We start from the raw sequence: 231923 nt of genomic DNA on the forward strand, positions 1-231923 counted from the left end.
GCCAGTGCTTTGTTCATGGAACAAGTATGCATTGAGCTCCTACTATGTGGCAGCCACGGGTCTATGTGGGGAGATACACAAGACCCTGCCCTCCTGGAGGCTACTCTTCAGGGTGGGGAGCTGGACAATAAACCAGCAAACATACAAATAAAAGAGAGTATCCACTGGGGGTAAGTGTCCTCAGAACAAAACAGAAGCAAAACGGGGTGATAAGTAATGGGGACAAGGAGGGTGAGGGGGGAAGCTCTGTAAGGGGTAAGGTCTGAGCCAAGACCAGTCCAAGGGCGAAGGAGTCAGCTGTGCAAAGAAAGAGGGAACAGCAGGTGCAAAGTCCCTGAGGTGCACACAAGCCTCGGAACAGAAGGAAGGTTGGAATGGCCAGAGGGCAGAGGGAGAGATGGTGACAGCTTGACCGAGGGAGGGAGACGTGGAGGGGTGACGTGTGGTCTGATTTGGGATATGTGAAGCCAATAGGACTTGCTTGGGGTCGGAGGGGTAGGAAACAGAAGACCCAAGAGCGACTCCTTAGATTCAGGGTAAACAGAGGTGAGAGAAAAAGAAAGGAGAAGTTTGGCCATGCGGAGCTTGAGATGCCTGCTGAATATTTTAGTGGGGATGTCAAGCCAGGCCATTGGAGAGATGGGCTCAGTGGAGGGTCAGGGCTGGAGATATAAATAAGGGAGAGAAACGTTTAGGGTTGAGAGAGAGACGTTGATGGGCAGCGTCGCAACACTGCCTAGCTTCCAAATGCACCCAGGCAGCCGCGCCCTTTGCAACCGAAGTCCCTTCGTGTTTCCAACAGCTCTACAGTGTGCACACACGACTGCATGGAGGAACCCGGCCCAGGTCCTGCCTGGCTTTCCTTTATTCGCTCAGCAAACCCGTGTCCTGCTGGGCCCAATACTTACCCTGGAGAACAGAACTCTTGCCCTGGGGGAGCCGGCTCACTTGAAAAGGAGATGGGAGGACGGACGGATGGGTGTGGCCACAGGAAGAGGAGGGGCGGGGGGGGGCGGGCAGGGAGGGGAGGCAGGCTGTGTGGGGGCTGGGCTTGCTGGGCCATTACCTGGCCGAGGACCTGGGCCAAGTCCATCTGGAGGCTTCGAGGCCTCATTTGTCGGACAAGATGATCTCCAAGACTCCCCTCCAGTCCCCAAAGGACATAATTATCTGGAGATGATCGCCCAAGGAGACAAATCAGAGAGGCAAAAAACAAGATGGAAAAATCCTTTTCCTTCAATTGCGCTTTTTCTTAAACCTCAATTTTACCTACATCTTCATGACAGTGGCCTGAAGCCTGGGCAGTCCCTCCCAGACAAAGCAGTCTTTCCGTTAAATTCTGTTCTCTGCTCCTCACGGCAAAGATCCACACACAGTAGCCCCACCGCCTTCTCCCCACCCCTCCTCCGCTGGCTCCGCCTCGGAAGGTGACTGCGAAAGCTCTTTGGTACTAAGTACAATTTATTATAAGGTGTGGTCCCCCGGACACTACCCTCTCTATATTTTGACAGTATGACTTCCTGTAATATTACTGAGTATCTCCTGTCATCTCAGGAACAAGGCTGATACCTCGTTGTTGGGTGTTTTTTTTTTTTTCCTCCTTTCGACAATATACTTGACATTTAATGCATCATCAAAAAGTTTCTGAGGTTTTGGGGCTAAAACTCTGAAAGTATTACTTCCTGTCCCAGCAGCAGCTCAGGTGCCCCGAGCAGCCCGGAGGCTTCTGAATTAGGGCTGCTGCTCTGCTCTCAGCTCCACCAGACGGCCCCTCGGATTTCAGAGCTGGCCCAAACCCCTCCTTCCCCTCAGCGAACCCCCTCAAGGGCTGAGAAATGTGCTCTAGTCCAGAAAACAAGGGCCGCCGGTCCCCGTCCCAAGCTCTGTCCCTTAGTTCTAGGGTCCTTGAGCAAGTCACTCAACCTCTCTGCTACAAAGAGCGGTAGAATTGCAGAGTTGGGCAAAGTAATCTCCAAGGAATGTTCTAGCATCCAATTCCCGGGTGTCGGCGTACAGACTTGAACTGCCCTCAAGACCAATAGGGCGAGACCCACTGTAAAACCTGCAGTGAAACCACACATTTCTCCCAGAGGTAAGAAGATTATTAGCTCGGTCTCCCCCAAAACCCTCCCCAATGGCCTCGCACCAGGGGAATTTACCAGACCTGCTCTGGGAAAGCTGGAATTTGCAGCCTGCAAGGTAGAAGAACATGCCTCATTTCTGCAACTCTGCGTTCCTTCCGCAGGATCTGTGGTGCATGCGCTCTTGGGCAGAGCCCAGGTGAGGCTTGGGGATGCGAGGCTGAAGCCAGCAAAGCCCACATCCTCTGGGGTGGGCTATGAACCCACAACTGCCCACAGGAAATGCTGGGAAGGACCGAGGGGGCGCAGGAAGGGAGCCCTGACTTATCCTGAGTGATCGGAGAGAGGGGCGGGGAAGGAAGGCTTCCTGGAGGCACCAGCACCCGAGCTAACTCAAGAGTTTAGTAGTGATTGGGCAGCTGAGCCTTCCAGGCAACGGCAGCAGAAGCGCCAAGGGCACAGCCCCAAGACAGCGCCCAGTGGGTAATGCCACACTGATCCGTTAGGGCCACAGAACCCGTGGGCGGTTCACAAATCCAGGCCGAGGCTTCAACATCTTTCTCGTGTTAGGTTTTTAATCGGGGGGTGGGGGGTGAGGAGTCACGAAAGGGTTCACAGAGAGGTGACCTAGGAAATGGGTCTCGTGAGGAGGAGAGATGGGGAGAGAACAGCACAGATAAGGAACAGAAGTGTGAAAGTTCAAGGTGTACAGAAGCAATGGGGATAATCCAGAGCCAGGGGGCCATGGGGGAGGGGCGGGGAGGAAGGCTTTCATGGAGCCAGACTCAGGGGCACACAGGACATGACCCCTGCCCGTGCGGGGCCAGGGCTGTCATGACGAGTCAGTCGGGCCAGATCCCACATCAGGCCCTGAAGGCCACGCTAAGGAATGTGGAATTCAGTCAGTAGGCAACAAGGGGCCTCCTCCTTGATTAGAAGTACCTATTTCCTGTCCACTGATGCACAGTTTTCAAGAAAGGAGGGAGACTACAGTAAGGTCTTCCCCACCGCTCCCCAGCTCTCCCGCGTTCAAAGGAAATGAGCCGCATGTCTTCATGCTCCGTGATAACCAAGGCGGGGTGTCCTCTCCCTCCTATGCACACCAGAGGTGTAAGGAGAGCCGACAGCTCTGTTCGAAGGGCTTTGACTGTCTTAACTCATCTGATCCTCATAAGTAAGGTTAATATATTCTTCCCTCATTTTATGGATGAGGAAGCAAGACCCCAAGCCGTGAAGGAACTTACCCAAGGTCACCCAACTAGTAGTGGACAAGCAAGCAGCCCAGCACGAGAGCCTGCCCGGAAAGGGCTAGACGTTCCTCTGCTAGCACAGGAGAGGGTCCCGCCACACGAGTGGCCAGCGTGCCCCAAGGGGAAGTCACGTTGCCACGTGAGGCCTCTCGGGACCGGATGGGTCAGAGGAAAGATGCTCCAGGTGGGCACAAAAACACCTGAGGTCCGTCTCACCTCCCTCCACGTAGGAAAGTCTGGCTCGCGTGGGACAGAACATCACGCCTCTCCCGGGAAGAAGGCACAGCAGCCCAGAGAGGGTGACGCCGCCCAAAAGCACAGGTGCTTCTGGGGGACACGCGAGCATGAAAGTGAGAGAAGACGGAGCCACCCTCGAGTACCAGGAATCACAAACTGTGAGCTCCGTCAGGGGTTGATGCTGGGGGTGGGCGGACTGAGCTGCTTCTCCCCTCCCCCTGGACCCGTGTCTTCCACCTCCACCTTCTGTTCTCAGCCCTGTGATTGCTCTTCTTCAAGCTGTCAGTCCTGGACCATGCCAACCCAAAATTCTGTGTAGAAATGAAGGAGATCACTCCACGTGGATGGAGTTTCTCAAGGTTATCTGATGACCCAAGGTGATCTGATAAATTTGCAGGCCAGAAGGATATCTGCTCAAATCCAGGGAGACTTTAGTTGGAAAGTGAAGGGTCTGAGGTGAGAAGACCAAATTCCAACCCAGCCTGGAAGTGGGGAAGGAAAAAAAGAGAATGAAACAGCGATTCGGTGACAACCATTAACAGTCTGTGCCGGAAGCTTCAAACCCGTGAACTCGTTTATCACCTCTGTCTTACAGATGAGCCACAGCCACTAAGAGCCGTTGTCCTGGTGAGAGGAGTGGCCAGAAAGCGTGTGAAGCAGCTGCTATCTGGTTCCAAGGCCCGTGTCTCCCCCTGCCACCCTGCCTTGTCCCTTCCCAACATTTAATCCCTTTCTGCCCCAAAACGTGGAGGCAGTTGCATCAGCACCTCTGCTTCCAGATCCACACAGATGAGAAACCACCTAGAAAATGTGTGCCAGGGACAGGAGAGCTTAGAAACAGCCCCCAGCCCCACACTCTCCCTCCCTCCCCTGCTCCATCACCCTCACTGGGGATCTAACCAGCGGGGACTCTCCTCCCAAACCTCGCCTCCTGTAGAGGAGCGAAGGAAGGACCGAGACCAGCAAGCTTCCTTGCCTGGTATGGACGGGAAAAGGGGCAGCGACTTCTCCTCTCTGTTTCCAGCCACCTGAGCCTCTGGCAAATCCAATTCCTTTTGACAACGGCAGACAGAAGTCATCCCTGCCTAAGACGCGCCGGGGATGTTAGCGTGGCAGCAGGGATGCAGATCTGCAAGACCCCCAGAGGAAGCCAGACACACCAGTTGAAAACCTAACTCTGTCTAGGAGACCAACTTCCCCCAGGTCCCCTGGGGAGTCATTAAATTTCTGTGTCTTCATTTCCTCCAAGGTAAAAAAAGGGGTAATAATTCTGACCTACCTCACCACAGTGCTGTAAGTAGGAATAACTAATTAACGCTAGCGAGGCACTTTAAAAGTAAAAAGCACTTTGCAATAATTAACGTGGTTCCTGCTTTCATCTCCTGCAGCCTCATCAACAGAAGCGAGGTCCCAGATAGCTACAGATGGCAGGAAGCACGCCCAAGCAGCCAGCTTTCCGAAGAGGTACGAGGGCGGCTCTGTCAGGGCCATCAAAATTGTGCCGGGGCTCCGGGCCACTGGAGACTGCTCCAAGCTGACAATTCCAAACCCATTTGCATCCACTTAGCTTTCCAGAGGCCAAGGCATTTTTCAGTTACAGCAAACAACGCATGAATGTGAAGCTCTGAGCAGGAAGCACAGGGCGAAAAAGGATTGGAAAGTCTCTGGGGCTGCTGCTGACTTGTCTTGAAAAATCAAAATGAACTTTTTTTTTTTCTTCAAAGACTTTGCTTTTATTCATCATCATTATAAAAACAGTCAAGTCCTGGAGGTCTGCATCTGCAGAGAATGCATACAAAACGGGCTTTCTGAGAAACACACACACACGCACACACGCACACACGCACGCACACAAACGCTCTAACACTCTTCTTGTGAGCCACCAGGAACAAGGGAGTCTGGGTTTGGAGTCCATCCAACCTTCACCTCCATTGGGCAGATTTTGCCAGATAGCATGTTTACCCCCCCTCCAAAAGTGCCTCCTTTATGAAGACATTCCTATCTGGGGAGGAGCCTTACAGAAGATAGAAGTGTCTTTAATCATGCAAAGTGCTGGACCCCAGAGGACTGTACCCCCTCTGTCAGCTGTCACCACCGTCCAAAACATACCTGAGATTTCACTAATGCATCATAGAGCTTGGAACAGATGCAGAGTTGGTTTTGCTAACCTGGTTTATTGGTGTGGTACTGCAGGTCCCCAGGCCAAAGGGCTCCTGGGGGCTGTGCTGAGAATCGCCATGACCCATAGTGTTTCTTAGGAAAATAAGTTCTGATTTCCGAGGGGCTGCCTTGGGATCTGGAATGCAAGCCATTAGTAAGACGGAAACTGCCCTGAAATATTGGACACTTTTCTCCCATTATTTCAGAGGTGAGGAATGTGGTTATCTTGAATTTCCTCTGGACAGACGGTGTTCCTTTTCTCCTGCCGCCCCCCTTCTTCCTCTCTTCCTTCCTCCTCGCCAACTTATTAGCTGATAAACCATCACGGGGTCACACGGATGTCCCAGAAGGAAGTTAGGGATAAGCTTTACCAGAAAGGGGGAGCCCTGGGGGAGGGGGCGATGGCTGAAGCCGTGGTCCTGACTAGGGTGTGGTGTGGCAATGGAGAGGCCTCAGGGCAACCTGGCGTAAAGACCCCCAATCAGGGGCTCAGGAAGGAGCCGCAAGGAGAGAGAAGACCTAGAAGCAAGGAGCCCCTTCTGATCAAGAAAGTGACCAGCAGTCCCCAGGGAACCAGACTGCGCAAAGGCAGAGGCTGAACAGGACAGTGGCTTAGCCCAGCGGTGGACCAGGTGAGTGCAAGGCAAGACTGCTTGAAGGTGAGTTTGGGATTGTCTCTAGAGAGAGGACATGTAGCGGATACTAAAAGATGGTGAAGATGAAGAGGCCTCCGTCCCGTCTATCAACACACGGGAGAATGAATTCCTTCCCTGATGCTCCCTCAGAGCCTCCCAGGTGCCGGTCCCTCGCCAAGGCTCCCCAGTGGTAGTTCTGGGGGGGAGGTGAGACCTCTCCAGTCTGCCTTTCCCAGCCTCACCCCTGAGCTCCCTGCAGGAGCCCCTCGGGGAGGCTTCCCTCCAAGTGAGGCCAAGGCCAGAACAAAGGAGGAGGCGGGAGAAGCACCTGTCTGCCTCCCTGATGCCTGCGTGCAGGGGTGAGGTTGGAAACCACAAGCTCAGCCCCCATGGTTGCAAGCTACTGACCCAGGGCCAGCTCGCCCCCGGGCACATCACCTGAAGATCAGCTCTCTCGGGCAGCCTTCACAGAAGCGTTAAGCTAAGTTCTTTTAAAAGAACACTTTAAGATTAAAACAACAAAAATGCATAAATGAAAGTATATGATACCTTCTTACAAGATTTTATTTTAGGTCATTATTACAATCTTGTGCAGGATAAGCTCCCTGGGTGTGTGACCCGGGCAGCCACAAAGGACACCACATTTGGTTTCATATTCTGCTGTCACCATCTTGATATTCTTAATCATTTTGGAACAAAGAGCTCCATATTTTCATTTTGCAATGAAAACTGCAAACTATGCATTACAGGTATTATCAACATCCCCATTTTAGAGATGAGGAGACTGAGGGTCAGGTAGGTTAAATGGCTTCTCTAAGGTCACCCCGCTGGTGAGCAGCTAACTCCCAAACCAGTATTTGCTCTGATTTATCAGTGCAACGTGCACATTGTGAGGTGCCTGCCCAGTTCACGGTGACAACTCTCCAGAACTGCCCCATAACAGCTGATACCCAAGCTGGCCTGTCACACTGTCTCTCCCAGCAATCTGCAATTGGCACCTAAAGGGACAGCAGATGGGGGTCAAAAGGGGCAGCCAGAGTGATAGTTGGAACAGAGGAACAGCGGGTCCAGGCACAGGAAGATCATAGGAAACAATCTGCATCTCCCACTCCTCCCTCCCACAAGGGCTCAGGTGCTACCACCTGGTCAGGTGATAATAATCCAGAAACCTTAGGAAAAACTGCCTTATGTGGCCTCACCTGCTGGTCCTGGGAGTTACATGAGGATGGCAAGTAGTACTTGGCAACATTTCCTATTCACGCTGCTACTGTTGCTTAATATATATGAATAGGTACGGTGCTTACTATGTGCCAGGTACTCGTCTAAGTGTTTTACACATAGCAACCCATTAAATCTTCCTAACAACCTTACGAGATAGATATTGTCATCCTCGCCATTTTACAGGGGAAGAAACTGAGGCACAGAGAGGTTATGCACCTTGCCCAAAGTCACACAGCTAATATGTGGTAGAGCCAGGATGTGAACCAGCCTGGCTGCAGAGTCTAGGTTCTTAAGCTGCCTCTCAGAAGTATTCTTCTGGCCAGTCTGAAATTAGCAAGGCAACATGAAATTTCCATGTTTAAGTTTCATTTTTACCTTTTCAAAATGCAGTCTCTCAGAAGTCTTTGCTATTTGGAACCAGTGAACCCTTTGAGTAGTCAAACAGATCTTAAAAAGACCCAGAAGAGTGAGTACTCGGTCCCTCGGAGTCCCGCTCAACACCTATTTCCTCACACACACTCATGCACACTCACACACAGTCATACCGATAGCTTTTGCTACCCAATTTCTTAGCACACAATAAATTAGTAGGAAACAGAATTCTACTGCAAGCCTGCATGCTGACAGCATGAAGAAAATACTCCTATGAGCCTGGCAGGAAAAGAGGCAGAGAAATCCTAAAAGCAATCAGAAACCTGACAAAGCATGGCAGCTCAGCTTTACGTAAAAACACTCAAACAGCCCTAAACTCTGACCTTCCATCCCAACTTCTTCTTATACAAACAAATGCCCTTTTCTCAGTGTTTAAGCTGTTTCCAGCGAGGTTATCTATGATTTGCAGATGAAGGCATCCTGCTTCCAGGAACAGCTGAGATTATTTTGCTGTATTCACTATACTCTGTTTAAGAAGGCAAAGGACTATGAAATACATTTTTTAAAAGACCTACATCTAAAAGGCTCACAATTTTTTTTAAAAATTTTTGAGAGCGTAAGTGGGTAGAGCAGGGATTAGACACTTTTATTCCTTGGTTGGAGGGTTGGTTAGTCTGGGGGAGGTGCTTGTTATTTGGGATTGCACGTGTGGCAACATTCTTTTTTAATCCCGTGGCCACTGCCCGTTAAAAGGGTCACAGGCTCTCTAGTTCACTACAGCTCCCACCCTTCCTTTATTCAATTGAATTTTTACTCGAAGATAATTGTAGGCTCACATACGATTGTAAGAAATAATACAGAGAGATGCCACATTCCTTGTCCCCAGTCTCCCCCAATGGTAACATCTTACAAAACTCTAGCATCACGTCTCAGCCAGGAGACTGACACTGACAAGAGACCAGATACTGACAGTTCAGTCACCAGGAGGATCCCTCATGAGCGCCACCCGCATCCCATCACCGACCCCATCCCTGACCCCATGGTAAACGCTGCTCCCCGGTTCTCCATTTCTATAATTTTGTCATTTCAGGAATGTGATACAGATGAAATCATACAGTGTATAGGACTGGGTTTTTTCACTCATCATAATTCCCTGGAGATTTATCTGGAGTTGTTGAGTGTATAAATATGTGGTTTCTTTTCACTGCTGAGTAGTGGTCCATAGCATGGATGAAACAGAGTCATTCAAGGACATGGCCAGGGGCTTCCCTGGTGGCGCAGTGGTTAAGAATCTGCCTGCCAATGCAGGGGACATGGGTTTGAACCCTGGTCAGGGAAGATCCCACATGCTGCGGAGCAACTAAGCCCGCGTGCCACAACTACTGAAGCCCGTGAGCCTAGAGCCCATGCTCTGCAACAACAGAAGCCACTGCAATGAGAAGCCCGCGCACTGCAATGAAGAGTAGCCCCTGCTCACCACAACTAGAGAAAGCCCGCGTGCAGCAACGAAGACCCAATGCAGCCAAAAATAAATAAAATAAATTTATAAAAAAAGAAAAAAAAAAAAAAAAAAAAAAGGACATGGCCATCACTCTTTTTTCCTATATACATAGGCCGCTTTCCTCATTTACATGACCTGCCTCATCTGCCCCTCAACCCCCATGGGCATTTGAACTTGTGACCTCTAGGGTACAGTCTTACCTGGGATCTGGAAAACTCAGATATCCAGAATGATTAACTTCCTCTCAACTCTATCTGTCCATTCTGTGGGTTATACAGGTCACAATTTTAATCCCAGGGAGGAAAGGTTCCCCAGCACATAGCTGGCTCTCATCCCTTCCCACTGGCTGGCATGTGCTCAGGAAATGCAACATTAGAACCAACATAACCAGGACAGTAGATGTGAGCCAAAAGAATCAGCCCATAAAACACTCGAAGACAAATACGGAATTCTTGAGAGCTCATCCTTGCTTTGTTTTATTGCCTTCTGATAGCTCCTTCTGTGTGAATAGATAAGAAGGGTTAAATCCACTCAGGACTCTCAAATTCCTTATCTTGTACCCTCCCGCCTCTCACTGAGCCCCTTAAGACTTTAGAATGTTCCTGTATTAAGTACTCTTTCCTAATTTCCACTTCTTCATCTGGCTCATTTCTGGGGCATATCATCATTACTTTTAACTATCTCATTCTTATATGGTATAAATTCTACTAGCTCTAAGACACTCAACAACTTGAACCATTTCATATAATATACTTCATCCAGTGAATATTTTTTGAGCACCCGTTCTGTGCTGTGACTACATTTAATGATTATATATGCTTTTTTTTTTCCCCTCATAAAATAAATTCTTTAAGCCACTAACAGACTTGTAATTAGGGTCCTCCAGCCTCTTATTCACAGCAGGTGCTTTAAAATGTTTTTAACTGAATTCACTTGCTAGGACGTCGTTCGGGAATTGGATACGTGTAGTTTGGATCCGTCTACTCATCTATGGGCAGCAATAAGCTCCTCTTTCCTCCATGCTATGCTTTCCTTTAATCCTTTACACTTCTTTCCTTAATTTCTGAAGCCTGGATCACTGCCAGCACCGCCCTGAATGACATCTACCATCAGTGTCGCTCACTCGTTATTTCTCGACATCCACCGAGGACCCTTCCAGGCGCCAAGCACTAGGAATTACAGCGCGAACAGCCATTTCGCTTGTCCTCACAACAAAAGCATGTAAGGTAAGTGCATGCCTGCGAGGTGAGTACGACTACTTCTTCCACAGATGAAACCCCTGAGATGGCGTGACTTTCTCAAAATCCCAGACTTGATAAATAACAGAACAGGATTCAAACTCAGGTCTGTCCGGTGTCAAAACCCATTCTCTGGGCACTTGGCCAGACCACTTTCCAGACCTCAGAGTCCCAGAGAACACCTTCCCTGTCTCACTGAGAAGACAGATTCTTGACACGGATCTTCCTAGAAAAGAAGAATCCAGTTTGGCTCCGTCGCCCCCTCAGAGCATCCCCTCAGCTTCCCGTCTTTGATGCTCAAGGTCCCTAAGGAGTGCTCTGTGGGTCAAGACCTGGGCCAGGGGAGGGGGGTGGGTAGAGAGAGGCCTTGATTGGGTAGAGATTGGGATTGGGTAGAGAGAGACCTTGAACTTCAAGGCCGCCAGAACCTAAGCCTCAGCTTACCCATGGGGAGGAGAAGTGCCCCAAATTAAGTCAAGGGGGCTGTCCCTCTGTACCCCATGATGAGCAGTCGCTGGGTGCAGGCTGCCCCAGGAAGTGGGCATGACCTTGGCCCTGCCAATCCCAGAGAGGGACTCATCAGAGAGCTGACAGCTGCCACCGGTCCCCGCTGCTGGGGGAATGACTGCTATCTGAGTGGGCACCCAGCACCCATCACACTGAACTTGTCCTCTGGCCTCCTTTCCAAATCTCTCACATCTCTGAGAAGATGTCTGGATTGGGTCTGAGGAGAAAGCCAAGCCAATTTTGTACCTTTTTCCTATACGCTTCTTTCAAAGGTCTCAGTATTATTTTTTTAATTTATTCTTTCCTCTTTCCCAATAAAGGTAACAGGTGTTCTCTCCACTGCCTCGGCTCACCTGAGGAGACACTCAGCAAGTCGTCCCCCCGGTTCCTCAGCACCCCGGCCTCTGGAAGGGTGGTGGGTCCTGGGCCCCGAGTCCTGCTGCTGGAGCTCTCGGCTGAGCCTCTCCTATTTGCCTCTGAGGTCCTTTCCCTGAACCCTCTGCTTTCCCTTCCAGCCTCCCCTCCACTCCAGCTCCTTGCCTCACCCAGCCCTCCTCGCGCCTCACCTGGACTCTGGCCTAGTCTCCTCTCCGCCCCACTCTGGCGCTCTCAGACCCGCCCTGCACATCTCCTGCTGCCCTAGCGAGCTTTCTAGATGCATACCTACCATGTGACTGCTCTGCCCAGCTTACAGGGTTGAATGTTAAGTTCTTTACCCTCACATTCAAGACCCACGTGGTCTGGCTGATATTTCCTCACCCACCACTAAACACACGCGCGTGCGCACACACACACACACACACACACAAATTCTGGTGATACTGAACTACTGTCGGTGGTTTTTCCTTCCTACCTCCAAGCCTTTTCCTACCCCGTTCCTTCTGCCTGGAATATCTTATCCTTCCTACACCAGGTTAATTGGTCCTTCAAGAACCAATTAAGGTTCTTTTCCTTCCAGGAAGCCTTCTCTGCCCACCCTCATGCTCAGCCCCAGCTCACACGGCACTCAGATCCACCTCGACCACCCTGCCCCTTACTCAAAAGCTATCCGCCATCGCTGGCCCATGAGACCCCACCAGCGGGACAGAATCTTCCCTTTCCTGTGTCGCTCGTGCCTGGCACAGAGTAGGATCTCAAGATAAGCTTATTGAACTGAACTAACCCCTCTCCTCAGCATTGATACCAGCTCATTCCTTCACCTACAATTCCCCACCTCCTGGCCCTTCACAATACTGGCTGGCCCCAAATGTATTCATTTTCTCTATTTTTACAAGATGATTATCAAGCATAGCTGGGCTTCACATTAAGCAAACTGGTGTTAGGAAAAATCTGTATTTTAAAAGAAAATCTCGGCTGATAATCTCTTTATAAAAGTCTGCTAACTTAGCTCTCTTGAACTAGGAAGCTCCAAGTATCTGGACAAATGCATGATAGAACACTGATCTTGAAACTATGAATGGTGATTACCTTGGGATTCTCTTACAGTCTTTATATTTTTATATATTATTTGAATTTTATATAATGATCATGCTTTATTACTTAAGAATCAGAAAGAAAACACAAATCCACGTTCATTGTAGGGACACAGGAAAAAATTATAAGCTTCCAGATGATTTTTTTTCTTCTTTAAATAGATTTTTAAAAGTAGAGTTATGAAAAAATAAGACCCCAAGTCTCTTAATCTCTGGGCTCACTAGCAAGAATGAATTACACTTTTGTAGCACTTTATGCCCAAATGCACGTTAAATCATTCAATTTGAAAACTGTTTCTTTCTTTATAATTTCCAGGGGCCAGTGTTTTAGAAATGGTGTTTGCTATCAGGGCATTATTGTGACTTGAAAAACGCAGACTGTATAGCATGGAGCAAGTTCACAGTCAAGGAGCCTCAAATATCAATCCACACAGTAAACTAACTCTTGGCAAGTCAATTGAGTTCTCTGAGCCTCCATTGCTTTAAGTGGAAAATGGGGTAATCTCTGCACCATCCACTTTTTGCAGTAAAAAGAAGAAAATGAGATAATATACCTACACTTGCTTTAGAAGCGAAAAGACTGAAGATGCCATGATGATAAGTGGTAGAAGGTTATGATTAATAATAATAATCTGGCAGCAGCCACTGCCCCCATCCCTTGGAGGCCCTGCCCTGTTCCCCTTGAGTACCAGCCATCTCCATCCCTACATTAAACACCATTGCATCCTTACCAGGCTGGAGGCAAACTGTCTGATCTCCACGAGTTTTCTGCATGATAGATCATCAAGTATCTTGGATTTAACCACACAGCCTGTGAGTGAGAGTGATGGGGCCAGAATTAGGGTTTCCACACCAGAACTGCTTGGCCCATTGGACAGTAAATGTTGCTTTCTCTTTTTTCAGTAGGTTAAAAAAAAAAGGGAAAAAGGAAAAAAAAAGTGTCTGATAACAACAAAGTAAACACATCTTCAGATACACCTCAGGACCTGGCAGAAATATGCCATTAAAAGAAGACTGGATTCCCAATTTAGCTTTTTTTAAAAAATCTCTGAGATACATCCTGTAAAGTAACAATAACATCTTTGTCAGGGTTGGGTGGGGAGGAACCCTGGTTTATCTATATGGCTTGATATAAATTATATGGTAAGCACAGGAGCAGAAAGGAGCCAAGGTTCATTAGCATCAAGAAATCAGTAGAGGGGCTTACCTGGTGGCTTAGTGGTTAAGAATCTGCCTGCCAATGCAGGGGACACGGGTTCGATCCCTGGTCCGGGAAGATCTCACATGCTGCAGAGCAACTAAGCCCGTGTGCCACAACTACTGAGCCTGTGTGCTGCAACTACTGAAGCCCGCATGCCTAGAGCCCATGCTCCACAACAAGAGAAGCCAACACAATGAGAAGCCTGCGCACTGCAACGAAGAGTAGCCCCCGCTCGCCACAACTAGAGAAAGCCCGTGCACAACAATGAAGACCCAACATAGCCAAAAACTAAATAAAATTTTTTAAAAAAAAGAAAGAAAGAAATCAGTAGAGTAGAGCGACCAAGAGCTTAGATCTTAGAGGCTGAAACGCTTGGGAACCTTTCCCAGCGTGACTACAAATGCACTGTATGAACATAGACTAGTTACTTATCCTCTCCTTGTCTCGGTCTCCTCATCTGTGAAATGGAGCTGAGGGTACCTGACTCAGAGGGGTGATGATTTGATGAGCTAATGAATGCAGAGCACAGAATAGAGAGCCTGGTGCATACTGAACACTCAGAACATTAGCCATCTTCATCTTTATCATCATTGTCACCATCATCATCATCATCAGGTATCAGCAACCACAAACTTCCAATCACTGGCTACGTTCAAAGAACTGTCCAAGGCACTGAAGGAGACGTTTTGAGGCTCTCTTTAGGAAGCATGTCTGAGAAACTTAAGAGGTTATTTATCAAATGTAAAAATGGATTTAAACGTGTTCGAGAAACAAGTATCACTATCACCACTTTTGTGAACTACAAAGCAGATTATATCCCATCAGCATTAGCTTTTAACCCTATAAATAATTCAAACTACTTTGAAAAGCAGGTAATAACACAGAAGAGCCCATTTGCCTGGATATTCGTTAGCTAGGTGCTCTAGGGCTGAAGTCAGTTATTTCTTGGGAGTTCACCCACAGTCCCATTGAATGAGAGGTTTATAACTGTAGTGATCTTACTTCTGCTCCTTTAATTTCAAAGTTCATAGAGGTAATACTCTAGCTAAATGGTGGTCCTCGTCACTATATAGTTATATAGTTATATAACTATATAGTTATAGTTACATAACTATGTAACTATATAGTCATAATGTCAACTATAACTTTTCATGAAACTTTTGTTCACTTCTCTGATCCTTTGTTTTAGGACATTCTCCCTTCTACCCCAAACATGCAGTCACCTCAGCTAGCTTGCTGACCACCCTACAGGACAGCCCGTACCTCATCATGTGAGAATGTTCCGCCCTATTGCTACGAGCCATTAAACTTTAAAGCACAGAATAGCATTTGTGTTTCCAGCTCTGGAAGAAGATAAAGCACTGACTTCATAGCCATTTGTCTCAGAATTTACTCACATTACAGCCCTGAAAACATTCCACTGTTTTGGCCTAACTGGCTTTCTTGAGGGAGGAGTGTACAGTCTTACAGCAGAACCACTGTGTCGATTCGCAGGGTTAACCGAAGTACACTCTGGCTTTGGCAGAATTCCCAACAGCTGGAGCTATGGGCCCCAGATTAAGGGCCATTACTGTGTCAGCCATCCTCACCATCCAAGCAGCAATGGACCAATTTGGAAGGAGCCACTGGAGGGCTTTGCACTTAATAGATAGTTACAAGATTAGTAACGGAGAGTCATGACCTCTACTGAACGCTCAAAGTACTTCTACTCATCCAGAGACCCACGAGGCAGCCGACCTCGATGTGCTGAAAAGCAGAGTGAAGGGAAAATAGATTTGTTATGAGACAGAAGGTCTTGGAGCCCAAAATTAACTTACTCCAAACATCCATGCTTGTTCCCAGTCAGTCACACAATTCAGCCAACACCAGCTTCCAAAGAATTAACAAGTAGGTGCCAGGCCCTGTTCTCTGTCAGAACAGAACTCTCTGAGCCTCCTGTCCAATTTGCAAAACCCTAAGGAGAGGGGCCCTCTCTTTTGTGTCTTTACATTCCCAATCTTAACACAAATGGCTGGCCAAGCTCACCATAGATATTTGTGAAGTGAGTTGAATAAAGGTAAGCTTCACACTCCGGGGTTTGGTTTTCTGAGGAGTCCCCCAAGCTATTGAAGAATGGCAGCGTGACCTTACAGCACCAGTCACACCGTGACTAGAGATGAATATTCAGCTCCACAAACAGCCCAGCCCTCACCCCCACCCCCAGGCCCCATTGTTTCCCTAAACCAGAAGTCAAGTACTGGGATGCAGGTTTTCTGGAACGCACCTCCCTGGAATTCCCAGCATATGTTGATTCTATGAGTAATCGTCAGACGTTGGCTACCACTATCTGTCATCAGATAATATCCTTTTCCTCCCACTAGCCAACTGGATCGTGAACCTGAAATACCCTTAGAAGGATATTTTCATTTCAGTTCGAGGTCTGGCCGCAGCCTCAGCCAGGCAGGCAGGCAGGAGGCAAGGTCACCACATGTCCCTCCCTCTCGTGATCAGGGCTATGCCAGCCCACACCCACCCATCGCAACGACATTCACCTCGCTCACGGGCCAACTTCCTCTGAACTCTATTATTTGGAGGTACTTGGCTCATTCTTGTTCCTGTGGGGTGGCCTAAGTGGGAGGCTGTCTTCCACATGTCACAAGGCTGTGTTACATCTTCTGTTGTCTGGCATCTCTCATACACTAGCTATATGACCTGGTTTGCCACTCTCTCTCCAGGGTTCTTTAAGAATTGCTTTCCTGTGTAGCCACTATGGAAAACGGTACGGAGGGTCCTTAAAAAACTAAAAATAGAACTACCATATGACCCAGCAATTCCACTCCTGGGCGTAATTTGAAAATCTACATGCACCCCAACGTTCATGGCAGCACTATTCACAATAGCCAAGACATGGAAACAACCTAAATGTCCACTGACAGATGAATGGATAAAGAAGATGTGCTACATATATATAATGGAATACTACTCAGCCATAAAAAAGAATGAAATCATGCCATTTGCAGCAACGTGGATGGACCTAGAGAATATCATACTAAGTGAAGTAAGTCAGACAGAGAAAAACAAATATTATATGCTATCACTTACATGTGGAATCTAAAATATGATACAAATGAACTTATTTACAAAACAGAAACAGACTCACAGAGAAAGCAAACTTACAGTTACCAAAGGGGAAAGGGAGGGGAGGGATAAATTAGGGGTTTGGGATTAGCAGATACAAACTACTATATATCAAGTAGATAAACAACAAGGTCCAACTGTATAACACAGGGAACTATATTCAGTGTCTTGTAATAACCTATAATGGAAAAGAACATTATATGTATAACTGAATCACTTTGCTGTACACCAGAAACTAACACAACATTGTAAATCAATTATACATCAATAAAAAATAATAATATATTTTTTTAACAGAGTCTTTCCTGAATGTGCTTTCCAAACACGGGTCTCCAGTGTGGGGCAGCATTTAGATTTCTCCTCAAAAATGTTCTGCCGGTTCTCACTACTGAGAGACAAGGGTCTCCTGGCTCCACGTGGACTTCTCCCCTTGGAGTGGGCAAAGCGGGAGGAGAGCTAGAGCTGGGTCCTGAGGACAAGGTGCCCACCGCAGAGGCCCACCCTGCTGGGGTCTAGGGGTGTCAGCAGATTTGTTCCTCTTCATTAATTAGAGTGTCAAGAATCCAAGTGTGTATCCATGACTTCTTTTGAAAGATCTTATCCTCTTCTTTTTTTTTTTTAATTTATTTATTTGGCTGCACCGAGTCTTAGTTGCGGCACGCAGGATCTTTGTTGCCGAGTGCGAGATCTTTAGTTGCAGCATGTGGGATCTAGTTCCCCAACCAGAGATGGAACCCGGGCCCCCTGCATTGGGAGCTCCGAGCCTTAGCCACTGGACCGCCAGGGAAGTCCCTGAACGATCTTATCTTCTTAACATCCTACCGCTTTTACTGTGATCTGAAATGTTTTGTTACAATTCACTTGTTTAATATCAAAATATTTCTATGGACTTCCTATGGAAATGTATGAAAAATAATTTTTACATGGTACATTTATAACTGTAGATGCTGCATTATCAAGTACATACTGGATAGGAGAGAACTATTTTGACGAGGCATGGATAAGAACTGAATCCTCAGCTTAAACTTTTACATATCTGATAAAGGAATAATTTACTATAGAATAGCTTCTGGCTCCTTCCATTTCCAACCCTGATTATCTTCTACTACCCACATATTTCTAGTGCCAGGTGCCTCAGCACCTGTTCACATGAAATGCCAGCTCAGTCATGGCACTGGTGGAGTCAGTATAATGGGCATTGGGAGTATTTCTGGAAACCACTTAAATAAGAGCAGCCAGAGACACTTAACTCTGCCCAGAAGTGACTGGGAATCTCATCAATATATGCTTCTAACCCAGACTGAATGTTTGCCCAGCTCCACTTCCCTTAGCATGATCCAAAGAGTGCCTCCAGCCACCAATTCAAGGAGACGTGTATGGAGAGGAAGTCACACAGAAGGAGGGAGTGGTCTTAACCAAGTAGCATCAATTTCTCTTAGGTGTACAAGTTTTACAAAAACACATGACCATGGCAATGAACACTTTCCTAGGGCCGTCACACAGCTGTGAAAATAAAGGGTTCTGAAGCTGAGGCCTGACTACCTTTATGTAAGTCCACTCTGGCACCAGCCAATCAGAACAAATGCTGGGTGTAAACAACCAGCTCCGTCATCTGGCACATACTGGCTGAATGAACATCCCTGAATGCTGACTACTGACGTTTATAAGTATCCGTAGATGATAAATGCCCATGAAGACCCAATTCTCATTCTAACTCGTTACAAGTTCTGTTTTGCCATCCTTTCTTTTGTGAAACTGTTCATTCTCGCCTTCCTTTAAACTCTCTCGTTTTCTGCAGTCTTAATCTCTCATTTTTTTAATGATATTGCAACTTGATCTGGGTAAATGAGACATTTTAAAATATGTGTTGTGTTAAGGGGCTTTGTAAAGGCAGGATCACAGAACAACATATCTCCAAAGGAGCTAGAAGAGTAGCTTGAATTAAAAGGCAGAACATGCAGATCAGGCAAAGAAGAGTATGAAGCAGTAAATTGATGACCCAACCAACCAAGTTATGGGGAATCCTAGAAGCATTTTCCAACCCATTGCCCATCCTCAGATTGGGCCAGTCTGTTTACCGGTTTCCCCTCAACTAGAACCTAAGTGTGTTGAGGGCAAGGATGGCATCCTTCATCTCATGTGTCCAGCCTGGTACAAGTAAAATCAGCTTTATTGCTGGGTGAATGGATGAATGATCAAGCATGGGAAACGGTCCTTGTTTGTTGATGGTTAGGAGTCATTGGAAACCCTTGGCAAGTGTGATTCTGGCAAAGGTGAAGCAGAGGAAATCAGATCAGAGAAATTCCGGAAGAGTGTTGTTTATTAAGGAAACTCATTGTGCATGCATGCTGCAGGATGCAGGGAGCAAGGGGGGAGAAGAGTGCAGCTGTAAACAGGGCCAAACATCTGGGTTTTATTTTACAAAAGAAGGTATCCAAAAATAAGGGCTAGGACCCAAAGTACAGAAGGGAGCTAGGAGGGAAGAGGCAGGGCAGGGAGGTGTCAAGATGAGGGTGACAAAGGGCTTTCATGAAACCAGTGACTTAATGGGTATGTATGATATGGGGTCCTGGATCATTACACATGCCTCTTGGCCCCTTGTAGGGAAATGCTTACCTCAAGGGCCATGACACCAGCACAAGTGAATGAGCTTCCTGGTGAAAAGGAGTGTGACAACACAACCTTCTCCTGGAGGGGGAAGGTGAGGTCGTCAGAGACACGACGTGATGGGAGAGAAAGCAACACATAGCACCTACAAATAGCAACAGCGGGATTAGAATGCTTGAAAAGGTACTGATGGGAACAAGAAGCATTCTGACTCAGCCCAATTAATTAACACAGCACAGGTTTTTTTAGTCTTTCCTCTCATCACAAATCATTCATTCATTTTCTTCAGTTTCTCCAGGATCGCCATCCTCCCATTTCCACTCAGGATTCCCAAACGTGACAAAATTGTTGACGGGGTTAGAACCATGCTGATAAGCAGTGAGAGAACAGTACAACCTAATTCACTCCATTTTGAATTTGTATTTTTACTTGCACCTGATCTTTTCCTCCCCTTCTACTTCAAACTTCACAATAGCCCTTCCTTTGATGGGTGCATATTTTACCTAAGTAAATTACTCTGTGGTTGTAACCTTTAATTTCATCTCGATTAACTGTGTCTCCTTCCCCAATTGTCCCAATCTATGTTGAGGTTTTTTAAAAATTTTTATTGGAGTATAGTTGATTTACAATGTTGTGTTAGTTTCTGCTGTACAGCAAAGTGAATCAGTTATATATATACATTTGGCCACTCTTTTTTAGATTCTTTTCCCTTATAGGTCATTACAGAGTACTGAGTAGAGTTTGCTATGCTATAGAGTAGATCCTTATTAGTTATCTATTTTATATAGTAGTGTGTATATGTCAATCCCAATCCAGATCTATGTTGATTTAACGTAACTCTCGAAGGTGCCAACTTCCCCAGCCTAACACAGCGTCACACACAAATTGAATGTCTACCTATCCACTTATTCAGGTACAAGAACCAAAAAAGATGGATGCTAATTTCCTCTTAAATGAGCTTTTTTCCACTTTCTTTTTCTTTATGCCTATTTGATTCTTTGACCTCAACATAAAGTGAACAGAAATCTAGAAAGAGAGAGAAAGAGAAGTCCATTCTGGAAGCAAAAGATAGAGCCTTTTCTATATCATTGGCTGGCAACAAAGCCTGAAACTCATCACTACGTTGCCTGGCAACCTAGAAAATATTGTTCTGATTAAACAAAAACTATCTGGAGTAAATTCACAATAAAACGGCTGAAAAGCATTGTATCATTCTGCATTCCACCATTAAGACATTCACAGCAGACACCTTGGGATAGTTCACTTTCAAGAAAATGAGAACAAATATACTGACATCAGTGAGAGGTAGCCTGGGGGTCAGGAAACGCACTGGACCGGGATCAGACGTCCTGGGCAAGGCTCATAACCTTTGGGGTACTCGGGTTGGTTTTGTTTCATGTGCAAAAAGAACAAGTGGAATTAATGAACTGTGACATTTCATGATTCAAAAGAAATACCCAAAATGGAGAGCATAGCACCAGCCATGTTTTGGAATGGCAGCATTTACTCTACCTGTGTAGGCCAAGAACAAGGATTCATGCCTAAAGGGTGAAAGTCATCCGTCTCACCTTAAATGAAATCCACAGTGGGGCTTGGTTGGTTTCCTATAGGTTATGGATGCCCTGTTATTACAAGAAACTCCCTTAATTTAGAAAAGCAGATGCTCAGCATTATGAAAACTGCTCATTTCATTAAGACAAAAATACCTCCTGGAAATTTCTTCAAGATTATTCTAATGAGCAATCGCAGTGAAAAGGAGCCCTGGTGAAATTAAAGCAACTTGCTTCTGGAAATCACAAATGAATAGATCATAAAGTTCTCCAAACAGAGAAGCTGCAGTCGAAAATTTAAAATGCCAGCAACCAAGCTTTGAAGAGTATAGGGTGGCGGTTAAAAAGCAGACTCTGGTTTCAAATCCTAACTCTACCAGTTACTGGTTGAGTTTGTTTTTAACCTCTCTGCATCTCAGTTTATCCATCCTTATGTGGGTATAAAAAGAATACACACCCCTTTTATGGTTATTGTAGAAATGAAATGAGTTAGTAATGTGTTTAGAATAGTGTTTGACACATAGTTAGCTGCTGTTGTTATTTCTGGCATGAGCCACTAATTGTCCACAGCGGTGCTGGAGTCAGAGGAACTTGGATTCAAAGCCCAGCACCACTGGTTATTAGCAATGGCCCTTTGGGCAAGCTTCTTAACCTCTCTAAGCCTGGGCTTCTTCGTGTATAAAATGAGAATAATCATAATGTACCTCCTGGAGTTTTTGTGAGGATTAAATGAGATCATGCTTGTGACAGGCACAGCACAGTGTAGCTGCCGTGAATCATTACTGTCCAGGATTCATCAAGAAACTTCTCTGCAATTTCTTTAACTTCTCATTGTTGCTTTTTCCATGCCATAAGAAATAACAATGTATGCCAAGACATTTCAATGAGGAAAGAATGGTCTTTCAACAAATGATGCTGTGAAAACTGGATATCCATATGCAAAAAAATGAAGTTGCACCCCTTCCTCACATCATATACTAGAATTCACTCAAAATAGATCAAAGACCAAAATAGAAGGGTTAAACTATTAAACTCTTAGAAAAAACACAGGCATAAATCTTTGTGGCCTTGGATTAGGCAATGGTTTCTTAGCTACTGTACCAAAAGCACAAGCAACAAACGATAATTTAAAAATGGACAAATCGGACATCATCAAAATCAACAACTTTTGCACTTGAACTGACACCATCAAGAAGGTGAAGAAACAACCCACAAAATAGAAGAAAATAACTGCTAATCATATATCTGATAAGGGACTTGTATCCAGAATACATAAAGAACTTTTATAATTCAATAATAAAAAGATAAATAACCCAATTAATACATGAGCAAAAGATCTAAATAGACATTTCCCCAAGGAAGATATACAAATGGTCAATGAGCACATGAAGATTCTCAAAATCACCAACCATCAGGGAAATGCAAATCAAAACCACAACGAGATATCATTTCGCACCCACTAGGATGAATATAATAAAAAAGGAAGAAATAGGAAGTGCTGATGAGGATGTAGAGAAATTGAAACCCTCTGCTAGTGGGAATGTAAAATGCTGCAGCCACCTTGAACCAGCCTGACAGTTCCTCAAAGAATTAAACATAGAGTTAACATACAATCCAGCAATTCCACTCTTAGGTATATACCCAAGAGAAATAAAAATATGTCCACACAAAAATTTGTACACTGACACTCAAAGCAGAATTATTTACAATAGTCAAAAAGTGGAAATTAATGTCCATCGGCTGATGAATGCATAAGTAAAATGTGTTATATCCATAAACTTGAATAATATTTAATAATAAAAACGAATGAAGTACTAATAAATGCTACAGCATGGAAGAAACTTGAAAACCTTGAAGGAAGACAGTCACAAAAGACTACATGTTGTATAGATAGATTACATACATAAGAAAAATCCAGAATCTCAATAGATCCATTAGATTAGTGGTAGATGAGTGGTTCCCTGGAGGTGGTGGTGTGGAGGAAAGTGATTAGGGAGAAATGGGGAGTGAAAGCTAATGGGTATGAGATTTCCTTTTTGGATCAGGGAATGTTCTAAAATGGATTGTGGTGATGGTTGCACACCTGCATATACTACAAATCATTGCATGGTGCACTTTAAATGAGTGAATTGTATGGTGTGTGAATTGTATCTCAATAAAACTGTTTTTAAAAATAACAATGGAAATTTCAGAAGCCTCCTCAGCTTGGAGGACCAATTCTGTAGAACTTCAGATGGGTGCCAGACTTTTATCTTCCAGCAGAAGCAGTAGGGGCTGGCAACAGAACTGCCTGGATAGATCCAGACAGAGAAAGAGAGAGCTTGGAAGAGCCTCCAGACCAACTGCTGAATCCGTGTGAATTCCCTGTACCCTTTCCCTTTTTCGATTCACTGTCAAAAGTTCTGTGGAGATGCAGATACACAGTACCAACCCTCTTTCCCCCAATAAAACAGAACTGGGTCACAACGCAAACAAGGAGCTCACTTTCCCTGCTCAAACCCAATCACACGAATCTACCTGTAAGAACCCTCAGGAGAGGGACCACGACGAGGTAGGCTGTGTTTTGGAAGATGGCATCCCAAGGAGTTGAAACTGAGGAAACTAGAGAATATGCCCACTTAGCAACCGTGCACAAATTGCGAGGATTCTGGTGTGGTATTTGAAGATTTACCTCAAAAAGGAGTATTGAGGTTTTGAGTTTTTAAGATAAAAAAAGCTGTCTTCACACAGTATTATTGCAAATTCCTCCTAACCACCTGGTAGTTAAAATTTTGGGTGAGATTGTGAGGAAAGAACTCAAAAGTTATACTGGAGCAGAAAAGTAGAGACTCATACAGAAACGGAAAATTTTAAGAACTCTTCTTTCCATCCTTTTTATTTCTCCTTTATTTAGTCTTATTTCTTCTCCTTTCTTCCTTTGTCCCTCTTTCCCTTGTCTTACCTCCTGTCACCTTGCTCTCTCCTGTCTGGTCACCAGATTTTCCAGGGAGCAGCTGGGGAGCAAGTCAGGACGTGCAGACCACCCTGTCTTTGTATGCCAGCACCTACCACGGCACCTCATGAGAAACGGGAGCTCGAAATTAATTCCTGTTGGTTGAATTAAATGCTACTGCACAGCGATTGTTAGTTACACAAGTTAAGCCCAATTTCTGTGCATCAATGCCATTTCCTTGGTTTATGAAGCAGGAGAGATATATATTAGACCCTGGACCTGGATGTCTGACTGGTTATTCTCTGGGCCATTATTCTTTATATGCACATTCCTATTGCTTCACAGGAGTCTCCTGTGAAAACACATCAAGGCATTTCATTCTTCTAGGTCAGAGTCTGTGGCAGACTGTATTTTCCAAAGATGACCACATTATTATGTTCCATCCTTACAATGTGATGTCGACACTTCCCCATTAAAAGGCGGGGTCTATGTTCCATCTCCTTGAACCTGAGTGGACCTTTGTAACTCTTCTACCAGTAGAGTACAGCTAACGGACTTCTGAGGCTAGGTCGTAAAAGGCAATGCAGCTTCCCTCTGGCTCTCCTTCTCTTGGGATGCACACGTTGGGAACCATGAGCCGTCCTATAAGAAGTTTAGTCCTCTGAAGCTGCAGAGGGACCACACGGAGAGGGAGCTGCCCAAGGAGCCCCAGCTGTTCTAACCTTCAACTGTTTGAGTCTTTCCAGCCCAGGCACCAGAGTGTGAATGAGTGAGCCTCTGGATGATTCCAGCCCCCAGGCTTCAAACCGCCCCGCTGAACACAGAGTGGAACAGAAATGAGCTATCCCTGCCCAGACTGAAGATTTGTGAGCAAAATAAATGTTGTTGTCGTTTTTAAACCAGCAAGTTCTCTTTAGGGAGGCCTCCTGGCGCAGAATGTGTTACTATGGTGCCTGCCCCTCCGTTACCACCCGGCAGAAGCTGCTCTTCAGGGCAGGGATAGAACAGAGAGAAGGTTAAGCTAGCTCCTCAGAAATGCCTTCCGGGGGCGGGGGGGTGTCCAAGAAATTAGACTTCTCCCTCCCTGGAAGTCTCCAGTCGGAAGTGCTTTCTGCGCACAATATGGAAATGTCCAAATAGCACTCATATTGGGATTGACACATATACACTACTGATACTATGTATAAAATAGATAACTAATGAGAACATACTGTAGAGCCCAGGGAACTCTACTCCGTGCTCTGTGGTGACCTGAATGGGAAGGAAGTCCAAAAGGGAGGGGATATATGTATATGTATGGCTGAATCATTTTGCTGTACAGTAGAAACTGACACAACATTGTTAAACAACTCTACTCCAATAAAAAAGTAATTTAAAAATGAAAAAAGCAAAACAAATAGCACTCATCATCTTTCCCATTTCTTTTAAAGGCATAATCTATCATATAATCTATTATATATTCTATTATATGTATTATATATTATATAATCTATGATATAATCTATTATAAAAAAATGTAATAGAGAGAAAGAGTACATACAGTTTGATACCACTTTTATAAAGCTCAAAACCAACAAAACAAAATAACATTTTAGAGATACAAACAGATAAGGTAAAATTATAAGAAAAATGCAAGAAAATGGTCAAACACAAAATTAAGGGTAGAACCAGGGATGAGATCAGGCACACAGGTGTGATTGTGAGTGGTAGGTAAGTGGTAGGTTCAAGGGTACTTATTTGAATGTTACGCTTTATAACTTACATATACATTACCTATATTCCACTGGGTATGATATACTGCATAATAAAAAAAAAGATTAAAAAATGAATGTTAGGTTAATAAATGTTTCCAACTTATAAAAGCAAAGCAAAAACACTGGGCATCATGCCCAATGAGTGGCCCAGTCCTGCCCTCACTACATATTCGGTCTCACGTTGCTTTACCCATTTTCTTGCCGCATTCACATGGACTCTGTCCGGTTTCCAGCCCTGGTCCCCTCTCCGCAGGACCCTTGCTGAGTCCTCACAACTGGCTCCCGGTCCACATCTCCCTCCCATCAAACCCACTGCGGTCCAGTGGGCCTTCTTGAAGCAGAACTAAACCTGCCTTTCGCAGCTCGATAACCCTCAGTGACTCCTCGTGGCCCTGGCATTAAAATCTAGAGCCTGACTCTCTTAGCCTGCCATTCAAGGCCCCCGCAATCCAGCTGCTTCATGCTCTTTAAGCTCCAGCCAAACCAGGCCGTTTCCCATTCATGCCTCAGACCTCCCACCTCGGTGCCTTCGTCCTGTGGTTCCCCTCGCCTCTCTCCTACTTCTCCACGGTTCCATCCTTGAAATCCCACTTCAGACACCTCCACTGACATGAGGCGTTTCCCGACCCACCCCCCGGGTTAGTCACACGCACAGGTGTTCCCACCTCTCAACTCGGGTAAGACACTCAGTGTTATCGAGTGGGACCATTATCACTTTCAGAGCCTCGCTATTGGGCCAGTCAGGTCTGTTCACCTCCCCTGTGAGACCACAGGTTCCTTTAGGGTGGAGGTCATATCTGATTCATTTTTTTGTCCTCACATTTCCTTACACATACCAACTATTCAATCTTTTTAGAATGAATGTATCACACAATGAATGGATTCCACATCAAGATCTACCCTCAGCAAAACTATAAAGTGAAGAAAACTTGTCCTTGGTATCTCCAATTGCCCTTCCCTGTGAGGAGCTTAAGCCCTCCCTACCCAGCTACCCAGTACTTCAGACCTATGCCCAGACAGAAACTGCTTTGGGAAAAAGATCTGATAAATTCATCCATACCACTGTATAAACTACTGAGAAGGCTTCTGATGGAACTGCCCTTTTACTGAGAAGTACTTATTTTGTTAGCGGAAGACAAAGTCAAAGAATATACCTGTACTGAGTTGAATAGTATCCCCCTGAAATTCATGTCCCCCCGCCCAGAACCTCAAATTGTGATCTTATTTGGAAAAAAGGTCTTTGTAGATGTAATTGTTAAATTAAGGTGAGGTAATACTGGATTAGGGTGGGCCCTAAATCCAACAACCAGCGTCCTTATTAGAAGCCCATGAAAGACACAGACACAGAGGGAAGATAGTCACGTGAAGAAGCAGAAATTGGAGTGAAGCAGCTACAAGCCAAGGAATACCAGGGATTTCCAGAAACCACCAGAAGCTAGAAAGAGGCAAGGAAGGATTCTTCCCTAGAGCCTTCAGAGGGATCATGGTCCTGCCAACACCTTGATTTTGGAACTCTGGACTCCAGAACTGTGAGAGAACACATTTCTGTTGATTTAATTCACTGAGGTTGTGTAGGTATTTGGTTACAGCAGCCCAGAAAACCATCTGAAATGCTGGATTACCAGGCACCAGTGAACCCGTGGGAGAGATATATTGGGAGAGGATCCTCAGTGCCCTAGGAGAGACCTACCCCACCTGTTCTACCTGCCCCAACCACGGGGCTTGGCAGGTGAGGGGAAGGAGTAAGACTGAGACTTGGGTGAACTCTCAATCGTCACTACTGACACCTTGCAAAAATGTCAGTGGATGAACATCCACCTGTTTTTGCGGTGGGTTTGTTCAGCTGCCTGCTGGGCAGGCTGAGACCAAAGTCAGCATCAGGGCTATGAATACACGGACTAACACAGTGGCTAGTAAACTCTTGGTGTCATTAATTCCTTTGAGAACACGGTATGATCTAAGGACACTCTCCCAAGAAATACGTGCACCTATCCCCTCAAATCTGCATAGAGTTTCAGCAGTTTCACAGGTCCCCTGAAGCCCCTCCATGGGGTAAGAAGATTTGATTGTCTAATACAACAATGATATGGCTAAACTGAAACTTACGGAAGATGTACACTTCCTGCAGTGGTGAGTAGCTTTGTTTCTGTATATGAGCATGAAGTTCAGGTGAGGAGGACACCAAGTCCTTGGCATTAGATAGATCTTGAGTCAAATCCCGGTACTCCCTTTCACTAATAAATTTATTTAAACTCTCTCAGCATCAGTTGTCTTGTCTGAAAAAAGGAGGAATAGCAATACCTACCTCCTACAGCTATGTGAGAATAAAATAGAGGTAAAGTCACTTACACACTCCCAACGTGCCCTGGCCTCCCCCTGCATAGGGCTTTGCTCTCTTATAATCATTCAAATAGCAGTTGTTCAGTGGCTGTCGCCCCCAGTGGATCATAAGCTTCTGGAGAGCTCTATTCACAGCTATAGTCCCGGGGGCTCTATAATTGTTGACAGAACGTTTTGCTCAGCACGGTGCCTGGTGCATGGTATGGGCTTGATAAATGATAGCTCTTATTAACATCCAGCTCAAACTGATAAAAACAGGGACACATTGCTCGTCCGCAAAAGGCTATCTGCTGAGACCTTTGACCTCAGGAACGTATTGAGAAAGTAAGTGGACTCCATGAAAAATGAACAAGTACTGTATCCTCTGTTGCCACCTCCAAGCAGAGAAGCAGGGGATTCAGAGGCGCAAAGTCTACCACCCACACAGTTCACCAGGAAATGAACTTCTGCCCCCAGTTCTGGTCCACACAGCAGCTCTCGAACCTCAGCCTGATCTGTGTGTCCAAACGAACAAGACACCTACTGATGAGTGGGAGGCTGTATCATCTACTGCAAGAGACCTAGCCCTTTCCCAACTAGGTGTTACTTTTGATTTCCTTCAAGTACGATCAAGGTGGGTGAAGTGGGGGGCTGCTAGAAGGCTGTGAGGTGTGGGCTGGCTGAGTCAGTGCTGGTCACATCCCCCTTGGGAAATTCCCAGGGGGAGGGGAGCAGAGGGCAGTTGTCAGCTGGGAAATTAACCAGGCATGACTTCCAGATCAATGGGTGGGTTATAATCCGGGGCTAACTAATGGATAGAACACTGGGGTGGAAGTGAGATCCGTGTTTGGAATGAAGTCCTTCACCTTGACCCTCTCTGTCTCCAAAGGATAGTATCTCCCACCTCTCTAGTTCACAGGAATGTCATTAGTATAAATAAGATGAAATGATAAATACATATTTTTAAAAACTGAAAAAGTACTTATGAAGGAGACAAATGAAATATAAGAGAACTGGGTGGGTTTTCACATTGTGTTACTTTTATAAGCAAAAAGAAATTGTAAGAAAAATACTATTGAAAAATCTTTATGCATGGTATTATGAATATTATTATACTAGCCTCCACTTTGCACCAAGGAACAGGTTCCCTCATTCTAGGGGATGGAGCCCCAGCCAAGGAATTAAGGTCCTTGGGTACTTTTTATTTGATTAGCTGCCCAAAGGAGCAAAAATATACATGGCCAACCCAACAATTAAAAAAATGTGTTAGAGACATTTTAAGCTTCCTCCCATATCCTCATGTTTTAAATAAACACGTATTTCAAATTCTTAAAGACAGACTGGTAAATAAACTTGCATAAAAGGATTACAGGGTAGAAGTTCAGGGCACTGAGGGGCTTCATGAAAGAAATCTAGTGTTAAGGACTCTTTCCTCCCAAAGATAAGCTCCCAGGGAAAACTTCTCCCACAATATGGCTCTGGCTTTCTTGGTTGAGTGACTTCTGTGACACAAGACAAAGGACTATTCCCTAGGACAGGAGAACGAACAGGCTTTTCATTAATAATGATTTTCATTTTATCAGACATCAACTATGCATTAGATACTTTCTGTGCATTACTGCCAACCCTCAAAACAAGCCTCAGTTTATAAATGAGGTTGAGAGGGCACAAGAGACATATGAGATCATTATATTTATGTTTATTATACTTAGGAAAGATCATTGTACTATGGAAGGTGGCCCAGGTTTTGAACCCAGGCCCATGTGCTCTGTGAGCTCAACCCTCCTTCTGCTACGCTTAAGGTCGTTCCCAGTGAAACCCACAGTGGGTGGCACTGCTCGCCTTGGAGGATGAACATAATCACATGGGGTCCAGCTGGGCATTTTTGCGGGCTGGGCTGTGCCTCTTCTCTAAACTAGGACACATACTGCCAGAAATCCAATACTGAGCTAGACAACCCCTTATTTTAGCTTCTATCCAGTAAAATGAAAATTTAAAAACCAGACATGAAAAAATATTTTTAACATTTTATTACAGAAAATTTCAAACACACACAAAAGTGAAGAAAGTGGTAAAAATTAACCCCTCTGTACCATGACCCGGCTCCAACTACCATCAACAGTTTACCATTCTTATTTCATCTACTCTTATTTTCTGGAGTATTTTAAGCCAGTCCCAGGCCTCATATTATATTACCTGTAAATTTCAGTACTGATCATCATTCATAGACTTAAATTTAACATGACGACAGATCCATTATCACTCCCAAGAAAAGTAGTAATAATTACTTAATATTATTTCTTTTTCTTTTTTATTGGGGTATAGTTGTTTTACAATGCTGTGTTAGTTTCTACTGTACAGCGAAGTGGAGTTCCCTGTGCTATACAACAGGTTCTCATTAGTTATCTATTTTATACATACTAGTTAGTGTATATATTTCTTAATGTATTCGATTTTCCCCCAATTGTCTCCGAAATGTCTTCTTACAGTTGTGGTTTTTTTGTTTTGTTTTGTTTCCAGCCTCGCAGCGCGGCTTGCAGGATCTTAGTTCCCCGACCGGGGATTGAACTCAGGCCCTCGGCAGTGAAAGCTCAGAGTCCTAACCACTGGACCACCAGGGAATTCCCTATAGTTGGTTTATTGAATTCAGTCCACACCTTACAAAATCTGGTTGTTTCGGTCCTATCCAATTTCTTTTTTTGGGAAAAATATTTCACAAACAAGGGAATCTTACTGCTGGGTGGTCAAAGATGTTCCTTTCACAATGAGCTCAGGAAGACAGAACCACCCAAGCAAACGACACTATCTGAGCAGTGTTCTTCCCGTTGGTTGAAATTGTCTCAATGTTATGAATCGATTCCTGTCACAGCTGTGGGCACAGAGTGTATTTTTATTGTAATGAATAATGTGTGGACCAATGAAGGAAACAGAATGTGTATAGAACAGGTGAGAAGTGAACTTGGTGATCGCCTGAATAACCCATGTGGTTGTCCGGAAGTAAAAGAACTTTTTCTTCAAAATAAATAAATATATAAATGCAGCACTAACAATCATTGCAAACTATCCTTTGAAATACAGAAATACTTTTTAAAATTAAGAATAAGTTTTTACACTCTCCCTCCTTTAGAAAATAAGGCCTCGGTGTTGAAGTCATGTTTGTGTTCTCTAATTCACATAAAAGAAAATGAGGAACGGATAAACCACATTAGCACTCCCTTTGGGCCTCAGCTTCTTTAGCTTTACAACGGTGCCGTCTAGGAGGGAGGTGATGATCTTCAAAAGGTGCTTCCAGTTAACCAGCTGGGGTGGAGACCCGCCCCCCGCCTTCAACACTGGGACACTCGTTCCCCAGGTTGCCTGGCATCTTGGCTGCCGGGGGCTCACAGATGAGTCCCTCCACAGAAACTATTTTTGGCCCAAGTTCACATTCCCTTTCTAGGCACTACCCATGGCCATTGACTAGTGGATGTGGAAGGTATGAAGGCCCAGGACCAAGCCTCAGCTGAGAAGACTCTGAAGGGCCTTCCTCTTTTAAGGAAGGCCAAGAGTTCTGTTGCAAATGCTTCACAATCCAGCATCTCTTTCTGCCCAGTCCGGCTCCCCTGCCCCTAACAGGTAATGTCCTCAACAGCACTCCCCAGTAAACATTCCCCGCACCAGCCTGAGCATCAGGGTCCGTGTCCTGGGAACTGACCTACAAGAGTATCTGTGATTCCATGAGCTGCAGGTCATCAGCTGGGACCCTAGTGAGCTTCTCTGCCTCTCAGATCCCAACGTTTATGGTTCAAGTACAATGCTGTGGCAGCCAGAAAGGAGGTGGCTCCCTTTTGAATACAAGAGTTCCAAGGCCATAGAGCTGAGAAAGCCACACTCAGAATGAGCTGGCAGCCCAGATTCCTCCGAGGTCAGATTATTTGCACAATCACACGCAGTTACAACTGTCATCCTCAGTTGTGAACCCAGAAAGAGTTGTAAACAAAACCGCCCAGAAATGACAAAGACAACAATATTTCTATGTAATAATTGACACAGCAGCCAGGTTGAGCCTTTTAAAACAAAAATCAGGTCATGTCACCCCCAAGCTCAAAACCCTCCAAAGGAGAGCCATTCTTCCCATCTGACTCAGAATAGAATCCCACATTCCTACCTTGGACTCTAAGGTCTAACATGATGCTGATTGCCTCTCTGGCCTCATATCCTACCACCCTCTCCCTTATTCACTCTGCAACAATGAACAGTGGCCTTCTTGCTATTTCCAGAACATTCCAAGACCACTCCTACCTCAAGGCCTTTGCCTGTGTGGTTCCTTCCAAAGTGCTCTTCCCCTGGATAGCTACATGGTTCCACCCTCACTTCCTTCAGGTCTCTTATCAAATGCCACATTATTAAGGGTGCCTTCCTGCCTTTTCCATAGGAGGATCTTCAAAATAGGGTACATGCCCCCAGATATACGAAATTTTCCCAAGGAACACCTAGGCACTTATATAGTTTTAAGGGAAATACCTTTTGGAACCTCAAGTTCTACCTTCATTCTTTCCTAAACTGTTTGACTTGACTAGGGTCAAGTATCTTACAAGTTCCCTCTTCTTATTTCCTCTTTCAAAATAGATCCTTCTCTCACTTTACAAAGGAAATATTTACCTCTTCCTCATTCCAGATCTTATAACGATGGCTTGTCCATGTAAAACCTCCAGGTTGCCAGGCAAAGTTTTACTTGGAAGGTTGAGGTTGCATCTGAGAAAGTGCACAACACTAATGAGTAAATAAAATATTTTCTTGCAGCTCAAGTAGTTTCTAATTCATTGTTTTTAACAAAATGGAAGAAGTTCCTAATAGATTTATTCACTATATTCATCTAAAAATAATTTGTGATGAAAGATCCCCAAGTGATTTGGGCATTTAACTCAGAAGGAGTTCAGAGAATTGAGTGACACTGCTCTAACAGAATCTTTCCACTCCTATCTACTTACGTATGCAGACAAGATTTCTTAGCACTTACATCTCTAAAAATCAAAAATAGTTACAGAATTGATATCGAATCTTGTATCATTCAAACAACATTATATTCAGCCAAGGATATTTGAATTAAAGTTATATTCTTTACAACTACTAATGATAAAATTTAGAAGTTCATTTAAAAATGGTGAGAATCAACACTACTGACCCCATAGACATTAAAAGGTATAAAGAAATATTATATAAAATTCTATGGCCACAAGTTTGATAACTTAGATGAAAAGGACCAATTCCTTGGAACACACAAACTAACAAAATTCACACAAAGAGAAATAGATAATCTAAATAGACCTATATCTATAAGAGAAACTGAATAAGTAATTAGTAACTTTCCTAAAAAGAAAGCACCAGGCCCAAATGGTGTCACTGATGAGCGTTACCAAACTTTTGTGGAACAAATTATACCAATTTTCCACAATCTCTTCCAGAAAATACAAGCAGAGGGAATACTTCCTAACTCATTCTATGAAGCCAGGATTACCCTAATACCAAGACCAAATAAAGATATTACAAGAAAAGAAAACTACAGACCAATGCCTCTCATGAACATAGTCACAAAATCCCAACAAAATATTAGCAAGTCAAATCCAACAATGTATAAAAAGAATTACCACAACCAAGTGGGATTTCTGAACTGAAAATTTGTGCTCTTTTACCAGCCTCTCCCTATTTCCCCCATCCCCAGCTGCTGGCAACCACTTTTCTACTTTGTTTCTGTGATTTTGACTTTTTCCCCCTAGACTCTACATGTACGTGACACCACTGTTTTTCTGTGTCTGGCTTATTTCACTCAGCATGATGACCTCCAGTTTCATCCATATTGTCACAAATGGCAGAATTTCCTTCTTTTTTAAGGCTGAATAACATTCCAGTGTGTGTATATATCTATATCACTTTTCCTTTATCCACTTATCAATTGACAGACTGATAGGTTTTGCTGGATCATATGGTAGGTCCATTTCTAATTTCTTGAGGAACCTCTATAATGTTTTCCCTAGTGGCTATAATTCCAGTTTTCATTCTCACCAACAGAACACAAGAGTTCCTTTTTCTCCACATCCTCACCAGCATTTGTTATATCTCCTCTTTTTGATAATAGATATCCTAACAGGTATGAGGCAATACCTCACTGTAATTTTTATTTGCATTTCCCTGATGATTAGCAATGTTGAGCACATTTTCATGTACGTGTTGGCCATTTGCATATCTTTTCTTTTTGGAAAAATGTCTATTTAGGTCCTTTGCCCATTTTTTACTTAGGTTATTATTATTATTATTATTATTATGCTCTTGAGTTGTATGAATTTCTTATATATTTTGGATATTAACCCTTAATCAGATATGTGGTTTATAAATATTTTCTCCTATTCCCTAGGTTGCCTTTTCATTTTGTTGATAGTCTCCTTTGCTGTGTAGCAGCTTTTTATTGGCATAGTCCCATTTGTTTACTTTTCCTTTTGTTGCCTTTGTTTTTGATGTCAAATCCAAAAAATCATTGCTAAGATCAATATCAAGGAGCTTACCCTCTATATTTTCTTCTAAGAGTTTTATGGTTTCAGGTCTTATGTTCAAGTTTTTAATCTATTTTGAGTTCATTTTTCTCTAGGTGTAAGGGAGTGGTACAGTTTCATTCTTTTGCATGTGGCTATCCAATTTTCCCAATACCGTTTATTGAAGAAACTACCTTTTCCCCATTGTGTATTCCTGGCTCCTTTGTCATAATTAATTAACTGTATATGCATGGGTTTATTTCTGGGATCTCTATTCTGTTCCATTGATCTCTGTGCCTCTTTTTATGCCAATACCATACTGTTTTGATTACTCTAGCTTTGTAATATAGTTTGAAATCAGGAAGTGTGATGCCTCCAGCTTTGTTCTTTCTCAAGATTGTTTCAGCTATTCAGAGTCTTTTTTAGTTCCATACAAATTTTAGGACTGTTCTATTTCTGTGAAAAATGCCATTGGAATTTTGACAGGGATTGCATAGAATCTGTAGATCACTTTTGGTAGTATGAGTATTTTAACAATTAATCCTTCCAACTCATGAACACAGAATATCTTTCCATTTATTTGTGTCTTCTTGACTTTCACCAACATCTTATAGTTTTCAGTGAGCAGATCTTTCACCTCCTCAGTTAAAATTATTCCAAAGTATTTTATTATTTTTTTGTAATAATTGTAAATGGAATATTTTCTTCATTTCTCTTTCTGATAGTTCCTTGTTGGTGTACAGAAATGCAACTGATTTTTGTATATTGACTCTGTTTCCTACAACCTTACTGAATTCATTGTTAGTTCTAATAGTTTTTTGGTGGAATATTTAGGGTTTTCTACATATAAAATTATGTCATCTACAAATAAAGACAACTTTATTTCTTGCTTTCCAATTTGGATGCCTTCTATTTCTTTTTCTTGCCTAATTTTGCTCTGGCTAGGACTTCAAATACTATGCTGAATAAATATGGTGAGAGTGGGAATCCTTGTCTTGCTTCTGATCTTAGAGGAAAAGCTTTCAGCTTTCCACCAATGAGTATGATGTTGCCTCGGGTTTGTCTCATATAGCTTTTATTCTGTTGAGGTACATTCCCTCTGTACCCAGCTTGTTGAGAGTTTTAATCATGAAACATGTTGAATTTTGTCAAATGCTTTTTCTGCATCTATTGAGATGATGATAATGATTTTAATCCTTCATTTTGTTAACGTGGCATATCACATTTATTGATTTGTGGATGTTGAACCATCCTTGCATCCCTGAAATAAATGCCACTTGATTATGGTGTACAATCCTTTTAATGAAATGTTTAATTCAATTTGCTAATATTTTGTAGAGGAATTTGTATCTGTGTTCATCAGGGATATTGGCCTATAATTTTTTTTTTCTTGTGGTGTCTTTCTCTGGCTTTGGTATCAGAGTAATGCTGGCCTCATAAAATGAGTTTGGAAATGTTCCCACCTCTCCTGTTTTTTGGAAGAATTTGAGATGCATTGGTATTAATTATTCTTTAAATGTTTGGTAGAATTCACCATTGATGCCATCTGGTCCTGGACTTTTCTTTGTTGAAAAGTTTTTGATTACTGATTCCATCTCCTTACCAGTAATTGGTCTGTTCAAGCATTCTATTTCTTCATGATTCAGTCTTGGTAGGTTATATGTTTCTAGGAATTTATCCATTTCTTCTAGCTTGTCCAGTTTGTTAGTGTATAATGTTCATAGTAGTCTCTTATGATCTTTTGTATTTCTGTGGTAGCGGTTGTAATGTCTCTTCTTTCACTTCTAGTTATATTTATTTAAGTCTTCTCCCTTTTTTTCTTGGCAAGTCTACCTAAAGGTTTGTTTCTTTTGTTTATCTTTTCAAAAAAAACAGCTCTTAGTTTCATTGATCTTTTCTATTTTCATTTTATTTTCTATTTCATTTATTTGCTCTCTGATCTTTATTTCCTTCTAACCTCGTTTAGTTTGTTAGGCTTTGTTAGGGCTTAATTTGTTCTTCTTTCTCTAGTTCCTTGAGGTGTAAAGGTGGGTTGTTTCTTTGAGATCTTTCTTTTTCTTAATGAAAGTATTTATCACTATAAACTGCCCTCTTAGAAGTGCTTTTGCTGCATCCCATACATTTTGGGATGTTGTGTTTCCATCTTCATTTGTCTCAAGATTTCTTAAATTTCCTTTGATTTTTCATTGACCAATTGGTCGTTCAGGGGCATGTTGTTTAATTTCAACATATTTGTGAATTTTCCACATTTATCCTTGTAATTTCTTTTGAGTTTCATATCTTTGTGACCAGAAAAGATGACTGATATGATGTCAATCTTCTTCTGTTTATTAAGACTTGTTTTGTGGCCCAACATATGATCTATCCCAGAGAATGTTCCATGTGCACTTGAGAAGAATGAGTATCCATCTTAGATTTAATGCAAACCCAAGCAAAAAAATCCCAGCAGATGATTTTGCAGAAAACAATGAGCTGATTCTAAAATTTATATGGAAATGTGAAATGCCTAGAGTAGCCAAAACAATATTTAAAAAGAAGAACAAAATTGAAGACTTGCATCTCCTGATCTCAATACTTACTATAAAGCTATATAGCTAAGTGTGGCTCTAGTGCAAACACTGTGGTACTATTGTAAAGACAGGCATATAGATGAATGAAGGAGAATTAAGAGTCAAGGATAAATCCTTATTTTTACGGTCAATTGATTTTCAACAAAAATTCCAAGACAATTCAACTGGGAAAAGATAGTTTTTTCAACAAATGGTGCTGGGACAATTGGATACTGACAAGTAAAAAAGATTAATTTAGACCCTTATCACACACCATACACAAAAATCAACTCAAAAATGGATCTAAGGGACTTCCCTGGTGGTCCAGTGGTTAAGACTCTGCACTTCCACTGCAGAGGACAAGGGTTCGATCCCTGGTCGGGGAACCAAGATCCCTCATGCTGCACGGTGCAGCCAAAATAAATAAATAAATATCAATCAATCAGTCAATAAATGCTTTTAAAAAATGCATCTAAGACCTAACTATAAGTGGCAAAACTTTAAAAAAAAAAAAAAAAAGAGCTAAAACTTTAAAACTTCTGGAAAAAAATATAAAAGAAAATCTACATGATCCTGGGGTGGGCAAAGACTTAAAAATCACACCAAAAGTATGGTCCATGAAATAATTATTATATTTGATTTTAAACCTTTAAAACCTTTTGTTCTTCGAAAGACACCATTAAGAAAACAAAAAGCCAAACCCCAACCTGGGAGAAAACACTTGCAAATCCTATATCTGACAGAGGATTTGCATCCAGAATATATAAAGAACTTATGCAACTCAATAATAAGACAAAAACAATTTCTAAAATTAGGCAAATTATTTAAATAGACATTTCACCAAAGAAAATATGCAAATGGCCAATAAGAACTTGAAAAGATGTTCAACATTAGAGAAATGCAAATTAAAACCAAAATGAGAAAGCACTTTACGCCCACTAAAATGGTTATAATCAGAAAGATAGGCTGGGAACAGGGCAAAGCAAGCATTGGCAAGGATGTGGAGAAACTGGAACCTGCATACATTGCTGGTGGGAGTGTGAAATGGTACAACCATTTTGGAAAACAGTTTCCACACCTAGGTATCTATCTGCCCAAGAGAAATTAAAACATATGTTTGTATGAAGACTTGGATGAAACTATTCATAGCAGCATTATTCATAACGGCCAAAATCTGAAAACATTCCAAATGTCTATCAGCTGGTAAATGGATACACGAAATGTGTTATATTGTACAATGAAATACCGTTCAGCAATTAAAAGGAACAAACGACTGATAGAGAGGAAGAAGGAAATATAATTGTACAATAAATTAGGTTAAAAAACTTTATGCTCTTGAGTTTGAATTGGAAGTAACAGCATGAATTAAGATGTATTTTATCTTAAACAGTATGAATTAAGATGTATTTTATCTTAAACACTTTTTTCTAGCTTTGCCCACTAAAAATCCTAGTGAAAAATAACCTACCCAGTATTAATGAGCCTCCTAGTGCCCAGACTATGGTCTCTGAATACAATTTTCCACCAAAAAGAACAAGTACTCCTTGAAGAAATGACTGACTCCAGATCTGTGGCACAAAATGTACCAGATGAGCCTGGAAATTTTTGTCATACCACCAAAAAAAAAAGAAGAAGCTACCAACAACTACAAGAGTCATGTCTAAAAGAATGGAGATGCCAAGTTGATTAGATTCCAATCTGCACAAAATGGAACAACCAAGCATCAAAGAGGACAATTACCACAGTAAATCAAAACACTTCCAGTGAGTCTGAATCTCTGACTTTATGATGACACTAAAAAACAAAACAAAACTCAATGGTTGTCTTTGGACGATGCTAGGGAATCAACTCATTATTTTGAAAAATAATAAAGCAAAAGAATTAAGCATCTATCTTGCCTTTCATATTCAAATTCATCCTTAGGAGACCAAATGGTTTAAGAGGACAAGTTTATCTTACAGAAGTAATAAAGGCAGAAGTAGAAAACCACCATTTTGCAATCCTAATGAAATAATAGACTTAGGCAATAATTATCAAAGGTTGCTAACCTCAAGAAGAGATAAATCACACACCATGATACCCTGTTGGAAGTACACTACACCATTCATGATGTAATCATGCTAAAGAAAAGAACTGAACTTGAACCTGAATGAGTCTCTAAACCCAACTTACAGGAAATACAGGGGGAGAGAAACATGTTAAGTAATATCTCAACGATGCAGTTGACAAAACCTAGACTTCAGGAAATTCTAAAGGCAAAGACCTATTTCTTCCCTTTAAAAAAAAAAAAAAAACTGTTTTAGAGGGCAAACCTATACATTAAAAGAGAGTTAGAAGACATCACCCAATCACAGTATAAGGGCCCTAATAAAATCATGATGCAAACAAACCATTAAAAATGTTTAAGTGTTTTAGGACTGGATTGTGGTGATGTTTACACAACTGTATAAATTTACTAAAAATCAAGCTGTACATTTACAATGGGTGAAGTTTATAGTTTGTAAATTATACCTCAATAAAACTGAAAAAAAAGTGTGTCAGACTATCAGGGAAATATGAACACCAATGGATAATAAAGAATTATTGTTGATTTTTTAAGGCATGATAATCATATCGTGGTTTTAAATAAAGAGTCCTTATCATTCAAAGATTAATGCTGAAGTATTTGCAGATACAGAGAATTCGAAGCATTTGAATTCAAAGCTCTCTGATGTGGGGTGAATGAGGGCTATAGGTGTCAAATCTGGATAACAATACTATTCTACATTTGTGCCTGTTAGAAGTGTTCTATAATAAAAAGAGTGAGGTATAAAAAGATGATTGAGAAACAAAAAGGAAAAAAGAAAAAGAGAGGAAGAGAAAGTCTTTTAGTAAATCAGTTCTCTCTTCCTTAATTATTTAGTTCTTATCTTTCTACCTTTGATATTAATGCAAATGCCTTGTGGGAATGAATGGCGTATAAATAATAACACTGTAAACCAGGTGCTGTATCTTCATAACTATATAATGCATGGAACAACTGCCTCCCACCCCAGGGATGTTGCAAGGAACCTCGAAACCAACCACGTACGTGGACTTGACCCACAAATGATGGGCAATGATCGGAGTATGTTTTAGTCTTGGTTTACACGCGCCCCAACGCTGCATACAGACTTCATATGATTTACTATAGTTGGACTGATGAAGTAAGATCCCCAGATCCATTCAACAGCTTTTCATAAAGTAAAATACTTCACACTTCATGGAAGTCAGAGCTTACGTATCCATGAGTAACGTTATAGCAGGAAGATTCTGAGTAGAGGTGAGCTTTCCCCCACAAAATTTGGTAAAATAGCCCTGCAGAGTATAAAGGCCACACAATAGCTTTGCGTAATGGTACTTATTGGTTTACACAATTTATTTCATTCTAACTCCCCCACCTCTTTTTTTTTCTTGAATCCTAGATTATTTGTTCCAGAATCATCAGTTCCAGGAGCGGGTTTGGGGGATGTCATTCAACCCATAACAGTGTTAGTATGATAAACCATCTTTACCTCCCAGGGGCTGCTAGAAGTGTGGCCTGTGTTGGGTCACACCCGGCAGGTGTGTAACGTGGTTTTCCATATTTGAACATCACCTGCCCTGGACACTCAGCTACAGAAAACAACTGACATTTCTTCTGGATTCATCTGAGTTAGGTGGTAAAGAACATGGCCTTCGGGTTTAGACAGATGGGCTCCTTTTTTTTTTTTTTTTAAGTTTTTCAGTTTTTCACTTTATTTATTTATTTATTTGGCTGTGTTGGGTCTTCGTTTCTGTGCGAGGGCTTTCTCTAGTTGCGGCAAGCGGGGGCCACTCTTCATCGCGGTGCGCGGGCCTCTCACTGTCGCGGCCTCTCTTGTTGCGGAGCACAGGCTCCAGACGCGCAGGCTCAGTAGTTGTGGCTCACGGGCCCAGTCGCTCCGCGGCATGTGGGATCCTCCCAGACCAGGGTTCGAACCCATGTCCCCTGCATTGGCAGGCAGATTCTCAACCACTGCACCACCAGGGAAGCCCAGATGGGCTCCTTTTCAACAGGATGGAGTTAATTCTTCCCTTTTCTAATCCTCACACTCTTCATCAGGGAAATGGGAATAAAAACACCTTCCTCTCAAGGTCAACGTAGGGGATAAAATGAGACAATACAGGGAACGCTTTTAGCGCCACGCCTGACACGTAAGACATTTTAACCAAAAGCAGCTGCTGTGATGGTTCCCAACACCCAGACTTGTGCAAGATGAAACTGGAGGTGGACCTTGCAGCCTGTTTCACTGGCAAAAAATAAAAATAAAAAATAAAAAAATAAAGCGCTTGGTCTGCTGGATGACCTGGCAGGGCACATGTCTGATGAACAGATTTTTCCAGGGATGATTCGGCAAATGGCAAAGATGCTTGAAAGAGCTTCAAAGGTCGGCCCGGCCTCTCGGGGCCCACACAGCCTGTTGACCTCCGGAGGGAGCCTGGCGTGATGGAAAGAGCGTGGACTGGGGCGTCTGCATCCTTGGCCGAGCTGCTTCACCTCGGCCTCCTCCCTTGAAAGTGAAGATGGGAACATCTACCTCGTTAAGGAGGTTAAAAGAAGGAAGGGTGGGAGCTCACGCTGCCCGGGACTAGACTCTGTACAGGGAGTTCACCGTCACTGTTATTTATTGAAGGCTCACAACAACCCGGAAAAGAACGCATCGTTATCTCACTTTATCAGGGAGGAAAGAAAGGCCCGGCTGGGAGAAGGCACGGGCCCAAGCTTACATACCTGTGTGTGGAGGCGCCAGGACTTGACACTGAGTCTGAGAACAGATCCCAACCCTCCAACCACTCCTCCCTACCGCCTGCCACTCAGCTCCCCGCTCTGGACATGGGGAGACTTCACCCACTGAAGGGATCAGGGACACAGTCCCCGAGACCGCACTCGTGCCGGGATGCGGTGTTTTTAGGTCTACACTAATCCCCGTGATTTCATGACTCCCTATCACAGTGACACGGAGGAAGGGGTGGCAGAGGCCGGCCTAATCTCCCTCCCTAGTTTTGGTACCAACTCTCCATGAAGGAGTTAGTTCTAGTGTCTACAGTGGGCCCAAGTCAAAACACTAGGCTCCCAGAAGATAAAGGGATATTTATTTGGCATCTAGAGGTCAACTCCTGGAAGGAGACAAATGGGAATTCATCTCTTCAGAAAATTAATTAATGGAAGGGCTGCTGTCAACAGAGCCTCCAGAACTGAATATGCAGAGAGCTTAAGAGTTTACTTTTCTCAGTACGTGCTGTCTCATTGCTTGAATTCTTCAAAGCTGCAGCTCTAGTCTCAAAACCTCAGGGTTAACCTAAGTCCAAAAGTCCTGCAGTACCTGATCTACCTCACAGCTGCTAAGCTTTATAGCTGTTGTCAGACGGTTCAAACACAAGCAGAGCCAAACATCCTCCCAGCCAGCATGGCCCTACTCCCGAGAGTCATGTGTTACGGTTTCCATCACGCCCAGCCATAAAGTCCCACTTGAGCTTGTCATCCCTGGGAGCCAAGTGACTGCTGGCACCTACCTGGGTGACCCCTGCCTCTTCCCTTGAGACAGGGCTTCTCAGCAGAATGGCCACAGTCACTGGCTACGATGAGTCACAAGTTCCCCAAATCTCCTGACACCAGCCGGGAGCAAAAGGAAAGGGACAGCAAACAGGCCCAGCGGGGGGCTGTCTAGCCATGACATAAGAATCCAGCACATTCCTTCAGAGGAACATTCATGCCCAAATCCACCCCCCTTTGCGGGGGAAGGTGTAGGGGGGAAGCTCCAGAGACAGCGTTTCCACTGGGAGTGAGAGGAACTAGGCCAAGCCCCACACATCCCCGGGGGACACTCCAGACATTCAGCGTACCCACAGAACCTTCCCGACACCCCTGGACCCAGTGACTCTGTCAGGCCAACGAGCTGGCTCCCAGAACGTGAAAGAGTCTGACAAGGAGATGATTCTCTCTCTGAGCAGGCAAGGTTCCATGTCGCAACAGCAATCTCTGGTACTATGAGAGAGTCACAGAGCAGACAGTAGCCAAGGACAAAGACCTGGGGCCAGACCTGCTTCCCAAGTGACCCAGCGTTCACGGAACAGACCCCCCTGTGCAGTGGGAATCTCACCCGCCTTCTGCACACACTGGTCTCCTGGTCATTCCCCCACTGAGGCCTCAACTTCCACAAAGGCCTTTAAAATACACCATCTGTTCCCTCACACCTTTAGTTGCTCTCGAGGCAACGGGGACAGGTTCAGACTGTGTCCCTGATCCCTTCAGTGGGTGAAGTCTCCCCGTGCTCGGCCAAGGAATGTTCTCAACAACCTCGGCCTGGTTTCTGGCCCTCCACCTACTGCCATGAGGGGCCCGGCCTCCGCCATTCCTCTTCGAGGCTGTTGACCTCCAGCCAAAGCTACCCACTCACTCTTTTCCTGCCCTCTCCCGCCCTGTGCTTTGGCCCAGACTTTTAAAAGACCTTCCACCTTAAAAGCCTCACCTGCCCAGCCCAAACATGCATATTGAAATTCTCCCAGCCTTTAAGGCCCAGCCAAACACTCCCTGCCCAAGAAGGCACCCTGATTCCCCATCCACGTCCTCCACCCCGGTCCATACCTCCCACCTGAGGGCAGGTAATTCCATCCCTCCACCCCAGGGGGGATGAACTGTTTCTCCTTAAACGTTAGCCCTCTAATTTACTATTCATCAGTGGATCTTCCTACAGTAATTACTATGACGATATTCTATCAGTAATCTGTATTTCCCTCATTCCTTCCACATTTATTCACTAGGATTTTTCTGTAAAGAAGAGTTGTCCCTCCTCCTCACATATTTATTTATTTCAGTCACTTATATTGTACTTATCAGTATTAACTCAAGGATGTTTACTTTATATAAAATTAATATTAAATATAACTGTGCTATATATTACATTATAGAATATATAATTATATTAAATTACAGTCATTATAAATTATGTATAATGTATTGTCTATAAATTATATTAAATTATATTAAATATAAATACTATTGTGATTTATTTTGTTGCTCAAATTGTTCTAGCTTTGGTCAGGGCGAGCTCGTCTGGATTGCTATAATTTGCTTTACTGGATTATAAGCTTTTTGAAGACAAGAATCATGTCTCACTGGTCTTTTTGTTCCCACAGTCCCAAACACAACATCATGAATATAGTTGATTCTCAATAATAATACTTAATATTTATATACATTTCAGTTTTTCAAATGTTTTCAGGTCAATTATCTTGATTCTTACATTGTTAGAAGAATGTATAAATGAATAAGGACCAGACTAATTCATGAATGATTTTTGTGTATATCCCAAAAAGTTACCTAAATTGAACTCACTTAGGAGCTCAACTTTTATCTGTCTTTCCTTGCTTGAGTCTAGAGCCGCTGTTAGGCAAAACACTTGATTATTTTAGCTGTGTCCAGCTGTGTCCACTTCTGACTCAGACCAACTCTGTATAGGGCTCTTATGAGTAGATCTTAGGTTGTTTTTGCTTGCATGCTTGTGTTTCAAATCAAGCTGAATTTCCCCTGCCTCTCTGCTCATCTGGACGGTGCCGATCTGCTATGGTACACAGGTAGAGTACTGAGATACCTGTCTGAAGTGGACCGCATCCCCAGTCATCACACCCTCTTAATATTGTTCTCGACTGTTGGGCAAACGCTTCTGGAGTATTATACCCAGCCGTGAACATCTGGCCTCATTTTCTAGGACGGCAACTCAGACCCATGTGGACAGCCTTACGTGGAGCATGTTGGTTACTATCTTCTTGCTAAACTGGCTTGAAATAGGCTGCATCATGGTTGACTTGAAGTGGCTTCAGATGAAAAACATGTTTCCTAGTTATCAAAAGTAACAAGTCTAAAGAAGGATAAGGTGGCATTCTCAGTCTCATTGACCATATCAGAGGAACAGTCATGAAACACTAGTGATTTTTTTATTCAAGAAGAGCCAGGAGGTCTTTTGCTCAACCTGCTGACTCTAATCTTCATTCCCCCCTGGGCTCACTTCCACCATTTCACGGCTGGGCCTAAAGAAAAGTAACAGGTGACTAGTGAGTACAGGTAATGTGCCCACATGATGTTCATCTACACCAAGACACTTTTGAAAGGGAAAGAGGATACTATTAATAATGACAACTGGGTGACAATCATAAGTTGAGGCTATCTTGGAGGAACTGGGGTGTATCCTCATTCTATGTAAAACAGAATCCCACCCTTAAAGCAATGGAGACTGGTAAACTTTTACTAAACATATCTGTATCTTCAGGAAAGCCAACAGCAATCCTCAGTGAAGTTTTCAGGGAAAACAGATTGTCTTATAATGGAGTTAAATGTGCAAAGGGATAGAAACTGCTGGGTATGTGGAGGATATTTTTGTGGAAGGGACTCAAAGGCAAGGAAACAGAAGGAGGCACAAGCAGCTGAATACACAAGAAATAATCCTGCTCCTCAAATCAAGAAAGAGAATGCAAACCTCTCTGCCTATGAACTAGCTGAACGGTACATCCCAGCAGAACGGACTGCTATGTAGCATAAACTCATTAGTCTTTCAAATCTTAAACACTTTCTTCTTTCAAGTCAAACCAATTTTAAGTATTCTGTTTAATAATTTCCTTCAAACATCTAGTCACTTAGATCATTTCCTCTTAAAAGACACGAAGCTATAAAGAAGGAAAAATGGGGGCTCTCACCAGGGAAGGTGTGTTCTCTGGGATGTTTTTCTATATTCATTTGGGAGCAGTTACAGACCTCACCATCTACCCAAGCTATCTCCAGTTGGTCTCTAGTAGGAAACACCTCTTTGGCAACAAGTCATGACCCAGTATTATTTTTTCCCATTCTACCAAGGAGGAAATGGAGCCTTTGTAAGGGGCAAATGATGTGTTTAAATTTCTGGCTTGAATCAGTAAGCAGTCAGATTTGGGATTACTCATGCTGTAGCCACGACCCTTCTCTTTCAACTTTAATGGGAATAGTCAACATCCTATTATGTGAGTGTTTGTCCCGAGTTCATATTTTTTCACACAAGGAAAGGCATTTAATGATATAAATCTTTTCAAACCTATAAAGTTAAAGGAGGAGGAAAGTCTTCCACATATCCATAGTGGAGACAGTGGCCTGGAAGATCAGAGATCATTAGATAAGTCTGTTATCTTATGGTAGAAGCCATGAGGATCTATGAGTAATAATTTCCAGCTCAGAATATCTGATGAGTGAAATGCATTGAGTGCTTAGGTTAGAACCTGCCCCCAAAGTGCTCAGCATGTAGTGATTATTATTGCTGTTGTTGTAACTATCAATAAGCAACAACTTCAGCCTAATGCCTTGCGGAAAATTTAAATCTAGTGATACAAAGCAGATTAATAACTCTAGAAACACTGGCATTCCCAGAACTACTCAAGATAAAGTCCACAGGACATCCATATCATTGCTTCAGGGAAGTCTCTTCATTGAAAGTTTCAGCTAGTGAACTTAGAAGAAATGATGGAATAGCACCATTTTATGACCCTAATGAAATAATCACAATAACAACGATCGTCAATGGCTGCTAACATCATACAAAAGAGAGAGAATCAAACACCATATACTTCCAGCTCTATGTATTCACAGAATACTATGAAGTATTCTTGACAAAAATTGAGCCTAAATATGATCACGCCTTTAGAGCTATTAGTTTTCAGGATACACAGGGGATGAGAAATATAATAAACGACCCCATGAAGATGCAATCTGCAAAATCCAAACCATGGGACACTCTACAAGTGATGCAGTTTCTTCAACAGAGTGCAAAAAAAGTGGGGGGAACGAGATATATATAGCTTAAGAGAGATCCTTAGGAACATATAAGAATAGCAATATATGAATGTTATTTGCATTCTAATGTAAATGTCAAAAACTGTAAGGGAAAAATCAGAAAATAATTGAGAAAATTTGAACATCATGCTGACTGGATACTTAATAATATTAAGAACTATTTTATTCTTTATGTGTAATAATGGTACTGTGGTTATGTTTTTGTTATTGTTTTAGTTCTTGATCCCATGTATACAACAAAGTGATTAGAAGAAAACATAAGAGAATACAGGGGACTTCTCTGGTGGCACAGTGGTTGAGAATCCGCCTGCCAATGCAGGGGACATGGGTTCGAGCCCTGGTCTGGGAAGATCCCACATGTCGTGGAGCAACTAAGCCCATGTGCCACAACTACTGAGCCTGCACTCTAGAGCCCGCAAGCCACAACTACTGAATCCCGTGGGCCTAGAGCCCAAGCTCTGCAATAAGAGAAGCCACCGCAATGAGAAGCCCGCGCACTGCAATGAAGAGTAGCCCCCACTTGCTGCAACTAGAGAAAGCTCACGCGCAGCAACGAAGACCCAACAACGAAGAACCAGTGCAGCCAAAAATAGATAAATAAATAAATAAATTTATTTAAAAAAAGAAAAAAGAGAATACAGAAGTAGGTAAAGATTTCTTGGTGAACACACAGAAAGCACAAACCATAAAAGAAAAAATGAATATAAATTGAACTTAAAAGTGCTATTCATCAAAAGACACTATCAAAAAAATAGGTAGCAGATTGGGAGAAAATACGTGCAACATGTATATCTGGATGGATAGATAGATACATAGATAGAACACCTATATCTTTTTTTTTAATAAGGTGTCTTTAAACAGTCACACACAAAACAAGGTTATGTATTGATTGGTTGAAACACCTATATCTTGTATCCACAATACATAAAGACCTCCTACAACTCAAAAATAAAAAGACAAACAACCCAATTAAAAAATGGGTAAAATACTTGAATGGACACCTCACAAAAGAAGACATACAAATGGCCAATAAGCACGTGAAAAAGGTTTCACCATCACTAACCATCAGGGATATGAAAATTAAAATCATAATGAGATACCACTACACACACTAGCATAGCTAAAATTAAAAAGATGAAAAATACTAAATTTTGGAGAGGATGTGGAACAATCAGAACTCTTCATATGTTGCTGGTGGGAATGTAAAATGGAGACAGTCACTCTGGAAAACCATTTGGCATTTCTTAAAAATGAAAATAGAGAATCTGAGAGAGAATACATATATACACTTTGCCACACACCTGAAACTAAAATATTGTAAATCAACTATACTGAAATAAAAAAAGAAAACCAAAACAACAACACAAAAAGGAAAATATACCTATGACCCTGCAATTCCATTTCTAGATATTTACTCAACAGAAATGAAAATATATGTCCACAAAAAAGCCCTGTACAAGAACATTTAGAGCAGCTTTGTTCATGCTTATCAAAAACTGGAAACAGTCCAGATATCCATTAACAGAAGAATGGATCAACCAACTGGCATATCTATACAATGAGACACTCTTCAAAAATAAAAGGGCTCGGGGCTTCCCTGGTGGCACAGTGGTTGAGAGTCTGCCTGCCAATGCAGGGGACACGGGTTCGAGCCCTGGTCTGGGAGGATCCCACGTGCCGCGGAGCGGCTGGGCCCGTGAGCCATAATTACTGAGCCTGCGTGTCTGGAGCCTGTGCTCTGCAACAAGAGAGGCCACTATGGTGGGAGGCCCGCACACCGCGATGAAGAGTGGCCCCCACTTGCCACAACTAGAGAGGGCCCTCGCACAGAAACGAAGACCCAACACAGCCATAAGTAAATAAATAAATTAATTAAAAAAAAATTTAACTTTTAAATACAGTGTTTAAAAAAAATAAAATAAAATAAAAAATAAAAGGGCTCAAGCCACTGATGCAAGCAACAACCTACATGAATCTCAAAGTAACACACTGAATGCAAGAAGCCAGGAGCAGAAAAGTACAGTATATGAGCCCATTTATATGAAATTCTAGAATAGGCAAAAAATAACCGGTAGCAACAGAAATCAGATCAATGGTTGTTTCTTCATGCAGGGCACTGACTGGGAAGGGGCACGAAGGGATGGGGTGATAAAAACATGCTGTTCCTTGATTTGCAGCTGTCCAACTGACTGAATGGTACACAAGTTCTAAGGATCTGAATGTATGTAAATTATATGGCCAAAAAATTGTTTTAAACTTAAAAGAATTCTTATTTATATAATTATATATATATATATTTTTTAAACAAGTGAAATTATATGATATATGGGGTTTTCTTCAAAATAATCCAGAGTCAAGGGTGAGTATACATGAAACAAGTTTGGCCATGAGTTGATAACTACTCAACCTGCGTGATGAGTATGTGGAGATTCATGACACTTTTTATTCTTCCTACTTTTGTTTATGTTTGGAATTTTCCATAATAAAGAGTGAGTGAGAGAAAGAGAAGGGAAGGGGTGAGGGGATGAGGGAGAGAGATGGAGGGAGGGAAGGAAGGAGGAATGGTCCAACCATGAGATCTACCGCAAAGCACTGAGGAGGAAGCCAAGCAGGACCCTGCGGGGCTGCTGGGCATGAAAGCCTCTCTGTGTCCCCCATTTCTTGTTTGTGGGGAATAGACTCCAGCTTCCATGACCTTCCCTGAGTTCCAGAGGGCAGATTCAAACAGTTGCTAATCAGGGACAAGGGAGGGGCAGTCAAGAAACAGTAGTGCAGCCTTGGGGCAGGGTCCTGGTTCCCCCAACAAATGGAAGATGTTAGCATTCTTCATTCCACAGAAGATCACAATTTGATAAACTTGAGAAGCTCATCAGGAGACCACCTGAAGCCAGATTAAAGGACTGCAGGCCCTGCACCTTGATCCTTATCAGCCACCCTGCCCTTGAACCATTGCTATAAAACTCCTCACCAAATCCTCCCAGGTCGGGACACACAGTTTTGAGGGGCATGGGCCCGCTGTGCCCCCCTTTGCCTGGCAAAGCAATAAAGCTATTCTGTTCTACTTCACCCAAAACTCTTTCTCCGAAATTCAATTCAGCACCGGTGCATGGAGGCCAAGTTTCTGGCATGGAGGACACCTCCGGACATCAACTTGGCTCAATCATTGATATGCCTGTGATGACCCTGAAAAGGTCAAGCTGAATTGGATACGGTTCTTTTTGCAAGAGAGACTTATGTTCTACTTTGGAGGATATTTTACAAACAAAATAGAAAAAATCCAGGCAACCACAGAGGCGGAGACTTCCAGTGATCTGGAACTGTTCCCAAGTCTGGGGCAGAGCTCAGCCTGAGGACACCACCCAAATGAAGTGTCAAGGTGCTATCATCACGGGGCGACTGACCCTGCCCCAGGGCCGTGGCTGCTGTCCCTCACCAGGGTTTGGAAGAGAGGCCCTCCACCCTGGAGCTCTCCACCCTGGAGCACTCTGCCCTGGAGCTGCGGAGGCTTGGCCCAGGGGCAAGGCGGTGTCGGCCCAGCCTGGCCCTGGCGCTCGGTATTGTAAGCTCATCTCAGCAGGGACGTCTGGGTCCAGCTTACATTCCTTCGAAAATCTTGCAAGATGAGCTGTGTCTCTCCCACAGCTATTAAAAAATACAATTAAATTGTTTTTTAAAAAAGCTTCATGTCCAATGGAAAACAGACCCTACACAGACTGGGTTTTTTTCCTCAGACCTGGATGCACTTAGCGCTGCCCTTTGGTCAGTAGGGATCAAGTGGGCTGTGTTTCCAGGTCTGCCTCTTGGCTGAAGCTACTTCAGTGCCACTCCACAGTGTTACTCAGGGATGGATCCTGGTGCTGGCTAGAGGCCAGACCGGGCCTGGATTTGTTAGCACCTCGAGGACAGAAGGCCAGTCTCCTCAACTAGCTTACTCAGCATGCCCTGCAGGTTAGGCAGGTAAAAGCCTCTGATGGATGTTGGAAATTTTAGAGTTTCAGAGCCAGTTATCAGGCCAGTATGCTACCTGACCCCAGTAGCCTATTTTTAAAGACTACTCCATGACGTCTTTCTGGTAAACCTCACTACACGTCTGAAGAGGGTAGGAAACGGAAAGCCTCGTGAAGGCAGATGACGGGTCTGTCCTGTGCACCACACAGGGCATCCCAGCACTCTGCAGAGGGCCAGGCACACAGGTGCTCAGGAGACATTTAACTGCAGAATGAATGAATGAATGAACGAATAGCAGTTAATGTTGCAGTATCTCCAGAGACTGGTGGTGGTTCTCAAATTTCAGTGTTCACAAAAGTCACCTGGAATAATTAAAATGCAGATTTCTCAGCCGTCATACCCCCCCCTTCCCCCCATCCTAGATTCCTGAATCCGTAGGTCTGAGGAGGAGCCCAGGAATTTGCATTTTTACAAATCTTCCCAAATTATTCTGTTGCCCACAGTTGGTAGTTTACACTTTGAGAAACACCGTGTCTTACTTCAGCAAGTTTCCTCGGGGTCTCTAGACATCTTCCCTAGTCTGTGATCCATACAGAGTGGGTTTCCTCTGCTCATTTTAATTCAAAGGGAGGCTGAGGAACTAACTTCAGCATATGCTAGGTATGGCACATGCAAAATGCTACTAAGATCACAAAACCTTTGGAAGAAACAAACCTTTCCTAAAAATCCACCCACTTTCCTTAATTATAGTTTTTCTTCCATAAGTCTTAGAACTGCCCTGGAAAATAACATTGGCTCATTTCTCAGAGAAGCACTCAATTCCAACACTTTTTTTGTGCTGGTCAATGACCAGCCCTACAGCTTTCAAACACTCCGTATTTGGAACATTCACTCTCTGGAATCTAGAAGGTGGCAGGAGGCCTTCCCCTTCCCCACGTGGGCAGGCTCTCTGCAGTGGAAGCCGGCAGCTCCCTTCCCAGGTGGGGATATTTGAGACAGAGTCAGGCTTCATCTCAAGACGATTAGGTCAAAACAGCATCTTTGGGATCCAAAGCTGATTCAAACTTCTTTTTGCTGTCAAGAATATTAAGAAAGTCTAATCCCAGAGGGAGTATTATTGTCCATAATAAAGACTAAATTTTCATTCATTCAACTGATATCAGTTTCTCTGACACTCAGATCCAGCAGGGGGGACGATGGCTGGGTTTTGAGCCAACTCTTGGAGCAAAGTAAGGTAACTCAGACTCCAAAAGTATTACACAACTGAATGCCCAAGCCTGGAAACATTCCGAAGCCTTTTTTTAGTTACCCAGAAATGACAAAGGAAATTATTTACTCCAGGAGGGTTTGCACGTTGGTGTGGTTAAGGGACCCAAGAATGCATTTTTCTTATGTCTTCCTCCCTATTCCTACTCCTGCCAGTAACCAAGTGACAACAGAATTATTGCTAGCCATCTATTTTTTAAATCATGTGATTTTCTTACAAAAGACAAGGACAAATGTTGTTTGCAAAGAAAGGCACATAATAGTTACATGAGATTCCAAACAGCTGTTAAATGCCTCCAGCCAGTCCAATCCAGGCTTTTGAAAATTATTCATGCTTTTAATGGAATATCAATTAAGACAAAAAAAAAAAAAAAAAGGAGTCAAAAGGGAACTGGAACCTTAAAGATAATACTAATCTAAAATACAGCCCATAGGCTTCCCTGGTGGTGCAGTGGTTGAGAATCCGCCTGCCAATGCAGGGGACAAGGGTTCGAGCCCTGGTCTGGGAGGATCCCACATGCCATGGAGCAACTGGGCCCGTGAGCCATAACTACTGAGCCTGCACGTCTGGAGCCTGTGCTCCGCAACAAGAGAGGCCGCGATAGTGAGAGGCCAGCGCACCGTGATGAAGAGTGGCCCCCACTTGCCGCAACTAGAGAAAGCCCTCGCACAGAAACGAAGACCCAACACAGTCAAAAATAAATATAAATAAATTAATTAATTAAAAAAAAAAATACAGCCCATAGGGCTCTAAGAACTGTTGAGATCTCATAAGATACTTTCTTAAGAATAAATGAAATTTTCTATTTAGGGTGTGTTTTATCACAACTTCACACGTACTTCTAAACAGAATTGCCTGACTTCAGGAAATGTCTCCTTTTTTACCAAGTCATTGTTTTGGCACACGTGGTGAATTGAGGTAGGAAAAACTGTTATCTTGTAAAGGAGAATGACTACGTTCCTTTCAGAATAACATTGTATTTCAAAAGATATTTGAACATTTCAAATTAATTTCAAAATATTATTTTATAATCAGAATGCAAACCCCACCTATTTTGTCTAATTCCTTTCGGTAGGGGAAAAGTGGAGACAATCCAATGACACAACACCAAGGCAAAAATTACAAATGACAGTGTCTTTCTCCGGCTAGGTTCTGTGAAAACAAGTCAGCAACTATCTCAGGGTGACCAGCTGTGCCCTTTTTTTTTTTTTTTTTCTAAGTGGAGAGGCTAGGACTGTTCCAGGATTGACACAACCTAGCCATTTCTATAGACGTACAACCCTCCGGAGGGTAAGCAGATAAACTGGCATTTCAGTCTTGTTATTGGCAAGTTTGGAGGTGGGAACTAAGCAAAGGGGACTGACCCTGGTCCCTGAGCCCAGAGAAGAGGTACACGGAAAGGGAGGGTTCAGCAGCCTGTGGGGATGGCTGGCTGGAAGGAAAGCCAATGATCCCATTTCATCCTCGGTCACATCCCCTCTCTTGCCTTTGAACTTTCCTTGGTTGAAGAAAGTGAATAGCAGCTCCAGACTGGTCCAAATACCTTGGGCTTCTCTTGGTCTGCTTTTTTTTTTTTTTTTTTTTTTTTTAATTTATTTATTTATTTATGGCTGTGTTGGGTCTTCGTTTCTGTGCGAGGGCTTTCTCTAGTTGCGGCAAGCGGGGGCCACTCTTCATCGCCGTGCGCGGGCCTCTCACTGTCGCGACCTCTCTTGTCGCGGAGCACAGGCTCCAGACGCGCAGGCTCAGCAGTTGTGGCACCCGGACTTTGTTGCTCCGCGGCACGTGGGATCTTCCCAGACCAGGGCTCGAACCCGTGTCCCCTGCATTGGCAGGCAGATTCTCAACCACTGCGCCACCAGGGAAGCCCCTTGGTCTGCTTTTAATCTGTTGGAATGTAGGCAGATGCAGACTGGCTCACCCCAGAGGAATGCCTTTGGCTGTGTCCAGTGGCAAGCACTGACCAGTTGCTTTAGCCTCACTGGGAGCCTGGTGATGACCCAAGTCAGTCAGGCTGGGCTCTGAACTTCTCAGTAGGATGGCTAGAGGGCTGCCTAGGGAGGACTATTGAGGATTATTATGATGGAGCCAGAGCTAAACAAAGACACGTGCCTGCATTTGGAAAAGGAGTCCTGAGAGTCATCTAGCCCACCTATGCAAGGAACGACTCTGATACGAGGGCCTTGAAGGGTAGGAGGAGGCTTTGAGCTGTACCTTGTTGACAAGGAAAGGAGGAGAAAGGCATTCCAGACAAAATCTTCCAGCATGTGAAACAGCTGGAAGCATAAAAGGGAATGGCTGTTGGGTGTGACTGGTACAGAGGGTGGAAGAGACGAGAATGCGGAAGAAGGTAGGGAAAGACCTTGTATGCCTTAGATTAACCTATGCTATTCAGACACCAGGCTAACATTCCTTTAGAAGAAAAACCCTCCAGCCAGAGACCGCTTCTTCCAGGGGGACTCTTGGTATGTCCACTGTGAAGTGAGGGTTCTAGGAAGTAATTAACTGGAAAACAGTCATTTGCTGATAGGTCGAACATATAATTAACCACCCAAACACTTGACAAGAACAGCTAATAATAATTGTGCTGGGCACAATTAGCCCAAGCCTGTCTTGGCCAAACCAGAATGTCTGGTCACCACTATTTTGTGACTCCTTTCTATGTGCCAGGCACTGTGATAGGGTCTTAACTCGGGTCATTTGTTTCCCTCAGTAACTCCAGTTGAGCAGGTGTGATTATTTCCATTTGGCAAACCATCATGAGTCCCCAAAGCAGAACTGGCATCCTTTTGTATTCCTTTCCCAGCTCCAGAATCTTCCCCTTCCACCCTCCTGTTTCAAAAACTTCTGTTGGGGAATTCCCTGGCCGTCCAGTGGTTAGGACTCCGCACTTTCACTACCGAGGGCCCGGGTTCGATCCCTGGCTGGGGAACTAAGATCCCGAAAGCCATGCGGCATGGCAAATAATAATAAATAATAATAATAATAAATTTTAAAAATTAAAAACCTCTGTCAATGCTCAGGGCATTCAGCTACTCCCCTGTGTACCTTTCCTAGCCACTGACATCTACCTGCCACTTGGTTCCTCCCCCAGATTAAAGGCTTGGGCACTTGAAGTTGAGACTTCCTCTCCACCCCGGGCCCTGTAGTCTCTTTTGTTGGCTCTGAAGTCTAATTTGCACGCCCCATGCAATCTTCAGTCTTCCTCTTCCCTGACCTCTTCCACTCTAGGGCCCCATCCTCACTGCCTGTCAATCACCGACTGGCGTGACCACACCTTGGACCTTGAGACAACCTCCTGTTCTCTCCCTCTCTGACTACCATTCCACCTGTTCTCCTGTGTCATCCAAAGTGCCAATCCTTTAATGCCTTCGTTACACCCGTCAGTGGTGCACTGGTCAATGTTTAACCTGCTCCGTGGAGGCAGCACGGAGCTGCATATATAACATACGCCTGCATATATGTACGTAAGTTTATTACGAATTTACCGATACAAAGAATATGCAGCACACAATCTATAAATAATAAAATATACAACAGCCTTTACTGTAAACTCTATCAGGCCAATTGATTTTCGGCAAACTCTTCCATCTGTAGCCAACATACGGCGGTGAAGGCAATTCAGCCAGGATTTGACAAAGGGACTTGCATCCCAATCCACTAACTCTTTTCTTCATAAATTTGTTTTTTCTCAATAAATTTTAACTGACATGGGACTTCCCTGGTGGTCCAGTGGTAAGACTCCATGCTCTCACTGCCGAGGGCCCAGGTTCGATCTCCGGTCGGGGAACTAAGATCCCACGAGCTGTGCAGCACGGCCCCCCGCAAAAAACAAAACAAAAACTGAAATGATTTATTGTTAAGCCATTTCCCACCCCCGTTCAAACTATATTTATTAAACTTTGCTCGGCTTCAGCACCAGCAGTGGAAGCATCCCCATGATAAGATACAACCAGGGCAGACGTTTACTTCCAAGAGCAGACAAGAGCCACGTGTAGTGCACGAGGACATGATGAGTTTTGAGTATTTACTGCCTTTGTTTTTTGATGTAACTTAGCAAGTTTATCTAAGTTAACTGCAAATCATGGTGCTATCTGAAATCGGCTCACAAAATCCCTGCACACTTACGCACCAGCTCCTGTGAAATGGGCGATCTGGCTCCAGCACACCACGAGGCCCCCTCAACCTCAGCCTAGCCCTCTCCTCTCCTCATTCCCTATCTTACAGGTTAGCCTGTAAGGGCACATGGAGCTGACGTCCTCCACAGCCTCTGGGTGAACACGACTAGGGTGAGGTCGAGGCCAAATGGCCTACAAATGTCTCTCAATTTTCTTAACATAGGTCCACTTGTTCTTGGGAAACAAGTATCTCGACTAGTTTGTATTGGGCACATAATGGGTTTACAACTTACCAAGGAGAGGTTATGGACTCTCCTGGAGTTTGGGTCTGGTAAAATGTCTACCCACTCCCGTGTAAGAGATGGAGGCCGGCAAATGGGAATGCAGAAAAACCATGCAAATGAGCCAAGCAGCTCTTCCGCTTACCCTGCGGGGAAAGGCTGACTGACTGTCCAGAAGCCCCACTAAGGAAACGAATCTCCAAGGCCTACCATTACCTATGCTGACACCAACTCCTAAGTTGAGGCTTTTCCCCTGACAGGGGAAGTCATTTGCAGACATTACCTCATCCTCCAATCCGCACATCAAACCGGTGAGGCACGTAGAAGGTATCCTCAACCTACCTCATCTGTGGGGAAATCACTGCCCAGGCATCAGGGAAGCTCACTGCTCAGCAAACACTCCGAGTGTCCCTGCCACCAGCACAGACTAAGCAGTGGGTATCTCTGGTTTGTCCTCGAACCAGTTTGCAACCGAAGTGCAAAGCGGACGGTCCTCTATCCCAATTCACCAGAGAGAGCAATCTGTGTTAAAATGGCCCACTGTGAACTCTGTTCTAAGCAGCTAAGATCACCTCACCGGAGCAGCAATTTTAGTAATGTTACAATCCCGAGAGTGGGTTTGCAGAAACTCCAGCAAGTGGGTTACCATCTTAGGCAATTTTAAGTTTTATGGGAACTCTGAAAGTTGCTTGTTGGGGATTGGAGCTCGTGGAAGGAAGGAAATGTAAAGAATGACTAACAAGCCCCCAAAAAGTGGCCCTCTTTCTTCCTGGAGGATGTAAATCTCTACTTTCCACCAGTGGCTGCCAGTGCAAACAAGACTTTCACTTTTCGAAGACATGAACGTGATAAAAGTACTAACACCAAGAAGTTTCACTTAGCCTTTGAGTTCATGGGCAGTAGGGTTGAAAACAGTATCCTGCTACCAGTCAAGCTGAGAAAAGTTGGCCTAAGAAAGTTGGCCTCTATCTCCCTTTTTTCTCCTTAACAGGTGAATGCCTTCTCAAGTATGCAGCTTCTCCCTCTCACAGCCATGTTGGCGAAGCCTGGGATCTGCACAGAAAGCCTCCTCTCCCAACCACCTGCAAAACTAGAAGTTCTCTCTTGACCTTCTAGATGCCCATGCCACTCTGTAGCTTCCTCTGGTCAAAGGATCCAAAAGCCTGCCCTTCACCTGCAGCTCGTACCTCGGCTGTCTCCATCTCACATCCGGATTACCCGCCACCACCCAGGACTACCTGCCTTCCTCATTCTTTCATGCCAGCACAGACCTCCCTTTCCATTCCACACTAACGTCACTCATTTTCCAGTTACTTAAACAGGAAAACATCCTAGAGACCATGTATCTATGTGATCACCAGGGTAATTTTCTACACGGAATAATAAATGAGAATAAGGAAACCTAACATGAACACACTCTCAGTTTAGAGGTCACGGCCCAGCCCGGCTGCAGGCTCATGACCCACGAGGAACACTAACAGATACAAGGTTCAATGTCCACGTGACAGCGACTACTGCCAAGACTGCCGCTTAGTGCAATACGTCTCTTGGAACAGCCTTCCACCCACCTAACCACACCAACGGGTGTAAGTTTAACCAGCACCATCATTGTTACAGTAGGTCAGCTCCAATGTGGAGAAACAATAGCCAAGGCAAAGTCCTTCAGTGTGGCAGGTCCACAGGTCAAGAAACAATCCGTCAGTCTCTGGTCACAGCAGGGGCCTAGATACTGTCCGAGGAAGGAAGTTTCTCCCTCCATGTTAACCATCAAGCTCCAACCATGGGATCTGTCGCTTCCCACTGTGTTGCTTCCTCTTATCAACTGATGTTAAAACGTGGGAACTGGTCTTAATAAATGACATTAGGTGTGTTATTTTATGTATATGTACAGAGGGTTTTGAAAGGGGCCTGCTGGTTTGAGTTCTGGTGGTGCAATCAAGGCGTTTTTCTGCATTTGGACTAGATCACTTTTCAAAGTGATCTGTGCACAAGACCCAGGTCTGGGGGTAGATGCTTTTATCTGTTCCGCACTCTGGGCTTCTGACTATCGTGTCTTTTAAAGCAAGGGTTCCATTGCTGGAAGGCAAGCAGGAAAAAACAAAAAGCAAAAACCCTAAAAGCTGGACTGATCTTCCAGTGTCTAAACAGATAAACATGAGAATGACCTATTTCCCTTTTCCTACTCCAACTCATTTGGATGTTCCCTTGCCTAGCAAAAGGGTCAGAAGCATGGAGAGACGGGACTTAATCCTGGTTTTAATCCTGGATTTAACCATCATTAATCTAATCCTAGCTCATTCCTCGGGCATTTTCTGAAAAAAGCAAACAAAGAAACTTCAATCTGCAGCCACTGAGTGGAAAACACAATGCCCCCCCTTCACGTGGCCTTGGCCTTGGGAAGCCACTGCTCCCACCACACCACCCATCCCTGCTCGCTGATCTCCTAGCCAGGGCCCTCCCCAGCCTGCCCTTCAGGTGTTTTTACCTTCAGCTCCACCTACTCCAACATGAGATCTCATATGCCTGGTCATTTCTGTGCCAGATGTAGTGTCAGACGTTCCACAGATGAAGTGCTCCAGGGTGGTTTGTTACCAGTGAGTCTACTTGCTCTTCAATTCTTGGGGACTAAAGTTTGGTCCCAGAGGGACTGTTTCCACCCCCACCCCCCCCCCCACAAAGAAATACCAGATTTGAATAAACCATGGCACCGTGGCTGACAAGGTTTTAACTCACGTGAGAGCAAAACACAAAAAAACAAAAAAAACAAAAAAACCCCCCATAAACCTAATAAAGAGCTGATTCTGCACAACTAGAAAAGAATGACACCAAACCATTTAAACATCATTTATGTACATTTATGGCTTTATACAGTAACAGCAAAGATTGTTCTTGTGTCTGTAAGTACATCAGCATCATCAGGCACTTCTCAGAGAGTACGGGAACGGGAACGTGGAACCTGGTACTAAACGCGAGTAGTGAAACGTGGGCGGGAGCGACTGCGTCCTGACGGGATGGACGTGGCCGTACCTGGCCAGGCTGCCAGGCTGTCACCCCCGGCCCCCGTCAGGGAGGAGGCCGAGAGTAATGCTAGGCTGTTCTGTTTGCATAAACCACACTGCAACTTTTACCGAATGGTTACTCCCAAACTAAACCCACAAGAGAAACTTCTTGGTTACAAGTCAGTTATAAATTAAGAACTCTTAGGAGCTGAATGTTAAGAATTTCCAGTTGGGGGTTGGGGAATGGTGGGTGGGAGGGGAGGACTGGTGACATATATCCAGCAGCTGAACGTAGTCCAAATCGTGTATTTTGGGGGAATGGTTTCCATTTTAAGTGTCTTTCTCCTCTTTTGGGGATGTTTCACTGATTTACTGCTCACTGGGGTACAACATTTGCTAATTAATTTAGACTTTGTCAGTTTGTCAAAGCAGAACTTTCCAAGTAACACATCTATGACCTAAATATATTCCATACGTCTATATTACGGAAACAATACTTTATATTTAAAATATCTGAATAGCTCTATAATACAATATGCTTTTAATAACAGTACAAACCAGAGGAAATAAATCAAACAAGGCTGCATAGGTGATATCATTTGCACATTTCACAAAGCAATCATGTACAATAACTGATATACTCATTACTCCAGAAAGTCAGTATTCTTACAGAAAAAGAATTACTAGAGGTCACATAATGTTTGTTTTCAAAATAGACAAGGTGCCTTTTCACTGGACTTCACTGTACCCCGGAGAGCTACCCAGGATTCTTGTTAGAATTTCAACACAAAGAAAAATTTGAAGGAAAAAAAAAAAAAAAAAGATATTTACACAGACTCAAGAGGAAGCAACATCTTTTTAAAAGTCACTCTACGAAGTAGTAAGATTTTAACAGTGATTTGTAGCTACGGTTGCCTCTTCAGTGAACAAGGCGGCTGGGGAGGCTCACCGTGCGATGCCTGGGAGGCGGGGAGTGGTGGCAGGTGCACACAGAGCGGAACACGAGCGCTCTGGCCCCAGCGAGCTCTAGCACGTGTGCAGGAGGCACTGCTCAGAAGAACTAGGGCTTCTATGACCAGACATACTTTGGAGTGGCCAACAAGGAAGATGGCTAGAGAGGCGGCTGCTTAATTTCCAGAAGCACAGAAGTCACTGTGGGAGCTTACAGTAGAGCCTGTCTCCTGGAGGAGAGAGCCATCAGAACACCCGTGTTCTTGTTAAACACGGAGGAAAAACCAAGGCGACAGAGACGCAACTCACAGGCGAGACAAAGCAAGTGGGAAGTGGGCTAGGTTCACAGAAATCAGGGCCTTCTCAAGAAGGCCAGAGGAACGTTTTTGTGCACCTGTTCCTTTTATTGTGCGGATTCTGAGCATTCCACATGACTTGAACACACCGGTGGATTAAGTGGCACGCAAAGCCAATTAACTTGGTCTATCAGTACAGGTAATTGGAAAATATCAATATTACAACATAATGATCAGAATTATAATTTGGGTTGCTAAAGGCAGAAGAAACTCCCCAATTCTTAACTTACGCTAAGGCTTTTTAAGATAAATTCAAATATACAACTTACAGCTCGTTTGTTGGTTTTCAAATTCATTGCCCCAATTTTTAAGCAACTTCTATTCCATTTGGTAGCCATCTGCACTCATGAACACAAAACATTCTAAAAATCACTCAAGTCCCACTTAAAAATTCCCTGCTTCGACTTAGCCTTCCACAGTGTGCCAAGTAACCCAAGGACAGAGGGAAAGAGGGATGAAGCATGAGTGTGGACCTAATTCTTCAAGGCAGAGCTACAAAACCAACCTCCACCTAGACCAGGAAGAGCACAGTATTACGAGGGAAAACTTTTGCTGAAGCTCAACTCAAAAAGGTTAAGTTGATCAAAACCCCCAGCTTGAGAAAGGAGCACTGTTTTAGAGGTGGATCTCCCCTTCTGATCTACAAATATTACGAGGCCCCCCGCCAGGAGTATTTGAAATAAAGAGCACACAGGCATCAATCAGAAGAGTCAATGCTGTGTGGTATGCTTAATTCAAAGGATAGTAGAAGCGGATGGAATTTTTTAAAAACACATACATAAAAAAGTATCAAGTTCTCCTAAACGTGAAACACAAAATGTTCATAACTATACATCACTCTCCTGCCAAGATAGGGCCAGAAATGCTGAGTGTGCAAGTACTAATTACAATGATTGTAAGATTAGTCAGAAACATCACCAAGTAGCATCCCAAAGTGTACAAACCAGTTAAGCACGTATAAAATTAGTACTAATCCAGTTAGAAATACAAAATGAAAATTACGGATGCTGCTTCAAATATCTGGGATTCCACAAATTTACAAGCAGACTATGTAACAAAGTAGACTCTAGTTTTAAGAAAACATTACAGTTCAATATCTATTCCAAAAATGATCTCAAGTCCCAACAATAACATCAAAAATCATTCATTTATCTGGAAATTAGAACCATTTAAGTGTTTGTACAAATTTGCAAATAACAAAATAAACAAACAAACAAAACAGAAAAAAAAAAGAAAGAAAAGACCTGTACAAGGCTGGCGTTTAACCTATTTTCTATTTTTTATTTTTTTCCAAAAGAGTTTTGGTAAGTCCATTAATTCAGCAGACGGACAACAGGCTGTTGGTTCTCCTGTGAATTATGTGGCAATGTGAACAGGTCCAGAGCTGTTCAATGGAGGTGCAGAATGGAGAGCTTGGTTCTTTGTCATTCATCAGTTCAGCAGAACACAGGTCGTGTACAAACAAAAGTTTAACTTATCAAGGACATGAGACCATCACAGTATTACAAAAAGAGTAGAAACTTTCCTTGGACTAAATGAATATTTAAAAAAACAAAAATGCACACAAATACAATTCTGTAGCTACGGCTTATATACAAAACTTGAAAGCACACCAGGATCCAAAAGTCTTTTCTGCAATTATATGGTGTAGTGAGTTTGGCACTTCATTGTAATGAAATTTCCAATGGCACAGTCCTTATCTACAGCAGCACGTAACCTGCAAACATCGGGCAAACATCCTGTACAGGAAAAGTGTCTTCGCTGCCAAGTCTGACGAAAGGAAAAAAAGAAACACTTTTTTTCTTTTTTTTTAATCAAGAAAACGAAAAGGTAGGGTGAAGGACATCTTTGGACTGCTTCTCTCAGTTCCTGCTGTCAGACAATCTGAAGTACTTTTAAGTGTAGCCTAGGAAAGAAAACACACACACACACACACTCATTGAATATACAGCCAAATTAAAATCAACTCAACACATTAGGGTGACAGACACACTGCAGGGAGAGCTGGACTTTCTCAAACAGCTCTGAAATCACTCAGTGGGAGAAAATTCCACTTTAAAAAACCCTTCAGCATTTGATTTGTATCAAATGTATTCACTTATTGACGAGTTACTAAAAAGATGCAGCCATCTAGTCTAACTGTCGAAAGAAACTCTTTAAAGCAGTTAGAGGAAAAGCTTCCTTATGTTTAAGCTCCAAAGGAAAATTTATAAGCTGCGAAAGGGGCGGAGAACGTATGATCAAAGATGCCTCTCTGCAAGGGGCGGCCAGCTGCCATCCAAAAAGCCCCGACCATGGCGGACACAAGGCAAGGTACTGGGTTCCTCTCTTTTATGTCCTGTTTTCAGAAGGTCTTTTGATATCGGGGCGCTCTTACCTGCTCACTCGCTCACTCTCAGCCTGACACCCAGCTGTGTGTCGTCGTCTTGACACTGTGTGGGAAGCTTTGGTTGGGCAGCACATTGTCAAAGTTAAAATCCAACGTATCTCCATCCATGAGGTCGTTGCGGATGATGGACTCCACGTCACAGTCCAAGCGCTCGATAAACATGCCGTCCAAGTCACTGGGGAGCTTCTCCTGGTGGAGAACGCCCATCCTGCCGTAGCCGTTGCAGCTGCTCACGGAGGAGTAGCCCCCCAGAGCGTTCATCTGCATGGGGTGGGGCAGAGGCACTTGTAAAGCTGTCTTCACTGGGGCCAAGCGGCTCATACCCGAGGTGTGGGGCATGGTGTTCACCGCGTGGGGCAAGGCACGCCCATTCACCGCAGACGTTGACTGAGCGTGTCCAGGGTGGGTGTGGGAGCTGGGGTTCATCATTTTGTTATGAGATGCCTGGCTGCCATAAGCGGGCATGACCGAATTAGGGCCCATCAACACATTCTGGCCAAGGACGCGGCTGTTGGGTTGAGCCACCCCAGGATCAACTGGTGTCATGATGTCATTGTGGGGAGGAGAGTCGGAAGTCAGTAACTCCTTCAAGAGTCCCGGTGCACAGTTATACTGACTCATGCCTCCGTAACTCGATTTGCTGTCCTGAAGCGTTTGCATAGGCATCTGGGGCAAAGGGCTCATGCTGGACTGGCCGTAGGTGTATTTTTGGTAGTTTGGGCTGGGTGAATTCAGACTGGTGTTTGGCGGCGCAAACGAGTAGCATGGCGTCTGCTGCATCATGGTGCCCGGCGAAGACTGGGTTGAAACAGTTAATGACGTTGGTGATGACAGAAGGTTGAGATTATCCAAGAGGTTTTCCATGTTCTCAGGACTGCTTATCTCAGACAGACTGGGCAGAGTAGAAGCCATCTTCGCCGCTGACGGTGGGTACACCATAGAATGCACGTCCCCGTCTCCGAGATCATCCTGCTCAGTCATAATGGGAGAAAGTCTCCCGCTAATAGTGCTAGCATTCGAGCTAGTTCGAGGGCGAAATGTACTCCAGTTATCAAAGTCGTCATTGCTGTGAGAGCCAGGGCTTGCAGGCCACTTGGAAAACTGAGACCCTGGGCTGTCCCCGGCACCCTCTTGGCCAGCCTGCAGGGACGCTTTTTTCTTGGCAGCTCGGCCTCGGCTCTTAGCAAATTTACTGTTGTTGTCCATGGATGCGGCTCTTCTCCTGGGCGATTTCCCACTCTTGCCTCCCTCGGGATTAAGCATCCACCAGGAACTCTTTCCAGTTCCTTCATTCTGCACACGAATAAACTTGCTGTGTAGGGACAGATTATGACGAATTGAATTCTGTAAAGCAAAACACCATGTTAGAAATACTCCTCCAATTGGAAAACCCACTCACTATTCAATAGAGACACATATCACATGGAAGACAAGTCAAGTTTTGAAAGAGTTTACGGTATAGATTTCAACCTGTACAGTCACTACGCGAGAGCTCAAATCAGTAAAGGAACAACAGTATCGTATCTTAAAAACAGTATCTGTGTCTTAATTTAACAAGGGGACAAAGTTAAATGAGCATTATTATAAACACCTTCTTTTATATAGCTCTATTTTGCAGGGAAATTACAGGAACTGGTTTTAAAACCACTTGGATTTGCTACGCAAATAGCACTCCATAACAAAGTGCTATCAAAACCCCTTTCCACTCTATCACGCCTAGAACTACTGCTAATTCTATTCGGACGGCACATTTGCCACTTACACAGCCATCTAGTCTAACTGTCGAAAGTTTTATATTATGGGGCCCACGTGGTCACGGAAAGGAAAGAAAGGAAGCAAGATATATTCTTAGTCAAGAATTAAAAGCCTGAAAACTAGTAAGACATCGATTCATTTACATCCTTAAAGTCCATTAGGCAGATATAGGTGAATATAAGGACAACTGGGCTGTTGTTGTTTAACTTTAGAAAGTTAAACTGCCAAAACAAACGAGAGAGAAAGAAAGGAAGGAAGGAAGGAAGAAAGAAAGAAAGAAAGAAAGGAAAGTTTAAATTCAAATGTTGTTTGCAACCCTCTCCTCCCAGCAATAACCAGTAGCACGCACCAACTAACTCAGCCTCTGACACCCGTCAGAGGTTACACTCCAGCCAAAAAGCCGGTCTGGGAGGGAAGGAGTGGTGGAGAGGACAGAGAGCTGGTGGCTCTGATCCACTGAGTACGGCTCCACAACTAAATCGCATGCCCCCTGGGGCAGTTCGTAAAGAAAATCAACTTTTTTTGGAGCACTTAGGTGGCTCTGCTACTCACTGGCTACAAACCTTGGGAAACTGCTTGGCCCCCATGTACCTTACAGCCCCTTTGGGGCTGTTCTATGGATTCCACGAGATAAGGTAGGTCAAATGCTCAGTGGTGTGTGCAACATGGTAAGCGGTCACCAAGAAGAAGGTGTCAGATCCCAACTTGGTTGGGGGCTGGGGAGGAGGGGCCCAAGGCACCGCCCATTCTGAGCCCATTTCCCTCCTCCTAGTCACTGGTGTGTCGGTAGGAGCTTACGGGTATCGCAAACACAAACCCACCACTCCAAACACGCTGCAACGGGAGCCAGAGACAGTTGCAAGCTCCAGCAGAAGCCGTGGAGCCAGGCGGTAAACAAGGAAGCCCGAATGCAATTCCGCTACTGGACACACGGCGAGACTGACAGCATCTGGAGAACCTCTGGGACACGTGGACAAGGAAAGGGGGGCTCCCGAGGAGGAGGGAGCTTCTCTGACAGATTTTTTTGCCCCAGCACAGGACAGGGCACGCAGCAGACTCCGTCATCAGGGCCCTGATCCCAAGTCCAGGGGCGGGGACCTGGGGACCTGGAGCAGGGCTGTGTGCGCTGTATGCGTGGCCCCCAGACTTCCCGGGCTTCCTCTGCCGACTGAATGCAAGGCTCAGCGACCAAGCCCCCCGGATCGCTGCGGCCCCTCCCTGACCACGGAAAGGCTCCGGCTGGATTTGTGGTCGCCCAGGATGCAGCCACGACACCCACACCCTCACGCCATCGCCGTGGGACGCACATGCTTGAGTGCCAATCACTGCGCCAGAACAAAGCCTTGGCACACAGCAGGGCAGGCCGGGGCTCAACACAGACTATGAGTTCACAATTTTCCTCATTAAAAGGAGGTAGAACACAAAGGAAAAAAAATCTCACTTTCTAAAAGGAGATGCAAAAGTCACAGTGAGGCCGGACAGTCAAGGCTGAGAAATCCACATTTCAAAACGCCCTCTGACCCTCTGTACTACATTCCACCCAAGGATTGCAACACAGCAGCTATGTGACGAGCCCTTCTGCCAGGCCCAGGCAAGTGTGGGTCAGCCACGGCCCTGAATGGGGACTTCCAGGCTGGACGCTGGGCAGGTGTGTAAGTGGATGGCTGTGAGGGTTTTCTTCTGTTGCCAAGATTCTCCTCTTCCTTCTCACCTACAGATCTATCCCCAACTCAAGACCGGCTTTGAGGACTTTGTGGACATACAAGAACCCCCTAAAAGAGGCCTAGCACTGCAATTCCCCAATGTCCTATTTCATCCCCATAAGATTCCCCAAACCCTATGGGAAGGTTTTACTTACACACGCGCGCGCGCGCACACACACACGCACACACTGTGTGCTCCCAATATTCCATCATGACTATTTTGTTCTTTGAACACAACAGAAACACAGATAAGCGACGATGAAATCTCTGGAGGAAAGGAAGCTTGACTCCTGTCTCTGTCACATTTAGTTAATGATAAAGGGGAAAGATCTTCCTACATAGTGGCTTCCTGGCTGTCTGTACTGCCTGGGGGAGGGGGTGGCACAGCTCTGTGATTCACATAATTAGATCAGATCATTTGCAACTGCAATTGGGGGACATTTTTTTAATCTTATTTTTGCCTGGAAGCCATTCCTTTTTTTTTTTTTTTGCTGCGTTGGGTCTTTGTTGCTGCGCACAGGCTTTCTCTAGTTGCGGCGAGCGGGGGCTACTCTTCGTTGCAGTGCGTGGGCTTCTCATTGCGGTGGCTTCTCTTGTTGCGGAGCACGGGCTCTAGTAGTTGTGCCACAGGGGCTCAGTAGTTGTGGCGCGCGGGCTCAGTTGTTGTGGCATGCGGGCTTCAGTAGTTGTGCCACAGGGGCTCAGTAGTTGTGGCTCGCGGGCTCTAGAGCGCAGGCTCAGTTGTTGTGGCATGCAGGCTTCAGTAGTTGTGGCTCGCGGGCTCTAGAGCACGGGCTTCAGTAGTTGTGGCATGCAGGCTCAGTAGTTGTGGTTCGCGGGCTGTAGAGCGCAGGCTCAGTAGTTGTGGTGCACGGGCTTAGCTGCTCCGCGGCATGTGGGATCTTCCCGGACCAGGGCTCGAACCCGTGTCCCCTGCATTGGCAGGCGGATTCTTAACCACTGCGCCACCAGGGAAGTCCCTGGGAGACATTTCTAACAAGACTGAAGAATCTGTCATGATGAAATCTTTAAAAAGTTCAGGAAGCATTCACTAGCTCGGATGGGACATATGCTGACTTACCATTTAGATTTACCAAAAAAAAAAAAAAAAAAAAAGGTTGGGTGGGGGCGAGTGGGTGTAGAACAATCCCTTACTTATCAAAACATTATGCTACATATTTTCCTAAGAGGACATTTCAGGTCGCTCTTTGAGCAACAGAGCTGTCTCCTAACTTTGCCAACAATTAAAAAATTTTTTTCCGAACAGGAAAAGGTTTGCTGCGCAGGGCTTGTTACATAAATTCCTGTTTTTCACACAGCCGGCAGGACATTAAAGAAGCTATGATTTCCAATGGGGGATATCGGAGTGGAGGGTGTTGAAGAGGTAAAGCTTGTAAAAATACGTGTCGCTATTAATGATGTTATGTCTGCAAATCTCTGCCGGATGCGGCGGACACAGCCGACGCAGGGAAAGTGCGGTTCCCTGTGACCTGTGCAGAGAGCCACACGCGGCCAGCAGTGCTCTGAGCTGTTCAGTTCTTCGGCCACGAACAAGTTATCACGTGAGGAGAGAGGCAGGGTGAGAGGACAGGAGACTCGTGCACTGCAAACCACTTACCTAAATCCCGAGTTTCTGCATGAGACCATCAGAGAAAAAGACCACTCAGCAACTTGCCCCTCCACTAGCCGGAGTCTCCGCAGCCCGGGCTTGCCGCTGGTGCCGAGCTGGCTCTCCTCTGCACACGCCCTTCGGCCGCCTGCCCCTCGACTCTCCCTCGCCTTCCGCGTGCCTGGCCACCCCGAGCAGGGCAGCGGGTTCTGGGGAAGCCTGACCCAGTGGAAGCCCGTGGATCGTGTGGGGGAAAGGGGCAGCCGGCGCCCGGTGCGGTGCACCCTGGCTTGCTCAACCTGCTCTGCCAGCTGTTTCGAATGCTCGGGTGTTCATTTTGTGCACTCTACAGACCGGATTCCAAGCTTCTTAAAGGGCAAGGGGCTGGCGCGTGTTTTTATTTCCTCATCTCAAAGCCCCTAACAGATGCTCTACACACAAGATACATTCAATGAACGTTTGTTGACTGACATCCCAAAAACATCACAGGGAAGGTGTAATGCCTTCCCCATCTCTTCTCTATCCATTCGTGTACCAATTCATGCCAAGTAACTTTTATTGGGACTGATTTATGCTGGGTGCAGTGAAGGACGTCAGAAGGAATTAGTCACAGAGTCTGCCCTCCGGGTGTTTTATGATCTACCTGGGGAAGGAACAAGTCCACCTAAATGGCCACTCGGGACAAAAAATGATGTACAAAGGACTGTCCAGGAGCCTCGACTTTTTCCCGCCAAAGGTCACCACCACCCCCAACTTCTGTCTCAGCCCAAGTGTCCCTTCCTTCCGGAAGCATTTCCTGAGAACCCCATCCCAGCCTGCAGCTAACACAGGACCTGATTTACTCACCACAGTCATGCCTCTGCTATGTCTGGCTCCCCACTACCCTGTGAGCTGCATGAGCTCAGGGACCTGGGCTGTCCTCTTGTGCGCTGTATCCTCACAGCTCCGTCACCAAGTAGACACTCAAGTATCTGCTGAATGGATTAATAGGTCCTACATGTATGGGGTTGTCGTGAAGATTAAATGAGATAACAGATGTCCTTACCTCAATCGATATCGGCCGCTGTTATTATTAAGATAATGGCACCTATAAGATAACATGTCTGTGTTTTAGAGACTCACCCATATTACAAACATTGGTCTCGTTTCTTTATAATCGTACCTTGTACTGCTCCCACTAAGACGAGGCTTTTACATGTTAGTTACTGGGAAAATAGACCAGTTTTGCGGTAGTAGTTAAGATATTTTCTCTCTGCACTAGATATAGTGTCTGCTGTGGGCAGGTGCTAATGAAGGAATTTAGATATACAGCTGGTCTGTTAACGCGCTTGCCGGGCACGGGGCACGTTCTCAGAATCCTCAAGGTGGCTGCCGAGCCTCGTGTGCGGGCCCCGCGCTCCGCGTTCAGCTGGCGCGTGGCGGGGAAGCAGCGGCAGGTGTTAGAGCAGGGCCACTTCCAAGGCCACAGGCTGGTGTGTCTCCTCGGGGGACGTTGTGACTGAGCTCTGCGGGCCCACCGCCCTCCTGGCTGCAAGAAGCCACGCTCCAAGGCTGGGCCCCGGAGACCCTGAAGACACAGGGCAGGAACTGCCCCTTCCCTGGACGCACTTAGCCTGGATGTCTAAACAATAATCGGAGAGCCATCGACGTGCAAGAAGACATCTTTACACTTTTCACCTACTTTACATTTTTATCTCATTTTTAAAAATGAGCATGGAGAAGTTGATTTGAGAACTAAGTTCCGTTTCTCCATCCTTTAGCCATTGAGTAAAAAAGCTTGTCTGTTCCAGCCTCAAAACAAATTAAGTAAATAAAAATGAGCAAATGCATTATGCAATATATACAATATGTTGGTATAGTATAAATGAATAAACGTAACATCAAAAAGGGTGTGATTTTTACAAAAACATTTAGAGAGCACCAGTCTATTACAGTAAACTTCCAGTCTACTAGAAGCCCCAACAAAGAAAACCAAGGGAGCAGAACTAGACCTCTTGTCAAGTCTAACGAACTCTTTGGTCCCCCAAGGCCTGGGCTGAAAAAATGGCCTGGGGGTCCAGCCCTCGGTTTGCTCCCCTCCTCCCCTGCCCTCCTGAATCCCACCTTCAGACCTGAGCTCCCACCCGGCTCCGTCCAGCCCACCCAGCAGTGTACGTGGAGACCACCACCTCTCAGCCACAACTCTAGCCATCACTGCTGCACCTTACTTTCTGCTGGGCATTCTAAGACTACTCTGGTCTTTGTGTTTAACCAGGAATAAAACAAAACCAGCAACTTAAGCTGAATACATCCTGCTCAGGATCCCCTGGCCTTCATACTTTACACGTGGATTTTACTTAACAGTTTACAAACGGCTTTCAATACATCATGTCTCATTCCATCCTTGCAAGAGCCCTATATAAGGCAGGTATTATTGGCCCCGTTTTAAAAATAGGAAAACTGAGGCTCGGAAAAGGAATCTCATGCAAAATAACTCTGCACACAACACCACTGCCAGCTGGAGAAACCACTTTTTGGCTTCACCATCATTAAGAAGAATCAAAGGAACATACTTAAGACTGAGGTTACATGTGTGCATCTTGAGGGAGCGGAAATAATTCTGTTTACAAACACTAGTTTAGAAAACTCCTTTTCTGCCTCAACGGGTAATAAATTTACAAAATATGATTTGCTTTTAATTCTAATTGGTTACTCTTTGTGGCAGGAAAGCAGAGCAGCTGCAAATGTGAATTTCAGATGTGAGCCACTGCCCCGGGGAAAAAGCCTGTGCAAAGGGGCTTTGAGGACCCACGAGGGAAATGGAAAGGCCCTCAGAGGTCCCACAGCCTAGAACTGCCCGTCGCCCTGTGGGAGGGTGGGTGTGAGCTACAGTCACCAAGCCAAACAAAAAGAGCTCCAAACTAAGGCGCTGGAACACGTGACTAAATGAACTTGTTGTTCTAGAAATTCTAGAAATTCTTTCAAAACGCTAGACAAACTAGGTTTTTCCAAAAGCATTTTATCTAATTTCTGTGAACTCTGTCAATGTGTGCTATGGTTTCGTGGGCTCCCAGCACGGACTCACCCCCTCTCCCTGCTTCCTCTCTTTTACACATCCCTTCCTGCAGTTCCAAGAATGAAAACAAACTAAGGAGAAAGTAGGAATAATCTCTGTTCAACAGAGTTCCCGTTAGAGGTGCTAATAAAACAACAACTTTGTAAAATAATGCATTTTGCCTGCAAACAGAAGGAAACACGTGACCTTTTGCCCGTGCTTCTTTTTTACAGGTGATGTCAAAAGATGTATGTTACCAATCGACAGCATAAAAATTCAACTTTAGAAACTGTTGTAATGGAAGATTTGCTGTGAAGAGCTTGATCGACATGCTTACACATTAGGCCCTGGCATCCAGCTCTTCCTCTGTAAAGCTGATTTCACTTCCCCGAAACCTGTCCTTCTTGCCTGCACATCGGTGACCCCAAAGGCCACTCTCACCCCCAGTCTGTACTAGGACTCGGGCTTCCCTGGGAACCCCTGTGGACAGAGGACTCGCAGCCTCATAAAACTTGTGAGCTGGAAAACCCTGGGAAGGTCACCTGGCCTAACACCCTCATTTTATATTAGGGAAAATAGAGTTCAGAAAGATTAAAATGCAGGTGAAAGGCTTATGGGTGTTCATTTACAAAAAGCAGAAGCACATGGGGCTTTAGTCCTAGAAGAACAAGTGTCAAGGACATGCAGTGACCCTCCCCCAACCAAACCAATACTCAGCTACAGATTCTCCAGTGGCTATAGACAGACACACATTTGGCTCGAAGCAGCTCTATCTCTGACTCAAATCATTCCAAAGGAAGGAAAAGATGACTACATTAAATCGGCTTCTACTAAAAAAAGCCTATCGGAGGCTATGCTCTCATGTAAAAAAGAACCAAAAGGACCCATGTAAGATCTCATGCGAACCTTCGTGTTTTCAGGAGGCAGTGCGGAGGCGGATCCCAAGGTCAGACTGTGGGACCCCGAGTCAGCTGGTTTCCCCAAGCCCCAGTCTTGACATCTGTGACACAACACCAGCTGTTACTTGGGATCGTTAGGGGCAGAACGGCATCATCTGCATGGAAAGCGCTCAGCGCATCACCTGGCACAAAGTGAGGGAACAGAGGTTGGCTACTTTGTGATGGGAAGTAAAGAGATGTATAAACAGGAATTTTTTAGCCATCGTGAATGGTTACAACCTGATTAAAGGCCATTCATCACAAACTTCCTGTTCAACAGGCAGCCAGCCTTCCTGAGGCTGCTTCCATGTCCTCACAACTGAGCTGCAAAACCCTTCTCTGACAGAGAAATTGTTCTCGCCCTTTAAGAGGATTTCAAAGGTAAAAGTCCGGATCGTTTGACTAGCGTTTGTTCCCTCAGCTTTGGGGGCGACCCCTGTCAGAACCTGTGTCCACAAGCTTGTTCAAGGAGCGGGGCATACGCCAGTCGGCCAGTGAAGAGCTGGTACCCAGGAAGGCAAATACGAGAACAACGCTCTTCCTCGTCTCTTCCCACACAGGGGCCACCCACCGCCTTCTGCTTCACAGACAGCAAACCCTGAAAGAGCCCCCGAGGGGGTGGGGGGGATTTAGAGCAGACTGCAGGGCAGAGTGCTGGGTAAAGGGGTGGGTTACAAAGTGAACGGGACCGTGGTATCAGGAAACAAGGCGTGCAGACGGAAGCACCCCTGGCCTAGAAGGACGGCCAAGGAGAAACAGACGATGCTCCACGGCTCGCCTGATCTCTAATAAGCTCTCCTGTTGGCCAAAAGCCTCCATATTTCAGGGTAAAGTTTCAGCCAACAACCTCAGACATTTAGGACTTAAGAAAAAAAATCTTCAGGGATGGAAGAGAAACTTTACTTAACGACATTAAAAGTATCCCAAGCTTTTGCTTCTCAGAAGGTCGTAATTAAAAAAGAAGCACCACGTTTCCCCATGCTGTGTCCCATAGGAAAACCCCGTATCAGAGAAAGCTACATTTTATGAGAGGAAGGGCGAAGTCCTTAATTTTCAGCGAAGTCCTGAATTTTCAGGATGTGAAAACCCATACCATTTCATGCCCTGTGTTTTTACACACTATCCCAAACCAGGAACTCCGAAAGACAAAACCCAGAACAACCCAGGTGAGGCTGAAACCTTAGATGCAAGCATCTTCCCTTCTGTTCCAGACCATGAGGCATCTACCTGAACCGCCGTCCTGGTACAATCTCCGTGAAAGTTGCTACTGTGGAGCCCTGCCTAGTAAAGTCCGGAAAGCAGAAACTACCTCCCACGGCTACACGCTTGGGCCCAATGTTGCCATATACCAGCCACAGAGCTAACTCTCACGTGAATGTCATCCACCCTGGCTAGGAAGGTCCCCGTAATGGATATACCGAGACTAAATTTCATTTCGCTAAAATTCTTTTAAATGCCTTTTTTTTTTTTTTTTTTTTAATAAAAAGGATGCGTCGGCTACTAAGGATTTCAAAGTGGAGCTTGTTTCTCCTGGGATTTAGTTCCAGGGCGGCAAGCAGGCATCCCTGGCCACCCTTTGACCCAGTCCCTCCTTCCCCAGGGGAGGCACAGAGACCGGCAGGCACTGCCAAGCCCACAGCAAAGAGCCACCACTCCCCACCCTGCCCATCAGCTGACCTGAAGGAGCCTATCCTTCGCGAAACTTCTTTTTCATTAACTGCCCAGAATACAGGCTCTTTTGCTGCTCTTGCCTAATGACTGCCTCAGACACGTAAGGCTCCACCAGCACAGAATATTAAGAGGAAACTCATTTGTTGAAGTGATTCTGCCATTTTCCTAATGAAAATCTTTGTCTGTTTTATAGGCCTTACTACTTTTCGAATCTTCAGTGGCTTTAGAAACACACTGCTTCACAATGCAATTAACTTACCTTATGTATTTGGCTACCGGAATGAGGCAAAACAAAATAAAAGCCAAAAACAAAGAACACATTAGGATTTACTCTCTTCTGATGAAGAACTTAAATTAGGCATAAAATGAAACATAGCATATATCAATAGTTTGATCCATTTTAAAGTTTTCTAAAGAGAACTGAAGTGAATTTTAAAGTATTTTGTCAGAGTTAGTGATGAGCCCATTAAACCTGCTCATGTTAAGTAAATGTTTACTCAAGGTTTGCAACCAAACTGCTTACAAGAGCCACAGAAAGCTCTACGAATGTAAAGGCAATAAGGCTGAAACTTGGACAGATTAGAATCTCTAGGATAAGATCCCACCCATAGGACGTACTATCTATAATTGCTTTTTATCCTAAATATGTTCACTGTCTGGAAAATCTAGGGAAAGATGAATCCACTGAATGCATAAGCTATTTACCAAGAACTGCTACTCATAGTCAACAGAATTAAAAAGTACAAAGTCTAGGTTTATGTGGGGGGGGGGGGTTCTGTTTTGGAACCCAAATATGATAAATCCAGATTACAACAACAAATTGCAATAAAATATAACACTCTGAATTACACATTATTTGCAATGTAGGGTTTTCTTGGTTATACAGAATCTTGAAACCAGTCTTCTTGCCCATCATTCTGGGTAAGGAACCTAATGCAACAATGATCTGTTAAGTACACATTGTTTTGGGGCTACCCCCCAAAAATGCTTCAGAGCTTGTCTCAAGTCAAATAGTTACAGATATTCACTGACTGACCCAATACTAGCAAAACCATTTGGGCCCATTTACTTCATGATAAAGCGAAGCGCCCCCCACCGTGGGCGACTGGGCCCGCCAGAGCTGTCCCCAGGCGTCCTGCAGATGGCAGGGATCCACCTCAGTGAACAGACCACAGACACAGCAGGTCTGCTGCACAACCGCCCTACTCTCCACACCTCCCTTCCAAACAACAAAGACTCCGTCAGTACCACCAGGACCCACGCCAGTTCAGGGACTCCAAAAGAACCCCCCAAAATGTTTCAGAAAGGCAGCTTTATTAAGTTACCTAAAAGCCTACATATACATGTCTCTCAAGGCCTTTCAGAATGTGTCCACCTTAAAACCACACCTCCTCACCGGCACAGCCCCTGTCCTGCACACGAGGCCTGCACTTAACTTCTCAAGCAGTATTTGTCCAGGGCGCTGTCACGACAACACGGTGCTGTGCTTGTTTGTCACCTACGCTATGAACAGCATTTTCACCTCTGAAAACTGCACCAACTGAACAAGGAAGGAGCCTGAGAATGGCCCCCTCACTCCTGCATAGTCACTGACGCTCCACCAGAAGTAACACATTTATTAAGTGATGCCCACAAGGACCTGCAGGCTAAATCAGGTCTCAGGTCAAGTTTAAGGCCAGCTCTGGGAGAATGTGCTTCGCCACGATCACTCCAGGGCTCAGGGGATGCTGGAAGGCTCCAAACTGAGTTTGCCCTGGAACCAGATTTAGACGACCTGGGGACATCTACTATGACTCCTGTGGGTTCCATTATTTTTGAGCTTAGCCCCAGGGTTAGGCTGGTCCACATTCCAGAGAGGAGAGAGGAAGAAAGTCAAGTAGGACAAAAAGGATCCCCAAATCACCTGAGGATCCCCAGTTGAGCGATCAGCAAACCTCCCCATCTGGAAAGTTTTCCTTGTATTAAACTTTTTACTCTAATGCTGCAGTTTGAACGCATAACCTCTAGAAATATGAACAACATTGTCAAGAATTAAAAGTGTAAGGCCAGGTTTACAGAGCTCCAAAGACAAAAACCTCACAGCTACTTCTGGTAGTTACGAGGATCGTTTTTAGGAAGATGTCGATCATTTAAAATGCACCGGCTACACACAACACATGTTCTTTGTTTTGGGTTGAGAAAACAATGAGAGAGTTTTGTTAAGCTCTATCTTAAATACTAGAGGGAAACTAACAAAGAAGTAATGAATAAATGACTATATGAACCATTTCTTAGGGTGATTCATACCAATGGAGAATCAGAACTTCTCACCCGAGCCCACAGTCTGTGATGGTACACGTTCAACTCCTCTTTGGAACTTCAGTGGTCACTGTTTTCAGTTTTATCACTTTGAATTTTGTCCAAAATGGAACTGTGAATAGCAACCATTGTGGCTGGAATCTTGCACATGGTACAAATGTTTTGTATCTCTTCCAAGCTACTGCATTCAAGGATACTCTGAACCACTGCTAACAATTTCCACCACAATATATTAGTATATACATTTGGGGTGCCTTTTCTCCACTTCCTTAAAATGATGCATTTGCCAAAATGGTTCAGTATTAAGGGTCTTCTCAGAAGAGTAAGGGCTTATTTAGACGACGCCCTGTGCCTCACCATCATATAACCCAAAGGAGCACGATGAAAGCTAAGTGAGAGTGCGTTTGGAAACCACACAGCATATTAAAAATGTGACAGACACTAGCAATTTCAATTTCTAGAAATCCTTGATATTCTAAAACAAAAGCAGGGTTTTCTGGAAGAAGTTGTTAACCCTATTAGCAGTGAGATCAGTCTAATTTCAACTCCTCTCACTTTGTTCTAAACAACAGGTAGTCTCTTTGGTATTAATTTATTTTCTTTCTTTTTTTATTACTCGGAAAAGTAATTGAGACAAATTCTGACAACCTAGTTAAGATTGTAAGGGAGCATTCAGAATTGTTAGTGGGTGAACAAAGTTTCAAACAATCGTTCTTCACTACAACTCTACCCCCAAAGGTAAGAAGTTTTACATTTTAACCATTTTTAAAGTCCATGATACAACTCTATCAAACAATTGATGAAGACAGACACCAATATATTGCATAACTGTTTTAGTCCTCAAAGTAGCTATAAATTAAACTGGAGTAGCATGCAATTTTAGAACAAAATATTTTCTTTTGAAGAGTCTTCAAGGCTGGTTTATTTAGTTTTTTGTTTATTTAATTATAAAGACACCCGACTGTTCCAAAAGGACCCCAGGGTCAGTCAGGGTTGGGGCAGAACATGTCCCATTCAGCACTGCCCCAGCCAGCACCAGAGCACTGTTTTCCTGCCTCCCAGGGTCATATACAGATGGCTGACAACACGAAAATGAAAGGTGGCACATGCTCAAAACAAGAAAGGAAAGACCCTAACCTAGAATTGAGGAAAGGCAAGATTCAGATTGCTGGATAAAAGGGAAGGGAATTCTCGATGTGAGTGCAGAACACGAATAAAAGGTGACGGGTATACTACATAACGTGTTCTAAAACCTGAGAGACCTGGATTCAAATCCAAACCTGAGTAATCCTGGGCAAGTGACTTACAATCTAACAGTACTTACCTTACTGAACCACAGTACTAAACGCTCAGTGTGTACAAAGTGACCAACAAATATTAGTATCAGTGCCTGCGAGAAAAGTTTGTTAAAAGCACTAACAAGATGTGTCTGGAGAAGAAAGAAGGGGTAAGAGTGGCTGTATTTGAGTTCAGACGCAGAAAGAGGGGGAAACAAGGTGGGAGGGGACTTTTAAAAATGAGCTAGGAGCTTGTATTTTATCCGACAGGCAACACTCAGGAGAGCGAGAAAAGATCAGAATAAAGTTACGACGTGGAACCTAGAGGGAAGGGCCAACCTGTCTTCCCACGAGACAGCAGGGAAAAAAGGAGAGATTGTGTCCTGCTCGGAAAGCAGATATTTTTGATTATCCAAAAATTTAAAGTATGTGCGACGTCTGTATTTTCACGTGCATATAAATGTCTGTTGATAAGCAAAAGCACCTCGGGGAGGTGCTGTCTTCAGTATGGTTCTTCCCCACTCTGAAAGGTGCCCTTTGTTCAAATCACTCCCCCAACAGGAGGCTGCCACAGCTCCTGTGGAGAGGCGGATGACAAGTGTCACCTTGAGGACTTCATGCATCTCTCTCGATGAAAATGATGGGGTTTTATATTAAAGCTGCTGCCGGGCTTTTGTCTCATGATTCAAATGCTACTTGGTTGTTTTGAAACTCGTGGCATAATATCTGATTTTTTCATAGTCAGAGGAGGGCAGGAGACTGGGACTGGGACCATTTGTTTTGAAAACAAATTCTAAAACTCGTGAAGTCTGGTGTGTTTTCATACTTTTATCCATCGTTCACAACATTTGGCATACAAATCCCGTTCTTACTTTTAGAAAGGTTTATTTTTGTTTCTTGAGGTCATTGTCTAGGCTCAACCATAACATCTTTCAGGTTGTTTTGAAAGGCTAAAGGGAAATTAAAGGAAGTAATGCCCTACAATGTAACCATGGACTGTTCCACATAAACAGGGATAGAGCTACAACAAATCACTCAGCTATTCAGTACCCTAGTAGATGCATATGAGATCCAGGGCCGAGACTGGCCCACGGCTGGATAGCAGTGGTATGAGGATAAACTGAGATGGCATTTTCTCCCCAGGAACCGCCCACACACACAACACTCCCTCCACCACATACACACTTCCAGCATCCTGAAAGGCACCACACACGCACACACACAGGAAAGAGGTCTAAATCTTGGGAACTTAATTTTTAACGGCTGACTATCCCATCAGAATTTGATTATAAAAGCACGATTGTGGGTATAAACCCTACCCTCAGCAGATCCCATCGACCTTTCCTCTTCCATAGCCCAGGAGCCCTGGCCTCTTATCTGCTTCCTTTCCTTTCTGCCCCAAAAATAAGTTAGTGCCATGCAACTTACAGCCAGGTTTAAAAGTCACAAAGTTACTAGCAAACAAACAAACAATAGCAGGCAGTTCAAACATTTTGTAAAACGAAGATCTCACAGTCTAATACTTGGCCTGATCACTTTTCTGGAGAAGCGCTGAGGAACACTTGCTGAGAGAAATACCACACCATAGGTTATTAACGTCCCATCTATTTCACAGCGCTTTCTCCCAACCATTGCTCCCATTAGGATCCTTCTATTCTCCGCACCAAAACAAACAAAACCGAACAAAGCAGTTCCATTAAGTCAGAGTTTGTATCTTCTGGATAGAAAATACTTTATGTGAACTTTTCATGTACACTCAACTCCTGGAAGCTTAGCTTAGGTATGGAAGGAGGGGGGGGGAGGGAGGGAGGGAGGAAGAGAGGGGAGGAGAGGGGAGGGGAGGGGAGGAGAGGGGAGGGGAGGGGAGGGGAGGGGAGGGGAGGGGAGGGGAGGGGAGAAGATAAAGTGCAATGCCCAAGATCAGTTCTGAGAAGCTGGACTTGACTTGCTTCCTTAGTTTGAGATTTCAATGCAAAATAATAAATCATTTCTGCCTGGCTGGAACAATTTGCCTCAAAATAAAAGAGTTTTGTTAAGAGGTTCTGCTTCCCCAAAGCAGAGGGCTGACTGATGAGAGGGACGCAGAATCTGCCGCTTGCACCTTCACCTTGCCCCCCTACCATAATCAAGCAATCTAACGAGAGCAACAAAAGCAGCAAAGCTGAATATTAAATATTAAACAAGAGCTGGGGGGAGGGGTGCTGACACAGACGGCCTCGCTCGGGGAATGTGCCTGGTCAAACACCTGCCAAGAGGAAGCAGTGTGCTGTTCTGGGTCCAAATTTCTTCAGTCCATCCTTGCCAAACAGTGCAGCTGTCACTCAGGCTATAGTTCATGAGTCTTTACCTAACAACCCTGACAACAGTTCCTAGAATGCTGATCCTGTTGACTGAGAACCTTCCTGCGTTCCGGTTAAAATCCTACTCCACAAAGCTCCTGCTGAACTGCTGACAATGACATGGCGACAGGATTCCCCACGGCCAGCCTCCCACCCCACCCGCAGGGTAGTCTCTATTACCAAAGCATCTCCAGCCACTGCCCGTGTGGATTCGCCCGCCAGGTCGCCAAAGGTTAGATTTTCCTCTAACCACTGAGGTCTCCTGGAGCACCTCCGAAGTAAATCCAGGACAAGGCGGTACATTATGGCCGAGGGGAGCATCTCCAACATGCGCTCCACAGCATAATGGCTCCTCCTAGGGTGAAAGGAGTTCACTGAGGAAGTACGTTCGGGATATCTGGCCACACCGACTCAAACAGGACTCCCAACTGCGGGATTCTTAGAGCCTTTAATACACTAACTTCATGTTAACATACAAACGCAAAGCAAAGCAAAACACAACACCCTTCACTAACTTAAGATGTTTCCTTCTGTTTTGTGGGTGTGATCCCATGCACCCACCACGTCTCTGACACTTCCTCACAGACCATACCGTGGAACCAACGTGTAGTTGCACACACTTTGGGAAATGCTGGTCTAATGGCAAGACAGTGGTCAAGAGAGTGAAGACCTAGGTCTGGCTCTATCTTTGTATGTATGACTTTGGACAAATTTTATATCCTGTGTATCTCCGCTTTCTTGCCTAGAGAGTGGAAAAAAATAACACGTGTCCTAACTCCACAGAGGAGTTGTAATGGATACAACCTCTTCAAAAGGCATAAATAGAGTACCGTGCACTTGTGAGATTTCTTGATTACGCCCAGGGTAGAAGGGCAGGCTACCCGAAAGCTGCAGAGCTACCCACACTTCCTACCAAAGAACACACCGCCTGTCCCAGGCACCCTGGAAAGCCCAGGTGCTCTGCAAACCATGAACCATGCCCTCTCACTCTCTGAAGGACGAAGGAGACGCAGACTCTCCGAGCAGGTCAGGTTACTCAGGACGAAGCAGGTCCCGCACAGGCCTCTCGCCCAGGATCTCACAGTAAGAGCCAACACCAGTATCTTCAAAAATACACAAGGCAGAGTTACCAGGGGAGAAGATTGGGCCCACTCTAATGTCATTTCCAAATCTCTCCCACCTCCCTTAATGCTTTTGCGAGAGGAAGGAAGGCAAGCAAGGTACAGGAGGAAGAAGAAAAGGGGAGGAGAAGGTAGGAGAAGAGTGTGGTAGGTTGATTTGCTCAGACAGCGGAATGAAAAAAATGACTATGATTCCTGAGACATCTCCTAGGTCAGGAAATTACTCCAGCTCTGGCCGTGACACCACACACTGAAAGAACTGTGATGTGAGCAGGGAGACAGTTTTCTAGGGTCAGGGAAACAGAGCCTGGAGGAGAGGAACCTGCACACAGGCGCTCCTCATTAGTACAATGTGTAGCAGAGCTACTGTAGAGCCGGATTGGGCAAAAACAGCAGCTAGGACTGGAAAGTTTACTTACATACAACATTTGACAATGAATGTCAATTATCACATCCCCGAAACCTCTAGTGCATGCTATTTGTAGCTAATATAAACGGTGACCTTTATTACCAGTTACATGGGATCTATATGGTCAATTATTTCTTTTACAAGACAACCTCAATGAATATAATGATGATGTCTCTCGGTGGTGAAGGTAATGGGGATTTTTAATTTCTAGTTGTATGTTGTCCTTTTTGCTGTTGTTAAAAGAAAGAGCATGTGTAACTTTTAAAATCAGAATAAAGCTACTTCCTTGGCGGGGGGACCCAAAAAGAAAAAACAATTATGCCTGTTCCTCTTTCATGTGTTCATTCAAAAAACTGATTTCCTACCAAGTGCCAGGACCTGTATCATATAATACACACACACACACACACACACACACACATATTTACATAATCAAATAAAATGAAGTTCACAAACTATATCCTGATTTTTTATTTTTTCAGGAAATAGCTCTTTCCTTAATCAAAAGTAGAAAAAACAATAGTTTTATGATAGTTTTACACAAAACCAGTAGAATATGGTGGCTGAGGAACATGAGCCTGTTGTCAGACAAGCCTGGATTCTAACCCAGTCCTGACACTTAGTGAATGTGACCCTGGCTGAGGCACTTCAACTCCCCATGCTTTAATCGCCTCATCTGCAAAATGGGGACAACAGTTGCCACTTTAAATTTATAAGGATTAAAATGAGATAATCACACAAAGCACTTATAAACACAAAATGTCAAGCAAACGTCTAGCCTCTGACTAAAGGCAAAGCAAACCTCATGTCACCACCCTGCACAGATTCAAAGGGAACCGAGTGCTGGTACGTTTTTTAGGCAAAACACATCCCTGGGCACTGGGTCTTAATGTTTATCCAACCATTATTAGCAGCAGCAACAAAAGATGCTGTCACTTGAAGATGAAAGTCATCCAGGGCACGATCAAACACAATAATTTCAGCCAGAAGCTCAAAGACACACCAGTTCATCAAGACCGTGTCCAAAGCACTTCTTAGCCCTCATCTACACACAGACATACAAGGGTGATGCAGTTAGGGAGATATGGGCACCAACATTTTAAAACCCAGCAGGAGAGGGTGTCGGAAGAAATAAGAAAAAAATTCAGAATAAAATCAAATGCTTGTGCGCTTCCTTGGAGAATACAGAAGGGAATTTGGGTTTTTCCAGGGTATAAAAGGTGTCTGGAGTGGACAGAGCACCACTGAAAATCTCAGCTGTGTTTTGTGACTCCTTCCCTCATCGTGGATAAACCCTGAAGAGAAACCGCTTAAAGGCAAAAAAGTTGAACAAAAATAGAGTGCAACAGCCTTCACACTTTGCTGAAACACATTCCTTCACCTTTGAAAGACAATCGTGAGAACTTGCGGAGGGCTGTCTTCATACAATGGTACAAATTGTGTTTAAATTGGGAAACCAGCTGTTCCTTGATCAGTCATCCTTTTATCATCAACAGAACTTTAATTAGCCCCCATCTGCTTCCTGTTTTATGCCACAAATCTTAACTTTCACCTGTCTGGAACCAAACTGCAATAACTACACCCATAGTAAATAAAAACAATGAACTTTTCATACAACGTGCAATTAATTCTTGTTAAGTTGATACTGGGCTATTCAAAACAGTGCCTGATTCAAATTAACGATTTTCCCATAAATGACAAAGTTCTATACTAAAAATTCAACAGAAACTCTCTCCCACCCACATCTTCTTGCACTTTTTCCATTAAGAAGGTTTTCAAGCTGTCTGGCTTCAATTTCCTGACTTTATGGTTAAGTATGGGGCCATATCAGGTCATGTAATAACAATGGCTAAAACTCAAAAACACCATGCTGACTTTAAAACAGTTGCAGAATGATACCTACACTGACAACACTGATATAAATGTAAAGGGGTGGGGGGTGACTATATAGGATTTATGGACCCACCTATATCAGCCCAGCTGGGGGGGGGGGCAGGCTTCTCTAAGGAAAGGAGCCCCCAACAGCCCACCTCTGAATCAGTGACTGCCTCTGGGGAGACAGGAAGGCTTCAAGCAAGATAGGTGACATTTGTTAAAACCACGTGGTAGCATGTGCGTACCAACTGTACTAGCCTCTGTGCGCTTCTAGATATTGGACTATTTCATAAAGCTGTAAGAGAAAGACAAGAGGGGGGGGCAGGGCAGCAGCCAAGAGGGAAGGAGAATCAGTGCCCTAGACTTTCTGACCCCCACCCAGGCGCATGCCCATCTGAGAGCTGGGGCAGCACCGGACACAGCTTGAAAAAGCTCCCCCAAATTGTCATGCCACACCCCCAAGCTCATCCTTCGGGAAGGCTGAGTAGCAGTCCCCACGCCTCAAGGGCAGGGACGCCACTCACTCATCTCCAAACTGCCAGCGCTCACCTACCTAGTCAGGACCTGAGACATGAATATTACTTGAGTGAATCAACAGCTATCAGCAGAGGATTTCTTGTGCTGCTATCTCGTAGCCCAATAACCAAGCACAGCCGGTCAATTTCCCTTTCCTGAAGGAGTCTGAAGAGATGAGCGCTTACCACTCCAGACTAATGATCGGCATCTTCTAGGAAGTGTGGTGAAGACTGAAACCCTAAAGCCCTTGGCTTGGAGGTTGGGATTCACAGCACATATGGAGTGTGGCCCAGGGTTCTATACTTTAAAAAGTCATAATAATACTGAGGGTCACCAGGTTTGGGAACACCTGGACTAGCTTCACATCCAACATTCCTTTCAGCTCTAATATTCTAAGGAAATAACTCAACTGTCTTATTCCATATAGAGTCTGACTCAACAGGAGGAGAGTGAAGTCCCAGAAGATTCTTAACAAGTATCTCATCTGACAGGCAAGTTTGAGAAACACTGTGTTAGTGGTACTTGTATGGGTCATTAACACCAAATAATATAAGGCAACTTATTAGTATGATGTTATTTACCAAGCAGTTAAGAAAGGATGTTTAAAAATATAATTATAAGGTTATGGATAAAAGCCAGTTTGTTCTGAGATCAAACTTTAAACCATCATTGTTTTTCAGAAAGAAAAACAGAAGCATCGTTAGGGAATGAGGACGTGTCAACCTCACCTTTCAATTTCCTGGAATTCTCCTCCCCCGCTTTCCTCTTTAATATATAGTATTTCCTTTGGACACACACACAGCCAACTTCACAATGAAGTCTTTACAAGATCACTGCTCCAGATACCAACAGGCCAGCCAGGGACTCAGTGGGAGGAACACGATTGCAGCTTGACTGCACCCGCTTCCACTGCTCCTGCTTTGGCCAAGAGAGGATAATCATTTCTTATCACACACTGATATCACCTAAAATTCCTTTACGTTTCTGACAAGCCATCTGACTCCAGGGTGAAGGGAGACTTCACATCTGCTCTGGAAATTAACAGTGGAAAGTACTTTCATGGGATCAAAGGTTCTGAACACAGCTGACCATATAGGTCAGGTGAGCCTGACCCAGGTTAATGCAGAAGGAAAGGAGAGTGAAACCCCATCCAGCAAAGTGGATCCAAGCAGCCGCCAGCTTTCAAGGGTCAAAAGCAAAACCTAAATGACAAAGATGTCCAGAAAAGTGCAAAATTATCCTGGCTAGTATGTCACATAAGGGCTCACATGGAATCAAACGTCTTTGAGGGTGTTTAACTTAGTACATAATTTTAACAAGTTCATGTCTGAGACAAGACCAATCCAAAAAGGGGCTACTTGCTTCAGTGTGTGCCCAAGGGAAGAGTGAACCCCCTCCTCCCAGTCCATGACTGAAGGCCAGTCTTCCATATATGGAGGTATCCACTTCTCCCCTAACTCCAAGGTTACTGTGACATGAAGCTCTTTTAGGAATAACTGTGGGAGAGAACCTCATGCTAAAAACTCTGGATCACAATCCATAAAGCAGTGAAATCAATCTAGAGGGTTGAGGCCAGCATTTTTTTTTTTTTATTAACAAAATAGAAAGCTTTTCTATTTTGTAAAACTCTTGTATCACGTTTGTGCACGTGTACACTGAGTCATACTGGAAAATGGATTTCTTACTATGCATCAGGCTGGGGAAAAAAATGAGAAAGCCACAGAAACAGAAAGAAACGTATTACTTCCTAGAGGACATGCTTTCCCTCTCTAGGAAAGGCCTAATGACAAAGCCCAATGAAACGGAGCACAGCTCCATCCCCAGGGTTTCCGGAGATACCCCAAAACCTTCAGGGAGCGCCCACTCTGTGCAGGCAACAGGGGGCCTTCTTCCTCAGCGTCCTGTGAGGCAGATGTGACTCACTATCTGGGACAGGGAAGAATACAGGCTGGGAAAAGGTTGTGTACTATCATGTTGGACAATTTTTTTTTTAACCAGGTAACTTCTGGCCAAGTTACTTTCTTGTCAAGAGAAGAAACGTGGTATGCTAAACCTTCACATTTTAGGAGTGTGATTTTAAAGAACTATTACTTAAGTCTCCATCTTTCCTTTGGGTGGGTGCAGAGTCAGCACAACGAAACCATGGCTCGAGCAAGTGAGAAAAATGAATTCAGATTATGTTTACAAGCCAAGGAAAGGAGAAAAGAAGACACGTTGAACAAATCCTCTACTGGAAACATTGCTAAAGTGTTTTTAAACTGAAGATTATACCACCACTTAAGATATTTTTTCTCTACTATTTTGCCCAGCATATTACAAAACTGCATCTAGGACTGAAATAGCAGATTGCCTCAAGAGCAAATGACAATATTTGTACCAGAAATGTTGGCAACCAGCGGCACAGATGGGTTTCTGCACAGCAATCTTCAAAATGGGGCTCCAAGAATAACTCCACCTACTGCACCAATGCTAAATTGCTGAATCCAAAGTCAGAAGGGCTCATTATTGCATATTTTTCCCACCTCCTCCTTCCCAAATGCACGTGTACCTGCCTGACCTCCTCTGCCTGGGAAGCAGGGCTCAGAACAAAGAAGAAAAAGAGAGAGAGAGAGAGAGAGAGAGAGCAGACTAGAGTGAAAAGGTCCCCAAGCATCAACTGGTAGCCAATGGTCAATTATCCACAAGAGGCAGGAACCCAAAAACAATGGAAAAGTCCAGATAAGCCCGACAGTTATTTACATGAATCGTTTTCATCTTCCCCTTCAAATACAAATTTTAAAGTATTTATCCAAATTTCATCTCCTCTCCAAGGCTGGGTACCTTGGTCATTTTTGTTAAAAGAAAGACTCGAGAACTGAAGGAAAAATTTGTACTAACCATAAGAATTACTCTCCTGCACCTACAGCACAGCTCAAATCTCCTTCAAGAACTTGAAGAAAACAGCCACCTTTAAACAAAGGAGTTGGCACCTCCACGGCAGCTCTCGCCGCCTGCCAACCACAACGTGCTGTTCTCCCTCCGTTCCTCTGCAATTTCTACCAAATGGTCTGGAAAAGCAAATTAAACAGAAGTCTTCACTTAAGGAGACATTAATTATGAAACCCATCCAATTAAAGTGCTGTCTCTGGCATTCACAGTATCCTTTCCCTGTCTTTGAAAATGGCCAGGGGGTTGGCAGTGGAAATGGGTCTTTGCCTCTGTGCTGTGTAGGCTGACCTCCAAGCAAACCACAGGGTTCTCCATACAAAAGAGAACAAACATACAAACTTTTTCAGGTTAGGACAGTGCTTTTCAAATTATATAACGCAGAGTACAGAATACTGCATCGTGTTCCATATCCCCACATGTCCTAAGGTACAGGTGGTGTAGGAGGCCTGGAATCTCACAAATTAAACTCAATTAACAAAAGGTTAGGAGCTCAGGCAAACAGAGGCCTACATTTAAATAACTGTTAATTTCATCCTAAAGAAACCAAGAGTGGAGGATTAAGGGAGTGCTAAATCTCCCACCTTTCCTCCCCGGAATGATTTGTGTGTTCCCAAGATAGGCTCTGGTGGTAATTCCCTGAACTGTACTTCTCAGCTTGAAGGTCACATGTATCTGGAGAAAGGACCTCTACTTTCATTATCACATCTTGATTCAGCTGAAGCTGGATAAGCCAAGAGATGCCATGAGTGAAACAAAGTTGTCTGCCTTCCTTTTCATTTTCCACTGAGTCATCTAAAATCCTAGTGAAAAGGAGGGTGTTAAACCCTCCACAGTCGCCGCTAGCAGGAGTAAGCAATGTCCACAGAATCCCAAAGTCCAGAAAAAAATACTTTTAAGTTTTGGTATATATCTTCATCCTTATATTTTGAACGAGGGTATCAGGTTTGGAGGGGAATTTATTCCAAGCCAGAAAGTCACCTAAAGAAGCCCCCGGCTAAAAAGGAGTCGGGAAGCAATATGATCATTTCCCCGTTACCCATCGAACTCCTCACTGGTAGAAGGCACCAGCCTCATGAGAGCAGTCCTCAACCAAACCTTCTCTAGAGATTTCAGACTAAGCAACGAAGGAGCCTTCCTGGGTACAATGAAGGGCAGGTCCTTCACAGTCAACAAGACAGGGATTTAGAAATGCTGCTGATGCCAGCAGCCCACAGGACCCTCAGTCGGGGTAGATCATCAAGAAATGACCGCAAGAGTATATCCGACACTAAAAGGACCCTCAAACAGTCCCATCTATTCTCATTAATTCTGAACAAGAAGAGACTGGCATGAAATTTACACTTTCTTCCCAATCAAGACCTTCCTCACCAACAACATGGAATTAAAAAAAAAAAAAAAATCACATAAGCACAGTCAGTATTATTTTTAGAAACAATTTTCATTTCCATTTCAATTTACTTAAAATTCAAAACTTGCTAATAATAGAAAGTATTTCAGTTGTCACTAAAACCGGAAGTTGCTGCAAAATAAAATATGGTATTTCAGAGTCAAACTCAAGGATCCGTGTTGTAAAATATTTGGTCTCTGTTACTCCCTCAGCATTCAATTTGTAAAAAGGAAACATGTTCTAGTCTGGTTAATTAACCAGTAACATAAGTCAAATAATGAACGCTGCTGCTTCCTAAGTAAATCAGAACAAGATTAACAGAATCCTTTTGAGTTTATTCCGTTTCAGAACACATTTCAAAGCCATCACGGTGACTCTGCCTGAAGTTAAGAAAGAAGGCATGCGCTTCTGTATGTCAGCAGCAGAGGTGTTCAGGAGTGCCACTGTTCCCGGGTGTTCAGAACAGCTCGGCTGTTTGGAGCTGGCGGGAAGAGCCGCCAGACTTCTGGGGCTGGTCACCAGGGCATGACTGGACAACAGCAGAAGCAGCAGGTGTCTGAGGGGCGCCTGGAAACAACAAGGTGAAGACGCAAAGACTAGTAACTTGGAGACTGACAGAGGTCTTACTCTCTGCCATAATTTGCAGCCAAGAAGTTCTAGCAGGCCTTCCCTGGTGGCGCAGTGGTTGGGAGTCCGCCTGCCAATGCAGGGGACTCGGGTTCGAGCCCTGGTCTGGGAGGATCCCACGTGCCGCGGAGCAGCTGAGCCCGTGTGCCACAATTACTGAGCCTGCACTCTAGAGCCCGTGAGCCACAGCTGCTGGGCCCATGTGCCACAACTGCGGAAGCCCAAGGACCTAGGGCCCGTGCTCCACAGGAGAAGCCACCGCAGTGAGAGGCCCGCGCACAGCAACGGGGAGCGGCCCCCGCTCGCCGCAGCCAGAGAAAGCCTGCGCGCAGCAACAAAGACACAATGTAGCCAAAAGTAAAATAAATAAAAATTTAAAAAAAAAAAGAAGTTTTAGCGAAAGTCTGCAATTTTGTCCTGTGGCAGCCTTCCTCTCCCTACTGCTCGTGGCCCCTGCCCAACTCTTCCCAGTAACAATGCTGTTATTTTACAAGCCTACATACAGCAAGTCTGAAAATGTAATAGATTCGAAAGCCATCATTTGTCCCAGAATGACTACTCCAGGACAGTGTCAGAGAAGAGCCTCTCTCTGATAAAGAGAAACCCTGTTTTCACAAAACAAGGGGTTGGATTAGACTAGTAACATCTAATAACATCTAAGCCAAAGGATGCAAACAAAACACTATGAGAGGAATTTACACCAGAGCATAAATGCCACAAATGGGGAAATCTTCTCCTTGCTGAGACTCCTGGGTCCCTTCTTACGTAATAACTCCTGGTGCTACTGTCCCTAAAAGAGCTTTCTTTCCAAAATGACCATTATCCAAATATCCACCCCTTCCAGAATTAAGTTTGAGAGAAGCATTTGTCTGTCAAGGGTGCAGAATGGAGACAGAGATCGCCTTCAGTCTACATACCTTCATTTAAAAATAATGCTGTTGGGAAAATGGTGCCAGTAGACTTGTTCAACAGAGGGTTGCCACAAACCTTCAACCTGTGAAAACGTAGTATCTGTGAAGCTCAGTGTAAAACAAGGCACATCTGTATCCCAGGTGGGACCTTAGCCAGACCTAAAATACAGATACTCAAAACTGGAACTAGTGAAATCTAAAGATGAACCCAAAAGAGCACAAACCCAGAAAATTCAGCAGATAAAGCTGAGTTTTCCATCTCTGCAGCGTAGCTTAATCCCAATAGTCTCAAAGTCTAGATTTGTTACGCTGGCTCAGATTTGCTGTGAATGCAAGTGCAATGAAGATGAGGAGACATGCTGAAATGCCAACCCTGTTTAAATAACACACCAAGAAGTATATTAATGCCTTCTGTGCAGCTTTTTTTTTCTTTTTTTTTTTAAAGAAAATCAAATTGCTTTGAGGAGTGGAGTGGACTTACATTTAACTAAACATTTTGCCTGGCACATGGCAGTTTTTCATTTAACATGCCACTTTACAAGTTGCCCAGCAAAACGCTCTTTTACTTAATGTCCACTCCCCTCTTCCTTGTATTCCCTTCTGGTTTTCAAGGTGGTAGGTATTGCTAAAAACACCATGCGTAGGTTCTAGAAGACCTCTGGAGGGCTGGAGCATGACTGACGGGGGCAGGATGAGCGGAGGCCAAGAGGACCAGAGCCCCAGGCAGAGAGGATGACCACTCAGGGAGCTCATCAGAAGTCCATCATTTCTGCTCTGCAAACCCACTGAGAATCAAAGAGGCCCTTCCGCCAACAAGTAAGGAGGACGGAGGGGGAGCAAGGAGACATCCAAGAGGGAACACAGACTTTGGAAGAGGGCAAGTTGGCAGCTTGCTGCTGAGGGATGGCACTGATGTAGACAGTTTCCCAGTAGCTCCCACCTTCCGGACACAGAGCAGTATGACTAGGTCCAGACATGGTCCAGCAGACAGTGGCTCATATGGAGAAGGCAAGCATCACAAAAAGAAGAAATCATCACTGGCACTGAGCTTCAGCCAAACTGGGCAGAACTGCAAACTCGATGGAGGTAAAAGAATTTCGAGCAACTGAGCCAGAGACAGCCAGGAAGTGGAGGGAGTGACGAGGAGGTTAGTACAGCCAGCCAAGGGCCCAGAACAGGAATCCCCATCCTCCCCCAGCAGGCCCACCAGGTAGAGCACCCAGGACGGCTGGGGAGGACAGAGAGCAGAGTGGAGGAGGACAGAGGAAACCCCCAAAGGGGCCTATAAATGAGAAAGTGTAAAACCAGTAAAGGACGGTCACTTGATAGTTTTTACTACTGTTTCCCTGTGATAAGTGTTATATTTGATTGAAAAACTGGATTGGAAAAAAAAGAAAAAACGAGGAAAGAGTTTCTTCTCCTTCCTTAGACGGCAGAAAGAAAGGTACTTCTGTCCAACTGTCCCTCCAGTCTCAAGGCCAGTCTGAAGAGATTCAGAGTACCTGAGACCCCACATGGGAAGGGGTCTCTAAGATGTCGCAGGCTCTCCTCCTGATATTCAGGCCCTGTGTCATCTCCTCCCCTACAGGCACCCAGCTACACTGGGCCCAGGATTCCTCACCCACAGAAACTGTGAAATAAGGGCTGTGTGTTATTTTAAACCCCTAAGTTTTGGAATACTTTGTTAATCAGCAACTGATAACAAATATATCCTATTTCATTAAAACCTTCAATATAAAAACTTGAAGCAACTGAAACTAGCATTTCCTTAAGTACAAAGCCAATATTCAGCGACTTTTCCCATCTTTGGGTTCAAAGACTTCATTTGGGCCAGGATCATGAAAGAATGACATAGCATAGCCAAGAGTTGACACCATATATTCTTTTCCTGAGGATTTATTTTTAATGTGGAAATACATGTATGCGGTACAAAATTCAAAAGATCTGAAAGAAGACCTCACCATTTCAGGTGTTTGTGTAAGTGTTACCCTAATAAGTCTACCTTGGAACTCAGGATCTGCCCCCTTTCCTTGCTTGGCTGTTTTCCAAAGCACTTAGCACCATGACACACTTCTTTCGCTTTACTTATCTAATTACTAGTACAATTATTGCAGTCTCTCCTGCTGGGGTTGTAAACTCCGCGTGGGCATGAATTTTGTGAGTAATGTCTACCAGTGGGTCTCCAGTCCCCAGGATGGTACCTGGCACATATTAGATGTTTAGTACACACTGACCAGGTGAATAATAAAGGGAAACAGTAAGAAAAGTCTCTGCATGTCCTTGACATGGCTACTATCATAGGAATTCATATACGAAACTGAATTTACAATACTTTTCCTCCTGAATTTGTTAACTTTTGATCTCTTCAAGATCTCCAAAAGAAACACGACTTGTACAGAAACACTGAATGCGGCCCTGCTGCATCTCAGAGTGAAAACAAAGTGAAGGCCTTTTCATTCAGTGACTTTTGTGAAATTCTATTGATAAGAGGTTTCAATGCATACTTCACCTTAAGTCAGAATCAACACAGATACTTCAAGGTGTGACTGCATCATCTTCCCAATCACTTTATTGTTTAACCAAGTCTTTTATGGAAGAGACTTTAAATTTCCAATTAACAGGAGGCTGTGCACACCATGGTGTTGTGGGCTGCCGTTAACTTCTCTCGCTCCTCACACCTTCCCTGTGGGCTGCCGGCTGTTTGTTATTTCCTGGGGGCAGCACGTAACTTAAAACTACAGCAAAGACTATTTGAAATTTTTGGTTGCTATAGCTCGGTAAATAAGTTAAAACTTTGCAAGTAGATTAAATGAAATAAATCATTAGGCTGAATTCTCACATACTGGCATCTTCAGCCATCAACATTCCATAGCTACATACGCTTCACTCTTCCCAGCTGGGTATATCATAGTGTGCGATCCCCATCTCATTTCATCTTCATGCTACTTTCATCTCTGCTTCCAACGGCTCTCAGGTTACTAAGCTACGGACAAACTAATTTAAGAACCTGTGTACCTGCCCTCCATTAAAAAAAAAAAATTATCAAAACTCAGGACACAGAGCCAGTTGCTTCCTGCCCACTGCACAATTTGTTTTGTGAACTAAGCCTACAATGTCTTCCCGGGAATTATCTTAAATTTTTAAAAGCAGCAGATCAATTTGTATTTCAAAGATCCAGAACAAAGAACATTCTGTTTTTGAATAGCAGTGAAAGCAGGGAAGAAGCAAGACTAAACCAGAAGAGTGCCCTGATTACTACATTCCTCGGGAACATTTTCTGAATAGCTCCAATTCTACAACTGGAAATGCAGCATCAGGTGACCCCTGCCTTGGATGTAAGCTCCCGAGGGACTAAAGCTCTGTCTGACGCTGTCTTTCTGCAGTGCTTTAGCACAGTCAGGAAACCAGACTTCTAATAAGTGAGAAGAATCCAAGTTACTCCCTCCTTCTTTCCAATTTCAATAATCCTAATTCCTATTTTCCAATTCCTTGTATTACTTTACTGCTTAACAGGGATAGCAGGCCCCTACTGTCTTGCCATGAAATATTAAAGAAATATATTTCTTTAATATATTTAAGGGGGCATTTCTGGGTCTCACATTATTAAACACAATAAAAAGGTACATGGCCTATGATATTACCAATCTAATAAGCAATCATTTCACCACTTAAATAGCAGTTATGTTTATAAAACTTAACACTGATAAAATACCAACTATGCCTCAAGAATAGAAGGAGGCATTTTGAATGAGATCATTTAAAATCTAAGAATCGGAGAGGTACTGAACCTTGGATCACACACATAATATAGTCATTAGAAAACAGTTCACACCCGGGGTCTCAAGCCCCGGTGTACAATCGTTCCGAGATGTTATTGTTTCCTACCTAGGTGATATGAAAAAGCTCAGCAAGATAATCATGCATGCTGCAAAGAAAAGCTATAACCACTGTACAGCGTGCTTTAAAAATATTTCAAGTTCAAATCTGAACTCTGGTAATAAATAATACAAACTAAACTAGTGGACATCCCAACCTATAAGCTGGTTCTAACTTATACCACGGGTAAAGAAAAGTGAAGATTTAGCTTTCTGCTGTTTGCTATTTTTTCAAACAGCAATTTATTGTATAAAGAATCCTCTAGTTTCCAGTAAAATCTACCCCAGTATAACAAAAATTCAGGACTTTGGATGCTTCTCTGACATCCTTCTTTGCTCCTTAATTAGATGTTTCATAGACTTTCAAGTGAAACTTAACAATTGGCTCTGAGATCATTTACATTTAGCGAGACATCGTAAGCCACCCTGTCACCATCATAGAGCACTGCCTAATGAGGTCCCCTTAGACAAAAGCTCGCTTGACAACAACCCACAATTAGTTAATACTAAAGTGATCCAAGATTTCCTAATTCCTCTGAATTTGGAAAGGATTTAGGGAACCCTCTTCCCTAAAAATGGGGGAATAAAGAGATAATATTTCATACAGGGGTGTCTTCTGTTTGAAGGGCCCCCAAGAGAGCTGCACCATTATCAAGTGAGCAGTAATATACATTCAAATACATTCACAAGTTCACCTCCGAGTCCTTGAACAGTTAATGGACAGTGCAGAAAAAGCCCACGCGGTCACCGCTATGCCCTTCTGGAGTTTAAGGAGGCCCATGAGGGCAGCAGGAGCCAAGCAGAAGGCGGGGCATTTAGCGGGGAGGAGGAAGAGCAGAAAGGAGGGTGTCAAAGGTGGAGGGGCAGAAGTGGCCCTGGGTCATGAAGAGCTGGCTGCAGGCGGTGGAGATGGGCTGGTGAGGATCTCCGGAGTGTCAGGATCTAACGCCTTCATTTCGGGGCTGAGGAAACTGAGGCTGTGCTCTCAAAGCCAGTAGTGACAGGAATCAGGCCTGGGTTGCTAGTCCCACCGCTGAGAAGGCAAGATGCATGGACAATGAATGAAGAGGTTCAAACCACTTGGTGTGGACCACCTTTCTACGTGTTCACCTCACACTCTCCCCTCCAAGGAAGAGCACAAGGAGAAGGCAGCAGGGCTTCCCTGGTGGCGCAGTGGTTGAGAATCCGCCTGCCAACGCAGGGGACACGGGTTCGAGCCCTGGTCTGGGAAGATCCCACATGCCGCAGAGCAACTAGGCCCGTGAGCCATGATTACTGAGCCTGCGCCTCTGGAGCCTGTGCTCCACAACAAGAGAGGCCGCGACGGTGAGAGGTCCGCGCACCACGATGAAGAGTGGCCCCCACTTGCCGCAACTAGAGAAAGCCCTCGCACAGAAACGAAGACCCAACACAGCCAAAAATAAATATTAATTAATTAATTAATTTAAAAAAAAGAAGGCAGCATTAGAGGTGTGCAGCAGGAAGGGGGGGCCATCTGGACCATACGGTTGGTCAACGGGCTTCGATCTGCAGTGGTACCTACGTGAGAGATCTGTAACCAGGTTGTGGTTTTTATACTCTTAAGAAGCCAAGGTCAACTCCTCTCCCCAAATAAAGGAACACTAGCAACTTTGCATTACAAATGGAGAAAACTGAGATGGAGTGATTAAGAGGTTTAATAAATGTCAGACTTTGCTAGAAATGGCAAAATGCCCCTTTGGTGCTAAACAGCTATACTTGAGACTTCTGTTCTTTAGGGCCTGGCTCTAAAAATATAAGGTTATATTCTTGAAACAGGCTTTGTAGAAAAGGAAAAAAACCTCTCTTCAATAAGCTTAACCGTTAACTTAGGGGGGTGAGTACCATCAAATCCAGTGCTTCTGCTGTTAAATGTGCACAGGAATCACCAGGGATCTTATCAAAATGCAGATTCTGACTCCATATGCCGAGGGTCAGGCCTGAGGTTCTAACAAGCTCCTGGGTGATGCTGATGCCACCAGGCCGGTTTACGGACCATACTTCAGGCAGCAAGGCCATAAAACAACGTGAGGTATGAAAACCACAGTTCAAGGCATGTTTATCTCACAACTTGGATTGCTGGCTATAAAACAGTGACATGTGGGTCTTTTTCCTTCTGGTGAGTGACAGGCTCTGCAGAAATGTCAACATAACTTTTTTTTTCTTGGGGGGGCGGGTTCCAAGTCCAACAAGTAAACATAAAAGCATTCAGTACACGGCATTGTGATTATTTAATACAACAGAAGTGGCTCCGGGTTTGGGGGGGGGGCAAAAATCATAGCCTGTATGTTTGTCAGACAAGAAAGGGAGAGTAAAGGCTGGAGTTAGTAGAACCTGATTTAAGTCCTCTTGGGTGGCCAACTGGACCACGTGTTCTTTTGCATGAAAGCTAACCTTCCCCATTTGCACTCAGAGTGGGTCCTGTGTTACTTTCCAGCAGTCCTGAGGCTTCTGTTGTGACAACCCACGGGAAAGCCTGGGCTAAGACCGTGGAGCAAGGTTGCTCTAACCCAGGCATACAGTCATTTCTCTAACACCTGACACCATTTCCTTCCGTGGCCTCATGTGCCTTATTGGAAATGTAAGCTCTCTGAAGACTGCCTTATAGTCTTTGTGGGCTATTCCACGTTTGAGGAATCAAATTTTTAAAACTAGCCTTAGGAAGCAATGTGGCTTTGGAGATCTTGGCTCAATCCCTGACAGTCACTAGTACTTAAGCTTTCTAAGTCTTTCCCTCAACTACAAAATGAGGACAAGAGCCACACCGAGTGAGGTTCCCGCGAGCTCAGGTGCTCTGAGCTCCCAGCGGCTCGGCAGTCGGCCCGGTGAGGCCCAACGGCAGAAGTATCACCGGTACCATCACGGCCACCTTCTCCAGCTGAGCCAGCAACCCCAATCCACGCTCTACTAAACATACATGTCACTGGCAGGCTCTGTTCGCTTACGTTCTCAGCAAGCAACACATATAGTCACACCGACTTTTTAAACATCACTGATAATTCCTGATTTCTACGTACTCACCTAAGCACTGCGGTACACAGAGGAGAAAGACTGTAATATTTATTTTCCCCAATGCCATCTCGTCACTAATCCTCCCTGCTTCCCACCACATCCCCCCATCCTCATTCTGTCTGAAGCCAGCACAGCACCCCGAAGAGGAGGAAGAGAGTCTGTCCCCTCACCCCATCTCCCCATCTATGTGTCCTTCCTGAGCCAACAGCAACTGGTCTCCCCAGCAGCATGTGAGAAAGAACAGACCGCCTTGCCCCTGCGAGTTCAGCACTGATCACACAGGAAGGCTACTTATGAAAGCAAAACCCTGGAAGACCACTGTTTACAAATAAGTGCATGTGATTAATGTTTTAAAGTCCATAGCCTTTCCATATACATTATCTCAATCAATCCCAACAATAACCCTGTGAAGTATTTAGGACTGCTATTTTTATTACCTTTATCACAGATAAAGGCTTACAAAGTCTGATAAACGAGACAAGTTCATGGCCACCTAGCCTTTGTACCTTCTCTCATTCTCTAAGACAGAGATCTCCCCAGGAAGATGGTGGTGAGGACATTCCAGAACCACCTACGTAATTCAATTACACACATCTTTCTGACGGAGACCACTGGAGCCCATTTTATCAGCCTGAGCTGCGCCCGCTCTAAGTTATCAGGATCTGTAAACCACAGCCCACCATCTGTGGGCCCTTAATCATAGCCTAAACAAGGTCTCCTGTGTTGGAATGTAAATGGCAACGCTGAGTCAAGGTTGAAGCCGAAACCCTACATTTTCCCTCGGTGAAGGAAGGGCCCTGCCCTACGAAGAAACTTCCCTGGAGCTTGGGAAAGTCTCTTCTGCCGAATCAGAGCTGAAAAGAAACAGCCAGCCTCGGCACCTTCACAGGCATCCCGAGCGCCGTCTGAGGGCCTGTTCACCAGTGTGAAAGCGGCTCTCTCCCTCCATCTGCCCACACACCCTTTCTCTGGCTGAAAGGGCCTTTTCAAAGGCATCAGAGGTGCTACAAAATCTCCGCTAAGTAATTTAATAATGAGCGTCTGGTACTTCAGTCCCAAACAGAAAGGAATGTGCCCGGGAGCCAGCAGGCAGAGCCACATTCCTCCTGTCACCCTGTTAGGGCGGGCTTGCAGGCGGACAGACGGGGCTGGAGCAGCGCTGGGGACAAGTATTCTGACAGCACCGCTTTCCCAACATCAAAGGGTCAGGTCGCGTCTTCAATTTGTAACTTGGATTTTTCTCCGTTTCAAATCACAGGCTGACAGAGGTTAAAGACTTGACAGGGTATAAAATCACTGTGTAGTGAGTCAAGAATATGACAAGCAAAAAGGAAACAACAGGATAAAGGAGGCCCCTGTTCGGAGAAGGGGACGGAAATCTACCACACAAGTGGCAGAGCATGAAGTAGTGAAGCTGGCTCTTCAAACGGCACAGGGCATAGCGGTGGTGACCCCGCCAAGTACTGTGCATGCAGCAGAGTCACAAACGGGCGAGGCCTGTGTCCTATGGTGACACTTTTTCAGTTTGTCTGGTTTTTTGTTTTTAAGGAAGGCCATTCACAAATGATTCCGAGTTATTTCTAAATTTCTTCCCCTAAAAATTCTGGTTGAATTCACAACCATTTCCACTGATACAACATTATTTGCAAGAGGGAACAAAAACAAACTAACGAAATCAACCAGTCCTGCACACTAGCACGAAAAACAAAAAATCCTGTAACACCAAAACTTTAAAAAAAAAGAGTCAACACTTTCTTGAATGGATTCTTTCAGGAATATTTTTACACAAATGTGGCTCACATGACCACTAACCACCCAAATTTGAGGAGTGGTTTTTATGGGCTAAGCTGTTCTTGTTTTGCCCTTCAGAATGTCACATCTCTAAACCTGAATGTACCCCTGACTCTGTGCTATTCCAAGTGTGGTTTCGGGACCAGCAGCATCGTCTAGGCACTGGTTACAAATGCAGGACCTCAGGCTTCACCCCAGACCTACTGAGTCAGAACCTGTGTCTGTATAAGATCCCCGGGTGTGTAAGATTCATACACATATTGAAGTTTGCTAACCACCATCTCAGAAGATAGTTTCTTATTTGAAAATCATTTAAACCCATTTTAACAGCTCTGCTAAAAAGTCTTCCTTATACTGACTTGTAATATGCCCTCCCATAAGCCCATTTATGGATGCTTCCGTGGTAACTAGAATACTCAGGGAAAGAACTCCAATCTTAAGCCTGTTGTGTGAAATACTTTCAAAATAAACTCCAAGTTCTTTTTAACTGTGTGCAATGTTTGAGGGGGAAAAAAAAATCTCTAAATTCACTATAAGCTTTCCATTACACACCATACTGCCACTATTTCTATTGATGATCAAAAATGTACACAATAAACAAAAATAAAAGCAGGTATCCACATGAAATCAACAATATCAGCTGAGCAATAAACATGGCAATTCAAGTGAAGAAGGTACAAAAAATGTCTCCAAGACAAAATTATTTGCCAAATCAGTCTTGCTGGGGAATATGCTATACAATTCAGAGTGAGAAAGACAACTTTTGTCTAACTGAAGGAAATGGGATTTTCCCCACATGCCAGTCTCTGTCCTCAGCATTTGCAATACAGTATTGAATTTAAGCTGTACCGCAGCCTTGTAAGGTGGGTATGTCTTAGCCTACATTTTATTGATGTTTAACTTCCACATAGCCAAACACTGAAATCTGCTGCGTACAGCTCAGTGAATTTTCACATTTGTATACCCCCGTGTAACCACCAGGGCGGTCATGGTCATTCCCAGCACCCCAGCAGGAGGCTCCCGTGCCCCCCAAAGTCAGCAGCCCCTTCCCCACAGGTAACCACTATTCTGACTTCTGGCAGATACACTAGTTTTGCTTGTTTACTGAAATTCATATAAATGAAACTGTGCAGAATGTAGTTCTAGAAGGATCTATCTAGTGTGGATAGGGAAAAGGAATGCCCTGCTGGGGGAACAGAATGAGCAAAATAACCAGGAGGGAGGAGAATGCCCTAGAGCATGGAAGGGGGAGCTGCTAGAGGAGTTCATAGGAAAGGAAGTTGGAAAGATGGTGGGTGGCCTTGAATGCCAATAGAGAGTGTGTGAAGGTGCTTGAAGGGATGAATGATATAATTAAAGTGACATGTCAAGAATCTGATGTCTCAGCTCACCCAGAGGAGAGTGAAGGAGGAGGAAACTGGAGGCAACAAGACTAGTGTAGTGATCCAGGTACAAGATGGTAAGGACCACAGGGCAGGGGAGGGAGGAGAAACTCCAAGGGAGCCTGCACTTGCCACTCCACTGTAGGGGCTGCAGTTGATGGGAGGAGTTTTCTCCACAGTTCCAGGACAAGACTACTGAAAGAAGAGTGGTAGAGGTGCTACTCAAAAAATAAATTAGTCAGGAGGGGAAACCAGTTTTAGGGAGGAAAGTAAGTTAAATTTAAGGCCATTTGGTCACCAGCTGGTTGACAAATGAGACTAAAGCTCAGCAAAAAAAAGATGCGACGACGTCGCGTGGGAGATGAAGAACAAGACAGCAAGAGCTAAGCGGTATCCAGAAACCCATGTCTTTGAATCAAGGCAGCTGAAGCCAGTGAGAAGAGAGGAGACCACCAAGAAACAGCATGAGGTACAGGACTGTACCTTGGGGGATACTCACAGGAAAGAAGAAAAAAGAGTATGCAAAACAAGGACAGGAATAGGGCAGGATAGGATTAAAAACCTAAAGATGGCAGAATACGTTTAGTAGCAATTCCTGCAACAGGCACTCAATTTAAAGATCTTTTTCTCAAGTATAACCATTGTAAATGCTGAAATTAGATTCTCCAAGAAAGTGCAAGGTACTTCAGAAGCTTCATTAACTCTTTCTAGCATCTTCAAGGTATTACTTTGCAAATTACTGTCTGGGTATGCTAAACTTAGTAAATCATTGTTTGGGTGAAGTAAATAGTAGCCTAGTGCTCTGAAAGAGTTAACGGGGCTTTCAAACTGTCTAATTTACTCCTAAGGTGCGCGTCATAGGCGGAACTCTAACTCGATTCACGTATCACCAATGATGATTTAAAGGCAATCCACCAAACTGTGCATTCACATTTCTGTCCAAATTGAAGCTAATAGATTTTTATTTAGACTTCCTAGTCATCATGACAACCAATGTTTAGATGATTAACAACCAATCAACAGTGGTCTTTCATGAAGAAATCTACTACAAATAAAAGCTGAAAAGAGAAAAACAGAAAAGCTGAGATCAATGTCTGCAGGGTAATGGTGTTTGTAAGCATGAGCCTGAGGTGGGTCTAGTCTAGGTATAAAATTATCCCACAGGCATGGGTCACAGCTCAATCCCCTGTCTTCCTTCTCTGCATTCATCTTCCCCCTTCACCAGATGACAGCTGGTAAATTTGTTTGTTAAAGCCCAGTCTTCAGGAGATATTAAGAGAGAATTCCTAAGGTAAGGTATGTTTCTTTTCTCTAAAGGATGACAACAGATAATATGAAAGGAGGAATTTAGCTTTTGATTTAAGGCTAATTTTTAGGAGGCTTTCCTGGTGGTCCAGTGGTAAAGAATCCACCTTCTAATGCAGGGGATGCGGGTTGGTCCCTGGTCGGGGAACTAAGATCCCACATGCCGCGGGGCAACTAAGGCCGCGCGCCTCAATGAGAGAGCCCACGCGCCCTGGAGCCCACACACCACAACTTGAGAGAAGCCCATGCGCCACAACAAAGATCCCATGTGTCACCACAAAGATCCCGTGTGTCGCAACTAAGACCCAACAAGCAAGCAAGCAATAAATAAATAAATAAATAAATAAGATACATAAAAATATTTTTTTAAAAAAACAGTACTGGGAGTAAAAGATTTTTTTTAAAAGCTAATTTTTATCTGCTCGAGTCACTTCCAGTTATGCTGCCAATGATCTTATTTTACATTATTCCCTGATTAAACTTACTTTATTAATCAAAAGCAAGTTGGCAAGTTTATACATAGCATTAAGCAGTGATTTTTTTTTTTTTTGGTTACACTTTATTTATTTATTTATTTATTTATTTATGGCTGTGTTGGGTCTTCGTTTCTGTGCGAGGGCTTTCTCTAGCTGCGGCGAGTGGGGGCCACCCTTCATCACGGTGCGCGGGCCTCTCACTGTCGCGGCCTCTCCTGTTGCGGAGCACAGGCTCCAGACGCGCAGGCTCAGTAATTGTGGCTCACGGGCCCAGCTGCTCCGCGGCATGTGGGATCTTCCCAGACCAGGGCTCAAACCCGTGTCCCCTGCATTGGCAGGCAGATTCCCAACCACTGCGCCACCAGGGAAGCCCCTAAGCAGTGACTTTTAAAAGATACTGAATAGAAAAGAAAAGGGGAACACTGCTAAAACATTAAGTTTTCTTTCATTAAAGAAATATGGCTCTTTTCCCTATTTTTCAAGTTTTCTTTTATGATTATGTTTTAAAAATTATAAATACAAATTTAAAGTCAAATTAGTTCTCATCAAGTCTCCTAGCAAATCTGAACAAATCACTCTTCTGAACTGCCCAACACACTAAACATTGACACTTCACTAAAATATGATTTTGAAATTACCATTAAAATTCTCAGTGGCTGAATGGCTTTTTTGTCAGACTGTTACTTTTTGGCACACGTTTTCAAAAATGTTAAGAATAACATCTTTGCTTTGCTATACAGAGCAATAACCAGGCATATCTTTGTACAAGTACAGCTTAATCATTAATATCTTCATTTGAAAAATACTTTGAAATAGAAGTATCACCAAAGATCCTCAGTTCAGACCTGTTATGTAATCTAAAATTAGTACCAGTAGAAGATCTAACTACATTTTCAAATATTAGAGATTAAAAAGTAAGGTAATTGGAACCCTACAGAGGTACATATATTATTACTAATAATGAAATTATATATATATGTATATATATACATATACACACACACATAGCTTTCAGAGCACACAGAAAAATTCACATAGACCTTTGCAAAAAGACAGGCATTCTGGTTTTCTTTTTAGTTAATTTTTAGTCCCATCATGGCAGGAACAAATTAAATACAGTTTCTTCCAAAAATTTTTTTTAACTAAGTGCAAATTAAATAACCAACCTATGCCTTAAGTGTAGGCAGGTTATGCTTCCTCTCCCTAACTCTCTGAAGATGAATCTGGGCAAAGGAACGGGGACATGAACAACCGAGGGACAGGGAATCTGCACATACTCTCTGGCATTTAAATTGGTCATGTGCAAAAACCTAAGGTTGCTGTACACAGAGAAATTTTCAAAAGGAATAGGTATATGAGATAAATAAAAGCTTTCAAAGGAAATTTGAAAAGCCTTCCTCCTCTTTCTCCCCAGTCTCACTTTTGAGGACAAGAAACAATTTTTAAGTTCAAAGCATAAAACTCATTAGTACAGATCCCTTAGGGATTAAATGTGGAGGATGGGGGAAGATGCATAACCAATGCACATGTTATAAATATAAGAGAATAAAATCCACACAAGCAATATGAAAGATTATTTCAAACACCAATGGAGAGATACTTACCTTCAACTGCTAATAGAGCTTTTTTAATGCTCATGTTTTTCTACACAAAATCATTTGAATTGGGGGGGGTGGGGAACTGTTGTTTTAATTTCATCCCAACACAGAGCACTCTATCTAGCAGGCATGGTTTACATAGCCCCTAACACACCACATCTTTGGCTACCACACATTTTAAGGCTTTTCCAGGATTTGTGAGTAGATTAACAATCTATCCTTTTTAGCTGACAGAAGTAAAGATGGTCCCAAATGCAAAACAAAGCCCAAAACCGCACTACCAAACTCATCTACTTCATAAGCAAAATCTTCTGCACCTCACTCACACTACCATAAAACTGATACAGAGTTCAAGGTCCCAGTGTAGAGGCAATTTTGTGCAGGATGAGTAAGGGATGAATGTGAACACCCCACCCGCAAGTACACACCGCACACGCTCACCCACTCACCGCCTCAGTCACTCAGCAGCCACACCACTGTTAGGGCCATTTCCCCAGTTTTACTTGAAGGCATTGGCAATAATCCTTCTAGTCTCTTTGAACTTCTTACTATGCCTATGCCTTTTATTTGCATTTCAGACTTTCCCAGCATGTTCTTGAGATAATCTATCATTCCAACACAAGCTAATGAAGAGAAACAAGACATATCCCAAACAAATGTGGCTTTTGGTGGTCGAAGTTTTTAATGCCACTGACCATTAGGTTAAAAAACATTTGTTACCCAACACAATCCAAACCAGATCAAAACCCTAGCTGGCCAATTAATTTTTAAAAAGGGAAAGTTAAAGTACAGAATTTTTAAAACTTGATATACAGGCCTTCAACATTAAACTTAAATACATGTACATGTGCTTGAGATAAGGTAAAATCTTTCCTCTGAGACAAGGTCCAGTCTTTCTTATAAACTCACAATGCATTGTCATTGAAGATTTACAACGCTGATTTCTTTAAAGTACAGGAATCTACCCAACCACTGCACGCAGCAATCCAACTACAGAATTCTTCATGCTGTCCCCCTAATTTTTTATAGGGTCTGACCACACCGAATTTATCAGCAATTTAAGTCTTTCCAAAGCATTCAACTTAGTTTTCCTAAAGATAATTAGTTCACATTCATATTTAATGGATTCATTTAACGTTTAATTAATTTTTTATTAATGGGGAAAGCAGTACAACTGCACAAACATGTCTGAAAGAACACAAATGAGTTCCAAGAAGAACACAGCTAAGCTGGTGAACTAGAGGGTAGCAGAAGCAGCCAGAGAGGCGTTCAGCCAGGAAGAGGATGTCACGGAGGGCATGGAGGGCATGTGTTCACGCGTGCTGGTGAAGCGCCGGTCAGCCAGGACAGCTGCTCCCGCGGATGCTGGTGCTACCACCAAAGTGTACCCTAAACATTTTTTTTTTTTTTTTTTTTTTTAATTTTTGGCTGTGTTGGGTCTTCGTTTCTGTGCGAGGGCTTTCTCTCGTTGCGGCAAGCGGGGGCCACTCTTCATCGCGGTGCGCGGGCCTCTCACTGTCGCGGCCTCTCTTGTTGGGAGCACAGGCTCCAGACGCGCAGGCTCAGTAGTTGTGGCTCACGGGCCCAGTTGCTCCGCGGCATGTGGGATCTTCCCAGACCAGGGCTCGAACCCGTGTCCCCTGCATTAGCAGGCAGATTCTCAACCACTGCGCCACCAGGGAAGCCCCTACCCTAAACATTTATCTGTCAGATACGGGTAAAGACAGGAAGACTGCAGGATTTTTTTTTTTTTTAACACTTGATTTCTGTTAAATGTGACTGAATTAACCTGAAATGTTTCACTTCCTTAAAAAAAAAACAAAAAACCAAAAAACCTGCCACCCAAGAAGTACTAATATTAACACATTAAATGTGTTAAGAGTTGAATGTTACTTGTTCCTACAAGTCCATCTTCTAGAAAATCTGAATAGTGATATTGTATATGTATGTGCGTGTATGTACATGCTAATTAACGTGCACATATGACCGCGTGTAACCCAATTATCTCATAATTAGCTGGGTGCCAGATAATTTTTTTTTTAACTCTCCTCGGCTTTGGAATACATGGTATGGTCTTTACGGAGTTCTCTTAGCACAGTTCTTTTCCTTTGTGCTCTCTATATTAGAACTGATTCAGAGGCCTTTAGCCCAGTGTCATACTGGTAGTAGGCAAGGACACCAAGACGCCAGTGTGGATGAAAAGGCGAACAGACACACAGTCTATACTGCAGATACTGAAAGGTAACACCACTTAATCACCATCAGCCTTTCTCTGCTGGAAACTTTCTTGTTTAGAAATGTCATAACAGGCAATGTGGCTCTAAACCAGACAGCTCTGTATTTGCTCACATACTTGCAAATACTACCGTCATCCCTAAAAACAGTCCTATATAGAACAAAAAGCCACATACTACTTGGTTAAGATGTTATTTTTTTCCAGACAGAAACCTAAAGTGTATTTACTTAACATAATAGAGAGCAAAACAGCTATATGTTAACGCCTTCTTTCTAAAATCCAGCTGGTTCCTATTTGACACAAATTCTTTCTCCTGGTTCTTAAACTGCTTCAGGAATGCAGTTTTTGCTATGAATAATCACATTTATTAAACACCATAGAGACCTGAAGTCTTTGTTTCCAAAATTTAAAAACTGGTATGTATTTCTTGATTTATTAAAAAACAAATAAAACTGGGTAGTAATGTTCTTTGTCATTTACTCAAAAAAGTGTGATTTTTTAAAACTGAGATTTAACATTTTTTTAAAAACTTTGAAATGTACACGCTGAGTTTGTAATAGTAAAGGAACTGGCGTCCCCAGGAAAAGTAATTACTCTCAGTTATGTCAAAGTCCTTTTAACATGCTTAGGTAGGCAAAATTGGTAACTCAAAATTTCCAACGTGATAATTAATATACATATTGTTTGATAAACTGTAATCCAGTCCTCATTTTTAGTGAGCAAAACCACACACTGTAGAAAAAAAGATACTAAAAGTCAGTTACCAGTACATGACTACAGGAGTAAATAACTAAATAGAAAAATAAAACTCTTAAAATTCACTGCGTGATCATATATTCCCTGATCAAGGAATAAGTGGGTATTTCCAGGATAATTCCAATCTGTTCACAGATGCTCAGTCACAAATCCAAGCAGTCCAGGTTACCATAATTGGCAATTAAAAAATTAATTAACAGCATCATTGTTAGCAATACACATATGAAAAATTCCCTTCTCAATAGCTCCCAACTCTCAATTACAAATGATGGGGACAAGGCCCCCACTTCAGCATTATCTCCAGTAATCCATCTCCAACTACACTACACTTCTCAATCCCCTTAACACGCCGACCCTCTCCCACCAACATCCCTGTGTTCAGGCTGCTCCTCCCACCCTGAATCTCCTCCCTGACTGGCCCAAAAGTAGTGTCAGCCTGCTGAAATTCTACCCACACTTCGGCACTCATCTTAAGCGTGGGCCATGCTTCTCCTGGTGCTCCCAACCCGATGTGAACTTTCTAGCCCCTGAAACCCCAGTACTCCCTTTTACATTTCTCTCCAGTCACTTGCCCTTAATGTCTGTGTATCAGCAGCTATCTAAGCCCTGACTAGCTGTTAGCCTCTTAAGGCAGAAGCTGTGTCATCACTGGCTGCACAAGGCGAAGGAATAACATCCCTGGTGATCAATGGAGATGCAGGCTGGCGAAAACAACCAACTGGTGTGTGGAAGGATGCCACAAATTACACCAACAGTGGCGCCAACACTAACCGCTAAGAGATGCCTCTTGATATCAGTTGACGAGTGTTTAAAGCTAGTAAGTATGAACCTAATAATCTAGAAGATGTACATGGACCGAGCAATAAAAATACCAACAAATCTGGGACCAACATAAAAGATATTCTGACACAATGATGTGGTGGAATTTACTGAAAGGCATGTTCTACTTAACCAAGACACTGTAAAAACCATTTTTTTCCAAATGTTAGATAGCAAGATGAAGCAAACGTAAAAACTGAAGATCAAAATAACAGCCGTTACTTTGGTGACCAAGGTGGTTTTCAAACACCCCAAGTTGACGTTTTACCAAACTGAGGTTATATCATCCTTCAACACTGAGACTACATACACCACACCCATCCTGTCACCTGAAGCTATCTAGCCTAAAACAGACGATTTCAAGGCCTAGCAAGCACTTCAGAAGCCGTACACCAGCTTCTGTCAGCGGAGGAAAAGGTTTTAAATGACTGCACATCATGTTCTCTATTTTTTGGAAGGGCGGGGAGAGAGGCAGGGTGCCAACAGGGACTGAGGAAGGCTGTGGAAGTGGGAGTCTGCCCCTGGGAGACTCTACTTGTCAGGTGTCCCCTGTTCCTCCATCATCCCCAAGCCACACTTCCACCTGAGGGTCCTGCATCCCTGCCAATGCAATTTCCTCGCGGCCACTCCTATTCCCCACTTTCTAAAAAAGCACATCTGATCGCATCCCTGACCCTGCTTTAAACTGGCTTCCTCTTTCCATCAGGTAAAGATCAAGTTCGTGTAACACTCTCAGATCTGACCCTGCCTGCCTCTGCAGCCTTACTTCACCCTGCCTCTCCCTTCAGACTTTGTACTTGGGCTCCCAAAATGTGTTGTGTCATTGCATGCTTCCCAGAGGCTCTCCATAAAGCCCTCAAGTTTCTCCCGAGAGCTCCCTGTCCCTCCTGACCAGAGGGCACTGCTGCCTCCTGCACACCTCCCCTGCGCCACGTCCAGGCTTCTGTCACAGAAGGAGGCACGTGGTGCTGCAACTCCAGAAAAACCGAAGGACACTGACTCTGTTGTTTTGTCCTGCACCCTGAGTGCCTAGCAAAATGCCAAAGACGGAGCGAGGAGTCTGAGAGTATATGACGTCTCAGCAGTGGTGCAATCCTTGGACTACTGTAACATTCCAAATGCCCCGAGGTGGACAACTGCCCATCCTAGTTACTACATGTGAGTGCAGAAAACCCACATTCTTCTTGAAGACACTTTTAGGCTACGCCTTCACTAGTTTCCCATTTGAGGCTTCCCTACTTCATCCATTTGTTCCAAATGTGCTCTACTACATGTCAGGCACTGTACTAGGCAATACAAATGAATGAATGGATGAGAGAGAGAGAATGGGAGGGAGGGAGGAAGGAAGACAGATAAGGCATTGTCTCCACTCTCAGGGAATTGAGAGCCTACTGGGGGATTCTATAACCGCCCAATACAGCATTCAGTAACTAGTCCACATTTTTTAGTACACTACACATAGATATTAAGTAACTACACATTCGGTGCCTTTATTCTCATCCAGTATTTAACCTCCTTTGGCTACTTAAAGTCATTCTGTTGCCCTTGGGTGTTTCCCAAGTTTTACACCCTTATGACACATGGCAACATAAAGGTGCACTGGTGGTGCCAATAAATGAAACGTGCAGTTACAGACAGGGAACGAAATCTCAATTCTAGTCATGTTAGTAACTACAGAGACAGACTAGCCCAACAACTTCATTTTACAGAACAAGCAGCCCAAGACAAATCACATCAGCTGCCTGGGGTCTTCCAACAGCTTACAGCTAAACCTGATTTAGAATCGAGATCTCCTGTCTCAGTTCCATTCTCTTCCTCTGTCTTGCCCCTCACCTGACAGTAACGTGTCCCCTGTGATGTGTTAAATTCAGATCACGGTCATATGAAAAGCTGAACTGGTGTTTCTTGGGGCACAGGAAAGGACAAAAGCCAAAGACAACAAAGTAGCACCACATAATCTCATAACCAAACGCTTCCTCCAGCTGCCAGCATTTTTCGAATTTGTGGTAAATAGAATTGTTGGTCCCAATTGTTCCGGTGTGGTTATTTCCATGGCCCCTTGCTAAAGTGCACTTCTCTCCTCCCTGATTTCAGGCTTGGCCGTATGGCTTATTTTGGCCAACAGAGGCTGGAAGTGAACTTGCGCAGTAATGCTCCCCCTCTTGTGCATCTGACATCACCCTGAGAAGAACGTACCCCTTCCAGCCTGGGCCTCAGAGTGAGAAAGAGTGAGCTGCCCTAGGCAACTTCATACATGTGAGCAAGACGTACAAGCTTACATGCTTATAGGTGTATGGCACTGAGATGTCGAGGTGGTTTGTTATGCAGCAAAGCTGGCTGACACAATGTCTTATCTATCCTTCAAGCCAAGAATGCCTACTTCTGGTTATCTGTCAATGTTGCATCTCCTCAGAGTATCAGCGTAAGTAGAAAGTATTAGCGTAAGTAGAAACTGACTTATTCTCTTTTACTTCCATTTTGCTAATTTCTTGAGGCCATCTCTTATTTGAATTATCTTCAGAAAAGAACCTGTCTCCAAATTAAAGTGTCATCTCCAAGTGCTTCACTGACTCTTATGGTAGATATATTTAAGTGAGAGAAAAATGTATCCTTTCAGTATGCTCTCATGAAATGCCTCCTTCTCCCTTCAAAGCAGTTAAGATTTGTCACGATCACCATTAATTTAGTAAAGATAATTTTCAGCTCATATGATAGATCCTACAGATAGATGGGAAGGGAATACACATATCTTTCAGGGCAGGTACTAAAAAATTTTTAAAGGCTGCTTTAAAGCCCTCAGCTGGAATAAATGTTAAAAACACTGATTTTTTTTTTTCTTAATATTTTTAAAGCCCCTCCAAATCAGGGTAACATTAAACAATGACACTCAACGTAAACGCCCTTTAATTTAGGCACTTGCTTATTCCAGCACATACCCCGACATTGTTGTTGTTGTTTTTATTTATTTATTTATGTTTGTTTGTTTGTTTTTGGCTGCATTGGGTCTTCGTTGTTGCGCACAGGCTTTCTCTAGTTGCGGCGAGCGGGGGCCTACTCTTCATTGCAGTGCAGTGGCTTCTCTTGTTGTGGAGCACGGGTTCTAGGTGCGCAGGCTTCAGTAGTTGTGGCACGAGGGCTCAGCAGTTGTGGCTCACAGGCTCTAGAGCGCAGGCTCAGTAGTTGTGGTGCACGGGCTTACTCCCGTGCATGCATAGTTACTCCGCGGCGTGTGGGATCTTCCCAGACCAGGGATGGAACCCATGTCCCCTGCATTGGCAGGCGGATTCTTAACCACTGCGCCACCAGGGAAGTCTCCCCGATGTTGTTAAAACTACTCCAATTTAATTAATTATCATTATCATTTGTAATTTTTAAAGCGCAGTAGACTTGAAATAAAATTATGTTTGGATGACAAAACACATCATGCAACAGAGTCATCTGGAGGGTAGAATACCAAACTGAGAATCTACTGCTTATTTTTCCTTCTGCTTGCCATGACAAGGTTAATTTGTTTCCTTTCTATATTCTTCTTCCTGTCTTATAAAATGAAAAGGATATACTTCCTTTTGAAAGGATGTAATTTCCACTTTATAAATATATATATATGTATTAAAAAAATCCCTCAAGGCCAAGGGTTCTTAACCTGGAGCTTATGTATAGAACTCAAGGGATTTAAGAAACTTAGATTGGGGGGGGGAGACATACATTTTGATATTTACTAACCAATCACTGAAATCTAGCATTTCTTTCAATTATGAAAATAGGTAGCGCAACACAGTATTAGCAGTACCTGTGACTTTGACACCAACGGAAATGGATCTGTCAAAATTCAAAAGATTTTTTTTTACTTGTGATGAGTAATTACCTCAAAATTACGGCGACTTGCCACTAAATCCTGTATTTTAATGTATTAATAAAGAAGCACACGTCTTACCAAGTGACAATTTTGATAACTGTATTCGCTGTAACTAGTTTGCTCTGCAATCACATGTGTTGCGTCCACCTGCCTCACTCCCCAGTCCTTATGAACGAAGGAGCCCATGGCAGGGAGGAAGACAAGCACTCGGGAGGGGAGAGGAGGTAACAACCTATACATGTGTCTATAGCAGTGAAATTAAAAAATGGTAATTATGATGATGATCTGTCTATCTGGCACCATCTAAAACCAGCAAGCAGTAATTGTACAACAAGGGGGTGTTTAGTGTGTGAGGTTTAGGACACTGTACCAAAAAACCTAAAGCATCCATGCTGTAAAGCACTGTAATAAGCAGGTAATCCTAGGCCCAGCGTCCAAGTTTCTGCCCTAACCTGTTCCTTCTGATTATGATTTTTAAAACACCACAGTGTCAGCAGGTTCACTGTGAGTCAGACCTGAAATAATAAGTGGCTTATTTTCCATCCTGATGGAGGAAATACATCACGGCTCATTGTGGCTCACTTAACTGAGGCTGTTTTTACAGGAAAATATAAAAAGTCATTCTGCCTGACCATTTTTATTTTAATTTTTTTTATTAACAGAGCTCTTTACTACATCCACTTTAAAAAGAAAAAGCATGTTTTCAATATAAGCTATAAAAACAATGCCCCACAAACATCTAGAAAGAAAAATAACATAAACATCCAGAAAGAAAATTAAGTTTTTGACCAACAAATACCCTGGTGGGCCAAGATAACCAATTAAATGCATTCACTTCATCAAGATAAAGTGCTGCTTACTTAAACTGTCAACCATGTGATAATGCTGTTAAATGACAGCCAAAATCTTTCACCACCATTTGCTAAGGTTGTCAGGTTTTATAAAACTACATTTATTTATACACAAATACGGACATACATTTCAGAACCCAAAATCTTAGCTACTGCACCCGCTCAACTAGAAGTTAAGGGAAAGGTTACATCTTCACCAAAGGTGAATACTTATCCAATGACATCTATAATGCATACAGACCGTAGAACCCATCTTGTCTGTGGATAAAATAACTACAATGAGTGAGCAGTATATTCTAGGAACAATGAGTTTGTTCTGTCCTGCCATTTCAACACATTCTACATGACCTTATGGGGTTCTAGAGATCATTGATGCCACCACTTCAGAATGTAATCTTGTTTGTTACCCAAAATTGTGCTAGAGTAGGTTCAGTATAAAAAAATAAAAAATTAACAAGATGACATTGCTGCAGCCAAGATTAGGTACATACAGTGTGTATTTCAGGATTTGACCAATAAATTGAGAATTACATATAAAGTACTCAGTGTATAATACATTTGAAGACAAATGAATTCATAGCTCTGCTGACTTATTACGTGAAGAGAGAGAGTTAAGCCATCACAGTTCCATTCCATCTCCTTGAAATGGTGCTGAGAGGTAGGAAAACCTGCTAGGAGTTCCCACTGACTTACCTGCCCATTCCCTTGTCACCTGTGGCCCTGAACACGGATGGGGAAATGGGAAAAGGAGACATAAAGGCAAACAGCAGAAGCTGTTTGTGTGTTGCTCTTCTCATTTTCAAATATGAGTTTTAAAAGGCAGAAACTCTACATACAGTCTGTCACAAGCCCTACTGTCGCTCTCCTGCCATCACAGCTGTAGTGTTATCTAGTTTAAAAAAAAAAAAACCTAAGAACCAGGGGTCTAGCTTTCGCCCTGCATCCTGCAAGGATTACCAAGGACAGGGTCCACAGGTTGGCAGAGGCCTGGCGGAAAAGGCACTGCACTTGGGCATTCCAATTCTCCCTCTTCTTAGTCGTCACACCATGGAGACTGACAAAATCTGGCTCCACCACCTCTCCCACCGGGTCCTATAAAGCTCAAACGGGATAGAGCATGGCAGGCACACAGCACATCACAGACGCTCAAATATTAAGAGATCGTGCCGCTTATGAGGGGGAAAAGTGTTACAGGGGTTCCATGAACCTGTAAAATTAAGTATCGGGATGATACCTCAGGTTTTCAACGTTAAAGGGAAAAAAAAAAAAAAAACAAAACAGAAGGGATTCTTTTTTATTTTATTTTATTTTTTTTGCTGCACCACGCAGCCTGTGGGATCTTGGTTCCCCGAGCAGGGATCGAACCCCGGCCCACGGCAGTGAAAGCGTCCTAACCACTGGACCGCCAGGGAATCCCCCAGAAGGGATTCTTGACATATGTGTTTGCGTGTGTTGCTCATACATACACACACACAAATACAAGCGCACACACACACACATACACAAGTGCAAACATACCTAACAAGATTTCTTTCAAAAAGAAAGCTGACCCTATGATTTCTGTGGCCAAGAAATCTTAAACTCCCAGGCACAAAATTTCTTGGTTTTGTGGTTGCTGTTTTTTTTTTTTTTAAGTCAATTCCGTGACTGGTATATCAATCGATCTAGAATTTTAATGGCAACTTTTTAAAGAGGAAACGACCCACAAACTCTGCTTTCCCTTTCCCCATGTTCCTTTCATCAGCAACATAGAGGCAAAGAACCAAACGTTTACCAGCCACAATTTTAAGAAACCTACTAGACGATCCCAAGTATTTCAATCTTGGATCTTGGCTAAAAAGAGTACCTAGCGTACATAAACTCTTATTTCCCCATCAGGATTACCACTAGGTCAATGAAACACAGCCAGGTGTAAGAGTCCTCTTCCGGGGCGGGTGGTGGGGTGCTATGTGTGTTGGGGGCAGGGTAGGGGCAGGAACGGCTGTGAGTACAAAGAGGGGGTGAAAAGGTCAGGGGTCTGTCATCTCTCTCTTCCTGAGGCATATAAGGATGTGACATAGTGACGCGTGGTTTGCAAGAGGTCTCCTCCCTTTATGATCTGCTTCTCCACCCCATCCCCAATCTAAATCCATTTTTATTTTCAGTTCGGTGTCTAAACAAAGAGAAAAAGTTACCACACACAGAGGGACTTTAAGTCTGAGACTTTAATCACATCAGAGTCTGGAACTTCACAGTTGCAGTTCCCCCAGCAGCAGCAGCAGCTCGGCTCCCACGTGCAACGCGGGTGTTACTGTACACGCTAGTATCTCTGACTGAAGACCGTGATGTGCGTGTGGGCAGCAGGGCCAAGTCACAGACACTGTGAATTTGAATTTCCTGACTCTCCCTTGGTTGAGCTTAAGCGGGTGATTATGGGCTGTTAGCATCTGCATTTAAAACAGGTCCCCGAGGAGGAAGCACATTCAGGTCACTTGAACAAACATGCGACACCAGAACCACCTGACTGCCTGCCTAGCAGCCCCGCCTCTTCAGCTGTACAGCCTTCCATCCGGTCCCGTGACCAGGACTGACGGGACAGCTCTCCCAGGATTGAAAGTTGGACCCTCATGGCTGGTACCATTAAATGGCTCATTTTTCTAAGAGCCCGAGAAGAGCCTTAACAGACAAAAGGGACAGTAAATCAAGCCCCTCTTTAAAAAGAAAAAAACAGACGGAGGAAAAAAAAAAAAAACTAGCATCTGACCCAGCATCTGAACTACTAGCAGTTACCTTCCCTCTACCAAGCAGTATAGTGGTTTCCAAAGGTATTTTCCAGCAGTTCTAGTTCCTGATTTCAGTAGCCACTCTGTTTCAGGAATAAGAACAAAATTCAATACAGAGACGAATGTTGGAAAAGTCCCAGAGAACTGACTTGGCGCTGGTGGTTATGTGCAAGTTCACCCGGCCATGCCAGGATGCTTCCCAAAGTCGAAGTGTTTGCTGTAGGCTTGATCCCCACTGTGCCCATCTCCTTCAGTGGCTAGAAATTTTGAGGCTAGATACATTTAACTACCAGGATGTGATATGAGCTAAATCCGCTTTAGGAAGGCAAGAGCACTGCCGGGAATATGACTCTCTGTTTCAAAGCATGATCCCGCAAAATGATGGCACCACACTTGATTCATCTGAAAATGATACCCAGAAAGTAACCTACGTGAGTCAAGGTCACTGGAATTGTAAAAGACCTGGAAATACAGTCAGTCCATCTCATTTTGCAGATAGAACACTAAGGAACAGAGGGGACAAATCTTCATGTAGAGGGTTTTGTTACTGAGAATGATGCTAGAAGAATTTTGGTGTTGCACAGGCTTGGACCCTGCAGAGGAAAAAGTACAAATACAGCAACACACCTCGTATCTGGTGGTCAGCCTTCCAAAAACCTCAACCATTCAGAAAGCATTTCGACTCTCTGAACAAACATGAACCAGAAAGTCAGGTCAGAAAGAAAATGATGAAAGCAGAGTACTAATCCACAGAGCACAGAGACCCTCTGAGACCCTCCAGCGCCTGCTGGATCTAAACTTCGTATAAAATAAGGTCAGTTACTTAAGATATTATGCAGGTTGTATTATGCAGGTTCTCCTGAGATCCTCATTCCTTCCTAGCTAGAAGACCATTTTTAAGTAGCTGAGAGACCAGTCAATGCACAGTTGAGAAGAGATGCTTCAATAGTCCCAGAAGACATTATGACACAGGTGGGAAGTGTTAAAGCAGATATTCCCAATGATCACCCCAAGTCACGAAGTAAGGTAGAGAGCATACAGTGAAATCAGAGGTACAGGAAAAGTGCATTCGTGCAACAAACAGTTGCTGGGCATCTACATGTCCTGGGTTCAAAGGAACGAACAAAACACACAGAAACACACAGAAAATGCTTGTCCTTGTGGAGCCCATGCTCTAGAGTACACACAAGTGGGTAGGATGGCAATAAATGCTAGGGGTAAAAATAAAGCAGAGAGGAGGGATTGGGGATGAAGGAGGCAATAATTATCAACAGAGTGGTCAGGGAAGGTCACACGGGAAAGGTGACGTCTGAGTAAAGGAGGCGAGGTGAAGGAAGTCAACCATTCAGACACCTGGAGAAGAGCGCTCCAAGCAGAGTCAAAGGATGGTGCCAAGGCCCTGAGGCAGGAGGATGCTTGGGCTGCAGGGAGGTCAATGGGACCAGAGGGCCATGAAGGAGGAAATGAGTTCAGAGAAATGACTGGGGGTCAGGCAGGGGGAGGAACCACTGGAAGAACCTTGGCTTTCACCCTGAGGGAGCCAGGCAGCCGGGGGAAGGCTGGGAGCAGAGGATCACTCTGGGGCTGCTGGGAAAGGGCTGAAGGGAAGCAAAGGCAGAGCAGGAAACCAGTGAGGAGGCCCAGCAAGCAACCAGGTGAGAAATTACACAACTTGGATCAAGGGGGTAGCAGCAGAGGAGGTGAGAAGTGGAAGGAAATCTGGATATATTTTGAAAGTAGAGATGACCAAAAAACAATTTTTTTTTTTTTGCTGCACCGCACGGCTTGTGAGATCTTAGTTCCCCAACCAGGGATCGAACATCCCTGCAGTGGAAGCGCAGAGCGCTAACCGCTGGACCGCCAGGGAATTCCGGGAGATGACCAAATTTGCTGACAAATTGCATGTGGGGTGGGTTGCGATGGGAAAGGAAAAAGGTCTTTTGAATTCAAAAGTGCTTTAAAGTTACTTGAAATATTTACTTAAACGGAACACAAATATCTTCAGCAGACCACGCTGAGACAAGAAAACTGCACACGTGACATATAATGAAGTCAGAGAGCTCTATAGAGGGGCTAATGTTTGAAGAAACGTCTGAAGGAAGGAAACGGAAGAACCAAACAGGTACTTCTAGAAAGTTCTGCAGAGGAGATGAGTCTTGAGGATGAGACAATGTAGGTTTAATGAGGAGGCTGGGAAAAAGAATTTCAAACGAAGGCTCAGCAGACGGCAAAACGCACGTGGGCAAGGACAAGAAGTCAGTCTCTCAGTAAAATCACGGGTTAGAGCAGCAGAAAGGGCACTTGGTAACGGGAGTCACTGAGTGGGAATTCACTTCCAGCCAATGGAGACACGGAGCCACAGTACACAAGCCTCAGCAGGCCAGCACCCCTGCTGTCCTAACTTATATTTGGGTGAAGGAACAAGAGAAACACTATCAAATGTGTTGCTCGGCTGGCGGGGGGAGGCGGGGGGAGGGATCATGATCTTTCAAATAGGAGAAAAAGAGTCAAGTAACAACGCTGAAGAATAACTAAGAAGAAAGCAAAAACAGAAGCAGTATTTAATTTTTACTTCAGAGTTTCCTAAGCAATTAAAGCATGGGTATTCTGTGCCATACATGGACACAATAAATGAAAAGCATTCCATGTAATATTCTCTGGAGAGAATGAAAAAGCTCTAGAGGGTAAGTTAAGATTACAATGAACAAGAAATGAAGTCCAGTCCTCACACACGCTTGAGGCCACCGAACAAAAAACAACCACTTCAGCCTCATTCTTTCATTGGCAAAATAGAAACCAACAGGTGACATGCCTGTCAAAATTACATTATCTGCATTTCTAGATATTCCTTCCAGAGGAGTTCAAGATTTAACAACCTTCAATGTACATGTACAAATACCAATTCATAATAAAATAAACACTCTTCACACTTCCAATCTCCCAAGAGCTGTGTTCCATGTTACAGGATTAGATTTTGGTGGGTGATTTTGCTCAACTGGGCAATGAAGCAGAGTGACTATCATTTTATTGAAGAGCAGAGTGACAAAACTGAGAAAAGAGCAAGAGTTAATAAAACTAAGAGCCGTGGAGACAGACAGACCTGGACTTGATTCCAGGTTGTCCTCTTCATTAACTATGTCATCTACCTAAAATAGCTAAGCCTCACTTTCCACTTGGAAGAAGGGGAACAGCAACATTATCTACCTTATATGGGTGGAATTAAGAATTAGAATCGCGCACAAGATACGTAGTACTCAGTAAAAGGCAGCTATCTTATTAGCTTGTCTCCAACTTAAGCTTGATTTTTATTTCTACTGCCATTCCAGGAGTAAAAGCTGTACGAACATGGAGTTCTTCTTACTCCTTAAAATCCTGAAAAAGAGACTGGTGGTTATCTACATATGTTTGAGCTCCTCAAAAGATATTATTCCTCAAAAGATTAATATTACTCTTCAGCATTATATAATTATTTGCATATAGTATTATATCTGATTTGTATAATTTCTCCTAATTAATGAGCTTGACATTTCTCTTATGTAATGGCCTATATTCCATTACTTATCCTTCATTTTAAAATAAAAATCTCAAACATCACAACTATGGAAAGAGCTAGACTTACAAATGGGGGGTGTTTGTTTAAAACAAAACAAAACCTTTGACTGAACTGGCTGAGTCTCAATATGACACCCTGAGATATCACTCCTTGGGTGCCTAGTCACCTATGGAGTTTCTTTTCTGGCAGAAGGCAAATGTGCCTTTCCCGAGTCAAAGATATCTAAACAAAAAATATCCAAACCTTTTGACAATTCCACATCATTCCACTGTTCCCTGCACCCATTTCTTCAACTATGAAACAGGGTTACATAGCAGGTAGTTACTTCAGGACTGTTGTGACGATTAAAGAAGATAATACACGTAAAGTGTATGCCTGGCATACAGAGTGATGAAAGACAAAAAGTTAGCTCTTTGTTGTTATTATTAATATTACTGAAAAATTCCAATCCTGTAAAAATTATTTTCCAGTTTACTCCTATTTTTGCCCATTCCCCAACAATTCCTAGAGGTAAAAGGTAGCACGGAGGAGGAAGGGTGCTACGTGTCCAGATAGGAGACTTCTCAGGGCACTATCTGCTTGGAGGGTTAGAGTCACAGATCTAAGCCTATGCCAATCATTTCTTATGGCTTTAGTATGCTGATGGTTAACACATTTATACAGTCAAATTCTCAGCTGAGAGTACCACTAAATCAAAACAAAACAACCTAATTTGCATTGATTCACCTTTCCTCTAATCCTCCAATGGGAGAGTTAAAAAACAATGAACTACAGGTAAAGGGGAAGAGAAACACCGGAAACAGGAAACTGGCTTCTGAAAAATAACACAACCATTATATTGAAATACATTTTTCCAACTATCAAAAATCTGACCATAAAACATTAATCCACTGGAAGGCCACTCTACAAACACAGGCTTTTTAAAGCAGCACTGGGAATCATATGGGACATTAGTTCTTACTGGTGCCAACTTATTAATAAAGCTCTTTTTACTCTGTATGTATATCTGTGTATCACATGATAACCCAGAAGGCAGACCAGCAAACCTGCCAATGACAAGCAGCAAAATGAGATAAGCAAGAAAATCAACAACAGAATTAATACACTGACAGGTTAGAATGCTGAGTTAAAAATCAAGATAAAATTGAAAGTTCAACAGAGCTGTAAAAAAAAGATGTGAGATATGATATCACTTATATGTAGAATCTAAAAAAAATGGTACAAATGAACTTACTTACAAAACACCAAAAAAAATAAATAAAAATAAAAGGGAATTCCCTGGCGGTCCAGTGGTTGGGACTCCGCACTTTCACTGCCGAGGGCGCAGGTTCAATCCCTGGTAAGGGAACTAAGATCCCACAAGCCGCGCGGTGCGGCCAAAAAAAATTTTTTCAATAAAAAATAAAAATAAATTAAATAAATTAAAAAAGATGAGTCACAGATGTAAAAAGCAAACATATGGTTACCAGGGGGGAAAGGGATAAACTGGGAGATTGGGATTGACATATACACACTACCATATATAAAACAGATAACTAATAAGGACCTACTGCATAGCACAGGGAACTCTACTCAGTACTCTATAATGACCTATTTGGGAAAAGAATCTAAAAAAGAGTGGATATATGTATATGTATAACTGATTTACTTTGCTGTAGAGCAGAAACTTAACAGAACATTGTAAATCAACTATACTCCAGTAAAAATTTTTTTAAAAAGGATGTGAGAAATTGGAGGAAATGTGTTTGGAGGTAGCCAGAGATATGTTTGCTGACTGCAGGCTTCAGCCGAACTATCAGAGTGATGCAGATCCTGAATAAGCTGTTAAGATACAGGCTGCAGAACCAAAGTGTAGTTTCCAGATCACAGGAAACTGAAGTCCCATGTGCTCGGAAGAGGCCACGTAATAGCTAGAGGATAGGTGAGCTCTTTATTATCACGCTTTAAGGACACTGATAAATGAAAGCACATCCCAAAAAGAGAATGGAAGCCAGTTCTGCAAACTTGGGTCAATGAAGTCCCTACCCCTGGAGAAAAACAGGGACTAGGTGACCCTCTGCAGGAGATGCTGAGAGGGGATGTGACCTAGTCTCAACTCTAAAATTTCAAGCACCTGGGAACTGTTGCCGTATCGCAGCCTGATAGCACCATCAACAAAAAAACAGATCAGTAATGTGATCAAAGCTGTCAGCAACGAATATTGCTGCAAAAGCAGACCACTCATGAAGCTCCTAAGACCATAGAGAAATAATGAACTACAGGAGCTTCCCCAAAACGTACCAGAACCCACAGCAATGCTCCACTTCCTACCATCTAAAATTTGTACCAAAAAGGAACAACAGCCATATATCATTCACCGGGTGTCGCCCACCCTATCCTACCACTTACACAATCCTAGCACTGATTCATACTGTGTTATGAGGGTGGTACTCTGACTAAGGGAGCGGGTGGGGAATCACAGGGCCCGAGCAACCATCTTATCATAAATTAAACGGGGGCTAGCCGGGCAAATGACAGGAGGACACTGTGTATGAGTTTAATACTTTTTAAAGCTTATCAACTCCACTCTAAATTATTTTTCGGAAAATTTTAAAGTGTATGGAATTACCCACTCGCCAAATCTTTTTGTAAACATGAAAAGGAACATATGATTACAACTTTCAGTGAGACTGTTTCAATAATGGAAATAACTATCTCACTGAGTATGCATAATAGTTTTTCATGTATATAGCAAAGAATATTTCTGGCAATCCATTAGGTAGAAAATTTAATAATACCGGTTTCAGCAGTAAAGATTTGTGTGTATATCCTAGAGTCCTTTGCCAACCAATTATAAAACATGGTTTTAAATGCTATTTGAAAAGTAACAAAAAGTCTAGTAATAGATAAAGTTTTCATTGGATAAATTTAAGTCAGCAGAATTCATGAAAGCACTATTTATTGTAATAAGGTCAATTGTTAGTAAAGACAAAACTGATTAAAGCTTTAACGCAACAGAATTACCACAGTGAACTAAAAGAAACACAAAATGTAATAAATTAATCTGGATCCAAGCAAACAAAGGTCGGGGTGGGGGGATAAAAGCATTGCCGTGCCTACCATAAATGGGGCATGTTGATAAACTGTTTATTATGACCTAGAACTAATTTGACATAGCACAAATGCACTTATGATTAAGTACAAAATGTGTCACCCGAAAACTCTCACTCAAGGGGTCTCCTTCCTACTTAAACAAAATGAAATAAATACGGTGTCAGCAATTTAGACTGCTTAGAGTCCCCAATGCTAATGGATACTTTTCCAACAAATCCGGCGAATTCTGACTATTAGTAAGTATCCACAATTTCCCACCATTAACACTTAGGGGGCTTCCCTGGTGGCGCAGTGGTTGAGAATCCGCCTGCCAATGCAGGGGACACGGGTTCGAGCCCTGGTCCGGGAAGATCCCACATGCCGCAGAGCAGCTAAGCCCGTGCGCCACAACTACTGAGCCTGTGCTCTAGAGCCCACGAGCCACAACTACTGAGCCCGTGTGCCACAACTACTGAGCCTGTGCTCTAGAGCCCACGAGCCACAACTACTGAGCCCGTGTGCCACAACTACTGAAGCCTGCGCACCTAGAGCCCGTGCTCTGCAACAAGAGAAGCCACCGCGATGAGAAGCCCGCGCACCTCAACGGAGAGTAGCCCCCGCTCACCACTGCAACTAGAGAAAGCCCGCATGCAGCAACTAAGACCCAATGCAGCCAAAAATTAATTAATTAATTAATTAATTAAAATTAAAAAAATTAGGATGGAAGAGCAGAAATCCAAATGTAGCCTAATAGAAAATTCTATAAAACAGAGTTTATAATACTTAAATTTCCATTAACTCAGACTCAATTAAAAAGTCCAATTTTCCACACAGAAGGAGAACATAGTTATATGATCTTGTGATAATTCTACACAAGGCAACTGTCTCTTGAAAATATTTTAGGTGCAAATTAAAGGAAAATATGGCTCACGATAAGTACACTGTATGGATACCAACCTTCCCACTACCATTTGAAGACACATCTTCGCATGCACACTGTCAAAAGCAGTCCAGGACAGAAGAGATTATCATCTCTAGCAATCCAGGACAGAAGAGATTATCATCTCTATTTTAGAGATGTTGAAACTGAAAGAGGAGTGTTTAAATGATAAACCTGACCAGGGATCAGGGACCTGGGTGAAAAGTCTTTTCCATCTTTACTACTCTATTTTAAAACCTAAGACTATTTTAGAAAATACCTGGTTCTATGATATGTTCTAAGGAGACAGAATAATAGAAAAATCCTAGCCAGCAGATATTCTGATTAATAGGATGTATTTTAAACTAATCCCACCCTTAAAACATTGTAAACACTCTGCATACAGTATTCCCAAGTCCTCCGACAAAGGAACCAAGTAAGATCACTGATTTTAGGTAGTTATGATAGTTTAACGTAAGTGACAAAACATTTTACCAAATGGAAAACCTAACACTGTTTCTAAAGCTGTCCTATCAGTGAGAGATCTCCTGCCCCACACCCGGCAATGTTCTTTGCGTCACAAGGGTTATAAAAATAATTCCTTGTCAGTTAAGATTCCCAAATTTTCCTGGCTCTACTACATAGAAAGTCCAGAGGTAACTCCTTGCCCTTAGTGGACTGTTATACACCCACAGAAATGGTAACTACACTACGTAGGCTACCACAACTCTACCCATACCTCTCCCCGTTCAAAGCCCGTCCTCAAGATGACGCTCTCCTTGTGGTCTCAGCTGGGGAAAGATGCCTAGTTTCACTTGCAGGGCCCGTGAGCTTCCCTAAAACTTGGTACACCAGACTCAGCCTAAGATGACACCGGCCTTGACTCCTTCAAGAGAACAAACTTCCCTCCATCTAAGGCTAAAGGGCTACCAGCTACCAACGTGCGCCCAAGGGTGACTTCACTGGCACAGGCCCTTCATGCAAAGAACTTCGATCTGGCCACAGGATCCAAAACTCCGAAGATTTCACAACCTCTTTCTAAACCAGAGTTGTCATGGTGTCCAGTAAATATTCAGAAATGTATATATACAATTCAGGGACATAAAAATGCCTTCCCAATTTTTCTTTACTTCTCCTCCCTCCTCTTTCATTATTTCTTTAATTTTCCAGATCAAAAGCCTTACTAGGACCCTGCAATAAGCTCTGCTCTTGTCCAGTGCCATCTACAGCCAAGCAATCTTATCAGTACTTCCTCCACCCACCTGGCCTCTCGAAACCAAGCAACAAGGCCACTGCACCTGACGCTCTCCACCTTCCCTGTCCATCTCACACCTGTCTTCCCAAAGCCCAGAGGATCATATTCACTCACCTGCTCAAAACCCTCTGACACTCTATAAAATAGCTGTGTTCTTCCAAATTGTCAATTGCATGAAAGATGAAAACTGAGGAACTGTTCAAATCAAAGGAGACTAAAGAAGGTGATGCTTAAATGCATGTGTGATCCTGCATTGGATCCTGTACCACGAGAAAAAGAAAGCTGCTATTAATGACACTACTGGGAAGCTGACAAAACTGGAACATGGGGGGGGGGGGGGGGGAAGGGAAAAAAAAGGCTGTATTAATGGTAAATTTCCTGAATGTGATAGCTGTACGACAGATACACAAGAGGTTACACTTGTTCTTTGAAAATATACACTGAAACATTAAGGAATAAAGCAACACCACTTATATAAGCTACTCTTTTTTTTTAATTTATTCTTTTTATTGGAGTATAGTTGATTTACAATGTTGTGTTAGTTTCTGCTGTACAGCAAAGTGAGTCAGTTATACATATACATAGATCCACTCTTTATATAAGCTACTCTTGAACAAACGGGGGGGGGGGGAAATGAATGTATGTCAATACAAATTTACACACACCCATGCATATACACATAAGAATGCAAGCAAAGGTGGCAGATGTTAAAAATTGGTAAATCTGGGTAAAGGGTGTGCAGAAGTTCTTTATTCTTTAAGCTCATCTTTTGAGGGGACACGAGGAAATCTCACAGTGACGGCTATGTTCACTGTCTTGACTGTGGTGAAGTTCCACAAGTGCATACGTGTGTCAAAACTCATCGAATGGCACACTAAATACAGGCAGTCAATGAATGTTAGTTATGCCTCAATAAAGCAGTTTTTTAAAAATACACATTCACCGCCCTTTGAGGGTTTCAGTCTTCGTGGGCTCTCTCACAAAAGCATCTCAACACACCCTGTGCCCGTGGCCCTCTCGTCCCTTTTCTGCACTTTTCATCCTTCTTTCCCACAGTCCTGAAGAACTCACCGTGCTGCCTGAGTTTGTCTTTCTTCCTCTTTTTTGTTCATTCTACTACGGCTTCCTGGAAAAGCGACAGTGGAATTTGGACTCACAAGACCTAGCCTCAAATCTCAGCTGTATCCAGTCACATGCTCGGCTGGCAGCCCAGCTCCTCACCTGTGAAGTGGGGATTATGACCACCTACAGTCTAGGTGCAGATGGGACCCGGCCTGGTGGCTGAGGTTCAAGTTGAGTGAGGCGGGAAGTGTGCGAGTGCTCTGTAAGCTGAAATAATACCGAACACTGTTAAGTGTCATTACCTCCACACATCTAAAGCCTGCAGGCTCAACCTTCTTCCCCAAGTTCACCCAGCACTATAGAGACCACCTACGGTCCACCAGGCCCATCCCAGTGCACCCTGTGAAGAAGGTAAACCTATCTCAACTCCCCAAGTGTAGCAGCCCCATCTTGACGTGTCCTCCTTGCACATCTTAAGAGCTCAATATCTGAATTCAATAACATACTGAACTACAATGATTAGATCCTAATCACTGAAGGGGCCCAACCAATAAATGGCACTGAGTAGTTACAACAGTAAGTTCTGAACTGCCTACGACTTCATTCACAACCTGTAGATGTTATGAAGTGGCCAGACGTGGGGCGCACCCACCCGTGGCCCTCTTTTTACATACTGAGTTGTGAGCCTTGGCTAAAACCTCAGAGGAGACCACAGATCTAGTTTCCCTGCAGCCATCTGGTTCCACATGGCCCTTCTGGGGTGCTGGGCTCTGTAAAAGGAAGTTACAGATGATGGGACTCAGGATGATTAAACAAGCACTAGTGGAGTGAGTACACATCATTCTGAAACCAGGGGACCTAGAAGGCAGATGGGAACTGGCGGTCAGGAAGCCTCCAGAAAGAACAAGTAGCCGGCTTCAGGCATCTCTCAAGCTCAGCACTCAAGCTCATCAACACATGGAGTGACAAGAACTTTTAATTAGTCACATTTAGGATTTTTAACTTACTAATGCCCACGACTTTAAAAACATTGATAACATCATCTACCTTTCTATCTCCAAAAAATAAGGGAGGGAGGTTTAAAATGTAATTCGCTAAGCCAGGAACCCCAGACCTGACAAAATGCTAGGCATTTTGTTCTAGGAATTCAAGTACTATTAATTTCAACAGCAAGAGGAACCGAAACCCTGCGAATCTGATTATATAGAAAATCTGCATGTAATCTATACACACGCCAGCCAGGGGACTCCTTCAAAACAGCCTGGGCCGGGCTTCCCTGGTGGCGCAGTGGTTGAGAATCTGCCTGCCAATGCAGGGGACGCGGGTTCGAGCCCTGGTCTGGGAAGATCCCACATGCCACGGAGCAACTAGGCCCGTGAGCCACAACTCCTGAGCCTGCGCGTCTGGAGCCTGTGCTCCGCAACAGGAGAGGCCGCGATAGTGAGAGGCCCGCGCACCGCGATGAAGAGTGGCCCCCACTTGCCACAACTAGAGAAAGCCCTCGCACTGAAACGAAGACCCAACACAGCCATAAATAAATAAATAAATAAATAAAGTTAAAACAGCCTGGGCCAGTTTTACCTTCGTTCCTACTGAAGAACAAAAATTATTTGTCAACACTAGAAAAACCAAGAAAGGCTTGTCATTTAATGGTTGGTCTGGTAAACAAGAAAAGGGCCTAAAACGATCTATTTATCCCCTCGAAGTATTGTAAAGGCTACGCGCTTTGGCAACACCACTCTGTCATTTTCTTTGTTTAAATGTTCTACGTTTATTAAATGGGAGGGAAGTGCCATTTGCCTGAGATATAACACCAAGATTCCCTCCTGGCACCACTCTGCTGGAACGTGGTTCAGAAGGAGAACAGAAGAACGGAAGAGGCAGTACCTTCAACACAGGTGTGACTTCCGACTCCCAAAGAGGCCTGCTGAAGTGCGGGGGAATTTTCTGCCTGACATAAATTACGTTGTAGGGGTGGATAAGCGAGAAAGAATGAATCCATGATGATGAATACAGAAAAATGAAGAGGATACAAAAATAACTACTGCCGAAGTCTTTGCTCCAGAGTTTGCAATCCCACGGGGCTGAGAGGCCGGCCTGGGGGTCTTGTTGGAGGTAGGCGGTGGCAGCACTGCGGTGGAGAAGGGCTTTCATGCTCCAGCTTCGCAGCAGAACCAAAGTAGACCTAACAACTGGAGGATAAGTTTAGAGCCCCCATTCCCTAAAATATGAATGTGACCTCACACTGTATACCAAAATTCACTCAAAAGGATCAAAGACCTAAATGTAAGAACTAACGCTACTAAACTCTTGGAAGACAATGTGAGCGTAAATCTTTGTGACCTTGGACTAGGTAATGGATTCTTAGACATGACAACAAAAGCACAAGCAACAAAAGAAAATCATAGATAAATTGGACTTCATCAAAATTAAAAACTTGTGTACTTCAAAGAACACCACCGCCATTTCTACATCCATGTTCACAGCAGCATTATTCGCAATAACCAAAAACCAGAAGCAATTCAAGTGTCCACTGACGGATAAATTTTATGTATGTGGTACATACATAGAAGGGAATATTAGTCAGCCTCAAAAGGGAAGGAAATTCTGTTCTATATAACCATATCTGTTTGAAAACATTATGCTAAATGGAAAAAAGCCAGTCACAAACAGACAAATATTGTATGAATCCTCTCATGAGGTACCTAGAGTAGTCAAATTCAGAGACAGAAAATAGAATGGTGGTTGCCAGGAACCGAGGTAGGACGGTATGGGGAGTTACTGCTTAATGAATGAAGAGTTTTCGTTTTGCAGAATGAAAAGAATTCTGGAGATGGATGGTGGTGATGGTCGCACAACAATATGACAGTACTTAAAGCCACTGAACTAGATACTTAAAAATGATTAGGATGGTAAATTTATGTGGATTTACCACAATTTTTAAAAGTAAAAGAAAAAAAGTATCACACCACCACCAAGAAAGTGAAAAGGCAACCCACAGAAGGGGAGAAATTATTTGCAAATCATATATATGATAAGGGGTTTGTATCTAGCGTATATAAAGAACTCCTAAATCTCAATTTTAAAAAACATAAATAAAACAATTTTTAAATGGGTAAAGAACCCAGGGAGTTCCCTGGTCGTCTAGTGATTAGGATTCGGTGCTTTCGCTGTCGTGACCTGGGTTCAATCCCTGGGCGGGGACTGAGATCCCGCAAGCCATGTGGCGAGGCCAAAATAAAAACAGAAACAAAAACCTCTTTTTAAAAAATAATAAATAAAATGGGTAAAGAATCTGAATAGATATTTCTCCAGAGAAGATATGCAAATGGCCATTAAGATGCTCAACATCATTCGCCATCAGAAAAACGGAAAACAAAGCCACAATGAGGTACCACTTCATATCCACTAGGATGGTTAAAATAAAAGACAGTAACAAGCATTGCCAAGGATATGGAGAAATTAGAATCCTCATACCCTCCTAGTGGAAATATAAAATGATGCAGCCACTTTAGAAAAGTCTGGCAGTTCTTCAAAGGCTAAACACTGAGTTACCAGATGGCCCACCTATTTCACTCGTAGGTATATATCCAAGCCAAGAGAAATAAAAAGGTATGTCCACACACCAAAAAAATTATACATGAATGATCACAGCAACATTATTCATAATAGTCAAAAGGTGGAAACAACCTAAATGTCCATCAACTGATAAAACGTAGTATATTCATACACAACGGAATACTATTTGGCAATAAAAAGGAATGAAGTACGTACGTACAACGTGGACGAACCTTGAAAATGTTATGCTAAGTGAAAGCCAGTCACAAAAGATTGCATATTATATGAATGCATTTATATGAAATGCCCAGAATGGGCAAATCCATAAAGACAGAAGCAGATGAACAGTCAGGAGCCTAGGGTTGGAAGGCAGGGGGCAATGGGGAGTGACTAGCCACGGTTACCCGTTTCTTTTGGGGGTGATGAAAATGTTCCAAAATTGATTGTGGTGATGGCTGCACAATTCTGTGGATAGACTAAAAACACTTTGAATTATACTCTTTAAATAGGTTAATTGTATGGTATGTGAATTATATCTCAATAAAGCTATTATGAAAAAATATAAATGTGAACGTCTATCCATTCCTTACCTAAAAGATACTGAGACACAGTAACTCTCTGAATGGTAAAGGAGAGAATTCACAAGTCTCCTTATAATCAGTTATAGGAACTCAAACTACCTCAGCAGCCCCCCGGGTAACACTGGCCCGGGCACACATCATCAGTAGAAATACCTGTTGTATGTATTAAGCCAAGCAACCAGGGTCATAAAAATAAAGTTACAAAGCACTATACCGAGTAAAGCACTTACTATTAAGATTGGAAGCTCTTGAACATCAAAGTGTTTGCCCACGCGATAGACAGGTATGACAGGATACCAAGGTTTGATATTCCATAGCTATGTGATTTTACAGCAAAAGATAAAGAAGCCTCACTTTTCTAATAAAACTGCCCATGACAAAGTCACCTTAGAGTTTTCCCAATGACACCACAAAATCTTGCTTTGTGTTGGGGAAATCTTCAGAAGACTCAGCAACTTAACTGGTTCATGTCTACACGAGTACATATTTAATTATCTTGCTATATTAGGCAATAACAAATCTCACTTAGACATTAACAAAGAAGTCCCATGTTCAATAAACTGAATACAAACCTAAAAGGTTGTAGTAGAAAACATATAATTTTTAAGTCGCTCTGAGTATAATTACTAAGAAAACTCTTAGTAATTTCTTTACTTAATTTCTTTACAAAAAAAATGGTCTTAATTTCTTTTTTTAAAAAAATGTACAATTGCAACATCATTTTAGCATCATTCACTAAAATCTAAGCCTCTAAACCTAACTCATGACATTTAACGAGTCATAACCAACCTTATGGGGCATCTGGCATTGTTCTACATGCTTGAAATGAAATATTAGACATCTGAAATGCTTATTACAGAAGAGCCTTTCAATCAAGAAATCTTAAGGCCTATTTCCACATTAACTAACCAAAAAAAGTATAGAAAAATATTGCTTCCCATTCTTTCTGCTTCTTCAATTCTTCCTAGGAAGAAAGAAGATAAGGAGTGAATTCAAGATAATATTTTTCTGTAGGCTATAAAATATCTGTAGCTTTACAGAACCATTACATTACAAGCTTCTCTTAATATTAAGAAAAAATTTTAATTGTCTCTAATAAAAAGGCTTTTAACACAGAAGGGCAACTTTTCAAGACTTAATTTACAGTTTAATATTGCAACACGTTGGAATGAGGAGGAGGCACTTTATACATTGCCAAGGTTGTTTAAAAAGAAAAAAAGAAATTACCACGGTCAGTTTTGTTTTTACTCAGTTTCATAATTTGCTTGTCAGACACCAGTGAAATTTTTGTTAATCAGGTTTATAATCCTCAAACAAATACCCTGTTTAGACTATAATGAAAATATTTTTACAACAATCCTGGCAGAGAATTTGTGTATAAGAAATGTAGATGTCATGTCTGGGCAACTCCTTGAACTAGATTTCTCTCACCTCTAACCACTGCCCTCTACAACTGGGCAGCGCTGGCCCCTTCTGCAGGAAGGGCCTCTGGCCGTCAGGCACACCCTGGTGAGTGTGATGGCTTCACTGAGTCCTTCGCCTTCCACTGGGGGCCCACCCTGCCCAGTCTCAGGGGCTTGAGAGTGGCCCTGGCCTCTCGGATGCGCTGCAGTCTAGCTGGGCGACCCAATACATGCATTTCACAGTCCCACAGTAGCACATGTCTGTGGAAAAAGCTGTGGGGTCAGTTATACCTCTGCCACCACAAATTACACAACCTTGGGCAAGTTCTTCTAACTCTAGGCGTCTCCTGAGGATAATACTTACCTTGAAAGGTTGCTGTGAGAACCAAATAACATCTCACAACAAGCCAAGCACAGTCCCTGCCACCAGGTACAAGCTGAATAAATGACAGTGATCGTAAACTGTGACATTTCTTGAACGATGACTGTGCCAGGCACTGTTCTTTAAGCACTTCACACATATTAACTCATACAGTTCTCAAAACAACCCTCAGTCATTATTACCCTGATTTATAGATGAGAAAAATGAGGCAAAGAGGTTATGAATTTCATTCACCAGTCAGGAAGTCTGGATTCAAAAATCAGACAGGAAGGTTCCCAATTCGACAGTCATCAGCCCTTCTAGCAGTGGCGGGTGTATGCAACGGCTACTGATCCTAGCGTAAAAGCTTACAACAGGTCCACACGGGGATTTCACCCTTGACCCAGGTGTTCCTATCTGTCACATTTTAACCAACTCAAAAAAATGTCAGTCTCATCTTTCTTGCCTTCTATATATACTCTGTTCTATGCTAAAGTAATAATAGCTGCCATTTATAAAAAAACACTTCCTACATTCCAAACACTGCCTTAGAATATTTCATATTTTATTGAATTCTCACAACAACTTATAAGAGAGTTACTATTTACATTTCTCAGATGAGAAAGCTACAGCACAGTGAGGCCCAAGTGACAAAGTTGCTAAGTGCTAAAGGGCAGGAGTCAACCCAGGCATGTGACTAGCAAACCTGAGTTCTCACCACTTTAGAATATGGACTTCCTCAGCAACAATTAGCTTTATAAGAATAACTGTCACATCTATAGTTCAGATAACCAACTACAGAATTTCAGAAGAATTGTATGTTTAATCTGTAAATTAACTACAGATGAGAATAAAATGTTTGAAAAGCACCACACTTCAGGATCACTTCAAGTTGCAATACACATTTTTACCAACAGTCTATTACTTAGTTAACAGTGACATGTCTGCCCACTTTGTGTCTATTTTTTTAATTCTTGGAATTCCTTTTTCTGCCAGCATAGTTCAGTGGCAGAGAAGACTGGAATACTGTGGAGGATTCCATTCCTTCCTAAATTTAGGAACAGCATGGATTGGTTTAGGTTAGGTTAGTACAATGACAGTGAACCAGATAATTTAAGGACCCGGTAATTCAAAAAGCTGCTCTAGAAAAGCACGTCAAGCCAGATGAGAACCTCTGGCATCACCATCATCTAACTTACAGAGGAACAATAAAGTGACGCATGAAAATGTAATATGAAAGAATAAAAGAAATTGCTTTTCTGTCCTCATCAAGAAAAATGTAATGTATTATTTTCTCAATGTCTGTTTCATATCCATTTATTTGGGAGGAACTAGACTCAGGTGTTTCCAGGGACCAGGAAAGAGAAGGGAAGAATTCTGCCCTAAAGAGCTTGCAGCCCATGGAGAGACAGAAAGCAAGAGACAAATCCATGAGAAAGGGCACCCATCACAGGACTCAAAGGAAAGAGAGAGATCCCATTCAACTGGGAGGGAATCAGGAAAAGCTTCCTAAAGGAGGTGGGCAAAAGAGGCAGCGGGGGAGGACTGGGGCACGACCAATGCCCACCCCATAAGCGTGCGAGGACCAGGCTTTGCCATCACACACCCCGGGGGACCTAGGATTTCAGAAGGCAGCAACTGTCCTAAGAAAACCCATGCCCTCTTACGACAGTAATGAGAAGAATTGAAGCAAACTGTATATTCACACCAGGCAGACAGAGGGCAGAAGAAGTTTTGAAGTCACTTAGTAAACAATAAATAACGAAATTCTAGTGCAGGAAAAAGAATAATAGAGGGTAATTTTGCAGAGAGCAAGGCTTCTCAGCCTCAGCAGTACTGACACCTGAGGCCCAGCCACGCTTTGTCGGAGGGCTGTCCTGGGCACTGCTGGGTGTTCAGCAGCAAGCCTGGCCTTTCCCCTCTACGTGCTAGCAGCAACCCTACCCCCACCCCCAATTCTGACAACCAAACATCTTTCCCAAATTGCCAAATGTCCCCTGGGGGACAAAATCCCTCCCGGTTGAGAACCACTGGCCTAGTCTTTTGTAGGGAATGTAGAAATACAGGCATACCTCGGAGATGTTGCAGGTTCCATTCCAGACCACCGTGATAAAGCACATACGCAATAACGTGAGTCACACACATTTTTTGGTTTCCCAGTGCATATAAAAGTTATCTTTACACTATGCTGTAGTCTATTAAGTGTGTAATCGCATTATGTCTAAAAAAAACCATAAGTACCTTCATTAAAAAATGCTAACCATCATCTGAGCCTTCAGTGAGTTGTAATCTTTTTGCAATAGTAACATCAGAGATCACTGATCACAGTTCACCATAACAAGTATAATAATGAAAACACTTGAAATATTGCAAGAATTACCAAAATTACAAAGAGACACAAAGGGAGCGAATGTTGTTGGAAAAATGGCATCAATAGACTTGCTCCACGCATGGTTGCCACAAACCTTCAATTTAAAAAAAAAAAAAAATGCAGTATCTGCAAAACACAATAAAGCGAAGTGCAATAAAATGAGGTATGTCTGGAGAATTTTTTCCTTTCTCTCTTCTATCTGAAAAATCTCTCCAGATAAAATGGATCGAGGACAGAGGAGACAGTCACCTTTGTCTTCTTATGTGGCAACCCCAATCTCTTAGCCCTCACAAAAATGCCAGGATGTATTATTCTCATTTTACAGATGAGGAAACCTATACTTAATGTTAACGTGTCCAAAGTTCTGCTAAGTTCAACAAGCTTGAATGGATTGGTGACAATACTCCAGGTTCTAAACACTTCTCCAAAAAGGAGCCCTTTTACTTAGGTAAACAGAAATTCCATTATCTAAATAAAATAAATATTAATAACCCTCTACAAAACCCCACACTAAATAAAATGGCACAAATCCTGTCCATCTATTAGGAACTACCTATTCAGGAAAAATCTAACATGGCACCACTTCACACAAGAAACATACACAAAAGTAGTTGGAAGAAATAATCACTGTAGGTTGACGTGATTTTTAAAGGCTGTACAGGAAAGGTAGGGAGGAGGAACGTATTTGGAAGCAGGACCCAAAGCCAAGCAGTATTTATCTCTGAAGCCCGGGCTATCATTTCCTCCAAACCACAATACTCTCGCCAAGCAGCTTTCAAAGCAAAACCAAAAGACTTTCTCTCAACAAGGGGAATCCGGGATTATACAGACCGATGAACTATCTAGTAAGGTCCCATCCATGCAACGGAAACACGGCCAAATGGTAAAGAAGACTGACCAGCACTTAGTAAAGTTTGGGTGACAGCTTAGCTACGAATTTCACCTCATCTTTGTCCCGTAAATGAGGGCTTAGTAGCCTTCCTTAAGTTCACCCCAAACAAAGTCTTTTCTGTCCAAATGGGTCAGTATTTGTTCTTTCTATTTGTTAACCCCAGAGCGTCAACAGGCCAAGACCATCTCCCTGTACAGGAAGTACTTTTCCTCCTCCTAAGCAGTGTGTGGACATAGTGACAGAGCCCACAGAACACTCTAGCGCCCACTCGTCCATCTGGTGAGGAAGACATGGGGCAAAAACTCCTTTTTGCCACACTGTGAGCCACGACTGGGCCACTGGGTCACTTCTCCCAACCTCTCATTAATCATCACCATAGATGCACTCCTTCCTCTCCTCAGAGGACAAGAAAATTCACTACCCCAAAGGCTCACTATACCAATGTACTTTTTCATCTTTAGCAGTCTAGTTAACTAACTGGACAAGTCAGCAAAATTTCTGTCTTCGGATTGTCGGTATGTGCATTAATTGTTTAGATTCTGTTAATTAACTGATTATCTATCCATTAATTTTACCTTCATATTTCCAACTTTAAATTTAAGTCCTAGTTTTCCCTCCAAGATTCTAAAGATAATCATTCTCTCTGATGTAGCAAAGTGAAGTGGTTAAGAGTCTGAGATCTACAATAAAAACCCCCTGGCTTCTTGGTTCCACCACTTACTGTGTGACACTGGGCTGTTTAACTTTATGCCTCAGTTTCCTTGTCTAAAAAATGGGGATAGTAATGATAGCTATCTTACATGTTTATGCAATCACTTGCTTGAATCCAATATTCTCTCTCGAGGAGAAGGAGGAGGAGGAGGAGGGATGGAAAACCCCAAACTGCATTTTCATTTCAAAAAACTTAGTACTTCTAATACAAGTGTTTGTTGCTTAAAATATAAAAAGGCCACAGGGAGATCAGCTCGGTGCTTTGTGACCACCTAGAGGGGTGGGATAGGGAGGGTAGGAGGGAGACGCAAGAGGGAGGAGATACGGGGAATGTATATATGTATAGCTGATTCAGTTTGTTATAAAGCAGAAACTAACACGCCATTGTAAAGCAATTATACTCCAATAAAGATGTTAAAAAAATGTAAAAAGGCAAAATAGAAAGAAAAAATAAATTACCCATATTTATACAACCCAAATACCCCCCACCAGCTATTTCCCGTACTATCAGAGTTCTTCCAAAACACAAAACAAGTCTCCCGGGCACCCTCATCAAACTTGCTACAGAAGTACTAGGAAAGTTTAGGAAAGAAAGACCTAGTTAGGTGTTGTAGCTTGCTTTGGTTCTATTCTGTTTTTTACCTAAACGTATTTTATATAATCAAGAAGCCCAGAAACAAAAAATGAAAGCCCCAGACTCTCTGCTACTCTGTTTTAAGCCCAAGTATCTCGGCTAATCCTAAAATGTACAACACGGCCTAAGTACATGGCCCCCTACTCTGAGCACCTCAAGTTGCTCTACAAGTACTCCCCAGTGGTATCATTAACCCCATTTTACAGATAAAGAAGCTAACACAGCAGTGATGTGACTTGTCTAAATATGAATTATCAGGTTACCAATCTAGAAACAAAATCCAGGACTCCTAATATTTACTGAAAAATCACAGATCTGGGCTAGGCTCATGAGGGCATTACAAAAAGCAAATGCTAGAGGGAATTCTTATAGCTCTGAAATGACCCCAACATCGATTCTCAAACACCCTGGTGATCTAAGGGCATCCTCCCAGGCGTGTGAGAAAAGATATCTAACCATGGATCTAAGCATGTTCTGTAGACACTGGCACTGGCTGGCCAATTATTCCCAACAACCTGTGATTAAAACAGGACTAGTGTTCCTCTCCCACCTCGGCTGACCCCAAGCGGAGCCAGGTAAGCAACATTTCCATTCGGACTGACAAGGAGTGGGAACTCTGCTGCCTTGAACAGAAAAGGAAAAGTTACTGGGAGGACCAATGAGAAGGCAGTGATAAGGGTGAGCATCAAATCCAATGGACCCAGAGAAGCACTCATGATGTAAAAAGATCTGTACGTGAGGGATGTACCAGGTCACACATACAGTATTGGCTCAGGAGCTTCCTAAGTGGTTTACAGGAACTTAGCATCCTTAGTATTGGAGATCCCAACCCCATAAAAGCCTGGTTTGACTGGGTCAAATCTCTGTAATCAATAGATAAAATGTCTATCTATGGAATTACTCACCCAAAACACAGGGGCGGCATTCTCTCTCCTCATTAAAGCACAAAAACCATACAACCCTGAGATTTTAATTGTTTTTACTAATGCAGAGACTTCTCCAGCCTATGGCCTCATATTCTCTAGGCCAGAAATTAAAATTTAAAACTTCAGAATGTGAAATCAACCAACACCACCCATCTCAATATTAGTAATTTCCACATTTAACACAGATGGAGCAGGAAGCTTGCAGACTTTACTAATCCAGACTATGGCTAAAGACAAAGTTCAAGATTCACCACTGAAAAGCTCGAAGACACACTTTAGTTCAATAAGAAGAGTTGATGACGATATACACCTAGCTTAACACCGATATGGCTATGATTACTCACATCTTGCACCTTGGTGTGGTTCTCTCTTCCCAAAAGTCAAATATAGGTTAACTACACATCACTGAATGGGATAGATTTGGTAGTGCAGATTCAGTGGAAATTTACATCTATACATTTGGACTATCCCACATCCAAAAAGCTGTTTCCTTCCTTTCAAAACCCTGCCTACTTACCAGTACAAACTGAAGTTAGTTTTAAAAAAAAAAAAGAACTTTCAAGACAGGCAAACACATACTAACAGATATTTAGCTTAAAAGGCTAAAATACACTGAGTTCTTCCATTTAGCTTATTCCCTCAGTTACTCTCCTCCTCGAGGATTTTCTCTTTATGTGCCTTGCTTAATGTGGGACTTGGAGCTCGTTCACCTGAAGCACAGGACCACCATCCTAACCAAACACTGACGAGAATCCACACAGGCCTCTTGGCCCTGTTCTCTTACCTCTCTTCTATGTCAAAGGGTGACACAGCACCCAAAAGCTAGCACAGGCTTTCTCAAGCCACCCTGCCAGAAGCATGCTGTCCCTGAACAAGGGCACTACCAGCCCCGCCGTGCACTTCACTGGTCGCTCCCCATCCACAGACACCTGGGTTTGGGGTTCTGTGTTTCGACAACGTACAGAAACTTTAAGTCCCTGGAAGGGTTTATTAAGGAGTTAGGACTGGTTAGCTGGGAAAAGAATAATTATGGGAATTGGCTTCAGGTACTGGAAGGGGAAATACATTAAGCTAATTCAGTGTAGCTCCAAAATCCAGAAGCAAGCCGGGGGCAGGGAGGAAGGGAATTACACGTGAACACATGGGCTCGATATAGAAATAAACTTTTCAGCAGCGTGCGAGGTAGTGATTCTCAAAATCTCCAAGTGGCCAAGCGGAGGCTCCTACACCAAGCAGTTTTAAAATTTGTTCAACTAAAAACTTCATGATTCCTCATACCTTCTCTTACACACAGTTCAGTAAATTTTAAAGGCCTCGAGCCAAAACCCAAGAACTAGGAGATAAATGGGAATGCCAACACTTTAAGATAACTCCTATACAGACAACTAGTCAGACAGAAATCTCCTTGTAAGTAGTTCTTAATGGGATCAGATCTATTAATAATTTAATGACCATTTCCAATGGCAGTCGAAAATACAATCGGGTTGCTGTAATGAAGTAAAACACACCAGTAACCAGCAACAACCTTTAAAGAAAGATCTCACCTAATTTACATTAATAAGTTGGAGAAATGTATTCAAAACAAATAAATGAGGGGGCTGAAAATGAGAAGGAAAGCAAAGAGGAGATGAAAAAGTAGGGAGAGGGGGTAGGAGATAATCAAAAAGAAGTGCCCTTTTAATACAGGCATTTGGATGTGTGCCCTCAAAAGCTCAGAAGGCTGCACGGGGCATTCTTCATTTACTGGATAATTGAGAACAGAACAGATAGACTCCCTACAACGTACGTACACTGCTAACTAACCTACCCCGGATATTAACCTTAGATGGGAAATGAGAAAATTAACACAAAAGCAAGCCTATTAATGGGTTATTGGGAGGCAGGGGACACGGATTATGATTTTCTGTTTAAAGCACTTAAAGCAAAAGGTGACTTTTCCAACTTTTAAAAGGAAAACATTGTAAAACTCTGGCTTCAACTTTTCTCTCCACTTCACCAAATTTTAGATACTAAAATTTCATGACAATTCAAAGGGGGTAATTTTTGATGGCGGTTTTGACTACATTCAGGAAACAGAATCACACATGTAAACTTTTAGTCAGTAGCAGCAAAACACTCCCCCCTCAGAGAGAGGTGCAAATATGTTCCCCCTTTGCAGTTTTCTTTGCTGTTGATGGCATACTTAGGACTGGTAAAGACACCACAAAAACATAAGAATTTTAGTTCTTTTTTACCAAGTGTACTTAAATGAAAAACAGTTCAAAGACCCTAAAATGTCAAACCAGTGATAAATTTAAATCCAGATCAGAGAAAATAAAACTAGGGATGAGTACAGCATTTTCCGAGTATTCTGCACTAACTACTTTCGTAGGCTCAGACTCCTAATAAAAAGCATGCCAACTGAACCACACCCAGCAGAAAAAATTAATACCCTCTTTGTGCGTTCCAATTCTACTTTTTTCCTGTCTTCCTCCACTTCTGTTGAAAAAGCCAAAATGCGTATTCCCCACACTATCACAGGAAACAAAGCAAGGGAATTCCATCTGAATTGAAGGATGTCAAATTCCCAAGCACAGCCAAGCAGGATGGCAAAGGTCATGCCTCATATTTGGCCAAACAAAAATACTACTAATATAATTACAGCCAGAATGAGTAACTATAAATCCAAAAGCTATAACCTGATGAAAGACAGAAGGGACATTAAATTCAAACGTTTTTAAGCCTACAGGGGTATGCTGTCCTAGTGACATTCAAGTTCATCTGCACAATAAATGTGGTCTAACAAGTCATTATGCTCTTACTGGTGGGCCCGTGAGGTGGTGATGTGCCCTTGTGCAGGTCTGCAGAAAGCTGGCTGCTACCTTGTTTCAGGCCTGAGTAAGAAGACAGCAGCCCAGGGGAGCAAGGATAGCTCACCAGGAGAGGTGAGCTTTTGTGCAAAAGGCAGGTGGTGGACTTGAACGCTTGCTTAATAAAATTCAATGTCATTTTTTTAAGTGAGTCCCTGAAACAGTCTCAGCAAGCCACCCAGAAACGAGCTTAACAGGGCACGTGATTAAAGGGGGGGGGGGGTGTCTCCATTTCCAATCCCAGGGGTGTATTCACACAGTTAAGGATCACAAAGAATTTAGTCATGAAAGGAATCCCTCTGAAATGTTTTAAGTTTTCATGTTATCCTCTGACTTCATTAATTCTTCCTTCCAGGACTCTTTTAAGAGAGTTATTTGAAACACAAATGGAGGTGGGGAGTGTAAATGAGGCTTAATTGCAGGCCCTGAGTTGTCAATCGCAGTGGAATCAATCTCAGCTCAAGACTTCCAGGATTGAACGTGTTTTCCCTTTTCTCTTCTTGGCTTTTATATATAAATACAGGCAGAAATAATGGTTAGTCTAAGAACATAGCCATCAACAGCTTGTCTTTGATTAAAGTGTCTCCATAATTTCATCACAAAAGAAATTAAGCAGGAATTCCTTCTAGGAATACATTCAGCATTTGATATAACCCAAGATCATTTACATTATTCAACGGGAGCACACAGCACAATAATCAGTATTTTTAATTTTTTTCTTAGAAATACAATTTATAAGGCATGCAATCAAAAGGTAAATTCTGAAACTGACTGACTTCAAACATGCACCCTCCCATTGTTCGTGGAGAAAAAACACTCAGCGTAAATATGGGTTTCATCTGTATCGGTATCAATATTCTCTCCATTTTATTCTCTATCCACCCTTTAGCTCAAAATAAAGCAGTCACACTAAGGAATGCAATGGCACAAACTTTAATATTCAAGCTACTCACTAAATGGCTTGTAACTTAACTAGGCTGAACAGATTGCTTTAAGAATATTTACTTCTGAGTTAGACACCACAGTGAGAAATTCAGGCTAAAAAGATCATGAAGAAGGGCAGTCTCTGAAAGGATGGTGACAGACAGTGGGGGGGGGGGCACTAGTCCTCCAACACAAGGACCCGCCTAAACACTGAAGTGTGGGGAGAGTAATTCTTGAAGCTTTTGACAATCACTCTTACAAAATTTTAATGTGACTTCTGCTTTTTAAAAATATGTTCTCAGTATAATTATCAAAGGCGTCAAAATGGCATTTCAAGAAGTATAAAGCACCTTAAGGAAGCACCTCCGAAATACTGGAATATAATAATACAGGACTACTACAGAGCAATGTGGTCACAGCTGGGGAAGTATCCATTACAGAAGCGAAAAAGAGGATGTAAATCGCATCAAAACATGCCTAATTATAGGAATTTTTAACCCTAAAAAAATTTCTTTAGCATTAATTTTTTAATTATCTCACGTATTTCAGAAGATAATAAAAACAGCAATAAAAACCATTACGGTGACCTCTTCTAAAATGTAAAGCCATCAAATACTGTGTTTAAAATCAGTGTTAGATCACAAGCTGAAAAGCTGCACGTTAATGCAAATGTATACAGTAAATATAAATCCAGGCCCTACATAAGTAATTCTATTTCATGAATTCTAAAGGGGTCAAGAAACCCTTTGGGCACACAGGTAACCGAAGAGAGTGAGCGTATAGGAATCTTTCACATTCAATGTATGCAAATGTCACAATGGGCCACTAAAGAGAAAGTTAAATTCCAAAAGGCTGAAGGAGAGAGACCAATACGGTCACACAGATTACAAAAAGGTCTCTCAGTAGGATGGTCCACAGGAAGCTTTCACATTCATTGCATGTAAATTTCATAATGGCATGCATATCTACCCATCCAGAGAAAAAACGTTTACATTCAAGTTTAGTGAGATGCAACCAAACCAGTGAGGTACCAGGTACACAAACAACCTCCATTGATATTTACAAGTTCAACAAGTTCCCCTCTGCAACTACCTCCCCTCTGACCCCTTCAGAGCCGGCCCTGCAGAGCAGACAGGTGATGTAACGCCTGCCTTAAGGTAACTGGGTTTCTCCAGTATTCAAATCACAGTTTGGCGGGCTGAAACTTGACAAGGAACACTCACTGGTGTGACAAATTGATGATTCCGCAAATTAAGCATCACAGAATAAAGAAGCTATAACATCTCGAATGCACCTATCTTGATGCAACCCTACACTTAACAAGTGAAAAAATTCATGTCAAAATAGAAGTACAATAAAATACACTGCCTCAAGAATCTGCCAAAATAAGAGCCTCTAGCTAAACCATATGCAAACCATTTCCTTTGACCTAGCTTCCAAGCAACCAAACTGTCTTGAGGTATGATATATTTACTTATATAGACCATTTCCAGATATTTATGTGGTTATTTTGTTTTCAAGCTTTGAAGGATACACAATATTTACAAGTCTAGGAATTATATAATTCAATCATAACTTATCTCTCCAAATTGGACTTGAAATTCAAATGCATTTCTTTTCAGACAGAACCTTTTCACTCTTACCCTCAAACACCACTGCAAAGATACCGCCCCCGCCCCCAATTCTGTGTGCAGGCATTTTCAACTCGGACAAGATGGGTCTTCCCTCAAGCCACCTGCATGGTGGACTTCTGAGACATGATACTGGTGGAGGAAAAGCACTAATTTCCTAATTAAAATAGAAAAACTGATTTGGGGGTGGGGGGCAGTGCTAGAAGGCACTAAGTGCCTCCAGACCTTCCCACAGAACCCAAACTGGTTCTCCTCTTCCTCCGTCCTTCACTAGGCCTCTCTCTTGGCTTGAGTCCAAATAAGACTGAGGGGGTTAATCACGCTCTTTGAGACTTTTTTACTGCAGGTACAAAACGCAACCACTGAGGTCCCCTCCCCCTTCCTGAAGCCAGGTTCCTTTAGCTACTTTCAAAGTTTTAACTCAGCAAACCAGGCCCCTCACTAGCAGTGCAAAGGCAGCCGTGTAACAACTTCAGGATCATGGCTGTAAACAGAAAAACATTTTTCCTCAACCCTGATTCTTAGCAAATCTCTAATGTAACAAAAGGAGAGATTCACAAAACCATGACCTATTTTCTAGATTTGGGAGGAATGGCAACTGAGAAATATCTGTTTGACTTAAACAGAGGAAAAACAAATGGACACAGGCCACTGGCTCTTCCCACCCTCTCTCTCGTTACAGTGTTGCTTTTAATCAGGTGAGCTGGGCAGCATCTCCAGAGCTGTTAAGGTCATGGAGTTTAGTATTAGGATCAGCTCTGTAACTTAAGACACACAAAGTATGACACTGTAATTAAGACAAATATCATTTAGGGGGAAAATTAACCAAGGCAGAGAAAGATTTTCTTTTTAGGTCAAAGATCTACACAGAGATTTTCAGAACCAAGTCACACTCAAAAAAGGTGGCAGCCTCGGGATTTCCACGCATGTGGCTAGCAGGGGTGTAAGAGGAGCAGGGTTTGTTGCAGGTAAGAGAGCACAGCCCAGGTCACAGGTGCACAGTATAGACCAGTGGGCCACATGCTTTAGAGGTGACATTCTCTTCTCAAAAGACAGTAGTACCACCCACCATCACTAAGAGTTAAAGAATTCATATGACTTAGTGTCAGCAGGAATGGGGCTACCTTGGAAGAAATGACCTATCCTCCCACAGATCTCCACGATGCTTCTGACTCTCCTCCCAGAGGGAGGTAAAACCCCTCACGTTGAAGAATGAAGATGCTTTACATCTCTCTCTACTTATGGAATGAAAAGACCAAAGACACAGCCTGCAATTTTGACCCTCACTCAATCTCCAAACAATAACAGCAGGAAAAAATTAGATTGGCCAATTCCATATTGTTTCCTACCTGCGTTTGACTAGTTTACCCTGATATCATTAGCAGTCACGCAACTGTGAAGGCCTGGCGTGCTTTGAAAGCTGTTTCATCCATGTGGAAGGTAACATACTCATTTAACAAAACCTCACAGTGGTGAGTTTTGCAGTCTATTTTTCCTTCACTGTCCCCCTCCCCACAGCAGGGTATCTTCTGAATAAAGTGCTATCTGCTACTATTTTACTATTTACACTAGTAAAATAGCTTCCTACATTTCAACACCTGTCACTTCAAAAATGGCTAATAAGTTTTAATAAATCTGTATTTCTGCCTTTTGATGTGCCACAGTAGAGTTTTTATTGTTTAAACCTTTTAGTTCACCAAAAGCTAATCCGACTCATTCCAAGTATTCTGAATACATGCAGTTATGTCTATCTGCTTGGCATCAATTTTGGGTTTAGCCTATCCAAATTTAACCTCCTCTGGATCTGTTGAAACATCTCATTATAGCCTTCCTCATCCTGTACTTGGGTTAGTGGGTAAAGATATAATACAATAAAGCTATCAAGGATATCTAATATTTAGCTAATACAATATGAAAACTGACATTTAAATTGTAAAGCATCTTTTCAAGTCAATGTAACTTTCACTCATAATTGCCCTAAGTATATTTAGAGATTGCTAACTTCAAGATTTCTCACTTAAAAAAAAAACAGTAAGAATTACGACCAATAGTGATCTTTCTTTGTATGAATCACTCTGCCCCCAGGACACCGGGCGTGAAAGTTGATTTTAAAGAACAGACCAAGCAAAACTCTAAATATTTTATAAATGTCTACTAGTCGCATTAAGTCAATTACATAATCTGTTCCCTGCATTACCAAATTCTGTATATCAGTTTTAAATCAAATGCAGCACGTTGTCTTTACACTGCATGCCATGCTCTATATTTACACATGAACACGTTTCTGAGAAACTGCATTTAAAAAACTAAAAATGTAATCCTATTTTCATAATTTCTTATATTACAAAAACAAACATACAATCTCATAGAAAAACTTGGTCTATAACACAATATTATTTTCATAATGTATATGAAGTCCAAGTTCAGTCTGACAATAGAAACTCTCCTTCCTACACTTTTCAAACCTTCTCTGTGTGTTGCATACATCCATCACTCAGAGAAACTGTTTCCCCTATTTTCATGCCTTTATGAATGCCAGTCCATCATTCCAAAAATAAATTTTAAAAACTAAGAGGGACTGATGGGAAGATGGATGTGCCAATGGATAAATATATGATAAAGCAAGCATAATAAAATGGCAGAAGTAGAAACTAAGTGGTAGGTATATGGGTGTTCAGGGGAGAATTCTTCCAACTTTGCTGCATGTTTGAAATATTTTATAATGAAATCTTGAGACAATAACATCCCATTTCCAAGGCCCACCTAAATGGCCAACCCAGAACTCCATTTTTCTCGAAGGCACTTAACCATGCTACCAGGTATCATAGTTATTATGTGTCACATCTAATCTCCCTACAGGATCCACACTTGAATCATTTTTCTATCATTCAAATGCATCTAATACAACTTATACACAATAATCATTCAACAAATGGGAAGGAAATACTTTGACTATAGACTGAAAATAACCACTGTTCTTTAGTAATACTACTAATAAAATTATCCTCAAGTATTACAGAATGTGATCTTTTTTACTGAAGTATAGTTGATGTACGGTATCATGTAAGTTATAACCTACAGGTATACAATACAGTGATTCACAATTTTTAGAGGTTATTATAAAATATTGGCTATATTCCCTATGTCAGAATGTAAGCATCTTGAACACAGAGGAAGCTGAAACATAAAAGATCCATGTTTCAAGAAAAAATTTTTTCCACCCATGTATTTACAATATAACTGAGATGCCAAAAACATGCAGATGTTAAAGATAAATTAAAATATGCAGCAGCATGAATTAAGAGGTTACCAGGCATTCACTCAGAGAATCGAAAGTGCCTTCAGACACAAGCCAAGGTTGGAAGTTGATGGAACTGACTTGAACCTTGCAGACTAAGCAAAATTTGTGGAAGCTCCAGTAGACGCACAGGATGCTCCAAGTCCCGGCGATAGGATGGACTGGCCCTGATGTAAGAGTTAACCGGGGGAGTGGTTAGAAGCTGGGAAGTGAAAGTCTCAAGAGACCCTGAGGAAGAAGAGCTAACAGACCTGGGGACACTAACACCATAGGAAGAAAGTGCTGAAGAGGACATCCAGGAGTGAAAACGAGGGAAAGGTCTAAAGACCATTAACCAAATCAGGGAACTCAAGATGGGAACCTCATCTGAGAGGAATAAGAAATATAGTATGCTTGGGTTTAGACATGTCGAATTGGAGGTGAAAGTGGGACATTTATGGCCTTCAGGTAACTGGAGACTTGGACAATAAAGGGGTAAGTTATCTAGGAAAGAATCAAAATAAGTCTACACCTAGTCCTAGGCATACTTACAATTAAGCATAGAAGGAAAAATGAACCAACTGGAGGAGAAGCCAGAATGCGGGTAAGGATCAGGACAGTACAGTGTAACTGAGTCCAAGGTAAGAAAGGCTTTCTACAGAGAGGTCAAGGGAAAACTGAGAAAAGGGAAGAACTTAGACCATAAAGAGTGCAGCTTCGGCAATCATCAGAAACCCAGACTTGGGGGCTACAGAAGCTCATCACGCAGCTCTGTCATTTTTTTCTTCTATAAGGAATATGGCCTGAAAAAAAGGACACAAGTTGAATTTATGTCCTTATTTAAGTAATGCATTAAGGTGAAAATTCACTAAATAAACTGAAAAATGGTTGCAGATCTAGCTTTTCAATTTTATGTGGCCCAATATCAAAACTAGTTTGCTTTTCTTTTCTTTTGGTCATATCAAAGCTATATGAGGGGGCTTCCCTGGTGGCACAGTGGTTAAGAATCTGCCTGCCAATGCAGGGGACACAGGTTCAAGTCCTGGTCCGGGAAGATCCCACATGCCGCGGAGCAACTAAGCCCGTGTGCCACAACTACTGAGCCCGAGTGCCACAACTACTGAAGCCCACATGCCTAGGGCCTGTGCTCTGCAACAAGAGAAGCCACCCAATGAGAAGCCCACGCACCACATCGAAGAGTACCCCTCGCTCGCCACAACTAGAGAAAAGCCCCTGCGCAGCAACAAAGACCCAACGCAGCCAAAAATAAAAATATAAATAAATAAATTTTAAAAATAAAAAATAAAAAATAAAAAAAAAAAAAGCTATATGAGGATGGATAAAAGAGCCAGGGGGGGAAGGGGTAAGGAAGGCAAGATTCATTATTTGCACTGCTTAACCCACAAGTCAATAAATCATAGGCAGACTGAGTGGAGTAAACTGGGATGCCAGTGAAAAAAAAGTTTTCCTTAAAGGTTGAACCATATGAAATCAATAATGTACAATTATTCACTTGCATGTTTCTTATGTTCTATAGAAGACCACAATAAAAAAAAAAGTAGTAACACTCTGCAAAGAACTTCTGTGCCACTGTGCTGTTGGTCCTTATCAGGAATTAGCGAAAAGGGGGACTCCTTCTACACCTTACTGCGTACTGTATACACTGTACATTCGTATACAGCATATCCGCTGGAATACAAGCCTTTACCCCTAAGACACCAAAACAAACACTTTCAAGTTCATCTGGTCTTCTCTGGTTCACAACTGAGGAACAACTGCATCAACTTCAGAATTTTGTGTGCACCAAGAAAAGGTGGTCATCTGACCCAAGGGGCGGGGGCAAGTCTCTGCAACTTGTTACTATGAAGGCCAAGGCAAGTCCTGAGGTGCAGAGAAGCAGGGCTGAACCCACTCTGCTCATCGCACGCAGAGTGCAACTGCAAACTCCTTTGCTCTCTCCCATCACCATGGGGTTTACACTGCCTTTCCAAGAGGATTCCAGGAAGCCCCAAAGTGATGGCACACAAAGACAAAAAAAACTGGCAGAGTCAATTCCCATGATGCCAGGGTACTGGGTAGTTTCCAAGGGCAGAGCGTTCCAGAAAAATGCAAATAGTTAGGGCTTACCCAAAGAAATTCCAGGCCAATACAGACAGCTGTTCTCTTAGGAAGTCACACAGAATTGCAGTTTAGGAGCTTGGATGAAGAGGTTAGAGCACAAGGGCGAGCAAAAAGTTGGCACCCTATTATTCTAACCAACCACTGAGTATTCACTCCTCCCTCCCCATTTCATACATCCACTTAGAAGATCCCTGGGCAGCTCATGATAGCTGGCGATATTTGTGTCCATTGCCAACGTGATGGCCTTTCAGTAATGGGGGGAAGGGGATGTCTCAACAAACTTTAACTTTTTTTGAAGTTTACATGAGAATTAAAAATGCCTTCTTTCCAGTATTCAAATGTTTGCCACTTTAAAAAAGAAAAACAAAGCTGAGTATCATTCAAAAATAGAAGCCACCCCTCCTGCCACATCTCCCCAAGGATTTGCCACAAGACCGAAAGTAAAATAAAAATAAAGTTCTTATGAGGAGCAATTAAGGTATTCGTATTTGACATCTATTTGGGAATTTCTGAACAAAATATCTCAGCCATGAGACATGGTCACATCAATCCCACATAACTTTCAGCCTTAGTGCATACTTCGCTGTATTATGCCCTTTCCCAATTCTCTTTCCTCATGCTCCTTTCCCCAAATACATATATTGAGATTTTCACCCAACTGTAAAAAAGGTTTTCTTTAAGGTGATTTCCGTAATCCTCACCAGGATTCTGTCAAACGTGACAGTGCAGCAAGAAAGCAGCCATCATCCCTGCCATGGAATCTCTGTGGCTAAATTACTCACCTGCAGGTTGCAAACCCTAACAGAATAAATATGAATTTTTAAATACGAGGAAATGCACTCTCAGTTCACAGACCAAATTAAAGAAACGTTATTCCAAGATAAAGAATATATGTGATATCTCATAATAAAACAATTTAAAATTTTAACAAGTGTTAAGTTTTACTGTTGAAGCATTCTTTTAATCTACATTGTGCTCCAAATAATTTCAAAGCATAAAACAAGAGTCAACTCAAAACAACAATTAAAAAAACAAAAACAAAAAACACAGAGCCAGAGCTCACAATATTACTTCCCAAGCTCTAGAAAGCTTTCTATATGGGGGGGGGGGGAAAGACAGGTCACGGAAATGAAGTTTCACTATGTATAAATACTGTACATGGTTTAAAAGATCCCGGGATTTCCAAAAGTCTCAGCTTCCACTTTGTGTGTAACCTTATGACAGTTCTAACCAACAACTGTAAAGCAGATTTAACATACCATTCCTACAAATACAAAATGCATACCCCACAAATACTACCAGTGTTTAAGGAACTAAAAGTTTTTGAACTTTTTAACAGCTTTCCAACTATTTTGTCCCATGCAAATGACTTTCAAATTCTCAGGCAGGCCCCAGGAAGTAAAGCACAAGAAACTACATTTACTTAAAGATTCAGTCTAATTCCCTGTAGTAAATCACAGGAAATAATTTAGTTCCAAAGCAGCCTCTCCTCAGTCCTCAAACAGTTAAGTTTTGGTCAATTTGCATTTTAGAACTGAATTTTTTTAAGCTAAAAGTCATAGTAAAATTTCTCCTTTTTATGAATGTTTAAAACAGGCAAGTTTTTCAGATCTGAGAGTGAAACTTAGTTTTAACAAGTAACTCATTTTTATGAAAACTCCAACCAAAAGACTAGCTATGAGTTAGAAACACTTCAGGTTGTTTCTTTTCTCCTTAAAATACCCTTTTACTCAAAGTGAAAATGCGCTTGCTGTAATCTGACTTGCACCAACTGACTGACTGCACCTGAAACATTTCCTCACTTGAGAATGGCAGCCTGCTCTCTCCCAAAGCTCCACTAGGTTTCCACTGGGAGCTGCCACCTGGCCTCCAATTCTGGACAATTCTCACTAACATTTAATAGATCTCCTAGCTCTGACCAGTAAATTTTTTTAAAAAAATTACAATTGCATTTGGGAAAAAAATTAGAACAAGTAAAGAACCCAATAAAAATGGCTGGGGGGGGTGATTTGGCCTTAGAATCTATTTTTATAAAAAGCACTAAAGCTTAAACGTTTAAGTTATATTCCTACAATAGTTTAAGAATACCTTGCCTTAAGGCCATTTGAGAGGCAAAACTAAAAATAATCCCCAAACTCTGCCATTCCCTATCTTTAAAGAAAGCCACTCCAGCAAGCTGAAGCAGGCTGTATCCATTTCCAAGGACATGAGAAAAGGTGTAAGTACATACTGTACTTTGAATGCCCAAAAAAAAAAAAAAAAAAAAAAGTTTTTTTTTTTTAACAGCAAATGCTTTGTAACAGCTCAAGTTGGATTGATAAATGAACAAGTCAGTCAAGTACTTAAATTCAAATGTTAAAGTAAAATTGGATTTGGCAGGCAACCCCGATTTTCTGACTTAAAAGAATATGTACCTAGCTTAAAGTAAGGAGGCACTTTACCTTTTTGAAGCACTTGGTAAAATTGCATGTAATGCCTAGTAATGAGGTTATAAGTGATGCCTTTACTCTAAAATACACTTTGGAAAAAATAAGATCCTGAATCCTTCTCCAGGAACTTCAAGACGATGTGATTAACTTAACCTTTTTTACACACATTAACCACAAGGATGACAGTGTATGTAAAACCACCTTGGTGTAACAAGTGCGCAGCAAAGGAAAATCTGTATTGTGCTGTACAGTCCGGATGAGGGGTAAAGAAGGAGTTTAGCTCAACTAGAGAACCTTCGCATCGATCCTTCCACCTGTGACAGTGAGAAACTGGCAGCTTTTGGCAGCCGCAAGGCGAACGCACGGCCGGTAAGCCTCCGCCCCCCCAGCCCCGAGCCTGTCCTCCCGAGGGCCCCAAGGGCCTTCTCCACCTCGGGGTAGGGACGTGCCTGCCCCCACCTGAGTCTCTCCTCGGGTCTGTCAGTCTGTCTCTCTCTCTCAGAAAGGCAAAAAGGGCGAGGCACCTCCTCTACAGGCCTCCTTGCAGACAGGAGTTCCCTGCGGTTCCCCAGATTCGAATCTCCACTCCAACTCCCCCAAAACACTAGTCTCAAAGCCCCCCGCCTTGCCGCTCGGATCCGTACCTCCGTGCTCGATGGCACAGAGGTGGCAAAGCAAGAGAGTACACACGCCCCCGGCCCTGGTCATCCGGGGGAGACTCTCCTCGCTAATTAAAGGCCTTGAACCTTTGGCGAGGCCAAGTTTGGGGGTACCTCCCGGCGCAGAGAAGAGCTGGCCTCGCTGCGCCGCGGCCGGGCCCGGAGGCACGCACGGCCAGGGCGCGCTGGCCCTTTAAAGGCACTCGCTTCCTGCGCCCGCGGCCCCTCCCTCGCCGTCGCCAGCTCCCGCCCCCGCCGAGGGTCACACTTGAACTTTAGCTCGCCCCGCGCGGCCAGGCGCCGGCGCTCCGCAGGCGGTGGCCGCCCCTTCGCACGTGTCGGAGGCGCTACCTCGGGCTGGGCGCTCCCGGCCCCCAGCACTCGAGGCCACTTCGAATAAAATCAAAACAAAACAAAATGCACACCGGCCTCCAAAATCTGCGCGGCCATCCCCGACGGGACTCCCGGCTCGCGCCCTGCCTGTCCCCTCCACCTGCAGCCCCGTCCCCGGGCGGCCGGGCTCCGAGGCCCCTCGCCGCGCTCTCCCCAGCCCAGCGCTGCGGAAACGGCTCCGCGGGGCGTCGCGGGGCTAGGAGGACGCGCGCCGCGGGGGCGGAGGGGAGCCGCCCTCACCCCCGAGGTTCTGGAAGAAAAGCAGCAGCTGCACGAGTCCGCGCGGGCCGTGGCGGAGCAGCTCCCAGTGAACCCCCCTTTCCTTCCACTGGCGAACTTTTCTGCCCGCTAGGAGGTCCACTTCTTGGCGTACTTTTTTCACTCCCTTAGGTCTCAACGAGCCCCTTCCCCGTCCCGCTCCAACTCTCACTTGAGCGCGCGCAGAGACACTTATTCCGGTCCCCCGACGGGTCCGGGGCAAGCCCACGACCCAGCCCTGCCGCTTCTCGCCCGCTCCCTTCACGCGCTGCCCGCGTGCTCTGCACTTTCAGCCCAAGCAAACTTGCCCAGCCGCCCCCTCATCTGCCCCACCGCGACCTCAGGAGGAGGCAGGCGGGCTGCCCGAGCCCCCCTCCCGCTCCGGCCGTGAGCCCCAAGGCCACTCACCTTCCAGCCAGCCGAGCTGTTGCTGTCGCCCTTATCCTTGAAGTAGGGCACGCTCTTGACCATCCACTCGTAGATCTGCGACAGCGTGAGCCGCTTCTCGGCCGAGCTCTCGATGGCCTTAGTGATGAGGTCGGCGTAGGACAGGTTGCCCCACGCGTTGCGGCGGGACGAGCTGCTCTTGCGCGGCTGCCCCGCGAGCGGCCCGGCGGCGGCGGCGGCGGGGGGCACGGGAGGGTGCTGCGACAGCGGTCCGGGCGGCGGGGGCTGCGGCGGCGCCGGGTGCAGGCAGCCCGCCTCCGGGCCCTGGAAGTCCCCGCACAGCCCCCCGGTGGCGGCAGCTGCGGCCGCCGCCGCCGCCACCGCGGCCGCCGCCACGGAGCCGGGCGCCTGCTGGAAGTCCCCGCTCTCCTCCAGCAGGCTCAGGTTGCTCATGAAGTCGGCGCTGACAGCGGCCGCTGAGGCCGAGGGCAGGCCCGCGGCGGCGTCGGGGTTCGCGGCCGCGCCGCCCGACGGCGCCGGGCTGGAGGTGGCCGAGTTGGACTGGCTAAACTCCGGCCTGGGTAGCGGCCAGGTGCACGAGCGCGGCCGGGGCAGCGGCTCGAAGTCCGGGTCGATCTCCACCACCTGGGGCGCTTCGGCCATGGTGACCCCCGCCCCTCCCCCAGCCGCGGGACTGCCAAGAAGTGAGAGAGCGCAGCACCGGGGGCCGAGGGGAGAGAGCGAGAAGAGCCGGTCCGAGATTTGCCGGGGCCGGGGGCGGGGGGCGGCGGGGGGAGTTGAGGTCGGTGCCGCGAGCGGACGGAAACCGGGAGGAAGGCGCGGCGGCGGCAGAGTGGAAGCGCGAGCCCAGAACTTAACTTCACAGGTCCATCAACATCTAGGCTCCTCCGGGTCCGCTGCACGGACGGGACGGCAGGCCAGAGTCGCCGGGCCCCGGCAGCGCCGGCGTCGCGCTCCTGCTGACACGGCCCGCGGAACGAAGGACGGACGGACGCCGCGGACCGTTCACTCTCCCGGGCTGCGCGACCGTGGCGCTGCTGCCTGTTGAATGTGGCGGCGACTGCGGCAGCTGCAGCAACTACGCTGCCGCCCGACTTACTGGATCTGCCGCCGTCCCCCGCCCGCGGCGGCGCGCGCGCGCCGGCCCGCCCCTGACTGACAGCCCGAGCGACCAATGAGCGCGCGGCGGCTCCGCCCAGGCAGCCAGTGGACGCCGGCCTGGGCGGGGCCCGGTTTTCCACCGGGAGGCCGCAGTGGGTTGGTGGGGGGTAGTGGGGTGTTTTTCTCTCCCACACACGGACACACACACACACACACACACACACACACACACACACACACACACACACACACACACACACACACACACACACACACACACACACACACACACACACACACACACACACACACACACACACACACACACACACACTCTCGCTCTCTTTTTTTTTTAAGCTCTCTGTTATTATTTTCTGGTAATTCTCGAGTGTTTCTGTGAGTCTCTCGCCCTCTCAGTGTTTTGATTGCTAGGAGGAAAACCAACGTGGAGGCGACGGCGACACTTTGTTTACTACTGAGGAGCAGAGACGAGTACTCGGGAAGCCCGAGTGGAACGAGTCGCTCGCTTCGCCTCGACCTCCGCTCGGGGCCCAAAGCGGGGCCTGGCGGGGGCCGGGGACGCTCAGCGCTCCGGGGGCGCTGGGTGGGCGGGCGGGCGGAGGCGGCCTCGCTGCATTCTGCTCAATCACCACCTCTCGACTCTGCCCACGATTTCTTTGCAGAGAAACGTGGGGAAGTCGGTGGGTTTTGTTTTTGTTTTGTTTTGTTTTCCTTTCCCTGCGACGTGTCGAGTCCTCCGGCCCCCGTGCGAGCCGCACACGCCACCCGGAGCAGGGGCTCTGACGGTCAAGTCCGCGCGGAGGACGCAGTCGCTGCAGCTTCCGCGCCGGGAACCCACCTGTCCGCACCCGCGGGCTGAGTCTCTGCGGTTGGGTGTAGACGGGGGCCAGTTGTCCAGCCCAGCAGCCACCAGCCGGGTTCACTCCATTCTTGACTTAACTAGAAGTGAGGGAAGGGAGCTCGGCACGGGCCGAAGATGGTCCTATCTCACACGCACCATCGGGCCCAAAGGCATCCTCATCCTCGTGCCCTCTTCCCTTGGGCGGGAATCTCAGACTCTGTCCACTGAGTCAGTCCGGGGCGACGGGGAAGGGGTCAGAGGAGAGCATTTAGTGAGAGCCTTGTCACTTTATTACTTACCCTAATTAAGTTTAACCGTCTGCTTGCCATTTCTTTGCTATTTAGAATGGAAGTGCTGAGGTGTTGAGAAGTGAAAACGGAAGAGGGGAGAGGACCAGAGCCTTGGGGTGCAGCCCTGCCCCACTCGCAGGTGTTCCTTTAGGCTGCTTGCTCCGTGCGTCCATCAACCCACCCCACCTTTCCCCATCTGGGCTCCAGGTCCAGGACGTCCTGCCGAGATCGGTGGGGCAAAAGGTAGGAAGACAATGGCCCTTGTGTCTCAGGGATTAGAAGAAACAGTCGTCAAGTTTTGTTTTCTTTTGCCTTTTTTTTTTAGGAGGAATATGGAAGGCATTTCCTTTCAGAGGGATGGGATCACTTAAGATGGAAGATTGACCGTAGGGTTTTAAATATCTTGTCCAAAATGACAGCTCCCAATTCCAAAAAAAAAAAAAAAAAAAAACCCTTTTTCTGACAGGTGGTTCTTCTGTTGAAAAAGTGGCACCTAAAGAAAATGAGGCCTCGTTTACAAAAGTTTGAAAAGACTGAAAGATTTATTCCTCCTTGACATTCTCACTCATCCAAACTCCTATTTCTTCATAATCCTCTTATCACAACAGCTACCCAGTGATAAGGGGGCTGGGTGGAGGTTTGAGCCTGATAGATTGAAGCTAGGGTTGGTTCCCATCCTGGTCTTGTGGTCTCTGCGTTTACTATCAAATTTGGACTGTTTGGGCCTCCTCTGCCCGCCGCTAGGGGACCTCAGTAACCCAGACGAGCTGAAAGGAAGGCCGTAATGTAGAACTACTGCTTCCCTCAACCTTTGCCACTGCACTCTGCAGGGGCAGCCCCCATTCAGACGGCCGCACCCTGCGAATAGGCGGTGCCCTAGTGGGTCATTCTTGGCAAAGGAAGCCAGCTGCAAATTTGGCCTTGCCTTCATTTCAATTCCGGTTTTTCAGGGCCTCAGTTGGAGGAGAGTATTTGGTTAAGAGGGTTTTTTTACAAACTTTCTCCCCAGATCCTTGAAATCTTCTGAGCTATCCTGCCTAATTGTTTCTGTAAGTGACATATTTGCTTTTGCTTGGTCTTTTTTAAAAATTTGACTTGAAGCAGGCCCAGAGTACCTTCAAGCACCAATGTCCCTGACACGTGGTTCCAAAAAATTAAAAATATATATTTAAAGGTTCTTATAGCTGCCTAAAATACCGTGGTATGTATCAATCTACTCATACAAGCTGGTGGATATTTGGCTTGTTTCTACTCTTTAGCGGTCACAAACCCTTCTGTAGTGAATGAATAACCTTATATAACTCATTTTGCATATGTGCAAGTATGTCTATAGGAGGAATTTCCAGAAAAGAGATCACTGGGTCAGCAGTTAAATGCATTTGTAATTTTGAGACACTGCCGAATTGCCCTCCCTAAGGGTTGTATCAAGCTGAACTTTCTTTTCAGCTAGACCTAGAGAATGATAAAGTTGAAAGTAAACCTGGAGATCATCCTGGTGGTCCCTTTAATTTATAGATAAGGAAACCGAGGCACAGAGAAGCTAACTGACATGCCCGAGTTCACACAAATAACAGTGGTGCTGTTAGAACTAGAGCTTCAATTTCTTGCTTTCCCATTCATAATCTTCTCAACACAAAGATAGAAAATTATAGGGCTTCCCTGGTGGCGCAGTGGTTGAGAATCTGCCTGCCAATGCAGGGGACACGGGTTCGAGCCCTGGTCTGGGAAGATCCCACATGCCACGGAGCAACTGGGCCCGTGAGCCACAATTACTGAGCCTGCGCGTCTGGAGCCTGTGCTCCGCAACAAGAGAGGCCGCGATGGTGAGAGGCCCGCGCACCGCGATGAAGAGTGGTCCCCACTTGCCGCAACTAGAGAAAGCCCTCGCACAGAAACTAAGACTCAACACAGTCATAAATAAATAAATAAAAGAACGTGAATTTCTTTAAAAAAAAAAAAAAAGATAGAAAATTATAAATACCCTGTAATCCCAATATGCGATAACCACGATAAAACTGTGGTGTATTTCTCTCCAGCCAATCCCACAGATTTTAGTAATTTTACTTAGATTAACTCCGCTGAGCTGGAAGTTTTGATTTAAAAGATTTTTAAAAAGCAGACACACAAAAAAATGTTAGTGATAGTAAGATAATAAAAAAGATTACAAAAGAAGTGGTTTGGGGTTTTTTTAGTCAAAAAATGTAAACGTTTTCTTTGAAGGATGGCAAGGATTTAGGTTGACACTAGCTCTGCTTAAGAGAAAAAGGTTTATTTCTTTTCTCCTTCAGTATTTTTTTTGTGGTAGCTGTTTGCTTAGAAGGCTTTTTCTAATGATTCTCACTGATTAATAAGTAAGTATGAATCATTATCATGGGTTCATGTGGCCAAATTGAGAAGAAAAATGTTTCATGTCAGGTTAGGACAATTAAAATGAAAAAGGAAGTTTATCCTCACAAAGCCCATCTCACAAACCAATGTGGTATTCTTTCCTCTGCCTCTTTTCAGGGTAATTATTACATCATCCTTGACAGGAAGACTGAGGGATGGTTCCCTTTGATCAATTCCCAGGCAGAAATTTCTATATGTACCCCTCACCACCAACACACTGATCTCTGGTTTAAATTCTTACTTATCAAAAAATAGGTAATTTAAGTCCAAGTTAATGAGTAAAAAGCCTGGATGCTTATTCTTCAGTCACAGCACCTAACTTCATACTCCACCTTCCCTTTCCCCAGAACTGCCCATTTCCAATATTTTGTCTAAATCATTAGGAGGTACTGCTATCAACTTAAAACAAGCTTTCTTCAATTTGCTCATAGAAAATAATGATATGAAACAACACAGCTTCAGCTTCTTAAACCAGTGTCCTGAAACCTGTCCTATTAAGTGGTAGTTATAGCAATATCAGAAGTAGCCATTCATTTTTCTCGAGGGGTTATTTCCTTCGGATTTTGTCCTTCATTCAGCAAATACTTGTAGAGCACCTATGTACAGGCCAGGTGCCATGCATCACACAGTACATTGGTTTTTCTTTTTTTTTTTTTTTTCTTCAGAGTATTGTTTTGATGGCAAATTCCTTGAGGTCATAAATAGTTTATTTTCCTTTATATGATATTTGATGTCAGAATTAAGACTATGTCACTCTTTAAATAATCAGCAATGCATACTGACAATATTTATTTGAAGGAATTCCACAAAAAAAGTATTTGATAGATACAAGGAATGCTAAGGCAGAAAAGAATTGATGTATTATAGTCACCATTTTGAAGAAAAATAATAAGATGAGATAGAAAAGCTGAATAAATGAACATCCGCAGGTGTTGGGAGTATGAGCTCTGGCCACCAGGCCTTGGGATTTGGATGATCTTGCCCCAAATGGACAAAAGACACGGGATATGTCAGATTATTTGTCTATCACAAATAAAGATGATGCTTACTAATCTGTAACTGGAGAGAAGCATTGGGCAAATCATAAACCAGAGATCCAGCATTTTCTATTGTGCTGTGAAGAAAGATGTGTGTCAGCTTCGATAAACTCTATCCCTTTGCTTTAAGTGTTGGTGAGAGACTACTTGTGGGTCCCTACAACAATACTAAAAATGTATTTGGAGATAATCTAAATGACCAACAATAGAGAATGGTTAAATGCCTGTAAGGTAGAATCATATATAGTCATTTAAAATAAAGTGGACCAAGCATACATAATGGCATTGCGACAATGCTGGTGATACAATATTTAAAAGGTTGGAGGTACCACTGTCGGCTAAAAAATTTTGGCAGTGGTTATATCTGGGTGATGGATTTATAGGTGATCGTTACAGGTCTCACACAAACCCCTCGTTTTACAGGTAAGAAAACAGACAATGAGAAGTTAAGTGATTTGCCCGAGGCTGTACAGTTAAGTGAAGAGCTGGGCCAGAATTCAGACCTCCTAGCATTCAGGCCAAAACTCTTTCTTTGTATTGCATTGCTTTTCACTTTACCTTTCTAACTGGAGGTTTTTAGACTATTTAATGAAATTCAGCCTATTTTAAACACTAGGTCTTTAACTATCTTTGAGACAATAAAATTACTCTCCCAAACTCCAAACTGCCTGCACATGACAATTAAAATTTTTTCTAACATTAAGGACTGAGAGTTGCCATAAAAATTAATGGATGGCACATGAAAGCCCAAATTCTTTGAATATCACAAATCTGAATTTTGCACTCATGCTTGAAACACAATGTGTTTTCACTATTTTATTTCTGTTTCATGTCATATTAAAGCTCTTAACATGCTTCCCAAAAAAGGGGGGACATATGTATTAAATAAGAAAAAGCTGCCATGTAGATCACAGATGGCAGTACATTTTTGGCAGAAAGGAAGTTTAACAAGGCGTTCTACTTATTTACTTGGAAAACTAACATGTATGAATGTTCAAGTTAAGTGGTAAGAATTAATTGCTGTTTTACTATAATCAGTTTTTTCCAATCAAATTGCCCTATTTCCATAACATTACAGTAGAGAAAGGGCGTCAAATGTGATTGTAAACCCCTGGGAGTCCACGACAGTAATGAAAGAATGAAGGAAGAAGAAACAGCGTTTTATAGTAACTAACCATGTTGCTTGCCATTTGTTGATAAAAGTCAATAACAAGAGGTAATGACTGTATAGTCAGTGTACATGTGTTTTTAATATGACATGTATAGTCACTGACTGTGTCAGTTATGGTGTAAAAACAGGAGGTAAGAGTTTATCAAATTTCAGATTTGGCTGACTCAACACAGCCCACCCATATGCAAAGTCTGCTATGCCAGAGAGTAAACATAGATGAATAGTGAGTATTTCTCTGGAATACCAGGTTTTTATTTTGTGGTAAATACAGCCTTTAAAACACACTGAAATATTCTATATTCTAAGGTTTAACATTTTAAAATGGAACTTCCAATTAGCTGATCACTGATATCATGCTGAAGGAAAAAACTGATTTGTCTCATATGATGCCGTTATATACTTTAAATAATTTTGTGTTTGAACAACAAACTGAAAACAGAACATTTGACAGCTACATTGCATGCCTGCACTCCAGAAGATTACAACCTGGAAAAACTCTTTCCACAATCCGAGACTAGGCTCGGTGAGATCTCGCCCTCCTATTTTTCAGATTTATATATCATCTGAAACAAGATGATATGTATATTGATAAATATAAATATATATCTCTTGTTTCAAAATGTTTTCATTTCTAAGCCATAAATCACTTTTTACTCAGAAGCAGAATATACACATTTTCTTTATGCCCCAGTGTTAATAAAAACTACCATTTTTCAACAGTAATTATGGACTAAGCACTATATAGCTATTATATGAATCAGTCCTCAAAGCCAACCAGTAATGTAGGAATTATTATGATTCATATTTTACAGAAATTGAAACTGAGGTACAGAGAGCTAAGAAACTTACTTAATGTTGTACTTTAGAAGCTTATCTAATTGTAATCAGACTTGATCCTACTGTTATCAAAATCCAGAGCTCATGTCCTGGTTAACACACCTTCTGCCTCCGTAAAATGTTGGGATTTTTCTAGAGCCCTAGAAATTAACCAGAGGTTAATTTGATGATTCAGTTTTTTGCCAGAAAATTGACATTGGAACATTTTGGGGGGTGGAGGGATCTTTGTCAGCAATCAGCTCTGCCTGAAACCAGTTTAGTTTATGTTAATGAAAGAAGCCTAGAGATAGAATATAAATGACAATAATAATGCTGACGTTTGCATTTGTATAACACAAATGATGTCGGGGATTTCAAGCCATTAGCACTTGCTTATCTGAACAGACAGCCTCAGACCATCTACATCTACAGTAAGAGCAACCTGCCCTTCCAGAAAGGTTGGCTCATCTGGAACTCTTTCCAAAGCTCTCCTGATCCTCAATAAAGCACATCAAACCAAGTTCACCAGGTCTCCTGAGCTCTATCCCCACCAAAGAAAGTGGTTAGCTTTGGATCTTTATCTAAAAGCCATTCCTCACATGAGTTTCAGAAGCTCAGATTTAGCTTAGAACAAGTGAACATGATATTTTACAATTCAAATGAGGGACCTTACGTTATTCCAATACTACTGAATCCAACTCTATTGCTGAACATGCTGGGGATTGATCAAAGCCATAAGGTTTACTTTCATGAGACAGTAAACAAAATTAAGAGCAAAACAAACAAAACCCTTGTGTTCCTCTCCACCTCAAAGTGAATTGGAAAGTGCCCTCTCCACCACCAGGTGAGCATAAAATATCAGGAATATTTGTAAAGCACCTTTAGAAAATCTTACTTTGGGAAGGGGATGGGTTCCTATCTTAATGCCCCCAGTTTTCATAAAAAGCATGAATAAGACACCCTTCAGCTAAGAGTTTAGGCTGTGTTCTCCTGTCTTCAGCCTCCCATCACAGAGACATATCAGCAGCCTCTGTGGCCCACAGACTACAGGCCAGTATTAGTCAGAAGAGCTTATCTGTGGCTACCTTCCTTCCAGTCAGTTTAAATTGCCAATGAATCACGGAAGGGAAATCACCCCTCCATGCTTTCCCATCCCCAGGAGATGTCCTAGTTTTAATTAGCCAGTGCATCCAGTTGTGAGAGTCAGCAGATAATCATAATTTTGTATGATAATCAAGTAAAATCAGTATAATAATCCAAATATATTATCTCTTTTCTTCAATAGTTGTATATTTGATACTTGATTTGATGTTTTACTTTTTATTGTAGACACAAACCGACAAGGCCTGGGGAAAGGAGCAGAATGCCTCCACCTGGATAGGAAAACAAATCACGTGTGTCCCTCGCTCATCTCCAGCCAAGGCTATAGTGTGAGTAGAAAGCTCTGGAAACACAGTGGCTCTCTTATAGATCACAGTAGCTGTTTTATCAAGTATGCTGTGATGTTGGCCCTACCTGCAAAATATGATAAAATTAAATCACCAATGGCTCTTCCAAGAAAAGCAGAAAATCAACAAAGCACGATCAACTGAAGTTCTTTTATTCCCTAAGTAGTGTTCAATTTATTCTGCATTTTGAAATTTTATCTTGATATTACTTGCCACCTACATAGCTCAAAGAGGTATTGTAAGGATTAAAGTAATGTCTTAAAGTGCTTTGAAACAGGGATGAAATGTTTGTTCTTTGACATCGGTACAACCTCGTGGGTAGGTTTTTGTTACTATACGAATGACTTCAGCTTAGGTAAACACATGATTTCTAAATCACTGATATTTGTTCTAAATCCTGCTATGACTCCTTCATGTTCAAATGTTTTGCACATCGGTCGCCCAAATCCAACTGATTCTTTGTGGATTCAGAGATAGTATGTATAACATCCATGGAATGTCATAGCAAGAATTTAGGAAAAGTCTCCAATCTCAGGGATTTTTATTACTTATCCATGCCCTACAGCTGAGTTTTAAAAGGAAAAACTCATGGAAATGACTTGAGAATTCTGAACCATCGATGCACCTTTTTATGTGGCCTGATATACCAAAACATTGCTATAAAGGCTTTAAAAATCCTCTGACATTATGCTTGATAGTCTCAGCAGGCAATTAAAAAGCGGTTAAAAATAAAGTTAGCTGACTCATTTTGGTAGTTTAGCTGATGATGATTCTGGCAGCTTCATTTAACAGATAATGTTATCATAGAAAGCAGCACAACTTTAACAATAGAGCAAATTTCTCTAAAACAATTGCAGAAGAGAATTGATACAGTGTATTCTTTGGTTTTCTGTGGCTCTTTTGGGGGGGCAAAATTCTTAAAAAACTAAACCCACTCAAACACCACAGCATGTTTTGTAAGAGTTAGATGTCTCCAAGAAACATAACAACTGGAGACAAATGACTTCCTCATGAAAACAGAATAGTCCTACAACATTAGCACTCTCAAAAAAAAAAAAAAGAAGAAAGAAAACAAAAACATACAGAACAGAAACAAGAAAAAGTATTCTACTTAAAGGGAATTGGAATATAATGGCTTCTGGGTCCCGAATTTTTTTTCTAGGTCTGATTTTTTTTTTTAAGACTATCGAAATACTTATTTAGAAACTAGCTTCTAAATGCTTGATTAATTACCTGTTAAGACAATTGATTAAGGTTAGCTTTAGTAATTTTAAAGCATTCTTTTAGATAAACTGCCTTTCAAACTTTGAACCATAAACTATGTTTATTTAGGAAGTCACGTGAAGAGTAATTCATGATGTTTTTTCCAATCTTCTCAGGTTTAATGCCTTACGTATGAGAGAGAATAAAGTGATTTTGATAGTTAAAAGAAAAAAGAAACATTTAGGAATAAGGCAGTAGCTTAACGTTAACGTTCACTTTTATAATTAAAAAGAATTCATGTTTGTTCATGTAGACAAATTATTTTAACAAGAAATACCACCTGTATTATCAGATTCTGCAGTTATTCCTAGATTAGTTATTCTTGGCAACGGTACTGTAAAACTGTGTCACCCTGTGTGTGTGTGTGTGCACGCACGTGCGCAAGCCTGAGGGCGTACACGCTCACGTTCCTATGTGTACACACCAGGATTCTATTAAAAGATCGTAAATGCCACCTTATTTTCACAACCTAATTAAAACATACAACCAATTCAGTCACTGATTGATAAACAGAAATTGATGAGAACCATGGAAACCTCTTAAATCAGGAATCAGGAGGACCTGAAATTAAGAAACAAAAGAAGTTGCTAAAATTACACAGTCAAGGTAAGAATTTGTAATGTAAATGTTACCCCCAAACACTTAAAGGTGTGAAAGTTTTTTATTAGGAAGGACCTTCACAGCTACATTTGCTGATAAATTCTTAAACTGGTCATAATGGAAAAATTATTTTTAAATGGGTCGTGATGAAGAAATTATTAAGGTGGTCATAATGGATAAAGTACTCTCTCTTGTTTCCCAGAGAGAGTCAAAGGCCTTTCCTGAGTTGGACCCAGGTGAGGGGACATCGGTGTTCCTTAGTGCACACTCACTTCCATCTGCTGCCCTGCACCGCGTTCTTCTCTTAGGCAGCTGAGAACGACAGCAGGAGAGAGAAGCGAGGGGAAATTTTTAAATCGTGATATCCTACGCAATTTAAAATCCTCAGTGTGCTGTGGTACCCATACATGGCACTCGCGCTGGTATCCACCAGACATCACACTGCTCCCAAGCTCGCAACTTCTCCCTTTAAATAGTACCTGTTGCAATCTTAGATTGAAGTTAGTGCATCTAGATTTTGGGGGTTTGAGGAACCTGACTGTTACGGGCTACACTGCATCCACCCCTCCAAATTCATACTTTGAAGCCCCCAGAACCTCAGAATGTGAGTGCGTTTGGAGAAAAGGCCTTTAAAGAGGTGCTTAAGTTAAAATGAGGCCATTAGGGTGGTCCCTAATCCCATCTGACTAGTGTCCTTATGAAAAGGGGAAATGTGAGCACACAGAGAAACACTAGGGGTGTGTGAGCACACACAGAGGAGAGATGATGTGAGGACATAGCAAAGAAGGAGGCTGACCGCCAGCCAAGGAGAGAGGCCTCAGCAGAAACCAATCCTGCTGACACCTTAATCTTGGACTTCTAGCCTCCAAAACTATGAGAAAATTAATTTCTGTTGTTTAAGCCAATCGGTCTGTGGTATTTTGTCATGGCAGCCCTAGAAAACTAATCCACTGGCTAAAGGATCAGTTACGTTTTTCCAAAGGTTAGGGTAGATTTTTAACATTCCACTGAGGGACTAAAGGGCCCTAACCCAAAAATGCAGTTAAGCAAATAAAGCACTAACTTGAGAGCAAAGTCTCAACAAAATCCATGCTGCTAATGCACGGTTTATGAACAAGAAGCATGGTCAGCATCAGAGGAAAACATGCATCTAGAACTTACTATGTTCCAGGCACCGTACCATATAAACTCATTGCATCTTCCCAAACCCTGTGGGGGAGGCACTCTTTGACAGAAGAGGGAATGGGGGTCCGTGGAGGTTGAGCAACTTGCACAAGGTCCCCTAGCTAACAAGGATACCTACCCAACAGTCTGCTCCAGAGTCTTTGCTCTTCAACAGTAATCCGTGTGGCTTCTTTAGTAAGTAGATCTAATACTTGTTACCCCTCCGTCACCAACCCAGCAGAGGGCAGTGAACTGTGGTGAGAGGATCGCTAGCGTGGAAGGTTGAAGGACCTAAATCCAGATGCAAACTCTTACTCCTTATTCCTCCAGGCAGTTTCCTTATCTGACTAAGGGGAATGATAATACTTGCTGCTGTGAGGCTCCACTGAGATAATTATATGAAAGCGCCTGCAGGTGGGATTAGCCCCAGGCATTGCAGACTTGTTTACAAGGTCTGAGATTCCTTTTAAAGATAATTCAGAGGGGCTCTCTGCTGAGTGGCAACCCACCATCCACCATGGCTCTTCCGGTCCATCAAAGGCTTAACTTCCGCTTCCAGTTAGTCTTGTATCTGTAGTGCATGAGGGCTCAACCATGCCCGCCCGTACAGGTCCACTACCCCTTGCCCTCAGTAAACCATCATGTGGACAAGTAAGAATGGCAGGGGAAAGAGGGCCTCACTCTCCCTTCCCTAGCCCCTGGAGGTCTACTCTCCCACCTTCCCTAGGCTTCTGGAGAGCCCTTAGAAATATCACATTTAGGAAAAGCAGCCTTTGGATGAAAGGCATTTTTGTGTGCGGCTCGTTGAAAGAATGGGAAGGCCAGCCTATTGAATAAGGCAAGGGTAGACCAGATCCTCTGGTGGTCCCCTCAGGAGCCTACAGAACCCGCATGAGGTCCCTCCCTCCCACACCCAGCTACCCAAAGTGCATTCAAGCTCCCACCACCACCCCCCAACCCCTCCAGGCCCATGTGGCTGAAGGCACCCTAATGCCAGACCAGCCTTTCCTGAGACCAGCCTCAGATGTCCCGACTGGATCCGGTCCACCCAGATTGTAAATACTGGCCATCCACATAACCTCTGTGGCTCCCTTGCAGGCCCGGGCCTTTTGGAATCACAACTGACACTGTGAGTTGTCAGTCGGTCACCCCCATCTCTCAGACTCGGTCTCATCCGCGTTGTCCACGCCTCTGCCGTCCACCTGCTTGGGCTGATGACAACATTTCATTATTTCCCTTCCTAGTCATAAGGTTAACCCCGGGCCTCTCGATGGGCAGGGAAACACTCTTCGGAGAACCTGCTTTTGAAATCGACACTCCCCACACACGCTTGCATTCCTCTCAGCTCACATTACCGCAGCTGCTCCCTCGTCTGGATCTAAACCCTCATCTCGTGCCCCGCGCAGCCGAATTACGTTGCCCAGGGAGCTTTTAACATCTTGGCAGGGACAGAGCGCAAGCCTACCCCACTGGAGACTAGCTGGGCTGGGCCCTGTATTTGATAGCCATCTTAACATGTTCAGAGCCATAGGAATTTTCTCCCCCTGTGCTGCTGGTTTCTTTCCTTACTACTAAACTTTGCAAAATAAATGACAAGAATGCCGCAGGCCGGGCTAAATTCAGTGCACAATCTCTAGCTGTGCAGCATAGCCAAAGGCACATGCACGGGCTTGCTTTTCTCTCTCATGGAAATAAACAGTCCAAGAAGCAGAGCACTCACTTTTTAAAAAAAAAAATTTAATTAAATTTATTTATTTATTTATTTATTTATTTATTTATTTATTTATTTATTTATTTATGGCTGTGTTGGGTCTTCGCTGCTGCGCGCGGGCTTTCTCTAGTTGTAGCGAGCGGGGGCTACTCTCCGTTGCAGTGCACGGGCTTCTCATTGCGGTGGCTTCTCTTGTTGCGGAGCACGGGCTCTAGGCACGTGGGCTTCAGTAGTTGCAGCACACGGGCTCAGTAGCTGTAGTTCAAGGGCTCTAGAGCGCAGGCTCAGTAGTTGTGGTGCACGGGCTTAGTTGCTCTGCGGCACGTGGGATCTTCGCGGACCAGGGATCGAACCCGGATTCTTAACCACTGCGCCACCAGAAAGCCCCAGAGCACTCACTTTTTTTAGGACCAGATGTTCATTCACCGCATGACGTGGGTTGTCCTGCCAGTAAAGAGCAGGGAGCCCAGTGGTCCAGACTGACCAGATCAGTGTGGCACCCGACACCCGAGAATGTCATCTAGCCGTTCCCCACGGTATATTCTTGCCACACCTCAAGTGAATGGCCAAAGGGTCCAAGCCCAAACTACCATCTAACTGAAAGCTATTACAATCTAGGATTTTAAAGTTACATATCCTAGACCATCACAAGGTGTAGTAGACCACGTGCAGTTGAGTTTTGCCATTTCTTTCCGTTTGAGGGATCCCCATACGTAATTGTCCACAGTTGTTATGGGACATCAGAGAGCCAGCATGAAGTCTTGTGTCCAGGAGAAGTTCACTGATTCCAAACATATTACACAGCTGTCACGTTAGTTTGGTTTTTTTTTTAATAAATTTATTTATTTATTTTTGGCTGCGTTGGGTCTTCGTTGCTGCGTGCAGGCTTTCTCTAGTAGTGGCAAGCAAGGGCTACTCTTTGTCGCGGTGCGTGGGCTTCTCATTGTGGTGGCTTCTCTTGTTGCGGAGCACGGGCTCTAGGCGCACAGGCTTCAGTAGTTGTGGCATGCGGGCTCAGTAGTTGTGGCTTGTGGGCTCTAGAGCGCAGGCTCAGTAGCTGTGGCGCAAGGGCTTATTTGCTCCACGGCGTGTGGGATCTTCCCAGACCAGGGCTCAAACCTGTGTCCCCTGCACTGGCAGGCAGATTCTTAACCACTGTGCCACCAGGGGAGTCCACGTTAGTTTTTAACACAGAAAATGATTCTCTGCAAACTTAGCCAAGATGATTTATTAGCTTTGATCTTCTAATTGAACTGTGTTTCTCTCCCATGCCATCTTCCTCCATCATTTTCCAATTAACCTGATGGGGCAAAAGAAAAGTTGCCCAAAAACCCGTTTTCACTCTGATAAAAGTGTTTTTTAATAACGTTTAACAGCAATGTTTTAGTGCCCCCTACTGGTATGTGACATTAGTGGTCCATTTGCAAAAAAGGTTCACTTACCTTTTAGAGAAAAGATAATAAAAGATAACTGATAGAAAAGAAAAAAAGAGAGAGTCTTTTATGAGCCTTTAAAATTTGTCTAATTTTTATACTATATAAATACTTAAGAGTAATAGATACTCTACCATTTTTATTATTGTTCATTGTATAGGCATATTTTAACATTAAACATCTTGATTAATTTATATCTTTCACTCTATCCAGTATTTAGTTGGGGTGAAAAAACCTTTATCAGTTTCATTTTGGGAACTGGATCATTTTTATTTAATAAGTAAATATACTCATTAAGAGAGAATTTCCATTAGATCTTCACACCCTCTCTGAGGCTGCTTATTAGTCTAAAATGGAACCTTTGTTTCACTTCAGAAAAAGAGAGGAAGTAGGCTTTGGGAATGGATCCATCTTTAAAGGAAATTTATGCTTTGGATTTTTATGAACAATGGATAATAATTATGGAGGCAGATTGCTGAATAGCCATTATGATAAAATCCAAAATCCCAGTAAGGAGAAAGGACAAACACTCCATGCCATAAGAGATCAGGAGACGGAAGAACTACTAGAGGGGACAGGAAGTAAGGCAAAGAGGTGGGGGGGGGGGTAAGAGTTGGAACTGGAGTGATGAGTAATTAAATGTGGAGAAAGATTTTTGTCCCTGATAAAGCAAGCCCTGTTTTAGATAGTAAAATAATTTTGGAACAACGATTTGCACTTAGAAACCATTTTTTTCTCATTGTATTTGGGTAGAATGTGCAGCCAACTAGGGCAGAGGGAGCCCATATGGCCTAGAGCTCTCTGTCTACTCCTAGCCAACACTAAAGGGGAGAAAATGTAAGCAGGCGTCCAAGAACGCTCCACAGCCAACTGGAGCCTGGTCTGCGCTGAAAGGTCCCAAGGGCCCAAGAGGGGAAGATATGCAGTGATTCGGGGTTTCCACTTCAGTCAGTGATGGGCAAGCCTGTTTTTGAAAGCCAGAGGGAAACTAGAGATAGCTTCGTGTCAAAACTGGGCCAAGTGAAACCTTTCCACTCATAATCTTGCGCCAGGTTTGAAAGATTAGCCCTGACAGTGAAAACCACTCTCAAAGTATTAGATCCTCACAAAGAGCAAAGCTTCGCAGGAAATTTAAATTTCCCGAAATACTCTCCTCAAGGAGTTTCTAAGCTGTTTTCAATCCTTTAGGCTTGACCTTCCACTCAGACTTTTTTCCCTTATCCTACTTTTAATTTTAAAATTCATTGGAGGAGCATTTAAGATACATTTGTCATATAACTTTTATTTCTGTCACTTATTTCCACCTCTTGCTTTTAAAATCTGTTAAGTGAGAAGTGAACATTTCATCAAGGCATATACTTAAAATGTCCAAAACCATGGAATGTCTCAGTATGTGCTGCCAAAATCTTAATTCTAGGTATTTTAGCTTCAATTTTAATAACTGCCATCATTAGTCATACTGTAGGGGAAGAAAAGCTGCCTTAACTGACAGTTCTTCTAAAATCAAGCCTACCCATTATAATTTCGCAGGAACTAGACAACTTGAAAACTGTCTCCAGGGCCTATTTCTCATAAGGTCAGAAGCACATTATAAATTTAACTCAACTTTACATCTCAGCTCACGCTGTAGGGGAAGGGAAGGGACAGGACAAATTTTTTTTTTAAATAACCGAGCCTATTAAAATACAGATCGTTGTTATGAAAGAGCTCATATTCATCTGCATTCCATAGTTAGACTAAAATACCTAGCTCAAAAAAAGAATAAAAATGGACTGTCACCTACAAACACATTATGGCTTATCCAGTCTTGAATGGGGATGTGGGGCTTCTTGTTTTGAAATCACAACCCCTACAGGTAGGTAAAGTTGGAAACCCTGATATAAAAAGCAGTTGCCCTGATTTTCTTTATGCTGAGTTCTTACCACTAACTTAGAGAAAACCTAAGATTGCATAGTTGTTCAACAAGATACTCACTGATGCTTCCTTACACAATGTTTATGAATAAGAACTAACATTTAGTTCCTGCTGATTATGTGTCAGGCGCTGTCTTAAGCACTATATTATACAACATAGCACAACCCTATAGGCTAGGAACTGAGTTTTACAATCGCTATCAGATGGGGAAACTGAGGCACAGAGGCAGTAAGTAATTGACACACAGTGGCACAGCTGGTCATAGAGCCAGGCTACCCATGTCAGTGATCTAAGTGTTGTTTGCTGCACGGACCCTGGGCCACACTGCCCCGTGGGAGCAAGCGGGGAGTCCGGGGCTCGCGCTGCAGCGAGTGCCTGGGAGGAGGGCCCCCAGCAGCCAAGTGCTGAGCTGTGTCTTTCAGGGATGGTAAGGAGTTTCCCAATCAGAGAAGGGGTGGTGGTGCTCTAAACAGGGAGAAGAGCACATGGAAAGGTACAAAGGGATAAAGTTTGCCGTTTCATCAGTGCAGGGCTATGGAGGGCTTTTTGGGGGTAGGTTGGGGTGGGGAGAGGCTTTTTAAAAAGAAGATGATCATTATCAACACTGTGTTTTAAAACAAGATCACCCTGGAGAAATTGTGTGATCTATTTTCAGCTCTTTTAATCATGCACATAGAGGCGAATTCAACCCCATTGTTCTTGGGGAAGACAGGAAAGTGATGCTTCAGAAGATGCCAAGTGCTCCGCTATTCTCTTCTCACAAGACTCTGCTCCGTATATTATGTTTTCATTAGTGGGACGCCTCCTCCCCGAATCTGGATTTAGCCCACTCTGTGCTTATACATTACAAAATGATCTTACAAATGTGCTGAGCAGATGTTTGCAAGGATGGTGGAACTGAGGGAGAGATCTGGGGGTTCGATCCCTTCTCCACCTGTAACTGGATGGAGAGCGGGAAAGGGGCCTGGGCGGCTCAGCTTGGATGAGGCTGAGCTGTCTGTCCCTCAAGTGAGGGGAATCAAGAAAACTGACCTGAACTTGGGGAGATCTTTAGCACAAGAAAGTAGGTGGAGGTTTTCATATATCGGGATAGTTTAAGAAAACCTTGTCATTCTGTTATATTTTCATCAAATATTTATTGAATTTCAACTCTGCCAGCTAACATGCTAAACCTTGTTCACTGAAAATGAACAAGGCACATTTTGGGAACTTTGGCAACTTTGCTTAAAAAAAAAAAAAAAAAAGCAACCTCTTAGCTCTATTCTTCATGCCACTGATTTGGTAGTTATGGGTAAGGCCAAGAAGCATCCTAAATATTGCTTATTGAAAACCACCACAATAGGTGACGGGTTGGGGGAATGCTCTGGCTGTCCAGTGGTTAGGACTCGGAGTTTTCTCTGCTGTGGGCCTGGGGTTCGATCCCTGGTTGGGGAACTAAGATCCCACAAGCTGCATGGTACAGCCAAAAAAAAATGTGGGAATCCCAAAAATTTAAGAATTAAAAACAAATGATGATGAGAATGGGGTACCATGACTCAATTTCTGTCTTAAAAAAAATATGTACCCTGGACATGTCTGTCGGGTAGACACAGTGCTTTCCAGACCCAACTTCTCCTCCTAGATGGAGCTGACCTGCCTACAGCCCCTCGCTCAGGGAAGCTGCCCTGCACTGGTTAGGGCAGTGTTGACCAGGATTGAATAAAAAGGATCAGAGGTTCTGATCCCAGGGCCAGCCATCCACAGACAGGATCATGAGGTGGCCTAAAAGGATGGTTCTGGCCAATATGGAGTATGGTTGTTACTAAGCCAGCCAGATGGGCTCCTTCCAAGTTTAAGTATACAGGGTTGAGACAAAGTTGGCTCGTTGGTAGGGAGAGGAGGCCAGGGCAGCAGTAGCAAGAGCATGCAGACCATAAGAACCGGGCAGACAGGGGCTTCCCTGGTGGCGCAGTGGTTAAGAATCCGCCTGCCAATGCAGGGGACACGAGTTCAAGCCCTGGTCCAGGAAGATCCCACATGCCGCGGAGTAACTAAGCCCGTGCGCCACAACTACTGAGCCTGCGCTCTACAGCCTGCGAGCCACAACTACTGAGCCCTCACGCCACATCTACTGAAGCCCGCATGCCTAGAGCCCATGCTCCACAACAAGAGAAGCCACTGCAATGAGAAGCCCATGCACTGCAACGAAGAGTAGCCCCCTCTCGCCGCAACTAGAGAAAGTCCACGTGCGGCAACAAAGACCCAATGCAGGAAAGAAGGGAGGGAAGGAAGGAAGGAAGAAAGAAGGACCAGGCAGAGGAGCTGGCTCCTAGAAGGGCCTCTGATCCAGGTCAAGTCCATGTGGACTTATCACAAATCCTTTTTCTCTTAAGGGGGTTTGAGTGAGTGAGTCTTTGCTTCTGAAGTAACTAGTGCCTAGAAACCATCCCAGGAGTAGTGCAGAAGATGGATTGGCAGAAAGGCAGATTTTTGGCAACTCTGCATTTGATTAAATATTTTATTGCTCTCCTTTCAAATTATTAGTCCAATTGTTTTACATTAGATGCTGTCACTTGTCATTTTCCTCAGGCATTTTCTTTTCACTTTGTACTCCAGAATGGCTGACATTGTGTTCCTTAAACTTTGCATCTAATGGGTCCTCTATAAATGTTACATCTAGAAAGCATGGTGTGCTTAAAGACAACAGTCTACTCATAAGCTTTTTGACCAACAGGAAATTCAGGTTCCATAAACATAGTAGAACTCCAGTTTGAAAAAATAATATGATTAAATGTTTGTAAACACTTAGCATTGTTTCTGAATGTTAATTGAAGTCTTTGTTGAGGGCCTGCCACGTAGAGGCTCAATGTTCTGCTTACTCCTTTTTTTTTAAGTCAATAAATTTTTATTTGAGGAATTTCACATGCTATGATTCCTTCCACTGCCAATCCTCCAAAGTTTGATTCTTAATCTTCCCGATAGCCCTTTTAAAAAGAACTTCTGCTCAAGCCACTGTTGTTGAGTCACTTAGCCCACAATTCTTTTAGATGGGTTTCTTTGATCTATACTTAAATGTGGACATACTTCAAAAATTACCCACCTGTAATCTTTGAAAAGAAATTTCTTCAAGCAATTTACTTTTTTTTTTTTTACAAATTTATTTTATTTATTTATTTATTTATTTTATTTTTGGCTGCGTTGGGTCTTCGTTGCTGCACGCGGGCTTTCTCTAGTTGTGGCGAGTGGGAGTTACTCTTCATTGTGGTTCACGGGCTTCTCATGGCGGTGGCTTCTCTTGTTGCAGAGCACGGGCTTTAGGTGGGCGGGCTTCAGTCGTTGTGGCACGTGGGCTTCAGTAGTTGTGGCTCGTGGGCTTTAGAGCGCAGGCTCAGTAGTTGTGGCGCACAGGCTTAGTTGCTCCACGACATGTGGGATCTTCCCGGACCAGGGCTCGAACCCGTGTCCCCTGCATTGGCAGGCAGATCCTTAACCACTATGCCACCAGGGAAGTCCCAAGCAATTTACTTTAAGGCCCTAGAAGTTAAATTGTAGGAAGTACATTGCTATTTTGGGAAATGATCTAAAATATATTATTCCTTAATCGTTTCTAATACTGAAAAGTCTTGTTATACCCAATTTTCACTCATGAGCCTAGCAAAAACTGTCTCAGGTCTCATTGGCACCACTGCAATAAAATTACTGCGATGGAAGCATAACCTGTGTCTCCACGTAGCCACTCTGCTCACGCCTTTTATCTCATTTACTCCTCACAGCAAACTTGTGGAACAAATATGCTCACACCCATTTTACAGATGAGGGAACTACAACTCAACAATATTGAGTGACTTGCCCAAGTCTCTCAGATAGGATATGGGGAAGTTAGGGCTATGAATTGAATATAGGTGGTGATTTTCCTGTTACACCTGACTTTTAAGTTAAACTGTTCCATCCACAGCTTTCAAAGGGACAGCTTAGCATGCTAATTAACCTTTACTCCACCCCTCCTCCACAATCCCTAAATAGACCCAGAAAGGGCACCTAACCTGAAGGGACCAATCCATAGTGTGATCAGGGGCTGATGATGTGGATAAAGATTAAGACTCTGCCCAAACTGAGACAAATGGATCCATTAGCTTTTATCCTTCTTAAGAATGTAAACTAAGAGACAAAGATATTATTGTGAGCCAGTGGTGGACCTTTTCACTAAGAGGTTATGATGTTGAATTGAGAAGGCCCAGTAAATGCAATGTAAGCAAAGAGGAGCAATGATGAAAGCAGTTAGACTTTCCCAGTCTCATCCCTTTGCAAGGTGGATTTAATTTTCCGGCTCTGAAGTCCAAAAGAAGAATATTTGTTGTATCCTTAAACACACACCCACACCCACACCCACACCCCCCCCACACACACACACCCCCCCCACACACACATATTACTCTTACTATATCTCTATAGTGAGTAGATACAAATAGAGACATCTATCCCTCTGCATGTAGTGGACATGAATAGATAATAGATGGGTAAATAGATGATAGATGACTGATGGATGGATGGATAGATAGATAGATGGTAGATAGATAGACTAATGTAAGAATAGAGTAGAACAGACCAGAAATAGTCTTATTGACAAGTCCAAGAATCTCTTGACATTATGCTGTCTTGAAGAAAAATACATCCACTTTTATCACAGGACCTTTATGATACTGGAGGCCTTCCAAACTTGCGCACAATTAATTTCCAACTCTTACTCATTTGAAGCAATAGAGTCAACATTTCCTTCCTACTCCAACTTTTAAAAAATTGTTAGAATCTGTCTTAGTCCGTTCGGGCTGCTGTGACAGAAGTACCATAGACTGAGTACCTTATAAACAACAGAAATTTGTTCTCACGGCTCAGGAGGCTGGAAGTCCGAGATCAGGGTGCCTTTTCCACGTCGTAGACTGCTGACTTCTTGCTATTCCTCACATGGCAGAGAGCAGAGGACAAGCTCTTTTGTGACTCTTTTACGAGAACTAATCCCATTCATGGGGGCTCCACCCTCATGACTTTGTCTAATCCCAATCAAAAGCCCTGCTCCTAATAGCATCCCAGCAGCGTAGGGTTTCAACGTATGAATTTAGGGGGACACTGACATTCAATCCGTAACAGATTGTGTTGCATATGATACATGGTACCAGACAGTGGACTTGCTACTGGCTGGGGGAGAGTTAGGAACCCGGAAGACCCAAAGGGGCATTCATGAAAGGATGTTTACATTCTAAATTAAAATACATAGAGACAGGGTCAACCTTTCACCCTATACCTGTCCCCAGCAGGTCCTGGGAACAATTTTGGTCATCAGGCCTTGACAGATCCTCAGCTCTGGGAACACCAATTCCATATTTGCTCCTGTAACCAAATCGGCCTCTTGGTCTTCTTTGCCCAAATCAGATTAGATCCCTAGGGCTGCTCTGAATAGCTGCACAAGTAGTAGGTTGAGCCACATAACGTGGTCACTATTTGACTATTCTTGACCTACGTAAACAGCAGTTCCATGTAGTTCAACCCAATACTTACTGACAGAAATATACTTCCAGTGTTTCTCAACAGGGACAACATTAACATTTGGGGCAGGACTGTCCCGTGTATTACAAGATATTTAGCATTCCTGGTCTCCAGTCACCAAACACCTGTAGCACCACCCTCCCCTAAGAGTCATGGTGACAACCAAAAAGCAAAAACTATCTTCCTGACACACATTTTCAGGTATCCTCTGAGTGGGGCTGTAACATTCCATAATGAGTTTATATAGGATTGTAAGTAACTGTCTTGAGATTTTCATATATCACCAGCAAGTAAAAGAGAGGGAGAGAGAGAGATGACAGATGGTAAAGTGATTTTCCAAAAGCAGAGGACACAATATCAGAACCAGAAACCATCAGATTCAGACTGCTTTGCAATTAAACCACCAAAAAATCAGCCCATGTTTCCAAAATTCATGTATAGATTTGGAGGAGTGTCAAGTGTTCAACCTACATAGTACCTAGCACAAAATAGGCGCTCAATAAATGTGTGGGACAATTGGAAGGATATCTAATCTGATTGGGTTCAAATATACTGATCACTGATTAGCACTGTCTTATAGCTAATTGTATACCTGTCTATCACTCAAGACTGAAGCTGCTATAGCTAGCGATCATAACTGATTTACCTTTCTCTCCCGCAGTGGTTTTGTAAATAGCAGGGAATATCTTGAACACAGTAAAGGTCAAAATCAGTGGAATATGATGAAAGGTATAACTGGACACACTATCTAGTAAAGCGTTGGCCCCCTGGCTCCTGGCTGTCTTTCAGAATCAACTTGGGGAGGGAGGATTGTTAAAAACCTCAGATTCCGAAGACTCACCCCAGAGTCTCTGAAATCAGAATCTTGGGACTGAATTAGCAGCATTTGTATTTTTATCAGTCTCCCCAGCTGGCTCCAATATGCCTGCCTGGGGCCAATTTTGAAGACCTGGGTTTATAGAACCAATATCTACAGCAGTGTTTCTCATACTTGCAAGATGACAGAATTTGTTATACAAATGTCCAGGTCCCTGTCTTGGAGACCCTGATCAGAAAGTCTGGGGTGGGTCCCAGGAGTCTGTGTTTTTAATAAGCATCCCAGGTGATTCTTATAACCAATCAGGATTATGAGTTAAAGGAAGGCCCGCTGAACCTAGTCCCCAGGCTGAAGGCTAGATGCCCACTTGAGGTTTTGTGGTTGGTTGCTATGCAGCGTATTATAGCAGGAGCTGTTGGAGGATGTGCTTACCAAAAGGTTAAGTGAACTAAGAAAGAGGAAGACTTGGCCTACAAGAAGAAATATAACCAACCTAGGAGAGAGGTATCCTTGAGAAGACGTAACAAGAGACCCCAGGATGATAGCTGTTCACTATGTGCAGAGGGCAACCAGTCCAGAGCAGGTGAAAAGCTCCCAGGCAAGACTTCTTCAAGAAGGTGAAATTGATGGCGCCGATGCACGTCAGTATCTTGAGTGGAGAGGAAACAGCCGCATAGCACAGGGAGATCAGCTCGGTGCTCTGTGACCACCTAGAGGGGTGGGACAGGGAGGGTGGGAGGGAGACGCAGGAGGGAGGAGATATGGGGATATATGTATACGTATAGCTGATTCACTTTGTTGTACAGCAGAAACTAACACAGCAATGTAAAGCAATTATACTCCAATAAAGATGTTTAAAAAAAAAGGGATTTAGATACTTAGAAGGTTTTTATTTAATCCTTCTATTGGAAGTACAGTACCTCTTTTTTTTTAACATCTTTATTGGAGTATAATTGCCTTACATTGCTGTGTTAGTTTCTGCTGTACAACAAAGTGAATCAGCTATATGCATACATAACACCGTATCCCCTCCCTCCTGCGTCTCCCTCCCACCCTCCCTATCCCACCCCTCTGGGTGGTCACAAAGCACCGAGCTGATCTCCCTGTGCCACGCGGCTGCTTCCCACTAGCTATCTATTTTACATTTGGTAGTGTATATATGTCCACGCCACTCTCTCACTTCGTCCCAGCTTGCCCTTCGCCCTCCCTGTGTCCTCAAGTCCATTCTCTATGTCTGCGTCTTTATTCCCGTCCTGCCCCTAGGTTCTTCATGACCATTTTTTTTTTTTTAGATTCCATATATATGTGTTAACATACAGTATTTGTTTTTCTCTTTCTGACTTACTTCACTCTGTATGACAGACTCTAGGTCCATCCACCTCACTACAAATAACTCAATTTCTTTTCTTTTTATGGCTGAGTGATATTCCATACCTCTTACCAGTACATCTTATCTTCAGTTCAAAACTTCTGTTTTACCTTCTGTGGAACAAATCTCCAGTCTTTTGCCAGAGTAGGGGCAGGTGATATAGGCACCTAGCTGCTGCTTTTTTTTTTTTTTTAATTGAAGTATAGTTGATTAGCAATATTATATTAGTTTCAGGTGTGTAGCATAGTGAGTCAATATTTTTATACATTGTGCTCCATCTAAAGTTATTACAGAACAATGGGAATATTTCTCTGTGCTGTATAATATATCTTGTTGCTTATTTATTTCATACATTGTACCTAGCTGCTTCCTAATAGATTTTCAATCAGTCTTTCTTATTTTGTTATACCTACCACCTTCTGCCCTCACTTGCAGAGGAATGTGGTGTAATCAATTACTGATCTTGCCAGGGGCGGGGGAGTTCTATAGAGTAAAACAGGTTGTTCCCATTTTCTTGGTCTGCTAATCCCTTATCACTCACCCATTGTCTATCCAGCCTCCAAAATCTTTTCACCTTTTCTCTATTCTTTCCAACTTTACATGCTTATGACTTAAAAAAAGAAATCTCTTTCCTGTCACTTTAGTGAGGTTTCAGGAGGGAAGGTAGATGGCAGGAGTTCAATCTGTTATCTTTAGACAGAAACTCTGGTATAGATTGCAATTATGACAAATGTCAAAACTTTTTATTATGGAAAGCTTCAAATGTATACAAAATACAGGAGATGTTAATAAACCCCTCATATTACTCATCACCCAGTTTCAACAATTACCAATTTGTGGTCAACATTGTTTCATCCATATCCCTTCCTATTTGCTCCTCCTCCTGGATTCTTTTGAAGCAAATCCCTGACATCATATCATTTCGTTTGTAAATCAATCATGGATTTGAAGTGCTTGAGTAACTGCCTCTAGAGAATGAATTTCTGATGAGGGTACTTCAAATGTTAACTAATCCCCTCTAGAGTGTGGGTTCCTAATTAGTGTACTTCAAATGTGAGCAGCCTCTAGGTTATGGATTAAAGTTAATTTATACACACACACATCACACTGTTTTGTTTTAAATATTTATTGGAGTTTAGTTGATGTACAATGTTGTGTTTGTTTCAGGTATACTACATCACACTGTTAATACTAAAGTATTTTAAAAGTAAATCACCCTACAGACAACCTAACGCTGTGGAACTCAAAGTCTAGAATTCATGGGTTTTGTTATCTGACCAGAGGGGAGATACAGTATTAGAAAATAGAGGTTATTCGTGGAGAAAGATGGAGAACTTGAGATAATGTTGGACACACAACAAGAAATAGAGACAATTGTTTATATATGATTAGGGCCCAGAGAGAGGTCAGGCTAGGTATTCATATTTAATCGTTGTTCTTACAGAAATGAGAATTGAGAGCTTGAGCACAAGTGGTTTGTTCAAATGAGAGGGCAGAAGGAGACCAGAATGGCCTGAGCTGGGGATGGGAGAGGAAAAGGTGATACCTGTTTGATAGAAAGGGAGTTGGGTTGTGACACTTTCAATTTGCAATACTTCATCACAGAGAGTGTGGTATACACGTTTGTATATGCTGTCCTCTAGGGGCAGGGCTCTTAACCACCTGGTTGTGAGCTCTTTTTTTTTTTTGGCTTCACCACAGAGCTTGTGGGATTTTAGTTCCCTAATCAGGGATTGAATTCGGGCCCTCAGCCGTGAGAGCAGAGTCCCAACCACTGGACTGGCAGGGAATTCCCTGGTTGTGAACTCTTGAAGAAACCTGTGGGGAATTCCCTGGAGGTCCAGTCATTAGGACTCGGTGCTCTCACTGTCGGGGCCCCGGGTTCGATCCCCAGTTAGGGAACTAAGATCCCCAACAAGCCTCTCAGGGTGGCCAAAGAAAAAAAAAGAAACCTGTGGACTTCCTCTCAGAGTAATGTTTTTAGATGCATAAAATAAAATATATAGGACTATGAAGGAAGACAGTTATGTTGAAATACAGTTATCAAAATATTTTTAATGTGATATAATGAGTTACTCTTTTTCGACACATTAAATAACAAGATCTAGCGGCAGGTCTAATAATTACTGTAACTTTGAAGCGGTAATGAGCGTAGATTATATTTTGAGATATCTGCAACAACTCTAATGTGATATGAAAATAGCTGTGACTTCTATGGGTGACAGAGTCTTAATACTACTATTACTACTGTGTTTTGTTGTATACATTCATAATTGAAGGAAATGCTAATTTTCAGTTAGAGGCAAATGGAAATAAGGGAGTAATTTTTTTCCCCTAAGTTCACAGACACTCCCCAACCCTGAATTCTATCTACATATATACCTCCTCCCCCAGTGAGACCCTAGACGCCAGGTTAAGACCCTGTGGTGGGTGGTCAGTTGAATTACTTTATTAATTCAACAGCTATTTATTGCGTGTCAATCTGTGCTAGACATGGAGATACAAGGATAACTAAGCTTCAAGGAGCTCACAGTGAAGACGGGGAGACTGATACACAAATAGATGATGGCTATTCAGTATGTCAGGTGCAATGATGGAGGAAAGCCTGGTGTATAAGGAGGGGCAGAGGAGGCCTCTGGAAGCAGTTATGCACGAAATAAGTGAGTGACTTGAGGTCAAAGTGAACTTGGATCCGAGCCTGTGCTCCACAATGGAGGATCTGTAGGCTGAGCTGTGAAAAACCTCAGGATAAGCTGTATCCACCACACGGAGCCCAACTTGCCTGTCAAGGCTCTATACCATCCATGCCCACCTCCTTCTCCAGCCCCTTCTTGAGGCACTCTCCCGATCACTCTCTCTTAGTCTCCAAGTCTTAAACACACCATTTTCTTTCCTGCCTCAAGGCCACCCTATGTGCTACAGCTTCTTCTCCTCACTCCCAACACCACACACACACACACACACACACAGAGCTTATGCCTATTCATCCTTTAGTTCACAACTTAAACATCACTTCTTTGTGACTCTCCCCTATGTGCACAATACAGTATTTAACCAGCCCTCTCTTTTTAAAAAAAATTTTTTAATTGAAGTATAGCTGATTTACAATGTTGTGTTAGTTTCAGCAAAGTGATTCAGTTATACATATATGTATATATCTATTCTTTTTCAGATTCTTTGCCCTAATAGGTTATTACAAAATATTGAGTAGAGTTCCCTGTGTTATACAGTAGGTCCTTATTAGTTATCTATTTTATATATAGTAGTGTGTATATGTTAATCCCAAACTCCTAATTTATCCTTTCCCCTCTTTCCCCTTTGGTAACCATAAGTTTGTTTTCTATGTCTGTGGGTTTATTTCTGTTTTACATGTAAGTTTATTTGTATCATTTTTATAGTTTTAGATTCCACGTGTAAGCGATAACATGTGATATTTGTCTTTCTCTGTCTGGCTTACCTCACTTAATATGATAATCTCTAGGTCCAACCATATTGCTGCAAAAGGCATTATTTCATTCTTTTTTATGGCTGAGTAATATTCCATTGTGTGTGTGTGTGTATGTGTGTTTATTGATTAATTGATTGATTGATATATATATATATATATATATATACACCACATCTTCTTTATCCATTCATCTGTCGATGGACATTTAGGTTGCTTCCATGTCTTGGCTATTGTAAATACTGCTGCAATGAACATTGGGGTGCATGTATCTTTTTGAATTATGGTTTTCTCTGGATATATGCCCAGGAGTGGGGTTGATGGATCATATGGTAGTTCTATTTTTAGTCTTTTAAGGAACCTCCATACCGTTCTCCATAGTGGTTGTACCAATTTACCTTCCCACCAACAGTGTAGGAGGGTTCCCTTTTCTCTACACCCTCTCCAGCATTTATTTGCAGACTTTTTGATGATGGCCATTCTGACCAGTGTGAGGTGATACCTCATTGTAGTTTTGGTTTGCATTTCTCTAATAATTAGCAATGTCGAGCATCTAACCAGCCATCTCTGATGGACATTTAAGTTGTCTCTAGTTTTTCATACCAGCAATGCAGTCTCACACACACATACGCACACACACACCTTCTTATACTTGTACCTACGTCTCTGATAGATCCATTTCTAGAAGTGAAATTGCTAAGACAAATGCACATTTAATGTTTCAGTCAATACTACCGATAGCTCTCCAAAAGGTGCCCTAGAGAACCTGCTTTCTCACACTCTTAACAATATTGGATCTTACTAAGCTTTTCAATATTTGTTAATATTTTCATAAGATGGCTGCAGTCTCATTGCTAACTTTGCATATCTTTGATTATTAATGAGATTGAACATTTTATCATTCTATTATTTAAGATAAGATGTAATTAGTTTGACAATAAATAGATAGAAGGATAGAGACTGAAAAAAAAAAGAAAATTAAAATTTCTGCTAAAGAATGAAGGAACATCTTAGGAAGGAAAAGCACTTTCTCAGCTTTGATATAAATGGCATTCATGCCTAACGCACATCTTACTGCAAACAGAGCATTTTAAACCATGTTTAAAGTTAACCCATATATAATTGGCTGCTCTGCTTCAGAATTATTACTGGAGATGCTGCGTGATCCTATATTGGTAAATTTTCTGATATATAAGCTTTATAATCATCAAATAATAAGCTTCCCCTTTGTGCACACATCTTGGTTTCTATGCTTTTTGTTTCATTTCGGTTTTTTTTTTTTGGCCACAGCACGTGGCTTGTGGGATCTTAGTTCCCTGACCAGGGATCGAACCTGGGCCCTCAGCAGTAATTTATTGATAGTATTGTATCAATGTCAATTTTCGGATTTTGATCATTGAACTATGGCTGTGTAAGTTAACATTAGGGGGTGCTGGGTGAAGGGTATACATAGACTCCTATTATTTTTGTAACTTTTCTGTAAGTCTAAAATTATTTCAAAAATAAAAACGTTAATTAAAAATAAAATAAGCTTCATCTGAAGTGTGATTTTCATAACACACATTAAAAACCACATCCTCCTGGTCATAGCTATGATGAGGATTTGAATATTATTCAGAATTTCCCCTAATACTGAACTGCTCTTCACTGAAACCATGTGGTTTCACAGAATGCTGAAACGTTTTAAAAACAATTTGCATTCTCTTTCTCTTCTTTCATCTTTGAGTTTATGGAGCTCCCTGTTGTTCATTCAGAAAATAATTCTTACCAGCTTAAGCTACCAATTAATGTAAAAGAGAAGTAGGAAGGGTCCCTGATCTGAATCTGGGATTCTCAGCTCTGTCATAAATGAACTATGAAATCACTGGCAAGTTACTCCCTCTGGGCCTCCATTTTCCACACCTATGAAATGAGTGAATTAGTAAAAGATATTTGTCTTTCTCAGTTGGGGAATTCTGTGCTTCATATTCATAATTCCTGACTCCTACTAGCTTGACCTCCACCTCCAAGTTAGGCTAAAAGTTTTGGTGTAGAAGTGACCAAAGACTGTAAATGCCAGTTTGTAGCTCAGTATGTCAAGACATTAACCAAAGTTAATGTATGTGGCATAGGTAATTGGGTTCTTAATTTTTAATATCTCAGAAAGTTTAATAAAGATCTTAATCTCATTTAAATCTCTTGATTTTACACACTAATGAATAGCAGTGAGTTATATTCACATGGTGAAATTCAATCTATCCAAATCAGAAGCTTCATTTTAGGACCATATTTCAAATTCCTTTCCCACAGAAGCATCGTTCGGCAGCCACAAGTATGGCACACCTGACTCTTTCCTCCCCTTTCTTTTCCTGATCCCTCTTGCTGATGGTATAGGGAATAGAGATTGACCCAAAGTCAGACATTGGTGGCCTAAACCACCAATCTCTAGATTATTACAAGCTGACCTAGAGCCTAAAAGAATACTTTTCTTTTTTTTCTTAATTTTATTGAAGTATAGTTGATTTACAATGTTGTATTAATTTCTGCTGTACGGCAAAGTGACTCAGTTATCACAGGATATTGAATATAGTTCCCTGTGCTATACAGTAGGACCTTGTTGTTTATCCATCCTATATGTACTAGTTTGCATCTGCTAATCCCAAACTCCCAATCCTTCCCTCCCCCACCCCCCTTCCCATTGGCAACCACAAGTCTGTTCTCTGTGTCTGTGAGTCTGTTTCTATTTCGTAGATATGTTCATTTGTTTCGTATTTTAGATTCCACATATAAGTGATATCATATGGTATTTGTCTTTCTCTTTCTGACTTATCTTGCTTAGAATGATAATCTCTAGGTCCATCCATGTTGCTGCAAATGGCATTATTTCATTCTTTTTAATGGCTGAGTAATATTCCATTATATCTATATCTATCTAACTATATATTTATAGAGATATATATATACCACATCTTCTTTATCCATTCATCTGTCAATGGACATTTAGGTTGCTTCCATGTCTTGGCTATTGTACATAGTGCTGCCATGAACACTGGGATGCATGCATCTTTTTTTTTTTTATCAATTTATTTATGTATTTATTTGGCTGCGTTGGGTCTTCGTTGCTGCGCTCAGGCTTTCTCTAGTTGTGGCAAGCAGGGGCTACTCTTCATCGCAGTACACAGGCTTCTCATTGCGGTGGCTTCTCTTGTTGTGGAGCATAGGCTCTAGGTGTGCAGGCTTCAGTAGTTGTGGCATGTGGGCTCAGCAGTTGTGGCTCACGGGCTCTAGAGCGCAGGCTCAGTAGTTGTGGCGCACGGGCTTAGTTGCTCCGCGGCATGTGGGATCTTCCCAGACCAGGGCTCGAACCCATGTCCCCTGCATTGGCAGGTGGATTCTTAACCACTATGCCACCGGGGAAGTCCCCATGTATCTTTTTGAATTATGGTTTTCTCCAGATATATGTCCAGGAGTGGGATTTCTAGATAAAAGAACAATTTTCTTTTTGCCCATAATGACACTGGAAAAATGACTTCTCTTCTGTTTGTTTCTCACTTACCATCCCGTTAAAAATTCTTTTTTCATTGTGGCCACTTTGACATTTGCCCCACTGACCTTTCTGCCTTTAATTTTTTCCCAAATAGCCCTACTGAATTAGCCCCCCACAACTCTGAGTTATTACATTGTTATTCCACTCTTTAATGATTTTTCATCTAGACATTAACTACCGCTTCAAAGTTCCTATGTTTGCGATGATCCCGTTAGAATATTTTACTGAACCCAAATGAAGAAATTCCTTTTCCCTTTACTCCAGAGTATCCATATAATTGCCCTCAAATCTCTTCTTGAGGGGTACTGGCAAAAAGAAATACTTGGTTTTTGGAGTTGTTGATCTAGGGTTTAAATCCTGGCTGTACCACTTATTTGCAGCCTTGGGAAATTTATTAAATTCCTGTAAATGGGAATATTACATACCTTAGAGAATATTCCAAAACTCAGTGATGTAATATGTGTGAAGCACACAGCACCAGGCCAGTCAGCCAAGAGGAACCTACCACCTCAGTGGTGCCTGTGACGATCTCAGCCACGATGCTGATGACAGTAATTACTCGTAGACTGGCACGCATGGAGCAACCACCTCTACTGCCCTCAGCTACCGAGCTACACCCTTCCAGCTTTCCTGCACCTTGGCTAACATGTGCTTCTTCCCGAAATGGTAGGTGGTCCTCTATTTGGCTTGAGAACAGAGCATTCTTTTTTCAAATGGTTGGAGTATCTTCATTACACACATAGACCATAGGACCTAGAATCTAAGGATAGTAGATTCTTTAGAATTAAGTGTGTAAATGGACAAAGAAAGGATGTTTTTAATGTCATGGTCTCAACTGTGAAGGTATGACAATCCTTCAAAACTATGGCCAGATTCTGCATATCTTCCAGTTATACACCCACTTCCATTCATTCCTTAAAATATCATGAAATGTTGTTACATACAAAGGGATATCTGTAATATAATTTTTATTTATTTATTTATTTTTGGCTGCGTTGGGTCTTTGTTGCTGCGCACGGGCTTTCTCTAGTTGCGGTGAGTGGGGGCTACTCTTTGTTGCGGTGAGCAGGCTTCTCACTGTGGTGGCTTCTCCTGTTGTGGAACACGGGCTCTAGGTGTGCAGGCTTCAGTAGTTGTGGCACGTGGGCTCAGTAGTTGTGGTTCGCGGGCTCTAGAGCGCAGGCTCAGCAGTTGTGGCGCATGGGCTTAGTTGCTCCGTGGCATGTGGGATCTTCCCAGACCAGGGATTGAACCCGTGTCCCCTGCATTGGCAGGCAGATTTTTAACCACTGCGCCACCAGGGAAGTCCCTGTGATATAATTTTTAAAGCATGATAATAAAATGATCACCTGTGAACCTACCATCCAACTTGGGAAATAGAATGTTAGTGCCGTTTAGGCTCCCTGGGTGTCCCTTCTCAACGCCACAGCCCGTCTCCCTTGGCTCCCTGAGTTACAGTATTGTGTTTATCATTCCTGTGATCTTTGTTATAAACACATTTATTGCTCTGCAATATATTCAGAATTGTAAATGGGAGTCTATTGCATATATTCTTCTGCAACTTATTTTTCACTCAACATCTGAAATTCGTCTGTATTGATGTGTATAGCCCTATTTTAATCATTTTTGCTTCTGTTTAGAGTTCCATTGCCTGAATAAACCACAATTTATTTATTAGTTCTCCAGGCAATGGGCACTTTCTCCCCAATTTTTACTACTTTGAACATTTTTGTAAATGCCTCCCAGCACTTATCTGCAAGGGTTTCTTTAGGTATATACTCCAGAAGCATTGTTCACAGTTTATATAAATATATATATATATATATACACACACACACATATGATAGATGTTTATACTATGTATTTACATATAATTATTAAAAGATAACTAAGTTTCATGTGTTATATTAATATTTACATACTATATATGTATGTAATATATATTATAAATATATAATTATGTAATTCCAAGAGTGTTTGCCAATTTACACTCCCACCAACCTCAACATATGAGTGATATTGCCTATCTTTTGATTTTTCACCCATCTAAAGAATACACAAATGTTATCTCAATATGGGTTTTTAAAAAAAAATTTTAACTGGAAGGTTCTTTAAATTCTATAGTGCTTTAAAATTTTCAAAAGTTTCACACACAATTTCATGTAATCCCATAGTAGCCTTTCCCCCCATCCCTATGTTGCCCCTCCCCCCTTCCCTCTCCCCACTGGTAACCACTAGTTTGTTCTCTGTATCTGTGAGTCTGCTGCTTTTTTGTTTTATTCACTAGTTTGTTGTATTTTTTAGATTCCACATATAAGTGACATCCTACAGCATTTGTCTTTCTCTGACTTATTTCACTTAGCATAATACCCTCTAAATCCATCCGTGTTGCTGCAAATGGCAAAATTTCATTCTTTTTTATGGCTGAGTAGTATTCCATTGTGTATATATACCACATCTTTATCCACTCATCTGTTCATGGACACTTGTGTTGCTTCCATACCTTGGCAATCATAAATAATGCTGCTATGAACATTGGAGTGCATGTATCTTTTCGAATTAGTGTTTTCTCAATATGGTTTTCATTTGCATTTTCCTCACATTCTTTCATATTATTAGCCACTTATATTATTTCTTCTATGAAATGCCTGTTTATATATTTTGACCATATTCTTTTGTGTTTTCGTCTACTTGATTTTTAGGAGTTCTTTGTATACTCTACATACTACTCATTTGGTGATTGTATTGAAGCATTTATCTTCATGTTGGACACTTGTCTTTTCACTCTTGGTGGTGTCTTTTTTGATTAAAATTTCTAAATTTTAACATAGCCAAATTTATTAATCTTTTTCTTAGAGATTGTGCTTTGATATTTTAAATCCTTGCCTACGTTAGAGCCATAAAGATATTCTTTTGTATTTTCATTTTAAATGTTTATAGTTTTATCTCATTTAAGTATCAAATTCAATTGAATTGGATTTTTTTTTAATATGAGTAGAGAATCCACTTTTTTTCCTTCATGTGTATAACCAGTTGTCCTAACACCATTCATTGAATATCCACTCTTCCCATTGATCTGCAATGCCAACTTTGTCATGTATCAAGTTTCCATATACTAATGGGCCTATTTCTGTGTTCTCTATTCTGTTCCATCAGTCTATTTAACTATCTCTGTGTGTAATATCCTGCTAAGTATCACAGCTTTATAGTAAGTCTTTTTAAAAAATATTTATTTGGCCACATCGGGTCTTAGTTGCGGCACACGGCTACCTTCGTTACAGCGTGCAGGCTTCTCTCTAGTTGTGGTGCGCGGGCTCAGTAGTTGTGGAGTGTGGGCTCTAGAGCATGCAGGCTCAGTAGTTGCCGCGCAAGGGCTTAGTTGCCCCGTGGCGTGTGCGATCTTAGTTCCCCGACTAGGGATCAAACCCGCATCCCCTGCATTGGAAGGAGGATTCTTAACCCCTGGACCACCAGGGAAAGTCTTGATAGCTTAAAAGTTAAGGCAAGTTCCTTACCTGACCTTGTCTTCTCTTTCAAGAGTATTTTGACTCTTCTTAGTTATTTGCTTCCCTCTATAAGTTTAGCTTAAATGTGTGAAGTTCTGTGAAAAACCTTGTTGGGATTTTGAATGAAACTGCATTAAAGCTATATAGATAAATAGCTTACCCATGAACTTCTTATCCATTTGCTTCCTTATTTTTAAAATTTTATTACTGTTTTATTAAAGTTTTAAAATGTTTTCTTCATAAAGATCTTATTCATTTATAATTTTCAATGGTACTATAAATGGTATTTTATAAATTGTATTTTATCTGTTTGTTGCTGGTATATAGACATGCAACTGCAAACTTGCTAAACTAGCCTATTAATTATAATTTAGATTCTTTTGTTTTCTACATAATCACAGGCTCTTACTAATGATGGTTTGTTTCTTCCTTTTTATATTAAGTATCTATCTGTGCGTAATAAATTACATCAAACTTAGTGGCTTAAAAGAACATACACTTATTATCCCCGTGTTTCTGTGGCTCACTTAGCTGGGTCCCCTGCTCAGGGCCTCACAAGGCTTCAATTAATGTGTCAGCCAGGCTGTGGTCCTTTTCAGAGCTTAGGACCTTCTTCCAAGATCACATGGCTGCTGGCAGAATTCAGTTATTTGAGGCTGTAGAACTGAGGTCCCCATTTTGTTGCTGTCAACTGGGGGTTGCTCTCAGCTTCTAGTAACTCCCACAGTTCCTTGCCACGTGGCTGATTCACAGGCCTTCTCACATGACAGTTTACTATTTCAAAGCCAGTAGCATACTCATCTAGTCACTAAGAGTCCTACATAACAATGTAATCATAAGAGTGACTAATTCTGTCACTTTTGCCACAGAACATAATCCAGTCAAGGGAATGCCTACACCCATCATCTTTGCCATATTCTACTGACACTTGCTAGAAGCAAGTCTCAGGTTCTGCCTACACTCAAAGAGAGGATGTGATTCATTGGAGATTATCTTTGGAAAGATGTTTGCTATAAGTTTTTTGTCAATGCCATTTACCAGGTTAAAGAAGTTCTACTTGAAGTTTTCTAGTTTCTTTAAATTATAAATGACTGTTGAATTTTATCAAACAATTTTTTCTATATCCTTTGAGGTGATATATATTTTTTTTCTCCATTGTCAAGCCACTCTTGCGTTCCTGGAATAAACTAGATTATCAACTTTTCTTTCCTATTTATTGCTGGATTTTGTTTGCTATTTTGGATCTTTCAAATGTGTCATGATTGAGATTAATCTTTGTTATTCTAATCTCTTGAAACTGAGTTGGATTTTTTTTCCTTCTTTTTCTATGCTTTGGAATAATTTGTAGGATTATTTGCTTTCTGAATATTTTACACTCTCCTGAGAAATGGTCTGAGCTTATTGTTTTCTTTCTGGGAAGATTTTAAAAATAGAGATCCTATTTCTTTAACAAACAGTTATTAAATTATCATTTTTCTTTTAAACTACCCAAAGAGAGCCTCTGGCCCATTTCTTCTTTTCTCTTCTGGAAATCTGATTATACAAATGTTACTTTCTTATACTCATCTTTGCCTCTCTTTCATATTTCTTTTCTCTTTGATTCTCTCTGCTGCATGTGGAGAATTTCTTTAGATCTGTTTTCCAGTGTCTAATCTGTTGTTAAATTAAACTAGAACTAGATCCCACAGGCCACAATTAAGACCTGGCACAGCCCAATAAATAATATTTAAAAATAAATAAATAAAAATTTAAAAAAATAAACCCCTTCACTAATTTTTTTTTTCAGATCTGTTAGGTCACTTTTATAGTCTCCTGCTCTATACTTCATTCTAAGTTACACATATTTTTAGATTCTGAATATGATAAGCCCAATATTTAAAGGCTCTGTGAGTCTGATTCTGTTGTCTGTTGCTTCTGCTGGTGTACATTCATGGTGCTTTCTTTCCTTACGTGTTTTGTAATTTGAAGACTGGGTTTATGCTGAGTTCCTTCACATACAGTTTTTGTTTGCTTGTGCCAGAGCCTGAACACTACTAGCCTGAGGCCACTGTAAACTAAATTCTTAATTTAAGGTGGTTTTTTTTTTTTTTAAAGAATCCTCAGTCCTTTCAGTTGTATGAATCTGAATCACGTTGCTATACACCGTAATAGAAATTAGTTCTGGGCTTCCCTGGTGGTGCAGCGGTTAAGAATCCACCTGCCAATGCAGGGGACATGGGTTCGAGCCCTGGTCCAGGAAGATCCCACATGCTGCGGAGCAACTAAGCCCGTGCGCCACAACTACTGAGCCCGTGTGCTACAACTACTGAAGCCTGCACGCCTAGAGCCTGTGCTCTGCAACAAGAGAGGCCACCGCAATGAGAAGCCCGCGCATTGCAATGAAGAGTAGCCCCCGCTCGCCACAAATAGAGAAAGCCCGGGCGCAGCAACGAAGACCCAACGCAGCCAAAAATAACAAACAAATAAAATAAATAAATAAATAAAAATTAAAATTAAAAAAAAAAAGGAAATTAGTTCTGATTTTGGCATGATGACCTAAAATTCTATAAGTGATTAGTATAAGCCCTTTATTTCTATAAGGTTACTTCACTATAGTGACCCAGACTTAGGTAAGGGTAGTTAATTTAGTGTGAAAATATAAATATGTATATATGCAAATATAGAAACTACATGTATATGTAAATATAGTCTATGCATATAAATTTGTCTGTAAATCCTCTCAACTGTTATAGTCCTCTGATGACATCACATGTATGGCGACTTATATTTCAAAGAAGTATGGTCACTGAATGAAAAGAAAAAGGTTACAGGAAGTTGTCTTAAACTTATTAGTAATTCTAAGATACTCTTTTTGTTTAGAATTACTAGTTGAATCCATAAAAGCTGGTAACTTTTTTCCATGCAGGAATATTTTTCAGTTACCACTGTATATACTTTTAAACAATTTAACATTTATACCATTCAAATCAGATGCAATAACGAACACAATACAGGAAAACTTCTAGTAAATTATTTAATTATAATACGAATCTCCAACAGCTTGAAGTAAAAATTTCCATGATCTTCAATTGAACTGTATGCCACTTTCTTTTAGAATGTCCCGTTTTTCATTAAAATAATTCCTAAACCACTCTATATGTTCAACCTTCTGTTTAACACTCAGATATGGGTTTTTGGAAAGGCCACAGGTCACCAACTCCATGAAGTGGCGAATTGGTCCTTGTTTTGGAAAATCCTCCAGGTATTTATCCAAAAATATATGTTCATGAAATTCTGAACCATCATCATCAAAACCTAGGAAATGAGACAAAATACATTACAATTTTGAATGTAAAACCTACACGATAAAATTAACATTAATGATGTAGTATAGCATTACAGTAAAGGCATGAACATTGGAGTAAAACAGAGGTTTGCTCACCAATTTAACAACCATGTGATTGGGCAAATTAACTTCACTGAGCAACAGTTTCCTCAGGCATAAAATGAGTATTAAGACAGCACCTTCTTCATGGGGTTTTATAAAGTTAAATAGACGTAAATCTTATAAAGCTCCTTTACAATGCTTAGCATACTACAGATATTCAAAATGTAGCAGCAATTACTACTAATGGATATTTTAATATCTAAAGAAACCACTAAGAAAACTATACAAACTACACTAAAAAAATACATAAAGCAAAATAAGATGGAATCCTAAGATATATTCAAGCAGCTCACAGGAAGCCAAGAAAAGACAGAGGAGTGAGAAACAGAGAAAATGAACATAAAACAAATAACAAAATGAGACTTAAATCCTAACAAATCAATAATTACTTTAAATGTAAATGTCTAAATATACCATCAAAAGAAAAACACGATCCAACTATATGCTATGTACAAGAAACTCACTTCAAATATTTACCTATAACATAGGTAGGTTGAAAGTAAAAGGATGAAGGCGGACATATCTTGCTACCATTAATTTTTAAAAAAAGAATGCATGAGTGGCTATAGGAATATCAGACAAAGTTGACTTCAGAGCAAAGAAAACTACTAGAGAGAAAGAGGAACATTACATAATAAAAGGATCAACCCACCAAGAAGACAAAGCAATCTTAATTATGTATGCACCAAACAAAAGAGTTTCTAAATACATGAAAGAAAAGTTGATAGAAATAAAGTAGAAATTTAAAAATCCACAATTACAGTTGGAGGTTTCAATACCCCACTGTCAACAATTGCGAGAACTACCAAGGAGAAAATTAGCAAAGACATAGAAGAACTGAACAACATCAACCAACAGGATCACACTGACATCTACGGAACACTCTACCAGACTACTGCAGAATACAAATTCTTTTCAAGTATCCATGGAACATTCACCTAGTTTAACCATACCCTGGGTCACAAAACAAATGTCAACATATTTAAAATAACTGAAATAATATACAGTATGTTCTCTGATCATAAAGGAATCAAAACAGAAATCGGTAACAGGAAGACAATAGGAAAATCTTCAAACAGTTGGAAATTAATGTAAGTAATTCATGGTCATAAAGGAAATCTCAAAAGAAAGAATATTTATTTATTTATTTGGATGTGCAGGTCTTTAGTTGTGGCAGGCGGGCTCCTTAGTTGTGGCATGCAAGTGGGATCAAGTTCCCTGACCAGGGATTGAACCTGGGCCCCCTGCATTGGGAGTGTGGAGTCTTAACCACTGTGCCACAAGGGAAGTCCCTCAAAAGAAATTTTAAAAAACACATAGAATTGAATGAAAATACAACAAATCAAAATTTGTGGGACACAGCTAAAACAGTGCTGAGAGGGAAATATATAGCACTGAATGCACACATAAGAGGAGAAGTCTCAAATCAATAATCTAAGCTCCCACTTTAAGAACCTAGTAAAAGAAGAGCAAAATAACCCCAAAGCAAACAAAAGGAAGGTAAAAAGATAACATCAGAAATCAATAAAACTGAAAACAAGAAAATAGAGAAAAATCAATGAAACCAGTACCTGGTTCTTCACACGCACACACACACACACACACACACACAAAACAAAACAACAAAAATTGATACATTTCTAGCAAGTCTGATAAAGAAAAAAGAGAAGGCACAAACCAACAATATTAGCAATGAAAAGGGGGTTATCATTATAAATCCTGAAATCATTAAAGGGATAATAAAGGAATACTCCAAATAACCTTACACTCACAAATTCAACAACTTGAAAAAAATGGACAACTTTAAAAAAATCCATTGAACTACCAAAACTCAACCAAAATAAAAGATAACCTGAATAATCTTATAACTATTAAAGAAAAGAAATATGTAATTTAAAAGCTCTCAAACATTTAAAGAAAAACTAACACCAATTTTACACAATCTCTTCCAGAAACTAGAAGACAGGATACTTCCTAACACATTTTATGAGACCAGCATTACCTTGTTAAAAAAACAAAGACAAAACAACAACCAAAAACAGGAGCAAGAGAGAGAGAGAACTACAAAACAATATCTCTAATAAACTTAGAGGAAAAACCTTTAAACAAAATTAGCAGACAAATCCAACAACGTATAAAAAGATGTATACACCAAGATCAAGTGGGATTTACTCAAGTAGGATTCTACTGCAAGGCTGGTTCAACATCTGAAAATCAAGGTAATCTACCATATCAACGGGTTAAAGAAGAAAAATCGTATGACCCAACACTCACTTTGATAAATACTCTCAGCAAATTAGGAAAAGAGAAGAACTACATCAACATGGTAAACCTACAGCTAATATCATAGTGAAAGACTGAAGGCTTCTCCCCTAAGTTCCTGAACAAGGCAAGGAGATCAGCGCTCACTACTCTTACTCAACATAGTACTGAAAGTTCCAGCCACTGATAAGGGAGGCAGGAAGAAAAGTCACGGAGGTGGGAAAGGAAGACATAAAACTATTTGTAGATGACATGATTGTCTACATAGAAAATTCCAAGGAATCTACAAAAAAAACTCCTAGAACTAATTAGTGAGTTCAGTAAGGTTACAGGATACAAGATCATAAAAATAAAAATCACTATTTAAATTGGAAGACTCAACATAGTAAAGATGTCATTTCTCTCCAAACTGATCTACAGGTTTAATGTACTTTCTACCAAAATTCCAGCCAAGTTTTGCCACAGACAAGCTTACTCTAAAATTTATATGGAAAGGGTTAAGTCCTAGAAGAGTTAAGACAATCTTGAAAGAGAAGAATAAAGTGGGAGGAATAATGCTAGGGCTGCCTATACAGCTACAGTACAGGCACGCCTCGTTTCATTGTGCTCTGCTTTATTGTGCTTCACAGATATTGCCTTTTTTCTTCTTTTTCTTTTTCTTTTTTTTTTAATAAAGGTTTGTGGCAACCCTTTGTCAAGCAAGTGTATCTACACCATTTTTTCCAATGGCATTTGCTTACTTCTATGTCTCTATGTCACATTTTGGTAATTCTCACAATGTTTCAAACTTTTTTCATTATTATTATATTTGTTATGCTGATCTGTGATTGGTGATCTTTGCTGAAGGCTCGGATGATGGTTAGTATTTTTTAGCAATAAAGTATTTTTTAATTAAGGTATGTACTTTTTTTAGACATAATGTTATTGCACACTTAATAGAATACAGTGTAGTGTAAACATAATTTTTATATGCACTGGGAAACCAAAAGATGCATGTGACTTGCTTTATTACAATCTTTGCTATATTGCAATGGTCTGGAAACACACCTGCAATATCCAAGGTATGCCTGTAATCAAAAGAGTATGGTATTCACAGGGAACTCTACTCAATACTATGTAATGACCTATATGGAAAAAAAAATCTAAAAAATAGTAGATATATGTATATGTATAACTGACTCACTTTGCTGTACACCTGAAACTAACACAACATTGTAAATCAACTATATGCCAATAAAAATTAAAAAGAAAAAAAAAGAGTATGGTATTGGCAGGCGGTAAGACACAAAGGTTGATGGAACAAAAATCGAGGACCCAGAAATAGACCCTGTTATGGACTGCCAACACGTGGATCTTGGACTTCCAGCCTGCAGACTTTGAGAAAGTAAATTCTGTTGTGTAAGGCACCCAGTCTGTGATATTTTGTTATAGAAGCCTTAGCAGACTAACACAGATCCACATGAATATGCCCAACTTTTTACAAAGATGCATAGATAATTCAATGGAGAAAGGACAGCCTTTTCAACAAATGGTGCCAGAAGAATTGAAAAAAGAACCTCAACCTCATACAAATTAACAAAGAATGGATCACGGTCTAAACTATATATCTAACAGAAAAAAAACCAGAGGAAATTCTTCTGGTTCTAGGACTGGCAAAGAACTTGACACCAACAGCACAATCCATAAAAGGAAAAATTGGACCCCATCAAAATTGAAGACTTTTGGTCTGTGAAAGAATCTGTTAAAAGGATACAAAGACAAGTTATAGACTGGGAGAAAATATTTGCAAACCATATATTCAACGAAGTATATGGAATATATTTAAAAACTCAAAACTCAACAGAAAAAAAGATAATCCAACTAGAAAATGGGCAAAAAACAAGAGACATTTTACATTTCAAGAAGAGATACAGATAGCAAACACACACATGAAAAAGATGTTCAACCTCATTAGCCATTAGGGAAATGCAGATGAAAAACACAATGAAATATTAATAAACACCAATCAGAATGTGAACACATCTAAAAGAGAAAATAATAACATCAAATGCTGGTGAGAAGGAGAAACTAGATCATTCATATAATGCTGGTGGAAATATAAAATGGCATAGCCATTCTGGAAAACAACTTGGAAGTTTCTTTAAAAACTAAACATGTAACTACCATACTACCCAGCAACTGCACTCCTGAGTATTTATCCCAGGGGAATGGAAATTTGTATTCATACAGAAACCTGTACATGAATATTTACAGCACCTTTATTGTAATAGCCAAAAACTGGTAACAGCCCAGATGTCTTTTATCAGGGGAATGGTTGAACAAACTATAATGTACATTCAAACCATGGAATATTACTCAGCAATAAAAACAACAGCAGCAAAAAACCCCTATTGACACACATAACAACTTGGATACATCTCCAGAGAATTAATTATGCTGAGTGGGAAAAAAAAGCCAATCCTCAAAGGTTACATACTGTGTGATTCCATTTGTATGTCTTTCTTGGAATGACAAAATTATAGAAATGGAAAATGGATTTAGTAAGATTGCCAAGGATCAGGGACTGAGAAAGGACGGCAGTGGGAGGTGAGTGGATGTCGTTACGAAAGAGTGTAAGAGAGATCCTTGAGGCGACTGGACTGTTCTGTGTCCTGACTGTGGTCGTGGTTACATGAGTCTACATATGTGATAAAACTGCACAGAACTAAGCACACAAACACACTCACACGAAGGAGTACATGTAGAACTGGTGGCATCTGAACACGGCTGAAAGATACGGCTGCCGGCCGCCTGCCTGGGATACTGGGCTGTGGTTACGTGGGCGGTAACTACTGAGGGAAGATGGGTAAAGGGTATGTGAGATATTTATCATTTAATACAGCTGCATGTGAACCCACAATTACCTCAAAATAAGAAGTTTAAAAATGCTCTCTAATCACTTATAATTATCTTACACTTATTGAAAGAGATTTTAAAAATTTTATTTGGACATTTAAAGATCTATTCATCACTTTTATAAAAACTGAAACACACAAGAAATAAATTAAGGCGTTAGACTGCCAAATGGCCACGTACTAATCCTATGCTTGTACACATGCCCCTTTGCAATGTGCCTTTGCCATTCTTCCCATAAAGAGATAGATACAGCCTGTTTCTCCAACCCTTAAATTTGAGGTTGGCCAGGTGACCTGCTTTGGTCAATGGGACATTACCAAACACAATGCAAACAAAGGCCTGAAAAGCGCTTGCACATCAATCCTTGCTCTTCCTTGTGTTAGGAACTCTTCTATAGCCAGGTGAACAGCCCAGGCTAGCCTGTGAGATGGTGAGTGACATATAACCCTCTTATCGCCTTCTCTGACAACCAACCAGCCAGCACCAACTAGACATTTGAGAGAAGCTACTCTAGAACAACCCACCCCCAGCCAACCTGCCAAAACCAACCAGAAAACCCATAAGCTCATGAGCAGTTACAACTTAGCTGTTGTTTTACTAAGTTTGGGGTGGTTTGTTATGTAGCAAAAACTGATTGACATGATCGGCTGAGGTATTCCTAAAACTTCTTCACATTCAGAATCCAACTCTTCTGAACTGGCTTTTCAACTTGGAGTTGTCAGCAGCCGTGCTTTCCAACTTCTGTTAAGAACATTTGCGATGCAGCGTTTCTTAAGAGTGTTCCACTATGGCCTCTCTGACGCCCCTAATGCAAATCTGGATGCATATCCACAACAGGCAATGACAACTGCTGCTTCACTGATGCCTGACTAGCATAACCAGGTGCATCACGATTTCAGAGATATTTAAAAGGGTGAAAGACAAAAGTAGTCATATTCAATGAAATACAGGGAAAAAGCTGTGCAGGAATTTTTAAAATGGAAGTTTTCTCTATCCTATAACCCCCCAAAGTTTCTACTCACATTTTCCCAGGCTAATCACTTCCAAGACTAATCACTTCTAAGGTGTATATCCTCCTAGTCCTTTCCCTAAATGCATATGTATTTTTTAAAAATAAGACAAATTATTGTTTAAAAAAATCTTTCTCTGAATCCCATTCAGAATTCTCTATGGTTCTCAATAGTTTATACCACCAAGCAAGCATGTTGTTACTCCTTTACTTTTTTTCCTTTTGTTTTTAAGGCATAGGCACCTGGGGATAGGAATGGGAGAAGTGCAATCCAGAGAGGTAAAAAATGAAAAATAAAAGCCTCGCTTTGCTAAAAGGTCTTTTCCATATCGTCAAACACTGCTAACAGTTTCCTGTGACAATTATTCTTTAAAAAAAAAAAAAAACCCAATATGGCTAATGTGAAAAACAAGGCAGGTTTACATGTTCAATATATTTGAAAGAGTATGTTAGGGCTAAAAAATAAGGTCTGTAGCACTGGAAACTTAATAAATCAAGGTGATAAGTGCTCTCAAAAATCCAAGGGTGACTTCTGGATTGAGATTTTGTTGTTGTTGTTAGTTATTAGTATCCTTAGATGTACTTAAAATATAAGACTTAAGACAGAAAACTTTGCAAGAGAAATCATTTTTAAAAATAGCTGTGTTAACACAAGCTCAATAATCAATTTATTAAATCATTAACAGATCGACTATCTCTGACATAAAGTTATAATGAGTTAATGGGTATAGCAATTATGACTATGCTATATTAGGTGGAAAAGCATCTAAGGGCATAGGTGATCTTATTTCTTATTACTCTTCCCCTAGATGAGAGATCAACCATCTTTTTAACTCAGAATGTTCCAGCAGGGCGTAATGAACAGATCCTTCCTGAATAAGTCAATGAGTGAATGAAAGCCAAGTGGTACTGGCAAGTAAAACAAAGGAAAAAACGAGAAAGAGATAAAGAGGGGATACTATATACAAAAATAAGTTCCAGACAGATTAAACAGGAAAAGGCTAACAGATCTGACTATGTCCAAATTAAAATCACTGTTGGTTGAAGACATTCTGAACAGTTAAAAGATAAGCAACAAGGACTTCTAGTTAAAATGTAGCAGATTGAACCCGTGCTTTAAAAATCTCTGCTCCCCTGTAATATCTACTACATGGCAATAAAAGGAATAAAAAGACAAAGAGAACAGAAGAAGAAACAATAACAGACAGGAGGTATCAGCAAAATGTTAGAAGAAGGACAGTGGACAGATAAGTAGTAACTGACTCAGCTGAGTCAAAGATGCTAAAACCAAATTAAGAAGCAGACTTCAAAGGCTTCGGGAATTAGTGGCAGCATATACCACTGAAATTAGGAATGGGGATGAGGGACAAAAAACCAGAGGATTAATTAAAATTGGTTTAGGGAATACTTAGATCGCCCATCTTCTACCTATATCTCTAGATTGACTACACCATCCATTTCCCAAAGAAGATGGGCAGTTTACTTTTTGGAGAAACTAAAACAGAAAGAGGAATGAGTCACTAAATTGATAAGAAGGGGAATTAAGTGAAAGTCTGTGTGCTGAATGGTGAGACATTCCACGCCGCCCCCCGCCCCCCATCCTACCAGTTGGAGGATCAGCTGGCTATCTTTTTAGAAGAGAATGTGCCAATATTTATTGCAATATAAAACATGCCTATTGTTTGACCCTTCTAGGAATTGAAGTACTCAGACATATACAGAAGGATATGTATAAAAAGATTCACTACAGCTCCATCCATCAACAGGAAAATGGTAAAATAAATTACAGTGCATTCATACAATGGCATACTATAGAATATGTAAAATAGTTCCATTTTATGGTCCCATATAGACCAAAACAACAGATAAATGTGAAACTACCATTTAAAGTAGACTGTGAGGACACATAGCAAACTATTGACAACGGTTGTTTCAGAAAAAGGGAAGAGAACTGAGAGGTAAAGGCATATTCTCTATTCTTCCATATTATTTAACTTTTTTGAAAGTAAACTTTAACATATTTATTTCTGTAATTTAAAATATTTTCTAATAAACAAAAGAAACATAATATAGTAAGGAGAAAACAAGAGAGTGTGGGAAATTAAATACAACAAGGAAATCCCAAATGGTGTACAATCAACTCAGGTTAAATCTGTGTCTAATTATCCTTTAAATATTACTGAATGCAATTAAATATTACTGAATACAGCTAAAAATAGGGTACAGCAAATAAACAGTAAAAGCCAGCTAATAGCAATGACCAATTATTTTTGACAAGAGTGTATTACAGCACTGAAGCAAATTCAGTCACTTTCACTTTGACTTGTTTCCACTGCTATTTTGTCAAAACTATTATTTCTTTTCCTGTTAGTATTCTGAGGCTCTTGTTCATAGGCCACCATCTCAAACAGCCAACAGATTGTTTCAGACAACCGTACTTAATCATCTTTATATGTATGTGCCCTTATCTCCTCCACACTGTACCCTCCCACCTAACAACAGAGCCCTCTTTAGAGCGCTATGGTAATTCTGAACTCTTCTCACCATTCTTGCTAGCTCATGTTACAGCACACATTCCAGATACCCTAGGAAAGGATGGCACATTACAAGTGAACAAGTTTAAACCAACTGAAGAATAAAAGCAAAAGTGTGACTGACATCCATGACTGAGCTTTTTTGCCCACTGAAGCCTCTAAACTGAGAATTACTCTTGGAGGGCATTTCAGAAACACCTGTAATTTGGTGGCATGTACATGGCTAATGGATATTCAAGGGCAAGACTCTGCTAACTGGGCAGTGGTAAAAATGAGACGAAATTTAGATAAAGCCAAAGCTAAAACAGAAGTCATCTTATTATCAATCCAGTATATAACAAATACTACAAAATCTAACTGGGAATAATCCCATCTAACAGCTCTTATAAATCTCTAGGCTTGCAAAGCACATCAGAAGGGACAAACCAGGTTTTAAAAACTGACAAAAAGCTACTTCAAATTGGAAAAACAATTTTTACATTTTAAGTGGCAAAACAAACAACTGCAATTTTTTATATAACAGAAAAACGCAATACTGGGAAGTAAATTGTAAACACAAGACATGCATTTTATCATTTTTGGTATTATGTTCCCAAACTGACATGGGTGAGCCCCTAAATACACAACAAAACATCTCTTCCCAAAAACGTCAAAGTAAATCTTCATGAAGCTAATTATTAGGAGAGAGAGCATGGCGTTTTACTACTCTTAAAATTTAAGTATAAGAAATATAAAAGAATGTTACTGAACGGCTGAGGCTCCAGGCTCTAAGGCCGGTCCTCTTAAAGTATTCAGAAGATCCTAAGTGTGTACTGAGGGGAGTGATCAAAGTGAGAAAGTTTCCACAGTTCCCTTCCTGTTTTTCGTTCCGATAACAATTGCCTTCAGGAGCTGGAAATGAGATACCTCCCTTTCCGACCCCAAAGCATCAATAATATGTACAGTGTATATGGACACTTGTCACATTTATCTCCCCAACCTGACCAGAAAACATGTTTTTTTCCTTTTTCAGAAACTACACTTTCTCAGAAACGAGGTCAAATCTAAGATAAATTCCTTTGGAGTTTGGACACTCAAGATTCTGATGAACTTAAATGTTTCTCTGCTGATGACAATGTACTGCCAATTCATGCTTTTCTATGATCCTATTTGGGGGTTCCTAGAAAATACACAGTATCTTCATGAATATTTTAAGATTTAAAGATGTTATAGTATAGAAGAGAAAATAGTTATAATAGCAAATCCCCTCACAATATCGTTGTTGTAGAAACAGGGATGATGATGGTGACAATGCTTTACTTGTATAATGAGTTGTTTCTCAGAAGAATCCCATAAAATAATCCTATTATCATTCCCGTCATTTTATAAGAGGGAGGAAGTGAGGCTTGGAGAGATGAAGACTCACTCAGAAACTTGATCTCTAACCACCACACTCACTGTCTCTCCTAAGTCAAGTCACATATTCTACCTCAATACTGGGTTTTAAAACCATACCTTGAACCATGAGGACCTGGAACACCCAACTTTCATCAAATATGGAACAAAGTCTTCCCTTAATATCATAGATTGTATTTTGTTAGTTTTTTTTTTTGCTACTTTTAAAATTCTGTCATCATACAGGAGGGTAAAAGAACTAACATTTATTCCTATGTATTATATGCCAAGAACTGTGCTGAGCAACTCAATATCTTATCGAATTCTTACATTCTTCCAGGGAGGTATCCTTCATTTTACAGACGAGAAAACTAAGGCTCAGGAGGTTAAATAATTTCCTCAAAGGCAAATGGCGACTAACTGACTTAGCTGGACTCTGTACTCAGGCTTACACAAATAAAAGTCCTTGGTTTTTGGGTTTTTTTTTTTACCTTATCCTGATACCTTCTACAATGTAGAAGCCATAATACTTTAAAAAATATTTAAAGTATACTTTAAAAAATACACATTATTTAATAGATGAAATGCAAATTTCTATATTACTGAATATATCATACAAATATACAAAATATTAAGAATTTGCTAAAGGATTTGTAAGTCCCTAAAGTTTTCCTATACAAAAGATTACTTTATGAAAATATAAGACTATTTAAGCGACCGCTCCACTTATTAATCCAAACAAATGAAAGGTTATCAAAAATGAAAATATTACAGTGCAGCATAATACTACAAAGGTTAAAATACAGACTACATTTTCCTAAGACTTCCTGAGGTGTTTGCAATTTCTATTTAATCTTACCATAAAAGTAAATGAATCCCTTCTAACTGAAAATACATCAATAAAAATTCAGTGAAATGTTTAGCTGATGACATCATGGGCGCCATAAAAAATAAACAGCATAGCAATACTGTTTTCCTTTTGATTGAGGAAGATGTAACACCTCTAGAAAAATCTCCAGGAAAGTAGCCAATGTTTTATTACTGGCTCAAAGCATCTAGGTATGCAGCCAAAGAATTTCAAAGCCTCCTAACATATTTGTTTTGAGTGGCTTTGAATACAAGAAACTTGTGCCTCATTAATGCAACAGTTTTAAATAAAAGATACCAGCATAAAACTTGAAGGCTGTAATGTTCCCCAAAACTGAAGGATGATCTCATACCCAGTATTTAATGTATTAGAAGATTTACCAGGTAATCTCCTGCTTTTGGCAAGTAGAAAACTGTCATTATTTGCAGTTCTCAACACTTCTAAGTCACAGAAATTCATGATGCATTTCTGCCATATAATTTTACTTCTTTATTTTCCTTATCCAACAACTAGAATTCAGTGAAATCGTAGCATTCTTTTTAAAAAACACTGTCAGATTTCTTTTAGGACATCACAAAGATGTTTACACAAAGTTTTGAAATTCAGGTAAATATCCAAAACCTACAACTGAACATCTGCCAGATTTAATCTCAATCATTGAGTTTTATAAACCTATGGCATTAAGACTTACCTGCTTCATTGTTAATTGGGAACTCCCACAATTTCCCCTCTTTTGTCAACTGGATCATCTCTTCAAAACCATTCTGAAAGGGCTGTTCATTGACTGCCGCTAACTTCTTAGCAAATTCTATATCCCAAAGAGAAGGTGCTGCCTCTGTAGAATAAAAACATCCAAATTATGCACAATTCCATGTAAATATCTTTTTTTAAAAAAATGTTATCATCAGGGCTTCTCTGGTGGCACAGTAGTTAAGAATCCGCCTGCCAGTGCAGGGGACACGGGTTTGAACCCTGGTCCGGGAAGATCCCACATGCCACGGAGCAACTAAGCCCATGTGTCACAACTACTGAGCCTGCACGCCACAACTACTGAAGCCCACACGCCTAGAGCCTATGCTCCACACCAAGAGAAGCCACCACAATGAGAAGCCCACGCACCACAACGAAGAGTAGCCCCCTCTCACCACAACTAGAGAAAGCCCGGGCGCAGCAATGGAGACCCAACACAGCCAAAAATAAATAAATAAAATAAATTTATATTAAAAAAAAATGTTATCAGCTCTGAATTGGTAATATATTTTCAGATCTTGAAGCTCATAATTAAACAGTATATAGGGACTTCCCTGGTGGTGCAGTGGTTAAGAATCCACCTGCCAATGAAGAGGGACACAGGTTCGATCCCTGGTCTGGGAAGATTCCACATGCCTTGGAGCAACTAAGCCCGTGCACCACAACTACTGAGCCTGCACTCTAGATCCTATGAGCCACAACTACTGAGCCCACGCGCTGCAACTACTGAAGCCCACGCGCCTAGAGCCTGTGCTCCGCAACAAGAGAGGCCACCGCAACGAGAAGCCTGTGCACCACAACAAAGAGTAGCCCCTGCTCGCTGCAACTAGAGATAGGCCGCGAACAGCAACGAAGACCCAACACACCCCCAAAAAACCACAAAAAACAACAAAACAAAACAAAACAAAACCCAGTATATAATGAAAGGTCACTCTTTTTGATAGCTAAAATTGAAACAAAAATAATATATAAAGACTACAACCACAATAATTGCAAGCCTTAATTTTTGTTTTTACTACAATGTTAGGTAATCAACCGCTAGTCTCACTGCCCCCTCTACTGGAAAGGAAAAAAGAAATGTCTATTTTGTTCAAGGATCTTTTTATGACTGAACACTTTTTATACAACATGTGATTTAGCTCTTTAAAGTCCAGCCTATTTATCTTTATTTTTAGTCTGTTAAGATAAGTCACTAATGTACTACTAATAAAGACCAAATAAGTTAAATTAACATAATTACAATAACAATGACAATGATAATACTATTAATGCATACTGGGCACTTATTCTGTGCTAAATGCTTTTTATACATTAGTTCATTTAATCCTCACAACCAACTCTATGACTAAGGTAATATAGTGTTAGTTTTTTACCACCATCATATCACATGTTTCAATTATTTATTTGTTTTGGAAATTTAAGACATCTTTAAAGAATGAGTCACATTCCCACCAAACACTGCTGGTGGAAATGTAATGGTACAGCTGCTCTGTATTGAATAAGAGTTTGGCAGTTTCTTAAGAAGTTAAGAATATACTTATCGGGACTTCCCTGGTGGCACAGTGGTTAAGAATCCACCTGCCAATGAAGGGGACACAGGTTCGAGCCCTGGTCCAGGAAGATCCCACATGCCTCGGAGCAGCTAAGCCCATGCACCACGACTACTGAGCATGTGCTCTAGAGTCCACAAGCCACAACTACTGAGCCCGCATGCCACAACTACTGAAGCCCGCACGCCTAGAGCCTGTGCTCCACAACAAGAGAAGCCACTGCAGTGAGAAGCCCATGCACCACAAGGAAGAGTAGCCTCTGCTCGCCACAACTAGAGAAAGCCTGCACGCAGCAACGAAGATGAGAGAGAGAGAGAGAGAGAGAGAGGGCGGGAGGGAAGGAAAGAAAGAATATAGTTATCATACAACCATTTTACTCCTAGGTATTTACCCAAAAGAAAACATGTCCATACAAAGACCTGTACATGGAAGTTCATGTATGACCATGCCTGACCACACACTGACTGCTGGTTATGAAGTATGTTGGTCTTGAACATCTGATACAGAGAAAAAAATCCCAGCAGTTAGGCTAATTAGCCACACTTAGAGTAATCATAACAGAAAATAACTTAATTATCATGGTTACAACTTTTAAATTTATTCAGTGGGCACTGATCAACTTATGTCTTTTCCATGATCATCATTACCATCATCATTTTTATTAAGAGCTGCAACTCTTTCCAGGCACTGTACCTGACACTAATTATATTACCTCATTTAATCCTTGAGATGTACGTATAGGTGGGAAAAGGGAGACTCAGACAGGTTAGTATGTCAGAATCTGAATTTGAATAATCAAGATCTACACAATACCAAAACTCTTTCCGTTAAGCTAAACTGCCTCTCCGCTCTAGTTTACTCCAGGATAAGCAGTCGGATCTAAGACAATACCCTTTGCAGCAGCGGTAAGAATTTAGGGGGGAGCAAAATGTGGGACTCATGAGATGGAAGCACTCATTCATTCCGTCAATAATTACTGAATGCCAGCTACATGTCAGGCATTATTTTACACAGTAGGGAAACAGCAGTGAAAAAACACTAAATTTAAGTTTGCACATTGTTGCTATTCTTGTATTTGGAAACAAAGGACAGTCTTCAGATTCATGCAAGTATACTTATTAAAACAGAACCTTCAATAGAGTAAATTTACATAAATCTGTACATTATTTTCCTTATTAGAACATAATCATTTTATATTGTTTTATAAAATACATACAACTTCAGTACCGCCTTGCCAGCTAATTTCAGTTTTAGGAATAAGATTTCTGCTTTAAAAAAGCAAGCTGGGGGCTTCCCTGGTAGCACAGTGGTTAAGAATCTGCCTGCCAATGCAGGGGACATGGGTTCGAGCCCTAGTCCGGGAACATCCCACATGCCGTGGAGCAACTAAGCCCATGCACCACAGCTACTGAGCCTGCGCTCTAGAGCTTGCGAGCCACAACTGCTGAGCCCACATGCCACAACTACTGAAGCACGCAGGCCTAGAACCCGTGCTCCGCAACGAGAGAAGCCACCGCAGTGAGAAGCCTGTGCACCACAATGAAGAGTAGCCACCGCTTGCTGCAACTAGAGAAAGCCCATGCGCAGAAACAAAGATCCAAAGCAGCCAAAAATAAATAAATAAATAAATAAATTTATTTTTGAAAAAAAGCAAGCTGGCTCCTTCAAGAACCCAAGCGCCTCTTCTGGCTGTTCATTAGGTGGACCATAGCAGCTGCCCTGACAAAAAGTTCCCTTTTTGGGGCAAGCTTAAGAGTTGCCACTTCAGGAATTCCCTGGTGGTCCAGTGGTTAAGATTCACTGCAGTGGCCAGGGTTCAATCCCTGGTCCGGGAACTAAGATCCCCGCAAGCTGGGAGGTGCGGCCCAAAAAAAAAAGAGTTGCCACTTCAACAGGGGAGAGGTGAACCATTCTCCGCGCCTGTGCATTTTGCATTTCCTTTTCATCAATCATAGAGGACAGAATGCAGTTGTCACAATACAAGAAGGGGAGGTTGTTCTCTTAGCTTCATCTTCAGCTTAAATGAACAGTGATTGAATTAATGCCTTTCCTCCATGGATATTTATTTTATAGCTCAATTTGTTTAAAAAAGGATTTAAGATTTAAGATAATGGATTCCTATTATTTGTAAGCCACTTGGCTAGGGACTATTGGGTATACAAAAATCAATGAGACCCAGCCCCTAATATCAAGGAGTTTATTGAATAGTGGGAAAGTCAGATGTTTTTATAAGTAACTGAAAGATTAAATGAGCCACTAGAAGATGGCCTAGAAACTTAAATATCAAAAATAAAATTATTTCTACCAAGGTCAAAAAAATTAACTGATAATCCTTAGAAATGAAAGTCACTTATAAGCTAAGACCATTTGTATGGAGTTTCTTCATTTATTTTAAGTTATCAGTAAAACAAATTTAATGTCAAGCAAGAGGACACTTATTTCTCTTTTAATTAGGCTTAAAATGGTGACTCTGAAGGATTTGATTTCTTGCCGAAAGAAGAAAGGGGGAAGAACAGAGAACAAACACTAACTGTGTGTTAAGAAAAAAACACTACAAGTCCGCTAAATATATTCCCTGAATGCTCTCCTTCCCATCTCCTAAATAATCTCTAAATCACTTCAATAAATTAGCATCTATAAATGCTATCTCCTCTTCTAGATAGTAAGCTGCCTAAGGGCAGACACCACAATTTATCTTTACGTAATAGTACAAAGGTGTGTTGCACATAGTAGGTGATCATTAATGTTCTAACCCAAATTAGCAGCCAATCTATAGATCTGGATTCATGTGGCTGATGGTACTTACCTCCCATTGCCTCATGGGCTGCAGCATTTCAAGGGAGAAATCTGACCAACACTAACAATGTCAACAACTACGTTAATAAGCAAGATCCAGGTCAATGACAGGATGGAATATTAAAATACCTGATTATTATGCAATCAAAACATGAAGGACATTTTTCAAAGATGGAATGTTTCTACACCTGAGAAATAGTGTTATTTTCTTAACAAACCTGTTTCAGGTGCCTCTTCAGTAACTGCCTTAAGCTCAAAAATATTAAGCCTCTTCCCCTTGAATATATTTTTCCTAAAACTGAAAAAGAAAAAAATTATTTTAATGAATATTTTATACACAGTCAACAAAAAATTGTTTATGAGAAGAAAATTTTATATGAAATATTCAACGTAAAAATTAAAAATAATTCCGCTGCCCCACACCAGACATTTTAACTAAATTGCCAAGTCTTTAGGACTGATAACTAAAAACAGGAACAAGTTCACCTGAATTTTTGCATGATAATACAACAAAGAAGGTACTACAATTTAACTACCAAAATACCTAATTGAAAAGATCAGCTTAATTTGCCACAATTTTTATTTGATCCATTTCATATTAAGGTTTTAGAAAACCTGACATTGTGGAAAGCTATTAAAATATGCTAAGTTAGAAGTTGTTAAAGTCAACATTTGTCTTAGTTTAAGGGTAAAAAACACTGCATGCTTAATTATAAATTATAAAAGATTGCACAGAAAAATCAAAACATTCCCACTTACAAAGCGATCATTCTGTAATTTTAAAATAATGTTTAACTTTCTTTACATAGCTATTTAATTAACTTGAAATTAATGTCAGAGAGTTAACAGGTAACTTTTCCTTGTATGTTTTAATCAACTGTTTTACGTATCAATTCACATTCTTACTTGAATAAATTTATGGCATACTAAACACTAGTTTATAAACTAGAGGGTTTGTTTTTAAAATAATTTTGAATTCTTTTCTGGATCAAATTACTTTTTTCTACTAAATTAAACTAACTGAAAAAAATGAAAATACCGCATTAAAATTAGATAAGGTGATCTCAAGTCACACAGTTTTCCTCTAGCAGGTCCCCAAGTATTTGTAAACAAAGGCTACAGAACTACCCTCAGTGCCTTGCCCTCTTCTCCCCACCTGGCATTCCCTCAACGACGTGTCAGGTAAACAGGACGATGGATTAAAGTACAGTCAAGAGGGAATGATTCACCAAAGTATGGAATTTTATAAAAGGAATGTACTAAAAAGAAGGGAAGGGAAAGAACATTCGCTGTGCATCTACTATATATTGTTCACACATTTCTATCCCTCAGGAAAGCCATTTAAGCAGGCTTCACTTCCAGCATTTCACAGACAGGGAAGCAGACTGATGGGGCTATGAAAGTTTAGTCAGATGCACAGTGCAGGCCAGCGCGACTCCAAAGCCAGTGCTTACGACTCACACCTCTCCATCTCCAACTGACAGAATCAGTCCAGGCCTGGAATGTCTCAGGCTGTCTCAAGTCAGAGCAGGTGAACAACTTGGTGTCTCACCATAGCTTCCCCTTATTCTAGAGTCCTTTAGGCAGCTTTTTTTAAAAAATTAATTAATTAATTTATTTATTTATTTATTTTTAGCTGCATTGGGTCTTCGTTGCTGCATGCAGGCTTTCTCTAGCTGCGGCGAGGGGGGGCTACTCTTCCTTGCGGTGCGCGGGCTTCTCACTACTGTGGTTTCTCTTTGTTACAGAGCACGGGCTCTAGGCGCACGGGCTTCAGTAGTTGTGGCACATGGGCTCAGTAGTTGTAGCTCACGGGCTTAGCTGCTCCATGGCATGTGGGATCTTCCCGGACCAGGGCTCGAACCCACGTCCCCTGCATTGGCAGGTGGATTCTTAACCACTGTGCCACCAGGGAGGCCCCATAGTTATTTTATAATAGAAAGCTGTCTGTATTTACATAAAGTTTCTGTTCTTTCTCTCCTTCAAGCCTATAAAGTGATAGTTGGGAGGGGGAACCAAATATTTAGCATGGTCTGACAAACACTAACTGAACGTCATAGCAGGATGTGCTTACAGAATGTTTTCTGTGTGTTGTGTATTCCATGGGTTTTGCTCTACGTATAATCTCAGGAACCTGAGTTAGCTCCTCCTGGGTGTTAGATTATTAATTTGTACAGGAAGATTGGAAAAGATGGTCAGCAGTTAACAAAGGAAGTTGAGGGGTTATAGTGACTTCGGAAGATTATTTGAATTACTAATTTAAAGTGATATTTATATCTATGACATTGAATAAAGTAGAATGTGTACTTGGAGTTTAACTTATTAAATATTGCCCTGGGACTTCCCTGGTGGCGCAGTGGTTAAGAATCAGCCTGCCAATGCAGGGGACACCAGTTCGAGCCCTGGTCCGGGAAGATCCCACATGCCGCGGAGCAACTAAGCCCGTGCGCCACAACTACTGAACCTGCGCTCTAGAGCCCACAAGCCACAACTACTGAGCCCACGTCCCACAACTACTGAAGCCTGTGCACCTAGAGCCTGTGCTCTGCAACAAGAGAAGCCACCGCAATGAGAAGCCCGCGCACCACAATAAAGAGTAGCCCCCGCTCGCCACAACTAGAGAAAGCCCATGGACGGCAATGAAGACCCAACGCAGCCAAAAATAAATAAATAAATAAGATAGAAAAGGCATTAAATTTGTTAAAAAAACAAAAAACAAACCAAAAAATATTGCCCCAAAATATTTAAATTTAGTCTTCTTTAAATCAGTCTTCTTTGAAATGATGCCAGGCAGCTACATCAGAATGCTATATTATAGATTGATTTTTAATGATTCGAGCTGTCATCAAAAATTAGAAGGTGGTGAGGAAGAAGCTGAAAAAGTACGGAGGGGGTATATGAGCATATGATGACTGCATTAAAAAGCTGCCTAGGACTTCCCTGGTGGCGCGGTGGTTAAGAATCCGCCTGCCAATGCAGGGGACACAGGTTCGAGCCCTGGTCAGGGAAGATCCCACATGCCGCGGAGCAACTGAGCCTGTGCACCACAACTACTGAGCCCGTGTGCCACAACTACTGAAGCCCGTGCGCCTAGAGCCTGTGCTCTGCAATGAGAAGCTGCTGCAATGAGAAGCCTGTGCACCGTAACGAAGAGTAGCCCCCACTCACCACAACTAGAGAAAGCCCATGTGCGGCAACAAAGACCCAATGCAGCCAAAAATAAATAAACAAAATAAATAAATGTATTAAAAAACAACCAAAAAACTATGTAAGGCATGGCTTAGCATCTTTAAGAACTGCAAATTACCAAATTCAGATTGCCACAAATAATGTACTACTTTAAGGTATTATAATGGATCTTTCTTTTTTTGATGGTGGGTTATTTCTCTAAGGTATGAAGAAAGATGATTATGTAGAGAGATATAGAGAGTACATGAATATACACTGTTAGGCACACATCAGAATGAAAAACAGTGTTTCTCGCAAAACATTCATTTGTTCAGAATTCAGTCAGCTCCACTTATTCTAAATCAGGAGACCTTTATTCACCGTGGGTAAATGTGAGGCAGGGCCCATTCTGATTTACGATATAGAAAAATGTAGGGCTGCTAAACCCAGTACATCTTTCCCTCTCTAGGAAATGGGACGTGGAGAGTAAGGAGACAGATATAAATGCATCCGTGATGCTCAGACACCCAACAGCAACAATATGCACAGCAACAAAGTAAATCTACAGTTCAACAAACAAAACCAAACAGACTGCAGAGCCTGAATACCTTCTTCTCAGATCAGCAGGCTTCTCTCGGCCAACAAAATCATCAGTCCCTTCATCAAACTGAATCTGATGCACTGGTCTTGTGTTAACTCTCGCTGTGGCAGATCTGGCAACTTTCATATCTGATATGATGTCAGTGAAACTGAAATAAGAAAAAGGTCAAGTGTGTTAGAAATTTTAGCTACAGAAGAGTAATAAACTTTCTTAAACATGAGATTCATATCACTTAATTCTTATTTCACTTCTATGCACTAATACTGAACAAAAAGTCATGTTTAAATAAAAAATTATATGTTGCCTATTAACACCACAGACCACTAAGATTGATGTGGGTTTCTCTCTTTTAAAGATATTCTTCAGAAATGTTCATTTAAAACATAATTAAAAGTGTCCCTCATGAAAAACTGTCAAACTTCCACACAAGTGGATATCAATATCTGTATACCTAGCACCTAGATTAAAAACCTATATTAAAGTTGAGATTTAGCCATATTTATTTATTGCCTTGCATTTGTTCAAACACAAATAAAGTGTGTGATCATATTGTGCATAAAACCAGCATATTATTTAACTAAAAAAAAAACTTCTCAGAGAAATTGTCTTATTCTATTATTTATTTCTTTATTTTAAATAACATTACTGAATTTACCACTTCTTTTTCAGGGACAAGAAAGAAATTATGTAACTTCTCAAAAGAAGTTTAATCATTCAATTGGTCTTTTAAAACTGAAATCTTACTTAACACACAAGTTTTAAAAGAAATCAAACTGCTAATACTTAGGAGGCATATTTTATATATAAATGAATATATTATGTAATATAACTCAGCACTCACATGAAGCCAGCCTGTTTTGTCATATCAGCATCACTGACATAGCTATTTGATGCACCAACCTAATTTTAGGTCTCGCTCCATCCTTCTGTGCCCTCGAGCCTTCCTCGTGCTGCTGGAGCTGCCTGAGCAGCTCCGACTTGGTCATCTGCTTGTCCAAAGGGAGAGAGTCTGCAACCGCGGAGGCCGCCGCCACCAACTCCGGGCTCAGGGACTCACTTCTGAAAGAGAACATGGAAGACAAATGAGAGAAAAGAGGCATTACTTCAGTGGAAAGTAAAATGATTTCTTGGGAGAAAACTTTTTGTCCTTCAAAAAGTATCATTCAATTCAATTTCTGACAAAATCAAGAATTCTTAACACAGCACTGTAAATCAACTATACTTCACTAAAATTTTTTTAAAAAAAGAATTCTTAAATATTAGGTATCGGTTTTATATAAATGTTACCATATTGAAAGTTAAAGTTAATGGATCGTTAATGAAGCACAATACTAACTCAGAGCAATAGATTAACGTGGAGGAATGAGGGATCAGCCTCGAAAGTGATAAATTAGTGGATTTTTAAGTTAGATGCCATTTTATTTCAAAAACAATACAGACTGCAAGCAAATATAAAAGTGGTTAAACCTGTTCATACAAGCTTTAATCGTAATATCCTCAAATTGGAAACAACCCAAAGGTCTATCATCAGAACAGATAAACAGTGATATATCCATGCAACGGAACAGTACGCCGCTCACACCACAACACGTATGAAACTGAATGAAAGAAGCTGGATTTAAAAAAGTATGTACGGTATGATTCCACTTATATCAAGTTCTAGAAGAGGCCAAATTAAGGTGAAAAAAATCAGAACAGTGGCTGCCTCAGGACAGAAGATTACTGATGGGGAAGGTGAAGATGGGAAATGCTCTGCATCTTGGAAAGCGTGTGGGTTACATGGGCACATCAATTTGCCAAAATCCTACAGCTAAGATGTGTACACTTTAATGTATGTAAATTTTACCTGGAAAAAAACCCCATAAAATCATCAAGTGGGAGATGGAAAGTGGGTGAAGGTATAGATGACAAGAATGGCAAGATTTGATAATTATCAAAACTTCATCATATGATTTTGTTTACTTTATATTTTAAATTTTCCATAACCTAAAAAAAAAAAAAAGCTGTTCTTCAGTAAATTAGGGTAAGTTAGGAGAAAAATATGCCAGATATAAAAAGTTATTTACATTTTTTACATCACTGAAAATTGCCATCTCAATGAGTGGGATCCAAATTACTGTTTTACTATACCTGGCTTTCTATCTTAGGAAATAATGTCTAACATGCAAATCAAAGTTCCCACATCCCTGAAGCTGGGCCTCAAAGAGACTGTCAGAGCCTGGAAACGCTCAAGGAAGCTGAGAGTGAGGGCTGTAGGAAAATCAATGTTACTGGAAGCTGGAGGAAAGGGGACCTTAATGAATAGGTAGCTGAAATCAGAGCAGGTAGTTGCTTGGTTAAGAGAATGTTACTTAAAAGAGGAGCTAGAAACTATGGTTATCACTGCACCCACCAGGGGTCTTGTAAGGTTTCACAATACATGCAGACTCACAAGACTACCACTGACATGCCTGGCCCGGACTACTCAGAAAGGTAAAGGGCAGAACCACAGCAGGCTGGCAGGGCAGCCTCAGGTGTCCCTCTCGGGGAGTCCCTGCAGCACTTGTGGGTGACACATCACACAGCCATCCAGGAGTTAGGACAGGAGACCCACATCGCGCAGGTGCAGGAGCTTAGTGCCCCACAGGAACCAGTATCTCTTGTAACAAGGCCACAGGCAGAGTATCTGTGGTCCCTACAAGGGACATGCAGTTACAAGAGTAACTGCACTCAAGGAAGCCCTAAGTACGCTGAACCGTAACGTACCTACAGTTCGCCCAATCCAGATGCAATGAGTTATTCAGGGGGTCAATTTTATCATGATAATGTTGCCTTCGATACAGCTGACAACTACGGTAATCAGGTTAACGGCTGTGGCAGATATTTTCATAAAACAGACAGCAGTGTTTCTGGTCCCACAAGCTCTTCCAAAACCTTGCTACAAGCCCATCTAGAGAGGCAATTTCCCCTCCCCCTGAAACCAAGGGAGACTTCGTGACTGCCTCAATGAACAGAATGAGAGAGAAATGGTGTCCTGTGACTTGTGAGGCTAGGCCACATAATGTGACACGACTTTTGTTGGGATCTCTCTTGAGACGTGTGTCCATGGACCCCAGCTCTCAGGTCGTAAAGAAGCCCAGGCCACTTGGAGAGGCCCTGGGTAAGTGTTCTGGCCAAGAGCCCCAAATATGGTCTCAGCCAATAGCCAGCATCAAGCACTGGAATGTACTGTACGTGGGCAAGCTTTCAGAGAATTCCAGATGCCAGCTTTGAAGCTGCCCTTGCTGACGCTGAGTGGAGCAGACAAAGCTATCTGCAGCTCTTTGCCCAGACTGCAGAGAGATGCTGCCACTAAGCCTTGGAATGGTTTGTTACGCAGCGATAAGATAACTGGAACAGAGTTTGGTGCCTGGAGCTTGGGTGCTGCTGTAATAACACAAAAACAAAAAAACCTAAAATGTATGGGAGAGTTTTGGGTACTGGCAGAGGGGGGAAACCGGAGAGATCCTGAGGCAAGTGTTAGAGAAAGCTTAGGGCCTCAAAGAGACTGTCAGAGCCTGGAAACGCTCAAGGAAGCTGAGAGTGAGGGCTGTAGGAAAATCAACGTTACTGGAAGCTGGAGGAAAGGGGGCCTTTGTTTAGCGACATTATTGCTTGAAGTAATGTGGCAAATGAGAGAGATGCTCAATGAATTGGACGACCTACCAAGGAGCCTTCCAGACAGAATACTGAAGGTGCCTCCTGCCTTCTTAGTGGCCGATGGTAAAATGTGAGAGGAGAGAGAAGAAAGAACTGTCCCACATAAAGGAGCCAAGACTTGCTGGGATCAAAAATAAAACGTTTCTCATTCTTAGCTCCTCCAGATAGCAAATGATGCTAAAATTTAGAAATGGCTTCTGTACAGAGATCAAATCCAGGGCAGCATTAGGAAAACGGTCTAAAGATAAAGCCATGGGCATGACTGTAAAACCCTCTGTTAAGATCTTAGAAAGATTTAAGATGGTGCCTTAGAGTGCCCTTCAGACAAGAATTCTAGGAAACTTAAAGGTGTGGTCCCAGGGCCTCTCACGGGGAGCTCAATGTAGACCAGGACCCTGGTTCCCAAACTGTGCCCTAAGGCACCCTGGAGTACCATAGGGAAATGTCAGCCACGTCTGTCAGTGAGTGTGTGAACTACTAACTCAAGGTAGTTCACAGTTTTAACATTAGACTACTGCATTCCTTTCAATGCCACCATATCTTTGTGAAGATGGTTCTCCAGCAGTTGCTATGATTAAAAAGTAAGAACCCTTCAAAAGTCAATATGGAACAGGAAGGAGAGTGGCGGTGTCCAGTCTGACTCCAAGGCTAGGTCATAAAACGATACAAATTCCTAGGGGCTCGTTTTCTCTTGGGACACTCACCCTTGGAACCCAGCCACCATGCAGTGAGGAAGCCCAGGCCACATATAGGTGGTTCTGTAACAGTCCTGGCTAAGGTGTCAGCTAACAGCCAGCATCAACTGTCAGACCTGAGTGAGCAAACCCACAGATGACTCCAGCTCCCAAACTTCCAAGTCTTCCAGCTGAGGCCCCAGACATCACGGAGCAGAAGTGAGCCTTCTCTACTGTACTCCGTCCAAACTGCTGACCCACAGAATGCGTGAGCATGAAAAAGGCTGTTTTATGCTGCTGAGTTTGGGGGCAATTGTTAGGCATCCATGGTAACTGTATCAACACGGGGGAGGGTGTTCGACATATAATACAAATAAAAGAGCTAAAAGCGGGCCATGCGCGGGGCAATGACGACAGCACATCATGAATCAAAGACGATGACTAACCCAATTCTCTGCATCTGGGATTCCTTAAAAAAAAAAAAAGCAGACTGGAGGGGGGTGGGAATCATTAAAAGATACATTTTTAAAAACTCAAAATAAATGTATCTCATTCACCAATCTTTTGATATAGGATCAAAGCCTCTTCTTTGAACACAGGACCACTGATAGAAGTTCAAGGTATTGATACATCTCTTATATGTATACTACACCCATAGTACATCCTCCAATATTGCCAGTTTTGGTTTCTTTAAAGTGGAAACATGGAGCAAGAATTTAAAACGCTTACAAAGCAGTCTGAGTGCAGAATTTTCCTGTACTCTTATGCTTGTCTCATTCATACCTAATTGGAAAGCAACTTTTAAAATTACCTTTACTGAGTCTTTGCAAAGCAATCAACTCATTTTAACCATTTCATTAATAGTTAATTAAATTGTATAATTATAATAAAAAGCGAAATGAATCATAAACAGGTCTGGAAGCTGGGGAAAAACCCTCACTCTTCATAAGTAATTATAAATGTGTGTCGGAGTATTACCTAATTACATGTGTATATATTTTTTATTTGTTTTATATTGTTTCTAAAAAGGAGGAGAAGGTACTTAACATGGGCATTTCCTGTTTGAATTAGCTTACTCTCTACCACCCAATTATGCTTTCCAGTGGTAGTTTAGATACAATATGATACAATGTAGAAACCAAGCAGTTCTGTTAAAATGTTAAGTCATTCTGGGAATAGAAATCTATACTATCTGTTTATTCTGCTAAGAGAAGTCAGAGATGGAGATCTTAAAGCCACATTTCTTATTACTTGAATTGACGATGTCACTGGTGTAATCATTATTTATATATCACTAAAACAAAATACTGCCATTTAAACTACAACACAATGCTAAAATATCACCGATTGCACTTAGAATCAGTAAAATATTATACTCTTTTGACAAGCACAAGTAATTACAATACTTTGAGGAAACCACGTAAGCTGAGAGCCCTGATAATTACTGGTCAAAGGAAGTAATATGAAACAGCTGTAATTAACATGACAAAATTCTATCCTAGGTGGACTTTTTTTAATGAAATTTCAAATAAAGAAGTCCTTCAGAGACACAAAGCAACCTTCAAATCAGGATGTAAATAATTTGTTAATTAACAGCTTAAAGAAGCAATTAAATGCAGTTAATAAGTGATGAATATGTAAGAGAATGTGGAATTCTCAATTAGATCACTACTCTTTTCCTCTTGACTCCATACAGATATCCACTTATTTAAATATAGAACAATAACAGTATTTCTCATTTAATTATCAGTCTCTGTGTTTACAAACTAATATTTAGTCTTCATTAACTCTGTATCTCCAATGTACTTAAAAATTTTTTTTTCTAAAAGAAAAAGACTGGAGTTTCAAAAATTACTTTCAAAGAAAAACACTCAAATTGCAATTCAATTTACCTCTTTTGGGGGGCATCTTCTGGAGCATTCTGAGGTCTGACAGTTGAAGCCGCCAAACTTTTAAGTTGTCTTCTGTTGGGTGGCTTTGTTGTTTGTACATTTACTGTGCTTAATTCAACTTTCATTCCCTTAAGAATATTTACCAAGTCTTTTTTTGTATTCTCCTTTACACTGTGTTGGCTCTCTGTCTCCTTGGAAATCTCACGGGTTGGAACAGAATGCTCATCTTTTTTGCTACAGATCACGCCGTTAGTGCCAAAATATCTTTGGATATTATTTTTTGTCCTGAAAAGATTAAAGAAAAAAAAGAAAACAAAAAAACACTGCAAAATAGTATGGGGCTCAAAACGCTGCTTCTATGTGTTTAAAATTTTTTCAATTAAACCCTTCCCTTTTGCTTATTACTGTTATCAGCAACTGTAAGGACAGCAATTTAACATTTATTGAACATGTACTATGTGCCTAGTCTTGTGCAACATTTTATGTACATTTTCTCATACCCACATCAACTCCAAAAGGTAGGTATTATCCCCATTTTGCAGATAAGGAAACTGGAAACCAGAGGAGTAACTTAGCCAAGGTCATGTAGCTCAGAGCTCACTAAGGCCTAAGACCCGCTGGTGAGCACAAATGAGTTACAGATGTGCTGAGATACTGACCACCTGGTCCTTGAAGTGGCTGGGCGAGGAGCAGGGCCGCTGGTGCACCTGTCTGTTACCGCCTCCCATTTATCTCAAGGTTTGGTACAAATATCATTATCTATGTTCCATGACATTAAAAAAGTTGCAAAACACTGACATGGTTAATAAATTTCAACGTATTATTCTCAAACCCCAAACTGACAGACTGCCGAGTCCTTGCTCTTAACATGATATAAGATCTCTATAAAAAGTCACAATTAAACAATATGAAAATAAAGAAATTGCTATCAGTAAAAAAAAAAGGTTACTTTCTTCAAAAAAATTCCTGGGTGTGATTCTAATCTATTCAACTTTCTCATTGAGCTCCATGTCATTTAACTGACCACTATCTGTAAACTAAGCTAAACTGGAACAGAAAAAAAGAATCTTCAGTGGCTAGAGTTGTCATTCTGCTTTCTTCTTCAGATTTATTTGTGAAAAAGAACAACACAAACAATCACATCTATTTCAGACTCATGCAAAAAAAGATTTCCCAATTCTAAGGAACCCAAATATCTAACTTTATTTTGTGGCATTAAGAACCTTTTGATAGTTAATGTTGAAGAATTTTAAAAACTAATGAATGTGTTAGTTTCAGTAAGAGGGTATAAAGTACAAAAAGTCATTTATTAAATATAATGAATATCTACTCTGTGCTGGGCACTATACTAGGCATTGATGATGCCTTAGTAAATAAAAATTTCACGGTGCCTATTTCATGAAGCTAACAGGCTAGAGCACTGTTTCTCAAACTTTAATATGCATGATAACTACCTAAAGGACTTGCTGAAACACAGATTCTTTGGTTCCACCGAGGAACTCTGATTCAGTAGCTTTGGGGAGGAACTCAGAGTCTGCATTTCTAACAAGTTCCCAAGTAATGCTGAGGCTGCCCATCAGAGGCCCACATCTGAGTAGCTATGTTACACATGCCATTTAATCCTTACACTCTTACAGAACAGGTTTTATTATTCCCATATTATAGAAGAAATTGCTGCTCAAAAAGGTTAAATTAGTGGTTCTTAACCTTTAGAGGTTATATGAATCACCTAGGGAGCTGATTTAAAACATGGATTCCTGAGATTCTCAGTTGGTAAGTTTGGAATCAGGCCCAAGGATCTGAATTTAATCAAGACCTCAGGTGATTCTGGTGCAACTGATCTCAAGAACCTGCATCAGACCCTGGGTTAAATAGTATCTCAAGTTCTCAAAGCTAGTAAGTGGTAGTGCCAGATGAGGGACCCTGTAATGAAAGAGAAATGGCTATTTCCAAAAACGCTGAAACAAACTATTTGATCTGCTCATAAAAATGTCAGAGGCTAACACATCAGACACTTAAAAATCGAATGAAAACCAACTGCTTAACCAGTATCCTTATAATCAGTACACAGGGGACTTCCCTGGTGGCGCAGTGGTTAAGAATCCGTCTGCCAATGCAGGGGACACGGGTTCGAGCCCTGGTCTGGGAAGATCCCACATGCCGCGGAGCAACTAAGCTTGTGCGCCACAACTACTGAGCCTGCGCTCTAGAGCCTGTGTGCCACAACTACTGAGCCCGTGAGCCACAACTACTGAAGCCCGTGCACCTAGAGCCTGTGCTCCACAACAAGAGAAGCCATGGCAATGAGAAGTCTGTGCACCGCAACAAAGAGTAGCCCCCGCTCGCCGCAACCAGAGAAAGCCTGCGTGTAGCAACAAGGCCATAAATAACGCAGCCATAAATAAATAAATAAATTTATTTTAAAAAATTCAGTACACGGACACATTGTAATATTCAATATGTGATACCATTGAATTTAGGAAAATGCTCTACTATTTTACATGTGAAAGTTAAATTAATACTAAAGGTATTATAACAGAAAGGTGGCAATCAGGAGAAAGAATCTCACATATAACCCGTACTTCAATGTTTCCTTCCAAGACTGTTCTAGTACTACAGAAAGTAACCTATATTTATACCAGGAAAATCATGTATAAGGAAGTAACTCCATAACACTAAAATAATAAAACTCTAGCCCTAACCTCCCACCTGGGCTTGTTTCCACTGACAGCATCTCATCAGCACTTCAAATGCAGCACATCCAAAACCACATTCAAGAGCTTGCCTCTCAGACTGACTTTCCATTTTTCACTCTTCCGTACTGAAGGGGCCTCTTACCATAAATAGCTATTTTTGTATTCTAAAAACTATGACATATTGTAAAAGCCTTCTCAAAGCTGCTCCTCTTTCTTCTGTTAATGTTAATGGTACCCTAATCCTCCCAAGCAGCCAGCTGAAATCTTTGCTCTGACTGCCCTACTCTTACCTCATCATATATCACATCCTAGCAATTTCACCCGTGAATTCTTTTCCATCCAGCTACTTCTTCCCATCCCCACTGCTCCTAACCTGCTTCAGGGCTGTACTTAACCAAAAGGGCCCCCAACTGATCTGCACGGAATATCTATGCAGGAGAATGAAGTTTTCATAATCATGAGAGTTCTCAGAAAATACATACCAACACCAAGTATGCTGCAAATCTTTTTCTTGCCTGGCTAACTCCAACCCTTGGGCCCCCTTTAGATTTTATCAGACTTCTTTTCCAGAAAGGATACTCTGAACCTCTCCTGCAATGGTTAGGCGTCTCGATTTGCTCACCCAGCAATTACCAGTTCAATGAATTCTGTGGCACTCTGCGCTACCTACACTATCTCAGCGATTACTCCACTATACTTGAATTGCCTATGTGGTGGAACGCTAAGCTCGGCGATGGCAGGACTGTGTTACTAGCGTCTTAACCCCAGGGCTGGCACACGGCAAGCGTTTTCAATAATGAAGGTAAAAATGAAACCATCACAGTCTTGGGAGGCAAAAAAACCCAAAAAACAAAACCATAAAACAAAACAACTTCGCTTTCTGGAACCTGGGTAAAATGAGGGGAGAAGTGGCAAGAGAGATGAGGCACGGTATGTCGTAGAAAGAGCACAGGGCAGCGGACCAGGCCTGTCACCATGACCTTGGGCAAGTCATTTTTATCTTTCTGGGATTTCCCTTTGCTCAGATTTAAAGCGACGGCTTCTAAGATCCCGCGGATCATAACACGGACCCCAGGAAGCCGGAGAAAGAGCACTGAATGTGCAGGAACGGAGACAAGGGTTGCCTGAAGACCTGCGGGGCCAACAGCGCTGCAACGCGGTACCTGACAGTCCCACGCGGAGAAGCGAGTAGCACGACGGCGGCCGCCGATACCTCTGGGCCTCCGGAGCACAAAGGGAGGCGGGAAAGCGGGCGAAGAGGGAGGAGAGCCGAGACCCTCGGAAACATCGCGGAGAAACAAACAGAATAGGGCACACAGGGGAGACGACGCGTCCTCTGACAAACACGCCCCCCCGCTCCCGCTTCCGTTCCCCAGCCCGACGCGCTCCTCTCGCTTCGTGTGCCGGCGGACAACAGGGGCTGCTAATTGTGTTCCGGGTTCGCCCGCGGCCGAGCCCGCCGTCTCCAGGCGACTCCTCCCCGCCTCGGCGATTCTGGCCCCATCCCAGAGGTGGAGTCAACTGAGGTCAGCAAGCGGGTGGCGCTGGGGACGGGGCCCTGACCCGAGAGCTGAGAGTGGAGGGAGCGATCAACTGTGCAAAATACCGCTGATGGGGCCAGTAAGATGAGGCGCAGAACAGACCCTACTGTGCGGCGTTAGGGGGAGAGGATCCACAGCGTTCGTCATATTCTCAAAATGATCCATGGCCACCAAGGAGGTTAAAAAACAAAATTAACATGGGACATGCTGTCCGATAAATTAGTATTTCTTTTCAGTCTCTGTTTTTGACGGAGAGTCAAAACATGAGACATATGTTTCATTGATCTAAAATGGCCTTAGAGATTAAAAAAAAAAAATGCAAGAGAAAGACCTGGCTTTCTCCTGCCCCGTATGAAGGCAGTGAACAGTGGCCCAGAAGAGATGAGGGATTCTCAGATCTGGAAGGGCATGAGCCTACACCCCCCGGGTGAAAAATGCCGGCTAGTAGGTCACATGGCAACCTCTAGCTTAGAATTCCATACTGTCGGCTGAATATTAGCATCAACATTTTCCCTGCCGCTTCAAAAACGAATCAAGATTGGTGGAGAATTTTTTTAATAAATTTATTTATTTTATTTATTTATTTTTGGCTGCGTTGGGTCTTCATTGCTGCGCGTGGGCTTTCTCTAGCTGTGGTGAGCGGGCGATGCCGTGCTGGGGCTTCTTGTTGAGGTGGCTTCTCGTTGCAGAGCATGGGCTTCAGCAACTGTGGCTCTCGGGCTCTACAGCGCAGGCTCAGTAGTTGTGGTGCACGGGCTTAGTTGCTCCACGGCATGTGGGATCTTCCCGGACCAGGGCTCAAACCCATGTCCCCTGCCTTGGCAGAGTGGATTCTTAACCACTGCGCCACCAGAGAAGCCCTGGTGCGGAATTTTTTGTGATGCTGAAAACACAGCTTACGTTGAACAGATCTTGCTAAGATCCACTAGCCCTGGCAGAACTTATGTGACAATGCTAAACACAATATACTCAAGGATGCTTTCCTTTTTTTTTTTTTTTTTTTCTGCCTACAAGAAATGCACTCTATTTGGGGGTGGGGGGGTGTTTGTTTTTCCTCCAGTTTTGTTGAGATATAATTGACAACGAGCACTGTGTAAGTTTAAGGTGTGCAGCATAATGATTTGACTTGCATACATCATGAAATTATTACCACAATAAGGATAATTAATAGAGTAGCTCTAACTGGCTGCAAATTAAACCACAAGAGAACTTCAATACATTCTGAGAAAAATAAGAATAGATTTGTCCTTTGAAAAACCGTAACTTGTGCAATTGTCCAGAGCAATCATTTATGAAAGTGACAAAAACGTAGCCTAAAAGAAAATGTTTTTCATCCTCCTTCTTTTCTGGCGTTGATTCACCAGTCATTTTCTTCCCAGTGCCCCCTTGAAGTGCACTTTCTAGAACAATGTGCCTTGGGCAAGGGGCAGCAAATCAACTGAAATAGGTCCTGACATACCTCAGTGACTTTGTCCTAAATGTCTCATGAAATTCTACACTAACTGACTCCATAAGCCTGCCATGAAAATGAAAAAAACAAAATCATTCTATGTCCCAGTTGTCGATTGCTACATAACAGACCACCCCAAAACTTAATTAAATGGCTTAAAACAACAATTTATTATCTCTCATGGCTCTCTGGTTGACTGGGCTCAGCTGGGTGGTTCCTGCTTGGTGTCTCTCATGTGGTTGCAGTCAGATAGCAGCTAGTCTGGACTGGATGTCCAACATGGCTTTTTCATTCACATATTTGATGGCTTAGCTGGAATGGCTGGAAGAAACAGGCTGGCTGGGCAACTCTCTCTCTCTCTCTCTCTCTCTCTTTCCACATGGCCTCTGAGAGATAGCAGAATATGCCAGCCCAAAATACGCCTCTTTGGTATAAAGATTATTTTGAGCTGTAAGCATTTGAGAAGAAGCAAACACAAAAAAACCTCTCTGCCTTCCCTCTGTTTGCCCAAAAGCAGGACATAAATTTGTAAAGATGTCCCCACCCTCCTCTACCAGGAAGAACAAAAATTAATCACTGAAAACAACTCTAGACGCTTGTCAGCCCAGAGATGACACTAAAGGAATCCACATAACCAACTTTACTCACTAACCTCTAACTTCTGTTAGTTCCCCCATATATTTGCCTTCTCACAATCTGCTGCCCTAGAAACTCAAAGTCTTTCACTTTGGTTTCATCCGTCTCTAAAAATGTACTGTTTTTTTGTTAAGATGCTCTATAACCCTGAGTTATAACCACTCATTTGAGTTACTCATCTCTGAGTGCTCCTATGTGTATGCATGATGCATGTGTTAATAAACTTCTATTTGTTTTTCTCTTGTTAACCTCTCTTTTGTCAGTCTAATTTACAGAGACCCAGCCAATGAACCTACAATGGGTAAATGGAAAAGAGATGCTTTTCCTTCCCTACACCTCTCTACTTGGCTAGCTTGGGCTTCCTCACAGCATGGCACCTTAGGGTATTTGAATTTCTTACATGCAAGCTGGCTTGCCTTGCCGTGAGGGTTCCACAGACGCAGGCTAAAGCTACACAGCTTTTTATGACCTAGCATTGGAAGTCACATAACATCACTTCTATGACATTCCATTGGTAAAAAAATGAGTCACAGGGCCAGCCCAGATTCTAAGGGAGGGAACTACATTTCCCTTCAGATTCACAGAAGTAGGGACTTCCCTGGTGGTCCAGTGGTAAAGAATCTGCCTTACAATGCAGGGGACTTGGGTTCGATCCCTAGTCAGTGAACTAAGATCCCACATGCTGCGGGGCCACAAGTACTGAGCTCGTGCACCTCACCTAGAGCCCATGTGCCACAAGCTACAGAGCCCACGCGCTCTGGACCCCGCATGCCACAACTAGAGAAGAGAAAACCCGCACACCACAACTAGAGAGAAGCCCGCGCACCACAACGAAGATCCCACGCGCCTCAACGAAGATTACACATGCCGCAACTAAGACCCGACCTGGCCATAAATAAATAAATAATAAATAAATCTTTAAAAATAAACAAATTCCAGGAGGAGTGGCTCATTGGGACCATCTTTGGAGACTTGCTACCATCACATCTTTTTTTTTTTTTTTTAATGTTCTTAGCAGCATTGTTCTTAATAGCCTAAACTGGAAACAACCCAAAAGTCCACCAACAGTAGAATGGATAAATAAAATGTGGTATACACAATAGAGTATTATATAGCAATGAGAATAAGTAAACTGCAGTTATACACAGTAACATAAATCATTACAGTAAATGAAAATAAGCAAGCCACTAAAATTCCTATAGTATGATTACACTTACATAAAAGTCAAAAACAGGCAAGATCAAATAATACTGTTGAGATATGCACACATAGTGGTAAAATTCTAAAGGAAAAGGAAAAGAATTGGGGAGTTGGAGAGGTAATAAGTGGGGTGGGACACACAGGAGAGCGGGTAACTGTCTTTTTCTTGAGCTGGTGATGACTGCATGGATTTGTGTTTATAGTAATTATTTAAACCATAATTTCAGCTTCATGGACTCTCCTGGTCACATGTTATGTTTCATAATGAAAACAATATTCAAACAGAAGAGGAACAAGGAGTAATAGGAAGAGGGAAGAAGAGAAGGAAGCAGAAGGAGAAGAAGGAGGTGGAAGTAGAGGTGGAGGTGAAAGAGGAGAAGGAGGGCTACCACCACATCTTGGCAAACTTTTAATTAAGCCCATTCACTTTACCAGTCTGTTCTGCCGGGGTTCTTTTTTTCCATTTCCAACCATCTTGATGGTCTTTTAAGAAGTTCATATTTCAATTTATATAAAATTTTGCACCCTCCCAGCACATAGATGTGTTCGCCAACTCCAAAGCTCCTGCAGAAAACAATTTTGGTTGATGCTAAATTATTGAGAAGGATAGTAAACACTGTTCTTTATAAGAATGCCTTATGATTTTAAATGGGGCACACCTGGAGAGCACCAAAGCCAACTTTTTTCAGCAATTACTACTTCTGGACCTAACGGTGAACTTTCATCAGTCAACCCTTATCAGATAGTCCAGGGAGAATATATTGCTGTTGTTTTTAAGAACTGTAATATATTTCTACTTGCAGATGCTAAAGAAAATGAAATGAAAGAATTTTTTTAATCAGGAGAATATTGATTCCAGTCAATTCATGGTGCGGCAGACCTCTGGAATCTATGATTCAAAGGCGGAAATCTAAGTAAAAGGAATATTGATATTGCATCAATTGTGTTGTAAAGCAATACGTGCATGTAGCATTCGATATTGAGAAGAGTTTTTCAAATGTTCTGATTATAGTACATCCTTGGGTGAGGCGAGCCTGAGAGTTTAGGAGGGGTCATATCCTGACACATAGATAGGCATTGTTGGCTCTCTGCAGCAGGATGGGCAGACAGGAAGGACCAGCTCTGAGAATTAGACCTGCCCTCGGGTGTCACCAGATACAAAGGGAAAGGGTTGGGCCAGCTGCCAGAATACAGTGGTTGAAGCCTGTGCTGATAGCCACCTAGAGTCCAGTGTGATAGTTATATTTATTGCCATGTAACACACACACACATACACACACACACACACACACTCCACTCAAATGATATATACACTCTAATTCCAAAGCACTCCATGAATAAATGATAATTTGAAATTTGTTAGCTAACAGGTTAGAAGTGCGATTCAATAACTGGTGGTTCACTAAACTGTAAAACTGTTATGCATAGTATTAATAATTATATAGAAATATTGAAAACAGGCTAAGTTATACAATGTTACAAAAGAGCAACAAAGATATTAAAATAGCAGTTTAGCTTAATGGTACAAGCAATTTCACTTCATCTTCATGAACTTCCTTCCCATACTATCTAATCTATCCCAGTTTCATTTCCTACATTATTTAATTACTATGCTAGGGACTTCCCTGGTGGTCCAGTGGTCCAGTGGACTCCGCACTTCCATTGCAGGGGGCCTGGGTTCGATCCCTGGTAGGGGAAATAAGATCCCACAAGCTGCAAAGCACGGCCAAAAGAAAAAAGTTTTAAACAAAAATTACTATGCTAATTCTATGAAACACCCTACATCTGAGTAAATAATACATCTGGGAAATATCTAAATGAATAACACACCCAGAAAGATACAGGAAAAGTTAGAAATATTCTGCTAATCTGACATTTGCTGCCAAACTGCTCATGCTAGTGGACCACAATAGGACAAATAGAGAAGCCACTTCTCCCCAGTGCCAGGAGAGTGGAACACAAATGTCACAGCACAGATGAGTTTTACAGGTACTGTGACTACTTGCTCATGCATCCATCAAAATGTTTGCTAATTGTCTTTTTTTTTTTAATTTATTTATTATTTATTTTTGGCTGTGTTCGGTCTTCGTTTCTGTGCGAGGGCTTTCTCTAGTTGCGGCAAGCGGGGGCCACTCTTCATCGTGGTGCGCGGGCCTCTCACTCTCGAGGCCTCTCTTGTTGTGGAGCACAGGCTCCAGATGCGCAGGTTCAGTAGTTGTGGCTCACGGGCCCAGTTGCTCCGCAGCATGTGGGATCTTCCCAGACCAGGGCTCGAACCCGTGTCCCCTGCATTGGCAGGCAGATTCTCAACCACTGCGCCACCAGGGAAGCCCTTGCTAATTGTCTTATTCTACTTTACATTAGACTTGCTCTGTCTGCATATACTTCATATGCAATCAAATTTAATCTACATTATGAATTGCTTTTCAATCACTAGCATCGCCTGTATATGTGACTTCATTTTCCAATAAATATGTTGCTTTGTTGTCTATTATATACTAGTTTACATTGATACCAATATATTTATTTTTAGCTATACAATTTTCTATTTTATTTTCAGGGTTGGTAGACATTGTTTTTTTTTCCGTTATGGTTTATTACAGATATTGAATACAGTTCCCTGTGCTATAAAGTAGGACTTTGTTGTTTACCTATTTTATATGTAGGTAGACATTGTTGAATATCCAGGATTTATGATTTAATATTTCCATTTCATAGAATCACTATACTTTATTTGATGTGCAAAATAATCCTTCTTCCCTAAAATCAACTTTAAATCAATTTTCAATGCGTCTATGTAAAAGAGTACAAAAAAGTAAAACTTTTCCAACAAAATTGGGAGGTGCCATATATATCTGCAGTGTAGTAATTAATGATAATAACAAGATTAACTGCCATACTGAGCACTAAACAATTTATATCTGTTATCTCACTTAATTTTCTTTTTTAAAAATTTTATTTTATTGAAATATAGTTGATTTACAACGTTGTGTTAATTTCTGCTGTACAGCAAAGTGATTCAGTTATAGGTTTATATACATTCTTTTTCATATTCTTTTCCATTATGGTTTATCACAGGATATTGAATATAGTTTCCTGTGCTATACAGTAGGACCTTGTTGTTTATCCATCCTGTATACAGTTTGCATCTACTAATCCCAAACTCCCAATCCATCCCTCCCTCATCCCTACCTCCCCCTTGAAAACCACAAGTCTGTTCTCTATGTCTCTCAAATTTCTGAATAACATCAGGATGATCCGATGCAGGGTAATTGTGTGTCACAGCAGATGATGACATCATGTAACAAGGAGTCCAAGAATTTGAAATATTTGAAAATCCAACTAGCCAGGTCGCCAGAGGCACTGAGGTTTGTTCTTTGTGAAATAAGCCTGCAGAATAAACCCACTTATCCAGCAGTTTTAGCTAACCATTTCAATATACTTGTGACCCCACTCGCAAAAGTGTTAAATTATTACAGGCATCTTTCAAAGGCAGTGTACCAGCTAAAGGCACAGAAGGAGGTAGAGAATGAGGCTGGACGGCTCAGCTGGGGTGAAGCCTGTCCCGAGGTTTCCTGGTCTGGGTGGGCCATGGCTGTGTGGGGCAGAGCGTTAGATGGAGTATTTGTCTTTTTTCAGAGGTGGAGTAAGAGTGTCTCCACACCTTCCAAAGTGGGAAATTTTTATCTTCTCCCTGTATATACATATATTCCCAGCTACTCTCGTTTATAAACCAGGGCAAACTAGAGTATCAAACACAGCCTAAAATAGATGAATATATATGTGTACCTATATAAAATAAATAGAGATATATGGGATCAGCATAAACATGTAGTTCTTGTTATGTGAAAATAAGGTTTTAGTCTCCTTGGAATACAAAAATGAGTAAGAATTCATTCCTGCTTCAAGGGGCTGGTGATCTGGGCGGGGTCGCACTTAGGTTAGCAGGTGGTGTGACAAGACACAGAAGGCAACGGTGCAAAGTGACACAGGCACAGGCTCCTGGGGGGCCCAGGTGGAGAAGTCTCCCCGATGACGTGAGTCTTTTCACAAGACTCAAAAGTCTTTTCAGTGCTCAAAGCCAAGGACAAGGTAAGGGGGGAGGGGGCTTTGAGACACGCTGTGGCAGCGTTTATGAAAGATGAGATGGAAAAGGAAGTGGTTTTGTGCCCTTCAAATTAGACGTCTAGATGCTTGCTTTTTCCCTCTCTGTGTAAAATGACTCATTCTCAGTATATTTATATATAAAATTGCTTTGGACTTTTAAGTTTATCAAAGACCAGGATCATATGCTAACGTGTATTGCCCAGCAGAAGACAGAGAATTATGGTGAAACAGCACTTAGCAAGTGATCTCTGGAGATGACAGAGATGTTTCCAGGCAAAACTGTCCTCGGGCCATGTTCTGAAGTGTCTGAAAGTTCCCCGGTCACCCCATCCCCGCACCTTTTCATACTCATTCTCTCCAGGCGCCCTTCTCTCTGCTGCCCTCGGGCTTCTCCGAGCCGCCCTGTTTTGGGCCTCAGCCGGGCCTGGCACCCTGGCCAAAGTCTCCTCTGCAAACGAGCCTTCCCTTCCCAGCTCCTGTCTGTCAAACTCCCTCTCTCCCATCCATCCACTGGGAGGACTGGCCGTATCATTTAACTAACTAACAGTAATATATGAAAGCCCAAATTACTGGCTTATTATGCGAGCTATCGCAAGAAAATATAATTTTTAAAAGAAGACGTTTCAAGTTCCAATAAGCAAAGGCTGTAGCTTCAGTTGAGATTGTTTTCTCTTTGCTTTCCTGGCCCTCTCAACTTGTGCCCTCGGGGAAACTGCTTCTCTGCCTGAGTTGATGTGTTCTGACCCTTGGAGACATTTGTAACGTTCAGGTGCCCTCTGGCGGCGAGAATAATCTCATGTTACATAAAACATGTATACCGTGTGTGTGTGTGTGTGTGTGTGTGTGTGTGGTGTGTGTGTGTGCACGCACATGTGCACACTTCCACCAAAAGACTACAGTGATCAGAGCCTGTGCTGGGGGTCCCATCATCCCTCTTCCCACCATCTAGACCCCAAGTCCAGGCCCTCATTGTCTTGGGCCTTGACTGCTTCACTAGTCACCTGCCTGGTCCCCTTCCCCTCATTCTCACTCTCCTACAATTTCTTCTCTACCCAACCAGCAAAGTGATCCTTAATAACTTAATTTAGGCCATTTTTTCCACCAATTTAAAATCTTGAAGTCTCCCCCTTGCACTTAGAATTTTTTCCCCCAGAGGGCAAGATTTCACTTTATCCCTACATCAAATCTCACAAAATAAACCCAACACAGCCAGAAACACTGAGCAGATAAAGTGCCAATCAAAAGATATTTCTATTACACAAGAGTGAGAGCAGCCAACATAAGAAGCAATCTATTCCACAGACACTGTGAAGTAAGGAAGAGAAAATCTTACCAGGTGGGGTCTGTGCAGGGCAAGGAAATAGGCATAAATGTGGTAAATGACCAGCCCTAGCCTACAGCTCTGACCTCCTTCCCTACCTCTCTGTACCCCTTGCTCACTGCACCCCAGTAACTTGGGCCCTCTTCCTGTTCTCTGTAGAGCCTTGCTTCAGGACTGTTAGCTTTGGCATGAGATACTCTTGTGCCTGGAATATTCTTCTCCAAGACTGTTCCATGATTGGCTCCTTCACATCTTCTTGACTTAGCTCACCAGTCCCTTTGTCAGTCACTTTCACATCTAGTGAAGGCAACCTGCCGGCTCCATCACGTGGCCCTAGCACTCATCACTACCTGAAATGATTTTCCATTCACTCAACACATTCATTGAATGCCTGCAGGGGGCGCTATCTCATGCACTCGAGATACATCAGAGTACAAACAGACCAGCTCCCTGCCTCGTAGAGTTTACAGATCTTGTCAATCCTGTTTTTTACTTATTTACATTAGCCTCCCCGACTAGGATTTGGAAGCAGGGACCTTGGTCAGCCTTGTTCACTGCTTTATCCCCAGAGCCTAGAACAGTGCCTGGTCCACCATTTATGGTCAATCACTATTTGTTGAATGAATAAGCAAACGTTTCCATTTTTTATTAGGGTACAAAAAACAACATGTTAAATTCCTATCATTGTGATAAAATTAATTCATTACTGTAAAAATGAGGCAAACAAGAAATCTAATTATCAATTATTCCAGTGATTGATAACAATAGTTAGCATTTATGGACCACTTACTATGTGTCAGTCACTGTACTAAGTGCTTTATATGTATTATCTCATCTTCACAAAATTCCATGACACAGGTAGCACCATTCTCCCCTGTTTTTTTTTTTTTTAATTTTATATATTTATTTAGGCTGCGTTGGGTCTTCGTTGCTGCATGTGGGCTTTCTCTAGTTGCAGAGAGCGGGGGCTACTCTTCGTTGCGGTGCGCGGGCTTCTCATTGTGGTGGCTTCTCTTGTTGCGGAGCATGGGCTCTAGGTGCGCGGGCTTCAGTAGTTGTGGCACGCCGGCTCAGTAGTTGTGGCGCATGGGCTTAGTTGCTCTGCAGCATGTGGGATCTTCCTGGACCAGGGCTCGAACCTGTATCCCCTGCATTGGCAGGCAGGTTCTTAACCACTGTGCCACTAGGGAAGCCCCATTCTCCCCTCTTTAAGATGAGGAATTTGAGGCTTAAAGAAGTTGCCCAGCATCACAAAGCCATCAAATGGGAGGACAGGACAGTCCAATTTCAGAGTCCATGCTTTCAACCTCCTCTGTGTGCTACCTCTCCACACATCCACATTCACATGAAGAATGCCTACTTTACTCAATGGCTCCCTCTCCCACCCTCTGAATAAACTCAACACTCTTAGCTGGGCACGTGGGACCCTTACAGAGCAGCCCTGCTCCTGTTCCCCTCACCTCCTACTCTGCACTGAAGCATCAAGGCTCCCAGACTTTTCCGTACTGCTTTCCCCTCCTTGCAATTGTATGGTTTGTTCCCTCCTTTGAAACTCCTACTCATAACTCCTACTAATACTTCAAAACTCAGCTATCACTTTCTCCAGATGCCCTTCCTGGTTTCCTGGGCTGGGTTATGTGCCCTTTCTCTGTTGCTCGCCAGCACCTTTGACATGCCTCTATAATTCTCAGTAAACTGTCTTCCCTCCCCGCAGTAGAAGCTACTTGGGAGATGAAGCTTTGCTTTTCATCTCCAGATTTCCAGAGCTTAGCACAAAGCTTGGAAGAGAGGTGTTGAATAATGCTTTGAATAATGGATTTTTATTTGGGGATTAGTTGAATGCCATGCTTTAGTATTTTACACACCGTGAGGAAAGGATCCTATGAGAAAGAGAGGGTTAGAATGTGGCACGTGCAAGTCTTCATTGGTGAGACCACATGGAGCGTAAAAATGGCGGGCTGAGAGGCACAGGCATGGGCGGCGTGGTACTTAACACAACAGTTGGTAGAACTGAATCTCTCTCTTTATTCTCACCCCAGTGGAAGAACAGATACTGGGATTTCCCCCTCAGGCCTCTGACTCCAGAGCCTGTGCTAATCTCTAGGCCACGTTGCCTCAAATATACTGGGCCTTCCAAAGAGTGGATGTATCCCTTTATTTGTGTATCCTTTCAGTGGTGATATCTGTCTGTGTTTGCAAAGAATAATCAATTTTCTAAAAGCACATTTTTTTTTTTGGCTGCACCACACGGCTGGTGGGACCTTAGTTCCCACAGGGATTGAACCTGTGCCCCCTGCAGTGAAAGCACAAAGTCCTAACCACTGGAGCGCCAGGGAATTCCCTAAAAACACTTTTAAAATGTTCATAAATAGCTAATTGCCTAATGATGGGTGCACAGACTTAATTTACTCAAGTTTACACAACTACTAATAGTAGAGCAATTTGCCTCTAGATACTCTTCTCTTAACCACTGGCCTATCTTGTCTTAAAACATCTCAGCCATTCAGTCATTTGTTCTACAAATACGTATTGAGCTCTACAACATGCCAGCTATTGTTCTAGGTCAGTAATGTTCAATAAAATTTTGGTGGTGATGAAATAGTCTATATCTGTCCTGACTAATATGGTAGCCACTAGCCACAGGTGGCTCTTGAGCACCTCCATGTGGCTAGTACAACTGAAGCACTGAGTTTTAAACTTTACTTCATTGTAATTAAGTACTCACATGTAACGAGGGGCTACCAAAATCGACAGTATAATTCTAGATGCTAGGGAAACATCAGTTAGAAACAAAGATTCTTGCTCTTGAGGAGTTTACATTTTTGGGATGAAGGTAGAGGTGAGAGAGGAAGAGAAACACAGTAATAAAACATAATAAATAAGTAAAATATATAGCACATAATGTGCTACAGAAAATGAAATGTGCAGCAGAGGAAGGAGGGCCTGGGTTGCATTTTAAGATAGGGTGGTCAGGACTTCCCTGGTGGCACAGTGGTTAAGAACCTGCCTGCCAATGCATGGGACACGGGTTCAAGCCCTGGTCCGGGAAGACCCCACATGCTGCAGAGCAACCAAGCCCATGCGCCACAACTACTGAGCCTGCGCTCTAGAGCCCACGAACCATAATACTGAGCCCGTGTGCCACAACTACGGAAGTCCACGCACCTAGAGTCCGTGCTCCACAACGAGAGAAGCCACCGCAATGAGAAGCCCGCGCACCGCAATGAAGAGTAGCCCCCGCTCGCGGCAACTAGAGAAAGCCCGCGCACACCAACAAAGACCCAACGCAGCCAAAAATAAAAAATAAATAAATAAAAAATTTAAAAAATAAAATAGGGTGGTCAGGTTAATCTCAGAACT

The 231923-nt window shown here is 42.4% G+C and overlaps 2 protein-coding genes, 1 long non-coding RNA gene and 1 other non-coding gene across 9 annotated transcripts; 1 reads left to right on the plus strand and 3 right to left on the minus strand.

Annotated features, from left to right (window-relative positions):
• Positions 1-59505: 59505 nt before the first annotated feature.
• Positions 59506-151848, minus strand: FOXO1 (forkhead box O1). The gene is made up of 3 exons (XM_036831653.1): positions 150754-151848; positions 63360-64715; positions 59506-62888 (listed from the first exon to the last, which is right to left on the minus strand). Exons 1-2 carry the CDS (start codon positions 151393-151395, stop codon positions 63378-63380), a joined length of 1980 nt encoding a protein of 659 aa, XP_036687548.1. The 5' UTR covers positions 151396-151848; the 3' UTR covers positions 59506-62888; positions 63360-63377.
• A 308-nt stretch (positions 151849-152156) lies between these two features.
• On the plus strand, positions 152157-209369 carry LOC118884280. Of its 4 annotated transcripts, XR_005017257.1 has the most exons (5): positions 152157-152555; positions 153061-153249; positions 159748-159848; positions 197423-197500; positions 199274-200109. It is a non-coding gene; the product is annotated as an uncharacterized LOC118884280 (long non-coding RNA). The 4 variants fall into 4 exon arrangements; XR_005017256.1 differs by having other exon boundaries at positions 152157-153249; XR_005017258.1 differs by lacking the exons at positions 197423-197500; positions 199274-200109 and adding an exon at positions 209237-209369 and having other exon boundaries at positions 152157-153249.
• LOC118884487 lies at positions 171590-171673 on the minus strand. Its single transcript, XR_005017319.1, has one exon. It is a non-coding gene; the product is annotated as a small nucleolar RNA SNORA1 (small nucleolar RNA).
• MRPS31 (mitochondrial ribosomal protein S31) lies at positions 189137-219710 on the minus strand. 3 transcript variants are annotated; one of them, XM_036831813.1, is made up of 8 exons: positions 219472-219697; positions 215613-215897; positions 210269-210427; positions 209376-209516; positions 205818-205897; positions 201195-201338; positions 194550-194654; positions 189141-189428 (listed from the first exon to the last, which is right to left on the minus strand). In XM_036831813.1, the coding sequence occupies exons 1-8, from the start codon at positions 219594-219596 to the stop codon at positions 189199-189201; spliced, it is 1269 nt and encodes a 422-aa protein (XP_036687708.1). In that variant the 5' UTR covers positions 219597-219697; the 3' UTR covers positions 189141-189198. The 3 variants fall into 3 exon arrangements, with proteins under 3 accessions (XP_036687709.1, XP_036687708.1, XP_036687710.1); XM_036831814.1 differs by lacking the exon at positions 194550-194654 and having other exon boundaries at positions 189137-189428; positions 219472-219710; XM_036831815.1 differs by lacking the exon at positions 215613-215897 and having other exon boundaries at positions 219472-219698.
• Positions 219711-231923: the final 12213 nt, after the last annotated feature.

The sequence above is a fragment of the Balaenoptera musculus genome, chromosome 18 (genome assembly GCF_009873245.2).
Source record: "Balaenoptera musculus isolate JJ_BM4_2016_0621 chromosome 18, mBalMus1.pri.v3, whole genome shotgun sequence".
Classification (NCBI taxonomy): domain Eukaryota; kingdom Metazoa; phylum Chordata; class Mammalia; order Artiodactyla; family Balaenopteridae; genus Balaenoptera; species Balaenoptera musculus.

Excerpts from the sequence above, each read along its gene's own strand:
- FOXO1 (XM_036831653.1), bottom strand. The coding sequence starts at position 151,395 with ATGGCCGAAGCGCCCCAGGTGGTGGAGATCGACCCGGACTTCGAGCCG. Across the intron at positions 64,716-150,753 it reads ACAGCTCGGCTGGCTGGAAG|AATTCAATTCGTCATAATCT; the intron begins GTGAGTGGCCTT and ends TTTGCTTTACAG.
- MRPS31 (XM_036831813.1), bottom strand. The coding sequence starts at position 219,596 with ATGTTTCCGAGGGTCTCGGCTCTCCTCCCTCTTCGCCCGCTTTCCCGC. Across the intron at positions 201,339-205,817 it reads TGAAGAGGCACCTGAAACAG|AGGCAGCACCTTCTCTTTGG; the intron begins GTTTGTTAAGAA and ends TTTATTCTACAG. Across the intron at positions 189,429-194,549 it reads TTCTACATGTACTCCTTCGT|GTTTTGATGATGATGGTTCA; the intron begins GTGAGTGTGTTT and ends CTCATTTCCTAG.